Consider the following 281139-nt stretch of genomic DNA (forward strand, 5'->3'; position numbering starts at 1 on the left):
TTTCTTTCACGTGGATACGTGCCATAATGCGAACAAACACCCGGCAAAGTGTGTCTGCGGAAGAGCGCCGCTTAAATCCTGCGCTAAGCCATTTCCACATGAGCGGGCTAAGAGATGCAGAGGAATCACAGATGAGGAGGAAGTTAGTTATCCTGAAACATTAATCGGCACTGCCAGCGCAGCTGTTGGGCTAGGAAATGATCCACGCCGCCATCACCGCCGCTCTTGGCTGCCAGCTCAGAGCTCATCAGGTGGAGCCAGAAGTAAAGGCAGTGTGTGCAGGGGAGCAGATGCACGGGGACTGCCTCCAGCTCTGCCAGCTCAGGATGGAGGGGGTTTTGCTTTGCTGCCCTGACTGGCCCTGCACTGGAAGGGGATGGCCATGGGGCGGTAATTCCTGGCTCACCCTGCCGTGCTCCCACTGGCATGCTCGCAACGTTTTTCCAGGGAGCAAACTGGCTCTTGGTGGTGCCAGTTGCTGCTTTTGCTGTGAACATATTGTGAGGGTTTTGCTTTCCCTGATGGTGTTCCCAGAGATGGAGGCAGGTCTGGGGTTATCTAACTTCTTCTATTTACTTCCATGAGAGGTGCACGAGTCCTGCTAATTACTGGGAGCTGTTTCCAAGGGGAAATGCAGACCAAGATGGACAGCTGCTGTTAGCAATGTTTGATCATTTCCAAAGACAGCTTTTTGTTGTTGTTTTTTTTTGGTTGCTTGTCCAATAAGTGCAGAGCAACTACCAAAGTCATCGCGCTCAACAGGAATTGGCTTTGGGCCATGGCAAGCTGGGGTTGTTTTTTGAGCTGGCAACTGAAAATGAAATTTCTCTACACTATTTACCAGCCCTCTGCACCTCTCGGTCCTCCCCCCCTCCTTTCCTCCCTTCCTTGCCCTTCGTCACATGGCAGCGTGGCTCTGTCAGTGATGGATGATATCCAAAACCAGGTCCTCTCCCTGCCGTCAGCTGAGAGTGACAGGCAGATCATGACTGCTGCGCAGGAAGCGGCCTCAATTTGAAAATGTTTAACAAAAGCAATTTCTCATCCTAGGAAATAATGACTGAAAAGAGATGAAAATAATGGCTTGTTACTGCAGATTTAGTTCTTTCCTGCCTTCGCTGTTCCTGGCTCTGACTCAGCCCCCAACCTGCCCCTATAGCTACCAGCAGGATTTGGGAGCCCCACGGTGATGGTACAGCCACGCTACCCACAGACCCCTTTATCATTCTCTCCATTTTCTCCATACAGCTCATTTTCATCCTGAGAGGAAAAAATGTTATCTTGTCAAACCTAGAGGAGCTTTTCTACAGCCACAGGCCTTCCTGGCCCCAGCCTGGGATGGGGCTGGATGCTAAAGGGGTGTCAGGAGCTCAGTGGGAAGGGAAAATATCCATGCTTCAGGGGTGTAGTGGGAGACTGTTTTTCTGATGTTCAAATCAGGTGGCAATAGGGGGGATGAGGGTGAGAGTATCCCAAAATTGTTAGGAAGAAGATGGCGGTAGGCTTAGGATGTCGCAGTGCTTGGAGAGAGCAGAAGGAGGCAAAGGGGAGATAATGACTGGAAATAGCGAGGGAGGGAGAACAGTGATATAAGGGTGGCAGAGGATGGGGGGACTGTGCCCAGCACCAGGCAGGAAGCAAATGGACTGTTCAGAGTGCACTTGCTCCCTTTGGCTCATGATGCATCTGATAATCTTTTTTTAATTGGCTTTTCTTCTTTCATCAGTCGCCCATGCTAACAGCTCTGCTTCTAATCCTCAGGAAGGTAACATTTGGGAATAGTTTGCCAGCCAAAATACTAGGGGTGAGAAACTTAACAGGTTTCGGGATGGAGCTTGTTAAATCTATCAAAGATATTAAGCAGTGGATGTGCCTATGAGATTTGGTTCCCTTGGAGTCCCGTTTGGGCTTGTTTCCTAGGTTCCTATCTCAAAGCACTCTGCAAACATTTAGCCTGTAAGCCTCAACAACTGGCAAACTGATATTATCACTTCCATTTGTTATCCAGGGAACGTTAGGCACAGAAAAGGATTGGTCAAAAATCTTGTTGCCGATGAATTTAGTGGAACTATTCAACTGCTTAAAGAGAACTATGTGCTTCAGTGCTCAGGGTCGCAGGCTCCCTTTGCTCATTCGGACCCATTTGTGCCTTACAAATGACACCCTCTTAAGATACCAGCTGGCCCCTTTGCTTCCTGCTTGCTTAATGTGACTTGTCTTTCCACCACCGCCTTTCCCATTCCCAGTCAGATGGCACTGGGCATTTTAATACTTTTGACAGCTAGAGGGGTACAGGAATGCATCTGTCTGTGGCAGCAGCACTGTGTGCTAAGGGGCAAAGGGCTCCTGGCCCTGGGGGCAGAGCAGACCTTCACCCAAATGTCTCTGCTCTGCAGCCACATCTCTTCATCTCTTCATACAAACGGGCTTCTCTAGCTGCCCTGCAGGGCTTGTGCAGCACTTACCAGGGACAGGAGGGCAGAAAGCGGAGAGAACAAGGAGAAACCCACAGTGCTCACAGCTTGTTCTGCACCAGGAGGGTGAAGGAAGAAATTTCTCTACCTTGAAGAAGTGAACAGTGATTAGCGTGAGACCAAAAAATGAATTCTGTTCCATTCCTGCTTGCTCTGTGTTTTTTGTTGTTGTTCTTAGCATCCAATTTTGAAAATCCAGTCTGCAGCTCCAGAAACGTTCAAAGCTCTCTGCTTTCTGTGAGATTGATGGATGCTTGCTAGGAAGGAGCAGACACAGCCCTGCATTTCCACCTTGCAGAGCATGAACGTCTGTTCAAGAAATTTTACTGCTGTAGCAGTAATTGTGGCAGTAACTATACTGGTACAGGAACTGGCAGAAAGGTTGGATCGATATCCTGCCAGAGAAAGAATTGCTGTATAGGAGACTTGTTAAACAATCATGAACCATCCACCATAAGTTCTTTTAAGGGCAATAAATTTGCTGCCTTGAAGTATTTGCTGCTCAGGGTACAGGCTCAAATGATACTGGGTGTTTCAGATTCTCAGAACACTTACTACTTTTTTGATGTGGGCCCATGTAAATCCTGAGTCTAATTTGCACAGGCAGCTGTGGCAGGACCATTGGCCCACTTGCCAGGGCTGTTTGTTCAGGTCTACTGCAAAAAAAACAGTGGGTAGATGCTGGAGAATTATTTCTGCCAGATTTAAAAGACGGCTGAACTCAGAAAGCTTGAAGGTAAAGTTCCATGTAATTGTTGCAAATATTGATTCAGTCTCGTGGCTGCTACTAAACCTCTCTGGCACGAGCACTGAGAATTACACTGAAACCAGACCACTGTTTGCATTGCACAGGAGTCTGTCCTGAGCAAAAACCAGAGACTTTTGAAGGTGAGAAGTCAGGAGGTGAAGTTTTACCGCAGCAGAGACCTCTCTGCATCAGGTTTTTGTGCGTTTTGATAAAGGAAAAACGTTTCTTGCCGGCAGCTATCTGTGTAGGTATGTCTCTCGAATCCTCCTCTGCAACTCGACAGCACCACTTGTCAACAGTTCTTCAGCTGAAATAATGCATGACCGTCGTGCATCGATCTGCTGGCTCGGCCAGGGTAAGCCATAAGCAGCATGTTAAATTTCCATCATTAAAGTCTCAGATGCAATTTACTTCTTCTTGATCTAATGTAGGCAGCCTTGTAAAGCCTCCGTCAATGAAAACTGGCTACTTGCGCTCAGAATAAGCAAAAGGGTAACAACTTATTTAACGCCCTCTCAATCTGTCTGCTCAAAGGCCTTTTCTTTGGGTATTTAGTGCAGATAAAAGGCTCTGGGATAACCAAACAAATTGTTGGTACTTATCCAAATTGAATGAAATCTGAGAAACTCTCCCCTCTTTTCTTGTGGGTAAATCCTGGCCATGCTGCAATGAAAGGCAAAATTCCTGTCAGTTCAATTGGGCTTTCGTCATTCAATCCCCATGTTCCCGACACTGACTCTGTGGCCTTTTTCTCATGAAGAATTGTTCAGGACACAGAGGGGCCCCAGCACCAAGTGTGCAGAGTGAGCAGGGGCAGGGGAAGGGGGGCTGAGGCAGGATGCTCAGCTGCCCAGCTACCCTGCGTAGTGCCTCAGCAAGTAGTCAGGTTTTTTGGGGAAACTGCTGGGCCCAAATGAAGATATTCACAGGCTGTAAACTGTCCGGGCTGGCGAAATGCTCCCCAGGAGCAGGTCACTGCTGTGTGCTGTCGTGTTGCCTCTTCCCATGGAGCGCTGGCGCATCGCTCTCTGCGTAGGGCAGCAGAAACAAACTCCACGTGTTCTGCAGATGCACCTTCCCTTCACATGTAAACTCTGGTGCTCCTCACTGAATTAAATGAAACAGCCTAAAATAATAATCTTGTATACAGTGGTGTACCGCTTTATACCTTCAAAGCATTTCATGAGCGGTAATTATTGATTCATTAAAATAACACGCACATCCCTTGTTCTTCTGCGCAGGGCAATGTGTGAAAGCGGTATTCACCTTGAATATTAATGCGTGAATCATTTGAACAGTGTACGGCTTCAGTTCAGATAAACAATTAAATGCAATCCACGTCTTGTTAGAATAAATGAAATACTTAGAGGGGAGAAAAAAAAGCCATCATTTCCAGTCAGGGCTAGGAAAAAATCAGAAGGTACAGGAATAGGATGAAAAAAAAAATGTTTTGAGCATCCAGCTCCGTTGTGTGTGCAGAGAGGTGTGGAAGACAAACCTCTTCCTGAGGCTGCCTGATGCTGCCAGTGGACAGGCAGACTGAAAGCAGCACAGGATTGCCTTTTCAAAACAATATTACCATATTGTTTTGTCATCCTACCTTCACTACTTGCAGGGAAATACAGAGTAAAGGCACTCGGTCAGACTTCAGAGGAGTCTGAAATGAATCCTCTTGCCAGATTTTTATGAGGACCTGTCACAGGTGATGCTGGTGTTGCAGTAGAGCCTGAAGGACTCCAAAAGCCATGCAGTTGCCATTGTCACAGGACAGGCAAAAGTGATGTCCTCCCCAGCAAGACCTGCAGTTGGGCTTTACACCATGGGGAAGCAGTCAGGGGTGCCAGAGAGAAAGAGCAGGGAGAAATGAAATCACACTTCTTGGGTGCACAGTGCTTGCTATGGGGAGAGTTTCCCTCACCTTGTTCCCTCACCAATGTCCTGCATCCATCAGTGCCTCCGGTACTGCTGGGGTCTGACCAGCAGCATCCCCAGCATGGTTATTCCAGCTGCACCATTGTAAGACAGCCAGAGGACAGCTACCCTGAACTGGCTCCCATGGGTGAGAAGCATGAGAGATATCCAGGAGAAACTCAACTTGGGGAGATTTTAGGGCATCCTGAGAGAACCTGGAGCTAAAGAGGTCCAGGGTAACCCCAGAAACCATGGAGTGAACCAGAAGAGGAAAATCTATCTCTGAACTGTGAGAAAATCAAGGGCATCCTGCTTGGAATCTCTTTATTTGATGTCCTCCCTTGACACACAGTTTAGGGGCACTTTGGGCATTTTCAGAGAAGCAGAATACGGCCTGGGGGCCCAACTCCTGCATTTCCAAGAAGCCCAGCCCCAGGCTTTTATCTGAGCAGAGCAGCTTGGAGCATCACAATTTTCAAGAGTCCTACAAAAAAATTCAGTCAGAAGATAAAAAGCTCTGCTTTAATATAAAGGCACATACAGTAACGAGCTGTGCTGGGAAAGCTTGGGAGCGGACTTAGAGCTCGGTGGATGGGATTAGCAGGGGCTGCAATTGCTTTTACAGCCTGGCTTCTCATTAACCCTGTGGTGTGCCCAGGCCCACAGCTCCTCAGCAGCTCTGCAACAGCACTGCAGGACTGGAGATGGCTTTTAAGATGGTGAGTGAGCCCATGAAAACTTATTTCTTATCAGAGTGCGAATGCAGGGCAAATCAGCTGGCAGTTTTCCCAAGGTGAAGTATTTGCCCAGCTGTCTGGCCAAAATCGTTCTTATCCAAACAAGGTTGTGAAGTGTCTTCCACTAAAAATGTAAATGACTGAAGACCTAGGTAAAGAATGAAAGTATGTGTACACACAGAGAGATTTGTCCAACAATCACTTTTTTTTTCAGAGACAATTAAACTTACAAAGATTTATTTGTTTTCTTTCATTGTCCCTAGCATACAGCTGTGCACAGCGTTTTAAAGTTCCTTTGTTTGAAAGCCTCTACTGTAGTTATTAAAAATAATTCATTAATTGGATGCTGTTGCTTTTCTGGGTCTTCAGCATCCTGTGTAAATGCTCCCCACCTGTTGGGATGTGCACCTGGACATCTGCATTCCCATCTGTGGGCTGCATTGTCTCAGAAACTGCCTCCCTGCATCTTCACAAGAGGATGTGCAGCAGCACCACGAGCAGTCGTGGTGTATTGACAATGGGCTGGGTGTTTTCCTGACACAGAACAAACAGCTTGGGGTAGACATCATTCAGGAGTTAGGACTTAGCAAATATTTGTACAGGCAAGAAACCTTCACAAATGAGAGTGGTTTCATGATATTCAGAGCAAATGCTGAAGGAAGACCATGTCTTTATATCACTCATATTTCATTCATTTCTTCTTCTCAGAGAAGAATAAGATGAAATACAGAAATTGTCTGATTCTGGTATTTCTGAATCAAAACTACTCCATCTCTGCCCTTAGATACATGGCATCCAACATTTCCTGAAGGTGCATGAGATCCAGCTGGGGCACTTCATCACATCCTCAGGATTTACTGTGCATGAAGATTCCCAGGTTCTCTGGACAGATATCAGACAAATAAATTTCAACTCTGTCTCCAGCCCACTAATTCCAATAAGACAAAATTTTTACTTGAAAAAAGCATAACCAGAAACTTAATTTTTACAAGCTTTTGAGGAGTATCCATAAAGGAAAGAAATAATCACTTTCTTCCAATTCCTGCTGAAATTTCTCTCCTTGCAAATCTCACCCCTGTTTCCCCCCCACACCTGATATTGTAAGTTCCTTTGTTTGATATTTGGCTTGAGTAGGGCTAATGTAACCAACCTGCTCCAATAAACATTTACAAACTGATCTCAAGTGTTGTCCCCAGCCCTCCTCAATTAAGGAGGGAGGAAACCAACTCCCACAGCAGTGCTTTTAAGGACCAGTAAGGGCACCTGTAATCACCTAAGAGCTCTGATCCATGAAGTACTAGCAGGAGGGGAGACTGCTAGGGTAGAAGCTAGGAGGACTGCAGTGTTTTGGCTCTGGTGAGTTACTCTCATTTATTTTTGAAAGCTTTTCCAGCAAATGGTTCTAGCTACGTGCTTTTCTCTCTTGATATCAGTTGAGCTACATACCATCTTTCTGCATTTGTCTTATGCCTGTGCTGAGAAAAGGAAAAATGGTGAAAGAAGGATTTTCTTGAGCCTAGGGCAGTATCTGCTGGGGGCTGATTTGGAGACAGCAGTTGCTGCCACATAGCTGAGAACTGATAAGCTGTTACTGGGGGGAACACCAATGTCGCTGGGGGGACCTGCCCTGCAGCAGGACATCTCACCAGGATGTGTGTGTGTCTTGTGTGCTGTTGTTTTTGGGCAGGTTATTGTCAGCACTAGAAATAAGAAGTGGATTTTGTTAATATATAGAGGTTTAAGCTGCAACATCTCCAGGAAAGAGGCAGATGGCTGCTGTATCCACCACTGAGTATGCTCTGAGTGAAAGCTCTAAATGTATGGACTTAAATTGGGTTAGTACCTTGTGCTCAGCCTTGGGTCCCCTGTGACCTTGCACCCTGTATGTTAGCTAGGCTCCTCTTGTGTGAGGTGTGTGCACGTGGTCAAAAGAAGACCTCTGCATACTGTGAAAGGGGAAAAATGTGTACAGCTCTGCCTAGAACTTACTACAGGTACTGGTGTTGTAACAACAGCATGGTGTTGGGCCTGAAACCTCTGCCCTCTACTGAAGTAACAAGGTGGAGATTTGGACAGCTTAATTTTCCTGTCTCAAAGAGGACAGGGGAGTGGGTCATGGATTACACCAATGCTAGAGAGCATTAAAAGACTGCCACATTACGAGCCTTATCCCAATTTCCAAATTATTTTATTTCTTAAATATACTCGGCTATGTTTTGATATCTTCCTTGGAAGGTAGCCTTCCTCCTGTAAAGAACGAAAGCAGTGCTTAATGTGTGCCCTAATGAAATTGCTCAGTCAATTTCTCTGGCTATTGCTTTCTGGTAACCCATTGGTCACAGCTAGGGTGAAATCTGTGTTTCACTCTACTCCTGTTGTCACCTGTAACAAGCCGTAGAAGCTGCATTAACAGAGCAAATGACGACCAGCTGCTAGATGTAAGGCCTTGGAAGGGGCAGGTGATGTGGGTGTGCTGCCTGTAAGTGTTAACCCTTGGGGAGCTGTGCTGGTGTGCTCGCTCTGTTATGTGAGATAGCAGCCCAGAGTGTTTGCAGAGAATGGATCTCTGTCCTGGAGACCCAGAGCCTGAGATGGACAAAAGGTTGCAGGATTTTTCTGCTTCCCTGTCTGTCATGCCTTCAGGGTAGATGCCTCATCAAGCTGTTCAGACTGTTACCTGATTTTTTTCTTGTGGCAATGATGATTCAGGACCTGGTGTCAGGGCCATGCTTTTCCAATACTCTCCATGTGCCATGGTTCTATGGAGAAATGAGGTCAGGCCTCATGTCCTCATTAGAAACTTGGGGTTATAAGGCACAAAAACACCTTTTTCTACTCTCTTTTTGTCTTTTCTGCCTTCCTTACACTGAACCCTACACGCCTGCAGAACTTCTACTACATTTTCTTCAGGGGGAGAAAGCTTTTTTAGGTTTCTTTATGGGAACCCTCATAGCTTTTATAATGTGTCAGGAATAATTAAGAAAAATGAGAATACGTGCCTCACCACAGCAATGAATCAGGGCAATGTGAAGTACCTAATTTGAGGGGAAAAACAAAGACCTTTGCCAAAGTTATTTATATGTTCCTCAGCATCAATATTTCTTTCCTGCTAAGAGGTTGTGCTTCCCTGAGGACAGAGGCAAGAGGAGATGGCTCTCCTGGGGCGGGCTCACAAATAATGGGCTGGCTGGCAGCTTTTTTGGTGGTTCTGGGTATTGCTTGTGATGGAGGAGGTAGTGCGTGTTCTGTCAAATCTAGTCTTGACCTGCTTATATACTGGGTGGCTCCTGCCTGTTCCCAAAGAATGAGCTTTCAGCCCTTAGAGGGGTGATCCCAGCAGACCAGAGACCAGCTTCTGTGTGGTGTTTGCCCCAAATGGATAGTATGTAATGGTGTCAAATTAATTCCCTGTTAAAGTGGCCCCTGCTACTCATCCTGAAAATAAGCCCAGATGAATAAGGGTGCAGTGAAAGCTTCTGGGCATCTTGTAAAGGGGGGGGACTTCTGTATCCAGCTTAACCTTTGTGTTTGCTTAGGGATGTTAACAAGAGCTCCTTGAGGGATGCTCTAGATTCCAGACTGACCATCTGGTTGAATCCCAGCCCACATTTCAGGCCTGTAACAAGATGCCAGGAGCTGCCCTGTGTTGCTACTGCACGTGGAGCTGGTTGGATCAGAGCTAGACCTGGTTGTCCTCGTAGCACCTTCCTAGGCTGCTTCTGTCACATCCCAGTGGCTGTTATAAATGTGCTAGCTGCAATCACTCAGACGAGCATTTCATTATAACCTGCACAGCTCTGCTCAGCAAATTATTTCTAATGAGTCCAGAGCAATAAATAACACCTGCCTCTGCTCAGTGGAGCACCCTGTTAGGCTGCTGTGCGGTGCCTCTGCTTCCCCTAGAGCAGGAGAATCCTGGACCTGCTGCTCTGCAGAAGTGCTGCCCTCAGCAGCTTTACCTTGGGTTTGTTGGGATCCTGACAATGTGAGGCAGGGGTTGTTCTGTTCCTCCTCTGCAGGCTCTCAGCTGGCCTGCTTTGTACCAGGAGGATAGGAAAGGAGGTATAAAACATCAGCCCTTCTGTTAACTTAGGCATTTTCTCCTCCCTAAAGGGATAAGTTTGGGAAGTATAAATTCATGTTTCAGTTTTTTTAAGCACAGAGCAATGTGTGCTTTACACAAAGTGTAATGCAAAGGGAAAGGGCAGCAAGAGGATTTATTTGTGTGTGCAAGATGGATTTGACAATAGAAAGTATTGACAAAGATTTTATCTGAGCAACTATCTGTGCCTTGTACAAGCAGATCCATCCATCTCTGCAGAACCAGGAGGCTAAGTTTGTGTTGTCTGAGGGAACCTAAATCACTAAGACAGCAAAAAGAGGGAGGCAGAGACAGTTCATGCAATTCTGAACAGGCTTTTTGCTACTCAGGTGTGGTTTAAGGAGATTTTGAAAGCGTTGTGTGTGTTGAGTATAAAAGGATGTGCAGCAAAAGGTGAAAAACTAGATCTGCTATTTTCTGGGAGGGGAAATGTGACTTCAAGCTTTTAAGTAGAGGGTGAGAAAAGAGCAGGGTGAGGCTAGGGAGCTGGAGTAGATCTGAATAACTACAACACTGTAGTTGTCATTACCATGTGGGGCAGCTCTTCTGGAGCTCTGGCCACTTGTAGGGCCCTGGTCCTGGTAGGGGCCACCTTTGTAGCAGAGGAACAAAGAGCAAAGAAGCTTCTGCCTTGCACTTATACAGGGAAGGAATTTCCTGATGCCAGGAAACAATCTTTTAATGCATTGATGAAGTGGCAATGTGGGTATGCATTTCTGTCGCCCAAACAGGAAAAATAAGAAGAGAGGCTTAGGGTGTGATTTAACATTGCATCCAACCAGGGTCATGCTGCTGCACATCACCTTCCCCTTCCAAATCCCACCTTCACCCTCCCCCTGCTTTCCCTTCACCTACTCAGGGCAAATTAGGTCAAGAAACTGATCTCCTGGAAGGGTGCTCTTTTTTTCCTCCCCCCTCCTGTCAGATCAGGTCACTGAACTGCCTTGTTCAGGCTCAGCAGCTGAATGCCCTGCAGTGCTGAGGGGCTCTGATGGTGCAGGAAGCTCAGTCTTGCCCTTCTGCCCTCCTGCAAGGTGAGGTAGATCTGAGGTAGATGCTCGTCTTCCAAGGCAAGGAGCAGGTTAATGGGAGTAGTGTGAGTTCAGGGCATAGTATGTGTTATGTTCTTATTGCTCCAAGCTTTTACTACTTGCCTTTTTCCACCTGAGGAATCAACCCCAAATATTGGGTTTATCCCTATGTAGCTTTGCCAGCAGTGATGCATCTCCTCAGGAGGCTTATTTTACAGCACAAATTCCTAACAGGAGAAAATGAAAAGCCACAAAGGGACCAAAGGAGGGTGGGTTCAGTAACTCCCCAAGCTGGGGGGTGGAAGAAGCTGTCAGGCTTCCGGAGCGTGGTGGAGAGAGGAAAGCAGGACACTGGCTGCAAAACTATCCCTGGCCGCAAGAGGGTGGCCTAAGGAGGCACTTATTCCAAAAGGCCCTGGATTTTGGAAGTAGAAAGAGCTCCACCAGTCTCCGTGACTGTGCATTTCCTAACTCCAGCCAGAAACACGAGCGTTGGAAAATACGAAAGGCTGATTTAGCTGTTGTCTTCCTGCTGTGGTTTGCAGATCAAGGGATTTTTAGATGGCTTATTTGGACAAGTTTTGCATAAGCTTTCAAACTTTCTGGGTGCTTATCAGCATGATGTTAGCTCCAGCAGGAATGAAGGATGCTCAAAATCCGAAATAGTCAGTGAATTGTTCATAATCTCCAGCTGAGCAACAGTGCCTAAGCAGCTCTGTTCGTGATCTGTAGCACTGCAGAAAGTGGGATGCTGTTCTGCTTCCATATCTGAAAAGTGAAACAAACATAAACAAGTCCCCTTCATTGGGGAGAAAAAAAGAAGGAATGCAAGCTTCCTGAAATGCTTTTTCCTGTGCCTTTATTTTGTGAATTCTGTTACCTTAGCTTTTGGATCTCATCAGGGAGCCTGTCTGCACATGGCAAAAACCACAAGATTTTTCATATATTTAGCTGGTACAAGCATAACTGCAGTTAGAGATGATTTCATTTTGTATTGAATCAACTGCTGGAAAAAATTTTTGATGGGTGCTAAGATAACATATGTCATTTGCATCATTATCATGGGCTTTGTTACTTGGGAGCTGCAAAGAACATCCTATTGTCCCAAGGCTTTGTTAGAGGTTGGTCTGAGAGTAGAAATAAGTGTGTATTTTTGTATTGAACTTGTACTTTTTAGTGCACTTCTATTCTATATTCCTTTCTTATGAAGAACAGCTATCATTATGGCTGATGAAAAAGCTGCAGAGATCAGCCTAGCAGCAGGCAGCCTGTAGTTAAGTGGAGGTGAGAGGTGTTTGCAGGGGAGGGTGACCTGGGTGCATGGAAATCCTGTTTTCAGAAGGTTCACAACAGTTAGCCAAGGTGTGTGGTGTCTGAGGGTAGCTGAAGGGGGAGATCCTGGGGGGAATATGGGAGGCAGGGGGACAGGACTCTGGGAACTGAGCCCTAAGCAGGAGAGAAATAGGAGGTGTTTGTAGGTATGAAGCAAGTTGTCTTCCTCCACCAAAGGGTGACGACAGTTCAATTGTCAGCTGTGGTCTCACATCCTCCACGGAGCTCCCAAATCAAGCAGCTTTGCCCCACAATGCTTTTGAGTCTAATGATGCTCACAGTACCTCTCAGCTGCTCCACAAAGCAGCTAAGGCAGATGTTCACACCCAGGAACACAGTTTTTCTGCAGGGGGTTAATTTGCTGCCTTATTGCTTTATTATTTCTTTTGTTAGAAAGAAGTTTTGACTTGCAAAGCAGAGAAGCCATTGCATGTTCTTTAAGGGGACAGTCCTGGAGAGTGCAGGTTCTGAAACTGCTCCCTGCGGCTCCACAAGCAGCTGCAGCCTGCCCAGGATTTCCATGCCTTTGTGTTTGCAGGGCTACATGCTTGTCTGGAGATCAGTGGAAGGCTGAAGAAAAACCTGGGTAGTCATTGTACCAGGGAGTTTGACAAAAGCAGAACAGGTTCTGTTTCTAATTTCCTCCTTCAGTGCTTAATGATTACTAATGGAGAGATACTCCCTTGGAGCCTGGGCTCTGAGCATCTTCCCTGCAGCTTGCAGGGCCTTTCTATTTGAGTTGAGCTCTGTGTAGCTTCAGCTGAGAGACCAGTTAAGCTTTGAATGCTAAATGCTCATTAGTATGGGTGATGGTGAGGAAGATGCCTCCAGCTTTCTTTAGTTTTCTCCCCTGGGAAGATGAAAGAAATGGATGTTAGCTTACATCCACATCTCTCCAGCCCTGTCTCACATTTTGGGGCAGAATGGTGGCAAGTGGAAGGCTTAGTGATGTAATTTGATGGAACAGTGTCTTCCCTAAACCATGCTAAGAGGGATGTTCCCAGTGCCTTGGCTCTGCTTAGAGAGGAAGGACAGAAGGATGTTAGCTTGAACCAAGCATTGCAACTGGATGCTCTGGCCTGGAGGAAATAACTGCAGCTGTGGGCAGTGTGGCTGTGGTGCCAGGAGAGGAGGAGCAGAAAGATCAGCTGCAGGGCTGGCAGATGGGCACCTGCAGAACAGTTCCAGTTTGTACTGATCCTCCTGCAGGGCCAGACCTGTGGTGCTGCTGCACGAGCAGAGGACTGATGTAATGGTGTTTCTCAATCTTTTCCCATGAAATCTCCTCCCCAGATCTCCAAGCTGCTCAAGCAGGTTTCATTTTAGGAGACAAGAGATAATGTTAGCAGGGGAAGAAAACCCAACAAAGTGAGCATTATGTCCCAAGAACTTCCAAAATTAAACGTTTTGCTTTTTGCCTAGGTGTTACCCAGCACTGCTCTCTTCATATTCAAATGCATGTTCATGCCCTACATATCTATTTTAAAGAACAAAATGCAAAACAGATGTAAATGTGTGGTGATTGCACTGAATTTCATTGATCTCTGTGCTTGCATGAAATGTGAATTCATGCTGAAGGAAGCTGAATTATACTCAGATGGTCATTAAATACCTATGTGTTGCAAATGCTGCTTTTTTTCAGGCATTTTAAACCATTATTGTGATTATAATGTCATGGATCTTATTCAAATTCACATAATTATATATTTACTAATGGGATAAGAAAAGCTAGCAGCAAGAAAAACCTTATGACAGAACATACACAAGTGCCCAGCTGCCTTTGCTTCTTCAACACAAAGGATCCTGCCTCTTTTATTTAAAACTTCTGTTTATCTGTAAGCGAAGCTGCTACAGGATTACAATAATGCTCTTTCAAGGGAAAACAATAAATATGGTATCGGCTGACAGATGCTGTCCTTCCTGGCTGCAGTTTTATATCCATTATTTAATAAGATAGACATGATGTTCAGGAGAGCTGGAGCGATGAGGTGTAACCATATTGTTCTGCATCACAGAGGAACTTCCAAAGAGATTAATGGAGGAGGAAAGGGGGAAGTGTTTCCCTTGTGTTTCTGGTGTCTCATGCTCTTGAGAACAGGACTTTGGAGGAGCCCTGCTGGATATGAAGATTGAGATGCACAGGGAGCTGCTCAAAAATTTGTCAATGCATCAGTAGCAAATGTATTTTCTCAATGCTAATCAGAAATTCTTTACATAAGGTGAAGTCAGGTCCTGCTCAGATGCTATTGATACTCCTGCTTAGAAGGAGGCACACAGATAAAAGTATTGCTCCTGTTAGTGGATAACAGCTTGGCTAGTGGACAGCTAGATCAGGTCCATGCTGGAGGCATCAGCTGCAAACACAGGTCAGGGAGCATGGCTCACTTAACCATTAGATGTGCTTTATAAGGAACCAGCAGAAGGTACAGCAGGGCTCTCTTAGGGCTGGTTGGGAAGCTTCAGAGAAAAGGGAGTTTGGAAGACAGAGTGGATGTGAAATGTTCTGAAACTAGCTTTAATAGTCAATGAGACACAGTTCCAGTTAGGAAAACAGGGCCTTTTTGACCAAGAAAGGTGCTTTTCTCAAGAGTTTTCCAGCTATCTTGAATTGGGAAGATTTCTAGGTTCTGGGAAAGAGGAAGAAAAGTCCTTGTCTTTAGGAATTGGGCTGATACCAGCAGTTTGATCCAAGTAGTCTTCCAAAGTAGCTCTTAATGAATTCAATAAACCAGTGTGAAACAGTTTTTGGATGTGAAAGACAGGTATGTCTTTGTTCAGGTATGGACTACCTGCTGAGTTTGAACTCATGTCTATACTGGCACAAAAGGTAAACCAAACCCTTAATTCAGGCAGGTCAGATCAGTTTCAGATGCAGGCTTTGTGCCTGGTTACTGGCAGATAACAATGCTTTGGGTCCCTTACCAGATGTGATCCTCACCCATACCACTCCCAGCCTTACTATGAAAGCTGACACACCCCAGGTGTGCTGACTTCCTCTGATGTGGCCTTAGTTGCTAACTAGTCTTCCAAATACCTGAGAAATGAGGCAAAGGATTCCAAGATAAGCGGGTCAGTGCCCTCTTTTTAAGAGGGTGAGGGGGTTAACGCTTAATAAAAATGCTCTGTCACCATAGGAAGATGCATCCTTATCTCAGGAAGCCACCTATTCTATTACCCTGGAAATGACTGATTGACCCTAATGAAGCTCCATGGGGAGAACATACAGCAATATGACTGGCTCTGGTTACCTTAGCAACTCTCTCCTTGAGAATTTGGAGGCTAAATTTATATAAAATTGGAGATCTAAAAACATCTGACAATATTCCAACAGAGAAAAATGTTACCCGCAGAAATTAACCTTGATTAAGAAGGATGATGTTGCTGTAATTGATTAGGTGTGTGCCTCCAACAGGAGGACTCTGAATGCTTATTGTTGCTGTGACTCAGGGTAAGCAACAGGCAGGCTCTGGAGGGGCCCAGAGGAGCAACCAATGCAAACCAGTGGGGTGGCTGATGGAATAAAAATCAGTAAGATGGGGAGAAACGCCTCCACATCATTTGGAGCCATCCCACTGTGACTGGTGTTAGCTCTTGCAGCCCTGTGGCTATATTGCTGCTGTTTTCTACCTCTGGTGTTTTTCTTTAGGTTAGAAACTTCCCAGCAATCAGACAAGGTCTGTTGCTTTGCTTCTTGAAGCACCTGCTTGGGTCTTGACCTAGACTGGCAGACCTGAAGATTGCTGGTAATGAATACAAACAGTGGACCAGGCACCCTGGTAATAAAGCAGTTGTGTGCTCTGACTTAAGTGATGCATAAAATGCATTTCCCTGGATGTCCATGCAGATATAAGCATATTTTTCCTAATCATCAGCCACAGTAATGCTGTGTAACTTCAGGAGAGGACTAAATAATACTTGTAATTCATCAGTTTTTAACTTCTAAGTGTTTGGAGTATGTGGATAGCTTTACAGATGCAGATAAGCAGCAGCAATATAAATATTTTTAAGCTGACCTGGACTATTTCAGGTTTTTGAGGCCTGAAGTGGAGGTCAGACTGGCCTGGTTGGGCTAAGGTGAAGAGATGGAAGAAGCCCTGAACTCCCAAAGGGGAAGTGCAAGCAGCTGCTGGCTGGCATGAGGACTGGGAGCCCCAGTGGGCTCTTGGCAGTGGTGGCTCAGTTTACTTGAGGAATTTGTTGCTGGGGGAGGTCACCAGGCCAAATACTACAGTTGGGTTTTAAACAGGGCTGGATAATTTCATGATGTCTAACAACATTTGCAGCTCTGCAAGGCAAGCTAACGAGGTTAATCAAATCTTATGCTTCAGGGAACTGCCTTGCTGTGCTGGTCTGTCCCAGTCTGAATGCTGCAAAATGGTGCATTGTGGGTGTTTAACAAAATATCAGGAGTCTGCATCAGTGAGCAGCTTCACTCTTAAGCAAGAATGGTCAAGGATTTGATTTGATATGGAAAAATGGACTATCCCTCATTTGATTTCAGTCAATTGCTCCCTGAAATGCAGCCACGCTGGCCTCTATTAGAAGAAATCAGGGCAAATGTGCAGCCACTGAACCCTGATGAATTAACAGCTATACTTTGGTGCTCTGTGATAAGTGAGGATCTTAGAGTCCCTGTTATACTTAATGCAATACTTGTAGGACAGCTTTTTCCCTCTGTACCTTGCTTTCTGCTGGTACAGAAGCTCAATATGACTGGTAGGCAATTAAAGGCTCACACAGGAGAGGCAGGGCTGCACAAGAAACTGGTTGTCCTCCATCTTCTAGTGAAGCCAGTAAATGTCAATTAAAAAGGCTTCCAGGTGGGGCTTACAGTCCCCAGCAGGAGATGACCAGTGCAGGTAATGGGGGCTTTGGGGATGACCTGGTCCCACTGCAAAGTAGAATGAATCCTGTGCTGTGGAGATCTGGGGTATTATTTTTGACAAGCCCCTGGCTTTGTGATGTAATGGATGGAAGATGTCAGTCTTTTGGTCATGTTCTGATCTGTCACAATGGTCTATACAGGTATAAACCCATTGGCTTAATAATTTAGAATTTATAGTCTGAAAATTGATGACAGGAATCAGTTGACTGTCTCTTTCCTTGCTACTCAGCTCCTGGATGTGGTGCCTGTAACAGAGCTGAAAGCAAATACAAGACAACCTGGCTGCTGAGCAGCTCCACTTCTAGCCTGCTTGTTTGCACAGGATTATTAGGGCTGTCTTCAAGGGAATCTAGAAGGAAAATGTTCCTGGCTTGACAGTAACGTGGAGCCAGGTGCTTAGGCTTGGTTTGGCTCTTCTGCTTTATTGAACAGGTTCAGAGCCATGGGAGATGGAGGAGAGCAGAGTTGGAAGGCAGCACACTTCTCCATGCTTGATGGTGTCTTTCCTTTGTCCTTGCATCTTAATCTCTCCATCCAGCACTTGGCATTATGCTGAAGCCTGTGTTATTGATGGTCTAAAAAACTCAGGTTTTCCATGGACTTTTTCTAATATTCTAGCTGAAATATTTAAATTCTTGAGAGCTTCTAGACTTATGTTGTCTTTAATTTACATTAAGGCAAAGCATATTTAAAGTGGAAAACAAAAGGAATTAAAGAAGGAGACTTACTCTATGTGAAGTGTTTAAGTTAATTCAAAAAAAGAATTGTAGGTTTGGGGCTACAGATGTTTTCAATATATCACAGTAATTAGCTGTTCACATATTCAATTATTGCTTAAATGTAAAATAATAGATGTAATGCATCTTCCATTCATGGAAATATAAAGTGATTACAGCTTCCTTTTTTTCCTCAAATAATTGCATGATGACCATGCAAGGTAATATTTTTGAGGATTATGAGGGAAGATGAAGAAACTGCCTTCCGCATCTTTATGCCATGCTTGGGAGTTTGTAGAAATAGCACTTGATGCTGACCTCTGAGTAACCTGAACCTGTGGTGAAATGCAATAAGCACCTTCAAATTGCTTTTGTGTGATTGTATGTATGTATTAGCTGTACATAGAAATAAAGTATTTATATGTTCTATGTAATTGCTGTGCAGGTTTAGCCTACCTGGTGCATCCAAATTAACCATCTACTGTGCTGTTTTTCAAGTGGCTCTTCCCCAGGGATCATACTTGCTGGCTAAGTGTCTCAGCAGTGTTGTCTGACCTCTGAGAGCTGCTAATATTGTGCCACTTCAAAACCTGCCTGCAAATCCTTCTCGAGTGGAATAAACTAAAGAGGACTGATATTTAGAAAAAAATCTCAAAATATGAGGTTAACTGATGGTTAACCCACTTGATATGGAAAACTGTTGCCAATCAGGACTGACAGGAAGGTGGTGGCATATACATGTGACATCTTATGGCATTGCAGTGGATGATAGTCCTGTCAACACTTCAGTTCAGAGCCAGTGATCGGTCACAGGAATTTAGAGTGAGACTTCTACTTGTTTTTGAGTCAAACATGAGGTTACCAGACCAGGTCTGCCTGGCTATAGATGAATATGAGGATACGTATAATGGTATTAAACCATTATGGCTCTGTCTTCCTTTTGGAAGAATAAGTTTGATAACTAGATACTGCTTATGGTAAGGGAGGCAGTCTGCCCTTCCTGGGTGGAGTGTGCTGTAATTGCCTGGTGTGAAGGTCTGGAGGCATCTAAGCCTGGCTGTGATGGGAGCAGCTGTCGCGTTAAAGGGGTGTAGCTGATTAACCATTACGGGCCCGGTTGGATTCAGAGTACTGAACCAGTCGGACATTCACCAAAACTGGGGGTCTGTTTGGACATTCACCAAAAACGTATTAACCACCTGGGGGTCCACTCAGACATTCATCAAAAACGTATTAACCACCTGGGGGTCCGTTCAGACATTCACCAACAATGCATTAACCGTCTGGGGGTCTGGTTAGATTCAGAACACTGAACTATCACGGATAACCACCCTCACCCTAGTTGCATTAATGAGAGCTATCACAATGCAATCAAGTATGGTTTATTACAGCAACAGATAATCAGGTTCTTTTGGATTGCCGGTGATAGTGACTATCTGCAAAAGCAAGCTAGTATGCATGAAATACACAGGTGTTACAGGTGTGGGTTCTAGGTGTGGGTTCTAGGTGTGGGTTCTAGGTGTGGGTTCTAGGTGTGGGTTCTAGGTGTGGGTTCTAGGTGTGGGTTCTAGGTGTGGGTTCTAGGTGTGGGTTCTAGGTGTGGGTTCTAGGTGTGGGTTCTAGGTGTGGGTTCTAGGTGTGGGTTCTAGGTGTGGGTTCTAGGTGTGGGTTCTAGGTGTGGGTTCTAGGTGTGGGTTCTAGGTGTGGGTTCTAGGTGTGGGTTCTAGGTGTGGGTTCTAGGTGTGGGTTCTAGGTGTGGGTTCTAGGTGTGGGTTCTAGGTGTGGGTTCTAGGTGTGGGTTCTAGGTGTGGGTTCTAGGTGTGGGTTCTAGGTGTGGGTTCTAGGTGTGGGTTCTAGGTGTGGGTTCTAGGTGTGGGTTCTAGGTGTGGGTTCTAGGTGTGGGTTCTAGGTGTGGGTTCTAGGTGTGGGTTCTAGGTGTGGGTTCTAGGTGTGGGTTCTAGGTGTGGGTTCTAGGTGTGGGTTCTAGGTGTGGGTTCTAGGTGTGGGTTCTAGGTGTGGGTTCTAGGTGTGGGTTCTAGGTGTGGGTTCTAGGTGTGGGTTCTAGGTGTGGGTTCTAGGTGTGGGTTCTAGGTGTGGGTTCTAGGTGTGGGTTCTAGGTGTGGGTTCTAGGTGTGGGTTCTAGGTGTGGGTTCTAGGTGTGGGTTCTAGGTGTGGGTTCTAGGTGTGGGTTCTAGGTGTGGGTTCTAGAAATAAACGCGTTAAAAGGATCAAAGACTCTATAGAGATTTATAAGCAAATATTCAGATCTCACCCAAAGGCGTCCCAATGGGGGGGGAAGGGAGGCTCAGCCCGTCGACTGATCCCAGGAGTCAGGAGGTCCTAAGGATGTTGTATGTCCTTGGGATGGTATCTCCCCTGACGGTGGTATCTTCCCTAACATCCCCTCTCTCTTGGGCCAATTTATATTATTTTCTATCTTTTAGGTGGAGCTTGAGGGTCTCTAGTCAAGCATATCTTAGTTATGATTGGTGTAAAGTTTTCCCGTCTCTGTTTAAAGTAATAGGCTCCGAGAAATTCAGGGCGCATGCTCAGTGAGGGGTGGTCGCACCTTGGAGGCGGGTAGCTTTTGGGATGGAGGTGTGTTTTGGTATTATAATGATATTATAATGAGCAAAAAGTACACTAGGGTACAGCATTTGTCAAAACATGACAGGTCTTTGGCTTAGGGTGGCAAAAAGTGCAGCTTTGTGCACAAGAACAATCGAGGCCCCACCTGATTACAGAGCCTAGCCGTGGTGTCTCCACTCCACTCTACGCTCTGTGGCGTTCCTTAGGGCTAGCACACCAAGTTTCCCCAGCGCGATAGCATCTAAGGTTGGGAGCCTAGGGAACGCTCAGATAATGCAGTTATGCCCTACCCTGAAAGCCTCTTCAATGCTGTACCTTTTCCTTAAAAACGTGAATGTTAGTTTTATTTTCCTAGTTACTTCAGGCATTTACACCACAGCAGCACAACCTATACTTTGTGATAATGTGTACTTGCAAAGATGGATGGCTTGGATAGAAAAATGTGTTGCAGATGGTCAGATAGTCAAAGACCCAATCGTGTGTTCCTATGACATAGCTTCTTCATCTTGTCCAAGTAAGATACCATCTAACCAAGTAAAATATTGCACCTACTGATGGAAGTAGGGGGTAATGAATCCCATAAAACCAACAGCCAGAAAACTGCTGGATCTGTTTTCTGCTCAATAAAACCTGGTTAGTGTACAGATAATCAGATATCTGATCTCTTGCTAGCCTTGATGCTTTTGGTTGATGCTTTAATCACATTTAGCAATGAGATGCCTATCTGCATGGCTCGATACCAAAATGAGCCTCATCAAACAGTCCAGTAACTCATCAAGATCTTTGTTTGCAAAGGGCTCTTTCTGAACATGTGCAGAGCAGGTTTTGGTGTTTCTTTCCAGTATCAGGAATACATATGGTGTCTGTCACCTTTCAGTACACACTTGTCACTTAATAAAAGAGTGTGGAGAAGCAACCTGAGCATAATGAAAAGCCTTGGATAAAAGGAAATTGAAAATGAAAGTCCCTGGCTTTTGGAATTAAAGGATGAAAAAAATTGCTGGTTAGCTTATTCCCCCTAGGCAAGCCCTCCAGCCTCTTGCAGCCTGCACTGTAAAGAAGCTTACAGTAAAATATGCATTTCATTTTTTCTCAAGAGGAAGGGTGAGTGAAATGACCAGAGAAGAGGTGGATGAGGAGTGGAGCGGAGTCTGCACTTTCCATTATGTTTCATTTGTCAAGCTAGTTAGTCTTGCTGCAGAAATAATCTCGGGCTCTCTGGCGTCTTTTCCTCTGGACACCTGCTGCCCTTTGCAGTAATTTATCTCCTTGCCTTGTTTATTCTCCCTGGGAGAGACAGCAGAGGGTTTGGTTGTGTGGCTGGACCCTCTGCTCAGAGGCTGAGTCTCTGCTTCAGTAGGTTGAGATCCCTGCTGCTTCCACTGGAGAGCTAAAGATTTTATAGATTTGTTGAACCAGCATCTGAGGAAATGTTTATCTAGGTGTGTTTTCAGGTAGTTCTGTCAAAGCATCCTTCACAGAGCACATCCCCAGAATTCTGGATAAATCTCCAGAAAATGCTAGGTTTTACGTACTCCTGCACTGCCTGCTTTCCTAAATAGCCACATGCATCTTCTATACAAGGGACTTTGTGAAATAATTGAGCTATGACTTTTCTTATTCATGGCTAATGGTATTTCCCCCATACACTGTCTTCAAGGTCTGCTTGTGGTGGATGTTCTGCTGTCTGAGTACCCGTGTCCACCCCAGGCTATAGGCATTCCCTAGCCAAAACTTAGTGTTGTCTTCATACTCAAGTATTAAACTGCTGTGCTGTTGGGGGAAGTTAGAAGTTGTTGCTTAAGCAAAAGCTGACAATTAAACATTTTTGGTAGGGACATGAAGTATATACTTGTACCTGTGCTCAACTCCCTGCAGGGGCTAGCTTACAGTCCAATTAAACCATTACAAATCATTAAACTGAATCTTCAGCATCCTCTGGGTTCTCTAAATTAGTATTTACATAATTCTCTAACTTGGAATAATGAAGATAAAATAATCTGATGTGGAACATCCTTTTCAAGCATATGAAAAGATAATTTTGTTTTATTCCTGTGTGCAAACACTGTCTTGTTTGATAATGACAAATAATTCAGAGGGTATTTTACCCACCTGGCATTTAGTGTGAATAGGACCTACTTAGTTGGAATGGCAGCATCTTGGGGGAAATATTCCTCTATAAAAGTCCATCACCCTGTGGTATGCTCATTAAGAGAATGAGGTTGCTGGAAGATGTGATTTCTGGAAATTGCCCGTGCTAGACTTTGTTGCACAACGAGGAGTGAAGGCTGGGGTGAACTTGCTAGGTCTAAAGCCTGGTAAAAGGGAATCTTGCTTTTGGTGTTCTTCCCATTTTATCTACCTGTTTACATTGACCTTTAGATCAGAAAAATCCATGCTTGCAAGGGCAAAATGCTTTCTACAGATCTGTCTCATTTTCTTGGTGGTTTTCCCCCATGCCCCAGAACTCTTGAATAGTGAAATCCAATAAGCTTCCCATGTCTTTGCCCGTTCACTGGATAGAAGTAAAAGGACAAAACTTGTTCTAAAAGGTTTATTTCAGCTAGAGCTACTGAATGTTCAGTGTCTTGAAAAATACATTCTTCAGCTGACAACTTGATGGCTCATCCCATATACGACATGCTTAAATGCTTTATGAAACAGTGAATGGCTTAAACATCTCAAGTGCATTGAGGAATACAGAATTAAAGTGGATATTAAGCTGTTGCAGCTCTGGCTGTATACCTTGGCACCATGGCTAGAAGTGGCCTGCTGTGGGGAGCAGAAAGCCAAACCCGCAAGCTCCAGGGCAATGCAGCTACCTGTGCATGTTCACCAGGTGTGTTCCTTGATGCCAGCAAAGCTGATGGCTGCAGTGTAAATGTATTGGGTTTCCCAACTCCAGCAGACTGGCACCTCCCATAGGGACAAGCACCTGGATCTAGGCGATGCTTTGCTATCCTGAGATGACCTCTGTCCCTTGTCAAGTGACAATGTGCTGCAATTAGAAGCATGGTTTCAATCCAGCATGACGTTGCTGTGTCACAGCCTGTGAGATACCCTATAAATCACACAGTGGTCATTACCAGAGTTAGGCAAGAGTTTTCAGTTTGTTCTGGATAATAACATTACCACTTATTGCCCCAGAGACTCCTCAGCTTTGGAAAAGCAAGACTCAGGGTTCCCTCTGGTGTCCTTCACTAGGTCTTTTATTGTGTCTTTTGGGCACATTTTATGATGATCCAGCTTTGCCATGATAACTGGTGGCTCATAATGGCCTCGAGGCTTTCTAAGCTTGAATAACATGATGTTTTGTTTACAGCATCTTTGTGCTTGGCTATGATCTTGAGGGGCAAATAAACTAACAGACTGGAGTGATGACTCCAATTTTTCGTATGAGGCTTTCCTGATTTTTGTATGTTTTCAGGGAGATTTCTTACCTATCTTTCAAAAATCAATTCAGTTGGTGGCCTGTGTTTATAGATGTAACAATTAAAGAAATGCTGCCCTTTGGCAGAGCTGAGGAGCCCCCAGGCACAGAACAGATGAGAAAAGGGGCAGTATCGCCTTGAGGAAAATGGGGAACAGCACTTCTCAATCCTCTGGGATAAGTCTCCTTGGTCTCACTTGTCCAGGTGGATTAGAGCCCTTGGAACAGCATGCTCCCTGCTTTGAATTTATGGAGGATTTTGCATGGCTGTGGAAATCATCATTTGCTCAGTCTCAGAAGATGCAGAGTCTGGGGATTCCTGGGGCAGAGATGTGTCAGCCCTTGCCCCTGGCTGCCTGCTCCTCTGGGGCAGCTCGGGCTCCCCTCCACCATGCCTCCTAGCCTGGCTGGTAGGAGAACTGGCACCAGAAGTAATAAACAGAGAAAAGAGTTAGTTGGCTGGAAAGAGGAATGGGAGAACCCTGTAATTGCTGTTGAAATACTGCATGTGTGTGGAAATGTGATCTGTCTTCATCTGTGGCTCTTTCAAGCCACAGTTTTAGGGCTTTTAACTTTTCTCCCAAGATTCCTCACTAAGATTTTGATAAGTTTCCAGTACAGGAATGTCATCTTTGGCATAAAGATACATTTTAGTAATTCATCAGGAATGATGGTCGTTCCTCCAAAATAATCTCTACCCCTAAAGAGGTCCATTAAAACCCTTGAACTGCTGCAGCCTTGAAGCTTCAAAGTCTGCTGTAAGATCCCACTCCTGGATTTTCCTTCAGTGGAGCTGTCTGAACCTGTCGCATGCCCTGGGAAGGATGCTCAGGCGTAGCTGCAAACACCAGCATCGTGCAGCATTTGCACCCTTGTGCTTCTGTTGGGCAGCCACACAGCATGGACCAGATACCCTGCACTGCCTGTGTGAGCTGACCAGAAAGTGCTGGAGTCCTCTCTGCTTGCTTCCAGAGAGTAGCCAGACAATTTTTTTTTGCACAAAAAAGTGATGATGCATGTTCTGAGAGAGGGGCTCTCAGTGTCCAGACAAATTAACATGAGTTTAAGCTGTTCCTATTCACATGCAGGCTCTTTCCCACCTTCCCACCACATGTCAGGCACCTCCTGAAGGCTGAGCACTGGAAAGAGTAGCGCTGTGGTGAAAAAGAGGAAGCTAAACCTCCCATTTAGCTACAATAATTAGCTCAGAAAAGATAAAAGCACATTTCCATCCTGGAATATGTCCTGTGTGACACACTAAATAATAGGATGTGTGGCTGACACAGGTCATGTGGATGGAAGATAGGCTGGCTTAAATGGCTAAACTTAACTCCTGTGCCAGGACATCTTTCAAGGACCAAAACCTCAAGTCCTTGCTCCTTTTTTTAAGAGTAAAAGGATAGACTTCACATCCTGCTTTCCTGAATAAAATAGCATCCTAAAGCAGCAAGATCCTGTATTCCAGGAGTGACCTGTCTGACCCAGGATGTCTGCTGTAGAGGCCACAGGGTTTTGGCGGAGTTTTTTCCTAACAATAGAAAAAATTCAAAGAAAGCCCCTCACTTGGAGATGTTTGGCTGGAATTTCTCCCAACTGTTCAAGGAAGGAAGCCAGGCCTTAAGAGGAAAAGTCTTTCTTTGAGTCATGTTTCTTCTGCTTCCTACAGCTATTTTGGGTGTACAAAGGGGGGTGGAGGGTGGGGGAGCAAGCCTGAAGTTTCTCCTAATGCAGCATCACTAATGCCACCGGGAACTTTCCATTCATTTCAGTGGAGGCTCTTATCACTGTTTCACTTCTGCCTGCCTCTAGCACTGCAAAGCAAATTTCAGCTTTACTGGAAGGTGTGCTGAGCTCAGAATCCTCTTCCTGGGAAATGAGCAGGGGCTTTCCATTCAGCTCATATCTATTGTGACTTTTTGTCATTGAATAGGGCAGTTCTGGGCAGCCCTCAGGCTGTATCCACAGTCTTGTGTAGTCACCTACATTTATGTAGGGACAAGGTATCGCTGCCCTGTGCTAATGTACAAGGCTGTAGATGTAAATATACAACATACTGCAGGGCTGTGGTGTTGTGTTTTGCAGCAGTAACCCAGAATCTGTAGGAGTGTTACTAGTATAGGAAACCTGTGGGGGGATGTATGAGGTCTGTGTTGGAGAAGAGGTAAACTTGTGGTTGTAAATCCCAAGACTGTTTTTTCATGTCAAATGTTTCCTTGTTTTCTCCCAAAACCAAACGGGCTGCCCTGTGTTGCTGGGCACAGCACAGACCTCTGGGGCTGTGGTTACAGAATGGGACACCTGCAGGCTTTTTATCCTGAGCACTTAGATATTTGTGGGATCTGTTCTGTTCAGCCCTGAGTAGCTTCTCTCCCTCTTGCTAACTTGCTGACTGCTCAGGGTGTGTGGAGAAACCTGGAGGGACCAGCTCATTCCCATGCATTACCCAGAGCTTTTGTTCACCTTGCTGTAATATTTCTCACCTGTCCTGTGCTGCAGATTCAGTGAACTTGTATGGGGGTCAGGTCTGCAGCTCCATTTATGTCAGACAACAAAATTGTGTTGCAACAGAGCAGACTCCTAAATCACACAATTGCTCTGATAATGATTTAGGGAAGGTGACAACTAGATCTCTCATCTCCCAAGGTTAAGCATCTCAGAGGTATTTGATTGCCTTCTTTGTGTGAAAACATTCTTCCCTTCTAGAAAAATCCCACCTCCCTTCTGCATGCAGAAACTCAAAATATTTTAAGAGGATTGCTTATTTCCTGCATGTTACTAAGGGAAGACTACCTCATGGTGTGCATGTTATCTTTCTACGAACCACAAGGTGCAGCACAGATGAACCTTCTCCAAGATGAGAGGAAGACGGTTCTCAGGAGTCCCAAACCCCTGCTGTTGATAGAGAAGCAGCCTCCCCTCTTGGTCTAATTTCAGTTTTGGTTTCATAAATCTCAATTTCCAAAAACTTTTGTCATGTAAATCTGCCTCCTTCTGTGGAAAGTCACAGGCACTTTCATCTGTGTAGGGATGGAAGAAAGGGGTATTCAAGCAGTTGGCTGAGCCCCCTCCAAAATAGCCTTCTTATTGCCCTGCAGTATTTAAACAGCAGCTTGAAAACTGTCAACAAACTGCTAAGAAAACAGAAGAATCTCATTGCCTGAGCTTTAATGAGGCTTTTTTCCTAAGGCACAGAATCCTGCTTGTAGCAGCCCCAAGCAGCTGCCAGTTCAGAACTGTACAAGTAACTCTTAATAACACTCCTATTTTCTTTTTCTCCTTTGGAAAGGTGGGTTCTGGGCAGTGCCCCTTTGCTGCAGTGGCTGTGTAAGGCTTCAGGTGTCCATGCAAGATCTCTGAGCAGCCATGTGCAGTCGTGCTGAAGGAGGCAGCAGCCAGGCTCCAGGGCTCCATACTCATGGTGTGCTGCGGCTATTTCTGCTCCTGCTGAGCCTTCAGAAGTGGTGAGGCCAACTACAGGCTCAAAGCCCTTGGAAGTGTTGGTCCCAAAGGTCAGAGAGGTGGAAACCTCGCCCTTCCCAGGCTGCTTTCCTTCATTGTCTCTGCTGGAGTGTCCAGCAGTGGGGCTTATCTCAAAGGAAGGGGTGTGGAGGCTTTTGAAACAGCTGATTCCTTTCTGTTTTTCTTGCCGTGGGGAAAATGCCATACCTCCTTGCATCCTCCCTGCTCTTTGGGTGTTTCCTAATCGTTTGTGATAATCATTTGTGAGAGCCTACAGGAGGCTAAGCCGGGCAGGATGTCCTTGGCAGTGGCATCCTCTCTATTTCTTCCAGAAAGGTGCAGCTCAAAGTAATCTCTGCTATAAAAACAGGATCGAGGTGGTTTAAAGAAAAAGCCTGCAAATAAGTGGTGGTTAAGAGAGGGCATTAAAAGAAGCCATTGTAAATCATGCCACCAAGTGTAATGTGATCTGGCTAATCAGCTGTGTTAATTTGGGAGGCAGCATATAGGCAAGGGGAGGGGAGCCCTGGTGGTGCTGAGAGTTTACTCCTGGGCCACCTCTGGGTATTTCTTCCCATCATGGGAAGGACAAGTGTGCAGAATGGTCTAAGAGCCACTTGCCTCCTTGATTTTAACTGGAGGGAGCTGCTTGGCTTGTTCCTTATGGGCAAAATGCAGCACAGGTACATTGGTGCATATGGTGTGAACCTGTGTACCTATTCAGCCTTCCACCCTGTTTCCAGGCCACTGAGACAGCCAGAACCCTTTATGATCATCACTACAATACACTTTCAGCAAGCCCAGAGTCTCTAAGAGGCCAAAAACAGAGTACAAGAGAGCAGCTGGGTTATACCAAAAGGTGGTCTTGCTTAGAAAGCCCTTGTCACAGCTTGGATCCCTCAGCCCTATGGAGGGAGGATGTCAGCCTAAATACAGACCTGACACTGATGGGACTGTCAGTGCTGATGAATTCATTTTGGAGCTGTCTCACCCACACAGCTCCTTAGAGGGTACCTTTGCTTCCCTGCCCTGAGGTGGTCCTTACATCTGCATCGTGATTACATGCATCACTGTGACACCCGAACCCCTCACTTCTTTAAGGCTTATAACCAGCAGATCCCAGTGAGTTTTGCCTGATGCCAGACTGGATTCATGTCCTTTAGCTGGGCTGCTGACCCTCAGGGTAGGATCCCTGTACTCAGTTTCCCCAGTATATGAAATGACATTAATATTTCCAGCTTGAGATGCAGCACATCTTCATTTTTGCTTCGAAGGTGCTCTGGAATCTTTAGATGAAATTCACTGTTCAGATACAATATCCTTGAGTTCTGTCATTCTATTTTTGTTACATTTGTTTTTGTACAGTAAGATGTTTGGGCTCTGAAGAAGAGGTGCTTCTGTGATAAAAACTTCCAGTGGTTATTTAAATGACCCTCTGAATTTTCATGCTTTGTGTATAGGTGGAGATTACTTCTACCTTTTGCTTTGTGTTTCAAGAATGAGAACTACTTTTCAGGGTTTTCCTGAGAATTAATCTCAAGTCTGGCTTCAGTCCTGGAGGCAGAACATAAGAGGTTAATGCATTATGGAAGATGTCATGAAGAGTTTATGAGAAGACGCTATAGATTTGCTACAACAAACTTTCTCTAAGAAGTCTAAGCAAGTCTAAAAATGACATTGTTTGCAAGACTGAAAGGGATTTTCCCAGTCATTGTCAGTGTGTCACTTTATAAGCCCAGTCATTCATCTACTAAATTTTATTAATACATATACAAAGCTTCTCATACTTCAGTGGGGTTTTGAGGTACACATTTCTGAACCCTTTTCAGTACCTGTACTTCATTTGGGAAGCCCAGTTTGAGGGAGAGTCGTGTCCAGGAGCAGACTTGCTGCTAGTTGTGCAGCCAGCACTGCTCCGGTTCTTGATCAGGCAGCTGCTTGATGGGGTAGAGGAGTGTGAAATGGGAGAGGAGCCTTCGGATCCTTCCCTTCCTGGATTTCTTTAGAAAAGCAGCACAAATTTATACTAATAATGGTGATGTTTTAAATCCTGTGCAATTTGTAAATGTACATTTCCATGGTAACACGAAGGTAGTGAAGTAATCCTCAATTCATCATCTTCCATGAAATTCCAACAACTATTCCTAAACATTCATCCTCTTCTAATCCCAGAGCTGTTGCCATGGAAATGATCAGATAAGATACAGGCCTTTAGGCAGATGGGTCTGTAAAGAATGCTGAATGTTGGCCCATTGAAATCTACAGAACTATTTATTTCTTCTTTAAAAGCAACATCGCTGGCAGTGATTTTGATTGTTTCAGGATGAATTAAATTGACTCCACAAAATACTTTTGTGCATGACCCCCAGGAACTGAAAGCACCCCTGGTCACAGACATACAGATGTTGCTCAGGTCTCTCCTCCATGTGAGCTCCAATGCAGTGGTGGGGACTTGTGCAGCCCATCTGCTTGCTGCTCCGCTGTCCCTGTTCTTTCCACACAAACTCTCATGGTTGTTGCTTGCAGTCAGGGTTTTAGGCCTGCTTTTCAGATATTCAGTCCTGCAAAGAAGCTTTTTTTTTTTTTTTTTTTTTTTTTTTTTTACTATTTATCAGAGCAAAGGGCAGCATCCAGATTACATCCAACACCCCAGGGATCACTGCTTTCCAGTGCATTAAATTTTCAATTCCAACAGCCATGCAGGATGGCAGATTTACATGTGCAGAGGCACCTCCTGAGCATTCTTCCAAGCTGGACTTGTAGGTGTGTAACTGAGTGTTAAAATGGGATTTGGTTTTTAAGTCCCTAAATCAAATATTCCTGAGTCACAAAGGTGAATGGCTTCACTGAGGAATTTCTGTGCAGGAGGAGCCATTCACTTCTGCTCCTGAAATCAAATGGAGAGCTTTTCAAAGACAAACCACTCTTAGGCACAGATTTTTCTGACTTTTAATAAGGGCTGGGGATCCAATTCCCATATATACCTTAGGCGTTTTTCTGAAATGTTTCCTTATCTCTCTGCACACAAAAATATTTGTAAATTATTCTGAGCAGAGAACATCTGAATTCAGAGTCTTTTTTGTATTAGTCTTTACAGACCTCTCTGATGGTAAGAGGCACCCTGCTTAGACAACTGCTATGGGAATCACAGGGGTGATTAAAGAGCCCCCTTCTCTACCAGCCTGGAAGTTATCACCTTGTGAAAGGTTGTGAGGTTAAATAGTGAAAGGCTTCCCCTTATGAAGCATGAACTAGTAAAGAGCTGTGCTGCTCCTTGTCTGCTCCAGCATGAAATCCACTGATGTAGCTGTGTTGGTTAAGGAAGGTCAAGTGGATGCTTTGTCCTGAAGCGCTACTGAGAAGAAGAGGTAAGACAAACAGTGAGAAAGTGGATGGCTGTAAGCATCATGCCAATGGAGATGGCTTAACTTGAGGGCAGGAGGACAGTGAGAAGGCAGGGAAGAGGAGAAATAGTCACGGAGGCTGGTCATGCTGGGTCTGGAACATGGGCAGGAGAGGAGGAAGGGCTCTACCTCAGCACAAGATGCTCCAGGGAAAAGGCCACTAAATATTACTGATATCTATTGGTGTCCGCACAGCCTGTTCCTGCAGCCCCTCTGCTTTTCCCAGTATGGCAGCAGTTTTGTTCTCATAGGGTTGAAATTACAGAAATCATCCCCTGGAGCCAGTGCCTTGTGCTTACCACTGCTGCTGGCAGCAGCAGCCCAGGGCACAGGTCCCTGGAAGACTTTCTGCAAATCAAAAGCTTCTCTATTTGCATTCTTGCAGAGTGGTATTTTGAAGACTCCCTATGGATGACCTGACTTATCCTCGTAATGCCCATTAAAAAACTCTGTGCATCTCTGTAACGGGTTTAAAAAAAAAAAAATCAATACCAGCAGCTCTGTCTGGGTTTTAATCATTCACTGGCACTGCTTATTCCCTAATAGTACTGTATGGTTTGCAGCTCTGGTGCCAAGCACACTACAGACTGGGAGGGGGGAAAAAAATCTCTGGAATGGCAAATGTGACAGCCAAGAAGGACAGGCACCGGCCTTCACCAGAAAATCTGGCCAGTCCAACTCCTCCTTCCAGAAGAGGTTAATGGTGATCACATCCTGCATTTATATGGTGCCAAATTAAAGATAGAGACAGTACCATTTTTTTTTTTTTTCAGCTTCTGCTTGTAGATTGGGGAAGGAGAAACAGGGAGAGGTTAAGTTGTGAAAGCTCATAAATGCTGGCAGGATTTGGCCCCTGGAGTCATGTCCTCCGGTCTGCAGCTGTTACTGAGGGTATGACATTCATCTGGGGACAGCCAGGAGGCTGGGAGGGGAGGGATAAGGAGAAGGGCAGGAAGCTGGAGAAGCCAGAGGACGATGAGAACACTGGGTTGGGAAAAGAGGAAGTGGAGGAGTACACAAAATGGGAAGAAAAACTTCTGGTGGCTTTAAGGAAGAAAGGATCCTGGTCTAACAGGGAGGACAGATGGACTAGAGGACAAATATTGAGATGATGATCAACGATGACAGTAAAGATTTCTTGCTGGGATGGCCAACAGAAATGCAGTCCCTATATCCCCACGTCTGCTTGTGGAGCTCACTAAGAAGTGAGCTGGGCTCCATCAGAGCCTCCCACGCTCCTGCAGGAACATCGCATCTCCTGCAGCACGAGGGAGACAGGCATCTCCAGGGAGACAGCTTGGCTAAAGCCTCAGACAACATCTTAGTCTCTGCCATCACACGCTAAGTAGCAAACCACTCTGATTTCTGCAAGACTTAATAAGTTCCCTAAAATATCCCCTTGACTAGGCCTGGCCATAATTGCCTTGATTTGCAGATGTGCAAAAAATAGTTGGAAAATGCAAGTGTGAAACAGGTGCTCTCATGCAAATGGGAAAAAAATGGAAAGCAGTGAAAATTGTCTGCTTTCTCCCTCCTTTTCCTTTAAAGATGCTTATCTGTTTGTAGCAGTTCTGCTCCAGCACTGCCTGGTGATCTGCTGGGACTCTGAAAGCAGCTGGAACTGCAGAGCTGCAGATTGAAATCTGCTCTTGTCCATGTGGTGCCTGGCTTTTTTTATTTATTTTTACCAGGGCTTGGAGGAAAAGCCAACATTTCTGATTCTTACCTTTCTCAAAGCTGCAGGCACTGAAGTTTATCAGCAGCTTTCAGGAAGTTTTGTAGTTCTGTCTCTGTTAATAGTGCGCATCACTTTTCTCCCTCCAAGTGTCTCAGGGCCCATCCGGAAGAGCTGGTGCTCCCTTAAAGCCCCTGGCACAAAAGGTGTCACATCATGTTGAGTTAGGGGTGAGAGAAGCAATGCTGTCCCCCAAGAGAAGAAAAGCGCTGACCCACGAGTGCTGCTGCTGCCCCTGGGCTGGTACTTGTCTCCCACCTGCCACCACGATCTTCTCTTCCACCACTCACTTGATGTCAAACTTACTTCAGAAATAAGGGTTTTCAGCCAGATGAGGGTTAACCAGGGCACATCAGTTCCCAGGAACCTCGAGGAGTCCCTGAAGGATTCAGATTTCCCCTGCATCCTACATGAAGGAGGAAATGTGGAAAAAGCAGTGCTTCCTATGGAAAACAGGGGCTCATTGCTATGGACAGACTCTCTCCTGGTGGGATTATGGTGACACTAGGCTGGTTGGGAGCACAGCAGTGAGCAGCAGCCAGGTCTGGTCCCACAGCCTTTGGCACTCTCTCTCCTGCTGGAGCTGAGGGAACAGCACCTCAGCTGCTGGAAACTTATTTTGTGCATGTGAAAACTCACAAAGCCCCTCTCTCTATAAGCAAAACACTTTGAGAGCTTGGCAACAGGCTCACTGTGTTGGCTGTGTTTCAGAGCAGACACCTCTGAGTGCTGGCAGTGAGGGATATGCCCAGCTGCCCTGAGCAGGTTACAGGCAAGGTCTGCAGGCTGCAAACCCTGGAACAAGTAGCTTATCATTTAAGCTGCTTCAAGGATTTAGGGTGGTTTAAATTACTTAAAGTGCTCCAAGGGACCCGATCCTGCACCCATTGAAACCCCTGGTGATTTCGATGGATACTTACAAGATACCAGGATTTGGCACTGGAGGCTTAGAGCTGAAGTGGATAAAACCTCCACAGACCTTTAGAGATGGTTAAACCATCCCAAAGCCTTAGACCCATTTACAGCCCACAGAGGTTGGCCAGTGATGGAAATGCCTTAGGAGTTCACTAAACATCTTGCTGCTGCGTACATTGTGTATTTCTTCCAGCCCCTGTAATTGCAGCAACTCATCTCTTTTTCATTTCCTATTGACAGCAGTGGTCCGATCCTGCTCACAGCAGAGCTGGGCTCCTGAAGTCAGTGACTCAAAGAGAGCTGGGATGCAAAGTATTTGCAGAATCAGTTCCTAGGAGTCTGGCTGTTGTTAACAAGGCAGGAGAAGACCTGGGCCCTGAGATAGCAATTCAAGTGTTTTTTCCTTCCTTCTGGTCTTTGCACAGAGATGCTTTTTCACTCATTTTGATACATTACATAAAAGCACTGTCATTTCCTACGTTCCTGTCTGCCTTCCATATACCTTCTTTATAATTTAAAACCATGTTTAATACTGATCTTTCCATTCTTGTCTAAGAAAGTACCAGCATGAATCTTGGCTGTTAAGTTATTAATTAAGGTACTAGACATTTACCCATGAGGTCCCCACATTCAAGAAAATCAAACACTTTATTCAGGAAAAAAAAAGTTGTTTTTTTTTTTTTTTTTACCCTATGAAAATGTGGGAGGGAATGCTGCTCCCTGGAGATCCTTCCTTCCTTTCGTGCACAAGCCTATCCCATTTTTCATGGAGGCCTTGAGTGTGATCCCAGCCACAGTGATAGGCAGCAGGGCACTGAGGAACCTCAGCTTTATGAAAGCTGCTCCAACAAAACATTCTCTGACATCTCCAGTGTGGGAGGGTGTGCATCCTCCCTTAGTGGCTTATTCCCCTGTTCCTGCTACAGATATCCCCTTAAGGCTTAGTTGCTCTTTTTCTTGTCTTTCTCATTCATTTTTATCTTTGTGGATTTTTTTCCCAAAGAAAAATGTACTGGGTTGGTTTTATTTAAGATTTGCGGGAACAGTGCATGGCTAACCATAGGGGCTGAGCCCAACCTACACCGAGCACATGGGGACCCTCAGCAATGCCCTAAAACCAGGGTATTAAATGAGGATTTTCTCTTTCTAGCTTTTTCCCATATCCTACCCTCATGGAAAATGGAATTAATATAAAAAATATTCTCAACAGAAATTCAGCAATCCATGATGTAAGATACTAAGGGATATGTTTCTTGTACAAGACCAAAGAGAATTTGGTGTTGTGGATAATAGCATGGTCATAAGGAAGCTTTAACAAATCTCCTTGCTCCTGTAGCAATTGCCTACTAAGCTATTCCTCCTCTTTTAGATGCCCTCGCCATCTCAGCAGTCCCTTGTGATTTTGCATTCTCATGTCAAAAAAGAGAGAAGAATTGCAGCAAAAGCTGAAGGAGAAGATTCATATCCCAGGGGCCTTCAACTATTTTTTTTCAGCAGTTGCCAGAGCATCTTGAAATCCTGTCAGTGGAATAAAAGTCAAAAGGGTTGGAAAGAAGCATCTGAGAACCCTCAGACCAATAGAAATGCTCATGTGACTTTAAAAAGAAAATTTAGTTTAAACATTTTTCTGCTCAGTAGAAGTCCCTTTGTAGAACACAATAATCTGGAGAGACTGACTAGAAATCTAAGTCAAAGAGACTCATCTATTTTCATACATATACCAACCTCGATGTTCATATTTTAGTTTTATAGTGGATAGCTCAACAGTGTCCCCTGAAGGATATACTGTAAATAAGAGGGGTTAAGAAAGAGGTAAAAGACGATGAAGGAAGAGAATAAAGAGGAGAAATGTGTGAAAATCTGGGGAAGAAATAGTTCCAGCTGCTTGTTTGTTAATGGTAACAGCAGCTTCTCAGGAGATCGGTTGGTTAGGGCAGCAATGTCCAGTTAGATGGATTTGACCTTGCTGTGCCCTTGAAAGAGCTTTGCATTTCCAGAGGGCATGAGTGTAGGGGACAGAGGAGTCAATGCAACTCCTCACCCGATGAGAAGCAGTGTTTTTGGTAGAGTGATCTCACAAAGCACTACCACCTCACTGCACAGGGGGTATACCCCATGGCTACATAAGGGATGCTGAATTGTCCCAACTTTTACCCAACTGAAGTCATCCAAGCAGAACAAAACAGGCCAGGCGCCTGGAGCCATACCCCCCCCTTCCCCAGCCATGTCCCTCGGTGCCACCAAGCAGAGCTGGGCTCATTTGGGAGCAGATGCCTCTGCAGAGCCCTCCCCTGAGCTTCCAGACTCTCTGCAAGTCAGAGCTGCTCTCGTGCAGCCACATTCGGCTCGAGGGTGTGATCCTGCTGCGAGTTCATTGTGGGAATGCTGCTATCAATAACAGCCCCAGCGGGGTTAGGAAGTTCCTTCTATTCATTTAGCATCTTGTGGCTTTTTAAACAACAGCCTCAATGAGCGTTTTTTGGATTTTGTTTTTAAAGGAGAAATGATTTGGCCACAACAAGTTCAATTCTGGTCAAGGTTTCTGCAGGGAATCCATTAGCTTAGCCACTAAGTCCATTGGCACTTTGCAGTAACGCCAGCTCTCAGTAAATATTGGCCAATGTGCCTCTAACTACTATTAATGAAGTTAATTAGCAACAAAAGTTTTCAAATGTGGAAAAGCTACAGGCATTGCCATGGTTCATTAAGCTTCTCAGAAGCTTCAAACAAATCTTAACTGCATTTCTCAGGAAAATATGTTTTTCTAACTAGTCGAAACATTTTAGCAGCTCTGCTCTATTTTGTGAAAACAGCATCTAAGAATATTGGCATCCTCTCTGCAGGCAAACTTCACGGGAGGAGGGGAGGCAGAAGGAGAACAAGAAAAGAAAAATGTGTTTGTCCAGCAGTGTGGATTGAACGTGAGGCTGGTTTCCTTCTCCTTCCAGATCTCTAATGGCAGAGATGCCAGAAACAGTTGTGGATAAGCCCTATGTTTCTGCAGCTTTTGATACCCTTCACTTCCCATCTTACAGTAGAAGGATTTGCTGCTAGAGAGCTACCAGCAAAACACAGAACAGAAGTCTCTGTTTAGGAGTGCTTAGCAAAGCATCCCTTACCCCTCATCCTCTCCAGCACAATCCAGCACTGTAGGTACCTGCTCCTCACCTTATAAAACAGGCACAACTTAAGAATATAAAGCATTGCTTGGTGGAAAGGGATTGCCTTTTGCTTTGCAATTCCCATAGAGAAGGTAGATTCTGCTGCCCTGGCATGGCCAGGAATAGAAGAAAGCCTGCAGGTTGTCCTGGGGGAATACTCACCTGCAGGTGACCTCAATGATGTCCCCTCTTTCCATTCAAATGGAGCTGATGGAGCATTTAGGAGGTATTTAGGAAGGGAAAGAAAAGAGCATAACCTTTTTAATAAGCAATTTGCCTATGACAGCACTGGTCAGTCCAGCATATCCTTCTCACATAATTAATCAAGACCAAGTGCTAGATTTGCGATCGTCCTATTTAATAGCATTAGGGCAATCCAAGATTTAAGCCAGTGCTTTAATGTCACTGCCTTGTTCAACACCGTTACTGCATTATAGATTTAAGGTAGCACTTGGGTGGTGAATTTTCAAAGCAACGTCTCAACAAAGTCCCAGCTACCGCCTCTCTCCTTCCCCACCAGGAGCTGCAGGTTTGCACACAGCTGGTGCTGTTGGTGCAGCTTCATGCCAATGTCCTAAGTCACCCTGATTCAGGTAGCGAGGTCGCACCCACAGCCATGGGACAATCAGTTTTCTCCTTGCTGCTTCCTAATTAAAACCAAAATTTCCTTTGCTGGTACCTCGTGAGTCAAATCTTCTCCATTTTCAAATCTAAGCTAGCTGGAGCAATTATTCCCTCAAATTCAGGGGTCGTTGTACCACTAGCAGCTGATGAAAATGTTACCTGTCCCCCTTATTCCCCCAGGTGATAAGCTGGTATCACAGTCTTGAACTAGGAGTGAGACTTGATTTTCTAGAGAATTTTCCCCCTTAAATAGAAACCTAATCAAACGCATTCAGCATCCTCATTGGTTGCCAGAGCCTATTTTCCAATAATCCATCTTTCTGAGCCTGAGTACTAAGTCCAGTAAACTGAAAAAGCAAAGTGTGGGGGAAATTAAAGTTAGTTCGTTGTGGCAGCCAATGCTTTTTGTTCAGCCAGCTGTCTCGCATCTTGTTGCTGTGAAAATCATTTTGCAAGCAAATTCTCCTGTTGCACCCTGATATTTTATCCCCAACTCTATGAAGTGCTTTAGACTGTGGAGCTGTGGCATGGACTGTGAGGCCAGTCTAAAGAGAGCTCAGGAGAAGTTAAAATGAGGAGAAGCTATGCCATTTCATGGTCTCTGCCCCAGGACCACTACATACATGTATAATCTCCCAGCAAGTGTATTTTAACATAGCTAGAAATACCTGTTCCTGAAAGTCAAAGTTTTTGGATTGTTCTCAACCAATCGGGGACAAACCCAGTATTATATTGTTTACATATTTTGTAGGATTTAACACCCTACTAATCTCTTTGCAGATGAAACACAAACAGTTTTCTCACATATAACGAGAACACGATTCGTTCACCAGATTTATTTACTAAATTGCCCTTCATGACCAGTCATCAGAGCAGAAAGCAAAGCAGTAATGAACTGAGAAAGAGGTGATAGGAAACTAACCAAATATTCACATGGTCTTATTCCTTTGGGCTGAGTCCTTATTCCACCAAAATCAATGAGAATAGAATAAGATGAGTTATGATTTATTGGTACAGTCAGCTTTCATTGTGGTGCATTAAAGAGGTCATGATGATTACAGGCTCTCCTTCAAAAATGCTACAAACACAGCAATGTATTTAGAAAGCATCAGATGTCAAACACCAAACTGTTTCCAAGGGAACTTACAAAACGTCACATCACAAAATGAATCCAAATAATGCCTTTCCCACTGTTTGCTTTGTTTCCTTTTGGCAGACACTAATTCCTCAGCACACACTAATCCAAATTCTTCCTTGATGTAGAGCCATTGTAGTCAGTGCTGAGGACAATGGAGTCGCGGTAGCCCGAATTTGGCAGAGTATATTGCATCGGGAGCATAAAACAGCTTGGCTTTGCTTGTTTCCTTCCTTGATCATGCACCAGATAATCAGGGATGACTTGGAATTACTCAAAGAGTAGCTATTGCTAGTTCACTGTGTTATCCTGAATGTTGTCTTGTCTGTGTGTACACTAATCATGCTCCAGGGTAGTGGGATTTAATGAGGGTGGCACCAGAAAGTAGTAGTGGGAATCTTTTTTTGAACTCTTTGTGACAATATAAGCCAGCTGATGCATTGTTCTTGATATTTTTCTGCTTAGCTCCTCAGTGTGGATGGCACAAAAATGAAGGCAACACTGTCAAGCCCTTTTGACTACAGTTAAAATTCCTATTTGCTATCAGAAGAGATTATGTTAAACTAGCCGTACTTGGGCTGGAGGTACCTTAAAGACATACTGCAATGACAAAAAGCATTACCAACGTGAGGATGCAATTGCCTTTCATGGGAGCTTAGCTTCCAGGTATGACTGATTGTTTTAGTGCAGCAGCACTGACAGGCTGGGCCAATTTTATCACTTGGAAATTTCCTTCTATTTTTATTTGATTTATTTTATTGGAAAACGTTCTCAAAATGCTGATGTAGGGGTTTTGTATATTATGCTTTTTTTTTTTTTTTTTTTTTTTTTGATACAAGGGAGGTGCCGGGCCATCAAAGTCCATCTGATGGTAAGAACTGGGCAGTGATTTTCGCAGGGAGAAGGAAGGCTGCAGCTCTGGGGACCCGAGCTCAGCTCTCATGGCTTTTTCCTTATCACCAGGAAGGGAGCAAGTCTGCGGGGTGCTCTTGGTGTGTGGTCACAGGGGACTTTCAGCTGAGCCTCCTTCAGGCTGCCATGCTGGGAAGCTCAAAGCCTCACCACTACAATCACCCTACAGCATCTGCTGGCCCCCAGAGCATCATCTCTGCAGCACCACAGAGGTAATGCTCTGGAGGAGAAATGGAAGGGGGTGAGGAGTTAGCGATCAGCAGAAATACTGGACATGGGTAGAGAGCACTAGGCGAGGTCATTTATAGTTTGTGAAGGCTTTGGTGCAGCTGGGAGGGGTTTTCATGCCCAGGTAGAAATGTGTCTCCTGTTAGATGAAAACTAATGGTGCTTGAAAAGATTCTGTGAGGCAAAATAAGTGCATAAGCTTGTATAACCACTCTAACCAAAATAAATTAATGGGTAACTTTTTTATTTTTCCTGTAAACTGTTCACAAGGTCATCTCAAGCAGCTTTGTTATCTGAAGTTCACCCAGTGATATTCAAGGAAGACCCCCGGTGCGTACCTGGGCGGTGGGAAGCATGATACAAGGATCTCATAGGGAAACACCTGCCTGTTAGGAAATGTCCACCAGTATTTTGAAGGACAGATCCCCCTTGTGATCTCTGGAAGAAGCAAAAGTTCACTTGGTCAACTTCATCCTTCCTAAGGGAAGAAAATAGCTAACTTGTTAACAGCACAGTGCAAGCAAAGTTCAGAGATCTGTGGTTGCGTGGGGAAAGAATAGAGGCTGTGAAGAGAATTTTAGTCATGCATTTAATTATTTCATTCAGCCAAAATATATTGGTCATCCTAGAAGACAGCTGGGATCCAGAATCACAACCATCTTCAGCGGTCCAACAGCAAACATTTGTCATCTCCCAGTTAGCTGTGCTCTGCTGGCGTGGAGTCTGAATCACAGCCTGAAAAAGGACCCTCCCTGGAGATCTGGTGAAATATCGAATAGAAGGTTACAGATGATAGAACAAGAATCATGCTTTGATACACTAATAACACTCTGTGTCTATGCAGTAATGATAGCTCGTATCTAATGCTTCACAAAGACACCACAGCATTTTATCTGGAGAACAATGATACTCTCATTACAGGCAGAATTAGAGGTGATATTTATAGTGAAGCTGCCGAATGATTTTCCTCATAAGACCCCCTTCAGATCAGAGCCCGTAGGGGGGAACAATGTGTGTTGTTTTTTTTCCTTATTCAAAATTCACATAGATATGAATTAAAATTGGGTAGAGAAACTGAATTCAGTGTGTATCTTACATGTTGAGCATTTGACTGTTGAATCTCAACATCCTGTTAATGCTGTTTTCTTGAGACAATTTCACTGATGAAGAACGAGTATTGTGAAGAGTTGTGTCCATGGAAGAACCAGGTAGAAAACAATGGAGAAATTTAAACTTTCTTAGGGAGAGAAGTCTCAAGTTAAAGCCTGGAGTGGCTCAGCTGCAAAGTAGATCTCCTACTATAATCTGTCAAGAGAGGATAAACTTTGATAAAAATGAGCTTTCTACTCTGTGTTTTACTTTGTCTATTAAACACAGTGCCCAGTTGAGGACGGGCTATGGAGAAATACGCTCTGCTCCTTAAACAAAAATCTTGCTTTTTAGAGGTAGAATAACTTTGAGAAGTAAAAGAAAGACACTAAAGCAACATTGTAGGGAAAGAGAAAGACGCTTACACTACATTTTAAGGAAAGTGGAGTTCGCTCTTCCTAAAGCAGTATCTTCCCAAGTCCTTCCTTTTTCCATTAGGAATAACAGTCAAGAAGGTTGGTGATTACTTGTGGTTTGTAGCTTTTAAACACCAGACAGCAAGGAAAGATTGACTTGCTGCAGGATGCAAGTTCCGAGACTTGGTTACATGTCAGTGGATTATAGATTTTATTCTAAATTAAATGAACCATTATATGTTCAATATTGTGCACTTAGAGAGCTGTAAAACTCTGAAATAAAATTAACAATAAAAAAGAGAAATTATCTAAAGATTACAGGAATGTAGTGGGGGTGCAGAACTCCCCTGATCCTTTGTGTTTTGTTTCATGAGTAACTACCTTTTTTTTTTTTTTGTGCTACTATGCTTAGTTATCCTAGGCTCTGATAAAAGCGTGATTTCCATGTTATGGGCTTCAGCAAACGCATGCAGGGTCCTGTATGAGAATTTAGATTACAAGAGCTAGCTGAATTTCCTGCTGCTGTCATTTATGATGCTGCTGATGTCTAAATCAACAAAACAGAAACTACTGGGGGGCGCTGGCCCATGCTGGGCTGTAACGTGGACATCCTTTCTGTACAACGTATCTTCATCTGGCAGAAAATACAGCATAAGATTGTTCTGTGCATTAGGGAGACTGATCCACAGCTGGATTATTTTGTCTCTCTGGACTGAGATGGAGTTTCCATTAGTAGATTCTCTCATTCATGAGAATAGATGCTGGTGAGATATTTTATGTCTACATGATATCAAAACACATCTTTGCAATGAGAGATCAAATACATCAGTTTAGCTCAAGATTAACACTGGCTCACCAGAGGCTTCTGGATGGAAACCAGCATTATGGCTTACTCCTATTAGCAGCAGACTAACCAAAAGGAAGGATTTGCCAGTGGTCAACAAGCTAATCCATGGCTTGGTGGTCAAAATGCTCTGTGGCTGTGTGTGTGTAACTAGGGGTGTATTGTTTCATTTCTCTGTAGCTTAGGTTTCCATCACTAGGGAATGGTTAATATTCCCTTTGTTACTCTGATAGAAATGGCATTCACTTTGAGGTTGGCATCTTAAGGGCACCCATGCCTTCACCTTAGAATTACATGTGTCTGAAGGCAGAATCAGATTACTACATCCTCTCTTCACTTGTTGCAGGCCCTTCAGCAGGGGAGAGTTCTTAGGGAAAGCAAAAGGAAAAAAAAAGTCACTCATCTCTTTTTTGCCTTTTTTTTTTTTTACAGACGTTTCCAAGAATGGAATTTTTCAAAAAGAGTACACACAAGAGAGCAAGAAGGAAGGAGAATGCTCTAAATATGTCTTTAGCCAGAAGAAAAAAGAGAGAGACAATAAAGTAAGTATATCTTAAAAAAAACTTGTATTACAAGTTTTCTTCTTGATCGCACTGTAAAAATTGTATTGATTTCAATGGAATTACCCAAGTGCAACTTCAAGGAGAATTTGGCTTATGTGGGATCAGAGCGGGAGGCTCAGGAGCAGAAGCTGGCAGGATGCCAGAGCTGTTTCATTCCCCACAGCTCCCTTCTCTGGGAAGGAGGCTGTGAGGAGGAAAACCCCACAGCACACGTACTCAAAGTATATCCGAGAACACTAGATCACTCACCCTAGCCACAGTCAAAAAGTTTATTCTCCAGCTCCCATGATAAAACATACAGAGCTCTGACCTAACAGGAGCTCTCTGTGTTGGAAATCTGGGGCATCACTTTGTGCAGTGTAAAATTAAGTTCGGTAGAAGGAGATGAGAAGTGACATTTTAGGGAGGGGGATTTCTGCTTGAACACTGGGGGGTCACCGTGCTGCTGATGGCATGTGAAGTAGCGAACTAGTGCCACTCAGCTCCCCGTGAAAACCACAACCAACGACCTCCTGATCTCTCTAATGCACATCAACCAGTGGATTAACTTCACCACCGGTACCTGATCTATAGCTGGGTGTGATCGTAGCTTGGTTACACTTCTGGCTGACTAAAGACCTCAGATGCTCTCAGCCAAAACTCCCACGCAGATACAGAGACGTGAATCTCCCTGAGGGTGAGATATCAACAACCCAAAGGGCCAGAGCTGGCCCAGCGGTGCTTACAGAACTGGCTCCATGGGCAGATTGATGATGGGTTGGCAACTGCAGCCTGCTAGTGAAAACGGGTTTTAATAATACAGGGACTAAAGGTAATGTTGTGTTTCTGCTAGCTGCTTCCTGGGCGTTTGCTGATGTATTTAGTTTCTAGGCTTAGGCCTAGAAGGCCTTACTCATCACAGCCCTTAATGCTCCTCTCCTACCACAGAGCCTGGCACCTGGCTTGATGAATAGGTACTGGTATTAATCATTGGAGGGGACCGGTTCCTTCTTTGTGCATTTGTCTGAAAAATTGCTCTCTTTGTGGAAGCTTTTAATGGATTTCTCAAGTCTTTCTCTACCGTGACACATAATGCCTGAAATTCAATGGCAGCAACAAATGAAAGGGACAAAAAGTGAGGTGGAAGCATAATTACCTTGTATCAAAATATAGTGCTCTGGTAACTGAAACTCACAGGTGATGTAGCACCAGCTTAACTCTGCCAGGCATTGGGGCTGACAGTCCCCTTCGTCACAGCCACCTGTGCTGCCGCCCTGCTCTCCCTCCCCTCAGCCTGATTGCTTTGCAATTAGTTGTTAGGAAAAAAAAAGAAAAAGTAATCACAAGAGATTAATTGCATCTCCCTGAAATGCTTGTCTTTGGAACTGACAGGGAGAACGGTCTTGGGGCTTCTGTCCACAGCATCACTTAGCAGAGGAAACACAGCGAGCTTTTTGGCAATGTCAGGGGAAGTTGCCAGCTCTCCTCTCAGGCTCAGATGGCTATAGGAGCACTGAGCGCTTCGCTATTTCCATTACAATGGGGCACAAATCATCTGATTTTCACAAGCAACAATGAGAAACCATTTCTGGCCTGCAAGGGATGCTGTACTGCATATGGACTGTGAAAAAGCAGGAGCAGAGCTGGGAGCAATAGAGAGGAGAAACGATGCAGAGCATTGGCCGGGGTGGCACTCCTGCCTTGTGGGGAGAAGGCTGGAATGGGATCTTACTGACGCTGTCTTAGGCCTTCTCCCTTCTGGCTTTTATACCTGGGACTCCGCTGAAACAGATGTGCATTCATGATCACAGATCTGCCCCTCCATTCAGCACCTGCTTTGGTCCAGGCAAACAGTTGAGGCTCTCTCTGACCTCCTCTGCTGAATTGTCACCAAGCTCAGTTTTGCAGCAACACTCAATACGCTCTATACCTTCATTTCACACCTTACAAGTGCTTCTCTTTTGTGTACAAGGAGTAGTATCCAGCATAATCTCAGCTATAATCAAACAATTATTGTTAACAACAACTGATGCATGAAAATCATGTGTCTGACTGAAATCTCCCAGTGATTTGGGGAGAATCTTTACACAGACATTTAGCAACCACGCTGTGGAAGTTATGGAAACACAGCCACCACATCAGTGCAGTTCCATACTTTATAAGATGAAATTCTCATTCTGGGGTACGTGCCATAATTTTTAATAAAAACTGTTCTAAAATAGAGCAGCTGCCAAGCAAAGCATTACCAGGGCTGCCAGAAGGCCTCCTGAGGTGCCAGCCCAGCAGAAAACCAGGCAGGGTTTAAATGTGGTAAGGAAGGTTGTTTCAGAGACCTGGTGGATTTGCACAGGAATTCCAGCAAATGGGGGAGTTTCTTTTTCACTGAATTTGCAAATTTTTGATGAGGAAAAAAAAAATCCATCTGAAAATTTCCAGCCTGCACTACTACACTTACACAGCAACTAAGATCAGCTTCTCCTCTGGATGGTTTGAGGTAGAAAAGGAAAAGCACATTTTCCATACAAAACTGTACAGTTCACAGAGCCAGATGATAGTGATGGACCTGGTCTGGGAGCAGAAATAACAATCATACACATGGAAATCATGGCTTTTCCCCCAGCAGTCTGTTTTCTGCTCAAACGCAGTCCCAGTCATTCCTGATACAAGTAAAAATATCCTATAGCAGCCTCTTGTACTTAAAGATATCCAGCCAAAAAAAACAAACAGACTACCACAGCTCAGAAGATACAGAGGCATTTTAAAAATGTATAGCAAGTGCACTCTAAAGTGCTTAAATCCTGCAGCCTTTGTTCATGCCAAGCTCTCAAGTAGTGGCAACTGGACATCAAACTGATGACAGAAAAGTCTTTGCTGCTTGTATTAAATGCAAGCTCTCTTCTTGAGAGCATCAAGCAGTGTTGGTGGCAACAAACCCTGGCATCAATTTCTGCGATACTGGTGGTCTCTCCGCCCCGTGTGCCGGCTCTTTTATCTCACCCAAAGCACCACTGAAGCAGTGCTGTTAAATGACTGAATCCAAAACATATATGTGATAAGCTGCCGGGGCTCTGCTCTATCTTGACGGTTTATGCTACACAACATGATTATTTCCCCCCTCTGCATCTGGAAAGGAAGATCAATGTTGTAGAGAATTTTAAATTGGCTCGCACTGTGGAGTTGGTTTCATTACCTATATATTAATTGTCGAGGTACATAGTAATTCTCTGCCTTACATTACTGGAATTTTTTGCAACTTTTCTAGGAACTAAGTATTGATCCCTGGAAAATGAACAACAATTAAAGTAAAATATAGACAACTGCAATCCCAGTGGTCCCATTAAAGGATGAAATGCTTCATTAACACCTCATAAGAACATTCAGAACATGAGAGGAGGGCAACTTTCTTCCTTCATCACTGGTGAATGGTTTCCAGAAAGGAATGGCCTTTAAACTTCCTAAGATTAGTCTACGCACAAATTTCCTACTGTAACTAAGCCAGTTATAAGTTGAAGTGCTCTTTCCTATCACGTCAAGTTGCTTTTGCTACTTTAAAATTGTGTTTTCATATTCCAGCATAAATCAGTTACCTGGTGATTTAATCTTAAGTTAAGTAAGGGAAAATGTAAACCATCACAGAGTCCATAATTAGTTTGATAAAATTAGGTCACGCTATAAATTAAATCAAGACAATATGTATATGCCCTTAAACTTCTTGACTGTGCCAAACCCATAGCACATTGTTGGAGAGGAGCTTCCTCAAAATTTCAGCTTTGACGTTTTGACTGGGAAAAAAACTTCATGTTGGCAGAGGTAGAAAATCTGAATGACATTTGAACGTTGCAGAAACACAGAGTCTCTACCCACGACTATATAGGTTTTTTTTAATATTTATTTAGTGTTTAAGAAATAATATGAAGAAAAGCTGAGCAATATGCTGAGCTCCTGCTGATTTCCACAGGGCAATGGTACCTCTGAAAATTGAGTTTCTGTGAGTTATGTAAGTCATAGCTTCTACTCAGTACCTACACAGGATGAAATGATAGGTAATTTAATTGTCTTTTTGGTGGTGGTGCTGATTTTTTTTTAAATATTCTTTTTATCAATGTTGATCTCCTGGTGTTTGAGATACAGAGGCGTTAGGCCACTTGAAATGATAGATAGCAGAGTGTTTTTGGCTAGAATCTGGACTTTTGAGTTCTGCTAGGCTATAAATAAACATAGACTGATTTACATATTTATTAAATTCATATTTGCTAGGTTGCAAGCATTTCAGGTCTCTCACATACTGTGGTCAAAATGCCAGCAAGGTCATTCTAAGAAATACAGAAAATCACAAAAATGTTTCCCAGTGACAGAAACGTATCACTTCAGAGGCAAGGTAAAAAGGGAGTGAAAGCAATGCTTGGGGCCTGTTGCGAGTAGAGCTGGGGAGGACTTGTACGAATTTTGTGGATATGTTACATCATAAATAGACAAGATATTGATGGATACTGTTCCGTTGCTGCCACTGGATCCACATGGCATAGATTAGCTCATGGAATAGCAGATCAGACCGTACTGAAGAGCACGCCTGCTGCCTTAAGGAAACCTTAAGAAAGTTATGGTAGAGAAGGAAAGAAAGAAAAGCATGCACAACTGAACATACACAGATGTCATGTGCCCCTTCCAGGCGTCCTTGAGAAAGCAAATCTATCTGAACCGCTCTTGGAGGCATCTATATATCAGTTGCACCAAACTGGGGGGTTTCAGTGGTAGATCTTAAGCAGGAACTCAACGTCCTATTTCCAAATACACCAAAGGACTAAGAGGCATCTCACGGCTTTTCCCAAGGCCTTGTATCTCTCCTGACATGGAATTAAGTGTTCTAGTACTAGAGCCTATTTGCATTTTAGCTGCCTTCAGTGCAGTGCAGGATTTTGGGGATGGTAAAACACATCTATGCTGTTGTTGCAGCTAGGGCTTAAGCTCACATTTGAGCAGGTTTCCACTGTCTCCTTAGTGCCTGCTGCCTGGCTCAAGGCTGGGGCAAACCAACTGGCTGCTAAGTGAAGACATTTGGGTGTCATAGGCAGAGAAAAAGCCTGGCTTACCCTTGGCAGCACAGCTGCGAGCAGATTTTGCCACTCAGCACAGCAAACTCAAGAGCACGCTGGCGTGTTTAACAAGGACAATATAAACAGTGCCAGCATGAGTTATGTTGGGAAGGAGTGATGCAACTTTTTGTTGCTACTTTTCTTTCACACCTTCAAGCCTTTTGACCAAGCTGCGCCACAAAAATGTGAGAAACATGTCATTCACCGGAGGGGTGAGGAAATACTGCTATTCTGAGCAGGAAAGAATAAAGTCAGTCACTGAGCCAGTATGTAGATCACCACAGAGTTTTCATATTGTCATCAAGTACGGGTGCCAGAACCTGATGTCTTTGACACCACATCAGCAGCCCAATTAGCAACATGAAGTCATCTCAGCACTGAGATTATTTGTCACTCTCTAAAAGACTGATACTCGGCATCTGGTTTAGCAGGTTATGAGGCATCATGAAAATGCTCTGATAAATGAGCAAATTCATTTCATCCATCAGAGCCTGCAAATGACCCTGCTGTGATCCTGACAGTGCTGGGATTCCTAGGGACATTGCAGCGAGGCAGAGTTTGGCCATTTATCCTCTGAGGGCATCCAGCATACTGCCACCTCAACCTTCACATCAAGAAAAAGTATTCCTGATTTCTTTTCAACTCACACCTCTACAAAGACTCTGAAGTCAAAGGATCAACGGGCACGAGGAAATAGAAGAGTAGGTAGAAAGTTTGACCTAAATGTGTTGTGATTGAACTACCAAACTGAAAAACAACATATTCCTACTGTGGGACATAAATCAGTCATTCACTAGTACACCATTAACTACAGGGCACTTTTAAACACCGACCCCTGCAGAAGCAAATGCCCGGTCAGTACCAGCTCTGATGTGACTCTGTTTCTCAGGGACACAGGGACTGAAGCATGGTTTAGTATCTGGTGCCAACGAGACCTACAATAACATGCAAAGCATTGAAGCACCGTACAACAGTTATAAAAAGATAATTCACTCTGCTTAGCAGCTGCAACAGAGCAATAAGGTCATGCCAGCAAGCACCAGTTCACCCTAATTGGATAATCTTTTTCTTTGGAAAACTAAAGCACTCATGGTAGTGTCCCATTTTTGTGTGCAGATGATTTTACAACACTGCAGTGTACAAAAAAGGCTCCATCCTTACTGTCACTGCTGGTTTTGTGCCCAGTGATGTTCAGGTGAGCTTTGATGCAGCAAGGACCTCAGAATTTTGCCTCAATCGCCCTGCTAAGAACTGCATGGGATGAGAGTAGAGGCCTGTCTAATCCAGTATCCCTTCCCTGGCCAAAATCAAGATATGCTGTATTCCACCCTGATAGCCTTCCTGAAGCAGAATCATTTTCATTGCACTTGCACATCAACAGACTTAGATTCTGGAGAAATAACAGGGAATATCTATTAAAAGCTGAGGGCTTTCCAGTAATAACTCCCATAAACCTATCACACCCATTGAAATCAACTAGGCATGCCATTTATTTGGTGTTTTGATAAATTATAGCTCTGGGGTGCACCGAGGGCCAGATTTTTAAAGCTATTCAGCTGTTTAACTCTCATTGATTTCAGCATAATTGATTTCAGTGGGAGTAAGGTGCCTGTATTGCTCCACACTCTGGGCCAGTCCCTTCTATGGTAACTGCACCAATTAGGCAGGAGAGCTATTTATCAGGGGCCCCATTAAATAGACTCAGTGGTGCCCAATTACATCTAAATTACCAGCTCAGCTACCCCGATGGCTGAGCAGGCGGCGTGGCTGTTGCCATCACACTGGCACCACAACTGACGCGGAGAATCTCTTCCATTGTATCCCACTTACAGGAAGGCTCATCCAGGAACAACACCCAGCTTCCTCAATCAGCCCGTGATGGTTTTCACCCTCCCACCAGGTCATTCTGACATTGCAACCGACTAATGGTGTAATGGATACCTGGAAGAAAAGCATGCTGAATCCAAATCTAAATGAGTGGGGCTTACATAATTAGAGGGTGAGAGAAAGAGAAACTAGAATCAGAGACAAAGTCTTTTCAAGGTTTCCAAGGCAGCAAGTGGCTGCTTCTCACACAGCATGCACCACAATTGTGTTTTCAATTCTACAGCATCAGTTTTCTCTGTGATGAGGAGAAAAAAACCCACTCTTTTGAAATGTGAGTGCCTTTGAAATAATAGAGAGAAGGTCTGAGACGTTATGCTCCACATGAGTAGTTGTGGTGATATCTTCATTTATTTGATATCATCTTCTGACATTTCATTCCATTTGCAGGCAAGTCATTTGTAATGTTACGTACAGAGGATTCTGGTGTTGTGATCTTTCACTTTTGCCCTGCATTTAATACTGAAGATCATTCAGCCATGGTGAAACCAGATGGAGGAAATTCTCTCCTGCAAGACATGAAGGCCAACGACGGTATGAAAGATGTGGGGCTGCTTTGTCATTTATTGCTCCATATTCCATATGCTTGCCTGATTGGTGTGGGGAAAGGTCTATTTATTAATACAATGGTTGATGTCAAATGCAGGCAGCTGACAGGAGAAAAAAAAAAAAAAAGGAAAAAAAAAAAAGAGCAGAACAGCCTTAAGGGAACTCAGTATGCTGCTGAAAACCATACAAGGATGGTAGGTCTGGGGGCTCAGCCTTCCCCAGCACAACGCTTCAGGCAGTAATCTTGGGAGAAAGGTTGCAGCAGGGAAAAAAAAAAAAGACCCTTTCTGGCAAAACCAGACAATTTCTGTTAAGCTGTCAGAACAACACCAACAGGTAAAGTGGGTGTAGAAGCTAACTCTAAGAAACATTCCCATAAACAGATGGATCTTTCTATATAGGTCAAACTTTTGTTTTCTGCCAGCCCTCTTTCTCACTCCTAGGATGATGCCAGCTGCACTACACAGTACTGCTGCTCTCTCACTCTTGAAAGAAAGCTTTTTCCAGGTGCCAAATCCAATCAGAACAATGTAGGTAGCTCAGCTGATGACAGGGAACCAGATCCAATGTGCTGCGAGGAGCAAAATGCACCGGCAGCTTCAGGAATCCGCACCCCCAGGAGATGGACCACCTGCCCTGCCCACACCACCAGGTTTCCTAAGACATCCTTCCTAGCTCCAGTAAACTTCAGTACCCCCAGGAGGGTCTGAAAAAGGTAAATGTGGGCCTGTGGGCCAAAGCCACTTTTTTTATTTTTTATTATTATTTTTTTTTTGAGATCAGCATTTAATGAAGCTCCTTGTTACCCACAACCTTGTTTCAGAATAAATGAGCCAGTTAATGCACTGCAGGTAGATCAGTGCATCATTGTGCTACCATTCAGTAGCTCATGCTTACTCCTGCTAGGTAAAAATATGAATAACTCATTTAGCGAGATTTCATTCCCTTACTCTTTGCAAGGTCTACAAATTAATTCTTCAATGGGCTTTTGTTCTAGCACTTAACCTGAGCTTTTCAGCTGAGCCAGTGCTCATTTCTCAGTTTCTGCCCTATTCTGTTAGAAAATTGTTCCACAATACACTGCCTTCAGCAACTTCTGCCTCTGCCCTTGGTAGAGCTCTCACACAGCCATGCCAGAAAGGTCAGGGGAAAAAAAAATCACATATTTGGATTAATTTTTTAATACCACAGTGTTTTTTATCATAAAAACAACAACAACAATCCTTGTTTTTCACAGGACTCTGATTAAGGACCACTTTTATGGGGTTTCCCTCAGCTGGCTTCCACCAAGAGCGGAGAAAATATTAGAAGGGGCTCACTTCTGTTAAAAAGACTCGAGTTATAACTAGGAAATGTACAAGAGTAAAGTTACAGCAGAAACAATAAAGGTGGGCAGGAAATAGTTTGCTCATCATGGAGCTTTTTTGAGATACTGGGTGGGAAAAAATGGCAAAATCTTGAATATTGCCTGAAGTAAAACTTACCAGGATCTGGTGCTTCAGCAAACGTTGGTCCAAAAGCAAAATGAAGCTGGCAGTGCCACTGGGCTGGCTGAGTCCTGCCACCATTCCTCAGATATTATTTAATATATTGTGTTACTAACATATTGTGTTTTTTAATATATTTATATATATATAAACCTATATGAATAATATAATATTTATTTTGTTGTTGTAAAATATCTCTTGCCCTTTCATATTTACCAACTTTCCCCATTTCTAAAGCAGTTGCTTCTCCCCCATTCTCCCTAAGACAACACTCTCCTGAGCCATAAATATCCCTGGATAGTTCTTCCTGAGACCAAACTCCTGGTGCATTTAATGAACACTTGGCGCAAAACGAGAATGACGTCAGGGCCAGGAGACCTCTGAGCAAGACTTCAGACCAGGTTAGCGCTTTTTTTTTTTTTTTAACTATTAAGAATGACTAATCTCCAGTGCCTCCAACAGAGATGAGAGTGTCCTAGCCAAGAGCTTTAACACTTCCCGAAGGCCTTTTGCAGTTGATCCAGGCTGTCTAATAAGCGTATAGCTCGTGCACAAGCTTTTAAACATCTGCTCTAAGTGCACCATATTAGCCCTTTGACTTTGGCTGTGCATGGGCTATTTTTGGCTTGTGCTAGTGACTGACATGTTGTCCTGCTGACTGAGTTATTTCACATCCTGGAAACACCACGGGCTGAGAGCTACAGGGCTCTCAGTTTGGGAAAAACACACATTTTTTTAATCCTCCAGAGCCTGAGCATGTCCTAGCGAGACTCACCTAGCAGTGACAAGAGGGGAGAGAAATGGGACGGGTATCACAAAGCATTAATGTGTAATAAATAAAAGAGCGGCGTAGCAGACAGAATTTGATCAGCTGGAATTTCAAATATTGGTGTGGAAGAGGAGTATTTATAGATAGGGGCTGCCCCAGCCCTGCTTAAAAATGCTGGCAGAAGTTAGAGGCAGAACTCAGATTACTGCAAGGGGTGGAAGTGGCCAACCTACAGTGCAATGTTTGCACTTCTCTGGAAATCTTTGGGATTTCAAGCAGTGTGGGACAAAGTATACTTCTCACACATGGTGCCTGCTATGTGGCCAGCTCTCTCTATGCAGGGGGGCATCTGCCAGCATTTGTGTATTTGTTTGTGCAGGGGTTTGAGTAAAGTGTTACTGGAAAGGGAGCTTACACAAACTCCTCTTTGCTGGGATGACCTGAAAAATTTCCACGCACAGTTCTAACACCACAGCTGTTTTATAACTAGAGCCCAAACTTTGCCACTCAAGATTTTTTAACCTTTGTGACTGTTACTTCATTTCCAGACAGGGAGGTCTTTTTCTGAGCTTTCATAGCTCCAAATGCATGCCTCGAGAAGTACAAATACCTATTGCATCTATTTCACGTTTCCATATACATGGAAACAACCTAGAGCATACAACACCTGCAGCAATGGGATATAGATCGCACCTCAGTATTTATCACTAAATAGTTCCCATTTCCTCAGACATATGCAGCAGTAAAGTGCTCAGGGTATTGGAAAGACAGTTGAGTTTGACACAGGTCTCATTGATTCAGCAGATAATAATCCTTCCTCTGGCAATGTGAATGGGCTTGGCAGTGCCCAAAATGTCTCTGTGTCTGCTGAGGTGGTGCCAGCTGCCGTTGTGGTGGGAGATTGAATTCAGCCGGAGGAAAGGGGAGAATCGTTGCTGGTTGTGGCTGCAAAACAGTGAAGGGCAAAAGGAGAAGGGCAGGGACATCCAGCCAAGTAGGTGGGTTTTCCCTGAGATAAGCCCTACAGATACATTTATAATGATTGCACTGAGGGTAGCATTTTTTTCCTGTCATTTTTTTAACTGCTGTTTGCTGGGCTTCTTGAGATTCAGGAGATTATCCCGTGTCTTCACGTCTGCCCCTAACCTTCCTCCAAACTACCGGGCCTGGAGGTCAAATTCTGCCAGCTTTCACCTGAAGTCAGTTTTCATCTGAATCCAATTTTCAGCTGAGGCGAAGGCTGAACCGTGGTCGTTATTAGATCACTAGACAATGTGCTCAAAAGAGAGACAATAGATGGATGGATCTGACTGGAGTTCAGACTTCCCCAAACACTACAAACCCCAACTGCTAGGCACACCGCCATGATTAACAAACAGCAGTGATGGGTCTGTATACAAGCACAATGCTGCCGGAGTTAATATCCAGGTCCTCTTCTGCTCGGGAAAGGCATTTAGGTGCCTGAAAACAGGTTGATTAATCATCAAAACTGGAGTCAGTCAAGTGAGAAGTACTTTGGAGATAAGCCAGGAGCAAGAAAAAAGGATGATATTTTTCCTAAAGGTGACAGACCTGACAACAGTTTGTTTCTTCTGGATTAAATGATGCGTTATCTGGGTTGACGTCAGGGAGTGTGATCAGGGTATGGGACTATGCAGACTTCATTTTATTGATACTGGATACAGGCAAAAAATGATTTTTGCATTTGACAACAAAGAAAACAAAACTAGTGTTTTATGTAGTACAGTTATTTAAATTCAAGTTACAAAGAATGATCAATAATCAAAAGAAATTTGCTTAATTACATTTGTTTAACCATCTGATTTTGCAAGACGCTATCTGTGGAGAACAAGAAAAAATGTCATAAGGAACTGTGTCCCCATGCCTTTAAATACTAAACACATTTCTTGCACTGACAGTGCGAGAGAAGATGATCTATATCTCTAATTATAACCAATGGGGGTCTTCCACACTTGATTTGGCTTTCTGCCAGTGAAAGCACTGTGCCAGCATCTTTTCCTTTCAACCTTTTGCACTAAAACGAACAGAAAGAATTGATGGCAAGCAGCGTCGACTTGCCAGAGAGTTAACATGAGTTAGTATCTGCGAGATGCTACAGAGATGTAAAAGGCTTCAGAAATGCCCCTTGTTCTCAATATCAGAAAGCACTACCACAGCCAGCATGCCTGTGCTGCTCGGGGAGGGGATTGGGGCAGAGGAAAGCTCTGTCTGGGTGAGGCGTCAGATGGAGAGCAGCGCTGGAGGCACCGTGGATTGCAGTGAGGAGCTCCAGGCCAGCTTAGCCACTTGAGAGAGCAGAATTACTGTCAGCCCCAACTCCAGGCTTGAATGCATTTATTACAGCTACAAAATTCACTTTCTCTCTTTTTTTCATGTTGGGGGCAATCACGCTTTGTTACTTACTCGTGCAGCCCCAGCACCAAGGCTTTTCTCTGGGACTGGGCTGCACAAGGGGCCTGGCTCACAGCAGGGACAAATTCTGGCAAATGAGGACAACTAAAGAAGAGGTCACACTGTGCAATGCAGAGAGGCTTAATCCGTGCCCAGGCAGTACGTGCAGCTCAGGAAGCAGTATTAGCGAGCTGTTAGGATGTGGGAGAGCCAGCCTGTTTGTGGAGCTGCAGGTGTCACCAGACGTCACCACGGCTCTGCCACCACTAGGCCTGTGTTGGCATCTCCATGAGGAGCTCCATCGTAGGATGGAGGCACGGCATCAAAAACTTTGCTGAGCCACACCACATTTTGTCTCACAAATTCAGGGAGAAGGGATAGAATTTAAGAAAGCCAAAAGACACCACGTGCCAAATCTAACACTTAATTATCAGCAATTTTTCTCTGCTAAAGGTGGGGTCTGGTGGAGATTGGGACAACGGCCTTTCCTTGCTGCCTCGTTTCACATGTCATGTATTTGGGGTCCAATTTCTTTCCAGTACCTGCTTTGGAACCCATGCTATGGGTTTTCTTTGCTGGTGCAGGCAGTTTGTTGTACTCAGCCTGTCTTTTCTGCCTACTGCCGGAGCTGGAGAGGTGGCATGTTGGCGAATTCTGCTCTAAGAGCAAAGGTTCAAAGAGAGCAGGTCACATCTCTTAGCCAGAAAACTCTCACTAAATTAAATTTAAATGAAATCCTTCTTGGCCTTCGTATGAGCCAAGCAACCCTTGCTGAAGCTTTTCTTTTTCAGCTTAACTCTTAAGATGTCCTATGTATTCTCTACCCAGGGAATATCCACTAATAAGGTCTGAGCACACTCCTGCAATTTCTTTTAAAGCTAACTAATACTAACTTATCCCTTAAGGGTTGCTTTTTTTCAGGTCTCCACCTTAATTACTACAAATTTACCCATGCTCCTGGTTTATATATTACTGGCCTGTCTTCCAGCTTGACACCTCCTTTGTAGATGTAGGCAGGTTTGGGGATTTGGGGCAGTGGAGATCATCCACGGGAGCAGAGAAAGAGCAAGAAACAGTCAAACAAGTTAGCATATTTCTCATTTCCATCTGTCAGCCCCCAGATTTCTGAAGAAGGGAATAAAAAAGAAGACAAAACTGAACTCGTATCTAAGGATTTGGTGGCTCTAGAAAAGGATCCAGCTAAAGTATTTTCAGCAAGAGCATTTCCCCCTAATAGTGATTCAGACAGACTGAGACTATGCATTCGAGCTGACTTAGGCTAACAATGAAGGACAGAAAAAGTGAGGGGAGCAGATTCTTATGTCCTAACTTCCACGTACACATTTTTCAAACGAAATATCTCACTTCTGGCATGGCATTTGCAGGAGTAGGTTTTCAAGCTGAAAGGATTTGCCTCTTCATGCTGAGACAGGAATTTTTACTGAAAAAATTGACCTAGAACTGATTTTTTAAAAGGGAGAAAAGTTTATAAAGGTAAATAATCCAAAGCTGGAGAAAACTTTTTTTTTTTTTAAATATCCATTTTTACTTCCCCTAAACTGATTTTCTCCAGTACTCTTATTTTCTATTCCAGACATTAAATCCAAAAGTCAGGTTTTTACTGCTCTTCAGCCCTTAAGGCTGCGCCATTCTGACTCCTCAGCACTCTGGGGTCCTTTGCAGGAATTAAGCGCATCACACAAAAGGACACATTTCTAGGGTGAAGGTTTAATTTGATTTTGGACTGTGTGACTGTGGGTGGACAGAAAAGCAAGTAAGAACTTCCTCATGCCTCTACACCAGGTCTGCTAATCAGAGCTCTGCCTAAATGAGTTGATTCACTCGGTTACGGATGGGAAATGAACTGAAGCAATTCTCCACCCACCAAATGTCCAGCCAAAAGTACCTTAGCCAGCTAGGAAATAAGGAAAACAGTGATGTCCTGCTGGTCTGTGCTAGCCATACATTATAATCTTCCCCAAGCATGAAGGCAATAAGACATAAGTTCAGATCAGCAGAGACTCCATGGCACCACTCATTTGTTAGAAAAGCTCAGCAGGAAACACAAACGTTTCCACATGGAGCAGTGCAGACACAGAGGGAGGCTCCCAAAGCAATGTAGGCACATCGGTGTCTGCCATCCCCCAGCCCATGTTGAGAGCCAGCTCAGCCAGGACGTCCCCAGGGATCCCCACCAGTGCACACATCCCCTTAGGGAGTGAGCAACACAACCAGAAGCATCACCCAAATTTCCTGGTATTGTTTAGTCTTCTTTACCAGCTAAACTATAGTTCTGTCCTGGGAGTACCCCAGCGATGCATAACTTCAGCTGATGAGCTAGGATTAGAAGGACTTTATATAAGGCCTATTTGATTAAGTGGCTATTACCAACTAAAAACTTTGTGCTTCTCATTAAGTACTCTCAAGTGCGTGTCCTCATTTTACATATTCTGTGCTTGCATTGTGCTTTGGAAGAGTGAGCCTGGCCTTTTTTCCCCACCCAGGCCCACTTTGCCAACGCTAATAAGATGCTCTGTCTTGTTGAGGGCTAGTATAAGAAATGCAACACCCTGATGGAGCCTTTCCTTAAAGATGTTTTTCTATAATCACGTCTTCTGGTAGCTTACTCTGTCAGTTAGCCCAGTCTCTGTGAATTTTCTGCTCCCAACTAGATCCCTCGGTGCCTCGCCCCAAGGCAGCTCTCTCCTTCCAGCAGATCAAAGCGTGCACCGTGCACAAAAGACTAAAACAATAGCACTCTCACCTTTTGTCTTTGTTTCTGTTACTGTGCCAGTGCAGTTTGATTTCTTGTCTTTTGCAGCATCTGTGCTCAGGCTTCAGTGATTTCCCATAATAGCCCAATATACTTTTTGTGATCCATGTGCAGTTTATACACACACACCACTTTAATCCTTCTGTCCAGATCAGTTATTTCATACTTTTGTACATCAAATTGCATTCACCATCTGCTGGCCCAGTTGCCCTACATAAGCCAAACGCTCTGAAGGTATAATTGCAATATTGTTCATTATTTGCTTGCTCTCTTTCTTCCCAATATACATAAGGACGGCAAAATTGAAGAAATAATTTAAATCTAATTTAAATTCCCTTCAGGTTTTTTACACTGCACTGATCAAAATAGTAGCTAAGTTCCTCAGAAGAAGAAGCCATCCATCCCAGCAGACCCTCGATGCCCTCAGATTGCTATCTGTGAAAGCCAGCGTATTTTTGTAGGACAGGAGTGTGATGTACCAACATTAACTAAGCTGAGTGCAAATGCTATCGGCACATCAGTATCCTGTTAAATCATTGCACAGAAGAATTCCAATCTGGTTAATCAGGATCTGACTTTATTCTGCACCTTCCATGAAATAAATGTACCCCAAATGTTATTTTCTTCTTGTCATACCTTTCCAGGTCTATACTCCAGCCAAAGCCCGTTGATCTTGGACTGCGTGCTGTGCATCGTGCTCTGGCAGTTTTTCAAGCATCTGCAGAGAAAGCTTGTAAGCACCAACCCTCTTCCCCAGGGATATCTACTCCTTGAGCTTTGATTTAATTTTTCCTACAGCCAGGAGGCCACCCACAGAACTCCAGTTCTGCCTCGTTTGCTTCATTCCTGCCTCAGCATTAATAGCAAGGGCAGGGGAGGAACAAGGCTCTAGTAAGACCATAGGTAGTCCAGGCCTGGGTTTGTATTTACCTACAGGACTTAACGGTGGGGAAGAAACTGCTGCAGAGCCATGGGGAAATAACTCTGACAAGCATCGGAGGCGCACGTTCGAATGCAATACATTTCACCAGCACGCACCTCCTGGAGGAGCAACTTAGGTGGAGATAAATAAGACATGTAATTTCTTGTCAGGCTGTTGCATTTCCCACTGCTCGTTTTAACAATTACACTCTGTGACTTTTTTTTTTTTTTTTTATTAAACAACCAAAAAGAATAGATTCTTGTAACCTAGGAAGAAAAATTGCCTGGAGAGATGAAACATATCCAGACTTAATTTTCTCTCTTGCACTTTTTGAGGTGTTTGCTATGCATGTGTTTTGCATTCAGCAGCCAGAACCAGACCTGCAGCTTTGGCATTTCTCTGCCACACTCACCTCTTCAGCAGCCAATTTCCTTAAAACCAAACCCAGGTGAAACAAACGGGCTGATCCAAGCTGTGGCTTTGCTTGCTGCTGTTGAAAGAGAGGGTACAACTTTCTCCCACTGAACTCAGTGGAAACATTGCCATAGATTGCAACAGGAATCATTAGTCCCATAATTATTTCATAAGAAGCTTTCCCTAAATCTTATTTTTAAAGCAATTAATGAAAGAAGTGATTGCCCTTTAGTAAGCAGTGTCCCAATGTGAATTGTAATCAAAGCTTCTTCCGAGTGCTTCTCTTTGCACTGATATCTGTACCAATTAGAGGTATCTTCTATGGAAAGGTTACACAAACATAATTTTATTTCTTCTTATTAATTATTTTTCAGACAGGGCCAAGTTTTAAGAATGCGTCTGGACTTACAGCTTCAGTACTGGATTTGCTTTTGTGAAGAAGAGGCTGCCTTTAAGGCTGACCTGAAAATACATATTCAAGGAGCATACTTGCTAAACGCTTCAGTTTTTCTCTTTGTTTCCAAGACCAGAAGGCTGCACATAAAACACACTCCAGTATTCATGACTAAAACTTCAGTTCTTTTTTAAATGGTGATACTTCTGAACTCAAGATCAACCTGTTGTAAACAGAAATAAGATCAATCTGAACTCCCATTTGTTTGCTTGACTAAGGCAACTTTGAAAGCAAAATAAAATGTAGAAGAAGAAAATCGAGCTGCCTTCGAAGACCAAATAGAGAATGATACAACTGAAAAATAGTTATGGAGACAGAGATCAACCTGCCCTCTATAAACATCTATGGTTAAATCAGATTCAATAAGATGTAACATGGTATAATGGTGGCAGAGGTTATTGAAATCACCATTGACGGATTTGCCATGTGTTTTGGTGCTGAACACATTACAAACGTGGTTAAAGGATCTCGTTAGGAAAAGCAGTTACTGTTAGGATTTATGCACAATATATTTCACTTACAAGCCTTTTGTCTTGGAAGGATATGACACAACAGAGAGAGTTGGGAAGGGAGAACAGGGGGCATAAGGGCTTTTACTCCACACGACTTGCATTTGGATCATTAAAAATGCATCTAGCTATACCTGGAATATTTCTCTTGTGAGGGATAGAAATACAATCCCCCTCGACTAGCTAAAACAGTTTTGTTGGAGAGTTTTTCACAGGCAGAAGCAATCCAAATCTTCCCCGGTACAGCCAGGCAGAGCAGGTCCTTCCCGGCAGGAATACCTGGATAAACTCAAAGACAGGCTTGCAGGAGTAAGTTGCCATTGCTACAGAGTCTCAGGGGTGATTTTTAAGGTAACTTCTAGGGTAAAAACATGAAAATAAGGCACTCCAGACTCTCAGCCACCTGAATATAGCCGACGGTGGATGCTCATCTTTAACATTTCTCACCAGAGTGGGTATTGATTTCATTTCTCACTCTAGACTAGTCACTTGACCAAGCTGCACTCCAATGTTTAACATGTTGGTCATGCTGGCAGGTGGGGATTTGTGGTCTGTAGTCTATCTTATGGTGACCTTTATGACCGGCACAGTCTTAATCGTAATAGAAAAGACTGATGTAAAGGCATTCACGTTGTTATTTTTAGCAGTAGGGAATGGAATAGTTGAAAGAGTAGTAAGGTTTGAGTAGAGTGGCATTTATTGTCCCCTGTGGACAAATGCAGTGATTTCTTGTACAGTTTAATTTTTTTTATTTTTTTTTAAGGACAAGGACAAAAAGTTGGCTGGGTAGACAGCTGAGAGGTGGCAAGTGCTCTGTTATAGGAGGAGTGCTCAGAATAAATGCATCAAGGCTGAAATTCCTCGCATTAAGTGCCCATATTTTCCCAGCATCCTTCTTCCTCTCCAGCAAAACTGGGCAGAGTTTGTACCTCAAAACTAAAGGTGAGCCAGTGACCTCCTGAAGTCTTATACAAGTTTCGTGTTTGTTCAGCTCACCATGGAGGATGCTCAAATTCTGAAGCCATTAAAAACCACCGGGAGAGTCCAGCTGGCAGGGAGTTTGCAATATATGATGCTGACCTATGAGCTGGAAGGTCTCTGCTCCCAGGAGAAGCCCTAATAGCAGAAACTGCATGTTTCATGGAGACTGGTCTCACCACACAGCCTTTCCCCCTGGACCTGTAAGAAATAAATGAGAGGGATCGATATTTCTTCATCCCGATTTTGCCATTTGCTAGCTTTCCTGGTAATTTTTGATGAGTTTCCACTTTCCAAATGGTCCCTTCTTTCTACAAACATTACCACCTGTCCAAAACATCTCCCAGATATTACAGGAGCTGTATCAGCAGCCCCCAGCAGAGATTGGCATGTTGAGCACAATGCTGGTAGGAGACAAGGAAGATGTACCCCTCCTTGCACTTTAACACAATTGACCCCAAATTGCAATGTCTGTGAGCTCAGGAAGAACCTGTGATTTATGGTGAGATCCTCCCTGCTGTGAAGGGTTAACTTGAACCTTGCCTTCTATTCGAGCTCCCAGGCTGACCCTCAGTGAAAATTAATAGCTTGTATCTGTTTAATATTCCTTCCCAGTGCATGGCCAAATTGTTTCATCTGTATTTAAATGGATCAGTGGTTTTCATCGCCAGTTGTTTCCTCATTCCTCTTTTGGTTTTCACTAATCCTTTCCTGTTTGCAGGTGTTTTTTAAATCATAAAAGAAAGTCTTATTTTCATCATTTTTATTTTTATTTCATAAGGGTCATATCAAGTTGGAGGTAAAGGACTCGTGCCATTTCAAGAAATCTACGTTGTTTTGCTCCAGTTAAAAAAGTGGTCCCCATCTATAGATTTTATAGGTGACATTGCAGACACAGCAGCATCATTTGCAGCCAACCAAACTGTGCCAGTTAGGCCCAGATTTCCTAACCACATGGATCAGTATTATTTGTCATGCAAGGCGCTGATTTAAAACTGATGCATCTGTTACACTCATTGATGCTCAAGATGGAAAAGATCCATAGGGAGGCTTTCAGCTTTCCATTTAGTGCTAAAGCGGAACTGAACTCTATCAGATGTATTATTATTGTCATTATTATTTAATATCCCCCTCTGCCTCTGCTGTGTGCTCGCCGCTTAATGGAAAACATGAGTACAGACCCTGTCTCGGATTGCTTGCCATCCGAGTGACAGACAAGGCATCCAAGTGACGATAAAACAAATATCACAATGAGAAGGGCCAGGATCCTTCTGGCAGGGCCGTAAAGGTGGACACAGCAATTTGGAGACTGGTTTTGCTGTTGAAGTGTAGATGCGCTGGTACAATTGTGAGTTTTTAAGAATGGCATGACAGTTCATGGAGTCAAGGAGTGTATTTGAGCACTAAAATTTTACTAGCATTAACATCAAAACATGATAAAAAGAAAGAAATTTAATGAAATATGTTGATGATTAATAACAGAGATGATCAACCACTAAACTTGCTGCTGTAATTTTCCTCTTTTAGGAGCGACTTCAGATGCTCTGCAAGCATCAGGCACTATCTTGCCCTCAGGCTCATCTTAGGCATGCTTCCAGGCTCAGGGACTTCTTAATCTCAGCAGTGCTCATGCCACCTCCACCTTGAAGCCTGTCCTTGTGCAGTTTCTACAGGACCTACGTGGCTGACTTCCAAAAAAATGAGCATGGCAGCTGGGACCTGCGTGTCTTTAGGGATGCACTTTCTTTGTTGCACTTCGGTGTGCAGGTTAAAGAACTGCAGAGATACTGAGTTTCAAAGAAAACCTCACATACATTAACCTTGGACAAAGGCAGGGGACATTCTTTGTGCTGCCAGGTGACCACTGGAGCTCAGTGATGGTCACATTCACCACCCAGATGAGCTGTCCTCAGAAAAGCATATCTTGAAGTTCAAATCTTAATGAGTCATCTATGAACTACCAAATATTTCACATTTTATATGGAAATTTTGAGTGCCCTAAGTGCCACCGTGGCTGGGGTGGCTGCAAATATTGTAAATAATCTCCTCAGCTTAATGAGTTACCAAACGAGCAAAGGCTCGTCTACCAGGTAATGAGTCACAGACTCACTTCGTTGTCAATCAGCTGAGACACCTGATTTACTGCGAGGGCTACCGGTACCAAAACTAATCAGAGGCTATCGAGGAAACCCAAACAGATCCAACCCACCAGAATTTAATCTCCCCACAAATAAAATGTACTCATAAATCAGGTCAAGCAAGTAAATGTGCCCCTCTAATGCTGCTATTAGGAAAAATAAAACCACAAAAAGCTCAGTAGGATGTGAAAACCATTATGGTTTCCCTGGGTAATGTCAGCAGTATTACACTAATTCATAATACACAGGGAGCTATAAGATACTTTCTGCCCTTACAGCTGGCTAATTAGTCAAGATAGAAAAAGCAATTTGACAAAAATGTTGATGTCTCAGTTTCCATTTTGAAGCTTAGAATGGATATGTTTTTACATTTTTCAATGAATTTCTCTGATAAACGCAGAGGAAATGATAGATAAAAGGTATGAAAATCAACATTGTAATTTTTATTTACTGAAATAATAAATGTGACAGAAAATCAAGTAAACAAAATATACTGTTTCAGTAAAAAAAAAATCACAAACATTTCACACAAATATGCACGTTTATTACAGGGAAAGCAACTCTCACTAAAAACAACGGTAAGGAAAGTACGATATAAATACTTTGATCAGATCTGGTAATGAGCTATTTTGGCAAACCGCAGCATTAGTTCACTGGCAGTCTACTCAGCTTGATCAAGAAAAAATATGTTGATGTAATTGAATGACTGCAGTGAAAATCAGTGAATGATCGTTACTGTATCGTATGGTGCAGGTGGTAAATGAATATCTACAAAGACAAGAGTGGAGACAGACTTTGTACTTGGCAGAGTGGGGCCTCTGGAACTTCGATCCCAACAGGTCAGTTCAGCACTGCTGCAATTTATGTAAAACAACAAAGTTGAATACTACAAAAGCTTATTTATTTATTTGTTTGTTTGTTTATGAAAAGAGCTTGATTCTCCTTCTCTTAGCAGAAGTACAACTTCACGGCACTGTTTCAGAACTGCAATTTTTCTTTGGTTTTAAGACAGGAAAGAATCAAGGCTCTTCTGCTTGGGAAAAGACTAATGATATATATCCACACAGAGGAAGTTGTACAAGAAAGTTTGTTGATGTTATTTATTGTCTTAAGACGTTGTACTCTATTTCGCTTCAATGTGATGCACACAGACTATTAATAATAGTAACCGATTGCCTTTAGGATGAAAATTCTAGGAAATAATTTATAATAAAATCTGCATTCAAAGCTATCTCTCAGCTTCCACATACTGGTCATAAATCATTGAAGAGACATTTATGATTGATTTACAGGGAGATTTTTATATTAGCATAGATATATATGTTGCCTTCTGTACAACTGTCCTTCATCTATAATTATGCAACCAAACATATCCTCGGTAATTGATAGTCAGGATGTTTTCAGAAAAGAGACTTTGAACGCCAGAAAAGAAGCCAAGATACAGCTGTGAAGGTTGATACTGGATGATATTCACAAGTGGCTGTCATTACTCATGTATCTCCTGCGCAGACCAGAAGAAGAAATTAGGGAGCTGGGGTTGGCAATGGGACATAATTCTCCTCCTTGTGGTGACGATAATAGTTGTGGTGGTTTTATGGCATCAAATGCCACTAAATATCTCTGAAAACAATTTTTCAAGACCATTTGTTTCACTAGGTTAGGCCCTGTCAGTAAATTTCTTAAGTGCGTGTGGTCTCCCCTGGGTAAATAAACAATTTTAGTGGGGGAATGAGTCCAAACTCTTGATGCCCCCTCTTACGTATAAGAAGCTGGGACTAGTTTCTTAATCTAGAAGGGAGGGGATTTTAAATGAGTAGTGAGAGATCAACTATCTTTTAATTCACTTGAACTAGCCATGACATTCTCTGCTATGCTTCCCCTCAGCGTTAGCAGAATGTCATTCTTTGCTTGCAGACAACTCTTCACACTCTGCAAATGTAGGAGAGAGAAATTGTGGCTCTTTTTAAATGGAAACTAACTGCTGAGTGCTCACCTGCAGGTCACTCTACCTAAACAGCAAACATTCATGTTGGAGCTTTCAGGGCATTTTCTGTAACCCAAATATTTTCTTCTTAAAATGTCAATGAAAAGTGGAGCATGAAAACAGTTTTTATAAGAATCTGTCAGACTTTTCTTGTTGTTGCTCTTCATTTTGCTCCGTTTTCTCCATGTTCATTAAATGCTCTAGAATTGGATTCAGATGGGGCTGTGTTTGAGAAGCATCAAGATAATAGGCTTGCAAATCTCCTTTAGTAAAGCCCTCCTCTCTCATATCCTGCTTTTCTGCTGAGGGGTCGGTCACAGGAGATCTGTTCTTTTACGGCATCCAAAACTGTGGGCTCCATTACTTACTGTAAAGTAATAGGAATTGGCCATTTTTTTCCACAATTGGCCTTGCTTATTTAAAGGTCAAGTAGAGAAACTCTTTGCTGCCTTATTGAGGCGCTATCAAATGACTTGTTTTAATTCTTTGACCTTTCCTTGCATCGCCCTGTTTTTATATTGGAGGTTGGTGCAGTTCTCTTTATCTTCCACTGACTTATCCGAGTTCCAGTGAGGTCAACAACTCCCGTCTCCTCTGCATTCCTCAGTCCTGCATTTTTATCATTACTTCAGAGAGATTAGACTCCTTCACAGCAATGCTGTAAGGGCCCTTCATAAGAGGAATTTCCTGCAGCTAAGGCCTTAAAGACAAAAAAAGCTATAGCAGGACTATGAGGGTCCTTGGATGCCTACAGTTCCTCAAGAAATCAGCAGCAGCACAGTCTGCAGCCTATTGTAGTGCCTTCATAAAGGTCGTCTTGCACTCAGTTCAAGTGTTTATGACAGATGACTGTTGCCTTAAATTCCATTTAGTATACTCCGACATTATTTATTACAACAGGGTGTTACAGACACTTCAGTCTCACTTGATTTCACAGACTCGGAGGAATTTAGGGATTCTGCTACTTCTCAAAGTTGAAGCAATAAAGCACGGTGAGGACTAATCACCATCCTCTAGAATGAAATAAGTAAAATTATCCAACTTCTTTCCTAGGGTCTCTACTTGCTTCTCATAAGCTGTGTATGAACCTCTTGAGGACCAAAGGCTGTCAACAATGCTGGAAGTCAACTACTACAAGAGCTTATAGCAGAGTATGAGACCCAAGAGAAACATTTATTTTTGGCAAAAATACTCACTATATTCTCATGTTGCTGCCAGTTTTCGAAGGCACGTCATTGCTTATTAAGGTGAACCCAGGAGATCGCTATTCAGCTCAGGGATATGTAATCAGTCAAAAAGATGGTGACTGACCTTATGGTGCCCGAAGGCATTGGTATAGCTAAGGTGACAAAAGGGTGTTCTTTTACATCAAGTTAGCTCAACTGAAATTACATAAGTATATAAGGTAACACCCAACAGCACTGGTATCTGCTAAGAAGCTGCTGTTGAACTGAACTGGTATCACGCATTAGTTGATGGGGCAAGAGAATCCAGTTCTGGCCAAAAAAAAACCTAAAAACTGGCCTATGGGAGCTGCTTTCCTTTGGAGAAGCTGGCATGCAACAGCACAACAGACACTGTCAATGCAGCTCCTCCTTCTGCTTGCACTGCTCCTACTTTGTGTTTGCTAATAGTCTTGGTTCTTTTGTGGAGAGCAGAGGACATTTTTTAAAATTATCTGCTCTATATTTAGCTTAAAATTGTCCCATGAAGAAAGACCCTTATCTTAGCTTGATAGAATATTGCCCACAGTGGTACGTGGCAGGTCTTTCACCTGCAGCTGCAAGGTGTATTACAGACTCTAATACTACAAACTCACTGTAAAAATCACACACGAGAGTCACTTCCAAGAGGAAGATCCACGCTAATCCAGCAAAGCCCTAAGACACGTTGCTACCAGGTCAGAAATTTTGATAAAGTCTATTCTTCAAATAGATACACCAGTAATTTCAATAAACTCTGGGACCAGTGTCATGAGACAGATTCATGCTGCACATAACATCCAGAGAACAAAATATGACTGTGCTGAGTAAAGGAAGCATGAACGGCAGATTGAAAGCATTCATGCAAAAGTTCAAGATCCACAGAGAATATCATCGTGGACAGTAAATAAAAGGCTCGACAGGAAGTCAGGCTGTGCACACAGGGCTAGATTTCAAGATGCTGTTGAGTATTTCTGTACATAATTTGTTTATTAGGTAGCCAATGTGATTTATAAGTATTGTGTCCTTCAAATTATTATCTAGCAAGAAGTGCAAGGGAACAGCTGTTTTGTGTCTGGTTAGAACCCTAGGTGCTTTCAAAGCACTTACAGCCCCTATGGTCCAAAACACATGGAAAACTTGCATATAAACTTCTGCTGCATTTTGCTATTACGTGAAGTTACTTATGAGGTAGAAAGTGGTTGTTGGAAGGGGGGCAAGCAGAGAGAGAGGAGAAAAAAAAAAAAAAAGAAAAACAAAGTAAAGGGCCACGATGTAATCCCAGGGATGAACTTTGGGCTGACACACTAAGACTGATGCTCAGAGCTGGGCAGAAGTAGCGTGTATCACCAGCAACTGTGCCTGTGTGAGAGCTTGGTGTGACTTCCTACACAAAAGATGGCACCATCACTTCTTGTACCACCCCGCCACCTGGAAGACAAATTCTTACTGACTCCAGGGAACATTGCCTTCTGCTGCATCATCAGCCACGGATGAGTCTGGCCAAGAACATTTTCCGGAGTGTGACAGTGGCAGGAAAGCAGAACATTTGTAATAAGGTGTTCCTGCCATTGGGATCTTAGTTGTTTCATAAATACACAACAATTTGTAAAATACAAACAGATAACAATTCACACCCACATCCACTCTTCCCCCCCCCTCCTCTTTTTTTTTGACTGACTAAATAGAATTATCTCCTAGAGTTAGAGTTTAATGTCTCATCCTTAGAATAAAGAAATTAAATATTTTTCTTGTGTGCCACCTTATAGTTTGGACAATCACTTCCTTATGAGATGCTGATTAACAGTGAGAAAAGTGGTAGTCTATTGTCCAGTAATTTGCCTTTCAATTTCTGATTCTGCAAATTAACTTTCCTACTAAATGAGGCGTCAGGCTGATGTCAATATTTGCAGGTACTCCACAATTATACTGTGCTTGCTAAATCACATTGCTTTAATTCAGAAGTCATTCTGATTCCCATTTAGACTACGATCCTGCTGGGTGCTTACTTTCCCTGTAAAAGTGTCGCATGCCCTCAGGTCTTGTGGAGTCAATGACATTAGAGATTACTCAGCTCCCTTCAGATTTGAGTCTCATTTATTTGGGAAAACCATAATTAGAGGTTAGGAGCCAGGTTTATACAATGTAGATTGTAGACATGTCATCCAGTTCTTGCATTTATGAATCTCCTCTTTTTTTTTTTTTTTTTTTAAACTGTTTTCGTAGTAGGAGATTTCAAGGTGAACCAGCACCTCTTGTTAAAATAATGTGTCTTAATTTTCTGCAATTTTTAGTCTCACTAAGGTGTTCTCCAGCTTTTCATCATCTGGGGGAAGGAACAGCTATCTAATCAGCTTGTCTGAAGGAAATGCCTTTTTAATGAGTCCAAGTCTCCAGCAGGACTCAAAATAGCAAGGCAGTAAAGTCAGAAGTGTTTATAGAAAGAAATTGCATTAAAGCTGCTGGCATCGTGGTATCTTGGAAATGATGACTGCTGATCCATCTACATGCCGTACCCATCTCAACCCTCCCTTCTGCTGTACACACTTGGCTGATGTGCATACTCATACTCCCCTTCTATGCTGGTAGATCATCAAAATCCTCTCCTGTCACCTCCCTCCTGTGCCAGGTGACCCACAAGATGTTGCACCAGAGAATTACAATTTCAAGGAAATCCCAAGGAAAAGCCTCTTGGCTGGCATCTTGGGGTTTCTTATTTATTTATGTGTTCTTCCTTGCTCTTTGAACATATCTGAAGTTATTCCTCACTTTCTTTACATCCAAGCTTTCTCTCAGACAAATGCGCACAGTAGGACCAGGCAGGAGTGCTGAGGAGACACGATTTATGCTACATGCAAATCCATTTTGGCAGCACATGAGTTTTCTTTTCATCCAAATAGCTTAAAGCAAATGAAAATTGGCCTTAACATGGCTGCACAGTCCCAGAGAGAAACCCAGATGGGTGTAGTTTGAGAGTGATATCCAAGACAGCTGCGTCTGACTTTAACTTAACTGGCATAATTTTGAATAAAGCAGAAAGCAGGCCTCTCAGGAACGTTATTTTCCAACACATAATGCTGCGCTATGACCTCCTAGCAGCCAGGTGGAAGCATCTACTCTGCCAGATGAAAGGGCAGAACAAGCATCAAGCCTGCAGACTGCCACAGGCGTGCCCCGAAGGTGGCTCTCAAGATGACATTCCTCTATAGCTGTCACAATTACACCAAATTAACAGTGATTTGCAACTAGCTTGGCACCTAGGACCAGAGGGCAAGAGAGAAGCCCTAATATCGCACTGTACAAACACCTGTCATAAAACCATAGCTGCAGGGAAGGGTGAGGATTTAGACACTTGGGTGAGTATCAAACTCTTAATAGCAGCTCCCAGTGTACAGCAGTGTCAAGGAGAGCAATGAAATAGTCGCCCTGCAGAAAATGCTCAGAGCCCTGCAATGAGCAGCTCTGGCAAAATAAATAAATAATAATTAGGGTTGTAGCACTGCTTTTGTTGAATTTTTTTTAATTCACACCACAGGATGGATGTATCTCCTATGAGACCACTGTCTTCTCTTAGCACCTCTCCTTGCTTTTCTGTGCTGCATCCTCAGCAAGAGCAGGCACAATGGGTGCCCACTGCTGCTCCAGTGTGGTTGAACTGGATGAGGCACTCGTTAACTCCCCGAACTGTAAAATAAATCCAGAAGGTTTGGGAATATGACTCTAATGACACCTGTAGAGATGCACATCTCACAGAAGAGGTTTCCACCAGCTCTACTTAAGGAAAGTCACTACTCTCCTGTTCTTCCTCCTGTTACCAACACTGCTTGATGGTTAACTTTGGATTTTCTTTCTAAGTTTGCACTTTTGCCCTTGAGGTGTGGGATTTGAGTTAAGTGCTTCACTAAAGCCATCACTCCTTCATAGCTCTTCTCCCATGCCAGTCATGACCCCCATAAACCACAGGTAGTGGTTCTAGATACAGATGAAATAAGTTACACCTGCCTTGTAACAAAACACGACTAAATAGCTAAATTTCATTGAGATTAACCATAAATGGGAGGGGAGGGGGAAGAAAAACAAAACAATTTAAACAAAAAAAAAATGTTTTAATAAGGATCAAGAAAACTTCAGCTGCTAAGGTTACCCAAAGGTGAAAGTTGACACAAACCCACAGGTACTCAACATGGAGATGTCCAGCAGACAAGATATAGCAAGAATGTCTCAGGGGAGCCAACTCTGTTAAGTCTGTAGTGTTCAACCTTATCTATGACAGCACATTGCCTCCCAGCTATCCAAGTGTTTATGAATATCTGACAGGATGACTGCAAGAAATTTAATTTAAATTATCACGAGGGGTGGGGAGGAATTGTTAATGCTTGCTTTGGTCAGAGAAATAGCTGAGAATTGCGTTGACAAAACTATTGAGCCCTAAGGAAAAGGGACTATTCTAGTTACAAAGTCCTTTCTGTGCTAATGATAATCCATGAACATTAGCATTCCACACATTAGTAATTAAAGCTGGGTCAATTTAGACTAGAAAAACTGTTTGGGTGTAACAATAATTAACTATTAAATCCAAACAGTTCACTTGTCCATCCCTAAAGCACTCGACTTAGATCCCTCAGGAATGCGGTGTGTTAAAAGTTCACAGGAGGCAAGCTTAGGTCTACTGAGGTACTTGGCTGGAGACACAAGACCTCCATTCTTTCTTCCAGCAGAGCAATACAGGAGGATTTTTTCTAACGAAGATAAGTGCAAGTGTACAAAATAAAGAAGAGAAAAAAATCCAGGCATTCTGTCTCCTCTGGACGGCAATTTAACTGATAATTGTATTCTGCTGCAATAAACTAACTAACCAGATGTTTCAGATAATTAGTATTAAAGTTAGATTTTTATAGCAGCTGTTTTCTTTCTGACAGGCAAGCAGTATATCTGCTTCCTGGACAAACTCCTACAACAGGATGTCTAAGACGTGACCATGATGCGTGATGGCACTTGCATATACATGTGTATATATATATATTCAAGAGCTTTAAACCATCTACCTTGAATAGATGCATTGAATAGTAGCATGTGTGGGAGCTCACATGGGTCACCAGGTACACATTTGGTGGGTTACATGTGTGTTTTCAGACCTTTATTGCCTTTAGCACATAACCGAGCATAAGCTGGCTCTGCCTCCAAAAGCTGACTGGCAAGACCAGCAAATTCCAAAACTTTATTTTTGCAGGGAATTGCAAGACTTTTCCTTCCATAATTCTAAATCTTCAAGTGTTTTAAGAGACGCTGTTCTATTTTCACCCATTAAGAAGTCCGTTAGATTATCTATCGTGTTTATAACGCGCTATAAAATCCATCTGCAGCAAAGCATCTGTCTAGCTATGTTAATTGAATTAGTCTCTGAATCTCCCTATCTGGAGATATGGAGATAGAGACCTTTCTAGCCTTCTAACACCAGAATTTTTATAGCAGTGGTCCCTAAATAAACAGGAAGGAGATAAGCAATTTTCTAATCTAAAGAGAATTCATGAAAATGCCTTTTTTTTTTTTTTTTTTTTGCATTTTTCTTTTGGTGGAAGAACCAGTTTTTCTTGATGGAAAGCTGCCGCCTTATGAATTGGCAGAAATGTGAGGATGAGCCCAGTTTTCATGACCTCATGCAAAAACTTTGGCAATTGAGGCCTCAGGTAGCATTTGATGCGTACCTCCTGAGGTGCTCCGTGTCTGAAAGACCGATACACACCTCATTAATACCAAGACCACCCAGCTACCAGACTGTTCTCCTCACTAACTGTTTGGTGCTGTTGCCTTGGGCCATCAGTGTTGAAGACCATTGACCTGGGACAGGTATTGAAACCCACTGTAACCCAGAAGTTCTAGAGAACTTGCAAAGAGCTGAAGTTCAGCATGCAAGGGAGATGTTGGCAGCTAATGAGCAAAGGGCAACAGCTGAGCATGGCAGGTTTCTCGTGGCTATCAGGCAATGGTTTGCAGTTCCGGGCTTGGGTAAAGGTTCATCAACTCGGGTGGAGACTGCTCAACATTAATTTTTCAGCATCATATTTATTGAAAGTACTATAAAAGAAGAGCAAGATAAAAAATCCCCCAAGCATTTTGGAAAAAGAAACTCAACAGGGTTGCTGGGTGAAAAGTAAGTTCCTTTATAATGCTTCTTTTGACTTCCCAGTGTGACTGGTGATGACTAGCTAATGCTGTGAGAAATTAGGATGTTCTTAACTTCCATTTTCACAGGCTTCTTCCTAAGTATTTAGGAGTTTTGAAGCCTAAATCATCCTTGAAAATGAAATTTAGGATCTAAATCGTGTTGTTACTTTTGAAAAACGTAACCTTGTTTCCACAGAAAACTGTTCTTCTCAAAGACCACTGTCATACCAGTACTGAACGGTTCAATACCACTTATCTGGGAGTTGAATAACACAAAAATATGTGGCAGCAGCCCCCTATGTACAGCCAGAAATGAACTGGAAATGTGTGCTTGAAGAGCAAAGCAGATCAGGTTTTGCTGTTACGTCAAGAAGGAATGCGATCTGTAATAGAAGAAGTGATGATTAGTGGTTTTTAAAAGAAGATATCTCTTGAAATTAGAACTCAACGTGGGGGTGACAACAAAAGCCATCATCAGAATGACACACAGCTGTGGCCACGGAGCACAGGCCTCAGATCAAAAGCTTGTCCACATGGAAGTGGTGCTGCAACACGGGACATCTCCTACTTTACTCTGTGTTGGCGAGGCCCTTCCTTGAGATCTGTGTGCTGTTCGGGATGCCAAAATATAAAAAGGATATAAAACTCTTAGAGAGTGACCGAAGGAGGGCTACAAATATGGTGGAGGGCCTGAAGGGCAAGGTGCACGAGATACGGCTGAAGTCACTTGCTTTTTTTCAACCCAGAGAAGAGACTGAGTGTAGGCCTTGTGGTGGCCTGCAGCTTCCTCATGAGGGGGAAGCACTGATCTCTTCTTTCTGGTGAACGGTGATAGGACCCAAGAGAATGGCATAGAGCTGTGACGGAAGAAGGCTCAGGCTGGGTGTTAGGAGAAGGTTCTCCGCCAAATGAGTGGTTGGGCTCCGGAACAGGCTCCCCAGAGAAGTGGTCATGGCGCTGAGTCTACTGGGGTTCAAGCAGTATTTAGGAAACGCTCTGAGACACACAGTCTGATTTTTGGGTGGTCCTGTGTGGAGCAAGGAGCTCCCTGGAGATCTTCCAAAAAATGCCCAAACATAGAGCTTTGTGACATGGTTTAACGGTGGACTTGGTAGTGCTAGGTTAAAGGTTGGACGAGATGATCTTAGAGGTCTTTTCTAACCTAAAAGATTGTACAATTCTATCCTTGATGGTCCCTTCTAAATCGGGATATTCCATGAACCCACTGCTATTTATTTTTCCCAACATGCGGTATTTATAGCGCCTCCCTCCACCCCTCAGCAGAACACGAAGCGAGGACTTCCAAGCCGGGGCAGCCAGGAGGAAGACGAGGGCCGGGCCTCCTGGGGGGGGGACGGACCTCACCCTCACCCCGTGTCTGGAGCTTCCAGCCCGGGGTTTGGGGGATCCTCCCGGGCTGCCCGCACCCCCAGCCCGGCCCCAAAACCGCCGGGGCCGCGTTGGGGCACGGCGGGGGAGGCCGGGCAGGAGGCGGAGCGGCCCCGTCCCGGCGCTGGGCTCCGCGGAGCCGCCGCCAAGCCCCGTGGAGCCGCCGCCAGCCCCGTGCTCCTTTCCTCCGCCCCTCGGCGGCGGGGGCGCGGATCCGGCGGAGAGAGGGAGCGCGGCAGGGCGAGGGGAGGAGAGAAGCGAGGAGGAGGAGGAGGCGGCGAGCTGGCCATGGCAGCAGCCCGCGGGCGGAGAGGCAGCCGCCGCGGGCTGCTGCTGCTCCTGCTGCTGTGAGCGGCACCCCGAGGAGGAGGAGGAGGAGGAGGAAGGCTCGGAGCAGCCTCGGGGGCCGCCATCCCGCGGCGGCGGCGGTGCCCGGGAGGATGCCGGGGAAGCGGGGCTCTGCGGGCGGCGGCGGTGGAGGTGGAGGCGGCGGCGGCGGCGGCAGCGAGCTCCCGGGGGCCGGGGCGCCGCGGCAGCGGAGGCGGCGGAGGAAGGTGTCCTGCTTCTCCAGCATCCAGCTCTTCCTCGTGTCCGAGTGCGCCCTGATGCTGGCCCAGGGCACCGTCGGAGCCTACCTGGTGAGTGCCGGCTCCCTCCCCCTGCGGGGAAGTTGCCGTGAGCCCGGGGCAGCTCCCCCCGGGGAGGGGGGCAGCGCACCCAGGCGCGTTTTTCCAGCAGCCTATTTTATTTTTTATTATTATTTATTTTATTTTTTTCCCGGCTTAAATGACTCAGCACTGCCGAGGGGTTCCCTGCCTGCCGCCCCTCTCGGTGTGCGGCTGGAAGTTGGGCTGCTCCCCGGAGCGGTGCTGTGCCCGCCGGGCTGTGCCCGGTGCTCCCCGGCAGCTTGCCCGGGTTGTGCTCGGTAAATAGCGGGGAAATCTGCTGGGAGATTCACCTCCTGCCTCCTCTGCTGCTCGTTTTTCCCCCTACTCGCTCTCCTTGCCCTCCCCGAGGGGTGCAGCAGCGCTAAGTGCAGCAGCCCCCTAAGTCTCCGCTGCTCGGCGTTGGGTAAAGAGCGCTCAAAATAAGTCCTCGCACTGAATGCTGAGCCCTTGTGCTGGATCCATGCGTTGGGATCTGGTGTCGGAACTGTAGTAGAAGAGTTGGAAAGATGTCCGTGAGGCTGGGCTCGTGCCTCCGAGTACACGCAGAGGGAGACAGCCTGTGACAAGCGAGCGGTGCTCTTCCAGCAGATGCGTGTAGTTGATTTAAATTTCTCAAAATAGCTCGCTGGATTTGAGAGTTAGAGTTTCCATGGAAAAGAAATGTATTTGTAATCTGCGAGGCTTTTTGAGGCCACATACGTAATACGCTATACAGTAAGTGTAAGAGCTCCACGTTCTGTACTTGTGCTCAGCATTTAGCGCTGCCGCTCTGGCACTCAGCTAATTATGTAAATTTGTACTGGATGTGATCTGTAATTTTTTCAAGGTATGTGGCTAAAATTAATGTGGTTAATATTCTCAATTAATATGCAATGGAAAATTGCAGTCACCTTCATATAATAAAGCGTGCCAGTTGAGTTTGGAACATGCTTGTAATTCCAAAGGAAACTGCGTTGCTTCTACTGAGCTAAATTCTGTAAGTCTGTGTGGTTAGAGGTGGGCATCACTTAAATTTTAGGAGAAATGTCTCTCTTTAGGAGTGTGTGATAATCCTTCATTACAGTAATGGCCAAGGAACAGCCCACTGGGGTGATGCCACTCGGTGGGCACCAGTATGCTGGCAATGTATGGATCTGCTGGAGGACTGTGTATTGGCACACTTGGCTACAGTGCCCCAACACCTGCCACGCAGGATGGGCAGAAAGCCCTGAGCATAGCATTTCCCTCAAACCCCTTTGCACTGCTCTCTCTTCACCAGCCTAGCGTTTCTTGTCCCGTTTTTCCCAACTCTTGCAGCATGCTCTGCACTGAAGTAGTGCACTTGCTGCCTCTTGCTCCTTTGGAGCGTTTAACGTACTCCAGCTGTACCACCTGGAAGATGTGCTGCCGTCACAGTTCCTAGAGTCTCAGCTCCTTCTTCTGAGGATTTAACTTGGCTACAGAGCAGCTTTCCCTGCCCCATGCCACTCTTAGGGTGCCTGGTGGGAGCCTGACATCATGCCCGATGGCCAGCCAGATCCACAGACAGTAACAGCCAACTGCTCTATAGGGGAAAAAAAAAAAAAAGAAAACTAAACTCCAAACAATCCACAGCATGCATAAGCAGTGGCCCAGCTGCACTGTGCAAATGTTTCTCCGCTCCCTGTATAATTTATCACCCATCATTGCAAATACCATGCAGTTCTCGATACAATGATCGGATGCAAATATGGAATTGTCTTTGGAGGGTGAATCCGTGTGAGTGCGGTGCCTACAGGTGTCGTGGGGGAGCAAAAGCAGGAGCTGAAAACTGCTTGGTGGAAAGTACCTAGGACCTAATCATTTTTGCAGACCAAGCATCCTGTGGGGCCAGGTGCTGTTCTCAGGTGCTGTCTTGGGAGAGAATTCAGTGGAGGCACTGCAGAGTTGCCCAGGTGTGGCTGCGAGTGAATATTAATTCACTCAGGCTCCTGGTGTAAGTCAGGGCTGTTAGGCTCAGCAGCCGAGTGCTGGGCTGCTCCCCGAGGGACAAATTAGCAGGCGAGACAAACGGGTGAACAAACAGAAAGAGAGACAAATAGGGAGATGCTGTGGGGGCAGTCACGGTGTGTTGTTCTGGGCAGTTGAATAAACTACTAATTTTAGCTTGTCAGCAGTGACCAAGTACTGTGTTCATACTTCTGCTTTGCTTGGCCACATGTACGACTTTCCCTAGTTATTTGCAACTCAGGAAGAGAAACCTTTCTGCTTTTTTTTTTTATTGCCTTATACGGCGACAAGTTGATTTCCTCGGTTTTGTTCGCCTGGCTCTGCACAGAGATGATGAGGGCAAAAACTGAGCTTGGTAAGGAAACAAGGCAGGGGCTCAGCTTGTTAGGAGTGATCGAGGAGCTCAGTTTGGGGCTTGGCTTTCAAGTCAGTAAATTTAGAAGTGGTTGTTCTTACTTCTTAATCTTTTTAGAGATGTAACAACTCCTTTTTCCCATGTTCTCTGCACAATAAAGTAGCACTGCCAGCCTGAATGTATGTACAAAGTATACATTCATTCATTATGTCGTTTTGAAGCAAAGATCATTCACTTTTATTTGTTCATAAAACATTGTGCTTGCCAACAGGGCTTTATAAATAATAAATGCTGATAAAAATCTATAAAGTCCAATTCTTTTCCCAGGGAACTCAGCAATGAAAATACCCTGGGATGCCAAAAGTGGACGCCTATGTTTAATTAGTGTGGTGTCTCTGAGGTTCTTTATGTGAAGTTTTAGGGGATGTTTGATCAATGCCACGTTCCAGAATAGTTGTCAATTATCGGGCTTGCTGCCTGCAAACTGCACGTGTTCCAGAATGACTCTGTGCCATATCCTGCATAGCTTATGCAAATGCAAGCCTGTGCCGCTGCCTTAATTTCTGGGGTTGTTGAATACACCCTATTATTTGCATATTCTTGTAAGGTTTTGTGTATGCGTTTATTTGGCTTCATCTAATTACTCCTGTGTGCTTTTGGAAACTTGAATTTCCCAGCAACTGCAGTGGCGCTGGGGAAGATGCTGCTATCTGCAGGCATTCCTGCTGCAGAAGTTGCTCAGGGTTTTAGCAGCAACTTTGAAAAGCCCAGACGATCTCCCCGGGGTTGCTCTCTGGGAGCTGAGCTCTGTGGACGAGAGAGCTGAGCATTACCTGGTGCAGCCGGGAGCGCCAGGGAAGGATGGGAACCTCTGTTTCCAGCCGGAGCCTTGTGCCTTTCGGGCAACTGCAGCAGTGTGATCAGTCATGCCGATGAGGATTTTGATAAGGCTGATTCACATACCTTGGCAACAGCTCCTTCCCATCCCCTCCCCACCCCGAATTCCTACAAGCACTGTATTTTGGTATATTTTCACTGGTAGTAGCGCTCCGAGTGCTCCTGATGGTTTATCGCTGAGGCATTTCATCACCCTGCCAGTCAAATCTTTTGCCTGGCCAGTGGTGAAATCATTGCTTTAGCAGAAGGCGAAGAGCTCTTGCTCTGACAGCCTCAGTTTGTGGAGCAGGAGCGCAATTTAATTTTCTCTCCCTAGCCTTTAGCCTCAGCTCGCTCCCGTTCAAACTGACCTAGTTGCAGGCACCCAACATCTGCCAAAGTCACGGGCTTCTTTAGATAAAGGGCACGCATATGGGAAGCACGTTGAGAAGCAGTTATTTGGTGTGCTCTGGGTAGCTGTTTTTACAGAGCTCCACTGAGATGTCTCTGTTTGCTGCAGCTTTGAATGCAGCTATTCATGTGCTTTATCAAGTGATAGAGGATGACCGGCCTGAGCATGAGATGGAAAGGAAAATAATTGGTCCCTCCTAAGGAGGGTGCCCCGGTGTTTGTGTGGGAATGAATGCCAAATTGTTTCTGGTTTTCCTGAATGAAAACTTTCAAGCCATGCTTAACCTCCCGCTATAGCTCTGTCTGTGCAGCGGTGTTCGGCTACAGCCTGCAAAACCCCTCTTAACGTATCTGCAGTAAAAATAGTAGCGTGTAAGTCCAGTTGAGATAGTGTATGCTTATATGGCATCTGGGACAGGCTCCTTCTGTTGGTCTTTATTGCTAGTGGGGTTTGGGAGAGTAATGAAGAATTTCAAATACCAAATTCAGGAAAAAGAAGCATTAGAGATAAATACAGAGGTCGATCGTCAAAGGGCACCTCCTGAAACAAATAGGGTCCTGTGAGATGGACACCAGGGAGCTGAGTGGTTAAGAGCAGAATTTGGATTTGGGATTTTTAAGGGGTTTTTGTGCACAACTCCTCCTCCCCGTTGTAAATGTTCTAAATACTGTTTTGTTTTGTTTTTAATGTTCTAATTACTGTTTTCCTGTTGGGAAAAAAAAAAATGTGGGGTGTAGTGACCTGGTCAAACTCTTCTTGAAGTTGGTGGAGCGGTCCATGTTGAGGATGCCACTAAAGGCAGTTTTATAGGAGCACTGCAGTGCCTCATGGTGTCCTCTTGTGTGTGGTCCTGTACAACCATCCCCAAAGAATGAGTTTGCCCCTGAGCATTTGCAGTCTGAATAGACTGGGTGGGAGAAAAGTTGCAGGTCGGGAAAACGAAGCAAAGGTTAAGCAAGTGATTCTGTGGCTGAAGCTGTTGGTAATGCTTCTGCGTAGGTAGCAGCAGCAGAATCCACGTGGCTTAGGCATAGCAGAGGCTGGCACAGCAAGGAATGCCAGTTTCAGGTGCTTCGCTCAAGTGACTAAACTGCAAGAGCATTTTTCCCATTGAATTTATTGTTTTTATTCAAGTATTTATTTTCCTAGAATAAGAATCTGCTTTAAAATATTGCTGTGCTTCTTTATTCTTTCCATCCTCAGCAGTGCCGAGTAATAAATTAGCTGTAATGCTCATAATTTATTTGTCGCTGGGGCATTTAAGGGGGGAAAAACATGGAGAGAAAATAAATGTTTTAGCGGGGATGAAGATTGCCAAGCATTGGCTGGTTATTGCTTACAGTTCATTTTTTCTTAATACATCTTTGCTGGCTATGTTATTTCTGGAAAGTTGTTTCTAGTATGCCTTTCCCATTAGAGAATATTGTCTGTTTTGCAGCTGAGTTGTACAGAAAGTTATTCTGAACTAGCTCTTTTCAGTACATTCATACATCTCTCAGAAGCCTTTTGATGTTTTTAGGGTCTCTAACTGGGGAGCGGAGAGGAAACCTGATCCAGCGCTGGGTTCTGATGCCTGCAGGCTCCTGTGTGGTTTGGGTCAGGAGCGTAGCGTTGACATATTAATGTTCAAACTTTATATAATGAATAGGAACAAATTCTGGCCCATACCTAGGTTGGACTTTGGGTACCAGGAAGGCTTATGAGTAACTGGCATTTATGTTTTGGTTTAAAGCTTTCTTTCAGCTACTACTGATAGATGAAATGGGGATGGCTACATGTTTGTCTCTTAGAATGTGTGCTCTGTGCCACTTGCAGAGTAAAGCTGAACTTAAAATCCGATGGCTTCTTGACTAAATGCATTTAAAGGCAAAACACATTTGACATGCACGAGTGTGGACTGATCGGTTTTAACGTTGAAATTTTTTATTATTTCTAGCAGAAAGTTTGGCAGCTCCTCCTTTTAAGGACTTTTTCAGGACTTGTAAGCCCTGAAAGAAAGAGCAGCCTGTTAGAAATGTTATGATCCACCATAAAAAAAAAAAATGTCTTAATTTCTTTTGGCTACCCTTAGCTTCCTAAATCTCTTTGGCAATTGCTGTGTGCCTCTGTGACAAGTAGGTCTGTGAGTTTTAACATCCTGCAGTGTTAATGCAGCTGAAGTTTAAAGGGATCTTGAATTAGATGAGAGCATACATTGGTTTGAAGGTCTGGATTTGTCTTGCTCAGTAACTTTATGCAGCATGAGCCTTTAAATGGTAGTGTAGCACCTGGTCCATAAAGGGGTCAGCTGAGCTGTGATCCCTCTTCTTCTCTCCAAGCAAGCAGATATTGCTTGTTTTCCAGAAAGGGGTGTTTCTCGGGTTACGTGGACTTTCTTTTCCCTTACTTTCAGGATATTGGTTGAAAAGCCAGTTTCTGTTCTGCTACAGCAGCATAAATGCATTGCTTCAAAGAAGTTATTTTACAATTTATCAAGAAGAATTTGTCCTCTGTGTATAATAATCTAAGATGTTCCTTTATTTGTATACTCCTTGGTCTCTCGCTGTTCCTTCACGGTAGCAAGATTAAACAAAGGAATACTGTTTAATAGGCGAGGTTGCAGCTCGGATGAATTGCTGTAGCTTGACCTTCTGATCAACACCAGATGAATCTGCAAAGTGTTATATTTTAATCACGATTCAAGGAAGTTTAAACAAACACATGATAACACACTGTGTAGTACCCCCTGTAAGTTCTCCAGTGAAGTCAAAAAGAACTCATTTTTCCTGTTGCATGGAAAATTGGGCTGCAGATTTTGATTTACAAGGTTTCATTATAACTGCAGCAAAACCAGGGCTGGAACCCCAAGAGTCCTATCTCCAGGTCGCCTTGTTGCAACCATAAGACTCTGTCTCTTTGTAGATACGTACCGCAATGCAAACAGTATTGCCTGCTCCATGGTGTAGAGATTTCACACTGCCACTCTTCTTACAGCATCAGTATGATGAACAGTGATAGCAAACTGTTGATGGAGTTGATGGAGTGTCTGGTGCTTCTTCTTGGTGGTGCCCTGAGGACTCTGCCCTGCCAGGGGAAGCTTTCTGTCCATGCTTAAAAAGATGTGTCCTGCATCCATGTTTCTGTTTGAGTAGATGGATAAAAGCATGGAGAAAAAGCAGCATCCCTTTCCACAGATTTTAAGTGAGGATGCAGTTGTTGTATTCATATAGACCTACAATGCAGATATGGCTAGAAGTGCCCCTCCTCACCTAACAAATCAAAGGAAGACCTCTGAACTAAAATGAGATTTTTTAAGCTCTCAACAACTTTCCCTTTTCCAGTCTTATTCTGGATGTGATATCCTGCGTTTTGATCCCTGGATGCTTCTTGCTGAACTAATGGACACAGGCCCCCTCTTTTTGTTGTTACATGGTGCCTGTTGTATTGAAGTTGCACGTCAGTGACAGGGGCTCATATTGTGGCAGTGTTTGAAAGCACTTGATAATTTTAGATGACTTCTTGCAGCACAAGAGCAAAATCTTTATTTCAGGTTTGTTGGAATATTTACTTTATTTTTCTGTGGTCCAAGAAGGAGAAAAGCAATTTGCTTTGGTTTGATTTTTGTTTTTCCTTCTGTTGCCTCTCTATCATAGTATCCTTTCTGCTTGCCAGCCAGACAGCTGATTTCCCCTCTGTTTTTGAACATCTTTATCTTTTTGGTGTCTGCAGTGATCTCATGGATGATTTCTGTGAGCTTACAGGCCCAATGAATTTTAGATGTGTGGCTGTGAGGGCAGGTGTGGGAACAGAGAAGTTGTTTTTCTGTGCTTCTTAACGATGTGTTTTTCTGGGCAAGGATTGCTGGAGTTCTCTTATTTTTAATATTTAAATGTACTTTTAAAACACTTACCGTGCTGTTCATCTGTATAATTCATAATGCCTTAGTTTACTAAAAGTGGAAAAGGACTTAAAATTCAGTGTTACGGTGATCCATAAAATGACAGTGAAGTGTTTGAAAGAACCTGGGTAATTCAGTTGTATTGAGGTCTTCGTGACTCATCAGCATTATGGTTTCTGAAGCGACTATGTCAGATTTGCTTTCAAGTTTTTTGGTGCTTTGATGTTTGTGTCTGAATCTTAACATTTTTTCCGTTTTTTTTTTTTCTTTTCTTTTTTTTTTCTCCTTATAAAAAGGCAACTAAAAACTCTACCACAAAGAAACTGAAAGCGTGGCTGTTCAGGAAGAGTTCTGTGGTGTGGGTGTGGAAGAATATAGGAATACTTGAGTAGAAGGCATTTTTAGAAACTTATAGCGGTATACTTTCTTTTCCAACTAAAAGTTAGATTTCTGTCAAAATTGAGATTGGCATCGTTCTTGGGTCGATATATAAGGAATAGCCTTGAGGTGTATATTTTGCATGTGTACTGTAAGGTGATGCTTAACAGTTAAAGCTTGCAGTATCTAATGAAATGATGTGGAATTGATTTGCAGTGGAGGTGCCAAGCAGTAAGTGGTGCCCCCAGAATTCCTAAAGCAGATGAATTATGCTGTGAATTTATGTAAGGTGAAAAGTAAGTTTTTTCCATCGAGTCTGCTTGGAACGTGTGTTTGATCAAGCTTTGTATGCTCACAGCTGGCAGGGAGTACCTACATCCAAATGCAGGACAGACAGAACAGTAAGAAAAACTGCATTTTGTCTAGGTCTGCGTGCTTTGCAGCAGCGATGGGGATGTTCCCCACATCAAAACAGAGTTCTGAGTTGTCTGTAGATGCAGATTTGTTTCATTCCTTTAGTTCTCCAAAGGGATAATAAGGAGCAAGAAAAATAGCATGACTACATAGAATTGCAGCCCGTTGTGTTGAACAACAAATGTTATTTTTCTCTGGTGGAGTTTCAACAGGAAGAGCTGCAAAAAGGTTGTTTGGGGGGTTTTGTTTCTTAGTTCTGAAAAGGAGGATGTGAAATAGCTGCTACCTCTTTCTACTTCTGTGCTTGGCTTTGTGCAAATGTAGGTTGGCACAACATTAGAAGTAGAGCAGAGAATTGTTTGGGAGCATAAGGATGTTGAAGTGCAGGCTAAACCTCATGCTTTGGCCTGAAGGAAATCTCTGAGAGGCCACAGGAGAACTGGCATGTACCTCATTTGGTGAGTCCCCCACACCTGTGAATAATACCAGACCTGTATGTAGACGTACACGTCTATACTCAGAAATGTCAAGGGAGAAGAGGGGCAGCATCGGAAGCTTCCAAAAGATAAGTTACAAATACTGGCTAAAAGAAAATGATGTTGAAAAATATGAAGGAGAAGTGCCCCAGTAGTATCCTGCTGCTTGTTGTGCCATGCTAATGACTTTCATCTGCTGGAAACATGCTTGCTTCTCATCCTGACACGGTTGACAGTGCTGTATGATGTATGGAGATGCCAAATTAGGGGTAGATCCTTTCTTTCCCCCCAACTGGGAAACGACAGAAAAATTGCAGTACGTAGCAGGGTCTTGATTTTTTAGAGAAAAACTCAAGTTTGGATTTCCAATTTTCCAGTCCCAAGGTTTGCTTGTCATGGTTTCTCTAAGATGCAGAAAGGGCTGTATTTGCCACAGTTTAGTAAAGCTATTTTCTCCTATTTATTCTAAGGTTTCACTTTTCTTGTTGAAGAGTATCCACCATGCGGTGGGCTGACCGTGGACTGCAGTAGCCAGATGTGCTCTGACTGCCCTCCTCAACAGGACAAGGGAGAAAATGAGATGAAAAAGCTTGTGGGTCAAGAGAGTAACAGGGAGATCACTGACCAATTGCTGTCATAGCTGAAACCGACTCAACTTTGGGGAAAATTAATGTGTTGCCAGTAAAGTAGATTTGAATGTTGAGAAATGAAAGCAAAAATTAAGGATTTTTTGCTAAACAGGATTTTCTCTCACACTTTTTCCCCTCACTCTTCCATGTGGCGTTTTGTCCTTTCTTAAATAAGTTTTCCTCAGTGTTGTTGCGGTGGCCATGGCGGGGCCATTGCAGAACCGGGCCTGGGGTGGCCCAGCCTCTCGTCATAGCTGCCCCAGTTGCCTGTACCTCACTGGGGACATCTGGTTTGATTTTATGCTCTCTCTCCAATGGCTGTGGGACCTTTACCACCACCTACCTGGCCATATTGAGTCTGGAGACCCCTGAAACAGAGGGAGGCAAGAGGCATGTCCCCTCAGGCCCCAACAGGCTGCGCCTGGCACTTGAGAGAGCGTCCACCCTGGTGTGGGAGCTAAAGTAAAATTTGCATCATGTGTCAGCACTGGCATGCTGTTTGCAGAAATGCTGGCTGGCGTTGGGTAAATGAATTCCCCTGTGCTTGGCTCCTGTCAGCCCTTGGTGGCTGGTCACAGGCTGTTAGGGTGGGCTGGTGAGCAGCAGCCATGTTCAGGCCAGAAATGAGTGCCTGTGGAGGGTGTGACTAAAACAGATACTCTTCCTCTCCTGCTGGCATTGTCTGTAAAATTTGATAATTGTGGGAATGAGCCTCACCAAGTGCCGCAGTTTGTGATGCGCAGAGAAAGCACTGAGCGTGTAGGCCCTTTATGAGAAACAGTGGGCAGCGTTTGTTAGGGCTTACCAGCAAAAGAAAACTGTGTTTTTGTTTTTGTCTTGCTCAACGTACAGGGCCGAGAGCAGTTAATTACAATGGGCCTTTCAGCCTCCGCATGAGATGCACACTTTGTTTCCTGCTGCCTTTTGCTCGTTATAATGCAGGTCCTTATGTCTGAAGTCAGCACAGCTGCTGGCCGAGGGACAGGAGCTCTTGCTGAAGGGATGCCTTGTCTGGGGGTGCCTGTTTGTGAAGGGTGGTGGCATTAAGTTGATGTTATCATCTGGTTTGGGTGATCCCGTGGTCGGTCAGTCCCATCTGAGGTGCTCAGTACCATGAACACTCACTGAGCTCAGCTGGGTTTCTGTAGGCACTTGCCGTGTTGTCCTCACTACCTCTTGTGCAGAGGGGTGGTTTGCCCCCACGTTTGTGTTTCTGTCATTGAAAGGTGGCATCAAAAAATGTATGGCTAGCTTGAGCCCTGGGGCTGCAGTGCTAGTCTAGGTTGGATTGTTTTGTTTCTTCTCTCGCTTAATCTGTCATAATTAGTAATATTAAAAAGAAAATGTGTATTGAGGCGGCTAGCTTGTGGCTACCAAAAAATTTGAATCCCATAGTCCTTGGGATTCACTCCTACCAACTTGAAATATCTTGAGAGCAAAGGCTGAAAAGGGAAGATTTCAAGCATTCCATGGACCTAGATAAACTGTTTGCTTCCAAGAGCTTATTTGCTCTGTTGAGGCCACTTCTGCATTGCCAAATGTTTCTGTGAATGAATGGATTTCAAAAACAGCTTGGGAATTATTCGGTGGCTATTGAAGTCAAGCCACACTAGCAATCCATGTGCTAGAGGCACAGCTTTGTGGGTTTGCTGCTTACAGTTTGCTGCATTGTGTGGCGTGACTGTACAAGCTTTCTCAAATGCTGGCCCTCTACAGAAGTCCAGTGTTTTCTGTGAATTAGGATGCATCAAGGCTGCTGTATTGCTCTTGCTCTTAATCACAGAGCTAGCTCCTACTAAGAAGGCAGAAGTTTCAGATTTCTTCTCACTTTGTCTTGTGGAAGCACTTGGGGCTTATGGTTTAGCCTTTTGTAGCTGAGAAGAAATTTATTGATTTGAATCATTCAGCTTAATTCAATTCTGGACAAGTTTTCTGCCAGAATATTCTTTCTTATTTAAAAAGATCCCTAATGAATAACTGTAGTTGTATATAATGACTCCTGGGAAATACTGGATGCAGTCTCCAGAATCAGTTCTGTGCTGTTTTCGAATGCAGATTGCGAACTTTTGATGTGCATGTCTGAACAGCGCCCAGGGTCCCTTGTAGCCATCTGTTTTTTCAAGATGCTCCCACATTAATAAGCTGCATCTTTGGTATTCTGCGGACAGGTATTCAGTGAGCCATTGGTTGGCTAGGTAATAAGTAAATCTGAATGCAAAAGTCTCTCTGCGTTGAGTGCAGTGCTGGGACCAGAGTGCTGCCGGCAGGAGAAACCAGGTTGTTTGCACCTAGGACATGATATTTTCACCTGGTTTCAAACCCTTAGCCTGAAGAAGAGTCTGTGTAGCTGGGATTGTCAGTCAAGGAAGGGGACATCCATCCGTTATGGATGTCTCACAGAAGTCGCACTGTGAGGCTTCAAGGTATGCATTCTTTAAGAGAGACACAACACTTTTCTGGACTGGAAATGCAAGTTGAAATGAAAATTACCTTTGCTTTCTCCTTTATTTCCCCCAGTGGTACATAAGGTATAGATTCAGGCATGTTCATTTTGATTTTCCATGTTCTGATTGTGCTTAGAACTTTTGGTGTCAAAAATTACATTTTGTGACTCTTGGTCACAAAAATTTAAATTCATGGAGTGCTTCCAGGAGTCAGTGTCCCTGGAATTTCCCTGCTTTCTGCCTTGCCCCTGCTTCACACAACCAAGAGGTGAAATAAATGGGGGAACAGCAACTTGTTTCCTCTGGGCGTGTACTCACTGGGTAGAACCTGTTGATGGTGGCATCTTGGCAGGGGCAGAAGAACATTCCTGCCACGTGTGGGTTATGTTTTATAACCTGGAGTTTGCTTTGCAGTTGGCTGTCCGGAGCTGTCATGTCCAAACTGACTGCCTTCATCAGTCAAGACTAATGTACATGCCCAGAGAAATCTGTTTTCATTTGCATTTGAGCAATGTGACATGTGTCACAGCTAGGAGAAGACAGCCTTGCCATGGAGTAATGCTTGTTGGCTCAGCAACAGCTATAGGTAGCTTTTGGTGAAGGTATAGTTTGGGACCTTGGGATGTTTGGATTCATTTTCTGGCTTTGTCACTAACTTCCTTAGGCTTTCTTTGGGTTTTATCTCTACATTAACTAATTGGGTAGTTGTGATGTAGTCAGGCTTTGTTGTGGGCTGGAATTGTGGATGCTCAGCCTCCACAGTGAAGGTAACTGGAGTGAAAGAGGCGTGCCCTGAACCAGGTCTCTATCAGCTACTATAATAAAGTTGATACCAGTCTGTTAATTTATTTAATGCTAATGGTTATTCCACCTGTGGTTGATCTGTGAGGCATTTTCCTTCACCCTGGGCTACGATGCAGCCTTGTTGCCAGCTGAATGCTATCCTTGCTTCCCTCACACCTGCCTGCAGCTGTGGTGTTGAGCATCCAGCCCTTTGCCTTCTGAGCCTTCCCAGGGACTGGCTATTTGGGGCTGCTTTCCTTCCTCTGTGGGTAGTGATGGATTTAAGAGCCTGAGGGTATTATTTTTCAAAGATGCTTTCCGAGCCACACTCTAATTGACAAAAGTGACTTATTCTAAGTGTCTCTTTGAAAATGGTGCTCTTGTTCCAAAGCCACTTAAGTGCTTTTGAAAAATCTTTCTGCCTGTTACTGATTGCAGTGGACTGCTTCAGTGGTGCCTAGCCTATGTAAAGCAGTCTGGATTTAAAGCCTAAATGTTATGAGCCTGGCTAATAAACTGCATTGTAATTAATGCCTTTGGGAGGCTGGAACCAGGGGGAAGATGGGTGTAAAGGGAAAGAAATTCATATAAAAGCTGTCCGTAAAGAATAAGTGAAGAACTGTGGAAGGAGATGAAAATACAGCATTTGAAATGGGTGCGGAGGGGATATGCGATAGGAAGAAAATGGGTGTGAAGCTGCAAGGAAAACTTTAATAGGCTTATGTTAAAGCGGACAAAGGATCTAGACTAGCAGGTAGTGAGCTTGCATGAAGAGTGATCCTTTGAACAGTCGGAGTTAATGTAACCTGCAGGCCAGTTGATGCAGGTCCCTGTTTTCCAGCTTCCCCTGTGCGAGCTGGGCTGGACACATCCCTTGGTTAGTGAGTCTTTGGTTTGGCTTGGTGCTGAGCAATGCATGCAAAGCCATTCCGACTGCAGTGGCTGAATTTGGGGTTCCTCCCAGAATTTGTTGTGCCACTGTTGTAGGAGCAGTGGTCCTCATGGAAACTTCTCTGGTATTGGGTGGGTAAGTGGTGGTGACTTCTGCTTTCCTTGCACGTACTCATGGACTTTTTGCAGGGTCTGGTGGTTCTACAGTGAGGGGACCCCATAAGCTGCTGCTCCGTGCCTGTCTCTAACAAGAATTGTTGTTAATACCACAGGCATGAGGTGAAATTCAGCCATCTGTGTGTACAGCCTCAGCAGACACATTTATTCATTGGCTTTTTGATAGCTCACTTCCCAGTGAACCCCAAGGAACAGAGCTTTCGTCATCTGGCGAGACATCTTCTTGCCTGTGTCTGTTTTACAGGGAACGCGCCGAGTCCAAGTGAGCTATAACAAGTCTGCAAGTTATGGCTAGATCGCCCGGTTAATTGTTCTTTAACTACAAGATGTTTTTTTAATTGCCTCTGTGTTATTTTTCGTGTGTTATTTTAAAGAGCACTTGTAAATCACCTTCTGTTCAGGAGAAAAGGGCTTGCCGTTTCTGAGAAATGACAAAATGGGGAGATGGTGCGATGGGAGGGGAGGTAACGTTGCACGGCTTGTGCTGTGCTCGGGACTGCCCAACTTCAACGTGCAAACGTCACGAGCCCGCCCTTCACAACTTCCACCCCTTGTTCTTCGCACAGGAGATGCTCAGATAACGACGAGGTTCTCAGACAGGAACAGATTGAAGATCACCTTCACGCCCTGACTTCTTGTCTGTTTGCACCACACTCTCCCCGTGCTCACCTCCCAACCCGCCCCGTTTTTCACCGGGAGGTTTGGCAGCAGCCGGCCTGCAGCTCCCCTTCCTGTCCTCAGCTCCATATAGATCAACGGGGAAGGAGGAACGAGTAGTTGGGGAGCAGGACGACCTGGACAGCTCCTGTGTGGGCTGCAGGGGAGAAAAGTCTCATTTTTGGGACCAGCTTGGGGTCTTGGTAGTCAACTGCTAGAGACCCCCTAACTTTTGAGTTACCATGAAGTGCTGTGGACCGATAATACAACATGGCCATTTCTTTAGTTCCCTTTTAAATGGCTTCCTTCCTCCCATCGCTTACTAAGTAAAAGTATTTTGTGTGTCGGTTGATGAGAACTGCCTCTTATTTCTCCTAAATCCGAGTTCCCATTTGCTGTGTCCAGGCATCCCTGCTGCTGGGTGGGGAGAGGAGCAGGAGAGGGATCAGCAGAGCCAGAGCAGATGAGGAGAAAAGTAGCGGGACTTGTCAGAAAACCTCCTCTCTCAGTACACAGCCTTTATATAATCACCGTTGTCCTCCAACCGTGAAAACTGAATTCAGCTTCCATCAGAGCTTTTATTAATGCTGCCTCAGAGTGTCCTGCGTGTGTCACTTCTGCCCTGGTTCTTGCCTGGCGGCTGGGAACGCTGCTGCAAGTGGCTCCGCGGGCCTCTCGTCTTTATCTGCGCTGTGGCATGACTCGGATGCAACCCTTAGCCCCGAACTCAGCTCTCGATCATAAATTAAGATAACATGAAGTCCTTTGCCTGACAGGTTTTCCTGCCAGGCTTGCATCATGGTTTCTGTTGCGGTGAGTGGCCCTGGTTATAGTGCACAGCCTTATCTGCAGACGCAACGTGTTGTGCTAGGATTATTTTATTAGATAGACAACCAAATTTGCATTGATGGAGGGGCCACAGGGAAAGAGAAGTGAGGCTGCTGCTGTGTGACAGGTCAGGATCCTGCCTCTGGTACTTTGACAGTACGTAGGAAGGGGCTTTTTTTGCCAGGAGGAGCCTCCCAGAGACATGCACTTCATCTCTGCTCAGTGTTTCTTCTGATCCGTCTGCATAGTGGAGATCAGAACCCCTCATCTTAAACCAAACCCAGGGTGATGCTGTCCTATTTGCACAGTCCTGGGTTTGTGTGTGAATCCTATTGCCAGTCCTACATGTCACCAAGTGTCTTTCATGCTGTACGAGTCTGCATTTAAGCTGTTAAATACAGCTTAGGTTACCTTGTCTGGCTTTGTTCTGCTACTTACTGGACACAAGGAAAAAAAGAAAAGGAGATTTATCTCTGAACGTGTCGAAGATGCTCCGACTGCACTCCATCGGCCATTTACTTTCACAGAGCTGAGCAGGAGCGCCTTTTTGCAAAGCTGCTGCCTGCTTATCCCACGTGGACTGTTCATCCTCCTGGCCTGCAGTGTGCCAGTTCTGCTCTACACGTCTTAACGCACACAGAAACTCAGTCCAGGGTTAAGGTTTGTGCTCCTTGCATGTTTCTGATGCATTATTTTGCTGCCAGTGAAAGTGCCATAACATTTAAAAATAAATCAGGATTCAGATATCTGCTAGCTCCATTATACGTGTGCTGCTGAAGAGAAGTGTAAGCTACAAATGGGTTCTGGCACTGGATATATTTATGCAGATACCTTGTCAGAAACTGAAATATCACCTGCATTCACAGGGTGAGGTGAATCTTGAACAGGTTTGGAAGAAGAAACATTCTGTGGATGCTTGGTTTGTGGCTGCAAAAGTATTTGCAGAGGTTGGGACTCAAAAGTTTTGCTTTGTCTTAAAAAAGCCCATCTGAGCTGTGATGCTTATCTGTGTCAGAGCAACAGAAAAAGCCTTTCAAGCCTCTCTAGGAAGTTCGCTGTGGCCTGGTACTCGGTGCCTGTGTCTATTTCGAGCTGCCCGTGACTCAGTCCATCCTGCCGTGACAGGTAACAGCCCCGGCAGTCTTTTTGTTCACACCTCTCCAAATGGGGCAGCTCTCTGTTTCCCCAGGGGAGGCAGGGAAAGGGGGACGGTCTGTGGTGTCCCATGCAGGATCCTTGGGAAGCAAATGCAGAAGGTTAACAGCAGCCCGATGCATGGCTGTTTATTGTAATAATTGTCTGCATTACCGAGGTTAGGTTTTTCATGCTGCATATTTGATCTGTATGGAGCCCGCTCTTGCTAGACTAGTGGAAAACAGACTCGTTTAGCTTTGTGAGGCAAGTGACTATTTTTTTAAGCTATTCTGAAATGAACTGTGGGTTTCCATGGGCGTATCGACTCCTGACCAAACAGGATATCTTCTGTGGGCGCTGCCTGCTCTTTGCACTGCTTGCAGTGAGCATTGCACTGCAACGTGCATCTCGCCTCGAGCACGAGTGCGTGGTGCTGCTTCTCTTGCTGCACGCTCTAATATCCTTTCTGCTCAGGCCACTGAAAATCCTGGCTTTGAAAGTGTGCTTAATTCGGGCCGTGTCAATAAGCTCAGAGCTGGTCACCGGAATATAAAGTAAACTGTCTGCACCAGGCTGAACGAAGCACAGATCCGAGCTGCACGCTCCTCGTGGCACCGGCACAGCAACTTGCAGATTTACCGGTACTGGCCTAGAAACAGCGTAAGCACATGCTGCAAAAGCCAAGCTAATAACACCCTACTTCTCAGCTGCGGCACTATTATCCCTGTCATGTGAATGCAAATTTCTATGCAGAGACAATTTCCAGACCTTGAGCAGAGCCAGCTTGGGTGTGTTGGCATCGCCACCCTTTTTGCTTGCTCTTCTGTTTGCGTGCCCAAAGCCAGCGCAGGTGTCAGCATCTTTGGTGAGAGCATCTTTTAGGTTCCCACTGACTTGGCTGGACTGGGAACGGTGTTGAAAGAAGCCATCAGCAGGAGGAGATGGGCCCTCTAAAGAAAGGCAGGATTTGGCCCTGTCCCGTGTGGCTGCTGGAAGGGAGGATGAGCGACACCTGAAGACGTGGGTGGAGGCGCGTGGAAGCAGCAGAGCTGTTTGTGGGCCGGTTGCTTTGGCCCTTCGAGGAATCATACGTTTCCCAGCTCTGTAATGGAGAGTGTGGGAGACGGTTCACGTCTGTTTTCCTCTGGGAACGGAGTTGCCAGGCAATTATTTTACACCCTGTAGCACTGCCGACATGTCTCTTCAAGTCCGATCTCTTACCACATAACTGAGAAAATGTATTTTACATTAAAAAGCAGCCTTTAAAAAAGGCCCTTCAGGCATAAAGTCAATGTGTTTTCTATATATAACCCCGTGTTATTAATACAATGAACTTATCTGTAGACTCTGTGGGTGAATATGACTTATCACTGGAGATGCGAACAATATGATGTTCGTTTTCAATGCACTGTGTGTACGGCTCCGGAGCGGTGCCCCCAGCCCTCAATTCATTCCTCGGTGACAAAGCGGGGCAATAGCGAGGCAGCTTTGCGGATTGCGTTTTTGCTGAGCATTAATATAAAATAAACAGCCTCTAGAGAGAACAAATCTACCTTGGGTCAGAAATGCCAAGATCTATAGATCTGGGGAAGACAGGAATGATGAATGTGAGCGAGCATTATTGAACTGAGTCCAGAATGGCATGACAAAAGCTTCGCTGGGTTTAGTTACAGGGGCTGCAATATAAGTTGCTTTGGCTGAAAAAAAAATTTAAGGTGGTGATTGATTTTTGTTGCTTTTTTCCCCTTTTTTTAATGTAGGTAGTTTATCACTGCATGCATCGTGTGAGATCATTTTCCTCTTTCAGTCACTGAAGAGCGTTTCGGAGGGGACTGAGGGGGCCCCTTTAGCCCAGGTCCTTGTGAATGCTGAAATGTCTTTGGAAACCGAGACGGACACATTGTGCAGAGTTCCCGGGCTCTGTAAGAAGAGGAAGGAAATGAGGTACATGAGCTTTCAGATAGCACAAGCATCGTATAAGTTTAAATCATGGTTATTGTGTGTTAGGTGGTGCCTTCGCAAAGGCAGCAGGCTGGGTTCCCTAACTTTTCGGGATCCCCAGCCCTGAACCTCTGCAGGTGCAGTGCCCTGTGGCTTGTTCAGGACTGATCTATAGGAAAGACACAAGGACATAAGAGTAACAGGGATCTAGGCAAAGCAAAGCTGTTTTCAGCCCTGCTGCAAACCCGTACAAGGCTGTAGCTCCAGTGCTGCTGCCACCATGCCTGGGTGCTGGCATCTGCCATGATCACAACACCGTCTGTGCTGCCTCTCTCCTCTCACTCCTCTGGACCTGCCTGGTCAGTGCATGGTTTCACACTGTTACCTTTTGGGGATAAACCCAGTAAAACTCATTCCTAGGCACTGGGCCCATGCATCTTGTCCGTCTGACTTCTCCTGAGTGTTTGTATCAGCAGCCCTGTCACTATTTCCATCATAGAGCAGAAACTAACTGAACGTCCTCCCAATCTGTTCATTGCAGCCGTGACAAAACAGCTGTGTGACTTCCAGCAGCCAGGAAATAGCAAGTTCACAGCTACAAGGTGGGCTCCTGGCACGTCCCGCTGTGCTTTAGCAGGAGGCTGTCCGTCTGAAGACCCCGTGCTGCCACCCCGCTCCGTGCCCTGCGTCCCTGCAGGGAAAGCAGCCGCCTCGTGGGTTGCGCTCCCCAGTGCTCCACCTGGTCTCAGCACACAGGGACTCCTTATAATCCTCGCAGCCTTTCCGCGTGATGTCTTTATTTTACAGGGACCCGTCGTGTCTTCTGCAACATTTACATGACTCTGGGTAAATGGAGCTAGTGTCAAGGAGCTGTGATGGCTCATAGGGAGCAGGTTCGTGAGCAAACACACAGCACAGTGCTGGCTTTTCAGCCAGCCATGTCCCGCACGCAAGCTGCAGCCCTTTGGTCAGGTTACACACGGGGCTGCTGGTATGCAGGAAGCCCTCTAAACGTGGGGTGTAGAAGAAAGTGAGAACGATTTGACCGTGGGCAGAGGTTGGGTTTGGGTAAATGCGGGTAACACCTCTGCTGTGCTAGCGCTGGGGTTGTAGTCAGTGCGCGTGTTTAAGGTCACAGCCAATGTCAAAGCAAAAATTGGGGCTGTGCTTTCAGCTCCTGCCACTCTGGAGGTAACACAGTTATATTCCTGGTTTCTCCGGCTAAAAATCTGCATGTTGACTATTTATTTCCAAGCTCTATTTTTATTTGGGGGCTATTTTTCCATGGCTGTCAGTGGTTTTGCACGCTCAGAGTCATTTGCTCATCTTGGAGAGATCTCCCCTTCTGCCGCACCACATATTGGTGGGACCTCAGCTATCACTGTGCTTCCCCCCAGGGCTGTGCTGAAGGTGGCGGCTGGGTTTCAGGAGGGCAGGAGGAGAGTTTGGGTGAGCACTGTGGCTGTTATGCCTCCGATGGGTGCAGCATTGCTGGCTCTGACCGCAGTGCCAAGAACTACAGCCCTGGTTGCGAGGCATTTTCAGCTGGGGAATCTGGAAGAGAAGGAGCTCGCCTGCATTCCTCATGTTCCTTGCATCTCAGACGCTGAGGATGTCTCTTGGTGTGAGTAAGGATCAAAACAGCAGCAGGAGCTCCTGCAGCCTGCTAGCACAGCAGGGCCAGCAGACAGGAACCACGCAGTTCCCTAGGGAAGTCCGAAGGCGCCTGCCTGCTTCTGCCTCTCCGTGCCGGTGCGGTCGGCAGCCTCACCCCAGCACCTTCTGCTTTATTAGCAGCTGGAGGCTGTGCTGAGAGCCCAGGTGCACGAAGGGGGTTCCCATAGCAGCGGGCTGGCTTTGCAGAACTTTTGTGTGCTCAAGCACTGTTGGTTGGAGGTCTCTGGAGCAGGGACAGACTGTGCTGTGCCCTCAGGAAAGGGTCAGCATTTCTCCTGGTGGGTCACGGCGCTGTTTCACCCCCACAGGTACTGTACCCCTGTGTCAGATGGAGCCACGGTCTCCTCTCCCTTGGACCCACACATCTTCACTTGGGTTTGGTGTGGGGAAGAATTATTGCATTGTCTGCAGTCAAGGGCTGGATTTTTAGGGTTTTTCTTTGTTTGGTTTTGACCTTGTTCGTCTCTTGACTCTTCAGTCCAGGACGATGACAGCACTGGCACAAAATGGCCACTGCCTGGACGGGACAAAGGCTGGATTTTCAAAAATCACGAATCCCATCTGGTTTTGTAGAGCTGATTCTGACACTTTTCAGGTTGAGGTCTGGGGGCTTTTGCTGGTGCAGAGCAGCAGCAGTGGGCTGTTCCTGTTCTTCCCTTTCGTGGCTGCTGGGGCTGTCTTTGTCCAAGCTGTGCCCTGGTGTCCCCTAGCAGAAGCTAGCTGCCCCCGGACAAGAGCTGCTGTCAGAATACTTTAAAGTCGGTCAGGCTGGCTCCTGCTTCGTGAGGTTTATCAGCAAAGATTTTCAGTGCCTCCAGTGGGAGGCTATTTTTGTTCTATCCAGGGGCTACCTTCTGCTGTGAGGTCTTTATAATGTGTTTTTGTTTTATTTTCTTTCTTTATAATATGTTTTTAACAGGCAGAGAAACCTGCCTGTTTAAGGACAACCTTAAACATCTTCATCTCTCGCAGCCTGAAAAGCGAGGTAGTCTTTTATCCAAGGTAAACATTTTTGGCATTTCTGTGACACTTTCCATTTTTTTGTGTGATTTTCCTGCATAAAACGGACACTGCTGTAGACAGGAGAATGTGCTGAGCTTTCTCCCTTGAGCAGGGATGACAGCGAGCCAGGCACCCAACGTTTCGTCTCCCCGCTTTGATCCGTGCCTTGACTGTCGCGTAAAACCCACGCTGTTGCGTTGCACCAAATGATCAGAGCTGGATGACATCTCAAGAGATCAGCCGGTCCGTTTTCCTGCCCTTTGGCGAGATCAGCCGTACCTGTGCTGTTCCTGACAGCTGCTGGCCTGTGTTCTTCTGAGAGAGCTCTGCAGCCTCTCCAGGCAGCCTGCTTCCCTGTTTGACAACCCTCGCCAGGAGAAGGCTGTTTTCCCCCCAACCTTGCATTTAACCTGAATCATCTCTGCTGCAGTTTAAGCCTGTCACTGCTTGTGCTGCCCATTTTGAAGGCAAGGAACAAATCACTCCTTTCTGCGGCAATGTGAGGTATTTGAAGACTGTTCTTGTACCTCTTTCATGTTAAATAACAGCTATTTGTTAAATTTTCCCTTCTTTGTTGTAGATTGAGATCTTCTATGTAAATCTTAATTTGTGAGTCTTCTCAGAACTGTTCCGCAATTGAAGATCCAAGTCATTAACCAATTCACAAACAGTTTAAGCCATTTGCTCGGCGTTTTATTTAAATGCTTTAATAAAAGCCTTCTCTGCCAGCCAAATTGCCTATTTGTGCGTCGCTGTCTCTGACTGACTTCGTGGCCTCATGCTAGCCTGTGAGCCAAGTCCCTGCAAGGTTTTCTGCTGCTCAATAACCGTGGTTCTTTCCAAGAGAAAGATTGGGTGCCTGGTGTGATGTGTTGCTTGGGGTGGTTTTACATTGGCCCTGTGGGGCAGTGTTTTTGGGATGTGAAGGCTGCACGGTCAGATGGAAAGGAGCCCTAAGAAAGGCTGACTGATCACAGAGTCTCAGGGCTCTGCAAGCACCCAAAATGTGGATATCGATGTATTAGGAGTTGGAAATGAACACGTGTGCAGACGAGTGGTAGGTCACGAAGTGTCCCTTGCTGTTAGGACCTTCCAGCAGGGCTCTGTTTGAACTTGGATGTCAGCTGCTACTGTGCTGTGATTTGTGTGTCCTTGATTTGTAGGTTTTTGGCTGTAAGGGAGACTTGAGGAAACTTGTGCATTAGCAGGGCATACGAGGAGGACAGAAAGCAGTCTGTGTTCCCTCTCAGTAACTCTATCTGCATTTCTCTCTTGTAGGTGAGTGTTTTAACCACCTTGGAGCGGCGATTCAACCTGCAGAGTGCTGACGTGGGCGTCATTGCCAGCAGCTTCGAGATCGGCAACCTGGCCCTCATCCTCTTTGTGAGCTACTTTGGGGCCCGAGGACACAGACCACGCTTGATAGGATGTGGAGGGATAGTCATGGCCTTGGGCGCCCTGCTTTCCGCACTGCCCGAATTTCTGACCCACCAGTATGAATACGAATCTGGGGAAATACGCTGGGGAGCCGAAGGGAGGGATGTGTGCGCTGCCAACGGGTCCACCAGCGATGAGGGACCAGACCCGGACCTTATCTGCAGGAATCGGACTGCTACCAACATGATGTACTTGCTGCTCATCGGAGCACAGGTCCTCCTGGGCATTGGTGCTACCCCCGTCCAGCCCCTGGGAGTTTCCTACATCGACGACCACGTGAGGCGGAAAGATTCCTCTCTGTACATAGGTGAGGCTTGCTGAAAGTTTTCCTTGAGGCCAGGCATGTCCCTTTTGTCATCTTTGTTGGCAGTGCAAGGGATGCCTTGACATTTCTTATCTGTGTGCATCTGTGCCTGGGAAGGTAACGAAGCACTGGGCTGTACCGAAGTGGTTGGTAAGCAGCAGGGAAGCACGCTGATACTTTCCTTTATTGGAGTAGTGGTAGAAGTTGACAGCTGTGGTAATTATTAGTGTGTAATTAGAAAGATGCTTGCTCCTTTTATTGTGTGTACCCGTCTTGCTTTAAATTCTGATATTGTTTGTTTACGGTTGAGTTTTAGCTGAAGATTTTCCAAGTAGCATATGTGGTGATAACTTTTTTGTCCCAAGGCACCCCAGTTCCTTTTCCCTTCCGAAGCACCTGACTGCATCTGAGCAGTCCTTGCTGTATAAGGAGACAGAAGGGATGCGTGTCGTGGCACTACCACCATCACATTTCAGCAAGTGCCTGGTATGGAGGAGGTGCTGACCCAGCGTGCTGTGGCAGGACCCCAGATAATGCGATCCCTGTAACGAAACGGGATGCGGAAGCTGGTGATGTCTATTTTGAGATCTGGTGAGCCTAGAGTTGAGCTCATGATTCTGGTGATCATGTTGCAAAATTATTCCAGACGGCTAAGATATGAAATTGGGGTTCGGTTACCCGGTCAAACATCTCTAGTATCTCAGTACAGTTCTCATGGGTTTCAGCAGTGCCCTCTGTGACAGTTTTAAAGAGGATGCTGTGCGTGAAGCTGTTCTCTGGGGGGAAAAAAAAAACCTCAGTCTTGGCTCATTCTTCTTTCTTCAGGACTTGCCACCAGGTAAATGGCTCCAGTGCATTAAATCACAATACAGCTGAAGTATGTGCTGCTGTTACTGGGTTCCTTCTGCAGTTGTTAGTAGAGTTTTTAGTGACAAAAACTGCATGCGCTTGTGCCTTCACCCCTCACTTCGCTTTTAAACATCAACTAAATGGTGATCCCACTGGTGGCTATTCTTTTTTCTAAGACACTTATAACTGAACACAGCTGTGGGATGGCCAAAGCTGGGCAGTCCCACTGACTTTCTGAAGGGTCTTATATGTCTTGGGATAGCGTGGAGGCCTGTTGGAATGACTGACTCTATAGCATGGTTTCCGCATTCCTGGGTTTATTTCTGTCTGGCTCAGATGTTCTTCTACATATTCAAAGTGTCTGTGTTTTCCTTTAACCGGCCATAAAATCCTGGTACTTCTGGTATTGGTTGTTATTAACCTTCACTAGGTTCTGTAAGTGCTTGTGAGGGATCCTCTGGATAGAGCAGGGTGATACATAAAACACAAGGTGCTGTACAACCCAAAGGTGAATAATGGGACTAAATTCACTGGGGCAACTTTGCCAATTCCGTAAATGATGAGTTGGAATTAAGAGCGGTTCTAAGATTATCTGTTATAAATAACGATATGGAGGAGCAGCAACTTCTTTCAGGCTGTTCCGTGGGCATTTTGAAAGCAATGCTTCATGTCTGAGAACAGGATTAAGGAGGGTGCGTAAGAGGAAGATTAGGAAGAGTGATTCTTTTAGTTCCTTAGATACATTCATCTTGCATGCTAAAATACCTTCTTTAAAGTTGGCAGCTCAACCGTAGCTGGGAAAATACAGCCAGAAAAAATAATTTCTGCTTGCTACGTGCAGTTTCATAATTTTTTCCTTCATATACTCGCTTCTAACCATGTAGCGTTCCTTTCTGCAGGTAGAAATGTATCATAATCATAAAATCTTGATCTGGACTTCTCTGTATAAATGGTGGGTCACAGAAGAGTGCACGTTGTGTGCACACTCAACCGATCAGCTGATTGAATGAAGTTTAATATTAGTCCTATCCCGAGCTATCCATCACAAGTAGGTTTTTGGGTAGGGGATGATTAATTCTTACATCAAACTGCAGTCAATTTGGTTAGTGAAAATAAAAGCTAGCAGGAAGAAATGAACAGGAAAAAATGGATTCTGTGGATGAATATAAATGGAGAGGGTGCTGGTGGAAATACGTGTCTCCTTGGGTTTGTGAGTGCTTGAGAGGTGGTCTAGTTCTGTAGTTTAAGGCGCCCTTTGAGCATTATGGGCTTGGATTTGTGTTTAACTGATTATTTTTGTTGATGTCGTCAATGCAATTTTCAGTGGCCTTAGCAGAAAGCTGGCTGAGCAGCTTACCCGCTTGGTTCTCCTGTTTCACAGAGGAAATAACTGCGGCGTGTACTGTCACTGGGCTATGTTTGTAGCAGTTTTCTTTCTCATAATAGCACGCTCGCTCAGTAGGGGCTACCCTGTGTGTGACCGGATGAAACGTTTTTGGGTAAGTTCCCTCAGTTTAAATTAGGAGCAAATCTGGCATAGGCTGCTCCCTCAGGACAGAAACTAATTAATACCAGTGGTAATAGTCTGGCCAAGCTCTCCACTATGGCTGGTAAGAAATGATCAGATCGACCAGGCTGTGCTGTCTCCAGTATATTGCTGCTGTCAGGTATGGATGGGCTGCATTTGGGCTCTGTTGTAGCTGGGGGGAAGAAATAGTCTCTTACCTGGCAGCTTAGTGCCAGTAATTTTTCACCTGCAATAAAATTCCTCTTTTGTCCCAAGGCAGTGAGTTAGACGGAACTAAACCCATGCGCCGAGTTTTTTTTTCTTCCCTCCAAGTTGTGCAAGAGTTCAGTGGAGCAACTTCAGGTCATCTCGTCCAACCTCCGTGCAGGGAAGAGACAATACAGGGAGACTGCTTTGTGTAACAAAAAAAAAAAATAATAAAAAAAGGAAAAAAAAAAAAAAAAGAAACCACAACTTTTGTGTGTGTATGTATTAATATAAATGTGTGTATGCAGAAGAATGCAGATGTGTTACCACACGGGATTTAAAGTGGGACTTTACTTTCAGTAGTAATGAAAGCCAATAGCATGAGTGAAATAGAACACATTTATGACCCTGAATCTGTGAAATCTGCACACTGTGGTTTCCCTGCAGTGACATGCACACGGGAGATGGGCAGTGCCCCTCTGCTGTGCACCCTCTGAAGGCAGAGGCTGTTCAGGCTTGTGCTGTCCTTCCAAGGAGGTGGGGACTGATGGAGTTTCGTAATTACAGAGGTAGGGTGAACTCCTATGGGAAGGTATCTCTGTGGCACAGGCTGCTGACATGTAGCTTCATGTTTCTGGAGCTAACAGCAGTTATGGGAGGTTTTCTGATGCCTGCTAACAAACTCAAACAGATTCTGTTGCTGTAGTAACCAGCCCTAGGAAAAGGGCTGTGCTGTGGTAACTGAGGGCAAATCAAATCACAAAGATGCATGCACACGAGCACACGCCAAGGGATGTCCAGAAGAAAACACATTTGTGCTGTAACAGAGTTTGGAAGGTAGCAGGACCACATCTGCTCCTGCTAATGATGGGAAATACATTCCCTTGCATTTCAGCAACCAAGAGGATGCTCAACCAAGAGCAAAGGTCACGAAGTTGGCAATAACATCGAAAAAATGAGAAAATGTAGGAGTTTTCTTAGCTGTTTCAAGTCGGAGAAGTCTTCTGTTCTGGTGCTTTTCTCTCCCTGTCTGCTGTCATATTTAAGGTCTCGACTCCAAAGACTTCAAATCGAGCAGGACAGTGCCACCTGCATTAATTGGCATTTGGTATTAGCATCCCCTCCGAGGGAGGAGTTCCTCGCTCCCTCAGGCTGCAGGACTCATTGCTGCAGTTACGCTGCTGTTCAAATCCCCTCGATTTGTGGCATTGTTTGCTTTAAAGGGGGAAAAGCATTTTGAGGACTCCTTACTACACAGTTCCTTTTTCTACCCGCTAATGACTCACTTGACATTTCCCTCCTCTGTGCCTCTTCTGCGAGCTCTTGCGAAGTTCTGTGGAAATCGATGAAGACTGTGTCACTGGGAGGGGGATCAGAGGCATCGCGGAGCTGATCCAGGGGGAAAACGACAGCGGTTGTATGGATTTGCTGCCTCCCAGATGAGCAAGACCTCGCAAGCGGTTTCTGGTCACTGGAGTGCCCCCGTTGGTGTCAGCAGTGGTTTGTGTGTTCAGGTAGAGCCAGGGCAGGGCTGTGGCAGGTGAATGTTGTTGGCAGCCTCCTTATGCTCCTTCTGGGTTCCTGCAGCAGTTACCATTTGCTGCTGAAGCTGTTGCACCTCGTCTAGACCACGGTTACCTGCAAAGCACAATGAATAGCGCGGGGAGCCGGTAATTGATCTGGGACAATTAAAGGCTGCATTATAGGGAGGAAGTCGCTGTTATTCTGTCTCCTGTTGATGGAGGAAATTGATATTGATGTTGGAGGGGAGCAGTGCCAGGCTGTGAGGAGCTTGGCTCGTTCAGAAGAATGCTGGGTTGGTCTTTAACGTGCCAGGGACTTTCATCGGGTTCTCCCAAGCTGTCTCGGTGTTTAACTTCATGCCCACATACCCCACGTGTTCAGGACAGAGGACTGGAGTCCTGGTGGCTCGCAGAAATGGCTCTAAGAGGAAGACTGACACGAGGGAAGTCCCAGAAAGGGCAAGCCTGAGCCAGAGTGAGTGATAAGGAACAATGAGTGCTCCTCCATGGGCAGTACAGGGGTGTGTGCCTGACCTCGGTGTGCTTGGGGGAATGCAGCTCTTCTTGGTCTGCTTTGTGGAAGGGTGGAGGAACAGAAAAATAGAGAACTCAGCACTGCTGCATGTGTCCATTTAGCTGCTTTCTTCTGCCTCATCTTCCCAGCTTCTCTTTGGTCTGCACTATGTGTATTTGGGTTTATCTTAGGGCTGTTGTCGCTGCTGACCCCAATGTAAGAGGCAAACTCAACAGGATGGCGTTCGGTGCCCAGTTCTGCCCAGATGGGACTTGCCAGCCCCAGGAAAGGGGGCAGTGTCCGGCGCTGTCACTGCTGACCCTGACCTTGGCAGGGGTTGTTTTGCATCGGACGTGTGGAAGCCTTTTTGGTTTTGCCACCACAACTGCAGAGCAGTGCTCGTGCTCGCTTCTGGTGCCTTCCTTGTTTGCTGTAAGCATCAACTCGAGATTTGCCGCAGAGGAAGACAAATGTGCCCTAGTTGGAATCTTGCTGTCTCCAGGGATAAATTTGTCCATTTGAAAAATCACTTATGGTAGCTTACGTCAGTCAAAATGACAGCAACCATTGTGTTTTGGAGGAGCAGGAGCGTTTTCCCTACTGACAAGAATTAAATCTGAGCGTATCTATAGCAGTGAGTTAATAGCAAGTTATCAGCGTAAGATGCTGAAATCATCAGAGTTTGAGTCAACATTTTGCGTGTGGCAATACAAAGAAATAGTACTCAGATTTCTATTAGGAAGCGCCTGTTGGCAAGCTAAGCAGTTGCTGTGAACCTTGAAACCATTCATCTTCTGCGTATCTGGTGTTACGTGTGGTAGGGTTCATCACTAAATGCCTAGAGGGAAAAAGAGCACAAAAGGGGGCTTCCGATTTTAAAAGCAAATATAAAAATGCAGTTCATGACATTAAAGAAAAAGCCATAAAAACCAGAGAGCAGAAAATCTTAACCATCTACAGGGCAACCCCTCCGTTGTCTAATGTCCTTGTGTGCAACTTAGCACATTTGGAGGAGTGTAGAATGAGCAGTCAGTGGTGGCACCTTTCACGGTAGAAAAATAATGAATAAATGTCTGCCATTTATTCAGAAGCCTAAGAGTCCTGTTTCCTGGGGGACACAGCATGTAATGCTGGGAAACACGGGTATTTTGGAGCTGAAAGCAGATTGTGCGGCTGATCGGGCTTTCATGCTGGAAGCATGTTCTGTTCTGCACGTCGCTTGGTTTCTGCGGTGTGAGAAGCGCTATTTAAAGCTGGTGAGGACCCTCGTTCCCCGCAGAAATGTGTCGAGATGGGCATTGCTTTGTCCCTTCCCAGTTCTTTAGAATATTTTCTCATGCCCAGATTCCCTCTCCGCCTTACCCCTGGGTGCTGCTTTCCTGAGCTCACCTGCTTAAAGCTCAGCCAGCCTCGTGCTTTCCTGAGCCCTCTTCCTTTCAAGAGCTCATTTCTCCCACATCTTCCATAGGGGATTTCAGCTGACATTTCCTATTTGTTGTGTATCTTCTGCATGCCCATCAAGTACCTGCAAGTTTGGTGAGGCTGTCCACCTCCACGTGGGCACGTTTGCTTGCAGGGTGAGCTCTTGTTCCAGAGAATTGTTCTTCTCCCCGCTGGGGTGTGCAGTTCTATAGGTACGAAGTATTTTTAGCCTAGAGATTTGACAGAATTTTGTGATCGTTTTGTTCGGTAAGTGCATCCTCCTACAGATGATTTGGGGAGCCATTCCTTTCTGCCACCGTCTCCAAAGGGCTGAGAAAGAGAAGGTATTAGCACAGCACTGAAAGGAGAGTTGTTGCCAACATGAGTGCTGTGATGCCTGTTCATTACCGGGAGGTGTCTTCACATCAAATTCCCTTCTTGTCTTCCCCGCGGACTAACTCCAATCAGTTTAAATTGCATGGCTTCATGTGAATATACCACTATTAACGGTGCTGGCCTAGCCCACTGATCCATTGATAACCTGCAGCCTTTTATAATAAATTATCCCCCTTTGGGGAGAGATCTCTGTCCTCATTTGCTGTGTGTCAGCAGGGCTGGCGTGGTTACACATGGCCCCTTTTACACTGCCAGTGATAATATCCTGGAAAATTAAATGGAAACCTAAACAAGTGTGTAGGGTGTCTTAGAGCAGTAGCAATAATCAATTAACAGGAATAACCTTCCCCACTGCAGGCAGGAGGGCTGTTGGGAAAGGCGGTATTTATTCAATTAAATGTCTATATGCACAAAGTCATAACTGCTGTGGGCTCCATTATTTTACAGCAAGTGCTCCAGTTACCTTAACCTTCTGCTAATAGCCTTTTTTTTTTGTTAAGAGTTGAGTAAATAAGGCTTGGGTCCAACACAAATGAATTTGTGAGACCATATTGAGGGTGGGAGCTGTTTCCCTGTTACTCTGCGCTCTGTCTGCTTCACAGCTGATTTTTGACTTTAGGGATTTGCTGATTTTGATGTCTTTTTAAAATAATTTAATTTTTGAACATGTTGGTTTCTCTGTCATGTATTTAAAACAGTTATCATCTGAGAGCCTCATGAGGTACATCATTTCTGTGGCAGCCTCTTTGAAGCAGTGCCCTGGGAGAGAGCTGTTTGTCATTTCAATGGCAGACACGCAGAGGACGGTACGTATTAGGTCTAAGTTCGTAACATTAATTAAATAGATTGGAAGGTGCTGAGCTGACCATGTCAAGAACTGAAGGCCGTATTGTACCTCCTTAATGGCACAAACATCAGCCAGAGCCAACATGTCATCCTGCGTGTGCCATCAGAGGCTGCAGGAGCCAGCCAGGACAAGGTGCGGGGTTTGCCCCTTTGCCAGCATGAATCAGGGCCCTGGCCTCAGAGCAGTGGTGATTATTTGTTGCATGATACTGAGGCTTGTGTTGTCCTGTTCTCTCACCAAAACAATTTGGTATGGAGGATATTTTAGGGTTTTGTCAGAAATGATTATCCTACTCATCCTCACCCAAGTGAGCAAAAGACAGCTTCCATGAATTTTGCTGTACCGCTGTAACCTTGCAATAAAAGAAGGTCAGCGAACTGAATGGCAGGGGGAATGGTGTTAAAAGATAATCACTGCCTTAAAGTCGCAAGCAGATCCTGCTCTCCTTTGTATCCTGACACGCACATGTACTGCCTGGTGTCAGCAGGGCTTAACAAAACGTGCCCCGCTGCACAGGGGGGCAGGCAGGGGCTCGGGGCAGCTTGCTCAGCACTCTTACTGCTGCTCTCGGTCGCACTGGGTGATGTCTGCTGCCTTGTGAGCCTGGGGGAAAGCTTGCCTGCATGGCTGCGTGCCTACGGGTAGCTGTTGTGTGGTTATCTGCAGGATAAGGTGCTTCACAGGAGTGTGTCAGTAAACTCAAAACTTTCACAGAAGCTCAGTTTGCTTGAGCTCGTGAGCATGCCCATGACCTGTGTTGCCTGTCACTTTCCATAGGCTTTTTTCACTTCTTTCAAGAGCCAGTGTGTCATTTTTGTTGGCTGAACCATTTTTATTTTATTTTTTTTTCCCCTTTGAAGGGGAGAGGTTGCAGCGTGCTGGCTGGAGCTGGGTGCCTGGCCTGCTTGGTGTTCACACCCTTTGCATGCCAGACAGTGCTTATCTGAGTTACCTCAGTGTTTGGTTTTGCCAAGGCTGGCAGTGCCACGACAAACACTTGACAGGCAGTGATCTCTCCCCAACACGGCAACTAAATGCAGCAGAGCTGCTGCAGGAGCAGGGCTGGCAGGAGCTTTTCCCTGGGGCTGGGAGGGACAGCGGGGAGGGAAGGCCAAACCCTGGGCCGAGCCTGCCCAAGGCTGTGCGCGTTACCTGGCACGAGACATCCAAAAGGTGCCTGAGCAGCGTGTCAGGCTCAGTGTGCGAACCTGTCTAATTAGAAATTAATGGTGGTAACAGCAGAGGAACAGCTGTGACATGAATCAAAGGTGTGAGTAGCCCAACAGTACACGTTTCTGGGGCAGAGCTGCCGTAGAGCCACCGGTGCGGTCCCATCAGCTACAATCATCCAGTTACCCCGAATGGACTGACCTGGAAGAAAAATGATGAAATCCAGTGGTAGGCACCGTATTAAATAAATAAGTAATGTTCGAAATGCTTTGTGGTGGTGTTATAAGCCAGTCAGAAGAGCTCGTTGAAGGGGAGACCATCCCGGGGGTAGCGTGCAGGCTCGGGGAGGTCAGGCAGGGCCGTGTCTGCACGGGTGGGTGACGATCTAAACCCTCCCACCTGGCAGGTTTGTCACCAGGGGCCTGGCGCTGGGATTTAACCTACCAGCGATCTGACTCCGGGGTTTGGAGCCCTGTTTGCTGTGCTGGCAGGACGGCCGCCTCTACGCTCCTGCCAAGGTGTTTCCCCACTGACTAACTTGTCACTTCACAGCTGTCAGATCAGCCACATCTTCCCACCCGGCTCTGCTGTCACAAAACGCTGAGGAAAGGACCTAGGCAGAGTCTGGGAAAGGTGAAATCAGCCATTCATGTACCCCAGGAGCTCCAGCAGGGAATGGCACAGCACAGGTCGAAACTGGTGTTCCTCTGTCATGTACACAGCTTGGTTCACCCTGGGATTACGCTCAAGGCTTTTTTGATTTTTTTATTTATTTTTTTTTTTCATGGAGGAAAACCTCTGGCTTTGCCTTAGACATTGGGGTTTGGTCCCTAAACTTCTCCTTTGAATTTTGCTGTTTTGAAAGCACTTAGAAATTTTCTGCTGATTTCTTTTTGCCAAGGTGCAGCCATTTCGTTAACTGTGCTGCTAATGAGGCGTTCGGCTTCTCCTTAGAGGAAGCCTGCCCTCACTAAGTCCCCTTTTGATTTCAGTAATAGCGATTTTGTCTCGGGGAGGCTGTCCAAATGTAGCCCTTTATTAATTAATCCCTGAGGATTTCGGTAGTACCTGGGATGGGCGTTAACAGCAGGTCACTAATACCTCGGGGCACTTCTCTGCACCAAGGCAAGGCTCTTACAAGGTGCAGAATCCAACCAAAGGCAACAGATCGAAGCAGCAGGGGAAATCCAAGAGCTAAACAGGTAGGAAGCAAGCTGCACTGTGCAGTTCTTGCCTTCCTGTCTGCCTCTGCTTGCGTATTCCCTGCAGTTTGCTTTACATTGCTGTCTTCAATGTTAGACAAAACATTCCTGCTGCAGCTGCTTGTACAAGACAGTGATGTTGCTTATTAGAGTTGAAAAGAAACAATATTAAGAGGGGGGGGGAAAAAAAAAGACAACTGGGACAACTTTCCTGCGTTAGTCATTGCTGCAGAGACCAATTACCCCAGTGATGAAAGACCACCTGTATCTTGTTAGCCATCAGCTAACAACATATGGATGTCTTAATTCAATCATCAAAAGGATAATGCTTGTTAGAGAGAGCTTCCCCTCCGTCCCCTTACAAGCTTCGCGCTGGGGGGGCCTCGTAGGGGCGGTGGCTTGTGGGGAGCAAGCTGCAAACATCCCCAGCCGTGCTGCGGAGGAGGCATGAGCATCGTTTGATGCTCTGGTCCTCAGCTGTGGGTCGTCTCTTATCTGGGGCCGTTGATGGTTTTGTCCTCTAGATGTATTTTCTTGTTCGTAACAGGATGTAACGTGGTGAAGTTCAGGGGGGGCGTTTCATATACAAGCTACATCCCTGCTGGGCAGAGATGTTTTACTGTGCTGTTTTGTGCAATGCGTGTCTTTGTTTCTGTTCTGTAAATCTTGCTGCTCTGGGACTCGTTTTGTCGTGGACGAGCATGCTGCTTCGTGGACTGTCCAAGGGGCAGCACTGCAGGAGACTGAGCCATTTGCTGTGGTCCTCAGTAAGGTGTGAAGTTCCCACAGGTAACGGGTAAGAGGTTTGTAGGGAGACACATACACCTCCTGCTTGATCAGCAGAGGCAGCTGGAAAGCACGTGTTCGTGCTTGCTGGGTGTTGATCTGACCAGGATCGCTGCTCGTATGGAAAGATTTGCTTTTTGTTTCCCCGCTGTCACCTGAGCTTGAGAAATACCTCCTTGTCTCTCCAGCCCCTTCCTGCGTTGGTGGGAGTTATGCACCAAATGGAAGTGCAGCCTGGCCTGTAACTGGAGACAGCATCTCGTTAGGTGCTTAGCATCCCGGAGGGACTTGATTTATAAGCAGTAGTAAAACCCAAACTGAGCATAGGTTAAACAAATACTCTTCCTTCAGCAATGTCTCCCGGGTTATAAAGCGAGTTAGTGGGAGGGCGAGAATGGTCTCAGGGAATTCTGACGCCAGCGCCCTGCTCTCACTCTGACACCTGAAACTCCTTGCTGCATTCCTGCAGCGCATTGCAGCTCCTGTGCCCTTCCTCCTCGGTGTCAGAGGGGTTAACGGGTCTGGCTTCTTGTCTGTTAGCACCATCCTGCCCCACCTCGGCAAACTATTTTTAATTTGTCTCCAAGAGCTGGGTGGTTAAACAAAGAGCAAGGCTGTCTTTTGCAGGGAGACCAACGGGGAGCAAGAAGTGGGTTTAGGGCAGTCGTACTCCCTGATGCTCTGTACCCTGCTTCCAGGAGCCCCCAGCACAAGGAATGCACTTTGGGCTTGTCTTATTGCTTTTAATGTTGCTTGTGGCCTGCACATTTTTCTTCCAAGTCTGTTTCTTTTCTGTGATGCCAGTTTTAATTGCCTGGATGCTCGGGATTTGGCTTTGAGGCTGTGAAGGTGGTGGAGCAGGAGTGAAGATGTTTTGGAAGTGGCATCCACCAGTCAAAAACCTTGCGGTGCCAGAGGTGGCCATTGTGCCAGCACCCTGCCCTTCCTTCCTGCTGCCAGATCCCACCAGGGGTAGGAGTGCTCTGGAAATCCCTTGAAAAGGTGCCTGGGGGGAGATACGGCACAGGCTGGTGCAGCTGGCAAAGATTGGGGCAGGCCCTTAGGTGAAAAATGTAGCTTTAAATGGGTTTGGTTGATGCATAGAAGACCTATGGAAGTGAACATTTCAGATAAAGAAGAGAGTGATGATGAAGCCGTGCTGCTCTCCAGTGTTGATAAAATACTCCCGGGTGTAGCTCTGAGTTTCTCGCACACAGCACGCCCCAAACCCCTGTAATGTGGTGGCTGCAGCAGCTGGAGTGAGGCTTTCTGAATAAATCGGTCTTGCTGTCCTGTGGTATTCAGAGTCTGGGTAAACAGATGAGACTTGCTCCGTGCTTTAATATCAGCAAGTTTGGGCTTTATTAGTCCTGGAGGGGCAGTAAATTCCAGGAGTGAGCTGGAGGAGCAGGAGGAGGAGGTGGCAGGCGAGGAGGCGTAGTGCAAGGTAAGGATGTGCTCAAGGAAGTCCGTGCTGCTCACTGAAGGCCAGGAAGGCAATTTGAAATCGAATCTACGATGCACTGGGGAGCTATTGCAGGGGGCTCAGGATGGGGTGAAGATTTGGGAAATCTGCACAAGCAGAGGCAAGAAAAAGGCAGTGTGAAAGGGGAAGGAAGGAGGAGCGTGGTGGGGAGCAGCAGCATGTTTAGGTGGGGAGAGGAGCAAAGAGAGTTAACGTGGGAGCTGAGCCCGTCTGGGAGAAACCACGGTATGTGCCATTTCCAGTAAGTGCACAGAAGCCTGGGTCCTCACATCAAAAAGCTCTTTAATTTCTATGAAAATTCGGTCTCTTTGTTTTAACTGATAACCATGGGAATTAGGTGTCTAAATAGAATCTGGGCTAAGCGTTGCCTTTCTGGATCGCAGTCCCGGGGCGATTCTCTAAGGCATTGCTGTGTGCCTCCTCCTAGGCCACGGGTTGCACGTGGCCTCTGTTTTCTTGCAAGGCAAGCTTGTTTTGTGAATAAGCAGCGTGTTTTGTTGGCGGGCGTGGGTGGTGTCAGGAGGGGAAGTGAGCCTGCTGGGGGCCTTGTTCCCAAAGAGATCCCAGTGTTTGCTGAAGATGCTAATTATTGCTTCCAGCCCATCGTTAGTCCTCTCCTGCCTGTAGCACGCTGATCAAAGGTGCTGATAACACTTGCAGTGGGTAAAAAGCTTGTAAGGGAGAAAAAAAAAAAAAGGCATTCTTGAGTTTCAGGAGTGCTGCTGTCTGCTGTTTTACTTGTTGGCTGGCATTTTTTGGAGGAATTTTTGAGACTGGAGGTGGCAAAGGAAGGAGATGCTTTGTTTTCTGTGTTGTTTTTTAATGCCCCATATGGCCGTTTTATTAACTGGAAAGCCTCCAACTGTGAATGAGATGATGTTATACGGCCCCAGCCCGTTTCCATCCGTGTGCCTGGGACTACTTGTGCCTCCGAACGCGAGCCGTGCCTCCCCAGCTAGGGCTATGGTGAAAAACAAAAGCTGCGTGTGCCCTGTTTTGCTGACCCAGGGAAAACGTTGCTGCTTCTTATTCTGGGCATGCTGGCATTCTCCAGCAAAATGCAAACTTTGAATAAATGACCTGTCAGCAGCTCGTGGCAAAGCACCTCTGTTTGGGAACAACAGGTAGAGCAAAACCCCAAGTTTGTTCTTCTTTAACGGTTTGCACTGAGCTTATCCAGCACGGAGTTGGGTGGCTGTACGTTCACATCCCTCCCTGCTTATGCAAGTGGGGTTTTCTACCTGACTGTGAAATAACACGTTGCAAAACAAACCGTGTGGCGTGATCTGCACTTTGCATTATCGAGGCGCTTCCCGAGCATTTCTTTGCATTGTCTGCCAGATTTCTGTCCCATCTCCCATGCTGAGACAAAGAAATGACTCGCCCCGTGTAGCACGTCAGTTGGTAAATGAGACTGAGAATTTAGAAACAGCTTTCAGTAATCTTTCTATCATCTTCTGCATGAATGTATAGGCTTAAGTTACTACCTTAGTTTTCTGGCTTAGGAATGAAATGTTGGCCTGATCTGCCTTTACATGGGTTATTTTCGATGTGTGCAAAGGAGGCAAAAGAAGGGTAAGGACCTCTGTCATTGTTAGGAGTGTACCTTGATTCTTCAACAATATCCTGGTGACTTCTCTGAGAAGGATGCAATGGGGAGTGAGGCAGAATGGGATTTGCTCAAACGCATCTCTCTCAACTTAAGGTTTTGCTTAATTTCTGTGCTCAGAGCTGACAATGGGATTTAATGTTTCGGAGTGGAGCTTTCCCATTCCACATCCCATGAGTTGTGTGTGGGCATCTCCCTCACAACCTCCAGCGCCCAACCCAGCTGCTGCACGGCAGAGCCCACGCTAGCACTGTCACGAGTTAAGTTAGCAGATAATTCATTGTTTTTCCTGCTGGCACCTCTCTGGGGCAGTGCCAGGTAGCCCGGACCTGCTCTCTGCTTGCTGTAGGTGATGTTTAGACCAAAGGGGCTGGTAGAAGCTGCGGAGTTGGGTATGCAGAGAGCTCCTTTTGCTTGCTAGCAGTGACCCGGGGCTGCTGCTCCCTTTTTGGGAGACGCCTCTGGCCAGGAGACAGCCTACCACAGCCAGCCAAATAAACGAGCTGGGCTCTGATTACACCAGGTGCTTGGAAACCCGGCAGCACTGAGGGGCTGCTGCCAGCTGGGCCAGGAGCTCGGGGAGCCTTTTGCTACCCTGGAGCTGCGGGAGCAGAGTCACGGCTGTGTCCTGCTGTGTCACTCCCCGTGCCACCCTCGGTGCCGCCGGGGACAGCGAGCGCTCTTGGCAGGCACCGCCGGCGTGACGCTGCCTTGCTGCTGGAAAAAAAAAGCGGCCACGGACCGATTTTGCAAGGCTTGCACCTTCTGCTCTTCCTACCCTCCGGCCCTGGCTGTCTGCAGGAGGGTGCTGGGAGAGGAGAAAGGCCAGGAGTGCCCGTCGAGGCGTATTGCTCCGACCCAGTTAGAGGCGTGTTAGTCACAGCTTCCCTGCGTAGTACAGAGTGACCTCGGTTGCCTGAAGGCCTGTCTTTTCTGCTGGTCACAGGCATGATTTGGTTGAGGCTGCCTGGCTCGTGACCCCGTTGATGCTGCCAGGTATCTGTGCAGCAGGGGGGGGGGTGAGCAAAGTTGTGGTTCTTATGCCTAGTGCTGCTCTCCCTTAAAGAGACTTTTGGGGTTTAATTAGAGTTAAAACCTAACCTGGAGTCCCCAGGGTTCTCATGTTCTCAGCCCCAGGAGGTGCAGGCGGCTCTCCAGGAACTGCTCCTGCCCCTAAGGACGCCGTCACCTGCCCGGCTCCGGCTCTGTTGAAGGGAGGTGGTGGGAGCATCCCCCTCGCACACACTTCAGATGCAGATTGCACGGGATTACTGCTGGCTAACAGCCAAATCCCGGGCAGCAGAGCCTGTTTAATCACACTCCTGTCTCCGCTGGATTAACGTAATTAATGTAAGCCCTTTTGGATGGGCGACCTGTTATTTGTCTAGCGCAGCTCCCCATTTGTGCGGCGTTCTGCGTACAGCCATGATGCTCTGAAAACGATGACGGAGATTTAATCCCCCCTGCATACAACTGGAGACCGAGCAAATCTCCATTTACAGACAACTGGTTTGCTGCTGCCTTCGGGGGGGGGAGTTACAGGCTATTTAAAAAAAAAAAAAAAAGCCTAAGGTTAGGTCAGAATGATCATTTCTTAAATTACTTCAAGGGAAATTAAAATGGGATTTTTTTTTTTTTAATGTCTTCCCTCTAGGGAGCAAAGAAAGTTATTAATAAATTGAAGGCTCATCAGTACCTCATGGTTCTGGCCCATTTCAGGGGTGATACAGAGATTAATGTGCAGTGGAGATATTGGTGGCAGTGTCCTTGCACACCCAGTCACGTGGGGCAGGAGCTGCGCCTTCATCTTCTGCCCTTTGGGCTAGCTGGAATTGCGGAGAGGAGCAGAGATGTGGTTCCCAGGGCTGTGACATCCTACAGGCACCAAGTCAGAAGCTGAATTCCTCCCTTCTGGTTTTTATTTTTGCATTTCTCATGCAGCTGGACGTGGTCTAACCCCGAACAGGATACACGGGCTCCCTCTTCTCTTTACTGTTTCAGGGTTTTGTAGCTGCAAATTGGAGAGAGCTTAAAGATGGAAGAACAAAAAAGCTTTCAAAAATTAATTTAATAAGACTAACTCAAATATTGATTTCTGAGTAGTGGGATGCCTTTAATATGCTTTTTGTGTAGCAGAAGTACTGGCAATATTTCTTGACAAAAGCTATCTTCTGCTTTCATTTTTCCAAGTTTTAATTGTAACCTTTCATGTCGAACAAAATCACAAAAGCGATCATTTCACGAGGAGTGAAATCAACCTTCAGTTCTGGTGGCTTTTTTCCCTCGGTCTTGGCTGTACCCATCTGTGCAGAAGGCAGAAGCTTTCTGGAGCGTTCTCTGCAAAACAAACGCTGGTGTCCAAGCTTGAAAATTAGCATGAAAGTGACATTTAATATTTGGCCGACAGCTTAAAAAAGCCTGTTATTTGCAGGGAGGTTAAAAGCAACCTCGCTCGGGCAGCTCTGTCCCCCGGCGTCGCCGCTGCCCCCGGTCCTCCCAGCCCAGGCGCTGCTGCCCGTGGGAACTGGCAGTGCTCCCGCAGGGAGCTGGGCAGCGTGTCCCGGGCTGCCCTCCTCCTGTCCCATTGCCTCCACAGGTCCTTCCAGGGAGAAAAAACCCTGTCCAGGGCAGCAGAAGCTGAAAACGTGAGCTCAATCACTTAACAGGTAGTAGGTGGCTCTTTGTTGCTGCTGATTTGTAGTCTGTGCTCATAACGTGCGCTCATCTCCTGGTCTATATTCATTTTCCTCTCGTTTTTCACCCTGGGACCTCATATTAGGGTTTTGGATGCTGTGCAAGTCCCAAATGCCCTGTGAGGGGGCACAGTTTGGGATGAATAAGGGACCAGGAGCATCGGCAGAGCTGGAGGAGAAATCCATGTGTAAGGCTGGGCTGTCTGGTTGCAAGAAGCCCGGTGTTCCAGGTTCATGTGCAGCATCATTTGCAACAGACTAAATATCTCGGTGTGGCACGTTTTACACAAATGAAATGCTTCTGACTTTCCAGCCTTTGGTATCTATAGCTCGCTTGAAAGAATTGCTGACGTCTGCCCGAATGCCAATATCTTCCCAGCCCTGTGAACCTAGAGACCTAAGCCGAGGCTAAACGCGAGCGGTATTTCCAGCACGGAGGGAGATCCTGGCTCTTAACCCCTTGGCTTTTTATCTATTTTCCTCCTGTGCTTGTTGTTTGAATTACAAAGTCAACCTAATTCCAGGGCCTCTAACTGGCGTATGATTTCTACGTGATGCTGGCAAATCTCCTCTGGGCTGTTTGAGATGCCATGAACCAGCTGATGCCGTGAGCTGAGCAGGGTAGGTCAGGGAAGCTGGGCACCACTGCTCGTCCCTTGCTGGGCTCTTCTTACCCATTGTATTAAGCCAGGTCACGGACACCTCTACGAGTTTCTTCACTGCTTTATTCTCAGGTCAGCTCTTCTGAATTTTTACACTTAATTTCTGCTGCACCCTCTTAGTGGGGACTGTATATGGGGGAATTTTGGTTCCTGACCTCTTGGGATTAAGTTGAGGCACAGCCTCAGCCCAGGTGATAGCTTTGGACTGCTCTGATGCCAACCTGTTATGGAGCTGATCCTGGGACCATCTGTATGGCCTGGATCTGCCATAATGAGCTTAAATCATATCTTCAGGGCTTTATTAAACGTTCTGCTGGTTGCCCTTTTATTTTCCTGCAGATCTGCAGCTGTTGGGACCCAGTTCTGAGCTCTGGAAGTAAGGTAGCAATGATGACTTCTCCACGAGATGAGAGGGTGCTTACACCATTCACTTCTGTCTGTTCTGTTTCTTCCTTCCTTCTTTTCTTCATTACTCTCACCCCTAGGCACAGCTTGAATCTTCGGGTTCTTTCTGATTACTAAAGTACCTTTTTACACAGTGATTCACCTTATTAAGCTCCTAAGGGGTTGGAAGACTTCCTGGAAGTCTCCTACAAACATGCTTGCGTGTTGCAAATGTCACAAATGGAAGAGCAGTGACTGATGTATTTATAGGTATTAAATGTCATCTTCTAGAGCAGGAGTTTGGGATTTGGTGCTAACCAGGATGGAGCAGCTCACCCCAGGGCCCTTCACATGCTCTGGAAGAGAGGCCAGAGGAGCTCGGTGGGGTTTGGTCCCGGTGCTGCAGGTGTCATTCCCCCAGAGCTGTGCAAGGAATTGCTGCTGCCATTCTATCCCTTCCCACCCACTTAGTTCGGTGTCAAAAGTCAGATCTCAGAAAATGAAATTAATTTCATCTTGGTCCAGTTACATGCTGCATGGAGAGCTCTTTAAAGAGGACGACGACCTTCATCCATGTGGAATAAGTGCTGAATAATGGAGAACTTTCCTGTTTCCACAAAAAGAAAGTGGCTTTTTAAATGAACCGGAGATGTTTCAGACACGAAGGAGGAAAACAAACTGCATTAGGAAACGGTGGGCAGAGTTTGCATGGAGACAGAGCAGTGGCTTCCACGGCCTGCCAGGCGCTGCTGTTTGCAGAGCTGCTCGTGAACACGTGAAGCTGCACCTGCCCGACTCACCTGCTGTCACCAGAGGTACCCGGGGACTTTTGTACGTGTGGTCCCCTTGCAATGCATTCAGCCTTCCTCCTCTCCAGCCCAGAGACCTGCTTGGGTTCTGTGTCACCAACCACCACCCCAGGTTTCTCTTTCCTTGAACTGATTCACATTACGTGTTTCTCTGCAATGCATTTCAACCATTCATTTATGGAAAGAAATGTGTCTTGGACAATATATATATAGCCTGTCCTCTGTCTGCCCACCTTTAACTTCTTGCTTTGAGGAAGCATCGTTTCCTTGGTTCTTGTTCCCCCAGCGGTCTCTTCCCTCACCCTGGTCTCGTTCCACAGCTCATTTTTAAGCTAGCACCGTGTCTGTTTTGTGGGTGTGTGCGTGAGCTCTGCCACCTTGTTGGAGACGGGGTGCTTAAAGCCCGAGCTGCTTGGGAAGACTTTGCCAGATTTGTTTCCTGCCTGATGTATCACCAGCTAAATAACGAGAGAGATCCTTTTGTGCCCCTGTATCTCACCCGTGAGGGATGAACCAGAGGGGACGTGTCGTTTGAGATATTAGGTGGGGTTGGTAATTTTAATGCGACTACACAAAGCAACCAAAAACCACTGAGAAAGGCTGGAAATGGAAGCTCCCACCCATCCCCTTTGAAGCCAGGTTACTGACCCTGAGACAGGTTAGATTTGGGATCCCCGTATCCAAAGTTTGTGGTAACAGTTGTTCTTAAGCCTCTTCTCTCTATATTGCAGCTGCTTTTTTTTTTTTTTAATGCTGTGTTTTGGATGGTAGGACTTGCCTTTAATCTGGGAACAACAAACAGAATGCAGTCGCGTTGCTTGTGTGTGGCTTTTTGTAGTATTTGCGTGCTCACGGCAGCGTGAGAAGAGAACAAACAGTTTAATTAGTGCGTGGTTGTGCTGGAAGAGGTCGGAGAGAGTACAGCAGGCTTCCCCGAAAGGACTCGAGTCAGAGGTATAAAAACAGGTCCTCGTCCCATGGGAGGAGAAGGAGCTGGTGTCTGGGCCTTGGACAAACAGAAGCTATTGCAATTTGGCTTCCTGACAGCAGCTGCTACGGCTTGGCAGTGCTTGAGGAGTAAGTAGCAGACGTCTCGGTGTTTGAGGGGCCGCATCTCGGTGGATTGTCCTGCCTGGCACTGCAGGATCTGCAGCGCCCAGCACGGAGCTCTGCTGAGGAGCTGGGACTGGGAGGTGTGGAGTGGAGCAGGCAGGCCTTTTTGAGGGATGGGATGTCAGGGGTTACAAGAGGATGGTATCCTAGATCCATGCTGGCTGGACAGAGCCACATTTTGCTCTGCTAGGAAGGTAAATAGGAGCAGTTCCTTTGACCCTGTTCGTTTGCATCGGCAGCAAAGCTGCCTTTGGCTCACTTCCCGCAAGTCACTGAACTACTTTGTGCATCTGTTTCTACAACGTGCAAAGAGGAAAGGCAATAAATATTTATTATTCTATACCCCGAGTGCGGATTTTATTCCTTTTAATATTTTTTCACTGCTTCTGTGGAAGCTTCTGTGGCTTTGATGCATCCCCAGCACAGGGAAAACGTAAGGAGGATTTGAAGGGGCCCGCCACCACCCCAAGAAGCGTTGTTCAACAAATGTTCCTAATGCTTGTCTCTTGGAAGACTTGCCTTTGCCTTTCCGCTTTGCTTGTAATTACAGCAGTCGCAGCAAGCTCTCCTGCAGCACATCAGGCACCGATCTGCCATGTATCAGCGCACGGCTGCGCCAAGTGCCTGCGAGAGGTTTTCAAGACGTGATCGCTGCACAGTGCTGCACACTCAGCCCCTGCCTGCCCCACTGCGAGGTGCCCTGAGCGTGCTCCTGAACATCCCTGCTCTCGGAGCACTTTGGGGCAAGGGGAAGCAGGTTTTATTACCTGAATAATGAGTCCCTTAAAAAAATTCCCGGCACGAGTAGCATCAGTGTTCTCACAGGGGAAAACCAAGAGAAGTCAGACTTCTTATGCAGTATTGACCTTCTGCCTTTGTTTCTCCTGGAGTTAAAAGTGCAGTTCCTTTCCATCATGTAAAAATAAATAAATAAATAAATAAACGAAACTGAATTCAAAAACTTGAAATTGAGAGGCAAATGCAGAAAACACATCTACTCTTCATGCTTACCTACCAGGGTGATTTATTAGTTTGGATCAAGACCTCTGCTCTTGGGTCAGAGGCTTACTCTTCTCTTTCTCATCCTAAAACAGAAAGGCAGTTTCTTTTCTAAGAGCCCATATGAGCTGCCATACACTGGTGTTTTGTAAAACACTCTTGGATTCATGGCCCACCTTGATTTTTGCCAATGGACAGCATCAACATCAGAGAAGTAATTAAATGGTTTTTTTCCCCTTAAAATTGGGAGGAGTTTCTCCATCCTTCTGTGGTGCTGCTGGGTTTCCCTTGCCTTCACACACACACACACTCGTGCTGTTTGCCCTGGCAGTAATTCAGCTTCTGTGCAATGTTAAACACAGGAGTAGCTTTGGGGGCCCAATTGCCTGCCCCCTGTCTCCCATAGTGACCGGTAGCAAACTTGCCAAATTTATCTAACCTGATTTGAAGCTGATTTATATTTTGGTCCTTTCAATATCTTGCAGCAGCAAGTTCCCTAAACTAAATTCTTTTCTTTCAGATTGCTTTTAATGTTCTGCTTGGGTACCTATAAGCTCTGCCTTTAAAGGAGGGAGTAGATGGTTTTTGCTAACCTTTTCCATGCAATTCAGTTTTCTGCTGTTTTCTTCTTAAATTCCTATGATAGTGGCTCTCTCCTTCTGCCTTCCATGTTTCTGATTTCCCTGTCTCACCTTGTCTACTCTCCTAGTTCTCTTTTCTATTGTTTTGAAGGTTGGGTGGCCAGACGTTCATAAAAGACAGAGACTTGTTTCAGTGCCAGACGGTGACATCATGGTGTTCCCTTCTCATCCCTCTCCCAGTTTTGCAGAGCGTGCTCTTGGAGGGATTTTTTGGTGTGAGGAAGGAGTTGTTGTTCTTTCCCATGGCTGTAATTAACAGCCTGACTTTGCAATAACTCGGCACTGAGATATTAAAGCTGTCCGGTCGTCCTGACAGCTCCGCAATTATGTCATGGGGCGGAGGGTGGTTAACTTGATTCTTGGGATGTTTCTCCTCTCTCGTTGGACTCGGGGCTTTCTCTAGAATGACTCATTTCCTATCGAAACTGTGATAAGTCCTCAGGAGCTGCTGAACTGGAACGTGATTTGTTTGGGAAGTCTGCAGCAAGGAGCTGAGAGCAGGACTCGCGAGCAGCGGGGCTGGGAACGCTTTGTTGGTTTGAAAAAGGAACAGAAAAAGAGGGAGAAGAGCCCCGCAGGCACAGGTGCCCGTCTGTGTGGAGGTGTGCCTCTGAATGAAGGCATTAAAGCGTTGTACAATATGAAATTGGTTATTATTTTAAAATCAATGCGCTAAAAAGGCAGAGCTTCAGAAGTTAGCCTTAGAGCTGTGTTCCTGCTGCAGTAAATATTTTTGTAAAAATCGATGGAGGGAGCCTACTCAGCAGTGTAAATTCTGTGTAATTATCGAGCAGAGAATTATAGTTGTCACGTATCGATTTCCTCTGCTTTGTTAGAGCTTCCTCCTTTCCACAGAGCTGGCTTGCAGTCGGAGTGTCGGCAGGAAAGAATGGGGAGAAGGACAGAGCGTGCCGCCGTCCGTCAATAGAGAGGTGAGGGGATGCATGGAAAAACGCGTGTGTGCACACAGAGTGCTCCCAGAGCATCCCAGCTGCAGAAACAGAACTGCCCGAGGACTGAGATTTCCTCTACTGAACCCAAAAGCTCAGCGGCTTCGGCAGCTCGTGTGAAGTATTGCTGCAGGGACAGCCCTAGAGACGAGTGCTCGCGCGGTTCTGCTTCTCTCCTGCCTCCCCCTTTGCAAGCCTTGGTAATGTTTTGTCCTCAGAGCTGTTCTGGGACAGACTTCTATGGGTTGTTAATCTGCAGCTTCGCTTCACCACAGAGATGGCAGTGCAGAAGTGTCCACTCTGAGGTTCTGTTGGCTTTTGATTTAAAGCCAAAGGATTACACGTGTCACCTTGGGTCGGGATGTTAACATCACAGAATTCCAGCGTTTCCCCTGATCCATCCCGAGGAGCTACACAGGATTATTCTGCTCTAAAACAAGCAATTGGAGCTGCTCGGGGGAGCATTTTTCTTTCAGTTGTATTATATACCAGAGCAATTTAAGCCCACTACACTGAAACACTGAATAGGGATTTGTAGGGGACTGAGCAGCAAAGTCTTCCTTCTGGTCAAATTCTCAGGAAAGGCAGGTGTTGCTTGCTTAGAAAACACAAGAACCTGAGATTCAGGTCACACATAGGTGTTAAAAAAGAACACTTTCAACCACAGTAACACTGGTAGAGAGCCAAACCAGTGGGAAAAGGAGTGCCCGTGGCTGGAGACTTGTGCAGGACAGGGCACGTGTGCCTTGCCCTCAGCATGCTGCCACGTGGCCAAAGGGTTCCCTCTGGGCATCTTCCTGAAGCTCCCTGCTGCCGTTACCCATCCTGATGCACTGCTTGCTGGGTAGCTGCTGTAGGGGTGGTTTTCTTTCTCGAAGAATACTTTGAGAGCAGAAAGGCATTTTTTGTGTGTTGTTTTTGGGGGGAGGACTTCATAGGAAAGTTTGTCAAAATCCTGGCGTGTCATAGCAATGTCACAGGAAGGGATTTTCTGGGGTTTATTTCAAAAATACAGCATGGAAAGGTGGTGGGTGGGCTGCAGGCTGTACTTCTAGGCTAAATGCAGAAAATACTTCAGACTATATTTTAACTACGAGCCACCTCCTGCTGCAGCATCCCTTCCTGGGGCGTGGGATGAGGCGCTCGCTGGTGTGGTTTGTGCCTGGGGAAGGGAAACCCTCATGCTGGGAGCTAAGGGATGGCAGCAAACTTCCTAGGGTTGGTTTCTGATTCATTTGCATTTTTCTGAACTGGCTGAGAGCAGAAGAATCCTGCTCTGTGCTGCTGTCTGCAGCTGTTAACTTTTCCATGTGTTTTCTGAGGAAATTTTGCATGTGTAGAGGATAAGAATAAAAAGAAAAGTTTAGCTTGTTCTTTATTCCTTTGGACAGAAAAGCACAGATAACTTCTTCTCGTCCTTCCGATTGCGCCAAGGCAAAATGGTATCACTTATCTGCTGCTTTCTCTTTTGCCAAGGTGTTTGAGAGTAAGCTGTCTGCCCAAGAGAAAGCCAGGTCAAAGATAAAAAATCCCATGCTAATCCACTGTCTATTTAATTTCAGCTAAACCCTCGTGTCTTTCTGCCTTTTTACCTCTGCGGGGTCAGCAGGGAGGCTGCTGTGTTACTGCCATACACCGAGGGAACTGCCTTGTTCTTTTTTTAACCTGCTAAAACCCTGCATCTCTATGACGATGTGGCCACAGCTTCTCCCCCCGACCCGTGCTGCTGCTGGGCTCCTTCTGTGGGGTCACGCCAGGTAACGAGAGTGCTGCTGCACAGGCAAATCAAATCAGCATCTATTTGTGTGGATATCTGGCTTTGGCTCCACATCTGAATCCCTTTCTCCTTCTCCCCTTTCTCCTTGGCCCGGAGGCTGCTTTGCATGCTCGGTGGGATCTCCCCTGGGGCAAGATGGTCACTTGTGCTTGTACCTCCTTTCTGAAGCCTCTCACCTGGTGCTGTTTCTTTCCCTGTGATTCTCCTTTATTCTTCTTTAGATATTATTTGGAGCTCTCGTTCCAGTTTTTGAACATAGAGCCTTTGCACGAGGTCCCCCAGTTTCCAGGCCACCCTCTCTATTTAGGGAGACCTAACACCTAAAAGTCATCTGTGCCCTATTGCTGCCATCCGGCTATTAACGTGCTTTCTAGTGACTGCTGGAAAATACACATTTAAATTGTTTCCAAGCTGAAAACCTCCAATGTTATTTGATTGGAAGCAGAGAAAAAAGAAATAAGTGGGTTTTGTTGTTGCAATGCGCAGAACAAAGCAGACTACTGATATTTCATTGAGCTTTGAGGGTTATTGCAAGAAGCATCTTTTTTTGGTGTGATCATAGGATGATACTTAAATGTAGAGTAATTCAGCTCTGTGCTGAAACTGTGCTTTGCTTTTGCTGTGAGGTTTCCCTCTCAAACAAGGCTGAGGCTCTGTCCAAAGTGCTCAGCAAGAAAAGTTGAATCATGCTGACATACATGTGCCACCTTGCCAGCAGACGTAAAGACAAATCCGGTAATAACACACTTGCTGCTGATTTATTAAGCACTCCTTCCCACGCAGGCAATCAGAATGAGCTGAAATAATAGGATCAGGTGAGTAGGAACAGCGAATGAGTTGCTTTTCTATGGGCAGTGAGCAACAGAGGAAGGAAAAATTAAAAGCTAATGCCTTTAGAGGACAGAAACGCCGCACTGCAACGGAGGGAGAGGCAGGGGACCGGAGGATGCAGGCTCTGCCCTGCCCTGGAGCTGCTTTCTAGGTCTCGGGATCTGTAGCCACGTGGACTGGGACTAGCTTTGCTTCGGGTCTGTTAATTGCTGGCTTTGGTAGGGCGGTCCTGCAGGGCTTCAGCGACTGCAGAGGGACCCTGGGCATCCACAGGGCAGCAAATCCTCCCTGCAGCCCTGCTCCAGCCTGCATCCCTTCAAAAGCTTTCTCCTTGGGATGCCTCAGCTTTTCTAGTGACCCTGGGGAGGCTTTCCTCGTGCAAGGGCCGTGGAGCACGTGCTGCTTTCCCTGGGAGGTTCTCAGCCCTTGCAGCAAGGAAACTGAGTCACAGCGATGCGATGCTGGGCTGGTGGAAGTGCTCTCTGCGTGTTAGCTCTTTGAAAGTGGCTGTTGCCGGAGCAACAGCTGAGATTTATGAAAATCTGGGTCTTACTCCATGTGCTGACAGCAAATCCATGGGGTTTTTTCATCTTGGCTCCAAAGATAAGTGTCATTGTTGTCAATTGAATATATCTAATCAGTTTATATTTCAGCAGCATAAGCATATAAGGGAAGAGATTCTTGCTTAGTATACATCGAGCAAAATTAATTTACTCTGCTCTTCCAATCCCTGCAATAAAAAACTCTGACCTAACTTGAAGCTTCTTGCACTTGAAATAAAAATGTGCATTTCTCTCTGTGTTGAAAGTGCTTAGCTTTTGAGTCTTCACCTGAGATTTTTCTGCAGCTGCCTCCTGTAGATTGCACCAGTGCCCTTGTGTTGTAGTGCAAAGTCATGCTGGATAATCATGCACCGGCCTAGGAAACACGACTTGGCCCATGGTCAAACCTGTTTCACAGTTCAGTATACTTTGTACAAAAGGTTTTTGGCTCGTATAAATTAGCCTCTGCTGCTCCTGATGCACCATTCGTTTTATTTTTTTATCCTTCCAGACGTTAATGACTTTTGGACGTGTCCTTTCCTTGAGGCCTTAAAATAAATTTTTTTTTGCTTGCTCATGTTTATGCTTTTTCATAACTAATCCATTTTTCTAGCAGATGTGATGTTTTATTTGGATTTATAAGAGCAAGATGATAAAATGCCCAGCCCAAACACTTAGGTGCCCTTGACAAATATGGTTAAAACAACCCAGACGTGAAAACAAATCTGGGACCAACCTCTGCAGCGTGCAGCAGCAGCTGGGTGAGCTCCCCAGCTCTGGGGAAGGAACCACTGCAGGCAGTCCTGAAGAGAGTGGGACTTGAACTTCCCATCACTGCCATAACGTGTCGTATCCTCAGGATTAGCAGATTTGACCTATTAGATTTAAGGGATGAAGTATTATCAGGGAGACGTAAGGGTTGCTTGTTAGAATTCAGTATTTCCTGAAAGGATGATCCTAGGACCCATCTCTTGCTGTACTCCGTCAGCAGCCTCTTACCCCTTGCACCACCGTCAGAAACAAGTAATTGAGGTGTAGCTGGGCCCCCCCCCAGCCTGGTTTTTCACTCAAGCAGAAATGCAGGTTCGTGATGTTCACCTGTTCATTTGAAAACATTGGCTTTAGCTGCCGTGTGTTTTAGCTTTCTCATCCATGAAATGGAAATGATAATATTCATTTGCTTACCTCACACATTTGTTGAGAGGATTAATTGATGTTTGTTCAGAGCTTTGGAACCTTACACAAATATAAAGGTTATTGTTAATAGGGCTTCTAGAGTTACAGAATGAGCAAATAAAAGGAACTCAAGCTAAACTGTCTCCATGCTTTACAGCAACCTGGGCTTCCACTCTTGCACCAGGTATGCTGCTCTGGAGGTGGGAATTATAGGGCTGGCCGTGGCTCTGCTCAGGTGTGGGCACCATGCAAGGCTCCTCCATTCTAAAATGCCCTTCACGACCCGGTTCTCGTGTGTGTTGCCCAACTCGTCAGCTTGCAAACAACTGAGCTGTGGGCATTTTAAGGAGCTTCAGCAGTGTTTTTAAAATCCTCACTGCAAGATCCGTTTTCAGCTTTCCTAGGTGAAACCTCAAATTTATACTTTGTTGGGGTTGTCTTATATATAAGTATGTGCAATTACAGGTGCAGAGGGGTGTTTCCATTTCCATTTTGCAATGCCTGTTGGCTTGCAAATGTCATGGCTCTAGACTTTTTTTAAACACTTTTTCTAGTCTTGTAATCTAAATACCCTAGCCTTGAATTACCATCGGCCTATAGCATTTTCTGTAGGTCAACCTTCTCAAGCCCCAGTTATTTTTATCAGCTTCCATGCCTGTATCTCAGTGCTCTGTCCTTTCCTTGTGGAAGTTCTTCATCCTCTGGGAAGGAACAAGTAAAGCAAATCACATTTCTGTTGAAAATTAGTTTCTTGTATCATCTTGAAATGTTAAGAACTAATCTGAAGACGCTTCTCAAGTCCCTGGCACCAGGCAGAGAACACACATGCCACACATCTTTCACTTCCAAGCACGCAGGGCATTTTATTTCCCATTTTTCTGTCTTTTTGCTACTTCTGGCCTGTTAAAATAGAAATTACTTCCACCCACCATGTTCTGGAAAAAGCTGTTTGCTGCTCTAGCCATAAGGCTCTCATTAGAGTTAATGGGAGGTATATGACTAACCCTTGCTGTGCGCCACTTTCGGAAAAAAATGTAATTGCTAACATGGTTTTCGGGTGGAAAATATTCTCGGTGCAAAAAGAAGACTCGGTTTTCTCCTTGATCTATACCATATTTACGGGGGAGTTTGCGTGCTTCAGTGTGCTCTGCATATCCTGGAAGGGACGGCCCCAGATCTGCTCCTGAAATAGTGATGGAGTTTGGCCAACACACGACGGCTTTGGAGCCTCCTATTCAGTATGATCCAAATGGAGATCCCTCTGGGAAACACCTCGCTCCCAAGGTCTTTGATTGTTTCCATGTCCTGCTTGAGCTTTTTCTGCTTCTCATTTGTTCTTCCCCTAGGCTTTGTGTTTGATACCTCCGTGAGGTATTAAAGCAACTGCTGGGGCACAGGGGGCATCGTCTCTCTCTGCTGCTATGAGAATCGGACCACTGTAGCTCCTCTTGCCTCTGGGCGATTCTCCGTGCCTGCTAACCGCATGTTTTTAGCCCTCAGGTCCCCACGGGACAGCTTGCTTTGCTATCTACTCCAGGCAGAACAAAAACCTGTAAGCCTCACGGGGTGGCTGAACAGGAATAGCCTCAGGTAGGCAATGCCTCCGCTCTGGGGAGCAACCATAGAAACCTTTCCCTTGTCTCCTAGATGTGAACACTAGTTGTGGACTGTGTGTTTTTGCAAGTTTTTGTCTCCGTTAGGCAGGCAGATTGATGTGTGGACAGTCCCTGCAGCTGTTGGGCTTTTAGCATCGCCGGCTTTTGCCGTTCTCTGATAGAACTCAGCGGGCGATCGGCTTTTTGAATATCGCAGCCGTGCATCAATATCTGGCACCGAGGGAAGAAACGAGCCTTTCTGCGAATGTGAAGTGTGCTGAACTAAAGCCAGCAATCTTTAGAGTTTTTAATTACCAAACCATTCAAAACCTGCCACCTTTGAGAGAGATATTTTGACACCACTCGAAGGCTTTAACATCTGCTCTTTGTGAGGAGCTGAGGCACTTGGTGGAATCTGTTTAATTTTTCATTGTCAGATATTTTACCCTGCATTCCCGTAACAACAACGTATGGATTGCAGAATGCGGACTCTGTCAGCAAAGACAGCCAGGTTTTTTGTGGTGTAAAAATGAGTTGGTTCCGAATCCTCAGCAACCAAGCGTGAGTTCGTGTTTGGGGAGCAGGGCTGGAGAACTGCCTGGGTTATAGTCCAGTCGAGACGCTGCTGCCTCCAAGAGTGTGGATGAATGATTTCAATTATGCTTTCCCTGTTTGTAAAACTTTACAGGGTGTTGTGGGCTTTATTGAGTAGTATTTTCAGAGATGTAAAAGCGGTCACTGCTACTAGGACAGAAATGTCTGTCAAACCACATAGAGCCGCGTTTTGTGCCCCGTGGGTTGTGGCTGGACATTTCCTGTCCTTAATGAAGGGCTTTTTGCAGCGGTGAAATGCTCTCACTGGGATATTGTCAAATACTTTAATGGTGATGGGAATCACTGGCATTCAGCTTTGTTTCTGCTTGCATTCAAGGAAAAAACACCCAAGTGCTGTGACACGTGGCACTTACTGAAATCAGAGATGTGCCACTTGGTGCGGCTTGGAAGAGCTGTAGAAGTGGGGGAGGGCCTAAGAAGCTCTCAAGTTCTTGTTGAGGTACCTGCTCCTTCCGCTCGTTTCATACAGAAACCAGAACAAAAGTGCTTTGCTTTCCACTGGGCTCTGAGCCCTACAGTTACAGCAGTTTATTTTTGCCTTGCTGCCTGTATTTGTAGTGCTGGCTAGAAATCTTTTAGCGATAAAGTCGAATGACAATTGCTGCTCCGGAAATATTTCAGTAGAAATTGTAAGAAGGTGGTGAAAAGGGTGAGGCTTAGTGACAGCGTTCAGATACCAGTGTTCATCTCCACCTTTCTGGTTTCTTTGTCTTAGCACTGTGGTTTGGGATAATCTAAATATTCCAGTGCTGGATGGGGTTGCCCTGCGCCAACTGACTACAGTGGGCATCCCTTATGCCAAAGAGTCGTATTGGTCATATTTATTAGTTTTAATTTTGTCTTTACACCAGTGGAGCAGAGAGCAAGATCGGAGCAGAATTCCTGCATGCTGCCTGGGCTAATAATGCCGTACCACAGTAAGGTGGTGTAGAAACAGTCAGTTTTATCAGTGCTTTTCCCCTCCTTGCCTTTCTACAACTCTGCCTACAGCCAGAGCTGCCAGCCAGTTTGGTTTCACATATAGAAGAGTTGCCTGAGCTGAGATTTGGATCCTCGATACCAGACAGGAGTCTGCCACCAGGGCTGGAGCCCTCCTGTTGGACTGCCTCCCTGTAACGCCCTGCTGATCCACCTCTGAAAGCTGCCACAGAACAGCTCTGGGAATGGCTGTTGGTCACCAGGGGGTTGATACTACCCAAAGTTTTGCAGAGCCAAGCAATTTCTAACTTCCCAGTCTGCTTTCCAGGAGGAAACTAAAGCAGCTGCTTGTCTGACCATCTGATTTTTGCATGCAGGCTGCTTGCTTGCATGCGTCGTCCTCCTGCCCTGCTGGTTTCAGAATGGCTTACTGTTTGTCTTCGGTCGAATCTTTTCAGCTGAATGAGGGCTGGGCTTGAAAAGAAGCTCGTGGCTTGCTTTCTGAGCTGCTACACAGAAAACACGGCCCCCTCCTTGCTCCTCCACTTAAGCTGCCAGTCCGACTGGCAGCAGTTTTACTTGGTGTCACGGCAAGGCTTCAGCTCTGCTGCGTGTCTTGTTCTGTGTCGTAACAAGCCTTGAACAAAGCAAGCTCGCTTTTCCCAGGGCTGTAGTGGTAAAATTGGGCTGGGGAAGCAGGACAGTTATCTGCACTTGTGGAAGAAGCAGCTAAGAAGTATTTAAGATCCCAAACTAACATAACCCCCCCAAAAAATGTAGGGTCAAATGCAATATAAACACAAGTTCTCTATGCAACTGCTCAGGAATTCACGGGGCTTCCTGGGATACTACGGCGGTGTTGGCATGGGTTTGTAGCCCAGCCTTGCCCTTCAAATCCGTGTGCAGGGCAGTGAGGAGCTTGTGTCTCTAAAGCACGAGCAGGCTGCTCCTCCAACGTGCTGGCTGCTCTTACTTGCCCTGTCCCTTATCTTTTCTTCCCGTCTTTGTCTCCATCTAAAGATTTTTTTATTAAAAAAAAGTGCTGTCATCTTATTCTTAAGGTTTATGTCGAGCTTTATGCAGGCAATCCCAGATGCAGGAAGCAATCCAACTGTGGAGGCTCCACGCTCAGGACAAGCTGCTTCCCCCTGTTATGGAGCCTGTTTTTAGGCACGATCAGTGCATTTATTGGCAGAGTTAGTTTTTAACAAGTTTTATCAAGCCTGACCCTGCTCTCAATTTTATAGAACATCTCCTGTTTCCTGCCACTCATGGCCACTAATCAAGTTTAGGCAATAAGCTGGTGATTAGATTTAATTCAGAGTTGGTCAGGAAGGCTCCGGTTAGGACAGCCATGGGAACAGCGTGATTCATTTCAGTGGAAACTAAAGGCAGGAGGTGCAAAGTTAGGCAGGCATCAAAGCCTGCCACAGAGTAAGGTAGGCTTGCAGGAGCTGGTGCGGTGCTCTGAGTGGGGCCCAAACGTTGGCTGCCCTTTGGGATCACCGCGTTGAGTGAAGTGATGTTCATCTGTTTGCTTCTGTAGACACAGATTGCAAAGTGTGCAGACGTGTCAGCAGATGCAGTAACTTCTCAGACATCCATTGCAGGAGGTGAGTGTGGCACCATATCCTAGGCTGTCTGCTCTCGAGGTTGGTGCTGCCCAACTGCAGAGGGACTGGAGAGGAGAAGCAGATCCTGGAGGCTGGCTGAGTGCCTCGTTGATGTAGCAGCTGTGGGAAAGAGCCGCTCGGGCAGGAGGGATGACTTCAGAGATGGGCAAAACGTGCAGAGAGGGAAAGGAGCTCCTTGCATGGCTCCCTGCCACGACACGCAGCTGTTTGCAGTTGTAGCCTCTCGGTTATGACAGTAAGACAAATTCCCATTCCTCTAGGTCTGCAGGTAGTCGTGCTGTTTAACTAACCTTCCCTTTGAAGTCGTGGCAGACTGCAGTCTGTGTAAGAGGCTTTTAATTTTGATTAGACACAGAGCTGTACTAAGTGCAGCTCACAAATGTATCCCAGGCAGAGACGTGGGCACGAGGAGGGCTGGTGCAGGAGTCAGAACAACGTGGGGTTGCATAGCAGTCCCTATAAGGTCCCTGTTGCAACAGGATGTATTTGCATGGCCTAATAAACCTAAGTCCATAGTTCTGTTGCAAACTTCATTCATTTGTTTCATAAATCCCAAACCAGTGAATGAGGTGGGTCCACGTCCTGACTGTATGGTTGATGTGCAAATAATATAACCTTTGGAAATGGTCTTTCTGTACCCAAATATGTGATGGCCAAGAGGCTTTGGATTCTCAGCAGTAGGGTGTCACCGTGTGAGGACTGTAATGCTGCACCCAGCCCTGCTCCCCACTGCTCCCTCTAACTGGTGTGTCCGGGGTCAGCATAGCCAGAAATGGGTCCTATGAAGCCAAGGGTTTGGGCCAGTTTAAAATGTTCCTATTTCAGTTTTGAGGTTAAAGCAACAAGGATATGGGCAGTTGTTTGAGGAAACAGTTTCTACCCCCAGTGGGGGCCCTGCCCTCCTGCTGCGTGCACAGCTCAAGTGACTTTCTCTAACGGGATGAGAGCAGCAGTCACTTAGGAGCACATATTAACTTTGGCTTGAGTTTAGTTTAGTCAACTAGCGGTACTGTTCTGGGCCACAAACCAGCTACTCTCTGGCTTTAGAGGCCATCATATTTTCCAGCTGAGACAATGTGTATAGAGTTTATTAATAAATCAGAAGGAGCAGAGTCACTGTGCGTGCCCCTTGGCAAACCACCTCGCCTCTGCGGTGTCTCAGGTTTCTGAGCCCCAAAACTGGAAAATGATACAAACTTCCCCTGGTGAAGCTCGGTGGCTGAGAGCTGTCTGTTAATAACACGATGTGCTCTTCTCTTTTGCTTTTGAGACATGTTGGTGAAAATGTTTTCCTCAAAGCATTGCTTAGCCCTGGCTTTGAAGGTAAAGTAGTGATGGGTCCTTGTGTCTTTGCTAGCAAAACCTCTTCCATCTTGTGCAAACTCCCAGTGGTGTGCTGGAGCTCTTCTCAGAGATGGAAAGGAAACAGGTGAAGAAAACAACTGATTCTTCTATAACAGTCAGCATAAGGGTTTGTGGAGGTCGTCCTGGGGATCAGACTGTTCGTTGTGATTTCTCTGTGCGGTTGTTTCTTCTGTGTGGGGCATTTATATCTTTTTAATTGTTATCCAGCTTCAAGTATAGAAATGCCAATTGGTTAAAATTTGAAGGGAAAAAAAAAGCAAGAAATAGGAGGTAACTAATGCATAGAAATATGGCAGGTCTCCAGCTGTTGAGAAATTCCAAGCAGTAGGTGACTCCATTTACTTTTCAGGCAAGTACGCAGTGTTATTACTCTTCAAGATAGAGCCTTTCAAAAGCATCTTGTCACTGAAATCGTCTTCTGGAATGTGTGTTAAGATTTAGGTGGCATCTCCAGACGTATGTGGAGAGTTTCTGTGTGTCTGAAGAGATGTATAAAAGCATCCTCTATGTAAACCAAGCATGCCGTTTTTGTTCATGGATACTTTAGAAGGGAAGAGGGGAGAACGGAAGAAAACTCAGGCCCTCGACTTGAAAGAGCAAGGCAAATTATTTTCTTCAGCTGAAGATAAGTATTTGCTTTTGTGTCCTGATAGAGATAGAGCTGCCCAACATCTGATAAAATGCCTTTTTAATTGGTTAGTTGTGTTGTACACAGTTAAAACCCTATTATAGGACTCTCCTGATGTACTGCATTTGAAAGACCTATTCACACGAATTTGCCTAAGGTCAATTTTGACTTATATGTCTCTCCAAATCCATATTTTCTTTTTCCCTCGTCTCCAAGCTGGTAATAAGATTTCTTATTATCTTCTTGCTTATGACTCCTTCAAGGCTGCTGACAAAGGGGCCTCAGCTGCTCTCTTGATATTATCTGGGCAGATATCAGTCGCATTTGAAAGGGTGGATTAAATAAGTGCTTCAGTAATGTTGCCAGGCCTAACTTCATTATTGTGATCCTGCAAAGGAGGAGAGGAGAGGGGAAAGAAATGAGCTGTCTGGAGAAAACAGAGCGCCAGGATAGTGGCGTGTTGTGCGTGCATACATTTGTGTACATAAACAAATATGTGTGTGTAGGCATATGGTACCTTCATTTGTAAGACCTTGTCTTCTTTCTTTTGGATATCTAAACTATGAATTATTTATAGATCCATGTAATACAGAATGCTTTCTGTTTTGGAAGAAAATACTGTAAGTGAAAAGAGGAGTGACTGTTGTTCACGTAGCCATTTTTCCACGTTTCTTCCTGTGTTTTGTGGCGAATCTCTCTACATATGTATTTGAGCCTTAGTTTATCAGGGAGTTTATCAGGCTTTTTTTAGGGTCCAGATAAGTAAGTCTCTGCTGTTTTGACTTTTGCTTCCTGTAAGCCAAAGCTCCTTTGGCCTTTTTTTGAGCTTTGTCTCCTCTCTGTAGCATGGGGATGAGGCCTCCTGTGCCCCAGTACAGGGAGCTTGGCTGGGATGTTCACAGTCTGATCCAGTGAATGAGACTGGTGAGACATAGGGAAACAGAGTTGTCTTCATAATTATCTTGATGGATTATTATATACAAGCTCCTTTGCCTTGGTTTCCTCTGACAGACCTCTAGTCTTCAATGTAGGGATGATGCGGTATTGCCTGTATCAACATTTCCTAATGCATTGAGGCTCTCCTTCCTCTTGGGTCATCTAAACATTGACAAAACAAACGCTCAACGCTGTGCTTTGAAAATCTCAGATGAAAGGCAAAGTATTACTGTGAAGAATTAGCATCTCCTTCCCCTATGCATTGATCGATGGGGGAAGCAATTCCCGTGGAGGCTGGAGAACAGAGACAGCCTTGAGGATGTACTGATTTGTTCTGTAGGATGATTTCTCTTGGAGTAATTGCACTGTCAGTGTTTATCAGCTAATGAAAACCTATTTCAATAACACCAAATAGCGAGGATAAGTGAGTCTGTTTTCTCTTTTTTCTTTTTTTTTTTTCCCCTTCTCAGAGCATCCGTTATTCATAAGACAGTTCTGTTCACCACTCTGGTGGATTGCAGAGGATAAGAAAACCTCATCCACCAGCTTAATGAAACCGCACGTAGGAATGGCTACCTAGATAAGAAGAATCTCACTTATTCAAGAGCAGATGGGGTGGAAGGAGAAACCACAGAGGAAGCTTCAGCTAATTTCACCAAAGCTCAAGTTGCACAAACTTTGAATGAGGAAAGATAGCAGCTTTAGCTCTGTGGGCCAGGGCTCTCTGTTAATCCCAGCCCAGTTTTTTTTGTGCATGTTAAGTCCACCTGGCAAAGGCAGAGCTGCAGGATTGCTGGTGCAAGAGGAGTGTTGGAAAGGTCCTGCTGCAGGACCAGTGTTTCCCAGTGTTGTGGGAAACAGAGCTCAGGAGTGCAGGAGCACTCAAAAAAACAACCATGTGGCCCTGTGTGACTTGTAGATATTGCAGCTTGTGGCATGGGGAAGAGAAGACCAAGGGTGAGAGCAGGAAAGCCAAACTGTACAAGTGCAGCTCTCTGCAACAAAGAAAACTCGGGCACTCGGGAAGCTCGTCTGCTTTTTGTGGTGGTACATGAGCACACCCTGACACCAAGCCATGATCCAAGCCTGTATGCAGCATTGTATATAAGCTGCACAATTTCTAACCTATGTTGTTAAGCTGCAGACTAATGATAGTGCTCCAGATCCAAGTGGCTAATTACGTTATTTAATAGAGAGGGAGTTCTGGAGCCCAGTAATTTACAGAGCAGTTTAAACAACAAAAGAGGAGAGAGAAGAGGGAGGATGCTCAGTAGGTTCTGTTTGTGTTGTCTGCTGGCTGGGTTTCTGTGGGGGAAGGCAGAAATGGCAAGGAGGAGAGCAGTTTGCTCAGGCTGTGCCCTAGACTCCAGTAGAAATCAAGTTTTCTGATGTGAAAATGGTTCCAGTAAATTGGTAGCAGGGGCTCTGCTAATGTCACATCCTGACCAAGGATCAGAGTGGTGTTACGAGTAGGAGTTACCAGGAATCCTCTTTTGTGCCTGTGTATCGTACCATTAGTGTTTGGAAATTAGTGTAAGGGGAGCAAGTTCTTGCTTAAGATGATAGAGAATTGAGTGAGAAGGAAAACTTATTGTGCTATAAGGAGAAGTTAATTTGCTGCAGAAGAGAGTGTATTTCCACGCAGAGTCAATTTGGAGGTGATACAATGCAGGGTGAAAAAACATGTCAGCCCATTTTTTATTGGAATAGCTTATTTTGCTCACAAAAGTGAATAACCTATACAAATGCAAGCACTATTACGTGCACAATCACACCCACGGTGGGGCCTGGGGCTGGCTGGCTGAGCAGGATGCCACTTCAGCCACCACAGGCTGGTAAAAGCAGCAAACTTCCTAGCCTTAAACCCTTAAATTGGATTGTCTAATCCATAAAATGTTACTGCTTGTCTAAAATTTCCCTTGAAAGCCTTAAAGTCCTGTACAAGTTTCACCAGGGTCTCACAATACGGTGGTGGATGAGTTTTTAAACTGTAGTTAAGGCCAGAAGGCCTCTTTGTGAATCTGAGCACCCTTCCCACGTCGATGCTATTTTGTCAGTAATGGAACCCTCAGAGCACAGATGTTTTTCTTATAAAAACATCATGGAAATGTGACGTTTAAAGGTCAGAATTCACACTTCTCTATTTCTTGCCCATAGTTGGGCAGTTTACGGCTGAGAGTACTTTCCCTGCTTCCCTTACACTTCCTTCCCTTCTCTGTGCTGTTGAATTGAATTTTCCTGTCCTGTGGTATTTGTGTGACTAAACAGAGAGACAAAGTGCCTAAATATGCATTTTAAAGAAATTTCATTAGGCCCAGGGCCATTTGGTCACTGTGTGGTGTCAGAGAGGACTGCTTATGCCATGTGAATGCCATCAGAGCCACTTCACTCCAGGCTGTGCTGTGGTCAGAGCTAAATGAAACAGGAGGAATTTTGTGGTTTTACCTCCAGAAAACACTAAACCCATAGAGCCAAATCCAGTCCTCCTCATAACACATGATCTTCCAGGCTCTGGTGACGAAATTTTACCTCAGGAGTTGGGAACCCTTACAGCAGGTTTGGAGCCCTATGAATGGAGCAAAGAGGCTCTGGGTGGCTGCTTGGCCTTTCTGCTGCTCTTGGCCATCATCTGCTCATGCAACACCTGACGGACTGTAAATCCCTGACAGTTCATCTTTGTCGTCATCTGTGCCCATCACCATCTATTTATATCACTACCGGTGCTGTAATTGTAGAGCAGCAGGATGGCAGGCAGCTGGGGTGTCAGCACATGAACATGGGGTAGAAGCCGTAGGTTTTGCCTGGGATTTCTGCGCACAGGAGCCTGTGTGAATGTGCTGTTCACTCTCTTTCCTGGGAAAGGAATGAGGCTTTGGGAATACATGTAGTTCTGCTGTTGAATTGCAAGATGGGAATCACATTTACTATATGCATGAGGAGCTGTGGTGTATATTCTCCACTGTCTGTCTGTGAGGCACTTTGGCTACTGAAGTTACTCTTTATATTGGTAGTATTCCTTGATGATGCCTGTGCTGTGCAGGATTCTGTGGTTTTCACTTACGTTGTCTGCATCAAGAGGAGAGGGCAATCCTTGTCCTGTTCCCATCAGTGCCGAAGCAGAGCTCCTGAACATGCCAGGGACATAGAGCCTGTCCCAAAGGTGGGTTTAGCACCAGTTCCAAGGACAGGATGAAGCGATGATATTTGCAATGTCCCAAATCCCGTAATGCGGGGAAACTTGTATTTGAATTATGAAGGATGAACCTGCATGTACAGCTGCATAACTTGGGCCTGATATTAGACTATTTCCCCGAATATTGCTCAGGGTTATAGTTGCTATAGCCTCCAACAAGGCTTTCCCCATGACCTCCAAAGATTCAATATCAAGGTCATCAGAGACATCTGCCTCTGACTGCCTGTGTGCTGGGCTTAGGCAGTTATTTTAGGCAGCCTGGATCACCCCATGCACGTGTGCTCACAGACATGCAGGCAAGCCTTTCCCATCCGTAGGAACCAGGCACCCAGCTTCTCACTGAGGCATTTGACAGCTCCTATAGACTACTGAAATCACCAGGAGGAGTTCCCAAATGGCTTATCCGGGTCTAAATTGCAAGACAGGCACTTGATTTGTAAATACCTGGCAACCTGCTTCTCCACTCCCTTGCTTGTGGCTGTAGCAGCAGCTAGGCCGATCATTACATGATTACATCAACCAAGGGGACCCTGAACGAGAGCAGCCTTGACACTGACACTGGAGCTGCTCAGGGGGCAATGCTGTTAACTGTGAAGGCAGGCAAAACTTTGCTGCGTAACCATCTGGCACTCCATCAGTCCCTGCTACCGCTCTCCACAGGCTTGTCTGCAGCCTTTCTGTCCGTCTGTCTCACTTCACATCAGCGCTTGCCACGGTTGCTGATCCTCATTCTGCTCCTGGCGCTGGCTGCTGATCAGCTAACTCCTGATAATGATGGACAAATGCTCGGCTACTTTGGGAACGTAATTTGGGCACTGCACACAAAATACAGTTTTAATTTGGTCTTTACACCTGAGGGGGAAGTCTCCACGATGTCCTCAGGATGTGTCCCTGCATCGCTGAAGGAAGGTGGCAGTGCCCTGGCAGTGGCAGGGGGACCCCTCAGTCTCGCAGGAAAGGAGCTGCCTCTTCTGTGAAGAATTTCTGAAGTGCAGGCGTCTTGTTAGCAGAAACCAGAGCTGCGATACTGGCAGTGTCAAGCTGTGAGCTGAGAGGTTGGCAGCTGAGAGGGAGATGTTTCTGCATATGATGCTGTGGGGAAGGCTGAACTTGTGTTTTCCTGTCAGTGCTTTCCAAACAGTTGTTGGGTGACTTCACCATTGTGACTATTCTTGGTGTGCACTATTTCCAGGAGATTAGAGCCTTCTGGTTTATGATCCCTGTAGATAAGCTCCTGTTTTCCATTTCCCCAAAGAAAAGACATTAGCAGAAGTGGCCAGGTGATACCATAACGCGATACGATAAAAAGACAGGGGCTGAAGTTTGCACGTAGGCTGTGGTTATTTTTGTTGTTGTTATTTTTACCTATAAAAGGGATACCGTGTGGATCATACCCTTAGGTTGCATCCTCCCATCTGCATTTGCAAAGCAATCCAATTGATGTCTCTTGGCAGGCTTGAAAAGGGAGCGGGAGCAACAGATGTCTGAGGTGCTGCTCAGTGTGCCCTTGGGCACACCTGTCAGAAGGAACTCAAAGAGGAGGAAACCAAGGAGTCATCTTACAGCAAAGCCACACAAAGGGACTGTAAATGCCTTTTCAGCAAGCATCACAGGAGAGAGAACAGAGGAGGATACATGGAGGTTATAAGCCCTGGCTACCTTTACCTAAGCCTAAATTCCTAGGTGTTACTTTCCTTATGTTATTCTGGATTATAAGACCGTTCATACTCTTTCCCTCTCCCAGTGAGACATATTCCCCTCCCCTGCTGAACGTCCTCAGACAACTCAGTGCGTATACACAGTTTTGCCATGCTGTGCCCTGGTGGTCACTGCTCACTGGTCTTGCTTAGCCTTTCTGCCAAGGTGGTGTCTGGGAAGATAGATGCTTGTGCAAATTGTTCAAGCTGTGAAATCCTACTTTATTTTTTCCTCATTCTTCCCTTTCCTTGTCCCATAAAGTTAGCACAGAAGAAACAATTCAAATGGTCAGGGTCCCCAGTTTATCAGTAAACCAGTAAAGGCTTTTGATCCCCTTACTGCTTTCCTTGCTGTTGTTTGAATTGATTATTGGAAGAAGATACTGAGTCATGATTTCCTCTGGGGTGAAATCACCAGGCTGGCTCCTGCGCTCTGCTTGTCCTGATGCTCTGGCAGCTATCTTGGGGAGCCTGGGGCTCGCAGGTGGGACCAAAATGCCTCTTGGCCACAGCTTGTGCCATCAGTTATGGTAAAACTGTCAAGGTTGGAGCGCACGCTGCTCTGGCTGAAGGTGCACCCATCAAACCCTAAATAAATATCTTTTTTTTTTTTTTTTTTAAGTTGTTGGAAACTGAGGGTATTTCCCCCTATTTAAATTACAAATATGTCGCTGGGTCTTTACTCTTAAACAGGAGCTTGACTTACTCTGTGTGCGCTTACCTGCCTGTGGTTTTGAAGGTTCATGGTCGTAAACTAACAGTTGGTGTTGCCCTGAACCTATACAAGTGTGATGAGGCTGCAATAAGCTTATTGCAACAGTCTTAAAGTAAAATAAATGTGTGCGTCATATTCAAATTGATTTTTTCCAGCATTTTAAAAAATAATTTATTTTCGTTATTCTTTGTTCTGTGGTTTTTGGTGCACGTTTGCACTCCAGCTGGGGTTGCAGCAGCCAAAATACAGTGAGAAGAGTCTATTATTCTGCTACACTGAAGCATATTGCAGCAATACCTACAAACTCTAGCTCATTTTACTGTGTTAACTCCTTTTCATGTGGTTTGCTCCTGCTTTTGGCTTTTCAAAGGCAAAAAGAAATCTGCTCTTGCTTTTATGGTACGGTTAAATTCTGCCTCATATTTGAAGCTGTAGCTGTTGAGTCTGAGCCTGTTGTGGCAGCTGGGGCTTCAGGGCTATTTTGCCATACAGGGTGAGTTCCCAAAGCATAGCTCGTCTGCTCGCAGCCCAAAAAGCCTTCCTCTGAAGGGCCCTTTGATTGTGATCCACGTTGCTGCTGTTGAAGGCTTGGCAGATGAATTGAGCCATTTCTTCACCTGCAAAAAGCAGCCCTGTTGTGAACAAAACGGGACCCTGAAGGCTGCCTGTACTGATGCTGAGAGGGAAGTGCTGTCCCTGCGTGAATGGGAGAAGGTAAAAGAGACGCAAGAAGACAAGTTGAAGTGCTACAAGGCATGGATTTATTGGGCAAAGAGAAACTGGTGGATGAAAAGGTGCATCAGCAGGCTGCAGACATCCACGACTGAGCGAAGTTTCCCAGCGGAGTAGAGATCTCACGGCAGTCACCTGAGGTTTCCTCAAATCCTGGCCACGTGCACGACCAGCCAGCTAGCGCCAGGGACGCGCCTTTCCCCCGCATCTTCAGAGCGGTGCCAGGCTGGTGTCACCTGCTCCTGGGTACTGTGAGATGCTGATACAAGCTGGATAACACTAATGCTTTGCATTAATTTGGCCTCTTGGAGAAATCAATCCATCACGCTAATTGGGTGCTGTGCTTTGGTGCCAGGTGGCTGTCTTGAGTCCAGCAAGTCAGAGCACATATGGTCTGCTCTGATTTCTAATAGAAAAAAAGAATTAGTGCTGGCCTACCTCTATTTTTTTTCACTCGCAGAAGTTTAAAAAAAGATATGCTGAGCCATTGCTGGTCAGACTTGGCATCCTTTGAAAACGCTATCTCAACCTTTACAGTTGTTTGGTTATGTGATGGAGACTTTGGGCTGTCGCTTATGGTCTGTGTCTCCAAAGAAAAGTTAAATTTGTGCCAGCTGTGAGTACAGATTAATTGCCCTGATTTCTTTGTCCACTGAGCAGCTGGAACAGAGACATCTCTCCATGTCTTTGTGCAGTAGCTTTGTCTTCTTGTTGAGGAAGGAGCACTCGGGACAAAATGAGAGGCTTTGGGTTTGGTGATGTGACATTTCTTGCAAGCATCATGGCTCTTTGGGTTAAGGCCTCCCAGTGAATTGTGTTGTGCTCCCATCACGGCCATGGGAAGGGGATAGGCTGAGTTTTCTCTCTGGCAGCTAAATTCTGAAAACTGACATGTTTTTGTCAATCATCCTTCCCTTCTCAAATTTCTTGGCATTTACTTTTTTTTTTCTTTTATTAAAAGGAATGTCATTTATCTCTGAGAAGTAAAATATTAGATTAGAAGGGAAAGGCAAAGAAAAGAGCTTCTAACCACCATAGCTGAAGCCAGAATCCACTTCAAGGTTTCATGCCTACACGCCTACATCAGCAGGTCAAGGTCCCTGGGCTGGGACCTGGGTTGTTGTGCTACTGCCTCTTGCTTGTGACCGTGTAGTTCGATGTCTTTGTGCCTCTGTGTCTCATCCTATATACATTTACGCAGAATTAGTAATGCTTCTTAGGTCCCTAAAGGTGTCGGGAGGGTCCCTGATGTTCTCTAGTGCCAGAAACAATCAATATCAATAAACCTATGAGTTAACACCATCACTGCTCACGATGCCAAGAGGAGCATGGGAGTTCTTGCCCGTGCTGTCACGTTTCTGTGGCTGTACAAGGACCTCTTCGTGATGGAAGACGCGTGGTCCAAATGTTGAGCAAACATTAAACAGCACAATATGCTTGGGTGATATAAGTTGGGTGCCTTTCTCTTCAAATACATATCCTGACCCAGGGCTGGGATTTTGGATGCTGGTGATTCGGTGCGATATTAACTCCACATCACATTGCCTGTTGTCCCATCTCTAGCAGGTTAAGTGAAACCCTGCTCTCCCCTGTCCACACGTATATTCTGTGCTACCTGGCAGTAAGAGAGGCTTCTTATTTTGTCCAGTTGATTTCCGAATCCATCCACACTTTTGGCTCTCATCATGTGCTAGTGAGTTCCACCACTTAAAAATAAATTTTGGAAAAAAGGTATTTTTGTCCTTTTGGTCTTTGGGATACACTAGTGTAATAAAAACTAGAGTAAGCCAAATTGTTCCCTCTGAATTATCTGCAGCTGACTCATCTCTGGTTGGGGCTTGGTCTTTCTCTGAGTCATTTAGGTGCTTTAAAAACTTTGGCAGATATCTCTAGCATTACTTTTCCTGGGAAGAAATCGCTTGGGTTGGCACAATGATCTCAGCGAGGGGGGAAAGAGGCTGTGTGATCGCAGGTGAGGTGGGGTCATCTGCATGCCATCTACATGCATTTCAGCTGATGAAAACACTTGACAATGTCTTTGCTCTTCTCTTCTTCTGAATGGCTATCTGATTAGGGAATAAGCATGAGAAAAGAACAGACTTCTAGATACGAGATTAAATTCAACAGTTCACTCAAAGACTACTTCTGCTAATTGAGGGCACAGTATTTGAGAAGGCACCGTGGCTTATTTAAAGGTGGTTCTCCTGGAAAGAGAAAGACATACTTGAAAACAATCACATCCATTATTTTATAGCCTTCCGCAGCATTGTATTTGCATTCCAGGGTCCTTGACCTGGACGGATCAAGCTGAGCGTTTTCTGTAAGTGGCTATTTTAACTCTGCCTTTTATCTTCTGTCTTTTCAATATAAGTGCATCCAGCGGAACTGGAGATATGAGGGTTTGGAAATATTTATTTACAACCTTGTCCTCTCAGGGTTGAATGGAAGCTGATTTCCACCAGTACGTGTGCTGATGGCCCATCCAGCCCAGCTTTGAATGCTTTGTGTGCTGGGGTCCCCCTTGGGAAGCCAGGTTTGATAGCTGCGGTTTGATAGCTGTGATCGCCAGAGTGGCTTCCTGCTGGCTTTCCCTGGGAGCTGAGCAAGGGGATTTCTGAACTCAGTATTTAATGTACAGAAGCAAAAGGCTATGAATTTTAAACTATTATTTTAAAATACTTGAAATGAGTTTAATGCTCATCAGTGCCATGTTGTCCTGAAGAGTGTTTGTCTTCGTCTGGAGAGTTGAGTGGTGTGGAGAGCTCCTGCTGATGTTCTTCCATGTTCTTGCCTAACTTTGCATCTCCAGAATTTTGGCATTGACACTGAGGTTCCAGTAAAGCCCCCAGTTCATGCACATGACGTAGCATTCATCAGGCTGGGGCAGGAGACCTTCAATACATTTTTACCTATGTTGAGAAACAGAGGCAGGATGAGAAGGATCTCTTGTGGTTACTGATGACTTGGCTCTCAGCAGAGATCTGAAACCTCCATCTTCTGTGATTTTTCTGAGGCACCTGAAGCATTCAACCCTCTCCCATCCTTTATACACTCAGAAACGTTTGTAGAAATAAACTCTTTTTCCAATTACAAATTCTGTACTCCTTTTGCAGTGAGTTTCCTAGATGCTTCAAGTGACAGCTGAGGTTAATCAATGAACCCAGGGTAGGCTAGTTTAAAAACCTTTAGCCAAATTATTTCAGGGTGCAGTGCAGCTAAGAATTATGGAATTGCTTGTGCAATGCTTCAGGTGTTCATATTGTTATATGTTATCATATCATTGACTTTAATACATGAATGAACACAAATGTATCCGTTGTAGATGTAGGAAGTCCAAATATCCTTATGAAAACGTAGCAAAGATATTTCTGGTGCTGACATTGTAGGTTCTATGCTGTAGTTTGCTTAAATATAGAGAATGTTGCAAGATTGACTGTCAGGCTTTCAGAATGATCCATAAATTAATTGAACTTCTGCGTTTCCTACTGAGGTAATACTGAAACTTTCAACTTTCTCATGTAAAAGATCTCCGATTTGAGGTTTATACCTTTCTCAAATTCTTCCTTTTATCTCTGAGGAGACAAAATGATCCAAGTGAACGTGTCTCCTGTTCTCAGCACTATTAACCCATCAGCTTAGCTCTACTGAAAAATTTTTGTGCTACCAATAAAATCTCATGGTCCAAGTCAACTCCTGAAACACGAGATCGAGTGATGAAGCTCACTGTATTCGCTCCAGAGCGAGATATCAGTTGCTGTCATTCCATCTGAAAGGCCTTTATAGATCTCTGGTGTGTAAAATGATTTTTGTATTGTATCATGAACTGAGTCATCTTCAGGGAGGAATAAAAGCATATTGTTTCTGACATCCTTTTTTTTTTTTTTTTTTCTGACAGTTTTACACTTTGACATTTTTCTATCCCAACTTGTTTTCCTACTCGCTGACCCAAAATATCATAATGGTCTGGTTCAAAGGCTGCAACTAGCCTCAAATTTTGTGCTCTGTTGAGCCTTCATTTCAGTTTAGTTTACTGAATTGTCAAGTATCTACCTGTGGGAGCTGGCGAGCGAGGGAAAGACACCGCTGGAATTCTGATGACTGAGACACTGTGATTGGGGCAGAAGGCAAGGTTTCATCCTGCTGCTGTTGCATTATTCATGAGAAAATTAAACACAAGGTTTTGACCGTGAAATGCTTTTTTTTTTTCTTTCTGCGTTTAGGGTTAGACACACAGGCTGTAGCCATGGAGCTGTTGCTAAGGTGCCAGGAAATTGATAAATCTGCCTTATCTCTGCACAAACTTTGCATAATTTCTGAGCTGTCAGTTTTGCTGAGACCTAGGTGCACACCACTGGGCTTGGAGGTGTTGGTACAGCTCTGTCCAGCCTATGTTTGGCCACTTGGAGGACAGGTCAGTAACAATTCCTGCAGGGCAGAATCGACACTGCAGGCAGTAGTCTGAATGCGCAACTGCCTTTGTTGTGGTCTCCTAGTTGTTTTACAACTTCCTTTAAAAATGTGTTCTAGGTTCAAAACGAAACTGCAGGAGTGGAGAAGTGAAAAATTTGATGCTTTTGCACGTGCTTTAACCTAGGATTTGGCAGCATGAGATGTTGGTTTATTGCCTTGTGCAGAGATTTTAAATGCATGTTTGTGAACCATCTCCCAGGAGGCACGGGCACAGAACCCTGCAAGGGTCTGGGTGCAGAGTGGGACCATCGTAATATGCTCAGAGCTGCGATGGGGTCTCTTGGAGAGAACAAGAGAGAAAACAAATTCTAGCTCAGATGGATGCTGGAATTTGCAATGTGCTTTCACAACACTGCATAAAAGCTGTTGGGCAGGTGCAAAACCTCCTCGTGGCACAGTACCTAGCTGCCATTATCAGTAAATGTTTTGGGTATTAAATGTACAATTATCATTCCTACTAATCAGACCGCGGCCCAGGGATGTGGTGCTCAACAGAGCCTAGTTGTAGAGGGCCGTGCATGCAGCGCTGCAAAGTTTGTTGTTAACCACTCATCCTCTTAAAAACTAGGTGGAGGAAAGCACAGGAACATGTGTTCGTGTGGGGTGGGTGTAAATTGACAGCAAGCATCTACGGTTTTTGGGTTTTATTCCCCTTTCTGATGAAGCACATTTTTTTTCCCAAGTGTCGAGGTGCAGTTGGAGGTCTCTGGAGCCTTTCCAGGAATGGGTGAGCTGGGAGAGGGAGCTCCCAGCCTCCCGCAGGTGGGTCGGGTCAGCCAGCCCTGGAAGACACGTAGGCAGCGAGCAAGGGATCCCTGCGGTGGTAGGAGGGAGGTTTCTCACCTCCCGGCTCTGCCTTGCTGCTAGCAGGGAAACGTGCTTTCACAGCCCAAGTTACAAAAGAGGAGCAAGAAAACAAGATGCAAATTAGAGGAGAAAGAAACTTCAGAAGAGTTTCCTTTCTGATTTACGGTTTGGTTCAGAGAGGCAGACTGTAGCTTTTGATGCATCAAAGGGATCCTTTCAGCCCATCTCTTTCGGTGCCTTACACAGGAAGGCCCCAGATTTACACGGCATCGCAGCTGCTTGCCCAAACACTGGCCCGTTGCTGGAAGCAGAGAAAACAAAACAGAGAAACCTCTCGCTTCCTTCTCCACTGCGCCAGAGATCAGTGCGTAGCGGTCACTTCTGTTCCAGTGCTAGGTCTGATGAGATGTAAGAGGTGTTTCTGCCCAAAGGTAAAGAATTAGATCACGAGGAGGGAGGTGTCCTTGCAGAGGGATGCCTGTAGGGCAGGGCTGGGAGCAGCAGGACCCCGATGGATGCTGCTGCCTCCTCGTTCCCTCTGCCCAGCAGCACGGTTTGGGCTTTTCTCCTCCCTGTGGAATAACAACTCTGACACTGTGTATTAACAGAGAGCTGAGCGGGGATGTTGGCAGAGCAAAAAGCAGCAGGAACTTGGAGAATCATTGAATTTAATCCTTGTCCCGCTACGATTCGGTTGAATTACATTGCGGTGTCACCAAGTGATCACGCTGCCTTCTATAAAGGCCCTGTGTTAGTGACTGCCCCGCAGACCTCCCGTGAGACGAGCCGGCTCTGTACACGCTTCCAAGCACTATCCACACATCTCATGAGTGGAGCTGTGTATTTTGGTGGCGTAACAGCTGGAGACCGTCGTGGTGTGACAACACGGCTCTCCTACACTTGGTAGGAAATTCAGCTTTGTCGACCTACATTTATCGCAGCCTCCACGCGAACCTGCTCTGTAATCTCGCACTTCTGTTGTTGCAAAGCTGAAACACTGAATCAGGAAACAGAGGCTTGCCAAAATTGTTAAATAAGCAGAGCCTGTGGTATTTGGGAACTGCCGCTGCGTTTTCTTGCTCACATGGGCCTGGAATGTGTGTCCTGGGAGGGGGAAGGGAGATTTGTGAATGTAGCCCTTGGAATGAGTCACCGTGGTAAATACTAATTATTTTTTTTTAATTTGTGACTTAAAATGAGACATTTCTGCAATAATAAGTTAAGACCAGGCAAAAATCCTGCGATGGCTGCCGGTGCCGGCCAAGTGGCCTGGTGCGCGTGTGACATGTGAGCGGGGTAAAAAGCATCCTTTTAGGGAAGGCTATTTTTAGAAGTTACAAACCCTACCTCTTCCAGGCACTGTCCTATTTTTAACCAGGAGTGCTTCCTAGCTCTCAGCCATGCTCCCAGCTGCGAGCTGCAGGAGCTTCTGCGCTACGTCGCCGTGTTAAGAGCCTGTTGCCCATTACAGGACACGAACTGGGTTAACCAGTGCCAAAGTGCTGATGTTTTACTTCACTTTCCTTCGTTCCTTCTGCATCCCTCAGTACCGCTCTCAGCAGAAGGCAGCTACCTGTGAGCAGTGAGTAAATGTGGATTAGCAGGCAGTTAGCCCAGGCACTGAGCAGTGCTTGGTGTGTAGTGGAAAGCTCAGGGCGCTCCGCAGCCCTCCCTGCTCCTTCCCCACCTACACGAGCCTTCAGCCCCAGCAGCAGCCCTGGTGCTCCTGTTCCTTGGGTTCAGAAAAAGGCATCTCAGAGCTTATAAATACAAGAGGCTTTCTGCACATAGTAGTTTCTTTCTACATATACGAGAGTTGTAGCGCAGTGATCCACGTTTTTTGCAGGCGGGCAGATGTTGCCTATTGAGAATTGGGTCAGGAAAGGTTGCATCTGCAATGAATATGTGATTAGTAATTACCCTGAATGGCCCTGTGTGAAAAAACATGCTGATTCCTGCAGCTCAGTATCTACTAGATGCTATTTAATCCCACTTGTAAGCTCTTGAAAGTAAGGCTAACAAAGTCTTAGCAGATGTGACGCAAGGAGCGTGCTTGAAGAGCTGGATCTGAACAGACGTGGCAGAGAGATGGGAGGGGTGATACACGGGCAGGTGAATGGTGTCTGCAAACACTTCGTGTGTCGGGAGGGAGGGATGGAAGGAGTTTTGCTAAAAGGGAGAGGGGAGAAAGGGTGCAAGATAAGGATTCACAAGAGATTGAGGTTCAAAGAAAACCTGAACAGGCTGAAAAAGCTGGATGTCCCTGCTTGGGTGGTTTCTGCAGCTGGTTCTTCTCCTGCTGAGCCTCTTCCCGGTCCATCCTTGCCATCTTTCATACAGGAGCACCTCTGGCGCCAGGGCTTGGTTGTCCTCAGCAGCCTGGTGCAGGCACTGCTCCCCAGCTCTGGGAGGAGGGCAGGGGGGGCTGGCAGCCTCAGCTCCTGCCTCTCTGATCTCGTGCTGTGCACTGCCTGGTACTGTGCTACACGAGCACCCAGCAGAGGATATTAGCACGACAAACATCCAGTGGCAGTGGGTATTTTAACTGAGCAGGAAACAGAGAAATGAGACCTAGTAGTTGGAAGCTGAAGCTGGACATACTAGGAAAAGAAATAAGGGACACATTTTGTATCCTGAGTTTAATGAATCACCAAAGGAATTCACTGAACAATTCAGTCATGGGATGTCTCTCAGTCCAAGCTGAGCGTTCATCTAAAGGATGTGCCATAGCTCAAACAGATGCTCTGGAGTGGTGTAGAAATTGTTGGGTGAGGTTTTTGTGCAGGCTGTCTGGTGTGTGTTCCTAATGATCCCTTTCGGCCTCAGCTGAACCCCCCAAAGGTGCTATCTTGGTCTTGTTTTCTTCATAGCAGTGCTCTTTTTTAATGAGTAACAGATAATAGTCTAGGAAAGATTTATCGGGGGATGGGGAGAAAGAAAAGGCAGCAGTGGACGCAGATTTTTGCTTTGCACGCATCCAGGTTTTAGCAAGAGCTGCCCCATGGTGCTGGGGTTCGATGCCCCTCCGTCACTGCAGCTGGGCTGGCTCCCTCCCATCCTCCCTGCCATTTCTCTTGGGTTGGTGAAGGTAAATTGGATCCACGCTGGTCTGGAGAACAGGAGGAGAGGGAAGGGCTTTCACCCCAAAGTGGATGAATCTCTCCAGCCTGATTCACCTTTTAGGTCCTCTCTCTGAAATTACCTCCAAGAGAACTACTCTGATGGTAAAATGGACGTGAAAAACTTTCAAACAGTGTGTTAGGCAATTTGGACTTTTTTTTTTTTTTGAACACAGTCTTTTTGTAGCTGATAATGCCAAAGTGATAGGCTTTTTTTGGTCCATTCACTTCTGCTTTTCTGTTGCTGCACGGCCTGGGAATACAATATGCTCCTCGGCGATGGCAGAGGCTGTTCTCACAGTGTTCCCGTCACTTTCAGAAATAGGAAGAACAAGCTGTACCACGAGCAAGATTATTTTTGTGAGACTCCGCTCCAGCTTTGCAATTCCAAGAGCTCCAGAGATCCGTCTGATCTTTGGCGTGTTTGTGTACACAGAACGAGCTTTGAGGCCAGCCTGCCGAGTGCTGACTCTGTGAGCTTGCACCCTGTTTTACACCATCTTATTCCAAAGGTGTTTTGCTCCCAGCTTTCAGGGAGAGCTCAGCCTGGCGGTCCCCACTGAATTGGAGATGAAGGCTGGCCTCAGACATCCTCCGCTGAAGGGGCAGTCCCAACATCTGGCACTTTTTTCGGAGGTATGTCCTTAGTGGAGATGGAGTGTCTGTAAATTAGGTGCCTTGCTAGTGTCTAGATCGCTGGGATGGAGAGGGGTAACAGATACCCAGTCAATTATTTCTCTGAACTCAACACAAACATGTTTCCTTTGGCAGCAAACCCCCCAGCAGCAGTGTTTTTCTTTTTTCAAAAGCACCGAGACAGAAGTTGCTGGATATTGGTGTCATCAGGAGCCGTGGCTGTTGTCCTTTACGTGGGGTTAGCGATGCGCCCCAGTGATGTGTCCCAGCAGAGTACCTGGGCTTATCGTGATGGGGAAGATGGCATCATCTATTTGATTGTTAATTATCTGTCTTTAATATAGTGCAGGCACTTGAAGCTTTATTTTTAGCGACAGATTCCTCTTTGTAATTAGATAGAATGGCTGAAATAGCTGTTCTTTAATGACCCAGTTCTGATCAGGACTGACACTGCAGCCAAACGAAACGTCCTTACCCTTCTTCGTGCCTCTGCATTCCCTTTTCTTAAAGTCAGGGGCAAATGGAAGAGCTTGGTCCAAAACCTGGGGAACCCGAGGGAGTTGGAGCCGCACTTCTCCTCGGCTCCAACCCCTGTGTCAGGCAAGGCAAGAGCCAGGATCTGGCCCTGGTGGCACGGGTGGGTGGCCAGCATCAGCAAGGGAGCTTTCCCTTTGGTTTTTCCCCTTAATGGCAGTGTCATGACGCTCACAGCTCAAAGCCAAAACTTCAGGAAGGGTTGTTCTGCCCAAATATTTTTCTGTCTGTTGACCTAGTCTGTAGGTAAGAACCTGGCCACCTTGGTTACAAAACACTGCAAACAACGATGCCAGAAACTAAGCTCCATCAGCTCCCTCTTCTTAAACAGATCTGTTGTATAACGGTGTATCGGGTGTTACTCTGCTGTGATTTAAGGGCCTGGGTCTCATCATCGATTTAAATATTTTCCAAAAGCATTATGAACCTGCATATGGGGTTGAATTTCTGGCTTGCAACCCTTACAGTTCAGTAACTCTCAGGCTCTTTTTAATAAAAGCCCTCAGGAGAAGAGCTGTGGCAGGGTGCAGTGAAATATATGCTCTGCTCACAAAGGCGGCAGCGGCAGCATCAGATGATTAATATTTTGTACATCTTGACACTGAAATGCAGGGCTTGGCTGGAGGATCCAGGTATTGTTGTGTCACAACCATATTTTATTACATTTTAAGCTACAGCAACTGAAACAGCACAGTTGCTTCCCCATGATAAATAATGGAAATAAAAGCTGATTAAATAACAGCCCTCCAAAAGGGGAGAAGCTGCTAGGAGCTTTCAGCTATCTGATCTTCTGATTTGCTTTGTCTTCGCTTCTTTTTTTTTTCCTGGAGGTAGTTTATGGTATAAGTTAAAACGTTCCCTGGGAACTGCATTATATAACTTTCAGCAGAGTTAATGCGTGATGAAGCGAACGCCGAGCCATTCAATTAACGCCGCGCTATTACTTGTGCTGCTACACGCGGACATATTCATGGTGTCTGCACTGATATTGGTTGGGCATAAACATCCTGCCGCTGTCAGCGGGAGAAATCGCCGGGTGGGTGTGCAGAAGGGTTGACCTTAAGATGCAGGAAAAGCCTGGTGAGGCTGCTGCCCAGCGAGCCGTGCTCCCATGCCAGCAGGGGATCTGCTCAGCATCTGCAGCTCTGCCAGCAGAAGATTCCCTGGACGAGTGCTTTGTGCAGTGCTGAGTGGAGATTTCGGTAAATACTGCGTTTCTGTGGCTTTTTTCTTTATTTTCTCCATGGTCCCTAATCCTATGGTCCCTCTTTTTTGAGGGAAAGCATGGGTTGCTGAAGAGGTAAGATCTTCAATAAATACACATGGGAGGAAAATTTGTCCCTGACACTGGGTGCCCTCCAATAGCCAAGGGTTTAAGAACACCTTGAGTTATGTATCCCTTTCAAATTATTTATTTAAACACTAAATCCCAATAAAAATTTTGTCATGTCTTCAAGTTCCTTCTTTCTGAGAACAAGGAACAAATTGTCCCGCGTTTAAGTACCAAACCCTGACATCAGAGACATCAGAAACCCCATCACAGAGGTCTTGTATGGCCATAAAACATAACCCACCGCGTGCTGGGCTCCCAGAGGCTGCAACGCCCGCTCGGCAGATCCAGTAGCTCTTAAACTCCTTAAAAAACAAATAACCCAGCGGCGCTAGGAGATGAACAAGGAGGTAGGCTCTCTGCAAGCTGCCCGTTGCATGTGTAATGTTTGTGTAACTCCCACCAGAAAATTTCGTTAGCAGGTTTATGGAGCTGGCTTAGATTTATGGCAGAGACACTGAGCATGAAAGCCCGCAGGGGACCGAGGCGGTTCCTGCCCCAGAGCAAAGTCCTGCCCTTATCAGCCAGCTCCCAGCCAGGTGCCTGGCTGCAGGAGTGGGGTTTGAGCTCATTTCCTGCCAGCTGCGTGTTGTGAGTCCTTTAAAAATGAATGTGGTGTGCTCCTGCTAAGCCCTGCCACGGTACTTCACGGTAGTCCTGGCAAGAGGGCCAGTTCCTACCAGGGACTGCTGTGCGCCTCATGCAACCTCACTTGCCCCATGGTCCGTGGAGGCTGAGAAAGGAAGTTTGTTTGTTTTTTTTTTTCCCTATTTTTTTGAGTATCTTGTTTAAGTTTGCAAAATAGGAGGAGAGGAGAGTTAGCATAACGTGCGGAGTGCTGGCTTTCATCCTGTTTGATCTCTTCTAGGGGTAATATTTACTTACCACAGGTAATGATTGGACCGGCCCCAGATCAGAGTTAACACCTGTAAGCAATTAATTTTGGTCGATATTCATCATTTCAGCTTCACAGGTAACTTTTCCCATTTAATTTAACCCATGCACTAAGGGGATGCTCAGCACCCTGCTGCAAGCTCCCATCTTGCGAACCGGCGACCCCACACTGGGAAGCAGGGCACCAGCCGATCAGAAACCTTCCCAGATTACATTGATTCTACCTCTTTTTTTTGATTTTTATTTGATAACTGGGTTTAAAAGACACCATTCGAGTGCTTTGGGGTTTACAAGGGTTGGCTGCTCCGCCTGACGTCTTGTTAAACCTGCCCGGAGGTGGAGCGAGGAGCGGTACCAGCTGCCTGCTGCCGTGTCCTGAGGGCTTACAGCCCTGCTGACTTCCACGATTCGACCCCAGGATTTCCACGTGGACTTCACGTCTCAGGATTACTTCTTATGCAAAGAAAATGATTTTCAGCACAAGTGACCGTCTTGGCATTTTTTGGCTAAGTGCATGCTGTTCTACCTCGTTTAAATGGTGCTGTAATTCTTACGGTTATCGTGTGCTCTTATGCCTTACAGTCTGGGGAGAGATAATTTTGAAGCTTCCGAGGAGCCTTTTGTCATCACTACAGAAGTGTGCTTAACCTGGGCTATGCCGTGAGCCTCTAGAAGGTTTTATTTTGCATATGCTCAGCGGGCAGGATGAACTCTTTCCCAGTGCTGCTCATTGAACCCAAACATATCTGTTTCCCTGACATAACCCAGTTAGGAGTGAGCCAGCATTTTTATTTTTTTTTAATCATATAAGAACAGAGAAGGGTGATTTTTTAATTTTTTTTTTCCCTGGTGAAATATTGCAGTGTAACACGATGCAAGTATCTGGACATCGTCTCTGCAATAATACAGCATTTTCCTCCAGAACCACCTTGGCGTCGTGCCCATGTAATTAAGTCAAAATGAGTAAGCAACACGTGCTCTGACTGTGCCATGTGGTTCCTTATTGTACATGTTACAATGGAGCTTCTCAGAGCACGCGGGTTAATTAACATCTTTTAGGGACCTGAATAATAGATAATGGTGCACGGAGCTTTAACGTGTTGGGCTCTAATCAGTTTATTAGAAGACAGATGAAGACAACACAGCAGGGCTGTATTATTCTTGCCTATAGCCCTGGAAATTAAATTGCCTAGCATTTATTTGAAATTAACCAAATGAGATCTGTTTAAAAACGTACTGGGTCCCGTTTTGTTCAGGTCTATACTTGACTTGTTTGTTTGTTTTCACTGCTTCTGGAGGGGAGAGACAGCCTCGTTCAGCCCCTTCTCTAGCGCCTGGTAGCGCTCATCAGCATCGCTTTCTGAAATTCCCCCTCAGCTTAATTAACATTACAGCCTGTACCCGCGCAGCATTAATTAATCGGCCGCAAGTGGCAGTTCTGAGGGTGGCAGCGGCCACCACGGGCAGCGCTCTGCAGCCAGCTCTGCTGCCCACACGCCGGGGAAGGCCCAGAGGAGCCGTGAGCAAGCAGCAGGCTTTTTGCTCCGCTTTTAACCTCAGAGGTGGAAATCTTGCTCTCTTCTGTGGTTACACATCCCTGTCTCCACAGGGCAGAGCGCAGCGGGGGGAAGGACAGGGATATGGGTGCTGGGTGACTGTGCTGTGGTCACAGCCCTGTCTGCGGGGTCCCTATCCCCGACTCGTACCCCTGTCCCCCTCCTGGGAGTGACCTGCAGAGCCTGGGAGCTGCCTGGTGGTACCCAGCACTGTCCTTGTTCACAGGGCATCCAGCAACAGCACTGAAATGTGAGTCTTTATGCTCCTAAGAGCAGGAAGGAAAACTGCTTTCCCTACAGCAATTTGAAGGGCTGTATCAGTTGGTGAGTCTGTTTTGGTTTGGTTTTGGTACAGAGCCCCTGAGGATGCCTCCTCTGTCTCTCCCTTGCTGCTCAGCAGGTTGGCAGCCCGGCAGACTGATGTCTTAGACGGCAAACTCAAAGCCTCTGCTGAAAACCCTGGTGCTTGCTGCCTTTATCGGGACACAGCAACCTCTGTTCATGAACAGCTTCAGTGCGAGGAGTGAAAGCGAGACGCCTCGGCCGTGACAGCGGGCTGGAGCAGGAGCTTTCATCCAGGAGGGAGAGAGAGCGTGGGTGGAAGGTAGGGAGGTTGGTGTGATGGGGAGCTGCTGCTTCCCTGTCCTCATAGGAAAAACAGAGATCATTTGGGGAGATGCAGCACATCCAGAAAGGACCCAACCGGCCTTAAATGTGCAGGGAAATTTCCGTGCACCTCTTACACCGTAAATGTGGCTCCAGGAGGCTGGAAGCAGAAATATGCAACTGGATGCTCACTGCTTTATTCATGCCAGCTCTGCTTTTTCTTACAATGACAGTTAGAGAGAGGAATTTGTATTCTCTCTGCCCACAAAGATAACACGGGGCCAATAGGCAGCGCTGAGCAACGTCTCTGAAATGACAGCACCTTCATGTACATTAACTTCTTCTGCCTTCTGCCTCTAGATTACTCTCTAGCGGGACAGGATGCTGCCTAAATACCAACAGTAAGGAACGAGGATTAAATGTTGCCTCTAATTCCTTCATTATGAATATTTCAGAACTTTCTGCTCAGGCTTAACTGCTATTTTGGTGCAGGAAAAGGCAAATCTTGGAGCTGAGCTGCTGCTGGCTGTGACAGCCCAGCGCTGCAATTCGGGTCTGGCACGACTCTACCTCTTACCCTTCTACGTCCTAATCCATCCCTCCTGAATTGAGGTGCTTTATATAAAACCTGTGTTTTCTCTTGCTTCCCCCATGGCCAGAGGGGAGGTCACGCACCTCTGGGGAGCTTGCTGGCCAGCCAGGGCTGCCTTAGCAGATTTCTTTCTACGTGGAAGGAGGGAAAGGCTTGTACCTTGCATGGCCTGGCAAATTCCTTGTGGGGATGAATCAAGGCCTTCAGCTACAGCTGTCTCAAAATGTGTTTTTTCTGTTTTTCCACTTATAAAGTGCCCAGAGCGATTAGTTCCTGGCAGAACACCTTCCTCCGAGAGCTCGGTTATCATCCTTATTGGAAGTTCTTTCTGAAAGTGCTGGGTGAAAAACATCAAGGAAATTGGGAGGCGGAGATGCTCGGGGTTTTTTTAGATCTCACCATCACCCATGAGGAAAGCTGTGAGACGGTCAAATGAGAGCAACGTCCCCCATAGAGAGGGGACTGCCACAGTTCAGTGCCCACCCTCAGGGGCAGGTGAGGAGAAGGAGATCTGTAGGTGGGACATCCGTAGCGTGTTGGATGTCTCTCATCGTGCTCCTTTCCCCACTTCCAAGCCGATTAAATCCTTTCTGTCTCTCTGGCACTTTTGTGCAAGCCAGGAATTATTTTCCATGCACATATCAATGAGAGGGCTGTCTGTGCACCCAGAGGTGCCCTGTTTTCCTCTGCATAACCTTTCCTGGCTGTGCCAGGACCACACAGGCACTTTCCTCTGCAGGCTGTGGAGCAGGAGAGGTGGCACAAAGCTGTGGATCCAGGGACCAGGGCTTTGTTTGCCGCTTGTTGCTGCTAAACAGGGCAGATGCAGCACGGTTCTCATCCAGAAAGCAGGATTGGTGCTAGCGAGCCATCCACGGGCTGGATTGACAACACCTCTTGCAGCAGTGCCTGCGTAGTGTCATCACGTCAGGATGGATGAAGGGCCCCTCGTAAACAGCATCGCTGTCCCCAGAAGGGTTCTGTAATTTCAGCCTGTGTCAGTCAGCACCTCTTTTGTGTTATATCACCTGCCGTCTAAAGGAAAAGTAGTTCTCACTATATCATTTTCATACCTTCATACACTACCGAGAATACATTTTCCCATCTTTTTTCTTTACTCGTTTATTAACCACGAGCATAAAGGCTCGGTTTTGCATAATGAAATGACAACTGCACATGTGTACATCTGAAAATTAGTCCCATACAAAAGCAGGGAAGAGCATTCCTGCCCTGAGCATGGCGATCAAGTGAATGTGACCTAACACGGCTTTGCCATAATACTCTGAGCTGTGATGTGCTTTCTTGCAGTAGTGAACTGGACGGACTCTAATCTGGTTGGACTCTGAAAATTGCACATTGCCAAACTGTCCTCCGTGACACACACTTAAGTTATACAGAGTGGTTACCGTCTCCTGTTATTATTACTCAGTTAATGGTCATTCACGAGGAAAGGAAACTTTTCTCTTCCCTAAGTGGAAAGGTGCAGTAATTAGCCCGCGGGCTTCAATTAGAGCGCTGCAGATGCACGCAGCCTGTGATTCAGGGCCCAGGTAATTTCCTTCAGACGCTTGCCCTGCTACAGCCTCGTGCATAATCTTGTCAAAACGCAGTGATGAAATGATTGAAGTCTGCAGTGCAAACTCCTGCAGCCTGCAGGTTTGAAGATGCTGATAAAGGTGGCTTCCAGATCAGAAAGCCTTCTTGGTCATTCCTGCACCTTGCTCGCTGTGGCAATTTGCTGTAAGGCCAATTCGTTCGAACTGAGGTGTTTTGCTGGATTACATCATACTTGTCCAATTTTTCAAAAGGAGATTTTCAACATTATGTCATTTTGATGGGGCAAAAGACTTTTAATCTAATAATGGGCTGAGACAAACTCGTGGTAGCTATTTTTCACTCTATCAACACGTAACGATCCAGTTATTTCAGCAAAGCATTTCGGGAATGTTTCTTTTGGCAAAAAAGTCACCAGGTTTGATGATTTGTCTCGCCGTAGGACTAAAGGAAGTATTTCCACGGGGATGGAAAAATCATATTTTTACTGAACTGTTCTTCCAAACTTCCCATGGAGAAACTCAGCTCTCTAAAGCTGAGCTCTTGGACTTTTCCTGGCAGCCCGGCGCGCACTGAGGAACCAGCGGGATGTTTGTAGATGTTTATCTCCATGGAGTGCTAACCTGATGAAATCGTACCTTTAACCATGTAAAGGAAAAAAAGTGACGAGGGGAATGTTTTTAGAGTTGCAGCTTCATTGTGAAGAGGAATGTAAACAGGATAATGTGAAAACCAAGTCCCCTTCCCCTCCCCAGGGTTCAGGTTACTCTGGGAGAGGCAAAACGCGGAGCTCTCTGGCAGACATACGCCTGCTTTGCAAAGCAGAAACGAGCACAATAAATACCAAGCGCTTTCTGTGTGTCTGCGCTGGAACCTCTTAAACATATTGCAAGGTTTAATAATAAAAACCTTCTGGGAGATAGAAGAACAGAGTGAAAGCAAAGGCAGAGTGTTCCCCAGAGATGGCCATTTCATTGCCAATGCTTTACCACAAAACTAAGGTTGTAATTTTCATATATCGTATCCCCCTCAGGATGCGGATTCGGTGACATGTGGCAGGGGATCACATTGATTTTTATCAGGATCCTGTGGGTAACTTTATTGAGGTCTGCTCGGAGGGAAGCAGCGAGCCAGCCCCAGCAGCCTGCAGCTGCAGTCTGTGATGAGGAGGATGCCGCAGGAAGCCTGGGCAGAGGAATCCTGACCACGTTGAAGGAATATTGTCGGTCATGTTTCCTTTAAAATTTGGTGGCTGTAGAGAGTGGAAATTCATGGTGAATTGTGCTTACTCGCTTAGGAACTGATGCTCTGTGAAGGCGCCAGGTGCCTGTGTCCTTTGTGCCTGTGGTGTGTGCCAAGCCCTTGGCTTTTTGTGCTCGATGGCTGAAGGTAAAATTAAGACGTGATGAGTGCTAAAAGGAGAAGGACAGAGAGTTCAGCGGGTGAGTGCACAAACTATGAGAAGAGATCCCTCAAAGACTAAAGGAGTTAGTGTGGTCTGTGTGTCATCAGGGCATTTCTTGATAACAGTGCTGAAAAAAGAGGTAGGGTAAAAATCCAGGGTCCATAAAACCTTGGAAATGTCCTTGGTCATTGGTGCCTCAATCCTCTATTTTTTTTCCCTTCTCTCACTTATTTAATGAAGAAAATACCCAATGTGTGTGATGTGCAGTAGCAGGAGCCTCTTACTCAGGCAGAAGGGAGCCCGATTCTTCCCTGTGCAAGGCCTGGCCCCCTGCTTGGGGTTTACCGTGGCAGGAACTGTCATTTCTTTTTTGGGAGCGAGGAGATGGGAGAAATTAGAGGGTGGAAATTAGAAGACGGAGGAAATGAGAGGCTTTGGTTGGGCTGAAAGGCCTGCTCCCCTGCCAAGGCACACTCGCTGCATCCTCCAAGCCACAGATGCACCCCTGGCTGCACTTTGGGATCGCTGTGATCCCATGTAATGAGCATCTGCAACACCTACAAATAGAGTCTGCGGCCGGGCTGTTCCTGCTTGACCTTTGGCCATGGAGTTGTTGCTGCTCTCCATGGCCACAGATGCACAAGTGACAAGAATGAGTATCTTTAAGGTCCTTGCAGTCTGTCAGACACGAGGCCATGAAGGCAGTATATTTAGGGAGCAGGCAGCCAGGACGTGCACAATCCCAACGTTTTCAAGCCTGTCACATTCCCCAAAGCCAGCTACAGCACATGAAAGAAATGGGAGACCTGATACTTGGCAGGTAAAGAGACCCCAGACTCCAATGAGAAGTTTTGTTTCATTTTTTGGCTAAACGTTTGCATTGGGTTTGCTTATCAGAGGTGGGTTTTACCTTATCAAAGATGCTCGATCCTGGTTTGTGTGGGAAGTGGGGACAAGGCTGGTGCTGCCTGAGCATTGACAACGTTAAGGACCTCTGTAGGAAACCTCTCTTCTTTCAGTTCTTTCAAATCCATCTTTGCTTACAGTATTTCCCCATTCTCCTTTCAAGCCTACCTCTCCCTGGAGTCAGGCTGGCAACACAACCAGAAAGGGCGACTGATGCTGCGGGTTTGAGCAGCACTTTAATAACTAATCAAGGCTGGAACCATAGCAGGTGGTTAAAAAGGGCCTGTTGGTCGTCGCTCTGAGCTCTGGCAGCAAGCCTGCCCTGGAAAATGTAATTACTGTCCTAAAGAATAGGACAAACCCTGCCAGAAATAATAAAAGTAGATCCTCATCCAAAGCCACACCAGCTGAAACATGTGGCAGCTCCCGCTGGCCAGCCAAGCGCCGTCCTGCGGGGCCATGCTCCCTTTCGGCTGGCGGCTCCCTTCCCTGCAAGGTTTTCGTGAAACGTGTCTTCATGCCTCTTCGTGGAGGAAAAAGGGCAAATGGTGAAATTTTCCACAACGGAATATTTTGAGGACAAAATGTCTGCGAGGTCAGTGTTTTTATTACCACTTCGTAGTTTTATGTGGCCCTATATCCCGCAGTATGAAATTTATCGCATAAAGGTGACAATGTTTTTTCAAGACCAGAAGTAGTGTTTCATTTTGAAATTCTGAGAAAGGGAATTTTCAAAATCCTGTCCTTATTTCCCTTCCCAAAAATGAAATTAAGGACAAGCAGCCATAATCTCACGAAGCCTCCTGACTTCACCCGCTGTGTTTTTCCAGTGGCACGTTGGTCAGGAAGCCTTTGATGGACTTACTTCTCTTACCAGGACTTTCCAATAAAGGTAAACCTTATGAAATGACAATATTTTTAAAAATGCCTCTATTTGCTGCTCTGGAGATAACCATTTCCAGCTGTCTGCAGGATTCTTCCCCATGGCAGTTCCTCAGCTGGGGTGGTTTAATTGTGTGGGTTTCCTAACCTGGATCACTCTGTGGGACTGAGCTTGGAAATGCCAACACTGGCACAATTTGGCTGGTAGAACTTGCAACAGATAGGTGGTAACAAGCTGCACACCTTGGTCGAGTTAAACCTATTACTTGGTCGAGTGCAACCTGTTTGTTGCCTAACGAGGGCGAAGGGATGCTTGTAAAGAAAACCAGCATGAAGCAAAAGGAGCTTGTATTAATTTAAAATTTAATTCTAAAGAAAGGAAAACTCTACCTCCGCCCTCTTGAAAGCATGAACCTCCTCGATGAGTAACAAGTCCAGAGGTGGTCATCCCCAGACAACGTGGGAATTGGACATTTATCAGCAAGGTGTCACTGCCAGGAAGGTAACAGCTGAGGCTGGGTAGAGCCATAGCAGCTCCCGAGAGGTCCCTGAGCACTGAGAGCTGCACAGGGACACGTGTGGAGGTCCTGTTTTGGAAACAAGGCTACACACACCTTCCTGCATTCATGGGAGGATGATCCTACATGGCCCAGTGTGGTTACTTCCCTCACAGGTGGGGCAGCCTCCCACTGAACACCTTTACCTGGCTCCTTGTGCGTTTACCTTTAAATGGGATGTTCAGGTGCTTTTAATTCACCTCCCAATTTGAAAGGTTTATTGTGCGGGAGGATTGCTCCTCTTGCTGTTTTTGTCCAGGACCTTCCTCCTAGTGCTCCTGGAGGGCTGGAAAAGGGCTTTGTTTTCAGCTTTGTGCTGCGGTTGTGGGTGCTTAATTAAGGGAGACAAGCCCTTAATGATAGCAGCAGCTGTTCTGTCCCCTGGGGAGAGAAAGACTCATCAGGGACAGGGTCCTCCCTGGCACAAAGGAAAATATTCTCACGAAAGCAGCACGGGGGAACTTTGCGGCTCTTTGTGGCTCCTGTCTTTGTAAGAAGCCTCAGCAAAAAGTCTGTGCCCTGCAGTTTGGGGACGTGGAGGGAAGGGTGTGCTCTGGATGGGGGTCCCTAGGGATGAAACGCTGGGGAACACATCCTGCAGGAGCAGTCCTCTGGCTCCAGCCCCCAGGGTTTGTGCTTATAACACAACCGAGCTGCTAGGGACTGCCAGAAATTATATTGAAAGTAATCTTAGATTGGGGGATTATCCTGCAGCCAGCCAGCCAGCCTCCCCCTCCCCCTGAGCAGCCTGGCATCTGGCATCCCTCAGACTTCCCTGGGGTGAGCAGGGGGTGCTCGGAGGGGGCTGGCTGACCAGGGCACCCCCTGCTCTGAAGTGGTTCACAGGAGCACAGTGCTGTCCCAGCCTCCTCTAGTATTTATTCCCGAACATCTCCATAAAATGCCCTCATTAGCACATGCCTGGCTTCAGGCTTTCGACTACATTTCTTCTGCTTCAGACACGGCAAATTAAATTTCCCAGCGATGCTCCTGATGCTAACAAACAGTATACCTTTAAGGTTTCCCAAATTCCTCGTGCTGAGCAGCTTGCCCAGAGCTGGTTGGGAAGTGAGGCTGCCATGCAGCAAGCACGTCTGGAGCCACAGCAGCGCGTGGCACGTGGTAACATCCATGGATGGCTTCCTTCTGTGACGAGGGACCTCAAAGGCAGGAGGTGGGTGGAAAAAGGCACCAGGATCCCAACCACTACCTGCCATCAGCCACGGCTGCTCCCTAGCAGGAGTGCCTGGGGCACCCAATGTGCCTGGCCGTCCTTCCTCCCTGCCGAGCGAGGATGGATTTGATCCAAAGCCAGCTGAGGTCAGGGGGGAGAGTTCCTATAAACTTCAGCGAGGTTTGGGTCTGTGCAAAGAATGACTATTGTCAGGAGCAAATACTTTTTCTGCTGGCATTCACAATGCGAGGAAGCAGAACAACAGAAGTTTTGTTTTTAATTTCCTTTCCTTCCTGATGGCTCAGCCATTACTGGAGCCGATTAAATCTACTTTGCAGAGAAAAGCGCAGCCTTTCTTAAATGGCTGGTACTGATAACTGTTATCAGCTCTGCATTCCCAGCAGCTCCCTTGTAGGTGATTCCCAGGCCTCTCCTTGCTGCAGGGGTTTGGGGCTTACCCGTGCTTACCCTTCTGCTTAGGAGTCGTGCAGCATGGGAAGGAAGACTGGGGACTTTTGCAGGGAAAAGCCTTTCAAACAGGGAGGTTGGCACAGAATAGATCCAATAGGGAAGAAATGGAGCTGAACTTTTCTTCCTGACTGCATCATTGCTTAGGAAAGCAGCAAGCTGTCAGTATTGACATAAAGCATCAGCTAGAAAGGCCGACTTGCTGTTTTCTCATCTAAGGTGTGTGGGATGAGAAGGGATACCCCAAAGCCGAAGGTGAGAGTGGGAGGAAGGCAGTCTTGGCACCCTTATCCTCCAACTGATGTATCTGTGCTGAACTCTGTGCACAGCTTAAAAAATAAATAAAAAAGGAAGGAGGTGTTGTGCCAACCTCCAAACTGACAAATGCCAAAATTCAGATTTTTCAGGCTCAGAGATTTGCTCTCAGTGTGTGACTCTCAGTGGTGTGATCTTGTTTTTTATTTTTTTCCTAGTGTATTCTAATGAGTAAGGAGGATAAGAGGTGCTGGCTTTTATGGAATTCAAGTGATGGAGATAAAAACATCCCGGAGCCACATCCCCATGTCACAAACACAGGCTGTGCCCACAGGTGGGTTAGACAGCTTGCCCCAGCAGGGCAGCGAGGGATGGGAAGGACACTGTGCAGTTTCCTAATGTATCCCTACGTAGGATCAAAACCACTCGGTGTTAAATGAGAAATCAGTCAGCAAACTCAGAGAATTACAGCCCTGTAGAGAGGGAAATGTGCCCTGGAAGTGCGTTTCCATTCTAACCTCCTGCTGGCACGGTTCCTGTGAAATAACACGAGGAAATCTGGCCTTCTTTAGCTAAAGCAGCACCACAGATTTGGTGAAGCAGGTGTTTGTGTTTAACGGCTGGGAGGAGATGAACACAGCTCCAAGGCATGTGACTTAAACCCTTCAGAGTGTACTTGGCATCCAAGCACACTTTTCTTTCGGAGTCTATTTGGTGGCTGCTTCCCAAGGTAATTAGCACAGCGAAACTTGCTTGAAATGTGGAAATCTTTCATTCGAGCCCACGGCTGCGGCTGGCGTGTTTGCACGGTACGTCAAAGGTGTGGAATCTGCGTCTGGGGATGGTGCACAGGGTGCAGAGCTGGCCGTGGATGTGTGTGCTATAGTTAGATACATCCTCACACCCGCTTCAGCTGAGTTGGCTTCTTCTGAACATGTGGTGAGGAGCAAATTTCGGGGACAAGAACGGAGCCAGCTGGGTGGGTGGAGCAGCTGACTTCTCCTCACACTTCAGAGATGCTAAAGAGTGCTTAGCATTGTCTTTTTTGCACTGGGAGAGCAGGAGTACTGAAGTCAGTGATGCACCTGAATGGACTCAGTGTGGGTTTGATTCTGGCAGAAGGAGATGGAAAATTGGGCCACCAAAAGCCTTTTCAAAAGGCTTGCTCAAGCCAGCCCCTAGTCTGTAATCTCTGGCAATGCACGTGAAGACTACCTGTGAGTAGTTTGGAGGAAGAAGCGCACGTTTTACGAGCATAAGGCAGTATTTATACCTTCAAGGATGGTACTTTATAAATAACCCCCGTGAACATAAGCATTTTGACAGAGGGTAATGGAGCCAGCATTGTACGGTGCAGGGACATCTATTAAATCACGGTGCAGGTGTGTGGCTTGTACACAGGGTCTGGCCAGGTCCAGCATGGACTCCAGTGATTCTGCAGGTTGCCTGCGTGTGCAGTGGATGTAAATATTAGGAGACAGGGCGTCTGAGCGATTGCTGCTTAGGTAGGAAAACACTGCTACAACAATACCACTGCGTTCATAATCCTCCACGAGTGTTCGCTGCCTTAGTTAAATATGCAGAGACTGATGGAGATTGCTCGTGGATTAGTGTCTGGTGTGAGGCGTGCCAGGGATTGATTAGCATAAGCAAATTTCTTCTCCAGCTTCCCATCAGCAAGGGAAGAATCGCAGCAAACAGTCCCTCTGCTGCCTAAGGAGGAAAACTGCTCAGGAGAGGGGAATAGTTAGCACCCAGTGCCAGCTGGTAGGGACTGAAGTAATCCTAAGACTTTGTAGTGGGAGCATCCCCATAGTTTTCCTTTCAGAGCTCACAGACTGCCTATTTAATTTCTATTTTGCAAGCAAATGAATTTTGGGGATTGCGGAGCTTTTGTCCTTGCAACGTTTTTTCCTCTGCAGTCTTGGTGGTGATCCTGTTTCAGTAGCTGGGCAAACCAGCGACCCAAAGGCCAAAACAAATAGGGATCTGGGCTGGTTTTTGTTTATTTGCTTGGCTTTTTGTTACTTCTGTGCTTATCAGAATGAGGAGCAGAAGCCAGCAAACAGGGGGGTTTGAGCAGGCAGAAGTGCTCCACGTTATGATGGAAAATTCAGGGCTGGGCTCCGAGCTTGTGCTCCTAATGCAAAGATCCAACCACTTTTTTTGTGCCACTCTGCAAATACTGTGTGTATGTATCGGGATCCCCGGGGACTGTCAGCTGGCTGTATGACATTGATCCTTTCAGATGGAGCCTTGATAGTGCTGGGGACAGGGATTTGCTGATAAAACAAGCTTCAGGCTTGGTGATGATTGAAAATGCAGGGTAGTTCACCTGGCAAAATACCCGCTTATAGGAATGAGATTCCATCTCAAAGGCAGCAGACATCTCCTCGAAGAAATCCTGAATTCTGTTGGAAATCAGTATTTCAAGGGACACTGGTAGTCTGGGGAGAAACCTCTGTAATGTATCTGCACGTCCTAGCGACCTCTTTAGGGATTAACATCTGAATGCTAAATATAGGCCAGAACAAAGGGCCGTGCTGAGGAGTTAAGCAGTGTTTTACAGCAGGTGAGGAAGGCCACAATGAGCTCTCTGCAGCTCTGGAAAGATCACATTAGAAGTTTGTTATGCTTGTAGCGCAGATGCACTTTTCCCTGCCTCTTGACAAGTAAAGGAAAACTCCGGCCAGCTTTAAATACAGCCATTAAGGCTTATTAAATACAGGGGCAAATAAGTCATTCCGCAGCATTTCCATAAAGCGGTGAGTAGCTTGCATTAAAATAAAAAAAAAAAATCCTTGTGAAGCTGGAGCTGATTTTATAGGCTGCCTTCCTCACCAGGCAGCGATTTGGTAAATTGCTGGAAAGAAGAAAGCTTTGAGAGGAGAGGAGGAGACAAAGCTGACAGAAGATGTCCAAAGCTGTCTGATTTTCAAACTAGGCAATTACTTACTTCACTGGCTAAAAGCAGGGCACTCAAATACTGAACCCCTGCGTGGGGTTCCCATCACAAGCAGCCCCACAGAAATGGGAGAAGTCCATCAAAGGCCGAGGCTGAGCAGGGGGTTCAGGCTGTTGGGAACCTCGGCAGCACCAGGACATCTCTCCCAGTCACAGGCATCACTGAGCAGCCTTCAAGAGATGCCCACAGCTGAGGGGCTACTGGTTTTGAGCCCATGAAGGCTGGGGGCAAAGATGGTAAAAAATCTGTGTGCTTCTACACAGAGAGAGCTGACCTCTCCCCCTCCCCATTTCATCTGATACCAACAGGGGGCTGGAACTGCTCTGATCCCCATCAGAACAGCCTTGACGTTAAAGTGAGTTATCCAAAGTTGCTCCTCATCAGCTGCAGGCTCTTGGAAACATCTGCCAGGATTGTCTGAGCCTTCCCTTTGCCTCAGTGGCCACAGCGAGGAAGCCAAACAGATCCAAACGCCGCCGGTCATGTTTCCTCCATGAGGCCACGGCGGGGCCAGGGAGCAGGCCTGAGAAGGAGGCGGGCGGCCGCTGGTACACACCAGGAGCTGAGCAGCAGGAAAAATGATGTTTGTCCATGGTAAACAAGGAAAGATGTCCCCAGGAAAGCAGGGAAGAAAAGGAAAGGCTGAGGGTGTTGCTGCAGGCATCCCTGTGCCACAGTGGCTGCGGTGCCGCAGGAAGAAGCCATCTGGTTAGGACACAGCCGACCCCATACCCATAGTGTGTGTTTCTGAGGTTACAACAACTGATGGAAGTGACAGAAAGCCCACTGAAAGTGATGGTAGCTCTGCCCACAGCAAAGCCCATCTCAAAGCACTTGAGGGCCATTAATTCGTGCTCAGGAGGATGCAGCTTTTGCAGCTGGCCCGGCGTTGCCTGCCATTAGCGGGGCAGCGGTGTCCCTTTAAGGACAGCACACGAGCTGTGCTCCCATAATCCCTTCTCAGGGGCCTGCCCCGTCCTCCACGCAGCAGGAAATGTGGGACAAGCAGGGTTTTGCGATTATGTCGTGCTCTGCAAAACTATTCCCTCTGTGCTTCAGACAGAGCTCACTCCTGCGGAGGGCAGGAGGCCGCGGCAGCTGGCTGGGGCCGCCACCCGCAGCGCGACACCTCCTCGTGTCACCAGCACCCGCAGGGCCACGGCAGCACGAGTGTGTGTGTGTGTGTGCCCTGCCCTCCTCTGCCTGCCCCCTTTGTGCACTTCATGACTGTCGCTGAGCCATCTGCTCACTGTCGTCTTCGATGGAGATCACGTTGTGCTGCTCGCTCCCCCGGGGATGCAGTTACTCGGTGCAGCGAGGACACCGGCTCTGCAGCGGAGGGAGCTTCCCGCATCCCCCAAACTGAGCTTGTTTTGCCCACTTCGCATCCGAGTGATTTGCACAGCGAGGCGAACGGTTGTGAAGGAGTTTGGTGGAGTCAAAAATCACGCTTGTACATTTTGAGTTTTGTCCGAAGGCTGCGTGCTTCCCTCGAAACCCCATTCCTCGACAGAGCAGCTGTTCCTGGGGGGTGAGAGGGCTGAGCCATCCAGGCTCTGCTGGCTTTATGGATTGGTTTGGAAGCACCACTGCTTTGCCACAATTTCAAGGCATGTCAAAGAGGTCATTTAACTCCCTGGTGCTCAACGACATCCAGCTTGACTGTATACCAACCTAGGAGGAGAAGAGTGGAGCAGTGCAGTGTCTGCACACACACCTTGGATCCAGCCCATACCAGCTGTAGAAATAGGAAGCAGCATTTTCAGCAGCATTTGGTTGACTCGAGCAAACTTCCAAGGTGATTACAGGTCTCCAGAGGCAGTTCTCATAGTGCTTTCCAGGGACTCAGTTGGCAGAGGGTTGCTCTGCACAGGGACTTTGCAACCGAGCTCTTCCATAGTGCATCACGAACAAATGTCCTTCCTCTCAGCACTAAGTAAAATCTTTGCTTTGGGAACAGTTGAAGCATGACTCCTCTTGCTGACACTGGCTCTTGGGACTGGCAGCAGGGCTCTTCTGACAGGCAGGGCTTTAAAAAGAAGTGAGGGGGCAACAGAGGCTGTAATTCAGCTACATCCTACAGCTGGGCGTGCTGGGGAAAGGTTGTCATTTCACAGAGTCACCTCCCAACCTTTTTCCTGTCCCCTGGTTCTCCAAAATGAGTGCTTCTCAACTGCATCTCAGCCTGCAGCTTTGTAAGGCCGGGGAGGTTGACAGCCCTTGGGCTCAGGCTGTTTGCATGGTGCACAGAGCTGCTTTAGCCACGCTTTGCTGGCTTGGCAAACCCAGAGCCAACGTGTAACGTGGAAGTGGCGCTGACTTGTGACTGGGAGATTTGACTTCTGGACCAGTTTGATAGCAAGGTGGAGAAGGACAGAAGCCTTTGGCTGCCTTGGGGATAAATCTTGTTTTAGCATCTGCTCTGGGTCAGTTTCTTTGAAGCTAACATGCTGGATTTGCCTATGTTCTTGAAGCAAGCTTTAGCTCGTATCTAAATGTTGTGTGGAGTAAGTCAGAAACACGTATCCTGCTGTTAGTCATCGCTACATGGTCTGTTACTGGGCAAAGCATGTGGCAGATAATGGCAGCACTTCATATCCGGGCTTAAAAGGAATGAGAGATGGGACAAGATGACAGCTAACAAGGCTACTTCACTTTCTACCTCCACTTCCAACATCTTTACCACTATTCACTAAATCCCATCACAAAGTACTTTAGGTCCTTTATAAAAGAAACCCATACCCAGAGTTCTGACCATTTTGCTTCAGGGTTTCATGTTAAAAAAAAAAAAAAAAAGAGAAAAAAAAAACATGCATTTTTTTCCTAACCCATGGCTGGCAAGTCTTGCTGCATCTCCTTCAATGTCTTATTTCCAGCCAGGAGTTTTCTGCTGGGAGTCACTGTCCCCGAGTAATTCTTTACAGAGATCGACTTGATGCGGACAGCAAGAGTTTGGTAGTGTTTGGGGATCCTACTGCTGCTGGAAAGCAACCTGGATCGCCAGGGGATAGCTCCTTATTACTGAAATATTGACTTCCCTTATCCCTGGCTTTGTAACTTGTAACTCTGCATGACTGATGGAGCATCTCTGTGCACATCTCTCTCCACAGATGTAGCCGCACCTGCTGTTGCTCTCTCCTTTTGCTCTAATGGAGAACTGCATTAGCAGTCCTGGGCCTTATTCACTAAGAAGTGATAAAGTCCCATCACGAAATGTCAGATCAAATTCTTCCCTCTGTCCCTGCCCTTTCCTCAGCCCTTGGAAAATGTCTGGTAGTTGACAGGACAAAGTAGAATTTGGCAAATTGTTCCATTAGATAAAAAGGGGGAGGAAAATTATTCTAATTCCTCAGTCCAGCCTGGTTTTCTTTCCTTTTTTTTTTTTTTTTCAGCCTGACTTTTCCAAGGGCAATAGGAGTGGCAGAAAGGGATAGAACAGGAAAGCTGAAAATGATGAGCTTTTTCAAAATAAAATATAATTGTGCTTTAAAGGGGACCAAGATGAAATTAAGTATTTTTGAGTTACCAAAGGAAACTTTGAATTGTCCCAAAGCAAGTTTGTTAGTTTCAATCCTCAGCTCTTTAGCATTTTTAAGAATTGTCATAATCTGGAAAGAATTAAAATTAAAAAATAAAAATTAAAAACCCACCAAACCGCACAAGGGAGAAAACTTTCTCATCTTTCTTTCCAGTGGTTTGTATAGTGCTACCCTGGGAACATGCCCTGCTCCTCCTTGCAATGTTGGGTGCAGGAGGAAGCACAGCCCCCCTGGAAGAAGGGCAGCCGGCCGTGCAGAGCAGGAGGTGTGTATTTGCAGAGCACTGCTGGATCTGGCACTTCTCACTTTGTTTTCCCTTCTCTCGATTATGTTTGTTACCAAATGTGCAGCTCTGAGCGATGGAAATGAATTTTAAGCTATGAATGAAAGGGAAGAGGCTGGAGTATCCCGCACTGATGGCCAGCTTTGTTGCCATCAGTGGGATTTCTGCAAGAGGCTGTAATGGAGCCAGGATTAGATCTTGGATCTGTTTGTTCCTGGTATTGGTGCTCTTTAGCATCCACCTGTGTTGAATCAGGCTAATTCAATAAAAAGTTAGAGGGAAAGATGGGAAATGCCCTAGCAAGTGGTGTTAAAGCCATCCACAAGCTTAAGACATCTTCATCCTTAGCAGCAACCCCAGGGCTGGGAGAAGAGGTTTTACTCGAGCTTCTCTAACGAAGCAGCTTCATGGTTGTGTGGTCAGGCAGATGACATGGAAAGTGTTTTCCTAATAACGGTGGTGATGAGCAATCATGCGGAATTTCTCGGAAGAGGAAGGATGTCTTAAGCTAATTCTAATTTGGGTAATTTCCTCTCGAGTGCTGAATTCCACGTACATGTTCAACCACAGGTAGGATCCACATTGCCTTACTGCCTACTTCTTCTGCCCAGTGGTGTGCTGTGCTGACCCTTGAGCATCATCCAGCTCTCTCCAGGCCCCAGGCTATCGATCGTGACAGCCCATGCCTTGTTTTTTTTCCAGGATCTGTTCAATTCATGAGACAAAGTGTAAAATTCTGCAGTCAAAGGGTTTTGTTGGTATCTTGAAAGAGGATACCAAAAAGGGCATGGGGAGAGTCTGCCGTTTACCTGCTTTTAGGACAAAATGTAGAAAAAGTAAAAACACAATTAACACAAGCATTTCCTGCACCTACCCTAGAGGTGAATGTTAATTTAATACCTTACTGTAAGGTCTCAACTCCTCAGCTCCCTGCCCTATCCCACATTGCCCTCTAGCGAGAACATTTCAGAGTGATGCCTTCTGGATTTCAGCTGCCAGGATATAAAAGGTGGTGCTTTAGGAACTGAGGACACGGCTCTGTTTTGAATGGACTGTTTGCTATGCAATACAAATTGCTCGAGGAGGAGCAGCGTTCCCCCATTGCAGGGGGAGCCTTGGGAAAGGAGGCACAGACGGGTGTGTGTGCCTGCATCTGGCAGCTCTCCTGCAGTCGGCTTTTTGTTTGAGCTCACTGCCTGTGCTTACATCTCCCTGCTGCTGATGGATCACAGGCAAAAGGCCTCTGCTCCTTTCTGCTTTGGAAAAAGGGAAGGTGTTCCCCAGTTTTTGTTTGTTTATCTTGAAGGATTTTGTGTATGTGTGTGTGTTTGTCTCACCTATTGCCCCACGAAACACGCTTTGGTAGTGGTTTTCTTTATATACACGTGGTCTGACAGCTCTGCCTGTGGTTTGGAAACCATCCCCAGACAAACCTCTGTCCCTCTTCAGCGCAACAGGGGTTGCATTGCCGGAGTGCCATCAAGGCAACAGCCGTGGCCATTCCCCTGCCAGATAACTCTGTTAAAACTAAACTCCTCCACTACAACAGTGCCAGCGCTGCTGGTGGGCGAGTGACAGACACCGATGCCATCTAGTGACCAAAAAAATGCGCCGTGGATGTTTTATAAAGTGCCATGGGAAGTTTTGTAGCCCTGGGAAGGAGGGCAATGGTGCTGGGTGGGCACGGGGCAGAAAGCCCTTCCCCTGCTCTCCAACCTGTGTGTGCTCTCCTTCACATCCCACAAGGTGCTTCACAGCACCTGGGGTCTCCCAGGGGAGGCTTTACAGGTCCTAGGGGAGCAAGACATGGCCTTACCACCACAGGCCGACACGTCCCTGGCCATGCTGTCCTCACCGCACACGCGGCTCCTCTCCGTGCTGTTCAGCCTTGCCGGTGATTCCTTCAGAAAGCCTCTTACAAGGCTCCTCAGGGACTTGTTGTTGTTTGTCCGTCCCACGTGAAGGCGCTAAATATGCTCCCGTTGTCTAATTTACAACTGCTTTGTGTTATCTCTGCTGCTGCTGCCTCTGGATTATCCTCGCGTCCCGCTGCCGCTCCGCCCGGGATGGCTGAGAGCTGGCGGCGTGCCTGCTGCAGGGCCAAAATGGGAGTGGGAATAAATGGTTCTAAATATTGTATTAAAGAAGCAAGTCGTTGTCTCACAAGAGCTCTCTGCCTGGCATTGCTTTGGCAATTTCCTGCAGGTTTTGAAGGAAGAGGGAGTCTGCAGGAGAGGTCTGAGTAGCCGTGTGTCTCGGGGAATATTTGCTACGTGATACATGCTAGGGAGAAGGCTTTCACGGGTTTGAATGGGGGCTCCTACCTCTCTAAAGGGACTTCACCCAGCAGTCTGTGACAACGCACGATTTCATAGATTCGTTGGATCCAAATTCTGCAAATATCCCAGATTAGCTGGGGGTAGCAAAGGTGCTTCCCTTCGTTGTGGGGAGAATACATGTCCACTTTACCTCGTGCTCTCGAGTAAGACATCCTTCAGAGTAACCAGACAACCAGAGCATAGTGTATGGCCACAGTCTTCCCAGCTCAATAGAAATCCTTCAGCATTATCACAGCTTCATCTATTCTTTTTTCCTGAAAGGCTGTGGAAAAGCAAAAAGCATTAGGGTGCCCTTTTGTCTGAAGCACTCGACACAGAGACATACCTGTATCTATTTGGTGTTAGTAGGGCAATGCCGCCTCGTAGGAGCCAAGCAGAACAACTTGCAAGGAATAATCTGAGCCAAATACTAATTTTCTATTTTCTCTCTCCTTGTAGGGATCCTGTTTACGATGCTGGTATTTGGGCCAGCCTGTGGATTTATCTTGGGCTCCTTCTGTACCAAAATCTACGTGGATGCTGTCTTCATTGACACAAGTAAGGAGAAAGGGAATTTGTTTAAAGTCAAGTGTATTGATGTATCAGCATGACAACATTGATGCGTGCAAGTAGGATGCTGCTTCTCATTTCATCTTGAGTGCCCCTTATGTATGTGTATCACTTTTAGAGGTTTTTGGGTTTTTATTTATTTTTCGACAAGAATTCAACTATTTTCAACTTCATCCCCATAAGCAACAGGTTTGTAGTGGCTAAAAGATTAAAATATCACAGTGGCAGAGCACACAGGGCAGCATGGGTGGAGTCATGCTAGGGGGGCTGTGTCCAGAGCAGGGCATGAACCCTGGAGAGATGCTACCTGGAACTCCGGGGGATGCCCACCCATCAGACCCACACCAACACTGTCTGAAAATGACCAAGTTCAGTCTCAGAGCATTGTTGTTTTTTTCCCAGAGCAGTGTTAATTATTGCTCACCTTGACTCTGCCCTTCGGTTAAAGCAAGTTGTTGGCAAATTGTTTTTATTCGTTAAGAAAAATGTGCAAATTTTTATTGCTACCTGCACTGTGCCCTCTTTGCCATTAGAGGGCAATGTGTAACAGGCTTTTCTCCGCTGCTCCCCAAGCCCTCTGGCTGTAGGCTGCAAACCTAAGACTTTGTGTTGTCACCTGTGAGGGTGTGCTCCAGTTTTATGATATTGCAAATACATCTTCACAGGATGCGTTTGGATGAAGTTTAGCCTTGCAGCGGTCAGAAAAGAATTGTGCGAATCTGGAAAAGTGCTGCTGGCCTTTCTTGGTCTTACATGTATGTGGCAGGTGAAGAAATCTTAATAATATGGAATGAGCAGAAAAGAAGTCTTTTGGTTTTTGGATGGCTGAGACTTTTAGCTGTGGCTTGGTCAGAGAGGCGTGGCCCCTTTTCACACCTTGTACACCTATGCCAAAGACTCTCATGGTTCTGTAGGCAGAGGAGCTTGCTTGATCAAGTGCTGTGCACTTGATCATTAAATATAATTCACTCTGAAACATGAATATGCAGAAGGCATTCCTTGTCCAGTAGGTGAAGCTGTGGAACTCCTCACCACAGAGCGTTAAAAGTTTGCAAGTGGGTTGAAAGAGAACTGCGTGAGATTATAGAAAAACAAATGGAAAAGCCACCAAATCTATCTTATAAAGCCCCTAAGCCACAAACTGCAAGAAGCAGGAGTAACACCAGGAATACGTTGGCTTGAGTCTTGTGCACTTTTTGGACACCTGCCGTTGGTACTATCAGTGCAAGATGCTGGTGAAAAGTTATAGGGCCCATCAGGGTACAGGGAGGGTACAGCACTTTCCAGGGGCAGGTCCAGCTGCCTTTGGCCATGGTCCTTTGTTGAAGTCTGGGGCACGCATGGCCATGGTCTCTTTTGTTACCAGAAAAAGATTCAGCCTTCAGCCGGCTCTGCCTTGCAGCTCGGGGCAGTGCAAGGAGACTGAGCTCCAGGAGGTGAGCCCGATCCCACTCCCTGTTCCAGAGCAGAGGTGTGGGGTGCCAGGGCAGCTGCTGCACTGCCTGCAGTGCGGGGCTTGTTATAGGATGGGGATGTGAGGAAGACCTTTGTTTATATGGCTGTTCTTGTGACTGTGTTCCCAAGAGCCTGAAAAAATGCACTTCAGGCAGGAGGAAATAACAGCTGAAGAATTCAATCCTCCCAGAACACTATATTTCAAACTTTATATGTATTTGAGAGCTGCGCGTTATTTTCCCTAAGGAGAAAAGAGTTTCCTTCTGTCTCTGCGAGAGAGACAACTTGATTGCCTCACTTGAGACGGATTTTTCAGAGTGGCTGTAACCAGACAGACATCGTGATGGGGCAGCTTGTTCCTCCAGCCACGTGGGGCCCGGTCTCCCCCAGGACCCAGCTCCCAGTGCTGGGCACCCTCCGCCAGCACACTTAGTGGCTGTGGCAGCGAGGTTGCTGTTGGGAATACAATTTCTTCTCTCCTGCTGCTTATTTTTATTCCCCTGAATTGACTCCAGTGCCTTCCTTTTCCTTATCTCTGCTGAGTGGCAGCCTGTAGGATACTCTTGTTTTTTACTCTGCTTTTCTTCCTTTTCTGATATCTCCACATTTCTGGGCCCATTTGCTGCAGTGAGTGGGTTTCTTTCCCAATGTTTAGGATTGTTTCACCCTCCTTACAGTCACGGGTGCCCAAAAAGCCCAAACATCCCTTATCCATCAATCATTTCCCTCACAGGCCATGTCCACAGCCGCCAGCTTTTGGAGAGGCCGCTGAGGGTTTATTTCCTCTGCACATTTGACACACTGGGCTGGTGATGCCCAAAACCTTGGTGCCAGCAGAGGGGACACTGGTTTGTACACAGCAGCATCCTGGAGCTGGCAGGGCCGAAGACACTGGAGAGAAGCCCTGACTTCAGGTCACTGCAGAAGCTGGACATGCCATCGGGATAGGCAAGGTGATGGGTTGCTTGTCATAAGGACCTCTTCTAGGAGAAGGTCTGTATGTGCTGGTGGCTCACAGGAGAGGGGTGTGGGATGATCTGTAGCCCCTCACCAGCCAACAGAGCCCCCCAAAATTGATTTCTAACCTACAGGATCATTAACCCCTTGTGTTCCCTCCACGCAGCCCTGCCACTTACACCTGTGCCCTCTTGCAGGTAAGCTGGACATCACTCCGGATGACCCTCGGTGGATCGGTGCGTGGTGGGGAGGCTTCCTGCTCTGCGGTGCCTTACTCTTCTTCTCGTCCCTGCCGATGTTTGGGTTCCCACAGTCCTTGCCCCCGCGGCCGGAGCACGCCGGGGAGAGCGAGCAGGCCATGCTTCCCGAGAGGGACTACGAGAGGGCCAAGCCGAGCAACGGGGTCCTGCGGCACCCTCTGGATGCAGAGAACAGCACGACCTGCTTCCAGCAGCTGCGAGGTGAGGCACTGCCCTCTTGTCACGTTCTCTGTGAGAGTCAGCGACAGGCTAGCATCTGGCGGGATTTATAATTGGTCTCTGATTCGGGCTACCTACCTCTACCCAGAAAAAAAAATTACAAATCTAGTGTCCTGAGATTTCAGTCCCTAGCTTCTAATTATCTCTGGCATTGTCCTCGTTTTAAAGAGAGACTTTGTTCCACTTGAAAGATTATTTTTTTTTAAACTACAAAGCTTCTGAAATCCGTGATAGTCCTGTAGGGTTGATAAAAATGAAGGGGAACGCAGTTGCCTAAGCAGTTTGTGAACTTCTCTCCAGTCTACTGTCCTGCTTCCCTCTGCCTCCTGAAACGGAGAGCGAGCCTGCACAGCTGCCTCAAAGGGACGGGGAGCTCCCAGCACCGGAGCTGCAGCAGGGCTACTGCAATCCCAGATACAAGGCAACAAGTGCTTTACCAACACAGCTCTTAAACTAGGATGGGGAAGAGAGAGATACCAGTCCAAATGGCAGCAAAGCAGCAGGGTAAAAAATAGCTTGAAGCAGTTCAGAATAGAAAACCCTACATCGTGTCCTGCAGTGATGTCAAGGGGCCTGGCTCTAATTAAGGCCAGCTAACGACCTGGCATTTTGCAGGAGTGTGGGTTTGTATCCTTTCCGTACTCTGCACCAGAAAGTCTTTCATCCGAGAGGGTGGTTCTGTAGTCCTGGTGGTTGCTTCCCACTCTCTGTCACAGTGGCAGAGCAGGTTTCATTATTGCCTAATACATTTTGATAAATGAGGACAAAATCACTTACTCCCTGTGCAGTCACCCTAATTGGGAGTTGAACGAGGTACATGAGGGAAGGCAAAAAAGAGGCTTTGGGGAAAAAAATGTTTTCTTTAAATATAAAAATGGTTTGAATAGTTGATGTGGTTGTTCATTAAGGGAAGGTCAAAGATGTGAAACTTTGACTTGATGAGAAAATTCAAAAGAAAGGAAGGTAAAAGGATACATTGCTTGAAAATGTGCCAGGAAAATGAATTTTGTGATCCTCTTGTCCTTGTTGCAAGGATTTTCTCAGGCTTGGGAAACGGGCTTTTTCAATGGTACGTCCATCTGGATGATTCTGTGGCTTTTGTTGGCGACTCACTGGAGCATCTGTTTCTGGCTGCTTAGTTATTGGAGTGGGCACTAGACGTTTTTGCATTTTTGTACAGAGGAATAAAATATGGCACGTCCTTGCTGCAAGGAAGGGTGACAGTTCTGCCTGGCAGTGGTGCTAAGCAAGCTGAGGTTTTTGCACACCGAGAGGCCAGTAGAGGGGGGGTGCCACAGCATCTATTGCTCGTTGAAGTACAGAAATGTAAGTGTCACTTCCATATGCTTCAAAGTACTGATTGCATCAGGAGGCACTACAGTCCTCCACGTTAGTCTTCTCACTGCAGGTAAATCCCACTTCGGATCAGTGAGCTCCAGAAGTCTCTTTGTAGATGGACTTTGAAGTACAATTTACATCGCATCAAATAAGACAGGGAACGACCTTTTTAGTCACGCCTTTGCGGCTGTCACAGATGACATGGTGTTGGGAGCTGCCATCTCCTTTCAAGTCCCTTGGCACTGTTGTCGCAGTCAGAACGTGGTCAGGAGTCGTATTTGCTGAAGTGCCCGCCTGGAGGAGGTGATCAGACCCCACCAGGGAAGACAAACATGCTTCTCTCACTTCTGATGACTAGTGTTTAAGGTGATGGCTTGAATCTTGCTGTGTGTATGCATTATTCTGCCAGCAGCTGGAAAGTATATGTGCATTCCTGCATGGTAGGACCTAAAATCCTTAATCCATTTGTTGGCTGTATAAGGTTTCCTTTGGGGAAAGTTACACCTGTTAATTCTTTTCCTTAGGATTAAAAAGGAGAGATAATTGCATACAGAGGTTAAAAATATAAATGTGCATGTGTAGTCATGAGTTCTGTCCTATCATGAGCTTTAGGGTTTGCATGCATTTGTGAAGCTGAACAGCAGAGAATGTACCTGTACGTGGTGATATGGGTGGAAATGTTCATCAGGGATTGTGTGGCCAGTAACTCCAAGACCTTTTTCATACCTGTTGTCACTGCAGCTTGGTCCTGGACAGGTGTGTATGGGGCATAAGTCCATGCCTGTATGGAGGTGTGGGATTGTCCATCTCTCGTGCTTAGTTATGGGAAGGAAAAGTTCTTCCTCTGGACTTCGTGTGAACACATTGAATCAACAGGGCATTCTTGGAGGCTAAACTGAAGGTCCTTTTTGGCTGTTGAAGAAAAAAAGAATTCACGTCTCGCAGTGACTGCTACAAGTGGCTAGACGTGGCAGGAGAGAAGGGGGGTAGTGTAATTTGGAGACGTGCTCCCAGCTGGGTCATGGCTGTCAGCTAGTGACAAGGCATGTCTGGCACATGGGAGGATGCCTGAGACACTACAATGTTTGCTGAGAGACAGTGAGACGTAAGGCTGGGTGAGATTCCTCGGCTTTCTCTAGGCTGGGTGAGATTCCTCGGCTTTCTCTAGCCTTAGCACACAGAAGAGCTGTGACTAATACAGGAACAACCTTCTCAAAGTGTTGGAAAGTCTTTTCCATCTCTACCAAGGTCTAAATGGAAAGGAAGAGCCAGCTTTCGGGAAGCCATAGCATTTCTTTTTGTGGGGTGTTTTCACGATGGGAAATGAAGCATCTTTAAGAAGAGCTTCTAACTTGCCATGAAAACCGTGCACCGTGCTGCAGGTAGGATGTGCTGGCTGGGGCAGCTCTTCTGTGCCCCCAGAGAGCTGGGGAAGGAGGCTGAGCCCAGGGCAGTCCCCTTGTCCCCCTGGATGTCCTCAAGAAAGCCCGGGAACAATCCTGGGAGGTGCTAACCATCACCAAACTGGAGAACGAATGCTGCACCATTTTCTGTGATCACTGTTTCAGTTAAGCAACACAAATGCGTTTGGGAGCACAGGAAAGTGAAGGATTAATAGCAGGGAGAGGGTGGATAAATGCTGCCATTGATCTTTGCTCCCAGCTGGCAGCCTGGCGGGGTTGTTCCCATCAAGCGTTCTTCGTGTGGTCCACAAAAGCAATTCAGGCGTGGGCTGCAGCAGTCCTTGCTGTCCCAGGGGCACGGCTCTGCTTTCACACCTCTGCTCTGCCCTGGGGACCTCTCTGCTATTTGGGGCTGGAGATGACGTTCGGCTCTGTCAGGGCACCTGTGCCCTCTGCTCGTATCTGCCACGCATCTGCCCCTTGCTCCACATCAACACGTTGCCTCTAACCCACCACCTGCTCCGGGACGTGCTTGGAAATGCTCTGTCAGAACCATTTTTCCCTATGAAAACATTACTTTTGTTGAATTCGAGTGGTCAGCGCTGATGAAATTTGGTTTCAAAGTGCTTCCTTGGCTTTTTCTTTAATGCTCCCGAAGCATTCTGCTCTAAATGCATTTTGTTTTGTAATTATTTAAACCAGAAATTCATTACGTCTGTCTAGCGAGAGATATGAAAAAATGGCACGGGATTGAAATTGATATGGAATCCGTCAGGTTTGGAGATAGAAACTCATTCACAAGGAATTAAAAGCAAACCCACTGCGGAATTAAATGAATTTCAAAACTGCAAATTCCCTCAATTTGGAAACATTTTGCTTTCCACCCAGCTTCATTTCCAAGAGCGTAGGAGAGCTGAGATGTACAGCTGACAGCTGTCTTGTCTTCTGTTCGGTTCCTTCCTGCTCTCTGTGCCGATCTGCTGAGTACCTCGAGAGAGCTCCCCTGGATCCTGGCTCCCTGACCCCACGAGTGCTCTCCGGGCAGACAGGTAGTGCTGGGCCAGAAGCTCCCAGCTGTGCACGGGTCCCAGCCCGTATCCCTCTGTGGGCATTCATGGAATTGAGCAGGATTAGCAGGTCCCACAAGGAGTTTCAAATTCACAGCTCTAACGTGTCCCAGTGACAACCTTTTGGAGAGGGCTCCAGCTGTATGGCCGTAGAGGTGAGTCGTTGGCCCAGATCTGTTGGTCCCAAGACCTCAGTTCCTTACCAACACCTAAGAGGCTTGCTGAGAAGTCCTAATTGTAATTAAGGGGAGGCAGGTGACTGTGAAATGCCCTACAAAAGGTTGCTGCTGTTGCTGGAGGCAGGACGATAGACTATAGGAACCCACTGCCCAAGAAGCCTGTTGGACATGGGTGTCATCCTTTTCCTTCATACCCTTTTTTGGTATTTATTTTATGAACTTTCGTATGTTAAGCTCACTTGAATTATCTCTAGTGCCTCTTGCCTTTTCCCATCTTCTCTCTCCCTATTACAGGAGCTTCCCCTTTCCAGGAGGTATTTTCTTCTTGCTGCCTTCATTCTTTTCTTCATCCCTTATTCCTCAAGCAAGCTTCGGATCTTTCCTTTTGTTTTTGTTTTGTTTTTTATTATTATTATTCAAATTTGAGACTTGCCTGCGTTGCTGTTAGGAAGTAGTATTTCGGATCAATGCTAAATTTTGTCTTTCTCCCATCGCACTGTCCTAGGTGGACTGGGCTGTAAACCTCCCTCTAATTTATTACTTTGCTTTCCGTGTTCCTCATCTTTACTGCAAATTGAAAACATGTCTCTGTAGGGTGCTCCAACTGGAAAAAGGGGCCTTGGTGATTGTAATGCTCCAAACAATTCATTTCAAGCACCAACATGATGATTATAGTTTGTCGTTTCTGGAGAGTAGTTAAACCTCATGTAATGAGGTTGCCAATTATCCCCGGTACTCCCCGATGTTTAGTGACAAATCAAAGCTACTTGGTGTACATAAGTGCATTTGCTCGCCGAGCCCGTGGTCTGTCACCCACAGCTGGCCCGTCAGCAGGAGGGGATGCTCGACAACCTCAGCTCGAACTGCTGGTGCTTGGCGTGGTGTTGCTGAGGGTGGTAAAAGATGTGAAGGTGAGGGATTAGCAGGGGCGTCAGAGAGCTGTGGGGCATCCTCCCAGGTCCCTTCCAACCTGAACATCCTATAACCAGTGCTGCAGGCTTTAGCTACTTGAGCAGGGAGGAGAGGGTGATGAATTTTCTACTTCTTCTCAGTGTATCGTTGTTTCTGTGACATATATCGGGTGTGTTGGGATGAGGATGTTAAATGTGGCTTGTCAGATGCAGCTATCAGGTTCTCCATGAAGACTTCCAAGACTATTTTGAATCCCAAAGTCCTTTCCCTTTTTCCATTCGATGAGTGGACTTCAACATCAGATTTGTAGCTCCAAAATGCTGCTATGAAGCATACGGCTAACCTTTTGGGCTGGAGCATGCATCTAAATCCTGACTGAGTCAGCAAGGCGCAAGGTAACGTTTATCATCACTTCCACTGGGATCAGCTCCAGGGAAGGAGCACCACGCTCAGCTCTCGTGCTCCTGGGGCTTTCCTGTCCCCCACCAGACATCTTCCATTCCCCCTTCCTACCCAGCACCATATGCCAGACAGCTGAATGTACGTCACTCCAGTCTAGGGAGAGGTTTTTAAACTTCACTGCTGACTTTTAATCTTGTTCCCAGAGGTATTTCACCCCAAGAACTGAGACAGATAAGGCAGCAGCAGGTGTCAAATGAATCATCTTAACGGGTGGCAGTAGCAAGATGAAAGGATATTCATTTCTTTGGGGAGCCTCTTGTCATTTTCCTTAGAAAATAAAAGGGAATGAGTTGGCCCATGCTGAGAGAAGATGGTGGAGGCTGCCAGGCATTTCCTGCTTTGCTTTTGTGCTCTTTGCACTGGGTTTTGTATTACACCCTATTATATAGCTGGTACAGAGCCCCGTTGCGTTATGCACTGGTCGGATGTGCAGTAAAGGACAAACTTGTCCCAGAAACCTCACACCCAGATGCACAGAGAGGATGACCAGTGACGAAGTGGTGGGACTTACTGCCAGGCAAGGCAGTCGCAGTGGCCTTCTCACTTGTGTGAGATGCTGCAGGGACTGCAAAACCCTTCCTCTCCTCCGTCGTATATGAGGGATGGGTTTTCACTTTGTAATGCATGATGATTTGGTACCGGCCGTGCAACCTTCAGCAATAAATGTCCATGATCTTTAACTCCATCTTGCAAAAGACAGGCTGTCAGTGTTATTATTTGGTGGGTGAAGTTACGGAGAGACTTCTGTGTCTTTACATTTGAATTGGCACAAAGCTACATCTCAAGGAATCCATTAATCTTGTACAGATTGAACTCCAGAGGCACAACAGGCAGTAATACCTTAAATATGGCTTTCCGAGCTCAGCTCTGCCAAGTCCACCTTTGCTTTTTCCCTTCTTTTCCTGGCAAGAAGGGGAAGTTCTGCGGGTGGCCCCCAAAGAACTGAAGGAGGCAGCAGGTAGCTTCTGAGATCTGTCCACGTCTGACAGATCTTCCTCCCTATAATTTTTTGTTTTGTTTTGTTTTTTATAAGTCTTTTCCCACTAAAAAGTGCTGTGCCTCCTGCACCTTCATTATGTTCAGCAAATCCTCAGGAAGCAAGAATTTTATACAGCACGAAAAAACATTTGTGATGTAAAGAGACCAGAAACTGTGGAGTGGTCCCTTCCAGAAAGGTTAGATCAAACCTAATTATAACCTTTTTTTTTTCTCCCAAAGAAAGAACCGTGGGGACCCAAGCAGAGCCTTGACAAAGAGCTGTGCATTTTCTTGCTGAGGCCAATGCAATTAGATTTCACACCAAAAAAAGCCCTAAGGGAAAATAGAAGCCACACCAGAGAAATCTGTCATCTGGCAGACCCTGGTACACCAGAGGTGGGTGGGGAATGGATTTTCAAAATGCAAATAGGGGCCCATTGAGGCTTCACTACACTTCAGCAGGGTAATTTTCAAACTTAATGATTTTCACATTTAATTCAGGGAGAAATTAGTCATCAGGTATTGAGACAAAGCAAGGCTCTCTTCCTGTACTGCTATGCTATCCTCTTCAAGCTGTGTTATCTCGGCAATAATTAAAATGTTCACTGAAGTAGAAAATGTGCTATCTGATTCATTAGCCAAATTTCCCTTTGTAAGGTAACTTGTGTTTCCTTATCGGAAATAGAGACGGGCTTGGAAGAGGACTCAGGACACTAGTGATGCGGGAGGGAAGAGCAAGGGATCATGAAACTGAAGCAGGTGTGTGTGTGTGTGTGTGTTACATGACGAGGAGCTCAGCACGTCCCCTGCTACCTCTGTAGCCACCGAGGCTGGTAGGGGCTAGGCACAAGGTGTCGTTCAGCTGCTCAAGCTCAGGTTTGTGGGAACACCCAGGCTAATCTGCCTGGCCTAGGTGTGGGATCCTTCATGCTCATGAGTGCCCCTGGGCCAGAGAAGAGAATTTCAGCTTGCACACAAGTGTGCTGCAAGAAGATGTTGGCGTGGGAGCCAGTGTTAGGTGGGAATTAAAAATTGAGGCAAACCTGGATGGCAGGAAAAGGAAGGGCCAAATGTGAGCTTGGATTAGCTCGTGTCTGAAAGCTTGAAAGAATGTGGGTACTACATACACTCATGGCACTTACCAGCTGACTTGGTATTGTTCATGCAGAGCAGGCAGGGAGAGGTGAAGGAAAAAGAGAATATCAGGCTCTGACTGACCTCCCTTCAAGGGAAACGAAAGCAATACTGGAAAACATTGATCCTTCAAAATTTCAAAATCATCCATAACCTTTAGGAATAATGACAGATGACTTCTCTTTGCACCTCCTGGTACTTTAGATGACACTGTGGGGTTTGTCTCATCTGGTGTTGCCACTTTTCAACCAGTTTCTCTGTGCAGAGTGGAAATTTAGCCCTAATACCACGAGTTTGTCCTCAGGAGAGTAGCAAGGCACCTTCAGCACCTCGAGCAGAGCCTGCACGATAACACCTCTCCCTTTTTCCTCTCTTCTAGTGATCCCCAAAGTAACAAAGCACTTGCTCTCCAATCCTGTCTTCACCTGCATCATCCTGGCAGCCTGCATGGAGATTGCCGTGGTGGCGGGCTTTGCCGCCTTCCTGGGAAAGTACCTGGAGCAGCAGTTCAACCTCACCACCTCGTCTGCCAACCAGCTGCTGGGTGAGTAACCACAGGGACCGCCGAGCCTCCAGCATCCAAAGGCACTGAAATACTCAGCATGACTGGTAGCTGCAACCAGGCTCGCTGATGAGGCTGCTCAGAAGGTAACTTGCCCAACATCCAAAGACGTGATGGCCCTGAAGTTCAGGAAAAATCCTAACCAAACTGGGCCATTGGCACAATTAGCTGCCAAGCTACAGGGCTGTCCATCTAGCTGCTTATCTCCTGGTTCAGGTATTCCAGATTTCTCCCGTTTCTCCTGTTAGTCCCCTCCTTTCCTCTTGTACTGAAAATGAGAGGACTCAATCATCAGCTGAAACAGCTTCAAAAACCCCTTCTCTCTGACCATGCTATGCTGCTGCTGTTTCCCATGTACTCTTCATTTCTTGACATTCATTCATTCTCTGTCAGGATACTCATGCATAGGCAGGATCTTCATTTATTTTCTCCTGCTGCTCATTTCCAAGCAGTCTAGCAATTTGTTTGTGACAGCCATTCTCTCAGCAGCACCCATCTGAAATATCTGCGGGTTGATCTTGGCTGATCTGCACCCACAGCTCACCAGATGGGCATCTGGCAGTGACCTGTCAAAAACTGAGACATCGTGAAATGGATGAATCTTAATATCGAAATAAAAAACTTGCAAGCTGCTCTCCTGACAGTTACTTATTTTCCCATCGAACTCAGTGATATCTTCTGGTTTGGGCCCAATTTTCCAAAAGAAACAACCTCGTGCAGTCAATCTTGCCTCCACCAGCGACGCAAAACTTGCTGGTGGATTTTAATGGGTTTTACAGAAGGGCAGAGGTCTCCGAGATGTCAGGTTCTTGTAATTTTCCTGAAAATTAAAGGCTTGGCAAAGGAAAGCAACTTCAATATTGGCCCAGTGGAAGAAGGACAACCACTGTGCTGTTTGAAGGAGGGTGTCTGGCTGGTCAGCATGTGTGGCCAGCTGGCCGGCCAGCAAAGAGGGAAACACCGTGAGCCAGAGCACGTCCTGCCTCTGACTGAGCAGGATGTAGGAGACTTCGATACCTCCACCGTCCTCACAACTTGTTTAATTTAAGCAGCGTTGCTGCCAGATTTCCCAGGTGGCTTTTGTGGGAGTCCAGAAATGTGAGGATTTGGATGCACTTCTGAGCTTAGCTTGGGAAGGTGAGGTTTGGAGTGCAACTGGCAGCACAGGGATTAAAGTGAACCCAGACACGTTCAGTGTGATAATGCCTTTCTGTGCCTGGAAAGTGAGTCACTTCTGGCAGTGAGTTTGCATCTCGCAGTTTAAGGAGATTCTATAAGGGAGGCTTAGCATTTTCAAATGCAACTATTGCCTAATCTCTGAAAATCAGACTGCTTTGAAGTATACCAAGTGGGGTTCACCCAAAGCTTCCAGACACCTCGGAATATTTGTGACTTTTCTGGCTGCCAGCTGTCACACGAAGCATTAAAGATGCTGTTGTTTAGGCTAAGGTGGGCCACCCTTGGCCATTTTGGCATCCTCCTAAAATATGGATGAGAACTAGAAGAAAATTGTGGCTCCTCCAGCTTACCTGCTTGTATACATCCCTCTGTGTGGAGCAGCCCCAGTTTGTGTCCTAAAACAAGGCTGGAGAAAACAGCACAGATATAATTGTGCAGTGCCTGAGGCGAGGAGAGGAGCGGGCTGGTGGTCGGTGAGTTGGTCTGCCATCCCAGACGGGCTCTAACTCAGTCACTGCCAGGTGTCAGCGCTTCTGTGGCTCCTGATTGATGACTGCTAAGAAGAACACGCCTGAGTGAATGAATATCAGCTCCGGTAGTTGACCATTAAAAGGTTTCCCAATGATAACACACAGATCTGTCTGCTGAGAAATACAAGCCTGTAGCAGTGTGGTTCACTGACCCTTACCTCCACTTGCTGATAACTGTTTTTTTTTCTCTTGCAGGGATGACAGCAATCCCATGTGCGTGTCTGGGCATATTCCTGGGTGGCCTCTTGGTGAAGAAGCTCAGCCTCTCTGCTCTGGGAGCCATCAGGATGGCCATGCTGGTGAACCTGGTGTCCACAGCTTGCTACGTGTCTTTCCTGTTCCTGGGATGCGACACGGGACCCGTGGCAGGGGTTACTGTTCCCTATGGAAACAAGTAAGTCCCCAGAGAGGTTCAGGATCTCCCCTCCATCCAGCCAACAAAGGGCACATCTCTCTCAGCCTTGCCAATGTAAATGCCACGTTATTGTCCTCGATGAGCAGCCTTCAGGCAGTGCTGGCCCACGGGTAACCATATAGCAAGCAGTTTAAGGAGGGCAGTGTCGAATAATGCTCTCACTCTGGGGGCTCTTCATACCACATGTGAGAGCTGAGTGCCTGCAGCTAACAAATGAGCTCTACTAAAATCAGCCAAACTGAATCAAAGGTGCCAGACCCAGTGCTGAACCCATGGCCACCTACACAGCGCTCGGTCCACCACGCCAGCTGGTTTCTCCTGGCAGTGAGGGACATAACGCTGCTTTGTGTGTTTATTGGAGTGCCTGAGGGGAATTTGTAGAACCAGGTTACAGACACATGGAAATTTGGATATGGTGGAGAGAGCATGAATGGCTCCAAACATATTTTGATGGGAGTAATGAGGTACCCAGTTCACTGTAGCATTCACAGGACTTGGAGAGTTATTCCCTGTTTTCTTTTCTGGTGCTCCTCAGCATGCAGTAGTGACTTTCATGAAGATGAAAACTTCAGGCTCTCAGCTGTTCACTGCTCCAGAAAAACACAGAGCAACCTCTCCAGGCACGTCTTAGGGTCTCCTTGGGGCTGCTCATTGAGAAGACGAGGCAGCCCAAGTTTCACATTAGATTTCCTATTGCAGAGGGATGGTGGCCAAGGCATTTCTGTCCCCAGGAGAGACTGTAGCCTGAATTTCATCAAGCTGGGACCCAGATAGCCTGCCCACTGCTTTTTGTAATTTGTTTGCCTTAACTGACCCTCCCGTCAAAGCCATCTTTGTGCAGCACTGATTGGAAAAGCTGGCTGGTATCATTATACTACCTGTTAATTTCTATTTCTGCTTCTCTTACAGCTCAACTCCAACCTCATCTCTGGACCCATATTCCCCCTGCAATAACAACTGTGAATGCCAAACCGATTCCTTCACTCCAGTCTGTGGTGCAGATGGGGTCACCTACTTATCTGCCTGCTTTGCTGGCTGCAGCAGCACGGTAAGCAGCCTTTCCTTGGCATCTCTCACCTGTAGGAATGGCTCTGTGAGAGCAAGTGAGGGAGTGGTTAAGCCCCCAAGTCTCTGGTCCTGAGCCATTGATGTTTCTCACTCTGTTGCTTTCATGCCTGCTGGCTCTGGCGGCAGTGTGCCAGGGGCACTCATAAAGCAGGATGGGTTTTCCCTTCATTCTCCTCCTCCTTGTCATCCCCCTTTCCAGTCTTTATTCTCAGCACTGAAGCAGAGGAGCACAAGAGGAAATCTGTCTGTTTGTGCATTGACAGAATCCCGATCTTCTGCAAGAGCTTGCTGGCCCAAACTGTGGGGAAAGCTCTTTTCTCCTGCTGCTCCCCGTCTCCCTGGTTCTCCACCTGGTAGTGTTCACCCTGGCCAGTCCTTTCTACTTTTCTACTTGCTTTTTTCCCGAGTCTGGTTCCTAGACACATATGACCAACTCCTGATTTTATTCACCTTTGTTTAAGATTTCCTTCTACTCCTCTTGCTTCTCTCTTTCACTCCTTTTCTCTGAGGCAATGGCAAGAACAGTTGTTGAGAGAACAGAGACTCCCTCTAAAGACATTCTGCATTTTTCAGTTCTCCATTTCTAAGAGTTTATTCCTTCAGAAAGCTCTTCAAGACCAAGCCATCTCTGTGTAAAGACGAGGAATTCTTAAAAGTCTGCTTTTCCATTTTTTACTGCTGAAATGCTAATGCCTGCTGGGTTACACTGCAAATGAAGGCCTGTCGCTCCCATGGGGAGGAATTAGCAGGGTTTCTGCTGTCTCTGCTCCCTGGCTGGGGCCGTGCCAGGCGCAGTGACCACTGCCGTGTTGTGTGGAGCCTGAGGGAGGTGAGCCCGGTCGCGGTGACCGTTTGCAGCTGCAGGGACATCAGTGCTCACCGCGTGCAGTTATCCCTCTGTGGTTTCATCCTTCCTTTTTGAGGAGACATCAAACCTGCCTCCCCTCCCTGAAGAGACAAACTGCCTGCAAGCACCAGGCAGTGAGGCACAAGCTCGCTGCTAACAAGCGCAGACTCGCGGTACAGATGACCCGGGAGCCAGCTCGTCTTGCTGAAACCTCTTCTCTCCCGAATTCCCACTCCAGCCTCAAAGATGAAGGCGGCCCTTTGAAAAAAAAAGAAAAGTGCCATGGATTCACAGTGCTCTCAGCAACCCCAGAAGGGACCCACGAGCGTGTGGCCTGGGCCGTGGTACATGCAAAGACGTTACCTCCTGCCCTCAACCTCCCGACTAGAGACAAGCCAGCACTTCGGGCAGCAACGTGAGCGTTTTGACAAGAAGCCAGCTTGTACAGAGCACGCAGGGTGGTGTCTCACCAGTTCGCCGAGCCCTTAGCAAGAGTACAACCAGCGTTGTTCGTGTCTGGAGTGCAGGAGCGACCGCCTTGCTGTGCAACTCAGGGCAAAGCTCGGGCTCCTCTGGAAGGAGCACAGGAATGAAAATTCAGCTCGGTCCGTTCAGCGAGCAGCTGCCTGACCTTGCGCTCCATGAGAGCAAACCTCTGAGCAAGAACCTCTCTCTCCTTTCCCCTCTCTCTTACTCATTCATTCTTTCTTTTCCTTTCATCGTCATCTTGGGGTTCTTTTTGATGCTTTGGTTTGTATGGTTTCTCGCAGTACCGTTTTGAATACAAATTAGTGAAGCAGTAGCATCCTCTGGAAAGGGCATTATCAAGAATTATGGACCAGTTTGGCCATGTCATGGCCCTGAGGCAAAGCCAAATTTCCAAACCAGGTTTTAAACCCATAATCCAGGTAATGACCTGTCTAGAGGTTCTTGTGAGTGTTATATGCTCGTGATGAGCCAAGGGTTGCTTTTTACTGGGACATAAAATTCTCTGAATGCTTTATTTAACTTTAGTGCATTGGATGTTTCTGACTGCCTCTCTACATTTTTCCTCTGTGAACAATTTCCAAAAGCAGTGCGTAGCTCAGTTAGGTTTTTTTTCTTTTCCATTTGTGCTCTCTTATCGAGCTGGTTGCAGGGGTGCACCTTACCAAAAAAGCTTTAGGAGTATTGGGGCTGATAGGCAGAGCTCTGGCACCCACAGGAAAATCTCTTTTGAGCCATTCCCGAAAGTGACCCATGCGTGCAAAGCCTTTGACCGTACATCTTGTTTGTTTTGTGCCGTTGCTTTTCTTAATCTCTCTTTTGGCGGGAGGTGCGTGAATTCCAGCCTGGCATTACATTGCTGGCATCTCAGGGCTTTGCAGTGAAGTACCAGCTTGTCCCTCTCCTGTCAGAGCCAAGGTTTAAAAAAAAAAAAAAAGAAAAGATAATTAAAAACATGGGTAATTTGTGTAGATAATTACCCCAAACTTGGGATGCTCTTGAAGGTGCAAACTCTGCTCCTGTTCAGCTTCACACACGCACAAAAAATCTGGGTGTGCAAGCTGCAAGGCAATGGAAAATAAATGTGTGGCTGAGTGGTGGTGGGGTTGCAGACAAGGGAATCTGTAGCGATTTGGCATGGGTAACAAAAAGTTGCCTTGCCACGGGGCAAAGGTAAAAGTCCATCTTTGATGTTTCCTGGGTTTGATGTCTGTGAGTTGTATCGCATGTCAGAAATAAAAGATCAAAGATCTTCCAAGTAAGGCAGAGGCACAGCACTAAGCGAGCGGATGTAGCTGGTACAAAACACTTGCATTGCTCTGGGATAGCACCTCGGTGCAAGGTGGTTGGAAAAGCAGATTGAGGGGCAACGTTTCAGGGTCTGAAGGTAGGGACCTGCTGCATGGTTTGTTGTACCGGGTAGAAAACCACACCAACGGGAGGAGAATCTGCCCCACCATTGCCAGGAACAGGCACTTGCTCTTTGATGAGAGCCCATTAGAAATAAGCAGAAATAAGCAGCCAGTTGTGCACGTTTGCCACACTGGAAATTTTATCCCAGGATTTTTCAGTACAGGTCTGTATTTAGATGTGGTTTAATCTACAGGGCCGTGTCCTGGCAGGTTGGACACCAACAATGTATGGCAAAAAGAGCCAGGAGTTCCAAATTACTGCACTGTTATTGCTGTGCAAACACCACTGCAGTTGTGCTAATTGTCACCATCTCAAAGCCTTCAGGTGGCAGCTTCTCACTCACAGCACAGGAATTTGTTATGGTAATGATGGCTTGCCAGCCAGAAAGGCACCTGCATGTCTACTCCCGCGATCCTGGAGCTCTGCACTGCAGTCTCTCTTGCCCTCTGTGCACTTATGTGGAAGAAAATCATTTGACTCCTATGCAAGAAGAAAGAGATTGGTGTCAGAAAGGCTAGAGTAGCGTCCCCACGGATCCTTAACTTTAGAGGCAGTGAACCAGAAAGTGTGCTTTTGTACAGTCCTAAGGGGACCCCAGTAGAAAAGCAAAGGAATTTCTGCTTGAATGTGGTAGAGGGAAGGGGAGGAGACGAAGCTGTTTTTCAGTATGTTTTACTTACGGCATTACTCCTCTTACAAACATGTGACCTGCAAACCCAGCAACCCAACGAAGACAAGACATGAATCATTTATGATCGTTTCGTTCTGTATTCATTAAGGGATTTCTTGGTAGTATTGTGCGCCTTAATTGCATCGACATCCCCCACTCACAAATTCAGGAGGGCAAGCTAGAAAATAAGAAAGAAAAAAAACTAAATCTGTGACTGGCAAACAAAGCTTCTTTTCACATCCTGCACTTGCTGGAGACATCAAAGAGAAATGCAGTCGTTTCGCTCTTCTTCTGATCACATATTGATAGTTTATCTTGCCTGACTTCAGCTTTTAGCTCGACACAAATTCCTCTGAACCAGATGTCATCGATTAGCCCTGTAGTGCACTCGAGTCCAGCAGTGTCCGTGCTGCCACACCACGATAGTCAGCTCTTGGTGATCCGCAGCACGTGCCATGGGTGTCCTCCTCCCAAAACCCAGGGTGCTGGAACCAGGCACTGGTCCCGCAGCCAGGAACAGGGCTGCAGATTTACCTGGTTTTAACATACTTCAATTTAACTGCAAGAGCCACGAAGACAAAGGTAAAGAAGAAAGTAATTAGACCCATAATTGGGGATCTTTTGTGTCTGAGGGACACAGATCGTTTCTTTATTCTCCTCCAAAGGGGCATAACTTGGCAATAATTCCGTCGCCATGACATTTATGGGAGAGACTTGAAAGGAGCAGGAGAAAAGAAACAAGCCGAGGGACGTTTCCTTGCTGGTCACATGCATCAGAGCTGACATGCTTGGGAATCCTTCCCAAGCCCCCCTCAGATAAGCACTTAGGAGTGACTTAATTGACCATGAGAGCCTTCCGAGTGGCTGTTGGCAGCCCTCATCGCAGAGGGCAGGTGCTGGGGACCACAGCTCTTGCTTTCCCTGAACCCCTGTGCTCCTCCACAGAACCTCAGCGGCTGCTCATGCCTCAGCTCGGTCCCTGCCGAAAATGCCACCGTTGTTCCTGGAAAATGCCCCAGTCCCGGCTGCGAAGAGGCCTTCTTGACATTCCTCTGCGTGATGTGCGTTTGCAGCATGATCGGGGCCATGGCGCAGACGCCCTCAGTTATCATACTCATCAGGTAAGGCCAATGCCAGGAGGAACTGGGGGGGCTGCCTGGGGGCTGTGGCCACTGGGGGGCTGCTCACGGGGTGGGGATGGGGCCAGGGGCTCATGGGGTGCTGCTCACAGCACCTGGTTCATCCCTGCCGTGGCTGAAGGGAATAAAGGAATCACTCGTGTACAGTGTTGGTAAAAAGGGAGTGAGGAGGAACTGGGCTTGCAAACCAAGAAGGTCGCTGCCAGGATGCTGCAAAAAGGGGCAGCAAACTTGGTCTTGTGAAGACTGGGGTTAGCACAGGAAAGGACATGCAGAAGTGCAGCTTCCAGTCCAGGCAGGAGGGACGTTACAGCTGCAGCAGCAAAGTGGCAGAACTGCAGCCCCGTGGCCTCAGCATGTAATGGCTGAGATACCATAGAGATGGCCTGGAGATCTTAGAAATGATGGAAAAATACAAGACTGTGGCAAAGGTGAGCATTGGTCAGTACCCGCTTGGCTGGAGTTTGACTTCTCTCACCCTGGACCAAGTCCAAAGCCAGAAGGAACTTTAAAGTACGAAGGACATCTCAGGGCTGAGCCAATGTGAATAGTTGAAGTAGCTTGGTCAGATAACCGACCCTGTGTTATTTCCAGACACACGGAACACTTCACCCTATGATACAAGTATATATCTAAGCCCACGTTTATCCAGAGGCTGTCACTTAGTGAGAATAATAACCGGAGGCATAAATAGCAGATCCATTCTGCAGCCTGGAAAATTCCAATAAAACCCAATCAATAAGGTCTGTATTAGAGGCACACTCTTGAGTGGATCTTGGACAGAACAGCTCTGTGAGGGCATGTCTCCCTGCAGGATACAAAATGAGATATTCCATCTACTGGTTCTTTTCTCTCTTTGCATCTACAGTAGCTAAAGGGAAATCAAATTTCTCATGATAAATATTGTGGCAAAAGTAATTTGAAGTTTGAAGGGTTCTTTGTTCGAGGGAGCTGCCAGCACCTGTAGGATCCTGAATGAAGTTGTCTTTGTGTCGACTTCAAATGAGACAAGCCAGTCACCAGCCAGGAAGAGGAATACAAGAAAAAGGGAAGGGAGCATTAAAAATACTTAGCTCTCAGCTCAGATAAATAAACAATTCACCCTTCCAAATTAGTAGCTGCACTCCCTTCAGAGTTTTAGTGTTTTATCTGCTAAAATGCATGGGAAAGAGCTGCTCACCATATCCCACCACATGTTCTCTTGCAAATGCCATCTTGGATAAGGCATTGCTAAAAGGAAGTGTTGGCATGTATCCCTGGTGTCTCTGGCAGTGACAACAGCATCATTCACTTCCCGTGTTTAATTTAAAAGCGAACTCCCCTCACCAGACGAGCAAGAGTTGCACTGGGACTGGGAGTTTTTGTGTGCCCAGGCATGTGCCTGAGATGGCCACAGGGCGGGAACTGAAGTTTTAGCCAGAAAACACTTTAATCAGCTGTAACTGCTTGCCTTGGAGCTGAGGCTCTAGAATTATTTCAGCACTTGGTGTGAAATTTGTCTGCCCTCCCTTCAGAGTCCTCAAATTAGATGTCTTGTCTAGGAAGGTCTTTGGTTCAGTGTTGTAGTCAGGAAAAGGAGATGCTTCCAGGTGACAAATTGTACTTCACACTAAGGTATGGGGATTGACCTTGACTTAATACAGAAAGGTGGACAGGCAGACACTAGCATTGATTAAAAACCACTGATTTTTTTCAAATGATAATCTATTTTTCCCATAATATAAACTTTGATACTGTTTCCGTTTCCTTCATTTCCCATGCTACTGTAGACCCTATTTAAGCCAAGCCATTAATCACTCAAACATTTTTCCAAGGGTAGATACTTCACACCTTCAAGCCTTTTTATCAGGCCTGGGTGTCTGCCTGAAAACTGCTGAAACTGTGCCAGAGGTTGTAGGCTTCGTGTAGGAGTCCTGATACCAGGTTACATGGCTTGTGTAATGTCTGAGATAAGGGCAGCGATCAGAACGGTCTTCTCTTAATTTAAATCCTATTGCTTTTCTGGCTTTTTAATTGGTATTTTCCGATTCCCCTCCGATATATTTATACAGAGGAGTGCCCGTGCCCCCATGGGTGTCACTGGCAGGGCTGAGTGCAGGCCTCTGTGAAGAGCTGGGGGAAAAAACCACCGAGGCCTTTAACATTTCCCTGCATGACGAACCCAGTCACGTGGGGATCACCGTCTGCCTTCCAAGCCTCTGTATACCGTGGGACATAAAATGCTATTATAAGGCTTGAGACCAAGTTAATGATTTCTGAAATGCCAGAGGCTTTGCTGAGCCTGCCTCGAGAGGATAACTTCAGCCAATAGGATCCTTGAGCTAAGCCAATCGGAAAGCCATGAATTACTTTTTAAAGCACCTTTGGAGGTTGATACTAATGCGATAAACCGGGTTCTGCTCATAGCAAAAGGTTGGGCAATGATTGTCTTCCCAGTGTAAAGCAAATTCCATGAAAAGAAGTCTTCTTGAGCACGTCATCACTGAAAGGCTTGGTTTCACAGGTTGACCAAACATTTTGGTCCATCATCCACCCTTCTCCTTTTATTCCCAGTAGTCTGGGAAGCCTCGGAAAAAGATTTTTTTCTCTCCCACCAATTCTCAGCATATGGAGCCTTAAAATCATGATGTGGAGTTTGTAAACGATGATTTACTGGGATGGGAATTTCACTTTTCCCTATCCGACAACAGGATCAGCTGCTGTTATTAATGACTTCGCTAAATTCCAGAACCCATCACATGGCCACTGTCGCAATTACTTTCGAGGCTGTAGGCAAAGGGAGAAGAAAAGCCCCATTAATGACTTTTTGAAGAGGTGGTGGTGGCATCCTGGCTGACAGCACAGAATCGCCATGGGGTGTGTTAATCAAAGCAGAACAATAAGAATCGATTTCACTCTCTCCCTCTCTCCTCCCTACAGAACCGTGAGCCCTGAACTCAAGTCTTATGCTTTGGGGGTGCTTTTCCTGCTTCTCCGTTTGCTAGGTAGGTACAAAAAAATCTCATCTTCCTCCCCAACCCTTCCCTCTCTCACAGATAACACTATTTTTAATATGCAAGAGTTGATTTCTCTTTGTGTGAACTTACACATCAGACACTGTGGTTGTCACGAGTGGGGTCTGAAGCAATGAGGTCTAGGACCTCCCTGTGAAGGATGTTGCATCAAGGCTCCCGAAGGCGCCTTTCCTGCCATTTGGATTGTGCTAATGGAAGAAAATGTGGTGTTGCATGAGAAATGACCATTTCTGCCACGCTCCCATGCAGACGGTTCTCTTCTATAGTTGTTATTAACATGTCAGCAGCTTGCAAAATTACTGCTGTATTGCATATTGCTGAAGTAGAGGAATGTATATTTTTATCCTCATTTGAGGGACAGGAGCTATGTTACATGCTGTGTTTGTCCCTTCCTTCTGGTCTCTCAGAAAAGAAAACAGTGAGATGAGACAGGCTGAGTCCTTGTACTCTCCTGGGGGTTAATATCCCATTAAAATGCATGCAGCTATTCCTCTGGACCAGTATGTGTTTCTCATGTGTGAATTAAAAGAAACACACTGGGCTTTTGTTTATCTGCTGCTTATTTCTAGGTGGAAATTTTTCCCCTTTTAAAGAGATGGCTCCTATTTTAAAGCTCCTGTATTTCAGCTCATTAATCTCAGTGACACATCGTTGTGTGGGTCCATCTCACACATATGGTTTCTTCATGTTTTAGGGGTGGAATTTACTTTTTTTAGCGTTAAGCTTCATGCTTCCTGCAGCAGGGCACAGGCAGTACCTTCCCTGCATGGTCCCCCAGTCTCAAAGGGAAGAGCTGGAGAGTAAAATGCCATCTTCTAGGCTGTAGAAAGGCACTGGAAAGTAGAGGACCAAAAATCACAAAATTATACTCATTGCCTTGAATAAGTGACCATATTTATTTACTTATTTTTGGTAACACCTCGTCTCCCATGAGCTGAAAGGAAAATGATAGTCACAGACCAGTTTGCATTAAAGCTCCATCAAACAACCTTATCCAGAGCTCAGATAAGTCAAAGGGAAGCTTCTGGGTTGACTTGGCCTGGCTCTGGTTCAAGCCTTGCAAAGACAGCATTTTCCTTTGCTGTCAGTGCTGCTCTCAGGTTTTGGCCTGTCTCCTTTGGCTGAATGTGGAGTGTCAGCAGGCAAGTGTGCTAGGAGGAGATCTGTGGGTTGTTGTTTCCAAATGAAAAAGTACTTAAGGGGGAAGGTTTTCTCTCTTCTCTCAACATTTTGAAAGAGAGAAACCTTCTGAGATAGCAGCATCTTGAATTCCACTAAAACTGGGCTCTGACGCATGTACTGAAGATGAATAGATCTTTTTTTTTTTTTCTTCCAATAAAGAAGCCATAGTAAGAATTTAAACTCAAATCTTTATATGTTGCTCTGTCACTAAGGAATTCCCTTGAAATAGGAGAATATATCCAGCAACATAGCTAGAACATACAGAAAATGAAGAGAAAGGTACTTTTCAATATAAACCATGGTATCCAAATCTTGCCCTTAACAATCTGAGGTTTGAGACTAGCTTTACTGATTTATTTTAAAAGCTTTTCAGTTCACCTTTAAGCTTTGACTTAAGAAGAGAGTGATAATAGCTGCTTCTTGAACCAAAGGAGAGTATTAAATATAGGTGGTATGAGACCCAGAGGTGCAATCGTAGCTAATAGATTTCGGTAAGCCAGGGGTAACTTTTTTTTCTATGGCCCTGCGGTTTCTGCATGAAATATGTATCACAGAAATTTTTGCCACGCTTTGCACTAAGAGGTAAAGCATGATTGAATCTCTTTAATATTCACTATAATAACATGAAACACCACTGAATTCTTCCAGTATCCTTCTGGATGTATTATCTCATTCCACAGGAACTCTGCTGAGAGAGAGCAGCGTAACAGTGTTTTCATATAGAAGTGCTACTGCAGTTTCTCAGGGAACAATGTAAAGCAATGCAATTGGAGCCAAAGGTTTTCAGAAGCAGCAGCTGCTATACAAGAAGCTCTGATAGGGACGTTCTTTCCCTATAACACCTCATGCATAGAGAGGTAGGGCTGATAGGCCTAGAAACCTGGAATCTCTGAGTGCTTCCAGTAGCTGGGGAAGTTCTGAGCTGGATGGGAAGCGTGCAGTTCAGATCCCTCTGAGATTGAAAAATGGCTTTTGGAAACAGCACGAGACAAAACATCCTTGGTAATTCCATCCTGATTGTGTCAGGGATTGTCAGCACTGACTGGGCATGTCTGGAATGGTGAAAGGGTTTAGTCATGTGCAGAGATCCTGGATGCGTCCTTTCTGAATTGTGTTCACCATGCATCCAGGCATAGCCTCCACTTACCAGGGGACTTCATTTGTCTTTTCCTACGAGCCCATGTTGTTTGCCTGTCTTCTTCCAACACAAGAAAAATGCAGTGCTTCCCTTGGGAGGACTTTCCTATCCACAGTGTAATCCCTCAACTCCCATGTTTCAGAGGGTCTAATCACTGAATCATCCCAAAAGTCTTGTGCCCTTTCCCCTGAACTTACCTGAAACTCTGGTTGCTAAAAAGAATTTTTTGGTGTGTATTTTTCTTAAAGGTTTCCACACCTGCCTGCATCCACATAGGTATAGGTTTGTAGTTCAGTGAAACAGGTCCTTCCTCAGGTCTCGTAAGGAGCAACTTCCAGGCCAAATTATCTTGAAAAGCTGGAAAAGCAGCTGAAAGCAGCTGATGGGAGTGATCACTATTTCTGGAGTTCTGCCTATGCACCTCCAAAGCTTTGCACCAGCTTCTCTCAGTGTGTTCATAAGTATGGGTTCACACCTCAAAATTCTGATTCGCATGCAGCTTTCCCTTGACATGTCATTGACATGACGAACAGCGAGCTGGCACTGACTGTTTTTCCAGAACGTAACCAGGTTTTAGATGTGATGACTGGAACTAGTGTTTGTAACAAAAGGATCATCTTGCTTTTATATCATCTATTTTTATTTACTACATCCATGCTATTAATGACTGGTTAAAACGAGTACCAGAAGTCCGTATAGCCTTTCTTCCTTCCTGCATTTATTAACATATAAGGAAGATCAAACAAAACCTGCAGAGCTCTAGTCATCAAAATAAAATAAAGAGATCTCAGCTGCCACAGGGAACAGTGAAGACAACCAATTTATTTGTAGTCGTAGGATATATGTCATGAATGTCACTGTTTTGTTCGTGACAAGCTGAAAGAAGGCATCTTATCTAAGCCTGGAAATCCAGGTTAATGATGAAACCGGATCCAAGATTAAGCACTTTTCTGTCTAAAAACTGCAGTCCTTGTGTCTGTTTGCCTACACATGTATTTATAGAGTCTCAGCCATCGCAGCACCTACAAATGGGGTGATACTGTCAAGGTCCAATCTGGGAGAGTACATGGTGCCCACAGTGTTCTTCTCCTTGCTTGCTGTCTTAGCCCACAGCAGTAAGTTTTGTTTGTGTTTTTTTTTTGGTTTTGTTCCCTACCCCCTCTCCCCCAGGTTTATCCACTTTCCATCCGTTTTTTTCCCCCCCCGTAATTATAGCAGAAGGAAAAGAAATGCTCTGCATTATGTAGAGCATCCACATTTAGAGCATCCACATTTTCTTCTGCACGCTCGGTGCCCACGTGCCAGCTGGGGAGCACACAGCTGGATGTGGACAGCCTCACCACCGTGGGGGTAATGTGAAATGGGGTAATGTGATGCTCTACAGTATCCCTGTAAGACGAGAAAAAGTAGAGAAGAAAAACCATCGCCTTTATTGGTTAACAGAGATTGGAGTGATTGCTTTGCTTTTTGATTGCAGCTCTGTTGCAAATGGAGAAATGCTCATCAGCCGTTAGCTGCAGTGGCTCTGGGAGAATCCTGCTGTGATGTTTCACTTAATGACACACTGAAAATTTCCCTTCTTTTCCTATTTAATACTGGCATGCATTACAGGCCATTGTTTCTTCTCCTTGGATCAGAGGAAAGCCTACTCTGCCAGCAAAAGGTCTAAAACTAGATCTCCATGCCCCAGCTGATTTCAGACTCTGGAGTCCTGTGACACCCTTCAAGTGAGCATCCCAGAGTGCAGAATTACCAGAATCTAAACGGAGAGCAAGCTACAGGGCCATCCTCCTCCTCTTTCATTTACTCCTCCACCCAGCTTCAAACCAGAAGCTTAATGTAAGGCACTTAAACTTGAGAAAATCCTACCTGCATTTGGGATATCAGCAGGAGTCTGTTCCGTAGATAATGAGTCCAGAATAAAAACTCGTATCCACAGCCTTTGTTTAGGTTGATTTAGAACTAAAAAAAAAAAAAAAAATCAGAACAGAATTACAGGCTCCATCTGGGACCATTAACCTTGATAAGTGTCCTCTCTTTCCATTCACTGCAATCACGTCCTCTCCCTTTATCGTAAAGATCATAAAAGCATGATTTGTCTCTCTTATTTTGACAGGTTTTATTCCACCTCCCCTGATCTTTGGGGCTGGAATTGACTCCACGTGTCTGTTCTGGAGCACGTTCTGTGGCGAGCAAGGAGCCTGCGCACTGTATGACAACGTGGTCTATAGATACCTGTACGTTAGTATCGCTATAGCCCTCAAGTCTTTTGCATTCATCTTGTACACAACCACCTGGCAGTGCTTGAGGAAAAACTATAAAAGATACATCAAGAACCACGAAGGTGGGCTCAGCACTAGTGAGTTTTTTGCCTCTACTCTCACCTTAGACAATCTGGGGCGGGACTCGGTGCCCCAAAATCAATCACATAGGACAAAATTTATCTATAACCTTGAAGATCATGAGTGGTGTGAAAATATGGAGTCCGTTTTATAGTGACCGTGGAGGGGTGAACTATATTAATAATACATGGGTCCTTTTTAATAAAAACAAGAGGAGAGTGAGAGTGAAGAATTACAATTGCAAAGCAACAATGGCAACACAGGAAACTTTTGTCTTTTTCTCAAAGTCAAACCCAGTCAGGATTCTTGAGAACAACATCTTTTCATGGGATCACTTGCGATATCCTGCGGGGTGATGGAGAAAGCAGGGAGCTGCTGCGGCTGGGTACCAGCCCCTTTGATGACAGTACGGGCTTCCAAAACGGGAATCGATGAAGGGCATCCACAGAGGTTCATCGGAGAGCTCGGCAAACGGACAGGCTTGGGCATGAGGCATAGAGAAAGCAAGATGTTAATGGCAGGGATGCGTGGAGCCCTGCCGGGCTGTTCGAACCCGGCGCACGCCATGGTGGCAAAGAGAGAACGGTGCTGGAGTTGTTCGACCACTCACACTCTGCCACCAGCCACGAGTCCACGCTAAATACCTTCAGAGCTGCTGGAAACCTTCCAGGTAGCTGGCAGTGCTGTCCGAGTATCCGAGTCCTTCCAGCTGAGGCGCATTCGCAGATCGCAGCCCTTTGGGTGGCTGTGAATAGCTGTGCTCAGATCTGTCAAACCCAGTAAAGTTCGAGACATTTGCTCACACTTGCCAAACGTGCTGTCATTTTTAAAGGGGGATGAATTCCAAATATTTGTCTGCGTAGTCCTCTAATAAGGTTTTATAAAGTTATTTTCAAATCTATGTTAACCCTTAAATCGCTGACACTTTTCCATAGGGTGGATTTATTTATGCTAGTTCGGGGAAGGATTCTGTTTAATAATATGACTGAAGGGGTTTGTTTAATCCTCTGCGTTTTTTATCCATACGCCTTCATTCTAATATGCTACCAAGCCAATGAAGACACATAATATGTTTTTAAAAAAGAGAATGAATGCACTGTGTCTCTATAAAAAAAAAAAAAGTCAGTTGGGAAATTATAGATAATATGATGATTTACATAATATAGTTTTTTCATATTATATGTGACTCAGTGAATACATATATATATATGGAGAGACTATTTATGTTCTCTCCAGTTTTTAAAGATATATATATATAATTTGCAATCTAGAAATTGTGTGGTGGATGTTTTCTTTAAAGCGTGCGTGTGTGTGTGTGTGTGTGTACACAAGATGAAAGGAATACCGACCTTGATCCTCACAACTGATATTTTTTCACCTGAGAAATGCCACTCACTTCAATGGAAGCCGTGTGAGAAAGGTGGAATAATCTCCTCTCCTGGAGGCCACATTTTGACCTTAGATGTGCAAATTGTGTTCCTGTGGAAGGCTGGGTTGTGGGAGCAGAGGCTGGCCGGCACTAAGCACCTCTGAATTTTTCATTCAGATCCTCAAGAGGCACCCATACAAGAACAGATTTGGCTTTGCCTTTGCAGTGCAGTCTTAGCCAAGACTGTAAAGAATCAAGGGAAAACTTTCATCTGATTTCAAGAAGCATTGGGCCAGGCTTATTTTTTGCATGCTTATTTTTCTTTTCCAAAACATTCCTGTTGGGAAGCAATACTAAGCGGTTGTGTTTGATGAGTTTTCCCCAGTCAGAAATGGAAACCAGGCCCATTTCCAATGGAGTAAATGTCAGAAGGGTTTTAAGGGTTAGCATCTTAATAAAAAAAAAAATAATAATAAATGCCTTTTTTGTTCGTATTTTGAAGCTGATGTGAACTTGCAGATGTTTAGAGAAGTAACCTGGTATGTTGAACCGAATGCTGGACATCACTTCCATGCAGCTGGAGATGGGCTGATCGTCCCCAGGTCCTTGTCCACTGCTGGCAGTGGGCACCCTACAGCTGCTGTGGTTACAGGGGAGTTGGTAACTTGCTACTCATGTTCAGCACTGCTTTTAGCAGACCTTGCTCTTATTTTGGCATTTAAACATGGGTGTGGGGTATCAAACTGCTTCCGTCTGACTTACTTTACAAGTGTGTTTGTAATTTATGCACAGCGTTAAATGTTCAGCAACAATAAGGGCAAAAAAAAAAAAAAAGGTGTATCAAATAAACTCCACGGTGCCAAATGCTAAACAGATATTGTAACTACAGATACTCGATTCTTGGTTTTCAGCCATGTTAAGGATCGTTTGATTAATGAAGGAGTTTAAGAAAAAAAAAAATTTACAAAGCTATGCAGTGCCATTGTTACGCTGGGCGGTAAATGATGCTTTTTAGACCATTAGATTTGTTTAGTGTATCCTGTCTGATAAAATAAGAGATACTGCATCCATAAAACAATGAATTTAAAAAAGGCACAGGGTGCATAACTGTCTCATAAAATATGTATAATTGTCAAGTATAAGCCTTTGAAATCATTCTGTACAGTTCTCTTCATTCTGGAAATTTATTACTTAGACTGCTGTCTTTTCAAATGTTAGCTCATAATTTTATACCATACACACACATTCAGACTTGAACACAAACGTTGGAGAACAGAGCCTTTCTCAGAGCCTGACTGCTTGAAATTCTATAACCCCCTCCACAATTCCATCTCTTCCCCTCTGAAAGTCCAAGGTGAAGGAGAATGACGTGCTGGCATGATGCAAAACAAACTCCCCGTGTTCAAGAGCTGAGGTTTGTCAGTACAGTCAAAAGTCCCCCTTGACCGGAGTTATAGAAACAGGATTCCAGAACACTTAATGCTTTCATGTTTTTTTCCTCCTTTTTTTTTTTTTTAATCTCTTCTCATGGTGTGTATGGGAGATGCAGTTGAATGGGGTTACTTTTATTATTTTTAAGCTGTAACTTAAAATATCTGCATGATTGTTGCTTTATTTCTTTTGATAATGTGGCTTTTGAAAAGCTCTCTTCCCATCCTCCTCTTTTTTTAAGGATGTATCAGATGCCTGCATCATGAAGGGTTTTACTGTCAGTGCTTTGGTACAGATTCAAATAAAAGTTTTATTTTAAAGAAAATGTGCAGACCAGAGCCCTCATCCATCCCAGCAACCTCTTTGCTTTTCTGATTTCAAAACCACAAATCAGTTTTGCCTGCAACCCCATTTTTGTTTTAGAATAACAAGTGGAGAGTCTCAGACATCCTCCTCCTTCCCAAAACGCGGTGCGCGCCTTAGCCTGCAAGCACTCCACTTCCATCCGCAACTGCCTTAATGTGCGGGACACCTGAGAACAAAGATGGAGATAGGAAAATGTCTGTCCCTGGAAGGGAATCCCAATCTAAAATTGGAGCAGATGACACTAGAATCTGTCCCATTGGTGTTTTTTTGTTGTTTGGGTTGTTTCCTTTTTCAACAAGAAGATGCATTTTCAGAACCTTCTTTTTTAATACGTGTTGAAATCATACGTTTTTCTGTCTTTGCCCAGCACATATTGGATGTGCAATGGGAATGAAAAGGCCATCACTCAAATTATCTAGACCAAACCCCCATTCCTTAGAATTTGAAGGGTTTGCAAGGAACTCAGGAGGGCCTCACGCTGCCATGCCCCTGTGAGATGCTCTGAGCTACTCAGAGCCCCTATTTTTAATCTCAGCTGGGTCTCACCTTGCTGGGAAGGTGAAAAGGGAAAGATGCAGAAAGGAATTAGCTGCTTCAGAATTGAACTGGCAGGCTGCAGACATTTGGAAAGTGATTGGAGTGTTTCCAAATGGCTAAGACACGTAGCTTTTTTTTCTTTTTTTTCTCAAAAGAAATAATAAAGGGAATGATTGAGACTTCCAGTCCCTCCAATCCCCATCAGGGTTCAAAGTAGCATCCTTGGCTGGCTTCTGTTCATCAGAACTGTTGGAAGCAACGTACTGGGGGCTTACCTTTGTGTGTCACTCCGACACATTTTCTTAGAGTGAAAAAGAGACAGAAAGGCAACTGCAGCCAGTAACCAGCAGCTTCTCCCCGGAGCAAACCCAAGACACCCCCGAGGCTGCTGGCACCATGAAGCTTTAGCCCCAGAGTCGGCCACGGCCGTTGCTGTCAAGTGAATTTTTTCACAGCCGGTTGTGTTGGCCTGTGTTTTCTTAAGGCTTGGACAGTCTTGCTGTGATGTTTGTTTTATTCTTGGCAGGTGACACGGGGAATTGTCAGTATGAAAGACATATGCAAATGTTTCGCTGGACTGATGTGATAACAGCTTTGTTCGCAGGGGCTTCCAGACTTATTTCCACCCTGCGTTTAGACACAGCCACGCTCGTCTATCCCCCACGTATGTGAACTTTTGCAGGCAGAAGCAGGTTTGCTGTTGCTTTCTCTCCAGATCTGATTAATTCCTGCCAAATTCAGAGGCTTTCCATGCACTGGGCTGAGCACCCAGGGTATAAGCAATAATACTGACTTGTTCCTGCTTCCATTAGGAGCTTTTTCTTTTCCTACCTAAGCCAGAGATCACCTCTCCCAAAATCCCGTGTTGCTGCTGTGACTCTCCTGCTTTGTGGCAGCAGCTCAGGAGCCTCCAGAAAATCTCCTTTCCTCCCAACGTGATGCCCTCCAGTCCCCACAGCCTCACACACCACAGGCAGCCAAGACACCATCAGTTGTAGGAACAGCCTTTAATTAAGTTTGGCAGCCACATGAAGGGAGCCTTTGGCACGAGTCAGGCTTCGCTTTGTGCTGAGGTTGATCCAAGGAGGAAGGGAACAAGGGCACTACAGGGCTGTGGGCTTAGGGATGCTATGAGCTTGTGGTGTTTTCCCCAAATTCTTTCGATTAACTGCAGCAGAGAAGAGTATAACAGCCTAGAAAGGAAAAGATTAGCAATACCCTGACAGTTTCTAGTGCTGGGCTTGTTCTACATGATGTTGGTGTCTGCACATGGCAAAAAGCAATAAGAAACTTGTCAAGCCCAACTCAGCAAATAATTTATAGCGACTTCATAAATGAATTTTCCCTTTTATTTCCTCTTTGCGAATTGCTGAGAAAAACAAGAAAAGGCCTCCAGTGTATTTGCAAGGTCATTTCTGCATATAATCTGTGGTCGGGAGAGGGGCTGAAAAAGCTTCCTTATAATTCATGCAAGTTGGTTGGTTCTGTCTGGACACCGCAGCCACTGGGGACGTTTCTGATCCCCACTTCCCGAGACTGGAATTTTCTCATCAGTGCAAATGTTTAGTTCAGAAGGATGTGATTAGAAATTGAGTAAGAGGAGCCTTGCTCAATGCCAGTGGGCAGAGCGCCGCTGGACATGCACAGCTCTGGGACAGCCAAAGTGCTGGCTTTCAGCTCCCGGTTCACTTTCCAGGAATATTCTCTCACAGATGCTTGAAATTCTCTGCCTCTCGCAGTGTTCCTACCAGTTAATGCATTCATTTGAGTAATTACAGAGAGCAAACACGAGAAGGGTATGAACCCAGACAAAAACAAATTGGTACTAAGGTGAAGCAGGTGGTGGGAATTTTATTTGCAGTGTTTGCAGAGCTCTTAGACCTGAAGCAAGAATCTCTCGGGAATCGACAAGTCGCATATGGCCCGACTTAGCTTGGTTCTTCCCAACTGAAAAGGCAGTCAGCAGGACAGCGAAAGGCATCTTTCCCCTCCACTGGTATATTTTAGTCCTCCAAAACCCATTTGTTTTGCAGTATGGCATCGCACAAATACCAGCGCTTTTACCCTTCAGTGCAAGCTGCATCCAAGTGCTGTGTTTTTGGTGCCTCACAACAGTGTGAACCCAAAATGAAGAAAAGAAATGAGCCCTGTTCTCTGCCCAGGATGCTTCCAGTGAGCCCAGAGGGTTGTGATCCCCCTTGTAGGATCACAGATATTTTCCTGAAGTCCTTAGTGCAGTGGGATCAAAACTGGGCTCTGCTGAGCACAGGCTGGGCCCTGTCCTACTGCATGTTATTGCCTTCTTGATGCTTTCAGTTAAACGCCTCATCGTGCAGGTGTACATTACTGTCACTGGCAACTGTGAGGGTTTGCTGGTGGTCTCTGACCCCCGGAGTTTGGGAGACTCCGTGTTAGCACCGAGAGCAGCTCCCGTCCTGCTTGTTTGGGAAGGAGCCATCTCAGAGCAGGGCTCGGTGGGAATATTGCAGAGCGCTGGGACCACACAGCATCACGAGCAAAAGGCAAAAAGGCAGCTCTCGGTGCTCTTGGGTACAAGTCCATGGGGAGGAGGGTGGGATGGGAGCAGGGGAAGAGCTGTGACCTTCTAAAACCCATAGTGCCTACCGCTGCAAACGGACCGCTGTGCTGTATTATAGTATACGTGACGACCGTGTAAATAAAGTACAATAAACGTGGTGTTTGTTAGGATTTTGATACCAGTCAAATGCAGTCTGCAAAAAAAATGTTTTGTTTTGTTTTTTTTTCCCTGCTGTATGTTCTTATATCACATTCCAGGCATGGGGACGTTTGGGGTCGTGTGAGCTAGAAGCACGTAAACAGCATTAGATGGGAAATGTTTGCAACAAGGACATTTTAAAATTCCTCTTGCCCTCTGTAGATAAGAAGCAAGCACCATGTGAAAGGCAGAGCAGAGGGAGTGGGGCAGCCTCAGTGTACAGGAGGCTCTTTACTCGGGGTGGTCGGTGGGCAGAAGCAGCAGCACTGCCCAGCCACCTCGCCGTGCTTCTGATTTCTCCTGGCTCGTTTTCCTGATGCAGAGGCTGACTGGGAGCATATGCCCTGCCTGTGTAACCCAGTTATTCTCCACCCTTGAGATCCCTCAGCAGCAGCTACAGCTGAGCAAACTCGAGAGCTTAAAATTCAAAGCAGATTGGGGAAGAAGTTATCCTGTTAACTCAACCAGCTGGCCCCTCTGTGGCTCTGGCAAACACTGAGGGCCTTTTTTTTTCCCTTTTTTTTTTTTTTTTTTTTTTTGGCTGATAAGAATATTGGGAACTTAATCTCTTCTTTAACCCACTCCCTTCTCCGTCCTCACATTTCTCCATGGTGCAGTAACGGAGAACAACACACCCATGTGTTTCTGCTGCCTGCCCTCCAAGTCCTGATGCCTCATAGCTGGGTTTTGGGGAGCGTTTCCTCCAGAAGCTGAGGACTTCTCTGGCAAGTGTTTGTGGCTGGTGCAGAGATGCAGTCCACCATCAGCCCATGGAGGATGCTTCCACATTGGTCATCTTGTTGAAGGATAAGACCATCACTCACCATTTGTCACACCTGGGGCTTAAAACTCACCCCCAGGGCCCACGATATCGGCTGAGCACCTCCCCGCCTCTGTGCCAGGCCAGTCAGTGCTGTGGGACCCACATATCCTTGCTGTTCTTCCACCAGCTGGGCAGAGCAGCATTTTTGGGAGGCCGTACACCCAAAGGAGGTCCCTGCTGCATGGGGCAGCTCCATCGAGGTCTGCAGCACGGGACCTGCCCCTGCTTCAGGCTGCGGGTCAGCCCCTTCCTACGGTGCCCAAGGGAAAGTCTTTGAAGCGTGCTGGTTTTACTGCTGGGCATTTTGCAGATGCTTTTAGCAGCACTTCCAAAATAAACCAAAACTTGGTTTGGAAAAGGAAATATTTCGCTGTGCAATTGATTTAAAAAAAAAAAAAAAAAAAAAGAGAGAGAGAGAGAAACCACATGCTCGATATATTTTGAGTACTGCATTCTGTATTTTTGCAGCTTATATTTTCCAGATGAGCAGTTTAGAAATATGTGATGTGAAATAACATACTGTAAGTTTGCTGTAAATGATATTAAAAACACTATTTTCATTCTTCTCCTGTCTCACTGGATGATCTCTTTCGGTACTCCCTTTCTTTACAGCTCGGCTGGCCGGGCTGGTGCTCTGTCTGTCCCAGAAGGGTTTGTTTCAGTAAAAGCAGAGTGGAGAGTTTGGGTTGGAGGTTTGATGTCGAGGTGCAATTTGTTAGGAATGGCAGTGGGGCTGGACATTTCCCTGTGCATGCACAGTGCCTGCAGAAGAGAGCACCTGGGGAAGAAGTGGTTGTGGCAGAGAGCACAGGGCAGATCCTTGGAAAGGTGGATCCTCAGCTGAAGTTTGATTGGTGATTGTAGAAAAGGAGAGGGAGAAGCAGGGCATCCTAAGTGGTTGCTGAATGGGAGAACTCAAACCCAGGAAGATGGTAAGGCGAGGAGGAGCTCAGAGGGAATGTGAGTCGAGCAATTTGGAAGAATGCTGGATGTCTTCTTGTTTGACACTCGTTGTGTCAGTTCAGCTGTGTAGGGGGAAAAAAAAAAAAAAAAAAAGTGCTTTTAGTTAAAATAACAAGAGCTCAGTGAAGTGGCTGAGCCCTGCGAAGCACCCTGAGAGCCTGCAGCTGGTTTTGCTTGGAGAGCTGGAGAGGTTTTCTGCCTTCATCTCCATCAGCACACCCAGGGCCCCAGGGTCAGGGCAGCACAGTGAGAATGTGTGGGTGTCATTTCTACCTGGTTTGTCTGCTGCTGTGGTCAGACTAAAACTTATTTGGCCCATTATTTTTAAATGTTTCAGCTCTTGTAAGAATAGAAAATTATTTTCTCCTTCGTTTCTACAAAATGATCCCAAATGAGGCATCTACATTCACACTGAGATGAATATTCACTTGTTGCAGGTTTATTTCACTCTTTATCCTTCCCTGTTCCCAATCCCTCTTCTGGAAGGCAAAATACAAAATGATTAAAAGTCAGCCAAACCTGCCGTTTTACTGCACGCAACTGGAGTGCAACCGCTTTGAGTTCCCCTTCGTATGGCAGAAGCTTTGGGGAGCAATTTCTGAAGGAGGGGGTGAGGGAAGAAGGAAATACATTTCGTTAAACACCCTCAACAAAAAGAATAAATAAATAAATAAAATAAAATCATTTATTTATCTTATTTTGTTGCTTTCCCTTGGTACTGCTGGCGGTGGGGCCTACACAGACCCCCTCCGAAGGCATCACTGCTGCACACTCTGGCTGTCCCCACAGCATTTTGCTGCCACCCCTGCCAGAACCCAGTTAATTGGGTATTTACTGAGCTGGGTTCTGTTTTGGATGCAGATTATTAACCTTTATGTCACCTAGAAGATATTACACCTGGTAAAGTTAATGTTTCGAGACCGGGAGGTTAATGTGTCGGTGCTCAGCCCTCCCTAATTAGCAGCAGAGCCATGTGCGGCTGTGCTGCGAGCCCCATTCTAATTAGAAAGGACTCGCAGATGGGTCACATCAACAGCACAAGGAGGTTTCTCTGCCTCCTTTAGCCCTTTCTGCTGCTTCTCCTCCTTGCTGTCCCTGGACCTTGGGTAAGTCTCAGGGATGTGGTGCTGGCCCTGGGGAGGGCACAATCCTGGCAGCCTGGCTTGGGTTTCTGAGCCTATGCTTGGTCAATAGCAGTGGTGGAGGGACTTCCTTTTTGGAAGGAAAAAAAAATAAAATATATATTTATATTTATGTATATAGCTTGAGATGTGAGCCTTTGTACCAACAACTTTGTAGAGTCCTGCTCAGCCAGAGATGACCAACATATCCCGTGTTGTTCGTGGCAGTGCTAAGTTAGTTATTTGCCCCTTGTCTCTGTCTTTTACTCCTCCTGTGACAGACACTGGCCAGGCAGGAGCACGGGCTTGTCTTTGCCAAGTGGGAGCTGCCTGTCTCACAGCGCTGCCTGCAGTGTGCCTCCTGCAGTGTGTCCTGCCTGGCTTTGCTGCCGCAGGGACCCCGAGCAGCCCTGGACCGGATCAGGCAGCTCCTTGCAGCAGGGTGGGAGCACGAAGGTTTCTCTTTGAAACCTTGCTTTTAAGCAGCAGGCGTGTTCCCAGCAGCCCTGTGCTGAATCACGTTCCTGAGACAAAGGCACACGTGCGTTTTGCAGATCCCCAGGGACCTGTGCAGTGCTGCCATGGTACCTGCGGTTTTGTTAGGGCTGCATTTTGGCCATCACTTCTCCCATAACAGAGCCAAATTCCTCCCTGTTCCCTGCTCCCAACGGGTTTACTGCTTTCTGTATGGCAAAGGATGGCTTTTATCATGCAGCTCCCAGTGAGCCATGCACATTGAGCTCGGTGACGTGGGCACACAGCGTGTGGGAGGAGGGCTTGGCGCACTCCCGAGCGATGCTGTTACCTGCGAGCTGTGTTGCAGCCATGCCTCGCTGGGGGATACGATGGGAGGATCCCCATTTCAGTAGTGTTTCATTTAAAAGATCTTTTGATGAGCTCAAAGGGTCTTGTTGGAATTGGATCACGTCAAGTTTTCTTCGGGCGGTGGTGGCTTGAATGCCATCAGCATGTATAATAAAATGTTTGGGCTCTTAGCGAAATGAAACGTGGTGATGGCCTTCGAGCAACCTCTTCTGCTTAAGATCACGCTTCTGTGGAAATCTCAAAATCCAATATTTTGTTCAAAATACCCGTGCGTGCAGACCTTCTGGAACTTTCCACGGGCAGCTCCTTGCCTCTCCAGACCCCGCTGGTGCCGATTTCTAGAGCATTGTGAGCCTGGTGCTTAACTGGGAAAGGAGAGCAGCCGCGGCTGCTGCGAGGGAAGTGCAGGAGCACGCAGCCACCCCGCAGTCCTTGCCAGGCAGCATGAGGATAAATCCCATTCCTACACAAGTAAAGGGTTACCCAGCGCTCAGTTTTCCCTCTCTATTGATCCAGGCTTTGAGAGAAGAGCTAACGTATGGAAAAATCAAAGCAAATGGTGCATTTTCCTGTCAGTCTGAGGCCAGTGTTCACTTGAAATTGGCTTTGGGTTTGCTCTTTTTGCAAATTTGCTTTGTGCTCCGGGCAGGGGCTGGAAAGGAGCTGCTGGCAGGATGCTTGAGCCAGGCTCACAGCTCTGAGCTTGGGGCAGAGCTTGCTCGGGTCCTGCTGCCTGGCTGCATGAGTGGGAGGAACACAGCATGGGCTGCATTGCTTCAGCCTGCTCTGCAGAGGGCAGAGGCCCCAGTAGGAGGATTTTTATTTTAAGGGTGCAAATCCTTGGAGGAAACGGGCGGACAAAGAAATCTGGTATTTCCACTGCCCTTGAAGGCAGGGAAAAGGTGACAGAAGTATAAAAAGCTTGCAGAGGACAAAGGGCCATTAAGGGATCTGTTCCTGCCTGAGGTCCATGGGGCTTGCTGGCTGCCACAGGGCTCTTCAGCAGAGCCGCTCCTCCACCTCGCAGGCTACATAGCCCATTAGTCACCTTCTGGCCTTAAAGAGAAGGAATTTCAGGCTTTTTATTAAAAGCCTTGAGCCTTTGGCGATGGTGCTCAGCGGAGGTCCCATTTTCACCTTTAGGAGATGGCCAGAAAGAATAAAAATGGGCTCATTATCCAGCACGTTGGGGAAACTTCTACTGAGAGGTGGGAAAGGGGGCACAGATTTATTATCTTTATCTCAAATGGACTCAAAGTGGCAGTGAGGGCTGAGGGTGCCCCTGAAGGCTGCAGGATGGCCTGTGCAAAATGAGCAGGGGCCTGGGGCTGCCTCCATCCAGCAAATGACTGCGGTGCAGAAATTGGGCAAATTCGGCAAATTCAGCCACTGGCTGAACAGGAAAATGAAGTGGAGCCTCATCCAGCCTTTCACTTGTAGGGGTGGCCTCTGGGATTGAAATTCTCTCTCATGTCATCCTTCCACTTCGATTAAATAGAAGAAATGTGTTTCCATGAAATCCTGGGTACCTTTTCCTGCAAACTTTGGGTCTATACAGTGTATTTTCTCCATTCTGAGCATGTACTAATTCCCCACTGAAATCGATGCTCATCCAGTACTAACACCCACACAGCTTCTAAACGCCTTTGGAAAGGAGCAGAGCAGCTTGAAAGACACCTCGATTTCTTGATGAAGCCACAAGTCAGAACACAACCCAGCCTTTGTGGAAGTGACATGTGAACAAAAAGGTCTGTGATCTCTCTGACTTTGTGCACGTGCTGTCGAATCCACAAACGCGCACAGCGGTGCAGAGCAGGGTGCTGGGCTGCAAACCAAAGCTTGATCATCACACCAAGGCACTTTGTAGCTGAGTGAGGCTCGAGGGGATTTTTTTGAGGCTTGCAGGGCATCACATCTGATCTGTTTTCGCTGCAGACCACAAAGCCTGGTGTGCCAAGTTTTTTCTGAGTGCCAGTAGTTTATGGGCTTGTTAGCAGAAAGGATTTGTTGTTACCTTTCAGGCTCTGAATCTCATTGAGCCAGAAATGTGATGGCTGAGAAGAATCAGGTTAACAACATTTAGGTTTGTCTTTTCAGCAAATGTTATTTGAGCTGGTTCTTCATTTTTCTCCCTCCTTTCCCTGCTCCGTGGTTGTCATCACCAGAATTAGCTACCTGGCCATGCGTTGCCATAGCTGTATTTGAATGTTCTCATCGCTTGGGTGAGGCTTTAGAAATAAGTCAGCCTTTTGATGGTTGCATTCAGAGAAGGGTGGAGATGCCTGCAAAATGCATGCTTATTTGTTTTTGCAGATGCATCCTTAAGCAAAGCTGCAAATGGGCACACAATAACGTTTGGTAGCTAGGGAAGAAGAAAACAGAAATTTCAAGTATGATTAGAGTACAGCAGGCCATATGGTGGTGGAAACTTGAGAAGATAAGAGTACATCAGTTAATTAATATGTTTAGTTAATGTATTGCTACAATGAAAACTGTTCCAATGTGAATGGGGTAGCTGTTAGAGGTGCCTAAATAGGATAAAGGTGTTGTGTGGGTCGGGAACACAGCCGCGTGTTCCAGCAAGGGCAGGAAAAAGTCCAGAGGAAAGTCTCCAAAATATTTGTACCAGAAGAACTGGAGCTTGTAGGCAGCTCTTGATCCACGTTATAAATGCTGACTTGGGCTGCTGCTGCTGCTAAAGAAGCTTTTTGATGGTTAAAAGTCACTGATGGCCTGGCCTGGCATCGTTCACCTTTTATCTCTTCTTTTTCAGTTTTCAAGTTAAGTGCAAGCAAAGCTGGAATGCACCAGGAAGGGGGAAGAAAAAAAAAAAAAAAAAGCTTTGGGTTATTTCTGGTGAAAACAGCCTCAGAACTGCTGGCTGCTTTCATTCTTTACCTTTCTCTTATAAGGGAGAGAGCAAAGACCTTGCTGATTTCAGTAAGACGTTTCTCTTACAAGGTAACAACCTTTATAGCAGTCTGCGTTTTGATGGGACATTCTTAAGATTTAATGCACTGCTAGCCAAGACCTTCCTTTTCTTTACAGAGGTGAAAGCGAGGCTTTGCCTTCTAGAAGCTCAGTATCACCAAACAACCTATTGACTTCCCTGCTACGGGGTGTCTGCTTTCACAGGCTGCATTGAACATGACGGATGCTTCTCCGGTCCGAGGCATTGCAGCGTTAACCATGTCTGCACTGCCTCTGCTGCAGGGCGCTCTTCCCAGTGTCCAAATTGACACGAAGGAACAGAGATGCTGTAGCTACACGCTGGAGAAACAGGTCAAAACTGCAAGCTTTCAAGAAGAGAGTAAATGGCTTCACTTCAATGCTTCTTTCTTGTCTCTGCTCCCTGACACAAGACGAGCTCATCGATACCTTTCTCTCTATGACAACCCCGAGGGAAACAAGACGCTTCGAGAGGAAGAGGGGTTATTTGAAGAAGAATGCCGAGTGGCTTTCGAAAGTAGCTATTGTTTATTATAGATCTGCTGAGATATTTTGGAAAGAGCATTGGCTTTTAAAGCCACGCTGAAATCCTGAGCAGCTTGGCTCACTTGCAGCTCGCCCTGGAGGAGCTGCCTGAGGTCAGGTGCTGGGAACAGCCTGGGGGAGGCACATAAGGGCCTATCCAGAGGGCTCACAAATACCTGTTAGACCTCCTCCAGAACTGATTTTATTCCATCTCTAACTAATTGGCTAGACACAGAGGCGGTGTGCTTCTAGGAGATGTCTCCTCGGTGTGGGGTTGGAGCAGCTTTGTCAGGCTGGTCCTGTGGAGCTGCTCCCTGCACCGTGTAGGACAGGCCTTTGCAAATTGAGACATCCCTGCCCTGAGCTCATCATTTCCCTGTACTGAGTGCTATAACCTCAGGAAGCCTAAAATCCACCTCTGGAGCAGGCAGTCCTGGTTTGATGTGTGCAGTGCCGCTGCATCGTGGTGGTTTGGTGATCCTACCTGTAGGTTCGGGTGTCTGGAATATCCCTGGGTCCCTTTAGCCTATAGAAGAAATAATAATCATCACCCATTTCTCTTCAGCAATGGAACAGGGCAAAAAGCACACCTTGAGGATGATCACAATTTAAACAAAAAATAAAAGTTTAGCGTAAGCAGCATTATCTTTTGCTTTTTGATTTAAATGGCCGAGGTTCAAACACTGCCACAAGCCTGGACAGGTGGCTATTTCGTAGTTATGATAAATAATTTATATGACAAATCCAGACCTGTCTCTTGGTCCTGTATTATTCATGAACGAACAGGCTTGTTTTTTTATGACAATGTTCCTTAATCAAACACAGCCCGTGATGCATCTCAGTCCTCGAGTTCGTTTCGACTGCGCCTGGCTGTTTGCCATCCTTTTGCGGCTGTTTTCCGTTTTGCAAAATGTATTACTTAGATCGTCTTACTTCTGCTCCCTTCCTGGGGGATGAAACTTTTGTACACAGCAGGGAGATCTCTGCACGGCTGCGTATGTCCTTTTTGTGGTGAGGCTTCATTCAAACGCATATTTCTGAGAATTTCCCTTTGCACAATTGTTTTTACTATCAAAAATATCATTCATGTGAACACTCATGGCAATAGTTGGAAGTATCACTAAGGAAAACATTCAAGCATCATTCACATAAATCTTTGCAGACACTGCACTGTTGTTTGCTCATTTTGGCTTGCATGGGCTTCACCAGGAGGGTCTGGGCATGTGAGGGGCTGGCTCCTCCGTGCCCTCTGGGCTGCCTGGTTTCTCTGAGCATCTCCACATCCCTTTCATTTTGCTGGAGGTGGTGAGGGCAAAGCTGAAGTTTTCCAGCTGAATTTCTGAGGTTTAGAGATTGTTGAGAAGATGTAAGCCTTGTGACTCGAGCACCATGTGCTAAAAAACAGGATTCACTTCCCAGTCCTTTATGGACTTCCATTTGCCTTTGTCAAATGGGAATGATAATGTCTACTGTCCCAGGTACTATTTACTTGTCCTACCAGCTTATTGGCTACGTGCATACCACATTAAAACATGAATCCAGCCTTCTGTATGAATGTAGAGACTGCTGAAATATGGTGTCTGGGGGAGAGTTGGCCCTGGAGCTCATGCGAGCAATTTGCTCACACACTGATTTGCTCCCTTGTCATTGCCACCAAAAGCTGATGGTGCTTACTGTTTTCATTCGTCCCCTGAAATATAAATGTCTACTAAAAATAATTATTTCTGCTTCATTCCCTAAAAAAAAAGCTCATAGAATCTTAGGAGAAATTAAGAGAGATTTTTATTTATTTCTTCTTCAGTGAATGAGTGGTCACAGAATTGAAGAAGTTGGAAATCCAAATGAGAAAACTGGCTGAGCGTGTTTTTAATGCCCTCCATGTCTTAAAAAATGGATTAATTTGCTAGGAAGATCCCCTTGGATGAAAAGGGTCATGGGTTATTTACAAGCAAGTGTTATTTCTCTAGCTATCATCGCTCAAAACTGCGAGGAAAAGAAAGGAGTTTATCGTGCTTTTCTTTCTGTATGCAGGGAGGCTCTGGTTTATCAGAGATCTGTTTTTAATACAAAATCCTTTAAAAGCCAGAGGATATACCAAGCCATCCCAGGAGGTGACGAGACTGTTGATCTAATTAGGAAAGGATTCAGAGCATTGCGGCCTCCTCGGATGGCTTTGGTGGAAGCTGCGGGTGCGCGGCCCCTTCCAAAATTCAGCCTGTGCATCCTCTTTGTGGCTGATCCAGAGACCTCTAAGAAAGCCCCAGGACCCTGCAGAAAGTGCTGGTGTTGGCACAGAACGAGGGGAATTTGTTATTTCTGGAAACTGGTCTTATATGAAATGTGAAACTAAGGAAAGGCCTTGATCATTTACAGTCATGAACCATCCTCTGCCTTTTTTTGACATGAGCAAGGTGCTAATTCTGGAGTCCTGGCTTAAAAAGCCCTGCAGTGGTGTCTGAATAATTTATCTCTCTGCACATGTTCTTCTTTGTGGTTTTGGGCAGTATTACCCTGCTTTGGTTACAACGGTGTTCATTCATTTTCATTTTTTTTCTTTTGCCCACGGAGCTACTTCACAGCAATGGACCAAGGAATTTGGGTTTGTAAGGTTTATTGAATATATCCTTGGATGTCTTATGTGAATCTGAAACCCTAGCTGCAAAAGTCAGATAGGGCATGCTATTCATTGAAATAGTTTGCAGAGGTGTGCTGTGATGCACGTTTTCGGGCTTCTAAGAGCAAGAAGGATTGTGCAGGTCAGCTCCACAGGGTCAGAGAATCAGGTCTAGACCAAGGCCGAGGTGTGTTGGTGCTGTTGTTTTGGGGATCCTGGATTTGACTAAATGCAACACATCATTTTTCTTCAAAGAGATGAATGAGCAGAGCTCCAGGACTGGAGGAGGAAGGAGATCAGGTGCTGTCAGACCGAGAGCCTGGATGATAGCAGGAACAGCCAGGGGGTACGTGTCAGGAGCGAGGTGTACCTGCAAGCCACGCAAGCGGATGATTTTGTGCAGATCTCTGCGTATGCCAGCCTGTGCTGTTTCTCCCTTCATAAACAACATCCGAGCACCAAAGTCAGCAGGCATGTGTGTTTGCCCAAGGCCAAATAGTGCTCTGCTGTCATCGCTGGCAGTGAGGACTCCCTGCCTGCTTCGTACCCAACCACGTATCCACAAAACCACTCAGGATTCAGCAGGCTTGAGTCCTTTTGATGCTCCTGTGGATTCAGCATGGGAAATCAGGATCCATCACCGCACGCAAACATCTTGCTCTTTCTGCTGCTGCTCTGTTAACCAGATTAAGTTCCCCTGCTACCTCATTCATTTTGCGCTCATTAAAGCTAAATTTAGAATTGAAGGCAACTCTTCTGCCCTCTGGGAAAGGTAGTGGGGGAGCCCTTGTTGCAACAAGCCGTGAGGAGGCAGAAATAGCATCTAGATGCTCTTTCCTTTGAGACAGAAGCATGCGTGGCTCTGCTGAGACAGAGAAGGAAACTTGCTCCCAGTTTCTTTTTGAGTATGACACTGGTTGAACCCATGCATCTAAAGAAAGTTGTGAAATCACTGTTGAAAGCACACAGAAAATGGGTTGTCCAACTGAAATCGCAGGTGTGCAGTGGTGACTCCATCCCCATTTTCCATGGAAGATGAGCTCTCTGCCTGCATCCATATGAGATCCTGGTGGGGTGCACTGCTCCTTTCCCAAAAGATACAGGCTGAGATCCAGCCCCTCTGCTGCCCCTGAGGCTTCTGTGATGATGCATCTGTGCCGTGCCGAAATGCAGAGAACAGCTTTTCAGAGAAAAAATGGCATGTGTGACCACCATGGGGAAAAAGTAGCGAGGAGGTCTGTCAGCACTTGATTAATGGAGTATTTCCCTGCGGGCAGAGTCATGTGCAGCTTTCTGCCAGGATGCTGGCAATGCCAAGAATGAGACGTGGGATCAGCACCTCTTCCAGGGCTGAGAAATACAAATCCTGTGAGCAAACAGAGCCCAGCTCCACTGATAAGTGCAATTTCCCTTGAAAGTTATCAGCACCTCTTGTTAGGCAGCAGAAGTTAGAGCAAAGCATGCTGTTGGGCAGTGTCTCAGGAGCTAGGTGATGACGGGACGGGCATCCCTGGCTTGGGGCTTGATGGCTGGAGAAGTAGTGGTGTCAGACCAGCTGGTCTTGATCTGCTGCTGCAAGTTGCCTGGAGCCTGAGGTTTCTCTCCGTGCGTTGAATTTCCTCCTGGTTCATTTGCACTCGGTTGGCACCAGCCTCTGAGATGGGCTGTGAGTGCCAATGCAATTCCTTTGGAAAGGGGAAAAAAATGCTTTTGGCTTTCAGGCAGACAGTGATTTTATTTCTAGAAAATAGAGCTATAAACCCGGCTTATGCCAAACAAACACTATGCAATGTCTGCATTAAGCTGGGGGGTGGGGAGTTATGTCAAAAGAGGAAGATATTTGTCATTCACCTGTCTGAGCACCGGGAAATGCTCTTTTCTTTATATACTGAGTGCTTGATTTTTTCATCATGCCTGCATCCTGGCCTCACTTTTTGCTCAGCTGAATTCTGATCTCAAGCCTGCAGAGCTCAGTAGAAAAAAAAAATATTTCCTTTTCAGATCAGCACATAGGTCTGTGGCAGCAAAGAACCATGGGCAAAGTTGCCTAACAGGCAAATACATGAACAAGGGTATCGTGTGCCCTCAATGGGACAGGCGTAGCAAGAAAGAGCAAGACAAAAAATATCATGCCTTTAACTGTCCATCTACCTGACAGGCACCTAGATAGCACATTAGAAACCTGATAGATAAAATAGACGAGGCAGGAGTAGCAGGCTGCTAAATTACATAAAGTGCAGCCACAAATTGCAGGCACGGGAGAAAAAAAGGACAGCTTAAAAATATATATATATGTGCCTTAAGTATCCATTTCTAGAGCAGTATTTGTGGTGCTTGCAAACGGATATATCATTTGAGTCCAAAAAAGATGAACTATTTATTTAGCATGAAGATTGCCCCCGGCAATTGTGAATTGGAGGTTATCTAATGTCTTTGCCATAGGCTGTAAGTGTCTGGGCAGTTAGCATATGCAAGAGAATTACTCACAGATAAGCATCCCGTAATTTATACAGCGCATTCCAGATAGAAACCTCTTCCGTATCAATTTCTGCCTGTTCCATAAACTGCTCCCATTTATCAAGCGGGATAAATTCACAGGCGGGCACTGAGGGGGTGCTGTGATCTGTGTATACTTCATCAGTTAATACTCGCTGAGGTCCCTCCGACATGATTGGAGTAAATCTTTCTCTCCCTTTCTTTGGTTATGACCAGTCTATAATCTTCTGGGCTAAACACCCTTCCCGTGAATGAGGAGTAATATGGAGACACAGGGTAAAAAAATCATATGGGGAGAGAATGCGTTTCATCTCGCTTCAGAGGTAATGAGACAGTTTAGTATGACATGTCATTTAAAATCAGGTTTTTCTTTTTAATAGATTCAGTATCCATGAAGGAGTGACTGGCAGATCAGTACATGACATATATTTCTCTTAGGGAAAAAAAAATTGAGATTGGCACAAGTGGGGAGGCGGCGGAGTCATGGAAATCTTTGAGAAGATGAAGGGGCAAGGCGTCAGGTGAATAACACAGACCTGGTGGGCAAAAACCAAGCTGAGAGTCTCAAAACCAGCATCCAGCAGAGCTGTAGGTGCTGTGGTGCCAATGTCCTTTGGCTGCAACCTGGAAGAGCTTCCCTGCATGCCCCTGCAGCCTGGCGTGGCAGCAGGAGCGAGGCATCCCGAGCAGCAAATACACCGGGCTCCGTTCATCCTCTCTGCAGGCTTTGTCTGCGGCCAGGTGCCTTTTGCCAGAAAATACCCCTCCTTCCATGCCCTGTTTTGCCTGTGCTGTGGCTGTCATGGAAATATCAGCTGAGGAAGTGTTTGAGGTTGGGGAAAATCTACGGAGATGGGGAGTCTGCTGAGAAATGGCTGGATGCTGGTAGCTTCATTTTGCATAGGCTGCCAGCAGCCTACTCCAAGCTATCCGAAATGAACGCACAGCTGTTTCCTCAAAGCAGGCAGATGCTCTGTGCCTTCTGAGGGTGAGGACTTCAGAAAGCATTGCAAATGGAGGCAGCCCTTTTCTTGAACAACAAAGGTGTATCAGCAGCATCCCAGGCATGGGAGGTGTTGCCACATACTTGGACAGAGTCCACACATGGCTCTAAAAAAAAAAAAAAAGAAGGAAAAAAAAGACACATAATGAGGCCTGGCACGCGTGTACTTAAGGCCATCTGCTAATGTGGTCTGTTGCCAATTTGTAGAGCTAGCAGCTAGCAACCAGTCTCCACAGGTCATGAATGCCAAGATGAGATGGGCTTAGAATAGGCACTTGCGGGATGTGCTAATGGCCACTGTTTATCAGGAAAATCTTCCCAGCAATGAACGCTATCAAAGGAGGGCTGTGATGCTTTTTGGTATCAGGGACCACATCAGCTGATACAGGTGGAGGTTCCTGCCATTTCCTAATGTCTCTGCCCCTGCAGCGTGGAGTGGAAGGTTTAATCCTATGTAAACACAGCCAGAAGGGAACTTCCAACCAGCCTACTCTGCAAGTTATTTCAGTTCGTTTCCTTCTGCTGCATGAGCAGGTTCTCCTTCATGTGGCAAGGCTGGAGAAGAATTAATGTATACCACGGCATCCTAAGGAGCAGGAGCAAGGCAGCTTATGGGATGCTTAAGGAGCTGTTCTCACCTGTGGCAAGCACTAAAACCACCCACCTGCTCATCAGCTGTGTCTGGAGGTGTCTGCAGGGCACCCACGGAGCAGGAGCTTTCCTCCCCTGCCAGTCTCCAAGCTCGAGACCTAACCCCAGGGGCCAGCCAAATACGAGGAATGAGCCGTGGTTGCCTTAAAGAACAGTACGTTGTTGATAAAAGGGAGCCATAAGCAAATCAGATTTATTTCCTAATCAGTGCCTGGCAATGTCATCATCATACATTTGCATAAGCAGGATGTTTTATGCATTGTTTTGCTTTGAGCAGGTACCTCTTCATTTGTGTGCACTCGCTGATGTGCTCCCTTAACCTGCCACAGGCTTCCCCAAAGCTAGTGTCTGTGAATGCTTCTCAGATAATAATTAGGAGTATTCACCCTCTCCGCATCCCTTTTCCAACAAAGACTTGCAAAATGCAACCTGATTATTTTTTTTCCCCAGTTTTCTCTCTTTTCTTCCTTGTTCAGGTACAGGCTGCATGGAGGGTAGGTGCCTTTTATCAAAAGACAGGGAGTCTTCTCCTTAGGATGTGTTTATGTGCCTGCTGCAATACCAAATTCAGAAAATAGATTACCTCTCAGAAAACCATCTGTTTCAGCATCCTGTGAACTTTCAGATTGGTTCTTGTGTTTTATATGACATTTATTCAAATGTCTGTGATTTCTCCCTTTCACCTGTCTGCCTGTCATAAAAATTATTCTGAAGGCTCAGTGCATCTATTCAGATTCAAAAAAGAAAAAAAAAAAAAAAAAAAAGGCACCACAAAATCCCTATTATACTTTAAGATGGATGAGCACAGACAAATGGGAGATGGATGAGAAAATGGAAAGTTGGGAATTTGGGATTTTTTTTATTATTTGATAGTAAACCAACATTTTTTCTGTCCCAAAACACAAATTACGAGATTAGATTAGATTTGTCTGTGGAAAATATATCTTTCCATGGAGAAATGGAAACATAATGGGTGGAAGGGTTCTTTAGGGAAGGACTCCAACAAGCCCTGTGTCCTGCTTGGGCACCCACCCCTAGCAGCATGACTACAGTCTTTTTCTTGGACTAAGTTGTTTTGGGGGAATGGGAAGCTCCTCCAGACTTCAGAGTTCTCCTTACAGTCCACTTTGAGTCTTGGAAAGTTCATTTACTCCAATTACATTTTTTCAATGTGCTTGCCCTCTTCTACTCCTGTCAGAGCCACTCAGTCTCTCCTGAAAATCCAAGTGGACAAGAGATGGACTAATGCCAAAAAAGCACTCCCCGGATGCCACGTATAATCAATAAATAGCTTTCCCAGCTTAAGATTTTCTGCAGTTAAAATACTGAGGCTTTGGAGAACATGTACGAAAACCAGGGATATCACAAAGCACAGAGAAATTACTATTAATTTCAACATCTTCAAACACGTAGTTTATTTTTGGCGTCATTAGCTGATGTGAGGGACATGATAATGGGGTACAAAACTTTTCACCTCTGGATAATGGGTTACAACACAGTCCAGAAAATTAGTAACTAGAGTAATTGACATCCGCTATCTGTTCAGTAGCATAAGTGCAAATAGGATTAAGTCTGCCTGTCCAGCTCCAGCCCAACCGGTGTCTCCATTACCAAAGCCACCAGCACAATTAGCTCTAATGGACATCTCCTCCTGAAAAGATATGACATGTAGGCAGCAATTTTCTCTGTAGAAAAGTTATGTAATTGATAAATTTCCATTCTGAAATCTAATTGGGTGCTTTTGTGCAGGAAGAAAGACTCGGGGAGATGTTCTGTAGAGCTGGGGCTGAACCGTGGTGAATAACGTGATGGGAGAGGAGCTGTGCTCTGGGGGCTGCCTGCCCTTCCCGGGGGGCTGCCTGCTGCTCCTGCCCCTGTTTTTTAAACAAAACCAAACAAAAAGCCATGAGCTTTGGAGCCAGCTCTTGACCCCTGCCAGAGCCCTGGCTCTCCAGGCAGGTCATCCTGCCCCCGGGAGCAGCTTCAGAGTCATGTCAGAGTTAATCTTTCCTCTCAAGCGTTTCACCTCCTCCCAGAAAAAGGAGAGGAGGTTTTGTTGTACTGGCAGGATCCTACTGAGCCCAAAGCAGCATAAAACCTGCTTGCCTTGTAAACACAGCGCAACAGAAGCTGGGCATCGCGGGGAGAAGCCGCCAGCCCCACCAGCGCCCGGCCCTTTGTGCTGGGAGGTTTTAATGCTGTTGGGCAGGATGAGGAGCTTTTGTCACCGCTATTAAGCAAAGCCAATCACTGTGCTCCCGAGCGTCTCTGTAGGCTGCAAACACACCTCGTAGCCAATCATATAGCTAAGCTTGCACTTTCACTTAGGGGAAGCTTTGTTCCCCATCGCTGAATTGATGTAGAAAGCAAGGAGCGAGAGGCATTCTTTCCCCATTCAGCAGCAGACAACAGGATAAGCAAAAGCAAACATCAGGCCCTTGTCTGTGGCAATGAGAAGTGATGCACAGTGGCCCCTTCACCTCCCAGCAGAGATGTGAAGTCACTCTGAGACGCAGAGGTCTGTCTCCGTCTCAGATCAAGAGTTTTGCTGTGCAGGATGGATTTTGCAAGAGCCCTGCTGCCATTGCTGCAGAGGCCATGATGATGTGGGTTTTCTAATCATAGAGAATGATAATGAATGAATAAATCAATAGCAATTAGGGCAGGTGCCTTGTTGATGGACATCTCAAGGCAAATGCTACATTCATTATCAGTAAAATACGCTCCACCATACACCCCAATAACCAGAGGCCCATCGCTTGATAGCATTAATGTTGGCATGGTAAATCACACCGCTGCCTGGTCCTGGGGTCCAGCTCCACACAGCAGCACGAAGCCTCCAAGAAGATGACATTTATCTACCAGACCACAGCAGCTGGAAGCTCCATGTGAAGCTTCTCAGGGACTTCCCCAAAGACCAAAGCTTTTCATGAGGCAATTAATCACAGTTCTTCAGTACTAGATTTGGGGGAACTTTCTCTTTGCTTTCACGTTTGCAAACCATTTGCCCTCTCTGCCCGCAGGTTCCCCTGCCACTTGCTGTTGGCACACCTGATTTTGTCCCTGTTCTCTTCACCTTCCTTTCCACTGGTTTCACAGTTCCAGCAGCTCTTGTGTTTTTTGGTCATCACTCACTTGGGAGAATTCCCATCTCTACTTTCTTGGGTTTTCTCATTATTCCTCTCTACAGTGAACACTCTTGCATCTTTGGGATAACCTCCGATACGTCCCTCTGACACCTCGTGTTCAGTGCATGTTATCTCACTTTTCTTCTGCACACTGTCTTTGTTCACCAATCATCTCGCTTTTCATTCCACTTAGCAGAATATCTCCACGTGGCAAGAAAATTAGGTTCTTAACTTCAATTAATTAATTGGGATTAACCAACCTTGCTTTTAATTCAGGTAAACAAAGAGTTTCCACCTCCAGGTTTCTCTGCAGGCTTCCTTACTGCTCCCTTATGTCTTTTTCCTCCATTTTTTAGTAAAGCAGGTCCTGGCTTTTTTGCTTCTTGCCGCAACTTTCCTTCTGTTTAGAGAAAACCCCTTTTCCTGCCTGTCAAGCCCCCCTCCCTTCCCACAGACCTTTTTCCTAGAAAAGTGCATTTCATCAGCTTATGCCAGGTTTGACGTGCTTGGGCAGCACAGCCCACCTTGCAGGTTAATGCTGCTCCCCGTCCAGGCTGTGCTTGTCTGGGCTGAAAAACTCCAGCTGTGAATTTGACTCCACCTCTCAGGCACAGACTGACTGCTGGGCTCTCGTTAGGTTATTCTAGATCAAAATATCAGCTACTCATCCTGCCCTTATGTCTAAACATTGATCACGTTGTAAACAGGTATTCTGAGAGTGCTGAGAAACTGTTGGAACAGGAATAGGGCGTCGTGGTAGACAACCAAACAGACTGCCGGCACACATCTGTAGCTACAAGTACAAATATGAGCCACGAATGAGTAAGGAAGGAAATTGTAGTAGTGTAGAGCTGCTACATCTAAATTTATTATCATTGAGATTGCATTTGATACTTTCTTCAGTTTTGACACCTAAATCTCAAAGACAGTTTGGAAAAATCAGAAAGGCTTCAGAGAGTTCCAGGAATTATTTAAGATCTCAGAAATCTGCTTTATTCCTAGAGGCTTAAACCCTAATCTATTCAGTTTATCCACAAGCATGCAAAGAGCTCACTCGGTCACAGTCTGCAGCTTCCTACTTGGGTTAGAGATTGCTCACATTTACAGCTCTTTAATCTTCTCGCAGTGGGAACGGATCCTGGATACGCTCAGCCTAGCAATACGGCATACTTCAGCAATGCAGGGAAATCAGCCTTCCAACAGCTGACCTACAGATGTGATGAAGTCTCTGTCACCTGGGATCTTTAAATCAAAACTTAACATCTTTTTGGAGGGCTTGCTATAGCACAGAGGGGACTTACAGGCGTGCCTGCAGTGTAGATACTGCCGGAAGAGGTTCTGCGATCTGGTTAACAAATGCTGTATAAATAAATTAGCACAGTCATTGCTCCAGGTCTTAAAAATCTATTAATACTTTCAATACATGATTTCTGAAATAATCACGCCATCCTCTTACAAACCGCAAGCCTGAAACTGTGGTCAGATTATGGGTTAATTACGCTTGTGAACAGCTCTGGATTGTACAACTGAGAAATCCAAGGCAGCAAAACCGTAATTGGCTTTTCCAAGGGCATCCAGCAAATCGCTGGAAACGCTAGGCACTGAGCCCAGGGGAGCTGGTGCTTCCTCCTCTCCCTGCACCTCCCTCTTCCAGCTGCTACTAACAGCAATAGCATCGGGTGGGACACAAGGGCCTCTGAAATCTGCAGGGCATGGTCTCAACGCAGCATCATCGGATTCTGTGCCGAGGGGCATCTCCCCAGCAACAGTCCTTGCCATGGTAATTGATGGGTCTGGCTCCTGACACAGGTGTGCTGTATCTCATCACCCCATCCCTGCCCTCCTATTCTGATGGGCAGCCTTTTATTTGGGTGTGGGAGAGAGGGGCACGTCCTGGTCTCTTTTGCCTCAGTTCTAGCAGCTGAATAGATCTGCCATCCCACTCTGCCTCTTTTGCCCATATAATTCCTTGCCTTAAAGACTGGTCGATTCATTTCCCGGATCCACTCAGTCATCAAAGGTTAAACAGCCCTTGGTTTATCTATTAAAGGCAGGCAATTAGTTCCCCCATGCTGACTCTGGGTGAGAGTCAGGAGGGGACGAGGTAACCTTGTCCCCGAAACACCTGCAGGAGGATGGCACGAACACCCCGATAGCTTCCTACGGCTCCGCAGCCATCACCCACCCTGGAGAAACAGGGATTTCTCTCCACCGTGCAATAAGCTGAATGAACAGCCCCAAGGGGCCCAGCCAAACATCTGCTGTGAAATAAAAAACTGGGGGAAAAAGCTGCAAGGTTGGCAGGCGTTGGTGCAGCCACGGCTGGTGCCCGGGGAAGGACAGTGCTGGGAGCTCAAGTAATGCATGTCGGCTCTGCTTGCAGAGCCAGCAGAGGGGAAAATGTCAGAGAATTGGCCTGTCAAAATGACGAAGCTGAAAAAGCGAGAGCGGTGCAGAAATTCAGGCTGGGGACGAAATGCTTGAAGGAGCTTGCTGGGACCAGAGCCCATGGGCACGGTGAAACCTGGGGAGGGAAAGGGGACTCTGGTGCTACCCCACAGCCCTGCTCCTGGGCTGGCCAGGAAACTCCCTTCCATACACCTGTTTTTTTGTCTGTTTTGGTTGTCTTTTTTGTCTTCTTCCCAGCCTACCTGTTAAATTCTCACTTAAATTCTTAACTCTAGCTCCTCTGATCCGTATGGAGACCGTTCCTCAGCTCCCCATAACCTCACTGCTGCACAGGTCGTTCTGCCAGCGGGCCCAGCACGCTGCCATGCACCCACCTGAGGCACTCCATCTTTGTCCTTGATATTTCGTACCTTTTTTTCAAATAGATTTGCCATTAGCACCTTCCCATTTAGCCATCACTTAGCCAACATAGGAAGCTCTACTTCACCTGTCACCATAAATCACACCCTCCAGACCGGAATATTTTTCAATCCCTTTCCGTGCTCTCTCTCCTGATTACCAACATTTTCCTAGGACAGGGTTTTAACTAACCATGTCTCGGACTCCACAACAGCCCTTGGGGATTACTTTGAAATTATACCTTCTTCACTGGTTTGCAAAAAAAAATAAAAATAAAAGAAAGAAGGGAGAAAAAAAAAAAAAAGTGGCTATTTTAAACAATCCTGGGTTGACTGAATCCTTTAGAACTGGGAGAACTTTTGAAATAAGACCTCTGAGGAGCTCCTCATCATGGTGGGCAAGGGGCATTCAGTGTTGCATCTCTGACTGGGGAGCTCTGGTTTTATTCTTTAGGATCCCTGAAAATGGGATGCAGGTCCAGGGGTTTTCCACATCCTGGTGGCAGGACCACGACACGGTTTTGCCATGGGGACACCATGAGGACATCAGGCACTTACAAAGAACTGGGTGGCATCCAGGGGTAGCCGATGAGACGTCCTGAGCTGCATTCAGCTTGACGATCCAAAGTTCCTCCTGGTTTTAAGCACTACTCCGTGAATCTGTAAAATGGAGCATTAATCCCTTCCCCGCAGGGCTATTCTAGGAATAAAAGCTGTCAGGCAATGGATGCTAAAGCAATCAGGGCTTTTCCCGACATGTGAGATAGTTAGATTGACTATGCCCCCGCGAAAGCAGCAGAATCGTTTTGTGCAAGCCTGGTGATAAATTGAATGAGAAGGCTCATGCAGCCCATCTATTAACAGCTGGCCTCTGCAAAGGCTCCAGCAAACAAACACGGTGAATGAAGTCGTGGGATGATCTCTTTTCACAGAAAAAGGACTTCTCTCTTTCCCTTTTTCCCTCCCTTTTGTGCTGAGTTCCATCAAAAGGCAAATGCGCCGACAGCTTTTCTAAAGCGGTTGTTTTTCAGAAATGCTACCTCTCTCACCTGTTGGCTATTCAGCTTGTTGGAAATGGGATTAAATCTGGGAGGTGAAAAACAAAACAAAAACAACCCTGAAAGCACTCTGAGTATACAGCGGGATGAATGAGAAGCATCAGATGGCGAAACAGACATCTGATGTCGGCTCTCCCCGCCATCCTCTTCCCGAGCCGACAAATTCCCTCCGAACAGCAGAAATCCACGGCTATTTTTGCCTTCCTGATTAGTTTGTTTCAGTAAATCCCACTCCGTGGATAGGCCCAGCTCGCTTTAATTAGCTCTGGCACATTGACAACGAGCAGGAAGACACCAGCACAGCACCGTGCTGTCCGGACACACACCGCCAAGCAGTGACAAAAATAACCCATTTTGCTACATAACTGCTAAGTGCTTCCTGACTGTCTGCTTTTATCCCTGTAAGCCTGCTACCTAGCTGGTGAAATTAGTCTGACCAATCCAACACTTTACTGAACAAAATTTATTTTTCATCTCTTGCTAGCAAATTGTTCCAAACCCGGCAAAATCAGTGACTGTCTGGAGTTATTTTTCCTTTGATTTTTGTCTTCCACTGTCTCTCCCTGGTTCCCGCATCCCGTAGTATGTTTTATCTCCTGCATGTTCAGGGCAATCTGGTCATTGCTAGGCAACATGTCATAATAAATATTTCATCGGCAGAGGAGCATTCAGAGCTGCAGCCAAAAATCTTGATCTCCCTGCCCGGCAGAGGGATGAGCGGGCTGCAGCGAGAGGGGCCAGGCTGCCTGGACCAGGCTGGGGCACCCCACCTCGTGCAGCATCCAGGGGTCTGAACTTGTAATATTGGCCCTAGGAAGCAAATTTTTGGATATTACAAGACAATGGAGAGTTTGTCTTTGCTTCCAGGGCTCCCACAGCTCTCTGTCCCAAAATAGCAACATCCCTCATTGCTTTCACTCCCTCTCTGCCTTCCCAGCTCCCTGGGAGAAGCCCAACAGAAACGTGTCATCTGGGAAATACCCACAGCTTTAGTGGAGAAGCATGGAGAACGTGGGTTCGGGATCCCTGGTGACCCCCAAAAGGGTCTGTGTTGGCTGGTCAGAAGCTATCAGGACTGTGGCAGTGGTTGGCATTACAAGAAAGCAGGCACACGGTGACCGCTTTAGGACAGAGGTTACCTGCATGTGACAAAGAGGATGCACTATGAGGGGTGCCTTTGAATGACATAGAACAGCCTGGGGGGAAGAATTACAGCAACTTGGAGGATACATCACTAAAACACAGCTGCTCCCAGTTCCTGCTGACTTTTGCAAGCAGTGAAGGGATGCAGGTTGGGTCCCAGTAGGGTGCAGACTCAGGCTGAGGTGGGACCTCTTTTACACAGATGGAGATATGCATGAAACATGGAGATGTGTATAAAGCAGTGTCCTAGCCTCTGATCCTGCTGCCCTGAAAAGCTATCTATCTATCTATCTGTCTGTCTATCTATCCATCTATCTATCAGTTAATCACTCTGGCCTTGGCAGCTTATCCACTGCTCCTTGTGCTCTCGATCTGGAAATTAGTTTTGTGGTCAGGGACCCTAAAATGTCTCTGCCCTGCTCCAGATGAAGAAGAGCACCTTCCTCCCCTGATTCCAGAGACCCGTTACATTCAGCCAGGGGTGCTCTGCACTAAAGCCCCAGCCCTGCAGGGCTGAGCTCTGCCTCCAAGGCACCGGCTCCTCCAAGATTCCCCCAACGCAAGGAAGAGCAATGGGAACTTGTCAGATGAGCGGAGCACACTTCTGTCTAGACTCCCTGTCAAGCCAAATACAATCTTAAAACAAATGACTGCAACAGACTAACACTCATGCCAGGATGTTAACAGGAGTACAGACAAGGGCAGGGAGGTATTTTGAGCTTTATCTATTTGCTTTCTTCGTGCGTTGCAAAGTGCACTTGCGGCTGTTTGTGTACATCTGATGGAGCAGGATCCTGCCCACCAGAACAACAAGCTCAGCACCGCGTGCGTGCTGCCTCCTGTGGGGGTGGGAAAGCCATTACTCAGGCAACAGTGTTGTGCCTCTGATTGGGATGCTTTCATCACATCTGCCTGCGATCATCAATCACGATCTCTATTTCTTTGCAGGCTGAGAAGTAGGTGAGGTTGGAAGGACTCTTCTGGAGATACTGTTAGCAGAAGGAAGCAAGTAAGTAATAGGATATGAATGTATTTCTAAGTATGTGGGAAGTGTAATGGTCTCTGATCAAAACCTCAGTGGTTTGTAGCTCTCTGATTTGATTTTTTTCATCTTAAATACTTCAAGGGACTTTCATGGCTGGAGAAACTTGTCCAGTGCTCAGGCATGCAGAAGGGATCTGATGCAAAACCCCATTTTGGTTAGGTGGAAGACATGGATGGCAGGGAATTCATCTTTCCCAGTCTTTGAGGACAGTGCTGGTGCAGTGGCTGTTCTTTGCAGCCTTTAGTCTTTATGGTTTTGGCAACAACCAAGGGGACTTCATTACTGTGTGCTTAAAATTAAGGAAAGGTGTGTCTCTGTGGTGCAAAGGTGCAAGAGATGCCAAAGTAGCCCTGTGGGTGAGAAATAATATGCGTTGACTTGAAAGCAGTTCTGTGTGAGTGCAGCTCGGGTGCCAACAGTGCAGATGCTGCCTGACTCCGAGCTGGCTGATGCAGCTCTGCAGAGCGCTGAATTACGCTGAGTGGGCATGGCCACAGTGACAGCAGTAAAATGTTGGAGACCTGGGCAGCTGAGGGGCTGAGACAGGCTCCTCTCAGTCTGCTAGCGTGCCCTGAGGACAGAGAAACCGAGACCCAGAGTACAAGGAGAAATGCATAGAGCTATCCTGCCACATTGACAGCAGATGGCTTTGCTAACAGGGGACTTGTCTGTCCTCAGAACTGCTTGGGTGGTAGGAGATGGCTTTTAGGAGTCGTGGTAATTCGCTAGGCTATGGAGGGACTCTCGCAATTAATGGCCATCAGCCAACAGGACGGTCCTCGTTAAAGTTAAAACACTGGTGTATCTGGTTAGTTTCCAAAATTTGTCAAAATACTGTCCAGAGATCCTGAAGTTTCCTAGAAAAGGAAACCCGTGAGCAAAACGCTTTCATAAGGATGTAAGAATGGTTGTACTCAGCCTAACCAAACCCCACTGTGCTCCGATTTCTGTCTCCAACAGTGATCAGCAACAAAAGCTTTTGGTATAGGAACAAAGAAAGCGTATGGAGGTGTTTGCTCTGGTGTGTCCTTCCAGCTTTAGGCAGTATAGCGTAGGCATTTTTAGCCAATATTTACATCTTTCTTTTTAACAACATTTGATTTTTTTTTCTGACCATGGATATTGTTGTCTTACACGTCATCCTGTGGCAGTGTGTTCTGCAGTTTAAATTAAATCTTTAAGTTGCAGAATTAAGCAAAGATAAGTTCTTTTGCTCATATTTAACGATCCCTTATTTTTCTGCTATGAGAATGGTGAATGAATGATTTCCAGTCACCTCCCTCTGACATGCTTGGTCACAGGATGTCCACCCCTGATTTTCCCGTGCAGCTACATGGGTGTCTAAGTGTCACACCAGCAGCAGATCCAGCCACACTCAATTTACCTTGTGCAGGTAGCAGCAGCAGTGACAGCGGGGTGATGTGGATTTTGCCATGGGTTAGCAGCCCATGAACTTGTATAGCTCATACAACCATCTATTCCATCAGAGCTCCGCTATCATTGTTATCCTTGCTGGATACATCAAACCCAGCAGAGCTCTACCTCCCAAGATTACGGTCTCTCTCCGTTAGACAGAACAGGACTCCAGTTCAGAAAGGTGCTGTTTTGAGTGGTGGTGGCTGAGATGTGAATGTCTATTAGGATGACACAAAGGTATGCTGAAGGCCCAGCTGATGTTTGAAGACTCAGCCTGGATATTGACTGCCAGCAGCATCTCAACATGGGAATTGTATGCTTTGAAAACCCCTAATTTTCAGAAGTCCCTGACAACTCTGTGCTAACCTTTCTAAAATAAATCCAGACTGGAAATACTCCACAAGCACACAGCCTATTATTGCCACCACTATTTTCCCCCTGCATAGTACCAAGAAGAATTAAAGACACTGGTACTTTTTTGCCCCAAGCAATCATATATAATATATGGTGCAGGACCGAATCCCTGCTTGCCTGTGCTAGTTTTGTACAGTCAGAAACTCAGCTGAAGTCAACACTTAACTTTGCAGAGCAGAGCCAGCCTCCAAAAACCCACAGCAATCTGTGTGCTGCCACCCCCCAGAGCTAAATGCCTCCAGATAGTGAGGGCAACTCAGGGCTGAACCCGTCCTGTGTCTCAGCTGGAGGAGCCAGTCGTGAATCATCACGGCTTAATGAGCACTGAGCTGAGGATTATGCATTGATGCAGGAGGCAGCATCCAAATTCTCCACCAGAAACGAACTGATTGCTTTGATTTTATTTTCTTTTTTAAAAGATGCAAATGAAGGGAATACACCCTGGCACCGGAGTTCACAGAGGAATATTTGCATATTGGGATTTTGGTTATATTTACATCCATTTGGGAGAACTTTTTTTTTTTTTAAACAACAACCGAAAATGTACAATGGACTTACCTGCTGTTAACTTTTTTGTAATGGTAAAATACGGATTTCAATGAGGTCACTATCCATTAAAAATCCCATTTAAATTGTCACCTTCAATTAAATCATTTCATGTATTTGGAGGGCTAGCCAACTCCAGTACAGTCTCTTTGAAGGGATTTTTTCCAAATATTAGACCATTAGACAAATGGTTTCATTTTATGCCAGCTGAGCTCATCTCTCAGAAGAAACACAAGAGTGCTTTTTGTTTCCTCTAATTGTGGGGCACAGGAAGGCACAGGGGATGACGTGGCACTGCTGAGCAGGACATGGCACGTGGTGTAGGTGCCTTGCAGAGGGTGTTGGAGGCCATCTCCAGTGAAGTAGCAGCCCTTCCCTTTGGATAAGGGAGAGCAGAGAAGTTATAGATGTCAAAGTGCCCATAGGGTCTGTAGTCCATCTTTACTCTCTGTCCTGAAGTTATCCCAGCATCATCACCAGCAGTTTTGTCCCTTCCAGTTGCCAGGCTAGGCAATCCTATCAGCTGTAGGAATATTCTTTCATTGACTTCTCACATGCAGCTCAGATTCATTTATTATTTTCTCAATCCATTTTTTGTCTTCAGTATTTCCCAAGCTCCTCTTGGCTGCAGGGGCTGAGTTGTTCATCCCCACTTCAGCAGACAGCAGTGCAAACCGAGGGCCAGTGGCTCGGAAGGCTCACAAAAGGCAGAAAGCCTTGGATGTGAAACTTCTGCCCTCCATCACTGCAGCATCGAGGAGCAGGTGACATCCTCGCTGCTGAGGTGAAGCCAAACAAGACTCAGAAATCAAACTGACTTCCATTTTTTTGCTACAAGAAAGGAAAAACCTCTTTAGCCACATCAGTGAAGTGAAGTCCAAGTGTTCTCTTTAATCCTCCTTAATCATGGTGTTGCTGATTAACATCTGAATAGAGCTTCTAATTAGAAAGAAGAGACACATGCAGCCTCACCCTGCTGAGGAGGTGAATTCTCGCTCCTACCACTCATTCCTGCATATGCTGCGCTGATTAGGGCTTGAATGGGACAATGATTAAAGAGGCCACTGCCACTTTGCAACCTCTCAATAGCATAGCTACATTCAAGGATTTATTTTCAACTAAGACTTGAATAAATGTTTTGCAAATGTGAGCCACTCCTGCCAAATGGAAAGAGCTTTTAAACACTTCTGAAGCGCTATTCCATCTTGTTCCTTGCTTTATCACACTGATCTCTGCCTGTGTAGAACATGCCCTGTTCGACCATAATGTGTTTCAATTAGGATCGTGGTTTAAGCATATGTATTTCATTTGTTATCTACTTCATTATTCAAAAAGCAGCTGAAGCCTGGTGAAAACCTGAAAAGTGCTTTATTGAAAAATCACTTCTGCCTTCTTGGGCAGGAGTGTTTTGCTTAAGTTCTTCCATCCATTATATAATTTATTACGCTTATTAATTTGCGGTTGGCCTAACCAAAGTCAGGGCTCTGTGCAAGGGACTATCTATTTTCAAAGGAGACCATAGCCCTAATCTCCAAAGAGTTTTTGAACTCTTCTTGAGTCAATTATGTCAATCCACTTAGACTGCTTTTCTATGGCTGGGGAACAAAATGATCTCGATTGACCTAAGCCTTGTTGGAAATGGGCACGCAGCCTCGTACTCATGGGACGTCCTGGTTACAGAGCGCTGGCAGATGAATTCCTCCTGCAGTTGCTCAAGGAATCGCAGCCTCCGGCTGTTTGATACCTGTTTGCCAAAGCTGCTCTCATCTCAGCCTCTTCTGCACAGGTTTGTGCCTGGCAGCCTGTGGCTTTGAAGGGTGGCCAGAGCCTGCTTGGGTGCAACTGAGCTTCAGGCCCACGTTGCCATCTGCTGGCCCCTTTGAGGAGGAGGCAACATCTTAAAACCACTGCAGCCACCTTTGTGTGAGCCCACCTTTCATGGACCTTTCTCTCCCAGAGATGCTGACTTAGGACATTCCTGCAGCACAGGGTGTTTTGTGTTTATTTCTTCTATAGGTATCACATCAGCTAAGGAGAGATGGAAAGGTGTTTGGTGGCCTGTGGAACAGATGCTATGCGGTCCCTTGTGCACTAAATCCCCTTCATTGTCCTCATTTTCCCTGAATAGAATCACAAAAATCATCCCTCTCTCAGAACTAAAGATGCTTTGTCAAATGGGACCTTGACAATATTTTTCATCCTGGTATCCAAAATTAATCCTGGCAATACGAGTGGGCCCATTATGAGGAGGCCCAAGCTCTCGTTGCTTGAAGTCGTTATCAGACTGAGAGGAACAGAGGCAGAAGCGGGTGAAAAAGCAGGGGCAAAGCTTGCAATGTGACATCAGTAGGTTTGATTCAACTCTGGTGAAGAAGTAGAGATTTTACATAGAGCTGTCGAAAGAAATAATCTCCCAGAGACCCTTCCCTTCAAAAGTGCCTTTTCTGTAGTACTGTGTCTCATGCACCTAAATAGGCCAAAAGCCAATTAGCCAACTTTTTTTTTTTTAAGCCCATTGCAAAAGCAACTTTCTAATAGGCATTGTGTGATTGAATTGTGACCGGCAGAGCTTGAGAATGGAGATCCAGCTTTTTCTGGGTTGGAAATGCTGCCTGTGCTCACTTTCCTGTGAAAGCTCAGGGAAAGCTCGCCCAGCTCTCCATCCTCCCCTCTCCCCCTTGCAGGAGGATGCCTGGGGTTGATGTCCTTCCAGGTGTGTCTGAGGGGTCACCAGCCTCCGAATTTTCTCTGAAAAACTCACCTGCACTGCACACCCAGAGCCTCTGCCTTGGCTCTGCAGCGAGGGCTGGTGTAGAAGGTGCCAGCACAGCTGGGTGGCAGGAGAGACCTCATCAGTAAATAGCAGTGGTTCGCCTCTTTGGCATTTATTTTGTCTGACATCTGAGCAGATTTACTGAGTGCTGCTATACCTCTGAAAGCAGGAGAATGAAAGCTTTCTGACAGCCTGTATCACCCAGATCAAGCTAAATTCAGAGCCACAAGCCTATACATCTACAAAAACCTTTGAGAAAATGTCTTAAGCTAACTTGGAGGTGACCTTTATCACAGAGGGACTCCTCTGCTGCAGCAGGCATTGGGACCCGCTAGCCCCACTGCTGGGCTCATTAGAGAGGGAGACGGTGCTGCCTTGGCCTGGTCCATCACTGGGTGCCACAGGACCTCCAGCTGGTCACAAATCTCCCCAGCTGTCAGAGTAAAATGGAAAATCACACAATTGACTTGACGCTTAACTCCCAGCAGCAGCAGCAAGGGAGTAGAGAGGAGAAAGGCAGGTGAGGAAGGGCAGGTTTTGCATCGTTCTTTCCAAAAGGGACTTTCAACAAAGCAAAATGAGGTGACATTTACCCACGTTTGGAGCCTATCTCCAGAAGCCTGAGTTCACACAGTGCAGTCATGATCTTCATACAAGTGCGAAGACACCTCTGCCATTTAGCAGCTGTTTCCTGGATTTTAAACTACTTTGTTTCTATGGACTCGACAAGCTCTTGCACATATGTAGCAAAAAAAAAAAAAAAAAAAAAAAAATGCAAAGAGGCCTCTCTCTTCAGCTTGTTTGACTCCTGGGCTTTTCCCATCCCTGCTAGAGTGGATTTGCACCTGGGCCTTGAGATCTGCCCTGGTGTCATTCCTGCTCCATGGGCAAATCAAGCAAGGAGTTGAGAGACCACCATGTGCTGGAAGCACACTAAACTCTTCAAGATCTGCTCTTGGAAAGCTGGCATACCCCAGCACCCTGCCTGCCCAAATCAGTCCTGATGGCCTGCTGCAGGCTGCCAACTCCCCACCACGATGTCCTGTGCCAAGGCAGAAGCCTGACGAGTCCCATGCTCAGTCACCTCTCTTCATACATGCACCTTTGGCCATCCTGATGGCCCTGAGTGACATCCAAACCTCCTGGTGGCATCTTCCCTGTTTCTTTAACATCTGAACTTCCCAGTTCTGGGACTGCAACCCTGCAACCTGTCAGGTCTCTTCTTGTACCTCCTGCTGCTGCAAAGCCAGAAGAGACAGGCAGGAATGACCCCAGAGCCAAGGCAACACAGGGAGAGCTGCAGCTCGCTCTGTTCAGCTGCTCCAGCTCCAGAAAACAGCAGCTAGAGCTCAGCTGGAAGGTCTGTGCTTTATCTACTCTGCACCAAAGGGTGTTTGCAGTGACAAACTTGCTCTCTTGAGGGAAGAAAGTGTTTCCAGCCCATGTTAACAGGGAACCAAATTACTGCCCGCTGACACTGGGGAGGAGGTATGAAATAAATTGGTCAGGGGCACCATTACTTTTAAAAGTCAAAAATAATGTGATGTATAATGTAAAGGACAAAGTTGAGCATTGAAGGCTAGTGACTCATGCACAATATAAATTCAAGTGTCGTAACAGAGCAATAGTGGAGCAAATTGCTGCAAAACGCAGGGCCTGGTAGGTAGCAGCAGGATATTGAAGATGAAGCTTGCGTGGTGATTTTAACAGGTTTTGAAACCTGCTGCCATAGCTTGTTTTTGATCACTGTGGTTTTATTTGGGTTCGTTAGAGTGTCACGCTTTCTGTGGAGGTGAAGAGTGTATTCAGCTTACGCTCCTTGTGCAGCTAAACCCATCTTAACCTAATAAATTAATAACTATATAATACTATATAAATTACCATAATAAATAGTAAAAACACAGTTTAATTGCAAGAAAATCCAAGTATATTATTAACAGAGCAACCCTCCCAGGAGCAGACGCAGCCAGTGGAAGGATGAGGGAGGACCTGCAAGAAACCAGTGTCAAAATAGCTGTTCTGCTCTTATTTCGGTGAGCTCCTTAGGTACGTGTGTCACTGACAGCTTGGTGAGTCACTCAGTACAAGACATTAAAAACACAACAGAATGCCTTAAAATGTGTGGAACAGAATTACATGGACGCCAGAAAGGGAGCAAATGAGAGTACCTAGGTACCAGGGAGCATTTTTGGTTAAATCCAAGTGCAGCTGGTCAGAAATCCCTGAGTAAGGGCTTTTCTCTGGTCTCCCAGCCCTAGGGAGGCTCAGATGCATGGACAGTGAGTGGAGAAGGGGATGAGAGCTGATGCCTCCAAGTCCTGGCCTTGGAAACTGCAGTTCCCAGGCTTTGGCATTTCTGTATGGTCTATTACAAAGAGAAAAGTGATTAGAGAAACCCCAGCAGGTCCTGTCTGTCATTACAGCTGGATCTAATAGCAGGAGAAGATGAAATTTAGCTTACAGGACTGACTGCGGATGATCCTATTGCCCGTGGGACCAGATATTTCTCTGGCACATCGGCTGATTTTTGCACAAGGGAGCAGTAAAGGCTCTGGTTTTGGTCTCGCTGCAGCCTGCCCGGCTGCTCGGGGTAGAGGCAGGAGGTGACATTTTTATTCCCATACTCCATGCCACTTTACCAGGCACGCTTTCAGACCTAATTAAGCTTAGCGTTATCATTGTTTTTATCACATTAAGATCCCACTTGGCTCTCAGCAGCACAGACCACAAAGTCAACACTGCATCTTTAAACAGAAACAACAGATTTTGGTTCAATTAAAAATTCATTAGAATGTAAATTAGTTTGTAGGATTTTTTTTTTCCCCTTCTAATGCCTATTCAGTGTGGCACTGTAATGGTGCAAAGCTTAAGAGGAGGTTAACTCACAGCACAAAGATAAATTGTTCTCCATAAACTCACTGCTTAGGGAATCTTGGGAAATAATTTAACCCTTTTCCCTCATCCACCGCAGGATCTCTATCTGATCCCACCAGGCTCAACCGTTTGTCACGATCTGAACACTGCTTTTATAAGTCTAAACTGAACAATTGACCTTATCGTGCAACTTTGCTTTCCCTTCTCCTTTGAAATTCTCCTGGAGCACTCAGGGACTTCTCTTTCCCAGCAAGGCCTGTCATGAAAGACAATTGTTTCCTACCAGACTCTGTTACATGCCAGAATAAATTTACTGCTTGTTTCCCTTCTAGTGGTTGCACGAGATATGGTGGGTTGACCACAGGCTTATGAAACCGTGTGTTGCTTCTAAGGTGCTATGAAGCCACGTGTGAGCTTTACTATTATTTTCCTTATCACTGTAAACTCAGTCACTCTTGCAAGTTCATTAGGTGTCATTAATTGCTAACAACACATTCAGAATGTATGGTAAACGCAATTTAATTGAGAACTAATTAACTTGTTATAGTTATCTCATTACATGCCAATTAAACTTTTTAACATTCCTTTTCAGTAGATAAAGGAACAGTTAAAATCCCAGGGACCTAATTGAGGGCTGGTGTAAGGGGGTCAGCTTTGCCGCCTTGGTCTCTAATGCATTTGCTGACAACAGTTTTGCTTTGCAACCTGCTTTTTCATAAGATTAAGGGAAATCAAGGGAGTTCGGGTTAATTTACTGCACCTCTGAAGAGGCTGGGAACTCACAGAAAATACCTCTGACAGGGGTTTTATATTCTAGGAGAGAAACTGAAGGGCCAGGGCCAGGAATTTCTGCTCTGCAGCTGAACCAGCCTACAGGTTTTGTTCAGTAAACCAACCTCCAGATTTTCCCACATCCCCAGATTTTGGTGGTGAGATATTTACGTACTACATCTGCTCTGGGGTCTGTGCAAAGGCATCGCTCAATAACAGGCCCTGGATCAGCATCGTTGTGCTACATAATTCCCAGGGACTCCGTGCAGCCGAGCTCCAGCTGATTGCACACCCGAGAGTTCAAGGCAGCATGATTGCCTGTGCCTGCCCCCCACCAGCTCTGTGATCAAATCACATTTGCCTAGTTTATGTTTCTCCCCTTTCTCTGCATGAAAGTGTCAAGCAAACAAAGGAGAGAGAAGTAATGGAGGGAAAAAAAAAAAAAAAAAAGCAAAACCACGCGAGTACAAAGTGCTTGCAAAGACACAAAATAGGCAGTTGGAAAAAATTGGGGACAATATTGCCTTTAATCTCCAAGATAACCAGGTGCAGTCATCTTAGATGTTACTGCTAACATCTGTGGCTTTAAAAAAAAATAAAAATAAAAAACCAACCTGTGGCTGAGCCATTAAGTTCAGTGTCACTGCGATGTTGGCTTTTAAAAATAAATAAATAAATAAATAAACACAAAACAAAATCTTTGAAAGCGAGTAGAATCCAGGAGGGGCTTATTAAAGTGCGAGAAGCCCATTTTGGCGCTATTGAAGTGAAGGACAAAGTGCAGGCACTGATGATTAATTTCTGTTTTAGCTGCTCACTTCAGTAATTGCATGAGAAACTTGGAGAGCACAGTGAGAGGCTGGTGGGCAGGTTTGGGGGCCAGCTAGGCAGGGCTTTAACCCAAGCAGCTTCCCCACATAAAGGAGTCACTGCTAAACAGAAGAAAAAATAAGTCTATGAGTGCTGCTCCTGTTTCCCAGGTATCTCCGTGCAACACCACGGAAGCCATCTGATGTGAATAAAACCCGTTTCGGTGTCAAGCAGAGTTAGCATGGGCCAGTATCCTCGGTCCCTGGGCAGAGCCATCCCCCAGCCCAGGGGCTATAGCAGGTTCAGGTGTTGATCCATCTCCAGCGAGAGCAAACCGTGCTCTCTTGGAGAGGATATAAGAAAAAGTGCTGGGAAAAAAAAGTGAAATGAAGCTAGGCCAGGGAGGCAAAGCAAGCTGTTTGTGTCCTTCAAAGTAAAGCCGAGGAGTGCCTGTGAAGATGAACCTTCTCTTAAAGCGTGGGGAAGAAGTATTAATACAACACCCATCTCACGCAGCTCTTCCTACAAGAGCTATAATGCAACAAAAGAGGCTGAAGAGGCTGTTCTCACAGAATTTTCTACCCAACTTTGTGAAGGCAAAACTTGTCTGGAGGCCTTTTGTCTTCTGGATTTGTTGAATCCAAACAATTATGTGCATCTCCCAGAACCATTGTGGTTGGAATCGGCAGCACTCCTCGAGTGGAAGGGGTGGGTGTGATGCAGTGTTGTGGGGGTCACGAGGGCACACCAGAAGCCTCAAGAACTCTTCAGCATTTCTATCCGGGATGTGCTAAGATGGCAATACTTGCATGGTGAATGTATTTTTACTGTGTCTTTTTATGATGTTTTCATTATGTGCTTTTATTATGTGGTTATAAGCTGCTAGAATGGAAACTGGAGTGATAAAGCTTGATTGATCATTATATTCCCATCTATAAAAGGCAGATTTTTTTCCCCACCACGAACAACAGACAAGTCTGATCAGGATGCAAGTCTGAGCATTAAGTCCATTAACTCCAGCTCCTCAGGCCAGGTCAGGGCTGATGTTCCTGAGTCTTCCTCCAGTCATCAGACCCAGCTGGAGAGGCAGCTGGTGCCCCAAGTCACCCACGTGTCCCCAGGAGCCTCAGCCTTGTGGGTTCTGCCACTTCTGAAATCCCAAAAGCTGAAGCAGAGGCCGAATTTGGAAACAAAACGGGTTGGTCTTGGCTGTTGTTTCACATCTTGTTTCTGATGTGCTCCAGTTTAGACAGCAGAGGCAAAAACCCTGAGGTGTGGCCATGTGCTCAGTGAGGGCTCGGTGCTTTGCAAGGTGCCCAGGCTGAGCTGTGCTACCAGACACCTCTTGTTCCCCAAGGGGTGCTCTCCCCAAGGCATGGTGCAGCCTCAGGTCGTGCTGCTGCTGGTCCCACTGCTCACTGCACCCTCCTGGGCTCAGCCCAGCCTGCAGCAAAGGGGGAGAATTTGGGTGATGTCCACTGAGGTGTCTCCAGCAAAGTGCTGTGCTCTTTGCCAGGAGCTGGAGGTGCACAGCACCTCACAGAATGAGGCTTTTTGGTGCGTTTGGTTCCACTTTGTGCACTTCCCTTCCATGCAACTCCATACTACATAAGCGTTCCCATCTGCCAACGGGGGTATTCATCAGGCCGATGGATGTCGCTGCTGGTTTCAGCTGACATAGATTATGTCCTTTTTTGAGCTGTATCTGAGGCCTGTTCTCTGCAACGCTTCTTTCATTGTTCACCTACCATGGAGACAGCAGCTCGCGGCGAGATTTATCTCCCAGAGATCTCGGTGTGAAAAGAGGCTGTTCTCTCTCAGCCCTGCGGTGGCTATCAGCATCCAAAGCTCCCTGCGGAGCTCCATGGATGGCCTGGATGGACCAGAAGGAAAGCATGGTGAGCTAGGCGAGGAAATACCCTGGCTTTCAAAGCAGCAAAAAAGGCAAATCTTGGCAGAGACAGTAATTCGTTTATAGAAGGAAGCAAGGGAAATCTTTCTTGCTCCTCCAAATAACAGTCTCTGATTCCCTGACTCTAATCGTTCAATAACCTCACAAGGATCAGAATCGTTTTCCCATCCTCTGTAGATTTCATGTCTCATGTTTTTGCTTGCTAAATATACATAAGCATGCCACTTACAGCAGCGTGCAGGCTCGTGATTGTTGCATGGCTTCCTCCCCTCTAGGAATGCCATAAATAAATCACTGGGTCAGGAAGTCTGCTACATGCCTGTGGTGTCTCTCCGTCACACTGGCTCTTTCTCTCTCTCTCCTTCTACATTTGTACAGAGCACATAAACCCGCCAGGAGCATTGTATCTCCCCTCCTGATGATACCTCACTGTGCTAGGTGCAAGCCAGCAGCAGATCAGTCACCAATATTCCTCGCCACAGAGGACACGGATGATCAGGCCAAAAATTGCATTTAGGGACAAGTTGCACTAAAGCTTTTTCCTTCCCAAGGAACTCGTTTGTATTGGCTTTGCAAAAATGGGGGTTTCCGAGAACATGGTAATGCATAGCCAAAGTCATGGATTAAAAACTTCACTTTAGGATCCAGAAAGGGAGTATGATTGGTGATGGCAGCGTTTGCAATGCACAAAGAGCTTTTCAGATCAAATGTGAATGATTTTTTCTTTGGTTGTGGTCACCAAAAGGCAAGTTCTTAGGTGAGTCCTGGTGAAGAACTTCAGTTCTTGCTCCCACAGGGGGAGCTAACCGGGGGCTGTGCTCTTGTTGCAGCTTGTGGGTAGGGATCTTCAGGGAAAACCCCTCTGCCCTGCTTTGCTCTTTGAAAAGTGCCCTTATTCTGAAGCCTGGGCAATTTGCTCAGCAGCTCTTCACACCACAAAGGACATGAAGGATGAGAAATATTAGTACAAAAGAAGAGAAAAAAGCATTCATTATTGACGGGGGAAGTGAAATGACAATCCCTGTAGACAGAAATCAAGTGCCTTTCTAGACCTGAAATGGGTTTCACATTAACAGCCTTTTGCACAGCAGTTTTTAGTGGTGGCAAGAAGTAGAGAGAAGAAAAAGTTCATTCTTCATGTTATCCCTAAAGATTTTGTCATTTTTGCTAAATGGAACATATTGTTAAATCCCATGTGTTCCTTGCAGAGAAGTTCTCATTTGCAAAGGGCCATGTGTGTATGCAGGTTTTTTTTTCCTCCTTCTTCTTTTTTTGGGGCGTTTTAATTGCTGTTGTAATCTGCATGTTTTGCATCAACATTTTCGATCAAAATTTTCCCAAGGACTGCAAGAAGGTCAGGTAAAAGCAAGAAAACTTTTTGCACTTTCTCTCAGGTATGCTGATCACCAGGGTGATGGACTTTTGAGAGGTTAGCACCGTTGTCGTCTTTATTTGGACAGCCACAAAAGGTCAAAGATTTCCTCGTCCTTCTTTATCTGTTCTCACATCTTCTCCAGCCTTCGTTTTCACTCTGGCTTCTCACAGGTGGGAACAGAGTCTGTTATCTCAAATTAATCTTACAAGACCTCCCCCACAGATCCACACTGTGCCCGTGCACAGCTTATTTCTTCATCTCATGTGTGGAATTGTTTATCCAAACTAGGTAGATTTACCTCTGCGGCACAGTTGTGGAAAGTAATTGGGTTTCTGTCAAGTACAGGACAAGATTAATCAAACCTGCCAACGTGAAGCAGGCCAAAACTAGATTCAGATTTGACCTGTGCTTTAAGGGCCAGGAAATTCAGACAGAAGTACAGTGATGAAGGTGTTCTGCAGAGGGAGACCTGAAAGCAATGCCACTTCTTAGCAGCTTTGAACTGAGATAAAAAGATAAAATTCAAAACCAGATTGGGGCTGAAGTTGGCATCCGAAGACTCTATCTGTTTATCAGACACTTAAAATCTACCGTCGTAAGTGAGAAATACTTATCAATTCGGAATTATCTCAGGGGAATGTTTTGTTGAATTCAAATCACTGCCAGTCGTATGCAAGAGTTGTGAATGCTTCATATTTAACTGAGCACGTGTGCAAACTCTGAATCATTTAAAATATGGCCTCGCTGGGTTCATTTCTTCTCTATGGGGTGGGAAGAACATGGGTGAAGTGTGGAGGGCAGGGGTGGAGCGGTAGCTCGTGCCTTTTCTGTTTCGGGGCTGTCAGTGAGGGGCTGCTTTGTTTCTCTGGTGGCCCTGCAAGACAAATGCTGCAAATGCAAATTCGCAGGCAGGGCTGGGACAGCTGGCATCAGCCCGGCGTGCCGGCGCTGGGATTGAACTTTGTGCCTTCGCTCCTTCTGGCTGTAGGTTTTCGCACAGATTGATGGAAACGCAGCGATAATCAGCGATCTCCAGAGCTGAAGCATCTTCCAGCTCGTTCTTTTCCTGCCTTCTTTTGGGCACCGCGGTGACCCTCAGAGTATCAAAGATGAACAAATCATGCCCAGGTTTGTGACATCCCCCCAAAAATAGTGTTCCCCCCCCCCATCCTTTATGTGCACACGTGCACGCACAGCACTGCCACCCAGCGGTTCGCTAACCGCAGACAAAGGGGCGATGCAAACGGGTTGTTTTTTCACCAAACGCCACAAAGAGGGTACAAAAAACTTCACACGGGCACGTACTGAGCTCTGCCCTCCCAAACTGGAGGTGCCAGGCTGCAAGAGAGGAGCAGAGTGCCAGCTGGGCGGCTGCATTTGGAAATATCAATACCTGAGCATCAGGTTCAGATAAGAGGCAATTTGCAATTGTCACACATTTTCTACCTTTTCCATATTTTTTGTGCATGGTTAATGTGAGGGGGAGGACAGCAGACCTTATCTCTCACAGCTAGTGGTGGCAAAACTGAAAAACTCGTTTTCATTACCAGGTGGAAGGCTTTTCACATGCAAATTGTCAATATCATTGTGATGTGGCATTTTTATTAATCCAAACCAGCTTATCTGACCAAAAAGAAAGAAAGATCATTCTGTTTCATATCAAACATTTTGTTCTGACAATGGTAAGTTGTATTTAATGAAATATTGCATGGACGATCACACCTTTTTGTGATTTACTGCAGGAGAGGAAGAAATGGAATGGAGTAATGGGTGAGGTTGGGTTTCTTTGTTGGTAGTATTTGTTTGGGGTTTTTTGTTTGGTTGGCTTTTTTTTTTCCTTTGCTATTTTTTGGACAGTTCTCCTAAATGCCAGTCAAACGAAGCCAGCTTATGAAAGCTTTTTAACTTCTCTCCTTCTACATCAAAGAAGCTGATCTGCTTTTACAGATATGCATATTTTTGTCTCTCTATTGTGTGCACTTCCCCTTCAGACACTGGGAAAATAAGGTCACGTTCCCTATTGAGTCCATCCTTTTCTATTGATTTAACTTTCTTAAAATCCTAATAGAGCTTGAAATTAATACAGTTTAATTTTCTTCGCCCTTTCTTGTGAACCACCAAAGCTTTTTTGTTGCTGCTACACCACTTTGGTAATAAAGACTGTGACAGGCTTGGATTCCTCCTTCTGATGGCAAAAATCCCTGAGAAGAGAAAATCAATGAGGGTTTTAGCTCCATCCAAGGAAAATAAGGGCTTTTCCTTTCAGCCTATGAGATGAGGAGCGGGGATGCCTTTTGAGGCAATTCAGCAGGGAGCAGACCACAAAGTCTCAGACCCTTCTGATGTGGCTAAATTCAGATTCACCAACATTAAGCCATCTCCCAAGGTCTCGGCTAGGGCCGTCTCAGTGCTATGCCTTATAAGTGAACCATATTCACATCCCCATGCCTAGGACCCATTAATTTCTCCAGCATTTGGGAGTCCTTTAATAAGACTCCTGGTTCCTGCAGGAGGGGGTGAATGTGCTTTAGTATTGGACCTGGTTGCTTTGGGATCTGGCTGGAAAAGATTTACCCAAGGGCAAATAAAGCCTGCAAGCTGCTTGGTTATTACCAGAGTTCCTCCATCAACATGCAAAGGGGCTGTGGACTCTTTGTGCTGGAGTGGTAGCCCCAATCCCTTGCCATGGGCTATGCAGCAAGAAGGTGGAGAGCATTGAACCTACAGCATCGGCATCCTTCCCTCATGCTGATGAACCTATTGGGGATGAAAAGACACCGCACCCCTTGACAGCTGCCTGCCCATCACCAGAGGAACCACGGTTTCATTGGAGAAAGTACCTGGAGGCTGTCTCCTTGCCAGTAATGGGGCAATGAAACGTCACGACCCTGGTTAGTCCAGGCTCCCATCCATCATGCCTGTTTATCCCGTCAGAGCACTGTTTAGCTGTATAAAATGGGCTGTAAACTTTGTTCACTTTGGCTGACAGCTATGATAAAGGCTATGTGCATTTTACAGCCTCACGAATGGGAAGGAGAAAGGTCCCCCGAGACCTCCCGCTGCTCCAGGTCCCATCATCTGTCATGGCACGGGAACAACCCAGTGGTGTCATCTTCTCCAGCCCCCCTTCTCTTGGTCAGGTGCCGCTACCTTTCCTGGTGACGGATTAAAAACAAGTTAAATATGTATTATTTTTGCACTCTCTGCATATCCGTGCCTTTCATATCCACATCTTAAATTCATCACCTCTCTGTCAGTTGTTTGTAAATGTCCCTGGGTGTTTAACTCTTATTCCCTGAATCCTCTGAGCTATTGTTGGTGAATATGGCTATTACATATTCCTGGTATTTCTGAAAGGTCAAAAGAAAATGTAAAAGTGCCATTTCTTTTCTTTTCTCCCTTCAAAGCTGCAAAATGCAATATTGTTCTGGTGCAGTTACTCTTGCTGTTATGCAAAGATATTTTTTTTTTCAATACACCTTTTTGTATTTACTGCAAGTGTTCAGGATACAGAATTATTTCCTCAAATTATTAAAAACTAGAAGATATAATAGCCTTTTATTCTGTTTCAGAACATATTACTCTACCACAACAGTCTATTTTCGACAGTTTACTCTCATCTTCCTGCAACCCATCTTACAAATGAGACATAAAATTGAGGCTCCGGATGCTTATGGACCCAATCCTGCAGCATTTATGCACCTGTTTAAGTTGAATCATGTGAGGATTTGCAGTGGATTGAATGTGGGGAATGACTAATACTCGAGGAACTATGGCAATTGCTCCAAAGCAGTTTGCAGTTCTTCAGGATAAAGAGCAATGCATAAAGCTAGGATGCATTATCTCCTCCTCTGCCAACTCTGTCTGGAATGCTCTAAAGGATGGACTTGAAGCAAAAGCAGAATAAAATGTACTCGCCTGCAGCCCGTGCCTGGTACACTCATTTCTTGCTATCCCTACCATAAGGCTCCTGGTTGAGCAGAAGTTGGCCGTCAGCAATGCAACAAAATGCACCAAAATCACCAAGTTTTCACCATGGAGTTGCACTTGATGTTACAAAGCCTCGTTAATTGATTACAACATGATTCAGCAAGCTGCACTCTTCCTGACTCTTCTCCGTAGCTTGCTGCCTCTCCATTCAAAACCCGGCTGTGCTCCAAGGGTCTCGTCCCTGTGTTTGAAGCCCGAGCAGCTGAAGAATGACCTTTCTCTCTGACCTACATCTTTCATAGGAATAAAGCAACAGATGACACCAAGTAGAGGATTCACAGAGCTCTTTGTGCAAGCCCCTACAGCGGAGCTCCCCAGTGAAGGGCATCAAGCTTAACTCTCAGCTCACCCTGCAAGGAGGCTTTTTCATTCCACTTAATAGCAGCATTTCCACCGACTTATGCAGGAGCAGAGTCAAATCCCAACGTGTCTTTTAACAGCAGCTACTCCTCGGCAGAAGGAGCATCTCAGCAAATTGGACATCCCTGCCTCCTGCGAGGGGTTTCTTCCAGGCAAACCCACTCCCAGAATGATCCCCCACTTTCTGCTCAGCCTCCGTCGGGTTTTCTGTTCCTGCATGTCACCACCGTGATTGGCAACCGAAGCAGAAAGATCAGACAAAGGAAGGCTGAGGCACCACCTGGGACGGAGCTGAAAGAGATGCAGGAGCAGATATCTCCATCTGCCTCCTCGAGGCTTTGTGGGGCTGGGATACCAGCTGCGGTGTGGTGCTCCCGGATCCCAGGGGACTGCTGCTCTGCCCCGCTGCATCTCGGGAAGCCTCGATGGCAGCACCAGCACCACCAAGGTCACCTTCCTCATCCTCAGGCAGGTCACACTGCTACGATACTCCGGAGTGTGGTGAGATAGAGGAGTCCAGAAAGGATAAAACAGAAGGAAAATGAGTGTTTTCTCAGATGTATGCAGAAGGTAAATTATGGGGCTACTTACAGTACCTAAAATCACTTTCTCTCCAGGGGCCTGAATATGCTCTGTTAGAAAATCTGCATACGAGCCTGTAAATTTGCCATCTATGCTACAGTGTAATTGTACCAGACTCACCGATGTTGTATTTTTTACCTATAAATGTGATGGCGATATGCTTGTCTCCTCTTCCTACAAGAGTTTCACCAATTCCCAGGAAAGCAAACCTCCCCCAGTGGGCTCTTTCTCCCATTTAATCCAGATAAAGAGGAAAGTCCTCCATGGAGGGCGTGCACACAAAACCCACATTAGACACCCGGGAGTATAGGGACACGCTCTGCCCCACTGCAAAGCACCTCGGCACCCCTGCGAGGCATCACAGGACGTGACCAACAGCCCTCCCGCGCCCTAAGCATGGCACTTCTGTGTTGATGCAAAAAGCCATGCACAAAAGGGAAAATGGCAGCTTTCCAAGTGGCCCCAGTTAATAGCTCTGTTTTGCTTAATGGTGCCTCCCATTCAGACTAAAGATGCTGTTTTAAATATGTAAGCAATTAGTATCTCTCTCTCTCTCCCTCTCTCGCAACACATCTGTGCTTCTTCTATCTGCTGCATTACAAATCTGCTGCGTCCCTCTCCAGCTCGGCGGCGCGTGTAGCGCCAGATATCCTGGTCCTCAGCAACTTTCTGGGCTGCAGGAATTACAGCTGGCTGCGGAGGTGCTCCTGCCTGGCCCTGCCTACGCCCTCAGCACCACCGTCCTCTCCTCCTGAGCTGGTGCTGGGCTGGCATATAATAGGGGTGCAGGGAAAGGGACCTTTTGGTCTGGTTTTGGCTATTCTTTGGTCCAGCCTCATGTTTTTTCCTTCTTCCCACCTGCCACTTTCACACACTTTTTGTCTCCCTTTCTGGAGAGGAGCCGCAGCCTTTTCTCTCCGTACCAAACCGCAGGCTGCCCATGGGAGCGTGGCCGGGATGCACCCAGAGGTTTCTGCTCGGTGAATTCTGCCACAATTAATTCAGCCTGTTCAAACTCCTGTCTGATTTTGGGAGTCACGGCAGGGCTGGTGTGCTTATGCGTTTACGGTACACAAAGACTTATTGTTATCACATAGTGAGCGGGGTAGGTGCAATCAGTTACCGAGCACCTCTATGTGCACAGCGCTTTGCGACCCCAAAAGCCCCTCTTTAGGAACAGATGCGCCCAGCAGCATCCCTCCAGCCTCATTTAGAGCAGACCCCCGGGCTCCCAGGTGCTCCGCAAGGCATCAGTGGGGACCCCACAGGGGGGGCATCTCCCCGCGGGGCGCTTCCCCGAGCGCCCCCCGGCCAACTTTAGCGGCGGGGGGCTTTGGGAAGCAGCCTCCTCCCTTCGTCCCCATCCTTCCCCTCCCTCCCCTTCCCTTCCCTTCCCCTCCCCGCACCGGGCGGGGCGAGGGGGAGCTCGGCGGGCGCCGAGGGGCGGAGCGGCCCCGCCGGGGGGCGGTGGCGGCGGTGCCGGGACGCGGAGCCGCGCTCAGCGCCCCGCGGAGCGGCTCGGCACGGCTCGGCCCCCGGAGCCATGCCGCTGCCGTGCCGGGGCTGGACGCTGGCTTTGCTCACGCTGCTGGTCGGCTTCCTCATCTTCGCCGACATCTCCGAGATCGAGGAGGAGGAGGGCAGCGGGTAAGGAGCCCCCGCTCCGCGGCGCGGAGGATGGAGGAGGAGGAGGAGGAGGATGGAGGATGGAGGAGGAGGAGCGGGGCTCGGGGAGCGGCCGGACAGTTTTCTTTGTCTCCTGCTCTGCCGGCTCCTCGAGAGCCCAAGTGGGCAGGGAGCTCGCTCCGCGCACCGCGCAGCCGGCGGCAGCCCCGGGAGGGACCCCCCGGGACCCCCCCCCCGGTGGGACGGGAGGGGACCGGGTGGGACGGGGAGATGGGGCCGGTCCTGGTCCCGTTGGGGACGTGGAGATATCGGGCCGGGTCGGGTGCTGGAGCAGGTGCCGGTCCCCCAGAGGCACGGCATCCCGCTCCGGGTTGGGGTGCTGAGCCGGGTGCAGGTCCCGGTGGCGGTGCTGGAGCGGTGCCGGCAGCTTCGGGGTGGTAGAGAGGGGTTGGGGAGAGGGGGCTGCGGCTCGGCTGGGGATGGAGGGGAGAGCTGCATCCCGGGGGGCTCGGTGGGTCCGGGTGGGCGTGGTGGAGCGGGTACCCTGCACCCTGGGGCGGTGGGAAGGGGCCGGTCTGCAGGGGGCTGGGGCGAGGATCTGTCCGTGGGAAGGGAGAGAGGGAGCAGGGACAAGATTTGGGATGGGTGGGGGGTGATGGAGAGCACTGGGAGAGCTCAAGCTGTTTGGCTGTTGGGTCGGAGGCTTTAGGATCGCGTACCGCTCCTACCTGGGGCGTCCTGTGTGGCAGGGACTAAGGAACCCTAAATCTGGGAAGAGGAGCAATGCCCTACCCGCCCCGTAAACCCCATCTCGGAAGGCTGCTTGGTAAATGAGGGAGTGAGAGGAGGAAGAGCGGAGAGGAGGGCTTGCATTAACCCGAGGAACTCACTGCAGCAGCGTGGGAAAACAAGTCACATCGCTGTAGGAATGGGGGGTGCCCTGGTGGTGCCAAAATGGCACGGGGTCCTTCTTTCTGCTCAGGACTGGGTGGAATTTCCTGCTGGAGTAGCTCAGAACAAACACCTAGCACTCGGCTAAAACTGTAAATGAAACGCGGTGATGTTTGTCATTGCTTCATTGTTGGATTACGCCGGGTGCCACGGGCTAGAAGTGCTTAAAGGTCAGTAGCCCTGCCCAGAAACATCCAGCACCAGGCTGTAGGTTACCAGGCTGGGCAGATTATTGCTCTGCTACGAGCTGACGCTGCCTATACAATAAGAAAGGAAATGAAATGCTTCAGGAGCATCCTCCCGATCGGACAGGCTGCTCCGATCCCCTCGCTTTCCTCCCATCCTTTTTTCCGGCTTTGGCTCTTTCTTCTCCCTCCTCGCCTATCTGCTAGATCTGCCTGCTAGAACTTGCTGTGCCCTTATTGAAAATCTATTCTGTTGTGTTAGTTACTTGTCCTGCTCTTCACCCAGGTTCATTAGGGACTTCCAGGTGTTTTTTGGGTTTGGTTTTGTTGTTTTTTTCCCCTCCTCCCTTTACTGTACGTGTTATGGAAATTGGATGTTTGCTGGCTGCTTATCTCCAAGCCCTGGCATCTGAGTTTGTTGCTGTAGTTCTCCAAGGAAGTACTGCCAAACAGTTCAGCGGCAGAGACAGCAACAGGGTCAGATGAGTTCTGCAGGAATATCGAGCAGCCTCTTTCATACGGCGTTTCAGCAAGTGCGGGAGGTAACGTGGGCAGGAGAGGAGATCCCTGTGCCCCTGGCTAAGACGCACTCACTGCCCCAGGGACTGAAGGAGGCTTCCTATGATCTGGTGCCCTCTGATACACGTGCATTAGTCCCAGACCAATTTATTTTCTTTATAAATAAGCTACCACATTGGCTGGGACACAGGGACACCCAGAGCAAAGGTGAGACTATATTTAAAAGTCACCATGAAGTAGGACACAACAACCCTTTCTCCTCCTTTCTCCATTCCCACCCACATCTTTTCCCCATTGCATATCCCAAATCCCTGAAGTAGCCTATGTTTGAGCTCCTTCATCCCAAGCTCTGCTCATCGTACACCCTTGACTCTTAGCACAGGAGCCTGGTACAAGGAACACCCCATCCCTGCGTGCAGCCATGGTGCTGGTGACAGCCAACACGATGCTGTGACCTGGCTGAAAGGCATTGCTGGGGAGAGGTAGCAAAGTTGCAAAGAGTGAGACAGCCCAGGAGATGGTTATGGTTTTTCAGCTTCTGGGGCCACGTGCTAGCGGCATCTTTTCCAATCAGGACTTGTAGGTAAAGGGGAAGACAAAATGTGTGCCGTGGTGTAGAGAAACCGCAAAGTTTTCTAGGAGCTCTCGGCATTCCCAGAAGGGAACAGTTCCACCCTGTTAGAGGTTTGGAAGCCACTGGCTTTTTGTTCAGCTCTCTCCCAGGTTTGGAATATCCAGCTGGTGGATGATTTAGCTTGGTGTCCTCCTCCCCGATCCCCTGGCACCACCTCGGTGGTTGGCATGGCCCAAACGGGAAGCAGGGGGAAGAGGCAGGCAGAGACCCCTGGCACCGAGGGGCTGGGAGCTGCAGGCAGGTGCAACTCTTTTCTTCTTTTTCCTTGGCATCGAAACACTCTCTAATTATTGCGAGGAGCGAACAGCTTGCCCACTTTTACACATACCCTGCCCCCTGCCTGTGATTTGGATTGTCTTTGGAAGGATCTGCCTCGTACGGGTAGGAACAGGAGGAACATATTTCTCTCACCTACAAATACTGGGAAATCGAAGAAAGAGAGAACAAAATGTTCATTAGGTACAAAGTAAAAATGTAATATTACTGGCAAACGGACAAAAAAAAAAAAATCATGCTGTTTGCCCAGACAAAAAGTTCCCAGCATCACAGGTGAAAAAGGGGGCTTGGAGCTGAGAGCATCTCTGCCTGGCGGAGCTTCCTGAAGAAGGAGACTCCTTAGGAAGCAAGCATCTTTGCTCCTCCAGATACTATTATCCCTCCTCCTGCAGAGGGGAGAAGCTGAAACAAAGAGGCTAAATGACAGTGCTGGGGCAAGGATGGAAAATCAGCAGTTTCTGGGGCCCGGCGCTGTGCTGCTCTCACTAGCCCTTTCCTCTCACCCATTTCGGCACGGGCACCCCTCTGCCCACCTGCCTGGAGCCGGTGGTGGGGTGCCAAAGGGGAGGTGGATGCGCTCGCCCTTGCTCCTGTCCCACCGGGGTGACATGCAGAGGTTTCCAGCGGTGACATGTGGATGTTTCCAGCGGCGTGGCCACGTCGGTCCCCAGCAGCCACCCTCATCCCGGCCGCTGAACTTTTCCTGCAGCCCGTTGGCGCCCGCCTTTCCCCGCACCGCTCCGTGCACAGCTCTTTGTTTCCCCAGAAAAGAGACAAAAGAGGCATTCGGGGCTGGCTTGGGGAATGCAACAGCAATCGCTGCCATTTCTTCATCCAGCCTAGGACAGGGGAGCGGGCCAGACCTCTCCTGCCTTCTGCGGAGGCAGACAAAGGAGTGGGATAATTATTGGGAAAGCGAGGGGGATAATTGTTGGAAAATTCTGCTCCTTGGTGGCGGTTTAAAGGGACTCTTTGTTATGCATCTGCCGTAGCGGTTCTGCAGGGGTCCGGCTGTGTCCTGATTGTCTGTAGAGGGAGCTGGTGACCTGCTGCCACCAGGTGACTTCTGGAATTAGCGTGAGCCATCTTAGGCAGCACTTGACACTTGGTAATGGGTCAGACTTAATATGAGTCAACCTTTTTCTCTGCTAGTCCGGACCACGCGCCTTTCCATCCTGATTAGAACAGGAATCATATCCTGCTCTTTGAAGTGATGAACTGGAGGATTAAATATCGCTGGCCTGCCCCGAAGCTTGTCGTCAAATCGCCACGTTTCCAACGCCTGCCTGTCGAAGTCTCGGGAGAGCCACAAAAAGGCTTCACGTCCTCGGCAGTGGCTGATGCGTTTGCTCTGAGTGGCCTGTAGCATGCTACAGTCATAACACTTCTTGTCAAGGCTGGTCCATCGACTATAAACATCCTGCTGAAGTCCTTCGGGCTGTGATTTATTGCGCCTGACCCGGAGTCAAAGACTTGCTCTACACCGGAAAGTTTTGCTGAAGAAAAGTGCCACACTCTGCCAACCCCGGCTTTTGTGCGCTCACACAGCGGGTGCACAGGAACCAACAATTACCTGGGTGGGTCTGGAGGAGGAACGCCTCTCCGCAGCGCAGATCCCACGGACACCAAGTAACTGTTCATGCAAATCAAGTCCGTGGAGAGGCCTTTGTACTCGTTGGGTATGGCAAGGCTCTAACAAAAGCCCCGTGACGCATCGGGCTGGAAAATAAAAGCAATGTTGGAGCGCTGATTTGAATGAGGAAATATTCGGTGTAGGCTTTGATTGCCACACTCCTGACAATACCTCCAGCAGCCCATTTTCAGGTTGGCTGCAGAGCTCCCCTTGCTCCCTGTCAGCACTGCTGTGGCACAGAAAAGCCCCATCTCCTGACGAGCCACAGGGGGAGGAGGGCAGGGGTGGCTGCCACAACATAATGGGCAAAACCCCCGTGCTGCTGCCTAGGGAAGGTGAAGGGGATGAATCTTAGCTTATTTCCTCAAGCTGAGCTCTGAGGGGACAGCAGGAGCAGTGGTGCCTGCAGGAGGGATGAGCAGCAGGAGGGAAACACCAGCAGGACCCTGAGCTGTCCAGTGGAGCAAAGCCAAATCCAGTGCCAGGAACATAACCAGGCCCTCTGTGGGGTTTTCCTTACAGCTGGTGAAAACTTCAGTCCAGTCCTGCCCATCTGCTGCCTGCAAGACCCCAAGGAGGGGATTTCCGAGGATGCCCATGAGGGGAGCGATGGCAGCAGCCCTCTGGCTGCTTCTCCAGCCAACTCTCCTTGGGCACGGAGGTGCTGGAGCTACAGCCGGTCCCAGCTGCTACAACCAGAGTGCTGAGGAGACAAAAGCCACCCCGATAAGTGCTACAAGTTTCCCTTTCACCTAGGTGGGCTTTCTTTGTCCAGTCACTAACCCTGCAAATGCACCATTTAAATCTGGAAGGGAATGGACACTGATAAAAGGCTTGTCTTTTCTTTTTTTTTTTTTCCTCTTATATTCTGTGCTCACATGCCTGCAGCAACCGTGGTTATTCTGCTTGGACATCTGTTCGTCTTTGCCTACCTGCATGCCAAATGTGCTTCAGATCCTCCAGAAAAGCATTTAACAGGAGCTCCTATACCTTTCCCTGGGCTTCCCATTTATGAGTGTTTTGGTTTTTCATCCCTAAGAGCAGAACTACTCAAATAATGCATCTACAAGCACTGTTGCTATAAAAAAACAGTTGTTTCAAAGCCAGGCTTCCTCTAATTGCCTCCATCATTTGCTTTCCTTGGGTCTGGGTCACCTTCAGCAGCAAGAAATAAACCCAAACCACAGTATTAGACAGTAATTATTTTGCTTTTTCCCTGCTGTCCTTCCCCAGCTGGCTCTGGAAACCAGGGAATTCCCTGTCCCAGCAAATTTACCGTGGGAGCAGACTTTGAAGTGTCCTTCAGCAAACAGCATGGCAGAGCAGGCTGGTGTCAGTAGCTCTGCCCATCGCAATTCAATAGCAAGGAAAAAAAAAAAAAAAAAGGAATCCTTACAGCTCTGTTTCCTTTGTGCTCCCACTGTAAATCTAAGCAAGTCCTTTGCCTTGGCTAAGCAGCAGCCTTGGTGGTGGTGGCCTTGGGATAAGCACCCTCACCAGCAGCACTGCTGGCACGCTGACTTCACTGGTCTTGCTGTTGAACATACACAGGTCTCTTGTTTGCGTGGTGTGCAATTCATCAAGCTGGTTGCTTGTTCACAGGGTCAGTTCTTTCCAAAATTAAGCGCTAGACTCTTGCTTGTTGCTACTGCAACTGAAGTCCTTGTCATTGCACATAGAAACCCACTGGGAATAGCACAAACAAACAAAAAAAACCACCAGGCTGGCCATCTGCATGCTGAGCACCCTGTCCCTGCCCACCGAGCACTCTCCATATGCAAGGCTGCTTTTAAAAGCACGCACTGTCACCGTCACAACAAGGTTTTGCTGTGCTCTTGTGGCCTCCCTCCCTCAGACAGCATCACAGCAGGCTCCAGGCATCCCTGTTTGAGGGGCGGTTGTCCCACCACCATCCGTCACCTCTGACCCAGGTGTCACCATCATCCTTGGGAACATAAGCCAGCAGCTATGGCTGGGGACATGTTTCCCCTGCTAAGGTTGAGCGTTGTCATCAGACATCCCCTGCACCTTCTCAGGCACTCAGAAGCACACTCGACTGTCGCCCAACAGCTGCTCACTTGGTAATTAAACTTCTTCCTGCTGCTGCCTGGATCTCCACAGCGTGGTTTTGTGAGACAGGGGAAGGGAGAGGAAGCTGAACTCTGAAACGACAATATTTTTTCAATGCATGGCATCTGGACAGCATCCTCAGGGGAATAGGTCCTTGCAAAGGTGGCTCCATTTCTGGGGAATGCCTCTGATGGTAGACGAATGGCTCAGGTGTTTGCTGACCATGGGGTGCAGCTCTCACCAGGGTACTCCTGGTACCCAATGTCATGTTGAGGATGTTCATACAGAAAATCTGCACCAAGAGGATGTCACTGCCCAGGAGAGGTCCTCAGCGTCCACGCTGACAGTGGAAAAAGGAAAACATGAGACCCTGAGTATCCCAATGAGCCTGGGGACCCTCAATCATTTCCCAAGGTACGTGGCACCCGTGATGCTACAAGAGCCGCTGGGATTTCTGCCCTTTAGGACAAGGATGCTCAGGAAGACAGGATCTCCTGCAAGACTGATGCTCTACTGCTTGTGCTCTCTGATAGCTCTGCTCAGTTGGCTGAAAAAAAAATGATCTCGGGACGAACATACAGTGTAGACATGGTTTTTAAGTAGTGACACATTTGTCTCCCTCAGCTCTTTGCTAGGTCTTCCCTGGACTCTTGGTATTTCACCTTCTCCCTTCCAGAAGGGGAAAATTAAATCCGCAGACAACACCCCTGTCCCAAGCCCCTCTCTGGATGCTTTTAGCCTGCTTCAGTGGCTGTTTCTTTGCTGGATATTTCACTAACATAGCCAAAGAAGACGAAGGAAGGAATAAGGCCTGCCGGTATGCAGGATGGGGAGAGGTGAAGCGTGTGACATTTCATCCCTGCGAGCACGTGAGTGTTTTGTCTTTAGAGCAGCGATAAAACAGGAGTGTCACGGGGTGATGGAGTCGAGCCATGCTGACACTGTGAGGAACGTGTGTGGATGTGAGACTGACACTCTACAGGTGCGAGAGAGACAGAGCCTGTGAACCCCAGACCCGCAGACCCTGGGGGGCAGCAGGGACCTTCAGCGTGCTGCCAGCATCCTCCTGCCCCTCACAGCTCCTTCAGACACGGACTGGGATTTAGTGGCGACGCTCTGGTTACCCCAGCACGAAGGGATCCCCAAGCAGCACCCTGGTGATGTGCTGCAGGTGGCCCTTTGTTTGCCTCATGTCCTTTCACCTTTGGAACTGTGCTTTTCCTGCTACTTCTGCACTGTTTTTGTCACGTAAGCATTTCAGCCTAATTGGCTTATCCCTATTAAGCAATAGGTGTCTCTGTTTTGCAAACTCATGTGTCTCGATTCCTGTGCCCTCGGCGTACACTGGCAGTGATTGCACACAGTGATTTGCAGCCAGGCAGAAAGCTCAGGGCCAAACCCTGCTCTCATTTCCACAGGAGCTGATGCGGAGCCACGGTTCTGCCTGGCACACGGGGCTGCTTCGATGCTGAGCACCTCCAACCTTCCCCTTCCCTCGCGGGCTGTGGGGTGGGTGAAGTGATGGAGGTGGGGCTGTGGCATGGGAGGAAGCAGTTAAATTAGAAAGGCTGGTTTGTACAAGACTGACAGACCTCCTTTTACTCAAGAAGGGTGATAGCAAGTGCCATGAGCAGCAGCGAGGCTGTCGGCTGGCACTTTGTCACCGAGCCTCCCAACCTTGCTCCCCAACTAGTGAGGCAAGGTGATGTTCTTGAATCCCCTGGTACAGGCACGATCTCTGAAATGTGGTTGTATGACTCGATAGAGAGAGTGGAACTTGGAGCTGCAAAAATAGCACCTGATATTTAGGAAGTTTTTGACACCCTGGCTGCCAAGCTGTGACAATATGAACAAGTGAGATTTTAAACACATCGAAGTGAGATTTCAAATGTCTCATCAAGATATATTGCAGGCTCTTTCATCCTAGCAGACAAATGCTTTAGAAATTTCCTCCAAATTAATCCCTAGAGAGGAACCTTGCTCGCCAGGAGAGTGCATGCTGGCAGGGCTGCCCAACGGCCACCGCTCCTCTTAATCGCAGTCTCCTTCACACCCTGGATTGAAAACCTCAAAAGCAACTGATGAAATGTCACCGGGAATGATGGGCAAATCTCAAATGTCCTGGCTCCTCCTGACATGATATAAAATATATATGGGGCGGTGAGTGAGAAATGAGCCTGGCAGCTGGGTTTTTGGTGCGAGGGGAAGACTGGGGTGGGCAGGCGGTGTTGTGTGCCAGCATCCCATCTCCAGGGTCAGAAATGGGGTCGATGCCATCATTCCTCACCCAATTTTGGCTTTAGTTTCCCAGTTGGCAGTTGGCCGATGTTGTGGGCCTGCCTCCCTCTGAATAGAGCGTTCCCTCTGCGTGTTTTGTCTCTTCTGCGATAGCGACAGCAGCTCATCATGTGGATGGGCTTTGACATGCTCCCCTCAGCAATCAGCTGAGCATCCAGCGAGAAGCCCCCAAGGGGACTTGCTGATGAATGCGACCTTCTGCTGGTCTCAACACAACCCCCAAACTTCAGGGGAGAGGAGGGAAGGTTGAAGCCTGTGTCCTCGTCCCAGTTTTGCAGTACTGTCCTGAGTGAATCCTGACCCTGAAGGCCCCTTCCCCGAGGGCTCAGGGAGCACAGGGCTTATCTCGATGACTGCATTTCTCTTGGTCATCAGAATGAATTTGGTCATTTCATGGGGCAGCCAGAGAACATGAGCCCTTCTCTAACATGGTGGGGTGTGGGTGCCAGCCAGTCCCTGACACCGCCAGGTCTGGCCCACATGCATGCACGTCAGATTACCTATCATTGAGAGCATCAGCAGAGCTGAAGTGTGTCAGGCTTTGGAGGAAGGGTGTTATCTACATGTTTGTAGTTCGTTTCCAGTGCCAGCTTCCAGTTTCCCTTTCCCCAGGCCTTCTGGTGGCAGTGAGCAGGTCGGCCTGGCCTGCAGGGGGTCTGTCAGTGCCCTGCTGGCATTGCCCAGGCCGGGCATCACACCTGTGATCAATTCCTGTGGCCCTTTGTGTTACGTGTGCTTCCCCTCAGCCAGCAAGAGCTGTGCTCAGGAAGGGCAGGAGGCATCTGCTCCTGTCCTGGGCTGTGGACCCGTCACCTCCGGTGTCACAGGCCAAGCCGCTTCCCTGTCACCATCCCAGCCTTAAAGCGAGGATCACAAGATGCTCCTAATGCAAAAGAGGGCTGTGGAAGCTCACTCAGTAGGTGTTACTCATTTGCACTCCTCAGATAAAACTGTGGCACTCCAAGCTGTCTTTCTGAGGAATTCGGATGAATAAATTTTGTTTAACAATCCCCCTACGGGTTACGGTGCTGTTACTACCTCTGTTTTATGCGGAGGAGGGAGGAGACGGGAGCTGGGGCAACTTGGCTCATCCTGGGTCAGGAAGGCTCTGGCAGGTTTTGTTCTAGAAATGCAAATGCAGCTGACCTGGTGCTTGGATGTGGCCGAATTGTGTAGCTCACATATTTGGACCATCCACGCTTGTTGTGCCTGCTTCCCATGTGTCTTCTGCTCTGGGAAGAAGGAGGAACATGAGGTGGGTTTTGTAAAATACCCACGGCAAACACATTTTCAGATTTGTAAGCTTGCAAACAGGGGTGTGCAAAGCCTGCTTGTAGAGACCCAGTCACCCAAAGAAGCTGTGTGACCTACTTGTTCAGTCAGAGCAGCTTTGATTCCATGTATTGAAATTGCTGAAAGCAAAACCAAACTGCACTGAGCAACAATTAAGAGAATCATTTAAGAAGTGGACAATGATGAAAAGGGAACCAAAACCCCTAAACAGCCCATTCATAGACTGTGAATGGAAAAGTCTTTGCATACCTGGTTTGTGAGGAATTATTCATCCAAGAAAATTTGGACCTGAACCATAAGACATTTTTTCATTCTTCTCTGATATATGAATCAGTGTCACTCTAGAACTAAGCACAGAATATTTTGACCTATATAATATCTTAGACAGTCAAAATTCAGCTTGAAAAATCTTACAGCAAAAATAAGAAAGGATGGCATAAGCCAGTAATAAGGCATTATCGCATATAGATGCAACTTATCGCTGGAAAACATCCAAGCCGAAGTCAAAAGAAGAGCGTTTTGTAAATAATAGGATTAGGAAGCAGGTTGGTACTTTGTGGGGCTGGCTATACAATCAAACTGATAACAGCTAGATTAATAAAGCAATTCAATCTAAACACGCTGTAGCACCAGAAAGCTTTTCAAAATCAATGCCTATCAGTGCAATTTTAATCGAGGTTGGTCTTTGCCTTTTGAAGCCAAGAGATTTGAAACTCCAGGTCAGTAAGGTGTAATAAAAAGCATTGTGTTTGTTTGTTTGTTTGTTTGTTTAACATGTACCTCTTAATTACTACCTTCCATTTCTTAAAGTTTTCCTCTTCCCAAGTGGGACTGGAGAGGTGGTACAGCAATAGTAGCTTGGCTGTGTTGGTAGCTGTGGCAAACCCTGGAAAATGTGGTGCTTGGCTAAACTGGGGGCATTTTGAGCAACTGGTGTGCCTGGCTGGTACCTGCTGGAGGGCTGAGAGAGACATCTGGATGGGGGAATCTTCCCCGTGGTATCACAGCTCTCATTGTCTTTGGTTGTAGAAAGGGAGATTGTAGGGAGAGCATCCAGAAGTTGCAGTGTGGGACAGGAAGGATGGAAAGGCTGGTGGTTTTGAGGTCACAGGAGTGTTTTAGGGTTGACTGGACAAGTGGAGAGCTTCAGCCAAGTATCATGTCCCAGTCTCAGGCAATCTCTGTGGCTTGGAGAGAGAACCCAAGCCCAGTGGGGGGAGCAGCATCCCTGCCAGCATCTCAGGAGCTTGCCAAGAGCATCCCTGCTGCCTCTGGGCCAGATGCTGGCTAGCAGAGCCCTGCTCACTCCTCCACTGCTGAGCTGTCCCTTCCAAGTTCATATAAGACAGCAGTTCACTGCCATAATAGGGTACAGATCATATAAATACCCACCCAGGGAGGAAGGCAGCATTTTCTTGCCCTCTTGGGTGCCTGAACAGGGCAACCACAAGAACACTTTGTGCTGTTTGCATTGAACACTTTGTGCTCTGTTTGCATTGCAATATTTTGAAAACTTTTGCTTTTCACAGTGGAGGGAAAATGAAGAGCTGACCTCTCTCCCCACTGCCTCCACACGCAGCGAGCTGGGAGGTGGGCTCCCGGATCTTCTTCCTCACATCCAGCATCACCTGCCCAAGCACCTGCCTGAATTTCAGGAGAAAACATGCACAGAGCTGTCACTGGGGGCATGTAAAGCTTAGCTTGGATAAATGCATTTGAATAACATGTTGTGAAGCTTTGGATCATTCCTGCTGTAGCCCCAAAAAGTGGATGAGGTGGGCACTAAGAGGTCTTCTCCACTTCCAGATTTCTGTGATTTTTCCCCCCCTTTCACAGAGATTGTGAACCAGCACTTATTCAGAGAGCAACATTTCTTTTTTCTAAGCCCTTAATCCAGTCCCTATCTCTCTTACAGCAAGTGTGAAGGAGTGTGAATCCCATTTGGAAGGCTCCTTCAGAGGAGACGTCTCTGAAAGGATGCGTGGTTTGCACGCTAATCCAGCCTGCTCCCACAACCCGCGGTGAACCCCATTAAAGCAGAGGCTTGTTAAATGCCAGTAGGCTCTAGGAATAAGCCAGTCCTGCTGTGAAACAGCTTGCTAGCTCTCAGGTTTGTCAGAGGAAAAAGGAGAGTGTTGGAGGAAGAATCTCAGTGGCTTGGCCATAGAATGGGCTCCCGTGGGAGGGAGGGAGGGAAGGGACAACCATCACAGCTTCTCCAAGGGTTTTATATCATGCAGTGCTGAGGGTTGCTCTCAGCCTAACTAAGGGGTTTACATCACATCCCACAAGCCTGAAAATCTTTTTAATGCTACCAAATGGCCATGCTCACTATTTCATTTGTGTCTAATACACCTGGGATCTTTTTAGGACTGCTAGAAATACCTGCTCCTGAGATACATTTTCATTAAGGGATATATTTCCAGGTAATAATATTTCTGCTGGAAAAGAATTTGGTTCTCTTTATGAGCGTGTTCATACAGCTATCTGTACAATAGAAACAATAAAATGGAGCAATGAGGACGTGGTGGCTAAAATGTGTCTGCCACTGAGTGTCACCAGAAAGCAGGGGACAGATTCTTTGTGGCCTGCTACAAAATAGCGAGCTAAAGCAAGAAGGGGCTCTGCAGCTAAATGCAGAACAACACTGGGATTTGTTTAACAAAGGATTTATGGGCCATATGAGTGACACTGGTTTCTGAAGGGGCTTGGTCCCACCTATTTTAAATTATAGCAACAGTCCAGCGCCTGGTGCTGGAAACATGGGCTCTGCCTTCCCACAGGTCCTGCTCAGGCAGGGTTGGTGCCCGTCCTTGTGCAGGGCTGCCTGGCTGTGGCAGTGACAAGGCTGTCCCTTCAGGTCCCAGCTCCAGCTTGTGAGTGACCCCGGTGAGTTGGCCTCATAGCTTCAGCCAGGTCACACCAAGGGTGGAGACCAGGGGCTTCAGGGCACCCATGGGACCAGAGCAGGTTGGAACAGGGCCCTGGGTCTCTCTTGGGTCACTGGAAGCTGGGAGAAGGCGCATGGTGAGGACAAGGTCTCTGCAAGTCACCCAGGAGGCTGTTGGCTCATTTGGGATAAATGGAGACATTGGGTGGTCCAAATTGAATCCCAGGATGAAGCCAGAGGCATGAATCCTGGCCACGTCATTCCATCAGTGCCCTGGAGAAGGACAGGGAGACATCCCTTGGAGACCTGGAGGAGACCTTCTCTAGGCATAGCTCCCACCTGATGCGGTAAAAAAAAAAAAAAAAAAAAAAAAAAAAAAAAAAAAAAAGTTGAGATGTATTTAACGCAACCTGTAGGCTGCACGCTGCTTTGACAACAGAGACCAGATGTCTTTGATGGCTGGTTAGAGAGCGCAGGTATTATTAATTGGGTTGGTTAGGAGCTTTTTGCTGTAATGGTTTTACGGTCGCAGTAGGGCAGCAGCGACGAGGGATGTGAAAAGCCCTTCACAGGCATCAGGACATCTCCGTTCTGGATGGGGTGAGATGCGAGCCGTGTCTCAGTTCAGAGCCCTTCGGAGCAGGATCTCTTGACTGTTGAACAATGCTTGGCAAAGAGGAGCCGGGTTTATAAATAATGCATTTCCTTTGTCTTGCAGGAGTTCTGGAGGCAGAGGTACAATCAGATCAGCTGTGAACAGCTTACATAGCAAATCTAATAGGTTTGTAAATTAGATTTTGTGTTCATTTGTTTTTGCTGTAAGGCAGCTATTAATCTGCTTCTCCTCTTCGCTGGATAGTGCTGGTCTTATTTAGCAAATGTATCTGTTTCTTTTCACTTCTGCTTTGCATTTTCTTAATCGTTTCTCTCCCTCCTTCCCCAGCTCAGTGCAATAATCATTTGCAAATAACCAAGGATCTGCAAGTTGCGGTGATTGAGAGAATGAGAAAGAGAGAGTTACTTATGGTGAAAATAAGTCAGTGATAGAGTTGCCATTTTCGTAGTTTACTACGTGCTATTAGGAGGGAGAGAGCTTGCTTTGACATCAGAACCCCATTTGGTTTTATCGTAATGCAGTTCTGTAACGTCGCTCCCTTGCAGAGACATTTCGTGGCATCACAGCCTCACTCGATGCCTCTCTGTGTTATTTTTACGATGATGTTGTGTCATCCCAGCGCTGCCAAGTTGTAAAGCCCAGCGACACCACGCAAGAAAGAAAGAGCTGTGCCATTCTGCGACGGTGGCACAACACATCATCCAAACACAGAAAATGGACAGAACAACAACAAAAAAAAATCATAGTTATTCCTCAGATTCCTTTACCCTATTTCCTTTAAGGTTTCTGACACCTCATAAGTAAGCTTTGCAAGGCATGAGACAAAATAGCAAAACACAGGATGGGAAACAACCTCCACTGGAGGCAGCCTCTGGAGAAGGTCCCGTAGCATCTGGTATGTACAAGCACACACGAGGACACTGACATCTAGCCTTTATCAACACATTTCCCTTCCTCTCTGCAACACTACATAGTTTGTGATGTAATGCGTCCTCAGGAGCACCAGCCTTGGGCTGGAGATGTGCTCCCAGGAGCTACACATTGCCGTGAGCCTGGGCTACCAGCTCTGCCCCATCTCTCCCTCTTTTCCCACCCTGGGCTTTACCTGCCTTTTATGAATGTATTTATTTACAAACCGTTCCCTGGCTGGAAAAAGCCCTTTGCACTACAGAGGGAGATTCCCTTCAGCTGGTAGCAAGTGCTTTGGCTGTGTGTTTTTCAGAGCGCTCTGAAGTGTGAAGGCTTTTTCGGGGCTGCAGACACATGCACAGCTTCTTGATGAGATGCTTGGGTATTCTCTTTGGAGGGCGGCTGGCTGAAATCAAATATGCAGAGGCTCCCTTAATTTATGCCATTTGATGTAAATTGCACTGAAGTGCTGGGGCCTATTTGCCTCTTAGAGCAGGGATTAAAAGCTGGGGTCTCCCAGTGATCATCTCCAAACCCCAGCATGAGTGTATCTGGCTGTTTCTCATCCCCCTGCTCATTTCTGGGCATGGAGCAGGCAGGATAGATGCTGAAATCATTTTGTTCTTTTTCAATGGGGAAAAAAAAAGTTACCAGCAAGCCAATCTCCCCCTGTTTGGGGTCTTCACAGTGAGTACCCAACCTCACAAGCAGCACCCAGCAGCTCAATTAATTCATTTCTCCATAGGGTGAAGTGCAGGTTGTGTTTCCCTCTTGAGGTTTTTACCCACCCCAGGAGCTGAGGGGCTCAGCTTTGGGGTGCAGCCCATCTCTCGGTGACATTTGGGGCTCCGCAGGGCTGTGTGTGTCGTCTGCCAGCCTGTCTGCAGTGTGCTCGTGTCTCCCTGTGCATGCGCTTCTCCGGCTGGATGTGTACAATTGTGTTTTATGTAAACCTGTAAGTATGTGTTTGTGTGAGCGAGCAGGTATTTAAGGATCTGTGTCGGCTTGAGCGTGGCGGAATACAAACAGGCTTTCAGTTCTCGTTTAGGTAATAACTACAATTTTGCTTTTCTGATGAAGTTTGAATTCCAGCAGCCACCGCCGAAGACAGTGATTAGAAATGCCATTGGGATGCTAACGGATCCTGTCTCTCTCCCTCGCCCTGTCTTTCTTTTCTCTAGAGCTGAAGTAGTAATAAATGACTCTTCGTCTCCAGCTGTTGTTGACAGAAGTAATGAAAGCATTAAGCACGACATTAAACCAGCCTCATCCAAATGGAGACACAACCAGACACTCTCTTTGAAGATCAGGTACTGGTAATTACCTATAGGACAAGAGACAGATCTGGTCCTCTCCAGTGCAAGCTGGCAAATTGCCTCTGTATATCATCTAAAGAAGTCAAGGAAGAAATAAAAGGCTTATCTCCTGCTGAGCTAGACTTCATATCTGTAAGCGATCGCTTGGAAATGAGTTCCCAGCTGAACCAGCTGGCCCTGCAGCCGTGAAACGCGCAGCATTCGAGCCCCCAGTTTCCAGGCCAAGTGCAACTGGTGTGCAATGCTGGCGTGCCCCGGGGGGAATGCAGAGACCCCACTGATGGTGGGCCAGCCACGCTAGCCTGCTGGAAGGGCTGGATGGGGCAGGAGAGGGCATTAGGGTGGAGACAGCTATTTGGAAGCTGTTCCTGCAGGGCAGGCAGGAGACAAAGAGTTCATCTTCTGCGTTACCCAAATCCCCTCTGTACCTGAACTGATGGGGCCGTTTTCTTCCCTGTCCCCAGGAAACAGATCTTGAAGTTCCTGGATGCAGAGAAAGACATTTCGGTGCTGAAGGGGACGCTGAAGCCGGGGGACATCATCCACTACGTCTTTGACAGGGACAGCACCATGAACGTCTCTCAGAACCTGTACGAGCTGCTGCCCCGCACCTCACCCCTCAAGGGCAAGCAGTTCCCCTCCTGCGCCATCGTGGGCAACTCAGGGGTCCTGCTCAGCAGTGGCTGCGGCCCCGAGATCGATGCACACAGCTTTGTGATCAGGTAGGGGCTGCATCCTGCCATGTGGTGGGTTTGGGGGGGTTGGAGAGGTGCAAGCATAAAGTTCACCGATGCAAACACCTTGCTGTGATCTCCTCCAACCACTGCCAAGCGCTCCTTGCAAACACAGCCCATGTCTTCTCACCCTGCTGTCCCCAGCACCCATGTCCTGCAGTCACACTGCCCCACGGGCCACAGTGGCAGGTCCTGATCTGCCCGAAATTCCCTCCCTAAGATGCTCGGAGTGCAGAGGAGGAGCGCGCCAGCCCTCCCATCCATCCCCAACACCCATGTACATCCGCTAGCTGAGGGGCTGTGGGAGCCCGCTGATGATTTATGTATGTGCAGACATTTGCTTCCTGGCAAGTCTATTATGAAGACAGCCCAATCCATCAGCGGCTCACGGAGGCAGTCCCCTGCGTGACGTGGGGACGAGGATAATGTCACCTCTGCCCCTGCTCATGGCCAGCTGCTCCAGCCCGGCTGCCGGCAGCTCCCTCCTGGCCACAGGGGACTGCACCCATTTGCATCCTTAAACAAAACCAGAGAGAGCAAAGGAGAAAACAGCCTGTTGCTCTTCTGGCAAAGTTATGGAGGGGTTTCATGTCAGGCAGCAAAGCTGCGAGAGAAAAGTTTTGCTGGGCATAAGGCGGGGTAGGACTGGGATTTGGGGTGAAGTCTCCCCAGCCACGTGTGCTAGTGCAGGGCTGGCGTGGACGGGCTCTTCCCACCATAGATTGGCTGAGCCACCACTCAAAACTGCATCCTCACGAGGAGCTTTGCTCCTGGCAGCCTTTTCAGCAGGGCTGGCCATGGGCTCTGTCCACAGCTTTGCTCTTCAGACCCAACGTTTATTTTAAGCCATTTGACTCCTGCGGCGAGCACATCGGATGGGCTCCAGGGCCCCGCATGCTGCTTGCTGGGTTTTCTTTCCATTATTTCCCCATCTGCAAAGTGGGGGAAAATAGCAGTAATGGCTGGTTATGGAGACAGACGGTTAAGACACAATTCCTGCTCATTAAATACTGTAAATTCACTGTAAAACACCACCGGAGAGCACAGTGTGCTGTAGGAACCTCCCATATAACAGGGGGGATCTGCTGGCAATTTATCCCACAGCCCCTCCATCCTCATCCCTCACAGGAGCACAGGAGCCCCTACCCGCCTGCACAGCCCCAGAGGAGGCAGCAATTAAAATGATGGAATGAAACTGGGTTTCTGAAGGTCACAGGCTCCAATCAGCCAAACCCCGTGGAGCCCACGTCCTGTGGCATCCACCTCCTGCTGGTGTCATTGTCAGTGCTGGTGCATGTTCCACCTGGGGACATCTGCCAGCCTGCCCGAGCTGCTGCTGCTGCTGCCGTGGGGTGCGCAGGCACTTACAGAGGCAAACATCTTCCTTGCGTGGGAAAAGCCATTTCATTTTAAATCTGCTGTGGCAGCAAACAAGGGAGGTTTGTTGCTCTGCGTTATTTTTGAGCTGCACCAGCAGCAATACAGACCGTACAAACCCGCCCACAGTTACACGCAGCATTAGCAGTGCCCAGAGGAACCTGCACACGCGTGCCAGCATATTGACATAGCTCGTCACTACCAGGTGAGAGCCTCTCTAATTTATCACAAAGCCTCATTCTTCTTCCTTTCTCCTTCCAAAAAGTGAGGGCAAACAGCACATCTGTCACTGTCCTGGCACTGAGCATCACCCCCACAGTATTTGTTAGTGCCCTCTCTCATATCCACTGCAGAGGGCTGTTCAGTGTTTCCCCTCGCAGGTGCAACCTGGCCCCCGTCCAGGAGTACTCGCAGGACGTGGGCATGAAGACGGACCTGGTGACCATGAACCCGTCGGTCATCCAGCGAGCCTTCGAGGACCTGGTGAACGAGACGTGGCGGGAGAAGCTGCTGCAGCGCCTGCACAGCCTCAACGGCAGCATCCTGTGGATCCCGGCATTCATGGCCAAGGGGGGCAAGGAGCGCGTGGAGTGGGTGAACGAGCTCATCCTGAAGCACCGCATCAACGTCAGGACTGCCTACCCCTCGCTGCGCCTGCTGCACGCTGTCCGAGGGTGAGAGCACAGTTGATGCGCTCGGAGCCAGCAGTCCGTGAGCTTCCTGAGCTGGGTTTGTGCTGGAGGCAAACAGCACGAGCTGTTTCTTCTGCAGACCGCGAGGAAGACTCCACGAGCCATGGCTGGGCCCTAAATGAGAACTGGAGACCACCTTGCAAGCGGGGGCTTCTCACTGGGCTGAGTGTGAGGTGTCCTAGCCGTGCAACAGAGCCCGAGTCTGACGGTGCTTTGCTGGCTGTAAGCCTGGATGTCACCACAATCACTCCCCAAACTACAGTTAGGGCTTTCCTAGGGGAAATATGCGTGTGCTGGCTAGTGACAAGGCTTGTCACCATGGGCCTGAGCAACACATGGGGACATCACCCAGCTCCTCACATCAGGGAGCTGGTGGTAGGTTGAAAAGGGCAAGACCCAGTAGTTCCTGAGTAGTTCTTGAGTAGCCCATGTGCTCCTGTACTGGTGCTAATTACAGTGCTCATCTCAAATGAACTTCTAAGGCAGAGAAAGGTCTGACATGGCCCGGTCCTGCTGATCAGGTAAATAGGCTCAGGTGGTGGTGAATGGGTGTGTTGGGAGGGCAAGAAGGAGCTGCTGCAATTTCAGAAGTGGGGAAGGCACAGCTGGAGGCTACCAGGGAGGTTATAAAGGAAGGGAGCCCCAGGGGTGAGACTTCTACATGAATGCCCTGGGGATGAGGTAGGCTCTTGCTTTATTTCTCTGGGGTGAGAGATCATTTGTTAGGTATTTAGGGAGAGCAGGCAGGTGGTGGCTTGTGCAGGAGGTGGCTTAGTAGCAGCCCCTTTGCAGCAGCAGTTCTCTCTGATCCGGACCCCAACCTGTTGCTCTCCCAGGCTGGGGATCTATTTGAGCAGCTGATGCTCCCCCCTCTAAGCCTAAGCACTAACAGTTCTTGATTACTTCGGGCATTTCTTCCCCCCTGCACCTTCCAGCCTGAGCTTTTTGGAGGGGTTGCTCCCTGCTGACATCGCCTCATGCCAGGGATGGACTGGGCATGGGGCAGGCCCTGGGGATGCTCTCGGGTTGGTTTCCAGCACGAGCCAGCCTAAGCCAGGCTCTGGTGTCACGGTGAATCCCAGGCAGCAGCAAGGCTTGAGGACAGCCGGGTCTGCCCTCCAGTGCCTGTGCTTGAGGCTTCCCTGGGCCTCAGAAGCTTTTTACAGAAAATGCTCGCTTTGAGGTAAAGAAAGGGAAGGAAAATGACACCACAACTCACGTAAAAGGGGGGAAAATCACCCAAATTCTGAGCTATTTCTAGATGTAATTGACTTACTTTCATCTGTCAAAATAGAATTAAGCTCCTGTAATAAGCCCTTTAAATCAACAGGCTGCTAATCCTGTGCTGGCAACCGCTCCTGGTGCCAGCACCTCCCCGCAGAAAGCTCTGTGAGGGTCTGCTGGGGCTGGGCACCGCTGCCCAGCTCCCCACGGGATGAGAGGAGGGTGCCCCAAGCTGCTCGGCTCCCCTTCGAGCCAGGGGAGCTGCTGCCTGCCTGCCCTCCTGCTTAACAGCTCAGCAGCAGGAAAACAAGGATGCTGTAGATTAATGATTACTATAGCATATGGTGCAGTTTGGGGTGAGGAAGGAGTCTTTCCCCGAGTCAAACTGACCAGAATGACCAGGAGTTTAGTTATTTGTTGTCTTTGATACTAATTTCTATAATCATCGTATATTTTTGCTTGATGAACTCTTTGCTGTTAGAGGGGCATGGTCTCCAACAACTTCCACAGCCCCCATCTCTCTGAGGAACGCAGCAGTTATAGCATTAAGCTTTTCCTTTGATGGATCTGAGATTTGTGCAATTAAGACACCCTGTGGAGTGTAGCATGCAGCTGAGAGACAATAACCCACAAAGGCTTCTGAACACCCTCTTGCACTGCAGTGATAGAGTTGTCCCTTCTTCTTTGCTGGATAGAGCTACCTTTGATTTATAATCTATCCTAAGTTGGTTTGGAAACCACAAAGAAATGGGGAAGGTCTTTCAGCTAAGAAATTCTTTTAAGTATTTTCTTTTTTTTTTTTTTAAGCAATTGCACTTTCTACACAAACTAATGTTATTTCAGCCAACTTCAATTCAGCTACAAAAGCGTTGCCTTTACTCTTCTTCCTTCACTTCCAGAGAAATACATTCGTAAGTTCTTGACTCTTCCTTGAACTGCAGAATTTATTGTCCTGCTCTGCTTTCCCCCAGACCAAAATGCATTTCCGTGGCAATTGAACACTTCTTCCTATAATTTGCAGTGCATTTGAGGCACTTGTAGAGCGTGCATCACTGAGATAAATAAAAAGCATTTTGCTTTTGTTGTCCTTAACAGCATCATGTGAGACACCACCTTCCCTGCTGTGCTGGTGCCTTAAATGTTTGCTGGTTGACTTTGTGTTGGTGGTTCTGGATGACCAATGCAGTAGGACAGAGCCTCTTCTCTCGCAGTTAAACTCACCAGCTCTGCTCCCTGCATGCCAAGAGTGGGGAGAGCCATCAGCATTTCGATGGAGGGGCTCAGGAACAAGCTGTCAAAGTGATGGAGCAGGGTTACAGCTAAGGAGCCTGTTTCCAGTGCCAGTTCCATGGGTTTTGGGGTGCATGACTCACTTCTGAGAGATTCTCTGAAATGTCTCCTGGGCGATGCTTCTGGCAAGCGCGGTGCTCATCTTCTGGCTGGGAAGCAAGCGAGCCCCTTATAAGTCATCTGTTAGCGTCTCCAAAAAGCCTTGTAATCCCCATTGCCAAGCAGCTTTTGTTAGAGAAATAACATGAAATGCAGGAAACGGGGGGAAATAATTATGTCTGGAGGTCTGACTATCACCTCTTGCAGAGAATTCATGGACGCGTTTCGGTTCGCCTCGTATAATCTAGTCTAGCTTTTCTCACCGTGTCCATCACAAGGCTCTCTTAGCTGTAACCAATTCTAATCCCATCAGATTTTATTAAGAGCTTCTTTAAAAAAAAATATAAAAATCAATAGATCTTCCAGCTCCTTGGCTTGCTCTCCCATTAGTTTTACCATCCAAGCAGCCGTGACAGCTCGGGCGTGCTCTCTGTGACAGCGATCACCTCGCGTGGTGCCTGCAGCTTTTGTAGCATGGCTCTGCCGTGTGTCCTCAGAAACACAGCTGGGTGGGACATGAGGTGGCTTCATCCTCACCTCAGATCTCTCTCTGGGTCCTCATACCCAAATAACATCTAAGTAAAGCTGTGCGTGGGTTAGATAAGCGGTATCGCAGGAAGGAACGCTTCTGTGGGCAATTATTCTCGCCCCTTCTGCACGAGCAAATGAGGCACGCTGTATCCAAGCTGGTGTCTGTCTCCACCAGGTCCCCGTGATGCTTAATTGGTTCCAGTTAATCAGGAAGAAGATTTAGGTATCTCTTCGTAAAAAGAAATGGAGAAGCATAGGAGGGAAAGGGAAAAGAAATAGTGATTCTCTTCCCAGTTACATTCCTCCACTTCTGTCTGCTTGGCGATGGCTCAGCTTGTGGATGTTGAGTACCCTCTGTGTCCACAGGGGCATTGCAGGTACCCAGACCTGGGTGAGAATGTGGTTATTCATCTGTTACCAATCTTTAGTCCCTCAGCATTGATTTCCTTGTGTTGGGACACTGTAACCCAAGCCCCATCTCCCCCTGCATGTGATGTTTGAAGTTTGGGCTCTGCCCAGGCTGGGGATGAAGCCCAGCTCCAGGCACAGCTTTGGGACTCTCGGTGAGGACCTGAGGGTCAGTCCCCATCCAGCACAGATCTGGTCACTGTAAGGTTATTTTGTTGGAGGTGAAGGAGGAAACTGGACACACAGATGGATGGACAAGAAGATTTCGCTCTCCCCCCGGGCTCCAGCACTTCATCTCCTCTCTGTGCCGTTCCCTGCTGGCCCTGTCCTGGCGTGCAGCAGTGGGAGCACGGGGTGCCAGCAGGGTGCTGATTGCCTTCAGCCAGCCTCTTGCGAGCGTTAATGGGAGCAGGATGTGTGTGGCAGGCAGATAATGTGCTTCAGACACTCAGGGGCTAGCACCTCCACAACAGCTTGTGTTTGTATCGCACTTGGACAAATAAGCTGTTTTAAAAGGGTCTGAAATTGCATTATTTCAGCTATTCTGATTTGTATCACAAAATAATGCAGCCGATGCTGCTGAAACTTGATTTCTTCATTGACCTGGCGTTCTTTTACTCATTTCATCAGTGTGATAGATTTTTAGTTCATTTTATCCTGCTGTTTAACCCTTGCCTGAAGGGTACACATTACTTGAGGGTTTCCTTGGATATATCAGAAGGTGATGTGCAAGCACAGAGCAGGATCCTGTCCTTGCTAATGGTCCCAAATGCTGTCTGCAGAGAGGAGTCCTGCACCCAGCATTTTGGCACAAGCTAGGGACAGATTCTGCCCCCCAAATTCAATGCACTGGGCAATGCAGGAGGAGGATGAACACTGTCACTCCCTCCAGATACAGGTGGGAGCTAGGGCTTCCTACGGGTGGCATCGGAGCATTTTGTCTCCGGAGGGATTCCCACCGGGCCTCAAGAACTGAGCCACACAACAGCAGCAGTGCTGGGCAGTTCTGCTCAGGAGACTTCTTAGAAACCTACTGGGAAATCGGTGTTTCTGTGATTGCTCCATGTGCTGGAACTGTTAGGTTTTGCCTGGGTTTTGGGGAGGAGCAGCACTTTTCCCAGTGGCCACGGAGGGACTGGTGAAGTCTCTTTTGCAAGACACCTGCCGTGTCCATGGTGGATGGTACCTGGTGAGGAGGAAGCACAGGGCGCTGAGCTGCTCCTTCCAAAACCTCTGTCCTTGGCTAGCACCAAGTATCAGCTCGGGTAGGGGCTCAGCCCTGTCTGTGTCTGGGCTGCTCCCTTACAAAAGATGGCCTCGATGCTCTGGTGGCATTTTCCATCTGTCGTTATCATGCTCCTCCAAACAAGAGCTGTCTCAGGCAATTCCTGCCTGGCAGCATTATGGCTCTTATCCATAGCTGCATCCCACTCAGGTGCCAAACCATCTCTGTGGCTGCTTACACCCCTGAGGGTTTGTTTACGCTGCTTCTGAAGGAGGTCGGTGCTCGGAAGGGCTCTGAGAAAGGAGGCATTGAGTTTCAGGACTGCTCTTTGCTCTTCTCTTTTAATTGCTGTCTCTTTCCATAAAATGTTGCAGTTAATAGTTATGGTGATTGGTGTAGCCAATTTGAAAAATAATTACTGCCTGCTTCAAGATTATCTTTCCTCCTAATTAAAATCCCGGACCTCACATATTAAAGGTGTGCTGTTGACACAGCATCCCATGTGCGCCCAGACAACCTCATTTGGATTTACAGAATTAATTAGGTTTTATTTCCATCCCCAGCTGTTCTCTCCTGCACTGGGGATGTGGCCACTGTCTCCGCTGGGCAGTGGTGGGAGAGAAAAGAGGGAGATCATCCCACACTCCTGCCACAAAATGATCATTAAAAAGTATTCCCCAGCACTCACTGGAGATTTTCCACCTTAATTGTGTAAGAAGTGACTTGGAAGAGCTGTGGTGTGACCTGTGGTATGGTTTGGACGTGATATATTGTGTATGGTATCTGTTATTTTCCTTCTAAGCATCTGAATTGCCACTGTCCACTGTGATATTGCAGAAAGGTTTGGAGTGCTTGGTGGTGTTGGGTTGTTTTGGCAGATCCCCTTCCTGCTGAGGCTGGGAGGGCTCCTTGGAGTGCGGCCCTTATCATTTTTGTCATTCTTAATATATCTAAAAAAAAAAAAAAGTCAGCATTTTGGGCAGGCTGGGCAGGTACCCCAGTAGCTTGCTGAGCAGTGCCCTCAAACTGAAGGCTGCATCTTCCCCCAGAGCCACCTCCAATGTGACAGCTCCTCCTGGGTGGCTTTCCTGCTGCAGGAGGATACCCTAATCCAGCATTAAACAGCTCTGATAACCTCCTACTTCTCTGTGCACATCAGGGGCCTGATGCAATTCCCCTTGAAAAAATCAAGGAATCTGTTTGGCAGCCACTTGTGGGATGAAGCAGTAGCACCGCAGCAAGCTTTGCTGTCCCCATAGCTCATCCCCTGGGCAAGCCCACAAAAGGCCAGTGGTGACATGTATTCTTGCTGGTTTCTCCCCACTTTCTTGCTCCTCTTCCATGCTGGGTGCTGAGGAGAGGAGTCAGGGAAGGAGGACATCCTTCCTCAAACACCACACTCATACTTAGTTCAGCTGCCGGTTCCTGGCCAGTTCTGGGGCGTTGGACCCCAATGAACCCGGCCCCTCCTTTCCGTGCATGCTTCTGGAATTTGATTCACCAGAAAAGTCAATTTTCCTCTTATCTCACTGAGAACAAGCAAGTACATTTTGTGCCTTGGTTGCTAAATTTTAATGGCTTTCGTGAAAAGCTAATTTGCAGGATTATGGCTCTGCTCTCCTGCGGGTTCCTGCTGTCTGAGCCCCAGACCCTCGGGAGCCCAGCAGGAAGCGTGAATGAGGAGCAAGACGTGTCCCATGTTCAGTCACCTGCACCCAGGCCCTTTGAATTATCCATCACCAATAATCCACTGGCAGATCCCGCAGCGAGGGCTTGAGCAGGCAGCGGCAGCATCAAACGTGTTCGGGGAGGAGGGAGTGTGCCTGGGGAACTCTTCCACATCTCCGAAGGCCAGCGTTGCGAGCAATTTGTTTTTCATAACGGATTGCCGAGACATGAGATGCTTCAATGCCATAGCAACACGTGTGGTGTAACCGCCAGACAGAGAGCAGGAGATGCTTATTCATGAAGCATTCCCCAGAGAGGCTTTCTTGGCATGGAGAACTCTTCTGCTAGTCAGAAACCTCTCACTTTGAATCACCAATATATCTCCGCTGGAGGCCGGGAAGGGGGAAAAAAGCACAAGAGATGAGCTGCGTGTGCGAGCACAGCCACGGGGGCAATAACAGGCTTTCCTCTTCTGTCTTTTTGCAGGTACTGGCTGACCAACAAGGTGCACATCAAGCGACCCACCACCGGCCTCCTCATGTACACCCTGGCCACTCGCTTCTGCAACCGCATCCACCTCTACGGCTTCTGGCCCTTCCCCCTGGACCAGAACCAGCACCCGGTCAAGTACCACTACTACGACAGCCTCAAGTACGGCTACACCTCGCAGGCCAGCCCCCACACCATGCCCTTGGAGTTCAAAGCCTTAAAGACTCTGCACCAGCAGGGAGCCTTGAAGCTGACTGTGGGGGAGTGTGACGGGGCCACCACGTAGGGCGGCCCCCGGCCGCGTTCCTGCAGGCTGCACAACCAGGGCAGGCCGGGGAGGGGGCGGACGGGCCGGGTGCGGCCTGGCGGGGATGGTTGTCTTTGTCAACGCGCAGAGCAGCGGCACAAATACATATACGTGGTACCTATATATATTGACCTGAGTATTATAACTGTTTGGTGTTCACCAAGGAAGGGGCAGGAGAGGCGCGGGAGTATCTGGAGCGGCCAGCCCGGGCAAGACCATGCGCTCGCTGGGCTGGGAGCGGGCGTTCGAGCGACGTCCGAGGCGTGTGGTGGTGACCTTGGTTTTTGAGGGTATGTTAGGTGATGGGTGAACGTGAAGCCGTTTGTCGTGACTGGTCCGAGGTTGGTAGTTAGTTTGTTCGGCCAAGACCGCCTGGCGCGCTGCAGCAAGGCACGTTCTTGGCTCCGTGCTTGTGGCGGGGAGGGAAGGGGCAGGGAGCGGGGTGGGCAGGGAAGGTTTGTTGGCGGCTCTCACAGCTGAGGAACACCCAGCGGGACCCGTCCCCTGCCAGCAGGGACCGGTGCCTGGCAGGGCAGCACGCAAATCTGATGAGCACAGCCTTTGGAGAGGAGAGGGAGAAGCCTCCAGGAGGCGGTGAATGAGCTGGGTGGATGGTTAGAAGGACTCTGAGGATGAATTTCTTCATCCTTTCTTAAGGAGAGATATAGAAGGGAAGGAGCAGAGATGCTGGAACGTGGCAGGAAGGTTTTTTGCTGCAAACCAACGCCATTAGTATTAAGTGTCTTACTGTGCCCCGGTCTAAGACACTCAACATCTGCCAGGGCTCATGAAAACCATAAGTACATCTAACTCTTAATTCCCAAAAGCTACCTGCTAAGCAGCCTGCCTTCTCTCCCCCTCCAAAAATAACCTCTGAAATATTGGTGATAGGCCTGAGACCCAGCCAAGCAGAAAGACTGCAGGACTTCAAGGGACTTTGTCAAGTCTAAATAATTTATTTTCACTTCTCCGCAAGGAGCCAGCACACAGCGCTGCATTACTGAAGTCCTGATCTATCCTTTCTTTCAAGCTCCAATTAGTTGTTGTTCTGAACAGTTAAATAGGATGTCAGATAGCTCTCAATGGGATGCTTGCGTAGTAATGAACGTCAAAGAAATAATTAATCTTTTCCCATGCCTTTCTGAGAGTACCTAAAATATGAAAAAGTTCTTACAACTGTGTTGGCTTTTCTCTAAATTTTGCATTCCTTTTTTGAGGGAAGTAACTAGATTGGTCTGATTAGCTCATTTAATTTTCTGCTTCCATAACCTCCTTGATTCATCTCCTAATTAGTGCTGGGTGCCAGAGTGCAGGTGAGTCCGGGGTTCAGCAAGTGCAATTTGGGTTTAATTTGTGTGCAAGCAAAATAATGCACAGCCGAGCCCTGGGCACGCATCGCGATGCTTTTGTGGTGAGGTTTCAGCACCTTTGTGCCTCCTCCTACTGCTGTGGTTTTTAAGTTGAAAAGTGTGCGTTTTGGGTCTGAAATAGTTGACATTGTTTCTTTAAAAGCAGAGTGCTTCGAGTGGTAAAAGGAAGAGCTCTCTTTCATGTTTTGGGACGTAGACAGTATGATACCCGTAGGAACCTCCAGCCTGCTAATTAGTGTCAGATGAAGATGCCGAAGATTAAGGTGTAAGCAACATTATAGTGGATAAAAGTGGGCTAATCTGCCGCCAGGGGGACGTTTCTTTCCAACTCCAGAAAGTGATTTATTTTATGTATGCCTTTTAAGCCTGTTTTTTCTTTTTTAATTTTATTTTTATTGAGTTTAGTGACAGGATAAAGTTAAATCTGGCTGTGAACCTCAGCTTAAGCTGTTGAGGTTTCCTGAGACAGGAGGAGGCAAAGAGTGAAACTGCAAGGTGGAAGTCGTCTGCAGTGCCGAGGAGCATCCCACGATTCAGGAGTGGTTGCTAAATGGGATGACCCTGGTTTGTCCTGGTACGGAGGAGGGAGAGATGGGGATGAAGCCACAGGGCTGCTAAAGCCAACTGATGTATTGAGGGGCCTGGGCCACGGTACTGATCGCTGTTAGCAAACCTTCTTTTTAAATAAAAAGGCAAGAAATGAAACAAATGTGCGATTTTTTTTTTTTTGACGTATCAACATGAGAAGTGGGGTAAGACTGTAAGATGTCATGCCGGTTAAATAGGGAAAAAAAAGAAGGGAGAAGAGAGATCTCTGGTGCCCTTGAAGCATCTTCTAGGGCAGAACCCAGGCAAGCTATAGGCAAATTATCCCAAAGGATGAAATTGCTGGTGGGGTTTCTATTCCCCTGTTTTAAATGTATTAAACCAGGACTGAAGCCCTGCAGCTGCTCAGATCAGTGGCAGAGCTCCCATTTCACCCTGCTGCCATCCAGGTTGGTCCCTGGCACAAGAAGCATCCAGAAACCTCCCCGTGCTTTAATGGCCATGTCAGGTCCTCCGGCGTGGTTCTCAGAGGGACTCCAATCCCAATCCCCACTGGCAATGTGCTGTGTCACCTGTTTCCAGCAGGGAGCTGGGACCCAGCCCTCCCAAGCCCCAGAAGGGAGGGCTGCAGAGCCCTCCTGCTTTCTGAGCAGCAGGAGGAGAGTTTGGGGTTCACCTTCTCCGTGCAGGGAGCAGTGGTGCTTGAGGCAGGTGGATGCTCTCCAGGTTCCCAAATTAACACCAGCTGCCCTGGTGCTGCCATGTGGGACTGCAATCAGGCAGCCACCAGATGCCAGGGGACTGGCATCTGGACCGGGCTGTTGCTTGGTGGATGCCTTCGTGCCAGTTAAGGCTCTCCTGCTGTTGAGAGGGAGACAAAACCCATATGGATGCCATCCAGGTGTGTGTGCTGCACTGTGAACGTGCTGGAAGGCCCTTGGCTCTTCGCTCCTCCATCCTGCTGCTGCCTCTATCCCAGACTAGTGGCTCTGGGATGCGTATTTCCCTGCTGTGGGCTAGGAATGAGCTTTCAGACCATAACAAGCAGCTGATGTTAGACCTGGACTTGTAAAATAGAGCTGAATTGGAATTTCCATGTGGCTGAATCCAGAGCTAGGGCTGTGTTTGTGTTTCTGTGGCACTGGTACAGGGGTGCTCCTATCCAAACCCGATGCCCTTTCCATCCTTGTGTGCCTCCTGTCTGTTCTTCCCTCACCACAGCTTGGGGATAAGGGCCTTGACTGCTCAGCCAAGCCGCAGCCAAAAGCACAGCTGCTTGGATTGCTTTTCTTTTTAATCTTGGTTGGCTTTGTTACATCCCAGCCTTCTGATCTTCCGCTCGCTCGGAAGCCAGCCTGGGGATAAGAAGTGGCCTCGCCTTCTGATGCCCAGCAAGTGAGCTCGTGCTTTCCTCTCCCTTTGATTGCTCCAGTGATTTTCTTCCCTGGTGAACAAAGCTCAAGAAACAAGCCTGCCATTACCAACCCAAAAGTAAGGCTTGTCCAGCCCAAGGAATGGCCCTTTGGGAGAGATTCAACTCAGCTCTGGCTGCACTTGTGCCATGGGGCTGTGCCAAGGGGAATGCATGGCACAGAGCTTTCTGTTCCTGCTATGAGAATTCACATACTCTGTGGATGCTGCTCTCAGTGGGGCTATCTTGCCCACACCTCGTACTGGCACAGGGTGTAGCTCCTCTGGTCAAGCTGCAATCTGCGCAAAAGTCAATGATGCCAAGATCCCATCTAATTACTGCAATTTTTTAATTTAACGCAGTGCTGCCTGCTATAACTCTGACTTGTATTTGCTCAGGTGAGTTGCAGTGGCTTCTCTGAACTCCATCTGCCTGAAGTGTTTTTTTTAGTGTTGAGAAACAACTGAATGTGTTTTTGAGACGCTGCTCTTGCGAACCTGACAGACACGATGTTTTGTTTTGAAGGTGTGATGAAAATTGTTTTCAGTTTTACACTGTTTTGGATGCTGCTTGGGAACAACACTGAGAGCGGTGGACTTCAGTCAGTCTGATTTAAATGATACAAATGGTTTCAGTTGGCCCAAACACGAATTCATTTTTAATTTTGTGCAAAACTTTTTAAAATATTGCACCATCTACAGATCTTGTTATACAGATGCTATTTTTTGACCATCATTCCTTCTAAAAAATTTAAGCTACTCAATTTCATGCTAGAGAGGCTTGAAATATGGAAATTAAAGCTTAAAGCTCTGAGATCCTCACCGGGATGGCAGGGACATGGTTATTTCAGAGTGCTTCTTGGCATCAGGAGGCAAAGCAGGTGTGTGACCTTGGTCTCTGGTGTGGTGCCTCCTTACACCACACATTGTTCAGCCCGTTCAGTGTTTTGGTTGCTTTCCTCGTTGTATTTCTCACATTTATGAGTTCATCAGGAAAATATCACCCTGGTGGGAGGCCCAGGCAGGAGAGAAGTTTAAGCTGCAGGTTGGAGAGGCCACCACCACTGGGGAGTGGACTATACGCCTTATTTTCCACTCTCCTAGGAAGTAGTTCTTCATCCATTTTTGCGAAGAAAAAAACTGAGAAAGACTGGGCAGAGGTCTGAATGCTAACCAAAACACCCAACATCCTCACAGGAGGATGTACTTCTCCCCCAGAAGTAGCAGCATCGAGGCATTTGGCAATAAGCTCCTTTTCCAGCTGGAATCACCCCTGTTCAGCTCCATCGAACCTAACCCCATGCATGAGCGAAGCGTTGCATGCCAATTACACGCATGATCCAGCTGAAGGCAGATGCATGGAGCTGCTTAACAGCATCTCCAAGCAAATCTGAGAGCATTTCTGCAGGAATCAGTCAGCTCCCATAAACCCTTCCCGCAGCGATGCTCTAACAACTTTGGGTCAAGCACAAAGATGAAATAGCACCATGGAGGGAAATATCTTCCACCCAGTGTAAGGATACTCGGCACCCAGCCAGCAGCAGCTATCTCCAACCCTCTAAAAAGAGAGGCACGGGGCAGGAGAAGGGTGCTCACCCCAGGGGTGGCCTGGGACCCCATCCTGTGCAGGGTGTCACAGCACAACCTGAGCTATGCCTCCATGGAGGGAGCATTGCACATCCCTGCACCTTTGTGCTGGGCTGGGGGGCTGGCACAAGGTGTGCTTACCTCCCAGACCCTATAAATAAAATGAAATTAAAGAGTACAAAAAGGTATGAAATAAAAAATATAAAATGAAAATAAACAATGAGCCTGTTCCTTATACAGCTTGGGATGGGCACCTGGCTCTCCTTTAAGACTGCACAGTGCAGGCTCTGAATTTAATTCTCACATGCTCTGACCAGGACCAAGCTCTATTTCTTGCATTGCATCCCTGACAAAAGCACGGGGTTTGGGCAGGGCTTAGGCACCAGGAAAACCAGCGTCCTCCAACCCCTAAAGCCATGCAGGGGGAGGCTGTCATCCCCCCCCAAAGTGCCTGGCCAGACGAAACCAGCCGGCGCTGCTGGAGGAGCACAGCCAGCAATAAAAGCTAAGTCCTCCGTGTTGAAATGGTGGCAGGCCAGCTGATACTAATCCTGTGCCTCCTGCAAACAAAACCTCCTGGGCGTTGTGAAATATCCGCGGCTATTTGCTGGTTTGGTTGCCTGGAGAAATCCCTCCGGCGAGCGCCGACGAAGCACGGCGTGTTCTTGCACGACCCAGGCGGCAGAGGTTAAAGCACATTACAGGAGCGTAATGGGTTTTGTAACTAGCACTCTGGAAAGCCTAACGCACTGCTTTCTAGAAAATGTTCCAATTTCGGCTTCAGCAGGAACCACAGAGCAAGGAAAATATTATGCTTGGCCCATCAGTCTTGTGGCGTCTTGCTGTACAGGTTCCAGATGAACTTGCTTAACTGGGCTCGTGTCTGGAAATGACTTTGGATGGGAGGTTGCTCGAGAAGAGGAGCGGTGGCGTGCTCTATTCCTGGACTGCAGATTAGCGCTCCATATGGGTGCGGAGCCAAAGCATATGGACCCGCATCTGCTAGGCAGGCCCGGCCTGGCCCCATGGATGGTTTGTAATGCGCGGAGATTCATCCAGATTTGGGCTTCCTCCAAAGCAAGAGGCGAGCCAATGACTCAAATATTGTGTAAAGCCATTGAAACTAATGGCACTAAACAACAGTCATTTGTCTCCGGTTTCATTTCACTTGCTGTAAAATAATGAGTTAGTTACGGGGGTGGGCGAATGTTGTGTTGTGGATGGGAGCTTTGAAGGAAGCATGGTGAAAAGAAAACAAAACAAATACCGTCTCCATTATTCTGGATCAAATTGCTGCAACGTATTATTCCCCGGAAAGTAAGCTGTGTCCTTCGAATTCATAACATGGCATTTATGCTCCATCTGTGATCAGATTTAGACACTTGCAAGCATAATTTAGGAAACCTTCAACGACAAACGTAAGAAAGCTGGAGAAAGGACGCTTGAAGTTGCTCTGTCACTAAGACAACTGCAGAACAAATTGACTTTGTTCCCACAAGGTCCATATTAACCACAAGCCCTGGGCTTATGGTTTGTTTGTTTTCTTTTAAACAGATTATGAGCACCCAAAGCCTCTAGATCCTATTATGCATTGTCGGTCCTTGCATCGAGAAGCTGTTGTGTGGTGGGACTCAAGATGAAGTCAATAAGAGGCGTCCACCAAGCCCAGAGGCACCACACTTTCATCCGCCACCTCAGAAGGTCTCCTCAAAGGCCGGACCTCAGCAGCTCCATTTCAGGCACCGCGCTGGAAAATTTCTGCTGGATTTTTCTGCCAAATTGCGTGGGACACGTTGAGGAAAGCCGTGGGATGGCCGTCTGGCTGCCAAGGGGATGAGCTGCTGTGGCAGCGCCTGGGAGAGTTCACAGCGGCGAGGAAAACCTCTCTGCGCTAAAGAAATTAATTACCATGCATGTTAGCTCTGTGGTTTGGGGAAATGACTGCGGCCTGATTTCCTTCAGCGCTTTTACTCCTGGCTGGAGACCAGGGGAGCTGTTGGGGTTGCTGACTTAAGGCACCGTAACAAACGCCCAGAAATGACTGGGCAGACGTTATGGTTTGTGACCTGTGGGTCTCACCTGCCTTCAGCACGGGGTTCATGGCATTTTTCTGGTGACTTTACGGAATAAAGGGCAGATTTACAGGCACACAGGTGTGCTCCCAGGCTTTCCAGAGAGAGCAGGAGGCCACGAATTCCTTGGCTGAGAACCGCTGGAGAAGCCAGGCAGCTTGAAACATCCCGTGGTTTATTTTTGGAAGAAGTCAGTCGTTTTGGTAACTGCATGTGATAAATTAAATGCAATTAGGGGTGGAGAGAAGGTGTTACATGTGTGCTGGAATAATTGTTGTTTCCTATCCAAGGATCTGGTAGAAACATGGACCTCTGCGGGTGCTGCAGGGCAATGGGGGCAGAGAGGAGGAGCTGCAGGGGCGCTGAGTTATTTATGGCCTTAATGGGGAACAGGGTATGGAAACATTTGCATCTGTGATATGTCTTTTATGGTCCTCCCGAGGTTTTAATTAAAAATGCAATAAAAGCATGTCTGTAGGAAAACAGGATGCTTTAATAATCATCTGCTAGATTTTTTTTTGGGGGGGGGCGGGGGGAAGAAAATCAAAGAGCAATTGTTTTAACGGAGGCGTTCAGGACACTGAGCTCATATGGAAAAATGAGCCGTGTCGGAAAGGTTTTCCTGTTAGGAAGCACGTGCTGCACGAGACAAAGAAGTGCAGGGGATGTCTGTGAAGGCACGGAGCTGTTGGGGAGCTCAGCCACCAGGCAGGGTGTGGGCTGGGACAGTCTGGAAACGGCTCAGAGGGGTCTCAGTTTCCCAGATGACAGAGCACGGAGTGTTTCGTGCTGGTGGCAGATGTCTCGAAACTGTTTTCCACAGCACCTGTTGCCTCTGATGGAAGAAGCATGGCCATGGGAGGTAATGAGGCCCGGAGAGGATGCTGCAGGGCATGCAGGCACCATCTCTGGTTGTTTTAAAGGGGTTGCATGAGTTTGGGGTGAGTCTTGGCTATAGAAGGGACCAGAGCCCACCAGGCACCCCACCACCTGGCTGCCTTTAGACCTGAGATTTTCCCGTTTGCCCATTTACCCAGCCTTTTGCAGGAAACAGACTACCAAAACCCTCAAATGGTCCTCATTGTTCAGGCAGAAACATCCTGGGTGGGTTTTTCCTGCCTTCCAGGTGAATTCAATGAAAGCCCACAGCAGCCGTGGCTCCAAGCAGCCCCCGAGGACCAGGGTTCACTGAGCCTGCAGTTTAAACGGAGATTAGCTTCTAAAATTTAACGAGAAACTCTGTGAAAACAGAGTCCCGAGGATAAAACAACAACTAAAAAAAATAAAAAAGAAGCCGTTGAATACCCATCCAATTAGGGCTTCCAACTGATCCTCATTAAACATCCACTCCTGACATTTGACAGTGCAGTTTAGATTAGAGCTGTGAAAAATCCCCTCGAAAAGGCTGATTGACATTTTGCAGAGAAGTGTTTTCATAGCAATACTAATGGCTTGAAACCCCGAGCTTCTACCTGAACGTGGAAAAAAAAAAATAGAAAATCCTCCTGGGCCTGGTGGAGGGGCAGCGAAGAGCTGGCTGGTGGGGAAGCTCCTGGTGACCACGCTCGGGGCCGCAGTGAGTGCAGGCAACCCCTGGCCTTGGATCTCCGCACGTAGGGTCCTTGAAAGGGAGCGTTTAATAAGATACAGAAGCCGGGATTTTTTGGCTGAGCTGAATATGAAATCACCATGGCAACCTTTCTTCTGAGGTGATCCGAGTCAGGTAGCAACAGCAGAGATGAGTTAAAGGTCATCCCTGCAGAGGGAGACGGGCACTGATGAAGCACTTTAACAAGTCCCAGGGGAGGCGGCATCCCAGAGCCACCCAAAGGGCACCAACACATCCTGGAAGGGAAAGAAATCTGAGTGCAGCAGTTATTTGGGATGCTCACGGGCCAGAAGCCAGCAGTGTCTACCAGGAGGTTGGCGGCACCAAGACATCACCTCTGCAAGGGCTGAGGAGCCACCAGAAGACCAGGGTGAACCCCATGGTCCTTCCTTAGCAGCTTGGGTGGGAGCCAGGAAAAACCTTTGCAAGCCTCCTTGCCCCTGCTCTCGAGTGGAGGAAAATTCTACATGCGAGAGAAGAGCACTCCAGCGGGGAGACACGGGGAGAAAAACATGCAGAGAATTATCTAAGACTAATTGCAAACTGATTTTCGCTGGGACTTGCGCTTCCAAACGCCTGAAGGATCTCGGCGAAACATCCGTCCCCCCCCCTCTGATGAAGGGCTCGGAGCACTTGTGACGACGTGCCAAGGCCATTATCTTCACTTCACAGATAAAGGGAACAGAGGCGTGGAGGCTTCGCCGGCGTTTCCACAGCTAAAGCCCGGCACTTGGAGATGCAGCTCGGTATTCAGCGCAGGCAGGTGCCCTGAGTTTCTGCAAGCCGGGTAGCCAAGAGTTCATGTATGGCCTTTGGGGTGGTTTAAGTGACTCAGGGCAGAGCAGACAGTGAGGTAGTGGCAGGGCTTGGGGACATTTCTCTCTGCTGGGAAGGGAGAGCAAGCTCCGGAGCTGGTAACCCCCAAGCTCAACCTTCCCCCCAAATCAGGGAATTATTTCAGAACAATACCTGTGGGAATCTTTCTGTATGCCATCTATTTTTAATTGTGTTATTTTTCTCTGCTTCTCAGGGTCTTTTTTCAAGCCTTTCCCCTGTAACCACAGGGGCTAGAAGCGCGCAGCTTTTTTGTATTAATGAAAGCAGAGCAGCTCAAATAATCCCGAGTTCAAGAGCTGTGACTTCAAAAACCCCACATACCATATGACTGGTGGAAAATATGTTGTGTGAGCTCCCAGCACTGCTCTTCCCCGTCCCCACGGAGCTTGGCTGTTCCCCACAGCTCACAGCCCACTCTCAGCCGTAACTTTCTCTCATCTGCACCACAGCTTGCGGCTCTGGGTCAGCACCTTCACAGTCAGGAACTGGGTGGAAAAACCTCCTCTAGGTAAGCCCGACAACTGGGAGAGGAACCCGAGATTCAGGAGGTTTTCGGAGCTCAGTCTCATTGCTTTATTTCTGGGAGGAGAGACCAGAGCTGGCACCAGGGGGATGCTGGCTGGAGCTGATGGAGAGCACGAGGACCTCGGGGCAGATGGGGCACAGACGCCCACGTGGGATGAATTTCAGTGTTGTTCGCAGGCAGGGAGCCACATGAAATGCCCGCAGAGCTCTCCCCGTGCTGGCACCAAACACAGCATTACGCAACTGGTCTGTGCCTCTTTCCCAAAATGGGGACAAAATGACCCATTCTGCTCCGCTCAGCAGAAGGGTCAGCCTGCACGTTCCCCAGCCATTAGGAGCTGGAGCTGCCATCCCACTTGTCATCACGGCCGCTCTAATTTGAGCTAATGACTGGGAAACTCATCGCTGATTACAGGGCACTGCCAGCCTCCTAGCTGCGGGCGGGCAGGCGCTACAGAAAAACGCCCCCCTCCTCGGCACAGGGGGGGGATAATATTTCATAACACTGCCAAAACGGACCTCAGCCATTTATTTTGACAGCTGTAGCTTTAATTATTAATGCTTAGATTTCACAATGTGCTGGTAAATGGACTGCAAGACATTTCATGAAAAAAGAATGAAGTCTTGCAGCGGGCTCACGGTAATAAACCAGGAGGGAGAAAGGTGGAAACGTGGCACCAAAGGACCCGGACTAGCGAGGAGACCACAAGGAGAAGCTGTTTCCTTGTGGAAACCTCGATATTTACCATAAAGCCGAACGCAGACAGATCAAAACTCTGAGGCAGGACACGAATTTGCTCATTCCTAAGAGCACAGACTTGTTGCAGGAGGGAGGGGATCTGTGAGCAGGGAAATCAGTGCGCCACATGCCTTCGCTGTTCTCATCCCATCCTACTCACCAGACAGGGAAAGAGCCTTTCCCCCTGCAGAGCCCTGCGCTGCCTTGGTATTTGCTTTCCTTGGGAACGAAGATGAAAGCCACAATTTTCGCAGAAGAGAAACGGCACAAAAGGAAAGCATTTAGAAAAAGTGTGATTTAGGAAGGCTTAAAAGCTTTCAGCCCGGCCAGCGTTCAGTGCGTTGCTGAAACGTTCCCCTGACATCACAGCCTGGATGTGCCATGCCCTTGCACTCCTCCAGGATTTCCTATGGGCCCACGAGGCACCTCACAGATTAGGTAAACCTGCCCCAAACATGCAGCTTGGGTCATCTTGGTATGATTGATTCGATTTTCCTTTTTTTTTTCTTTCCCCCATTTTTCCAGTGAAAAATGTCTGCCAAAATCTCGCTGCTCCTATGGCAAATCTGAAGTACTTTTGAAATTGAAAATTTCATCAAAAATATATACTTAATGGGATTTTTTTTCCTGCTTCTCCTAGGCAGGTCTTAAAGCTCGTGTGAACTTGAGGGTAATTTCGCATCTCCGCTGCAGTCCTTCATTTTCCAAAGGAGGAGAACAACAATAGCCCACCTTGTTAAAGCTCTTGGAGATAAATTACTGGAGAACATTAAATAAGAGCTCGCTGTTATACCAGGGAGCACTTGAGGTCTTGCCATTCTCCTGTGAGGTTGGATGTGCTCTATAACTGATGCTTGATTAATCTGTGCCCATCACGGAGGCTGTCCCAGGGACGCTGCAATCATTGCTTCAGTATTGGTCTGAGGGGACCCATCACTTCGGAGGTGGTTTTAAAGAGGAACGTGAAATGAGCTGAGACTTAACACCTGCACATCGAGAGAAGATAGAT

At 46.7% G+C, this 281139-nt stretch overlaps 2 protein-coding genes and 2 long non-coding RNA genes across 14 annotated transcripts; all 4 read left to right on the plus strand.

Moving 5' to 3' along the window:
• The first annotated feature begins 7127 nt into the window (after window positions 1-7127).
• Window positions 7128-66473, plus strand: LOC110353786 (uncharacterized). Of its 9 annotated transcripts, none has more exons than XR_011811992.1 (9): window positions 7128-7226; window positions 42310-42419; window positions 49787-49930; window positions 50389-50660; window positions 51183-51333; window positions 51698-51833; window positions 58031-58119; window positions 59097-63640; window positions 65839-66473. It is a non-coding gene; the product is annotated as an uncharacterized lncRNA (long non-coding RNA). The 9 variants fall into 9 exon arrangements; XR_011811988.1 differs by lacking the exons at window positions 7128-7226; window positions 42310-42419 and adding an exon at window positions 43312-49670 and having other exon boundaries at window positions 59097-63379; window positions 63555-63640; XR_011811987.1 differs by lacking the exons at window positions 7128-7226; window positions 42310-42419 and adding an exon at window positions 43312-49670 and having other exon boundaries at window positions 59097-63220; window positions 63555-63640.
• Window positions 66474-73494: 7021 nt separating this feature from the next.
• Window positions 73495-202590, plus strand: SLCO3A1 (solute carrier organic anion transporter family member 3A1). The gene is made up of 10 exons (XM_038184934.2): window positions 73495-74179; window positions 96407-96872; window positions 168302-168400; window positions 171022-171285; window positions 179156-179320; window positions 181243-181441; window positions 182372-182510; window positions 186892-187067; window positions 190005-190069; window positions 194536-202590. The coding sequence occupies exons 1-10, from the start codon at window positions 73982-73984 to the stop codon at window positions 194913-194915; spliced, it is 2151 nt and encodes a 716-aa protein (XP_038040862.1). The 5' UTR covers window positions 73495-73981; the 3' UTR covers window positions 194916-202590.
• A 1329-nt stretch (window positions 202591-203919) lies between these two features.
• LOC106014405 (uncharacterized) lies at window positions 203920-240728 on the plus strand. Of its 2 annotated transcripts, XR_002398409.4 has the most exons (5): window positions 203926-204093; window positions 224256-224316; window positions 238232-238371; window positions 238794-238925; window positions 239367-240728. It is a non-coding gene; the product is annotated as an uncharacterized lncRNA (long non-coding RNA). The 2 variants fall into 2 exon arrangements; XR_011812138.1 differs by lacking the exons at window positions 224256-224316; window positions 238232-238371; window positions 238794-238925; window positions 239367-240728 and adding an exon at window positions 207982-209985 and having other exon boundaries at window positions 203920-204093.
• Window positions 240729-243597: 2869 nt separating this feature from the next.
• Window positions 243598-269558, plus strand: ST8SIA2 (ST8 alpha-N-acetyl-neuraminide alpha-2,8-sialyltransferase 2). Of its 2 annotated transcripts, XM_038185087.2 has the most exons (6): window positions 243600-243822; window positions 257269-257331; window positions 259257-259385; window positions 259856-260113; window positions 261883-262176; window positions 269126-269558. In XM_038185087.2, exons 1-6 carry the CDS (start codon window positions 243719-243721, stop codon window positions 269412-269414), a joined length of 1137 nt encoding a protein of 378 aa, XP_038041015.1. In that variant the 5' UTR covers window positions 243600-243718; the 3' UTR covers window positions 269415-269558. The 2 variants fall into 2 exon arrangements, with proteins under 2 accessions (XP_038041017.1, XP_038041015.1); XM_038185089.2 differs by lacking the exon at window positions 259257-259385 and having other exon boundaries at window positions 243598-243822.
• Window positions 269559-281139: the final 11581 nt, after the last annotated feature.

Source organism: Anas platyrhynchos, chromosome 11 (genome assembly GCF_047663525.1).
Source record: "Anas platyrhynchos isolate ZD024472 breed Pekin duck chromosome 11, IASCAAS_PekinDuck_T2T, whole genome shotgun sequence".
Taxonomy (NCBI): Eukaryota; Metazoa; Chordata; class Aves; order Anseriformes; family Anatidae; genus Anas; species Anas platyrhynchos.

Bases quoted from the DNA above. Each gene is read 5' to 3' on its own strand.
- SLCO3A1 (XM_038184934.2), top strand. From the start codon at position 73,982: ATGCCGGGGAAGCGGGGCTCTGCGGGCGGCGGCGGTGGAGGTGGAGGC. The intron at 96,873-168,301 runs GTGAGGCTTGCT...CTCTCCTTGTAG, and splicing joins AGATTCCTCTCTGTACATAG to GGATCCTGTTTACGATGCTG. The intron at 168,401-171,021 runs GTAAGGAGAAAG...GCCCTCTTGCAG, and splicing joins TGCTGTCTTCATTGACACAA to GTAAGCTGGACATCACTCCG.
- ST8SIA2 (XM_038185087.2), top strand. From the start codon at position 243,719: ATGCCGCTGCCGTGCCGGGGCTGGACGCTGGCTTTGCTCACGCTGCTG. The intron at 243,823-257,268 runs GTAAGGAGCCCC...TTTGTCTTGCAG, and splicing joins GAGGAGGAGGAGGGCAGCGG to GAGTTCTGGAGGCAGAGGTA. The intron at 262,177-269,125 runs GTGAGAGCACAG...GTCTTTTTGCAG, and splicing joins CTGCTGCACGCTGTCCGAGG to GTACTGGCTGACCAACAAGG.